At 47.3% G+C, this 288358-nt stretch overlaps 1 protein-coding gene, 1 long non-coding RNA gene, 3 other non-coding genes and 1 pseudogene across 6 annotated transcripts; 2 read left to right on the top strand and 4 right to left on the bottom strand.

Moving 5' to 3' along the window:
- Positions 1–69072: 69072 nt before the first annotated feature.
- LOC123158309 (photosystem I P700 chlorophyll a apoprotein A2-like) lies at positions 69073–175332 on the bottom strand (annotated as a pseudogene).
- A 4956-nt stretch (positions 175333–180288) lies between these two features.
- Positions 180289–180375, top strand: TRNAS-GGA (transfer RNA serine (anticodon GGA)). The gene has a single exon. It is a non-coding gene; the product is annotated as a tRNA-Ser (tRNA).
- Positions 180376–181586: 1211 nt separating this feature from the next.
- On the bottom strand, positions 181587–181659 carry TRNAT-UGU (transfer RNA threonine (anticodon UGU)). The gene has a single exon. It is a non-coding gene; the product is annotated as a tRNA-Thr (tRNA).
- Positions 181660–193371: 11712 nt separating this feature from the next.
- On the top strand, positions 193372–193444 carry TRNAF-GAA (transfer RNA phenylalanine (anticodon GAA)). The gene has a single exon. It is a non-coding gene; the product is annotated as a tRNA-Phe (tRNA).
- Positions 193445–196625: 3181 nt separating this feature from the next.
- On the bottom strand, positions 196626–198916 carry LOC123180887 (ATP synthase subunit beta, chloroplastic). Its single transcript, XM_044593068.1, has one exon. It carries the CDS (start codon positions 198914–198916, stop codon positions 198065–198067), a length of 852 nt encoding a protein of 283 aa, XP_044449003.1. The 3' UTR covers positions 196626–198064.
- Positions 198917–199499: 583 nt separating this feature from the next.
- Positions 199500–214540, bottom strand: LOC123180888 (uncharacterized). 2 transcript variants are annotated; one of them, XR_006491347.1, is made up of 5 exons: positions 214137–214540; positions 213837–214047; positions 213235–213327; positions 200508–201207; positions 199500–199703 (listed from the first exon to the last, which is right to left on the bottom strand). It is a non-coding gene; the product is annotated as an uncharacterized lncRNA (long non-coding RNA). The 2 variants fall into 2 exon arrangements; XR_006491346.1 differs by lacking the exons at positions 199500–199703; positions 200508–201207 and having other exon boundaries at positions 212664–213327.
- Between the last annotated feature and the right edge of the window lie 73818 nt (positions 214541–288358).

Here is a 288358-nt window from a genome sequence, read left to right as displayed (position 1 = left end):
GGTTGTATCCTAAGGACTCGACAAGCATGACTTTGTCCATGTGTCGATCCTTTGTGATCGCAACCTTACCTAGACCCAATATCTGACTTTTGCCTTTGTCAGCGAAGATGATATGCTTCAGATGCGATGGTGATAAGGGAGCATCCATCAATAGATTCTTGTCACCAGTCATGTGATTTGTACATACACTATCGAGGACCCACTCAGTGGCTTTGGGTTGATCATCCTTGGCACCCTTTGCAATGAAGCAATAGGTGGGAGCGTAGTCATCATTGCCTTCATCAGCCTTGTTGGTGAAGCCATTTTCTTCAGAGTTGAAGATAGACTTGCTGACGAATGCAGTAGCGAGAGCTAGACTAGCTACTCCAGACTCGGACTCCTCAGATGCCTCCTCCTCCTCATGTTCCTCAGATTCAGCTTCAAAGTCCATTTCCTTGCCAATGAATGCCGAGCCTTCTTGGAGCTGCTCTTCTTGTGAGATGAAGACTTTGAGGATTTTGATGATGAAGATTTTGAGGATTTCTTCTTTTTCTTCGCATCATTAGAACTGTAATCCTTGTATTTCTTCTTCTTTGATTCCTTTTCCCACTGAGGACAATCTTGAATGTAGTGTCCAGGTTTCTTGCATTTGTGATAAAGCCTCTTCTTGTAGTCACTGGATGAGGAATCATTGCCCCTTGAGGATCTTCCAAAGCGACCACGTCTTGAGAACTTTTGAATTTCTTCACAGGCAGTGCTAGTTCCTGGCTCAGTTCTTCAGGATCACCAAGGCTGCTGCCAGAGTCTTCATCTTCAGACTCAGAAACTGCCTTGGCCTTCAGTGCACGTGATCTACCATAGCTCGAACCATAGAGGTCTCTCTTTTCAGCAAGCTGGAACTCATGAGTATTTAGCCTTTCGAGGATATCAGCGGGATCAAGTGACTTGTAATCAGCATGTTCTTGTATCATCAATGCCAGAGTATCAAATGAGGAATCAAGCGATCTCAACAATTTCTTCACCACCTCATGGTCGGTGATGTCAATGGCACCAAGTGCTTGAAGCTCATTTGAGATGTCAGTGAGGCGATCGAAGGTTTTTTGAACATTTTCATTGTCGAGTCTTTTGAAGCGGTTGAAGAGATTGCGAAGAACATCAACTCGAGAATCACGCTGAGTTGAGACTCCTTCATTCACTTTGGACAGCCTATCCCAGATAAGCTTAGCAGTTTCCAAAGCACTCACTCTTCCATACTGTCCTTTGCTCAGATGGCCACATATGATATTCTTCGCTTGAGAATCGAGTTGCTTGAATCTCTTCACATCGGTAGCGTTCAGTGAGGGTGAGACAGAGGGAACACCATTTTCCACAACATACCAGAGATCTTTATCAATTGCCTCAAGATGCATTCGCATCTTATTCTTTCAGTAGGGGTAGTCCGTCCCATCGAAGGTAGGACACCCAGCAGAGACCTTGATCATACCTGTGGTCGACATAACTAAAACTCCAGGCGGTTAAACCAAAATCACACAGAACAAGGGAGTACCTTGCTCTGATACCAATTGAAAGTGCGTTATATCGACTAGAGGGGGGTGAATAGGCGATTTTTATGAATTCTTCACTGAGGAATTTGCCGGTAAGGAAATTCCTTAGCGAAGAACTACTTGCAGCGGAATAAGTACTCAAAAGTAAGCATAACAGAATACAAGCATGGTTATCATGATGAAATGAAGACAAGCACAGAGTACAGAAAGCGTAGTCACAGGATAACATAGGATGAAGACAAACAAACTGAAGAAATTGAGAAAGTCTTCAGTCAAAGTCTTCAAACATAGATATGACAAGCACACAACACAGTAATGAGGAAATGAAAGAGTTGAGGAAATAGAACCAGTAAGCTTGGTGAAGACAATGATTTGGTAGACCAGTTCCAACTGCTGTCTCAGTTGTACATCTGGTTAGGGCGGCTAGGTATTTAAACCTGAGGACACACAGTCCCGGACACCCAGTCCTGAACACGCAGTCCAGGACACTTAGTCATCACCGTATTCCCCTTGAGCTAAGGTCACACAGACCTCGCCCAATCACTCGTGGTAAGTCTTCAGGTGACTTCCGAACCTTCACAAACTCGGTCACTCGGCGATCCACAATTCCTCTTGGATGCTCTAGACCATGACGCCTAACCGTCTGGAAGAAGCATAGTCTTCAAAGGTAACAAGCATCGGATCCACGCAGGATCAATCTCTTCAGTGATGCTCAATCACTTTGGGTTTGTAGGTGTTTGGGTTTGGGTTTTCCTCACTCGATGATTTTCGCTCAAAGTCCTCGGAGGATGGGATGCTCTCAAATGACAAATGTCAGTTTCTCTCGGAGCAGCCAACCAGCTAGTGGTTGTAGGGGGCGGCTATTTATAGCCTAGGGAGCAGCCCGACATGATAAGACATAAATGCCCTTCAATGATATGACTGTTAGGTGGATAAGATATTTTGGGACAGCTGGCGCGTAGCACAGCAACGGTCAAAAATTTGAGTATCAAATTCCTCAGGGCTATCATGTTCCTCACTGTGTAGGCAATCCGCACCAGCGAATTCCTAACTCCTCAGTCAGAACAAATTCCTCAGAGACCAGAAGAATTTCGTCTCTATCACCGAAGAATATGACTGAACTGTATGAGATTTCCAATGGCTTCACTCGAAGGGATTGGTAGGTGTAGGATTTTGAGTTGAGCATCACATGGAAATTTTTCCTTAATATTTCCTCGACCCCCTTTAACAGTACGGTGTTTCCTATGACTCAAGAAAGAGAAAATGAAACTACAAAAACAAAAGTCTTCATGCTTCATGTTCCTCAAATGAATACCAAGTCTTCAAGGTCACACCAATTTCTTCACTTTCAAAGTCTTCAGAAAGTCTTCAGAAATCCAAAGTCTTCAGTCGAAGAACTTCATTTTTAGGGGTCGACTTTCTCTGTAAATATCAAACTCTTCATAGACTTATATACCTGTGTACACTCATAAACGCATTAGTCCCTTAACCTATAAGTCTTCAATACACCAAAATCACTAAGGGGCACTAGATGCAGTTACAATTCTTTTCAAAGATGCTCGTATGTTTGTCTTGTCTTGTGATGAATGGCAAAGAATTGGTAATATCAGTAGATGTTAGGAAATGCCTATGAATTATTCACTTGTTATTGAACCATTTGATGTTTGGGGATTTGATTATATGGGACATTTTCCTTCCTCTAATGGGTACACACATATTTTGGTTGCTGTTGATTATGTTACTAAGTGGGTAGAAGCTATCCCAACAAGTAGTGCTGATCATAACACATCCATTAAAATGCTTAAAGAAGATATTTTTCTGAGGTTTGGAGTCCCTAAATATTTAGCGACTGATGGTGGTTCACACTTTATTCATGGTGCTTTCCGCAAATTGCTTGCTAAGTATGATGTTAACCATAGAATTGCATCTCCGTATCACCCTCAGTCTAGTGGCCAAGTAGAATTAAGTAATAGGGAAATAAAACTGATCTTGCAAAAAACTGTTTATAGATCTAGGAAGAATTGGTCTAAGAAACCTGATGATGCATTATGGGCTTATAGAACTGCTTATAACAATCCTATGGGTATGTCTCCATATAAAATGGTTTATGAAAAAGCATGTCACTTACCTCTCAAATTAGAACACAAAGCTTATTGGATAATTAAAGAGCTCAATTATGATTTCAAACTTGCCGGTGAAAAGAGGTTATTTGACATTAGCTCACTTGATGAATGGAGAACCCAAGCCTATCAAAATGCCAAAAAATTTAAAGAGAAAGTAAAAAGATGGCATGATAAAAGAATACAAAAGCAGGGATTTAATGTAGGTGACCATGTCTTGTTATACAATTCTCGTTTAAGATTTCTTGCAGGAAAACTTCTCTCTAAGTGGAAAGGACCTTACGTTATCGAAGAAATTTATCATTCCGTTGCTATCAAGATTAACAACGCCGAAGGCAATAACCCAAAGGTGGTAAATGGACAAAGAATCAAACATTATATCTCAGGTACGCCTATAAATGTTGAGACCAACATTATTCCTTCCATAACACCGGAGGAGTACATAAAGGAAACCTTCCAGAACGCTCCTGAAATGGAATAGGTATGTGATATGGTAAATAAACCGACTCCAAAAGCTTTCCAAAGGCAATTTTACTCAGCTTTGGAATGTTTAAAAAATTAGAAAAATAAGTAGTCCGAAGAGCGCACAAGCAGGCGACAAGCCTGGTGTTGGGGATATACCCCCACGGTGTGACCCGCCCGGGAGGGGCCGGGTTACACTGTTGGCAACTCAGAGATAAGGTCTAGGTAGGCCCAAGAAACCACACATATAACTCGGAGGGCGACTTACGCGGTGAAGAGCCGGAGGCCCAAGCCCAGAAGATGGTGCGAGACCCGGCGCTGTAAGCCGCCCAACGATGACTTGCCTAGTAAGTCAAGGGGACTTAGAACCCAGGACGTCATGTATTATGACCCGACCCGAAATCTTGTAAGCCCAGGGCCTCGACCTGTGTATATAAAGGCGAGACCCTGCGGCGGGTTAACTCAAGTTACAATCAATCGAGAGCTAGGTTAAGTGATGTAGGGTGGAACCCTATACGGCTGATCTTTCACAAAAGGAGCGGATCCCAACTATTAACACAAAGAACACGAGGGGAAACACGAGGGAAAACATGAGGGAATCACTCAAACCAACAAGATTAGGTCACACATATGCTAGATCCGAGTACACATAGAGATCACACGGTCCAAATCCAACAAGAGACGATACATAGGGTAACCAGTTCTTCTCCATGAGGAGGTCTTGAGGTCTTCCTGTTAGGGGTCTTGAATCCAAGTGGATCTTCTCCGAAGAGGTGTCGGTCCCTCGCGATGGATTAGATCTGGATGGATGAGCGAGGCTCTATCTCACATATGATCTATCACAACACTAACCCTAGAAAGAGGTAGGAGGAGGAGTATATATAGTCTAGGTGGGCTAAGGGGTACATTACACTGTGCGCAGAAAGGGGAGGCCGGATGTCCGGGCCTTCACGAGGTGTTGGATGTCTGGGCTAGCGCCGGATGTCCGGGCGGTCGGGGCTGGCCTTGACGCTCTCTGGATAGGCGGGGTCCGAATGTCCAGGCTGGGGGCCGGATGTCCAGCGGCTCGGGAAGAGCCGGATGTCCGGGCCTCTGGCCGGATATCCGGGCTGACGAGGTTCAGCTTCGGGTGTGTTCGGTGATGGGCGCCGGATTTTCGGGCGGGGCCGGATGTCCGGGCTGAGGCCGGATGTCTGGGGCTACGACTTGGCTGCTGGCCCGTTGCTACAGGCGACACCTCCAGGGGCCAGATGTCCGGGGTCATGGCCGGATGTCGAGGACCTGGGAGCTGTTCTTGACTCCTCCCGTTTGTTCTCTTCTTCCGTGAACTTGGGGACTTGTCCGTCTTCATGTGCATCTTCGAGAGGGTCCTCATGGTACCTGATCATGCACAACATTCCGGACATAGGTAGTAGCCATGTCTCAAGTGGATCATATGTGATATCGCTAAGGAAGGAAGTCACCTCGGTCTCGAGAGCTTTAGCTCTAGCTCATGTCATAGGTCCTCTTGGCACTTGGTGAGACGATGGTAGGTCCATGGGGATGACCATAGGATGCTCCACATCATCTCCCCTCCCTTGGGAAAGATCTGACCTCGGATCGAAATCTTCATCACCATGGTAGGGAGAGAGATCTTTGACGTTGAAGATGTCGCTCACGGCGTACTTGTCTCGTGGCATGTCGATCTTTTAGGCGTTGTTGTTGTAGCGTGCAAGCACCTTGAAGGGTCCATCGGCTCGTGGTAGAAGTTTGGACTTGCGTTCGTTGGGGAAGCGGTCCTTGCGAAGGTGTAGCCACACAAGATCTCCTATGTTGAATATCATGGGTTGCTTGCTGACGTTGAGCTTGGTCGCGAGTCGTTGTACTTGGCGCTCGATGGTGTGCATTGTATCTTCATGCATCTTCTTGAGGTAGTTGATTCGATCAGTCGCGTCCATGTTGGTGCCTCTTGTAGTGGTAGAGGGAGAATGTCCAATGGGGACAACGGGTTGAAACCGTAGACGACCTCGAAGGGGGACTTGCCGGTAGTCGAATGTCTTGCGCGGTTGTAGGCGTACTCGGCGATGGGTAAGCACTCCTCCCACTCCTTGATGTTCTTCTTGATTAACACGCGGAGAAGAGTGGAGAGCGTGCGGTTCGTCACCTCCATTTGGCCGTCGGTTTGTGGATGGTATGCCATGGAGAATAGTAGCTTGATTCCGAGCATTGCACATAAGGTCTTCCAAAAGTAACTCAAGAACTTGACGTCGCGTTCCGAGACAATCGTCTTTGGCACTCCATGTAAGCGCAAGATTTCCCTACAAAAAAGATTTGCAATATGTGAAGCATCGTCTATCTTGTTGCATGGTATGAAATGTGCCATTTTAGAGAATCGGTCCACAACAGACGGAATCCTTTCCCTTTCTAGTTCTAGGCAAACCAAGGACAAAATCCATGCTAATATCTTCCCACGGTTGATATGGATTGGAAGGGGCATGTAAAGGCCATGGGATTGAGCTTTATACTTAGCTTTGCGACATGCAGAGCACCAGTTGGTGAAACGGAAGACGTCGTGGAACATCTTGGGCCAAAAGTAGTTCTTGGAGAGTGTAGCAAATGTCTTGTCGCATACAAAGTGTCCCATTAGTCCTCCGCTATGAGATTCTTGCAAAAGCAACAAACAAAGAGAAGACTCCGGGATGCATAGTTTGTTAGCTCTCATAAGATAACCATCTTTGATGTAATAGCGTGCCCAAGATGTATGCGTCAAACATTTGGCATATGGAATAGCAAAAGTAGTATCATGTGCATCCAAGTCTTTTATGTGCTCCAAACCAATGACATCCAACTCAAGTTTGGTGACAAGCATGCATATGCGGGAAAGAGCGTCCGCCACAACAATTCCCTTACCTTTAATATACTTGATGACATAAGGAAAAGACTCAATGAACTCACTCCATTTAGCATGATGCTTGTTCAACTTAGTTTGACCCTTAAGGTATTTAAGCGTTTCATGGTCGGTATGGATGACAAATTCATGAGGGCGAAGATAATGTTCCCATTCATACAAAACTCACACTAAAGCATATAGCTCTTTGTCATAGATGGGGTAATTGAGTTGCGCTCCGGAAAGTTTCTCACTATAGTAAGCTATGGAGCGCTTCTCTTGCATTAACACACCTCCTATACCATTACCACTAGCATCGCAATGAATTTCAAATGGTTTGTCAAAGTTGGGTAATGCAAGCACGGGAGCATGAGTATGCAAATTCTTAAGCTCATTGAATGCGCTATCTTGAGATGGTCCCCAAATAAAGGGTGCATTCTTATTACTCAAAGCATGTAAAGGAGACACAATAGTGCTAAAGTCCTTCACAAATCTATGGTAGAAACCGGCTAAACCAAGGAAGCTACGCACTTGTTGCAAGTTGGTTGGTTGGGGCCAAGTTTTAATAGCATTGATCTTAGATTCATCAACATGAACACCCTTACAAGATACAACAAAACCCAAGAAAACAAGCTTATCAACACCAAAAAGGCATTTGTCCATATTAGCATAAAGGCGCTCTTTCTTGAGGGTTTGCAATACGGTCCGAAGATGGGTGACATGATCTTTGAGGGATTTGATAAACACAAGAATATCATCAAAGTAGACCACAACAAACACACCAATATAGGGTCGAAGAACAAAATGCATTAGTCGCATGAATGTACCGGGTGCTTCGGTTAAACCCATTGGCATAACAAGCCATTCATATAAGCCAAATTTGGTCTTAAATGCGGTTTTCCATTCATCACCTTCTTGGATGCGTATTTGATAGTAGTCACTTTTAAGATCATTTTAGAGAAAATTGTGGCTCCTCTAAGCTCATCTAGCATATTATCTAGGCGTGGAATAGGGTAACGATAACGCACGGTAATAGCATTGATAGGACGACAATCGGAACACATGCGAAATGTACCATCTTTCTTGGGAACAAGGATTACCGGGACGACACAAGGGCTCAAACTTTCTCGTAAATGGCCGTTGTCGATGAGTTGTTGTACTTCCCATTAGATCTCCTTAGTTTCCTCGGGGTTAACACGGTAGGGAGCCTTGTTCAGAATGGGTGCTTTGGGGATGAGGTCGATTCCGTGTTCGATGCCTCGTAGAGGGGGTAGTCCCAGAGGTAGCTCATCGGGGAAAACGTCTTGGAATTCCTACAATAGAGAAGATAACACTAAAGGTAGATTGTGAGAGGTGTTAGCTTTTGGTGCCTCGTCCTTGCACAAAAGGACATAGTGCATGACACTTGATGGTTTCTGACATACTTCTTTCATCTCACGTTTTGTGGCAAATAGGAGTAAGTTCTTGTGGTCGCTCATCGTGGAGGCACTCGATTTTGGCTTGTGGCGCTCACTCTCTTTTTGGTGGTTCGCTCTCTCACTATTCTCTCCATGTTGGGTGGCTTGCTTGTCGGCGATCACTTGGATTGGAGACATAGGTCATATTACATACTCCTTTCCTTTCATCTTGAAGCTATAGTGGTTTGTACGCCCGTTGTGGACGACTCCTCGGTCAAATTGCCATGGCCGTCCAAGAAGGAGGTGGCAAACGGACATCGGAACGACATCACACTCCAAGGTGTCTTCGTAAGCTCCGATCTTGAAGGAAACTTGTACCATATGCTCGACTTGGATAGTGCCGGAGTCGCTTAGCCATTGAACCTTGCAGGGGTGCGGGTGCTTCATCTTGACCAATTGGAGCTTGGAGCATAGTTCTTCACTTGCTAGGTTATGGCAACTCCCTCCATCGATGATGACCTTGACGGACCTTCCATTGATGCCGGCCTTGGTGTAGAAAATACGGCATCTTTGGTCTTTGTCTTGTAGATGTTGAAGAGTCAATACCTTGGAGACAACCAGAGCGGGGCTCGAATCTTCATCACAAAAGACTTGATCATCTTCATCCTCGTTCACTTGCCGGTGCATGGCCACTTGCTCAAGGGCTTCCATTTCTCCTTCACTGTAGCGACCAGACCTCAAATGGCCTGTGCTGCTGTGCACCAGTGTCATCCCTGGATCAGTAATGCTGACACGCACAGTACAAATGGAGGATTTATAACAGAGAAGCAATCACACACTTATTACATCGAATATCTCCAAAGAGATTAAGTATAATAAACATGGCTTAAGGCCATCTAATAACGATAACAGCGGAAGACTTGGAAGATAAGTGAGTCCATCAACTCCAGCGGCATCACTGAGTATAAGACCACGACCTAAGGCACCTTACTCGTCGTCTGAAAAGTCTGCAACATGAAACGTTGCAGCCCGAAAACGGGTCAGCTCATAGAATATGCTGGCAAAGCAACACATAGAGAGCAATGAACAATGATAAGGCTATACTATATGCATATATGGCTGGTGGAAAGGCTCTATGGTTACAGTTTTGCGAAAAGCCAATTTTATCCTACTGCAAAGGAATAAATTTTATTTAACTATCATGGTGGTTGAAACATTGAGAAGGTACCTCCAACTCAATCCCAATTAAGTAACATCATTAACCCAACAAAATTAATTATAAGTATCACGGTGATGAGATTCAAATGATAATCCAGGTACTAGATACTCAAGTTGTCCATAACCGGGGACACGGCTAATCATGATCAGTTTGTACACTCTGCAGAGGTTTGTGCACTTTTCCCCACAAGACTCGATCGCCTCCGCTTGATTCTCGCACTACATGATGTTTGAGAAACGGATGACCGAGACACAGTCTTTCAGAAACAGTCACTCTCTACTCTGGATGGACCGGTACACCTACTTTCCCCTACATCTGCTAGTCCACCTCTTCAAGAGATCCTGTAACCTACTCAGCTATGCTAGAGCCCATAATAGCTTGCGGCTGCACACGGAAGTTTCTAGCATGAATAATCTTATGATCCCTTTGAGCCTGGTGGCGGACCTTATACATACAGACAACACTGGGTTCTCCAGGTGTCTCAATCCACCCAGATGTGAGTTTTAGTTGCCACCTTAAGTTGAACCATTATTAAACACTCACATCTGTCATGAATATCTCTCAAACCCAATCCACGTCTACGAGCATAGCATGGCAATAATAAAAGCAACGTAGAAGTAACTCCCAAGGGTTTGATAAGAAACAGGTAATAGGTACTACCTCAACTACTTCCCAATACCCACAGTTTAATTAGATCCTAATCATGCAATGTGTTTGAGGAAATAGATCTAATGCAATAAAACTGGGTATGAACGGGGTATGATCAAAGTGTTACTTGCCTTGCTGATGATCCGCAAAACCTAGCGAGTCGAAGTAACAAGCGGCACACTCCGGGTACTCTATCGCAAACAAACAAGCATACAATCAGTACTCATCTAATGCACAGGTAAAACTCGAAAGAAAGATCCAACCAGAAAGTTCAACTTAAGAACTCCGGTTTGCAAAAAGAATCAACTCGAAAGAAGCAACGAAAGTCAAACGGCGAAAGAAAGAAACTTCGTTTGCTAATCTGGATCTAGGTCAAATTTTACTGTAGCAAAAACTTGTTTGAGTAGGTTAAACAGAAAGAGAGTTTCGAGACGAAACTCTAGGCGCTTGAATCACCTGATTCCGATAAACGAGCGAAAAGTTAAACAGATTCGAAATTTCGATCAGAAATCGAATCTGAGAAATAACGAGAAAATCCGTCGAAAAAGAAAAACGGACGAACGGTTAAATAACGGACGTTCGTTAACAGAGAAAAACCGACGAACGCGTTCGTTAAAACGAACGGTTCGGTGAACGCTCGTGAAATAAGAAAACCGAAAAAAAACCGATCTAGGGTTTTTTTTTAAACAAAAGTTTTTTTTTAGAAAAACCGGTCAACGCGAACACGGGCAGTACCTCGACGGGGCTCGCTCCGGCGGGCGGGGTCGGCGGCGGGGAATGCGGGGCTCGGGGGCGGCGGCTCCGGCGGGCGAGGGGCGGGGCTCCGGCGGGCGGGCGGCGAGGCAAAGGCGGCGGCGGCAGCGGCGGGATGCGGTGGCGGCGGCTGGCGATGCGAGCGGCGGCGGTGGCTCGGGTGAGGAGAAACGGAGGGGGGCGGGGTATATATGGAGGGGGGGTAGAGGCTTGGGGGAGGGGGCATCGAGGCGGCGGCGGGCTCCGTGGCGTGGCCGGACTCCGGCGGCGTCGTGGGGAAGAAGGAGAGCGCGGGCGGGCTCGGTTGGGCTCGGCCCAGCCGGCGCGGCGCGTATTTTTTTTTAAATATGTTCCGCGGAAAATATTGCGTAGAAAAATAAATAAAAATCAGAAAAATATGAAATAAATTTTCCCCGTCTAGTTAGAAAATCTAGAATAGGGTGAACATTTTTAAAAGCAAAAATAAATATTTTGGAAACATGCATATTTTTAAATGCAATAAAAATTGCAAATAAAATCCAATAAATTCCAATTAATGTTTTTAACATTTTTGCCTCCAGTATTTCAATTGTTTTGGAGAAGTCATACTTTCTCCTCTCGTTTATTTAAAGATGAAATATTTTTCCGGAGAGAAAAATAATTAAAATCCCAATCCTCGTTTGAAAAATCAAATAAGAAAATTTGAGAAAATCCCCAACTCTCTCCGAGGGTCCTTGAGTTGCTTAGGATTTATCGAGGATTTGTCAAAATGCAACAAAACATGATATGCAAATGATGATCTATGTATAACATTCCAAATTGAAAATTTGGGATGTTACAAACCTACCCCCCTTAAGATGAATCTCGCCCTCGAGATTCGGGTTGGCTAGAAAACAGGTGGGAGTGGTTTTTCCGTAGATCTTCCTCTCGCTCCCAGGTGGCCTCATCTTCGGTGTGGTGACTCCACTGAACTTTGCAAAACTTGATAACCTTGCTGCGGGTAACTCGGCTGGCATACTCGAGAATCTTAACTGGCTTCTCCTCATAGGTCAAATCACTTTCCAACTGAATCGCTTCCAGTGGCACAGTATCTCTCAGCGGTATCTCAGCCATCTCTGCGTGGCACTTCTTCAACTGCGAAACGTGAAATACATCATGTACTTCAGACAATCCTTCGGGCAATTCCAGCTTGTAGGCAACTTCTCCCATACGTTCCAACACTCTGTATGGTCCGATAAAACGAGGCGCTAACTTTCCCTTAACTCCAAAGCGCTTCACTCCTCGAAGTGGTGATACTCGAAGATACACTCTGTCTCCGATTTCGTGAACTGTCTCCTTGCGTTTAGAATCAGCATAACTCTTCTGCCTGGACTGGGCTACCTTGAGCCTATCGCGAATCAACTTCACTTTCTGTTCAGACTCCTTAATCAAATCTGGTCCAAACAACTGACGGTCTCCAACTTCGTCCCATAACAACGGTGTTCTACACCTCCTTCCGTACAAAGCTTCGAAAGGGGCCATCTTCAAACTGGTTTGATAACTGTTGTTATAAGAAAACTCCGCATATGGCAAATTGTCGTCCCAACTTGATCCATAATCTAGCGCACATGCTCTCAACATGTCCTCCAAAATCTGGTTGACTCTCTCGGTCTGTCCATCTGTCTGCGGGTGAAATGCTGTACTAAATTCCAGCCTGGTTCCCAATGTTTCATGTAACTGCTTCCAAAACTTCGAGGTAAATTGGGTTCCTCTGTCTGATACAATGGTCCTCGGAACTCCATGCAAACATACTATCCTGGTCATGTATATCTTTGCCAACTTAGCACTGGTGTAAGTGGTCTTCACTGGAATGAAATGAGCCACTTTCGTCAAACGATCGACTACAACCCATATCGAGTCATAGCCTGAACGGGTCCTGGGTAATCCTGTGATAAAATCCATGCCTATCTTATCCCACTTCCATTCGGGTATCGGCAATGGCTGTAGCAATCCTGCTGGCTTCTGATGCTCTGCCTTCACTCTCTGACATACATCACAAACTGCTACAAACTCCGCAATATCCTTCTTCATTCCGGTCCACCAGAAAGTATTCTTCAAATCCAAATACATCTTGGTATTCCCTGGGTGAATCGAGTACGGTGAATCATGGGCTTCTTGCAAAATCAACTTCCTGATCTCCGGATCATTTGGCACATATACGCGGTCCTCGAACCATAAGGTATCGTGCTCATCCTCACGAAATCCCTTGGCTTTTCCTTTGCTCATCTTCTCCTTTATCTCTTCAATCTCCTTGTCTGTCTTCTGAGCTTCTCTGATCTTTTCCATCAAGGTAGACTGAATCTCCAATGTCGCTAAATAGCCTCTAGGGACTATCTCCAAACATAGCTCACGTAGGTCCTCGGCTAACTCCTGAGGTAACTCTCCTGTCATGAGGGTGTTGACATGACTCTTGCGGCTCAACGCGTCTGCTACTACGTTAGCCTTTCCGGGGTGATAATGCAATCTCATATCATAGTCTTTGATGAGCTCCAACCATCTCCTCTGTCTGAGGTTTAACTCCTTCTGCGTGAAAATGTACTTCAAACTCTTGTGATCCGTGTACACCTCACAATGGTTTCCGATGAGAAAATGTCTCCATGTCTTCAATGCATGCACCACGGCTGCTAATTCCAAATCATGCGTAGCATAATTCTTCTCATGGGGTTTAAGTTGTCGTGAAGCATACGAAACAACTCTTCCTTCCTGCATAAGCACTGCTCCAAGTCCTCGACGAGAAGCGTCGCAATAAACTTCATAGTCCTTGCGTTGATCTGGCAGAATCAACACGGGTGAGGTAACCAATCGTTTCTTCAACTCCTGGAAACTAGCTTCACATTCCTCAGTCCAATTAAATTTGGTGTCCTTCTTCAATAGCTCAGTCATGGGCTTAGCAATCCTTGAGAAATTCTCGATAAATCTCCGGTAGTATCCTGCAAGTCCAAGAAAACTCCGGATTTCTCCAACTGTCGTGGGTGATTCCCAACTTGTCACTGTGTCAACCTTGGCAGGGTCTACTGCTATTCCTTCTCCAGAAATAACATGTCCAAGGAATCCAACTTCCTTCAACCAAAACTCACATTTGCTGAACTTGGCATATAACTGATGTTCTCTGAGCTTCTCAAGTACCAATCGTAAATGCTCCTCATGCTCTTCTTCATCCTTGGAAAAGATTAAAATATCATCAATGAACACCACGACGAACTTATCCAAAAACTCCATAAACACTTTGTTCATCAGGTTCATGAAATAGGCCGGTGCGTTAGTCAGTCCAAATGACATAACGGTATACTCATACAATCCATATCTGGTGGTAAATGCTGTCTTGGGTATATCCTGCTCTCGAATCTTTAACTGATGGTATCCTGATCGTAGATCGATCTTGGAAAATACTTTAGCTCCTTGCAGGCGGTCAAACAAATCATTGATCATCGGCAGTGGGTACTTGTTTTTGATGGTCACTTCATTCAATCCTCGGTAATCAACAACCATCCTTAGTGATCCATCTTTCTTCTCCACTAGAAGTACTGGTGATCCCCAAGGTGACGAACTTGGGCGAATATAGCCTTTATCCAGTAACTCCTTGATCTGCTTCTTAATTTCCTCCAAATCCTTTGCGGGCATCCTGTACGGTCTCTTAGATATTGGCCCTGTGCCTGGCAAAAGTTCAATCAAGAACTCAATGTCTCTATCTGGTGGCATGCCTGGCAACACTTCTGGAAATACATCCGGATAGTCCTTCACCACTCGTACTTCCTCCTGTACAACTCCTGATAAGGAATTCACTTGAGTCCTCTTCGGCATATGCCTGGATACATACTTGATCCTCTTTCCTTCCGGGGTGGTAAGCAAAATAGTCTTGCTGGCACAATCGATGTTTCCTCCATACAACGATAGCCAATCCATTCCCAAAATCACATCCAAACCTTGCGATTCCAAAACAATGAGGTCTGAGGGGAAAACATGCCTTCCAATGGCCAACGGTATCTTAAAACATCCTTGGGTGGCCATATACTCTGCTCCTGGCGAGGTTACTAACATGGGGCTTTTGAGAACTTGGGTGGACATCTTAAACTTGTTTACGAATCCCCTTGATATGTATGAATGCGATGCACCAGTATCGAAAAGAACAGTTGCAGTAAATGACTTAACCAAAAACTTACCTATTACTGCATCAGGCTGAGCTTCAACCTCCTCCACGCTCACGTGGTTCACATGTCCTTTGTTGAACGGGTTCGGCTTCTTCCCAGAGCTTCCATTGCCATTTCCATTTTGGGCTTCGGGACAATCAGTAGCATAATGTCCCGTCTTCTGGCACTTGAAACAAGTAATGTGACTTAGATCTCTCTTGGTTGGGGTAGATGGGTTGGTGCGGTTCTGTCCGTTTCCTCCTCCATTCCCATTACCATTCTTGGAGCCATTATGGTTGTGCGAACTACCTCCTCCATGGGTATGCTGAAACTGTCCTCCCGGCTTCGGGGTAAATCGTGGCTTCTGCTGGGCTCCAGAATTATACTTCCCTTGTCCATACTTCCTCTTGCGGTTTTCAATCTGCTGTTGCTTCCCTTCTATCATGAGAGCTCTATCTACCAGCTCCTGGTAGTTGTTGAAAGTTGCTACCATCAACTGCATACTCAGCTCATCATTCAATCCTTCCAGAAACTTCTCCTGCTTGGCAGCATCCGTAGCAACGTCATCTGGTGCATAACGTGCTAACTTACTGAAATCTTCCACATACTGGCCTACGGTGCGTCCTCCTTGGCGTAGGTTGCGAAACTCACGCTTCTTCATAGCCATAGCTCCTGCTGAAACATGAGCTGTACGGAAAGCTTGCTGAAACTGGTCCCATGTGACAGTGTCAATAGGGTGCGTGGCTGTATAATTCTCCCACCATGATGCTGCGGGTCCATCAAGCTGATGTGCGGCAAAACGCACTCTTTCCGCATCTGTGCATCCTGCAGTGGTCAACTCCCTTCCAACTTTGCGGAGCCAATCATCTGCAACAATCGGCTCGGTGCTACTGGAAAACACCGGCGGGTTTAGCCTTAAGAAACGGGCTAAGTGGTCAACAGGTGGTGGTGGCGGTGGGTTGTTGTTGTTGTTGTTGCCTTGGTTCTGAACTAACACTTGCATCAGGGCATTCTGTTGCTGAATCAACTGGGTGATCTCTGGCGGGAAAACAAATCCGGTGTCGCGTCTCGGAGGCATCTGATAGGTTTAGAAAAGATGAGAATTAAGAATAGAATGAGGTCTAGAGAGAAAACACTACCCATATGCTCATGAGACAAATTCAATCAATATCACTCAATCAATCCAAACAAGGCAAAACAATCGATCTAACTAGCGTTACAAAGTGCTCAAGCTATACTACTAAATGGGGGAAAACTACTACTGATATGGTAGTCTACTAAAAATTCTGACCCGTTGAAGACTCCATGATGTCTGCTCCAGCTTCATCAATCCATTCCTCTTCACTTGGTTCCGAGTCGGTGTCGTCGATGATGATGTAGTTATCCGGACAAGTGCATTCGTCGACTTCTGCTTTTGGCACTGGATTTCCCACGAATGCTCCAATCTTATTCTCCAGGTCGTCAATCTTCCCGACTAGTGCGTTGATTTCTTCCAAATAGTCTTCGCGTGTAGTCTTGAGTTCTTCTTGGAGTTCCTTGATCTTCGTGAATGCCTTCTTCAGTTCTTCCTTATCCGTGCATATCTGGTTCTCCTGGCGTCGAATATGTTGGTTCTGCTCCTGGATGAAAGCTGCAATTGATCCATCCTTCTTGGTCTTAATCATCTCCCATTGCGCGTCTCGACATCCACAAATTTGATAAATTGTATCCTGAAGCTCCTGGTGATAGACTTCTCCAATGCGTCCCATGGCGATGTGTGCGGCCATGCTCTTCCCTAAGCTCCAAGTTGGTGCTTCGAAAACCAATCTCATGGGTTCCGTAATTGGCACAAATGTCCTTCCTGGAATGATAACTTGAATCTTCCAGCTCTCCTCTTCAGGTAATGTAGCGTTGTAGGTTCCGGTGATGCTTGGTATTCCTATGTTCAAGTACTTGGTGACTTCCTTCAAATGTCGTCCAAACGGCGTGTCTTCATCTGGTTGCATGAACTTGCTCCTTGCATTCGCCATTCCTAAAAGAGTAGAAAGTGGAGAGGGGTCAGAAATGAGAAGAGAGAAGTTTTTCTAGGGCTTAAGCTTAGTGGTCGTGTCCTATAGTCAGCGTGTGCTCTGATACCAACTTTGTAGCGACCATACCTCAAATGGCCTGTGCTGCTGTGCACCAGTGTCATCCCTGGATCAGTAATGCTGACACGCACAGTACAAATGGAGGATTTATAACAGAGTAGCAATCACACACTTATTACATCGAATATCTCCAAAGAGATTAAGTATAATAAACATGGCTTAAGGCCATCTAATAACGATAACAGCGGAAGACTTGGAAGATAAGTGAGTCCATCAACTCCAGCGGCATCACTGAGTATAAGACCACGACCTAAGGCACCTTACTCGTCGTCTGAAAAGTCTGCAACATGAAACGTTGCAGCCCGAAAACGGGTCAGCACATAGAATATGCTGGCAAAGCAACACATAGAGAGCAATGAACAATGATAAGGCTATACTATATGCATATATGGCTGGTGGAAAGCTCTATGGTTACAGTTTTGCGAAAAGCCAATTTTATCCTACTGCAAAGGAATAAATTTTTATTTAACTATCATGGTGGTTGAAACATTGAGAAGGTACCTCCAACTCAATCCCAATTAAGTAACATCATTAACCCAACAAAATTAATTATAAGTATCACGGTGATGAGATTCAAATGATAATCCAGGTACTAGATACTCAAGTTGTCCATAACCGGGGACACGGCTAATCATGATCAGTTTGTACACTCTGCAGAGGTTTGTGCACTTTTCCCCACAAGACTCGATCGCCTCCGCTTGATTCTCGCACTACATGATGTTTGAGAAACGGATGACCGAGACACAGTCTTTCAGAAACAGTCACTCTCTACTCTGGATGGACCGGTACACCTACTTTCCCCTACATCTGCTAGTCCACCTCTTCAAGAGATCCTGTAACCTACTCAGCTATGCTAGAGCCCATAATAGCTTGCGGCTGCACACGGAAGTTTCTAGCATGAACAATCTTATGATCCCTTTGAGCCTGGGTGGCAGTCCTTATACATACAGACAACACTGGGTTCTCCAGGTGTCTCAATCCACCCAGATGTGAGTTTTAGTTGCCACCTTAAGTTGAACCATTATTAAACACTCACATCTATCATGAATATCTCTCAAACCCAATCCACGTCTACGAGCATAGCATGGCAATGAGAATAGCAACGTAGAAGTAACTCCCGAGGGTTTGATATATGAAACAGGTAATAGGTACTACCTCAACTACTTCCCAATACCCACAGTTTAATTAGATCCTAATCATGCAATGTGTTTGAGGAAATAGATCTAATGCAATAAAACTGGGTATGAACGGGGTATGATCAAAGTGTTACTTGCCTTGCTGATGATCCGCAAAACCTAACAAGTCGAAGTAACAAGCGGCACACTCCGGGTACTCTATCACAACAAACAAGCACACAATCAGTACTCATCTAATGCACAGGTAAAACTCGAAAGAAAGAGGCAACCAGAAAGTTCAACTTAAGAACTCCGGTTTGCAAAAAGAATCAACTCGAAAGAAGCAACGAAAGTCAAACGGCGAAAGAAAGAAACTTCGTTTGCTAATCTGGATCTAGGTCAAATTTTACTGTAGCAAAAACTTGTTTGAGTAAGTTAAATGGAAAGAGAATTTCGAGACGAAACTCTAGGCGCTTGAATCGCCTGATTCCGATAAACGAGCGAGAAGTTAAACAGATTCGAAATTTCGATCAGAAATCGAATCTGAGAAATAACGAGAAAATCCGTCGAAAAAGAAAAACGGACGAACGGTTAAATAACAGACGTTCATTAACAAAGAAAAACCGACGAACGCGTTCGTTAAAACGAACGGTTCGGTGAACGCTCGTGAAATAAGAAAACAAAAAAAATGATCTAGGGTTTTTTTTAAACAAAAGTTTTTTTTTCAGAAAAACCGGTCAACGCGAACACGGGCAGTACCTCGACGGGGCTCGCTCCGGCGAGGGCTCCGGCGGGCGGGGTCGGCGGCGGGGAATGCGGGGCTCGGGGGCGGCGGCTCCGGCGGGCGAGGGGCGGGGCTCCGGTGGGCGGGCGGCGAGGCAAAGGCGGCGGCGGCGGCAGCGGGATGCGGCGGCGGTGGCTCGGGTGAGGAGAAACGGAGGGGGGGCGGGGTATATATGGAGGGGGGGCTAGAGGCTTGGGGGAGGGGGCACCGAGGCGGCGGCGGGCTCCGTGGCGTGGCCGGACTCCGGCGGCGTCGTGGGGAAGAAGGAGAGCGCGGGCGGGCTCGGTTGGGCTCGGCCCAGCCGGCGCTGCGCGGTATTTTTTTTTAATAAGTTCCGCGGGAAAAATTGCGTAGAAAAATAAATAAAAATCAGAAAAATATGAAATAAATTTTCCCCGTCTAGTTAGAAAATCTAGAATAGGGTGAACATTTTTAAAATCAAAAATAAATATTTTGAAAACATGCATATTTTTAAATGCAATAAAAATTGCAAATAAAATCCAATAAATTCCAATAATGTTTTTAACATTTTTCCTCCAGTATTTCAATTGTTTTGGAGAAGTCATATTTTCTCCTCTCGTTTATTTAAAGATGAAATATTTTTCAGAGAGAAAAATAATTAAAATCCCAATCCTCGTTTGAAAAATCAAATAAGAAAATTTGAGAAAATCCCCAACTCTCTCCGAGGGTCCTTGAGTTGCTTAGGATTTATCGAGGATTTGTCAAAATGCAACAAAACATGATATGCAAATGATGATCTATGTATAACATTCCAAATTGAAAATTTGGGATGTTACATTCACTCATGGAGTCATAGGTTCCATCGTCGTTGAGGATCATGGTGTGCTTGTTTGTACACTCGAAAGACTTGTGGCATCGGACCCAGATGTGAAGCATTTGAAGGAACTTGTCTTGATGGTCTCATCGGTTGGGGTAGATGATGATGAAGCTCTCGGCTTGAAGTTGCTTGTAGTAGGCGGACGACTTGAGGTTGTCGAAGTTTTCTTGGAACTTGACTTGTCGTCGTTGCTTGTAGATGGCTTGTTTGTGGTAGAAGGTGTTGGAGTCGTTGAAGCTTGGTTGTTGGAGAAGCCATAGGACTTGGATGAGAACTTGGCGTACTTGAAGTCATCTTGCACTTGACGTTCCGATTTGGTAGCTTGATGCACTAGCTCGATGAGCTTCGAGTATGGTTGGAAGCCGTCTATCTTCTTGATAGGATGATTGAGTCCATTCAAGAAACGTGCCATAGTTTGCTCATCATCTTCCGTGACATTGGCTCATATCATGGAAATCTCCATTTCCTTGTAGTACTCTTCAACACTCTTGGTTCCTTGCTTGAGGAGTTGGAGTTTCTTGAAGAGGTCGCGGTTGTAGTAGGTCGGTATGAAACGTGCTCTCATGACATCCTTCATTTGCGCCCAAGTTGTGATGGGTGGTTCACCTCTTGCCGCTCGGTGCTCAATGACTTATTCCCACCAAACGAGGACGTAGTCTTGGAACTCAAGGGATGCCATCGCGATCTTCTTCTCTTCCTCATAGTTGTGCAAACAGAAGATTTTGTCAACCTTCAATGCCCATGAAAGGTACTCTTCAGGATCATTGCTTCCGGAGAACTTGGGCATGGTGAACTTTAGCTTGCCATAACATTGCTCTTAATTGTGTTGGGGTCAGGGATTATGACGTCCTTACCGAGGAGGATTGTCTCCCTCAACTTGCTCTTGTGTTGGAGGATTTCCATTATCTTCTTGCTCGTGTTGAACTTGATGTTCTTGTCGAGCTTGTGGAGGAGCTTGTTGAGCTTGACGATTCACGCGAGCTTGATATATTCGTTCTTGAAATTTATCGCGAAGTGCTTCTTGTTTCTCACGGGCTTGGCGGTTGCGCGTGGCTACGGCTCGACTTGAATGTCGGAGGGCATGTTGCGCCTCAAGTGCTTGAGCTTCACGTAGTTGTTGTTCTTGGCGTTGTGCCTCGGCATCTTGTGCATCTTGGTGTTGTCATGCATGCTCTTCCTCTTCTTGTTGTCGTTGACGTTGTCGTTCTTGTGCTTGCATGAAGGTATCTTGGTTTTGACGGTGTCGATGTTCTTGCGCGCGAGCTTTCTCTTGAGAGTCGTTGTCGTGTAGAGGATTGCGGTTTGCTTGACGATCTTGACGCACGGCACGACGAAGAGTGTTCGATGTCGGGGTACTTGAGCCGGAGATAGTGTCATAGGAGTGTCGACTCGAGCGGCTCCGTCTTGAGTAGGACGAAGTGGTAGAAGAGCAGTTGACCAACAAGGCACGAATCTCGTCCATTGTTGCGTCATTCTCTTGTTTGTGTTCGTCAAGCTTGTTGTCGAAGTAGTCTCATGTATGTTGCTCGGAGAGCCGCAAGTCGGTGGCGAGATGGTCGATGCGGTCACACATTGATTGTGGCTCTTGATGCAAAGCTCGTTGTGCACCAAAGAGGTGGCTCTTTGATGAGGACATCAATAACATTGTTACACCCACAGCCCCTACTGCTACATATACTGGACCAATTACTAGAGCTCGCGCATGCCAATTAAATTATCAGGTACTTTCGTTTCTTGGTAATGATTCTAATGTTCATGAGAATATGATGCTGCCTAAATTGGATACATTTGTTTTGCTTACAAATGAAGGGCCTGGCATGGAGAAGAGGGATGAACACTGGAGCAAGACCAAGCCTAGAGATTATGGCATGTGCAAGGGGAACAAGAACGGAGTTACAAGTGATGATTTCAGGACTTTGAAGCCACCATAAGGAGTGCATGAAGCCTTGGACGAAATATACAAGATGCCACTTCATAAATTTCGTCCAGAGGCTACTCTTGGTGCTGCGTCACCTTATTATTGGGCCAGGCCCATGTAATTTTGAAATACTTAAGTATAGGCTGTTTTTAGAATCCGTATGTGTGGGGAAACAAGAGTTAGGGTTGGTTTCGGACCCCTCCCTCAAGGCCCACGAAATTTCCCCCTCTTCCTCCATATATACAGCCCTTAGGGCATCGTTTAGACTTTGGGTTTTGTTTAGACTAAAAGTTCGCCATAGCTGCAACTTCGCGTACTTCGTTTGTGTTCAACGACCAGACAAAGGCGTCACAGAACCCCACCTTCATTAATAAAGCTTTCCTCTTATAATCGCAATATCCAGATTGCAATCTCAGTTACTTGCTTGTTCTTCGTTTGCTCGCAGGTAACAAACCCTCGTGGTCAGGTTGATTGTGCTCCGGCGTGGTCAATAACCCCTCGAAAGTTGGTTTAGCGATTGCTAAGGCGCGACGTCTCGCATGTTCGTAGTCGGATCGTCAAGGTCGACTCCCACAGAAAACGATAGTCACCATCTCATCGAAACATCGGGACACCTACGCCTCTATCAAGTGGTATCAGATTTTCAGGTTGCTCGGTGAGATTTTACAGTTTTTCGTAGTTTAGGTCGAGTCTGTTCTTCATACCAACAGTCCACGAAAAAGCCAAAAAAAATTAGGGTTAGTTCATCATATCCGAACCAGTTTGAGCCCTTGCATAGTCTTTTTCAGTATTTTGCTTTGTTGAATTTGTGGTTGCATCGTCGTGCCAAGTTGCTGGTCTTAGCGTCTGGTTTCCCTTAGAGTTTCGAGTTCTGTTCACAAGTTGTCACGCCGCCGCCGCACCATCGTCATCGTTCCTACCATATACCACCACCACCAACATATTCCTTACCGCTGCCATATACATCCGCCTGTCCACCACCAATCCGAGTCCACATATACATCTGCCTGTCCACCACCAATCCGAGTCCACATATACATCCGCCTGTCCACCACCAATCCGAGTCCATATATACATCTGCATGTCCACCACCAATCCAATTTCTTTTCATATTAGGTTTGTTTCCGAGATCCATCTAGTTTTCGTTTTGTGTTTCCTTTCCCGAGTAGGTCTCGAAAAAAAAGTTGAGTAGGTCCACATATACATCCTTCATTTGCGCCCAAGTTGTGATGGGTGGTTCACCTCTTGCCGCTCGGTGCTCAATGACTTATTCCCACCAAATGAGGACGTAGTCTTAGAACTCAAGGGATGCCATCGCGATCTTCTTCTCTTCCTCATAGTTCTACAAACGGAAGATTTTGTCAACCTTCAATGCCCTTGAAAGGTACTCTTCGGGATCATTGCTTCCGGAGAACTTGGGCATGGTGAACTTTAGCTTGCCATAACATTGCTCTTAATTGTGTTGGGGTCGGGGATGATGACGTCCTTGAAGAGGAGGATTGTCTCCCTCAACTTGCTCTTGTCTTTGAGGATTTCCATTATCTTCTTGCTCGTGTTGAACTTGATGTTCTTGTCGAGCTTGTGGAGGAGCTTGTTGAGCTTGACGATTCACGCGAGCTTGATATATTCGTTCTTGAAATTTATCGCGAAGTGCTTCTTGTTTCTCACGGGCTTGGCGGTTGCGCGTGGCTACGGCTCGACTTGAATGTCGGAGGGCATGTTGCGCCTCAAGTGCTTGAGCTTCACGTAGTTGTTGTTCTTGGCGTTGTGCCTCGGCATCTTGTGCATCTTGGTGTTGTCAAGCATGCTCTTCCTCTTCTTGTTGTCGTTGACGTTGTCGTTCTTGTGCTTGCATGAAGGTATCTTGGTTTTGACGGTGTCGATGTTCTTGCGCGCGAGCTTTCTCTTGAGAGTCGTTGTCGTGTAGAGGATTGCGGTTTGCTTGACGATCTTGACGCACGGCACGACGAAGAGTGTTCGATGTCGGGGTACTTGAGCCGGAGATAGTGTCATAGGAGTGTCGACTCGAGCGGCTCCGTCTTGAGTAGGACGAAGTGGTAGAAGAGCAGTTGACCAACAAGGCACGAATCTCGTCCATTGTTGCGTCATTCTCTTGTTTGTGTTCGTCAAGCTTGTTGTCGAAGTAGTCTCATGTATGTTGCTCGGAGAGCCGCAAGTCGGTGGCGAGATGGTCGATGCGGTCACACATTGATTGTGGCTCTTGATGCAAAGCTCGTTGTGCACCAAAGAGGTGGCTCTTTGATGAGGACATCAATAACATTGTTACACCCACAGCCCCTACTGCTACATATACTGGACCAATTACTAGAGCTCGCGCATGCCAATTAAATTATCAGGTACTTTCGTTTCTTGGTAATGATTCTAATGTTCATGAGAATATGATGCTGCCTAAATTGGATACATTTGTTTTGCTTACAAATGAAGGGCCTGGCATGGAGAAGAGGGATGAACACTGGAGCAAGACCAAGCCTAGAGATTATGGCATGTGCAAGGGGAACAAGAACGGAGTTACAAGTGATGATTTCAGGACTTTGAAGCCACCATAAGGAGTGCATGAAGCCTTGGACGAAATATACAAGATGCCACTTCATAAATTTCGTCCAGAGGCTACTCTTGGTGCTGCGTCACCTTATTATTGGGCCAGGCCCATGTAATTTTGAAATACTTAAGTATAGGCTGTTTTTAGAATCCGTATGTGTGGGGAAACAAGAGTTAGGGTTGGTTTCGGACCCCTCCCTCAAGGCCCACGAAATTTCCCCTCTTCCTCCATATATACAGCCCTTAGGGCATCGTTTAGACTTTGGGTTTTGTTTAGACTAAAAGTTCGCCATAGCTGCAACTTCGCGTACTTCGTTTGTGTTCAACGACCAGACAAAGGCGTCACAGAACCCCACCTTCATTAATAAAGCTTTCCTCTTATAATCGCAATATCCAGATTGCAATCTCAGTTACTTGCTTGTTCTTCGTTTGCTCGCAGGTAACAAACCCTCGTGGTCAGGTTGATTGTGCTCCGGCGTGGTCAATAACCCCTCGAAAGTTGGTTTAGCGATTGCTAAGGCGCGACGTCTCGCATGTTCGTAGTCGGATCGTCAAGGTCGACTCCCACAGAAAACGATAGTCACCATCTCATCGAAACATCGGGACACCTACGCCTCTATCAAGTGGTATCAGATTTTCAGGTTGCTCGGTGAGATTTTACAGTTTTTCGTAGTTTAGGTCGAGTCTGTTCTTCATACCAACAGTCCACGAAAAAGCCAAAAAAAATTAGGGTTAGTTCATCATATCCGAACCAGTTTGAGCCCTTGCATAGTCTTTTTCAGTATTTTGCTTTGTTGAATTTGTGGTTGCATCGTCGTGCCAAGTTGCTGGTCTTAGCGTCTGGTTTCCCTTAGAGTTTCGAGTTCTGTTCACAAGTTGTCACGCCGCCGCCGCACCATCGTCATCGTTCCTACCATATACCACCACCACCAACATATTCCTTACCGCTGCCATATACATCCGCCTGTCCACCACCAATCCGAGTCCACATATACATCTGCCTGTCCACCACCAATCCGAGTCCACATATACATCCGCCTGTCCACCACCAATCCGAGTCCATATATACATCTGCATGTCCACCACCAATCCAATTTCTTTTCATATTAGGTTTGTTTCCGAGATCCATCTAGTTTTCGTTTTGTGTTTCCTTTCCCGAGTAGGTCTCGAAAAAAAAGTTGAGTAGGTCCACATATACATCCTTCATTTGCGCCCAAGTTGTGATGGGTGGTTCACCTCTTGCCGCTCGGTGCTCAATGACTTATTCCCACCAAATGAGGACGTAGTCTTAGAACTCAAGGGATGCCATCGCGATCTTCTTCTCTTCCTCATAGTTCTACAAACGGAAGATTTTGTCAACCTTCAATGCCCTTGAAAGGTACTCTTCGGGATCATTGCTTCCGGAGAACTTGGGCATGGTGAACTTTAGCTTGCCATAACATTGCTCTTAATTGTGTTGGGGTCGGGGATGATGACGTCCTTGAAGAGGAGGATTGTCTCCCTCAACTTGCTCTTGTCTTTGAGGATTTCCATTATCTTCTTGCTCGTGTTGAACTTGATGTTCTTGTCGAGCTTGTGGAGGAGCTTGTTGAGCTTGACGATTCACGCGAGCTTGATATATTCGTTCTTGAAGTTTATCGCGAAGTGCTTCTTGTTTCTCACGGGCTTGGCGGTTGTGCGTGGCTACGGCTCGACTTGAATGTCGGAGGGCATGTTGCGCCTCAAGTGCTTGAGCTTCACGTAGTTGTTGTTCTTGGCGTTGTGCCTCGGCATCTTGTGCATCTTGGTGTTGTCATGCATGCTCTTCCTCTTCTTGTTGTCGTTGACGTTGTCGTTCTTGTGCTTGCGTGAAGGTATCTTGGTTTTGACGGTGTCGATGTTCTTGCGCGCGAGCTTCCTCTTGAGAGTCGTTGTTGTGTAGAGGATTGCGGTTTGCTTGATGATCTTGACGCACGGCACGACGAAGAGTGTTCGATGTCGGGGTACTTGAGCCGGAGATAGTGTTGTAGGAGTGTCGAGTCGAGCGGCTCCGTCTTGAGTAGGACGAAGTGGTAGAAGAGCGGTTGAGCAACAAGGCACGAACCTCGTCCATTGTTGCGTCATTCTCTTGTTTGTGTTCGTCAAGCTTGTTGTCGAAGTAGTCTCATGTATGTTGCTCGGAGAGCCGCAAGTCGGCGGCGAGATGGTCGATGCGGTCACTCATTGCTTGTTGCTCTTGATGCAAAGCTCATTGTGCACCAAAGAGGTGGCTCTTTGATGAGGAGATCAATAACATTGTTACACCCACAGCCCCTACTGCTACATATACTGGACCAATTACTAGAGATCGCGCACGCCAATTAAATTATCAGGTACTTTCGTTTCTTGGTAATGATTCTAATGTTCATGAGAATATGATGCTGCCTAAATTGGATACATTTGTTTTGCTTACAAATGAAGGGCCTGGCATGGAGAAGAGGGATGAACACTGGAGCAAGACCAAGCCTGGAGATGATGGCATGCGCAAGGGGAACAAGAACGGAGTTACATGTGATGATTTCAGGACTTTGAAGCCACCATAAGGAGTGCATGAAGCCTTGGACGAAATATACAAGATGCCACTTCATAAATTTTGTCCAGAGGCTATTCTAGGTGCTACGTCACCTTATTATTGGGCCAGGCCCATGTAATTTCGAAATACTTAAGTATAGGCTATTTTTAGAGTCCGTATGTGTGGGGAAACAAGAGTTAGGGTTGGTTTCGACCCCTCCCTCAAGGCCCACGAAATTCCCCCCTCTTCCTCCATATATACAGCCCTTAGGGCATCATTTAGACTTTGGGTTTTGTTTAGACTAAAAGTTCGCCATAGCTGCAACTTCGCGTACTTCGTTTGTGTTCAACGACCAGACAAAGGCGTCACAGAACCCCACCTTCATTAATAAATCTTTCCTCTTATAATCGCAATATCCAGATTGCAATATCAGTTACTTGCTTGTTCTTCGTTTGCCCGCAGGAAACAAACCCTCGTGGTCAGGTTGATTGTGCTCCGGCGTGGTCAATAACCCCTCGAAAGTTGGTTTAGCGATTGCTAAGGCGCGACGTCTTGCATGTTCGTAGTCGGATCGTCAAGGTCGACTCCCACAGAAAACGATAGTCACCATCTCATCGAAACATCGGGACACCTACGCCTCTATCAAGTGGTATCAGATTTTCAGGTTGCTCGGTGAGATTTTACAGTTTTTCGTAGTTTAGATCGAGTCTGTTCTTCATACCAAGTCCACGAAAAAGCCACAAAAAAATTAGGGTTAGTTCATCATATCCGAACCAGTCTGAGCCTTTGCATAGTCTTCTCAGTATTTTGCTTTGTTGAATTTGTGGTTGCATCGTCGTGTCAAGTTGCTGGTCTTAGCGTCTGGTTTCCCTTAGAGTTTCGAGTTCTATTCACAAGTTGTCACGCCACCACCGCACCATCGTCATCGTTCCTACCATATACCACCACCACCAACATATTCCTTACCGCTGCCATATACATCCGCCTGTCCACCACCAATCCGAGTCCACATATACATCTGCCTGTCCACCACCAATCCGAGTCCACATATACATCCGCCTGTCCACCACCAATCCGAGTCCACATATACATCCGCCTGTCCAGCACCAATCCGAGTCCATATATACATCCGCCTGTCCACCACCAATCCGAGTTCTTTTCATATTAGGTTTGTTTTCGAGATCCATCTAGTTTTCATTTTGTGTTTCGTTGCCTAAGTAGGTCTCGAAAAAAAAGGAGTCTGGAGACCCCCGGGCAGTTTTTAGGCCAAAATTTCGGCGACCGAAAATATTTTTTCCCTATCCTATTTTTAGGCTTTTCTGAGTCTTTTGAGCCACGTGCCATCATGGTGATTTTTTGTCGCACTTTTTCGTCGTCGCTGCCCTGATTTCCGAAAAAAATAGTCACAAAATTTCGTGCCCATCCTGTCATTTTGACCTGGGAAGAGTTTTGAGACACTCGCCATTATAGTGATTTTTCGCAAAAAAAGCGAGCAAAAAAAAAAGAGCGCCAAAAAAACAGAGCGAATTTTTTTCCAGAGTGTGCTTTTTCCTTGTTTACGTGCAGCGCCATGATTTTGTTAGTGTTCTAGGCTCGCGTCTCTAGCACGGTCTAGCCTAGGACCAGCACAGTACCGTCGTTGAGCGTTTATTCAACTTTGCATCTCTGAATTGATTATTGCTGACCCTTTTTGCTACCATATTATAAGCCTTCCCAGCTCCACATACATCTACATCATGCGTTTGACTCTCCCTGGTAATCGCTCTATCCAAGCTTTGAGAGTTTTGACTACATCAGTGCCGATCACCGCCTGCTGCTGGGTAAGAACTGGTAAGAATTTGGGATTTGCTTGACGGATTTGTGACACCCACCACCACCACCACTTGTTAGTAGTCTGTAGGATCATATTCTTGTGTGTTTCTATTCCTTCTAACCATGCCAGGATCACAAGCCGATGAGATTGACTGGGAGAACTTAACGAACAAGGAGCTTCATGATAAGTTTCAGCAAATGATGGCTGAACAGGTGCAAGATGTGCTGAACAATTTTGAAGAGGCCATGGAGAAGATCACTGGCCTTGAGAAGACGTTCGAAACAAAGCTCGATAACAGATTTAATGAACTGCTTGCACGTCTACCACCACCGGCTGCACCTGCCACACCTCTGCAACAACAACAACGACTACCTCCACGTCGCGAAACAGCCCTCCGCCGAGCGAGCCGTGTCCTTCTTTAGCCTGGCCAAACTGTTGGTGCTGCTATTAATACTTCTGTGGCTCCTGCTGCTGATGCGGAGGATGATTATGTGGGAGATTACGAGGATGAGGTTGATCAAAATCAGAACTACGTGCAACCACCAGCACCACCACCACCAGGTCGTCCACATGCAAATAATCACAATGGTAGGGCTCTCCCTCAGGTACGAGATCATGACCATCTTCCTAAACTGAAATTGAATATTCCACCATTTTAGGGTAGATATGTTCCTGATATATATCTTACTTGGGAGTTAGAAACCGAACAACGTTTTACATGTTTAGAATATCCCGAGGAGAGACGTGTTGCTGCTGCACTTTGTGCTTTCACTAGTTTTGCTTGTGTGTGGTGGTCTGAACATCGTAAATTATATCCGAATAATATTCCAACTACTTGGGCTGCTTTGAAAACTGCTATGTGTACTCGTTGGGTTCCACCATATTATCAACGTGAATTACTTCAAAAATTGCAGTGTTTAAGACAAGGAAAAAATTCTGTAGAGGAATATTATCAGGAATTACAAACTGGCATGATTAGATGTGGTATTGTTGAGGATAATGAAGCTGTGCTTGCATGTTTTATGGGTGGATTAAATAGAGAGATTCTGACCAATCTAGAGTATAAGGAGTATAATAATATCACTCATTTATTCCATCTTGCTTGTAAAGCTGAATGTGAAGTGCAGGACCGACAAGCATTGGCGCGAGTTAACTTTTCTGCAGGCCGACCTTTGTCATCGACGCCACGTGCATCCTCTACTTCCACTGCACCATGACCTCCATCAGGTGCCACCTCCAACCGTGATACAAGAAAGCAGGCACAACCACCACTATCTACCAAGAGCACACCTGTCGGGCCTGCACAGAGCTCTTCTTCTTCCATGGCATCAATAGGGCACACAAGTGATATTATCTGTCGTCGTTGTAAGGGAAGAGGTCATTATGTGCGAGAATGCAAATCTCAGCGTGTGATGATTGCTACTGAGGATGGTGGGTATGAGTCCGCTAGTGACTATGATGAGGAGACTTTGGCTCTTATTACACGTGAAGAACACGGTGGAGATGATTCTGATCATGAGACGCAATACATGGCTCCTGAAGATGCTGACAGGTATGAATGTTTGGTTGCTCAACGTGTTTTGAGTGTGCACGTTACACAAGCTGAGCAAAATCAGATGCATAATTTGTTCCATACAAAGGGAGTTGTGAAGGAACATTCTATTCACGTCATCATAGATGGAGGGAGCTGCAACAACTTGGCTAGCATGGAGATGGTGGAGAAGCTATCTCTCACCACAAGACCACATCCACATCCTACTACATCCAATGGTTCAACAATAGCGGCAAGGTTAAGGTAACACGTACTGTTCGTGTGCATTTTAGTATCTCTACATATGCTGATTATGTTGATTGTGATGTGGTACCCATGCAAGCATGTTCCTTATTACTTGGTAGACCATGGCAATTTGATAAAAATTCTGTACACCATGGTAGAAACAATCAGTATACTCTTGTTCATAAGGATAAAAATATTACTTTGCTTCCTATGACTCCTGATTCCATTTTGAAAGATGATATTAATAGAGCTAATAAAGCAAAACAGGAGAAAGATAAGAGTGAAAATCAGATTGTGGCAAAAGAATTTGAGCAACAAATGAGGCCTAATAATAAACCATCTAGTGTTGCTTCTGAAATTAAATTGAAAAGTGCATGTTTACTTGCCACCAAATCTGATATTGATGAGCTAGATTTTAGCAAATCTGTTTGCTATGCTTTTGTGTGCAAAGAGGCATTATTTTCATTCAAGGACGTGCCTTCCTCTTTGCCCCCTGCTGTCACTAACATTTTGCAGGAGTTCGCTGATGTCTTCCCACAAGACGTGCCACCGGGATTACCACCTATACGAGGGATTGAGCATAAAATTGACTTAATTCCCGGTGCATCGCTACCCAACCGTGCACCATACCGTACCAATCCAGAGGAGACGAAGGAGATTATGCGTCAAGTACAGGAGCTGCTCGACAAAGGTTATATACGCGAATCTCTTAGTCCTTGTGCTGTTCCTATCATACTAGTGCCTAAAAAGGATGGCACATCGCGTATGTGTGTTGATTGTAGAGGCATTAATAATATTACTATTCGTTATCGTCATCCTATTCCTAGGCTAGATGATATGCTTGATGAATTGAGTGGCTCTACAATATTCTCCAAAGTTGATTTGCGTAGTGGATACCATCAAATTCGTATGAATTTGGGAATGAATGGAAAACAACATTTAAAACTAAGTTTGGTTTATATGAGTGGTTAGTCATGCCTTTTGGGTTAACTAATGCACCTAGTACTTTCATGAGACTAATGAACAAAGTTTTACGTGCTTTCATTGGATGATTTGTGGTAGTCTATTTTGATGATACACTGATTTATAGCAAATCTTTGGAAGAACATTTGGAACATTTACGTGCTATTTTTATTGCTCTACGTGATGCACGTTTGTTTGGTAACCTTGGGAAGTGCACCTTTTGCACCGACCGAGTAGCTTTTCTTGGCTATGTTGTTACTCCACAGGGAATTGAAGTTGATAAAGCCAAGATTGAAGCTATTGAGAGTTGGCCGCAGCCCAAAACGGTCACACAAGTGAGGAGTTTACTTGGACTCGCTGGTTTCTATAGGCGTTTTGTGAGAGATTTTAGCACCATTGCTGCACCTCTCAATGAGCTTACAAAGAAGGATGTGCCTTTTGTTTGGGGTACCGCACAGGAAGAAGCCTTCACGGTATTGAAAGATAAGTTGACACATGCTCCTTTATTCCAACTTCCTGATTTTAATAAGACTTTTGAGCTTGAATGTGATGCTAGTGGAATTGGATTAGGAGGTGTGTTATTACAAGATGGCAAACCTGTTGCATACTTTTCTGAAAAATTGAGTGGGCCTAGTTTGAACTATTCTACTTATGATAAAGAATTATATGCTCTGTTCGGACCTTATAAACATGGCAACATTATTTATGGCCCAAAGAATTTGTTATACATTCTGATCATGAATCTTTGAAACACATTAAAAGTCAAGCAAAACTGAACCGTAGACATGCTAAATGGGTTGAATTCATTAGGACTTTCCCTTATGTCATTAAACACAAGAAGGGTAAATAAAATGTTATTGCTGATGCATTGTTTCGTCGCTATACTATGCTTTCACAACTTGACTTTAAAATATTTGGTTTGGAGACCATCAAAGATAAATATGTGCATGATGCTGAATTTAAAGATGTATTGCATAATTCTAAATAAGATAGAACATGGAACGAGTTCGTCGTTAACGATGGATTTTTGTTTCGTGCTAACAAGCTATGCATTCCAGCTAGCTCCGTTCGTCTTTTGTTGTTGTAGGAGGCGCATGGAGGAGGACTAATGGGACACTTTGGCGTGAAGAAGACGGAGGATATACTTGCTACACATTTCTTTTGGCCAAAGATGAGACGGGATGTTGAGCGTATTGTTGCTCGCTGCACTACATGTCAAAAAGCTAAGTCATGACTCAATCCTCATGGTTTATATATGCCTTTGCCAGTACCTAGTGTTCCTTGGGAGGATATATCTATGAACTTTGTTTTAGGTTTACCTCGAACAAAGAAGGGGAGGGATAGCATATTTGTTGTCGTGGATAGGTTCTCGAAAATGGCACACTTTATACCATGTCATAAAAGCGATGATGCTCTTAATGTTGCTGATTTGTTCTTTCGTGAAATTATTCGCTTGCATGGTGTGCCAAATACTATTGTTTCAGATTGTGATACTAAATTTCTTAGCCACTTTTGGAGATGTTTATGGGCTAAGTTGGGGACTAAACTGCTTTTTAGTACTACTTGTCATCCCCAAATAGATGGTCAAACTGAAGTAGTCAATAGAACATTGTCTACTATGCTTAGGGCTGTTTTGAAGAATAATAAGAAAATGTGGGAAGAATGCTTGCCTCATATTGAATTTGCTTATAATCGTTCGTTGCATTCTACTACTAAGATGTGCCCTTTTGAAGTTGTGTATGGTTTCCTACCTCGTGTAACTATTGATTTGTTGCCTCTCCCATCTCTGGAGAAGGTTAATTTTGATGCTAAACAATGTGCTGATTTGATCTTAAAATGCATGAGTTAACTAAGGAAAACATTGAGCGTATGAATGCTAAATATAAACTTGTTGGAGATAAGGGTAGAAAACATGTTGTCTTTGCACCTGGAGATCTTGTTTGGTTACATTTGCGTAAGGATAGGTTTACTAATTTGCGCAAATCAAAGTTAATGCCACGTGTTGATGGTCCTTTTAAGGTGTTAGAGAAAATAAATCATAATGCATATAAACTGGAGCTGCCTGCAGATTTTGGGGTTAGTCCCACTTTTAACATTGCAGATTTGAAGCCTTATTTGGGTGAGGAAGATGAGCTTCCGTCGAGGACGACTTCATTTCAAGAAGGGGAGGATGATGAGGACATCAATAACATTGTTACACCCACAGCCCCTACTGCTACATATACTGGACCAATTACTAGAGCTCGCGCACGCCAATTAAATTATCAGGTACTTTCGTTTCTTGGTAATGATTCTAATGTTCATGAGAATATGATGCTGCCTAAATTGGATACATTTGTTTTGCTTACAAATGATGGGCCTGGCATGGAGAAGAGGGATGAACACTGGAGCAAGACCAAGCCTGGTGATGATGGCATGCGCAAGGGGAACAAGAACGGAGTTACAAGTGATGATTTCAGGACTTTGAAGCCACAATAAGGAGATGAAGCCTTGGACGAAATATACAAGATGCCACTTCGTAAATTTCGTCCAAAGGCTATTCTAGGTGCTGCGTCACCTTATTATTGGGCCAGGCCCATGTAATTTCGAAATACTTAAGTATAGGCTGTTTTTAGAGTCCCTATGTATGGGGAAACAAGATTTAGGGTTGGTTTCGGACCCCTCCCTCAAGGGCCATGAAATTCCCCCCTCTTCCTCCATATACACAGCCCTTAGGGCGTCGTTTAGACTTTGGGTTTTGTTTAGACAAAATTTCGCCATAGCTGCAACTTCGCGTACTTCGTTTGTGTTCAACGACCAGACAAAGGCGTCACAGAACCCCACCTTCATTAGTAAAGCTTTCCTCTTATAATCGCAATATCCAGATTGCAATCTCAGTTACTTTCTTGTTCTTCGTTTGCTCGCAGGAAACAGACCCTCGTGGTCAGGTTGATTGTGCTACGGCGTGGTCAATAACCCCTCGAAAGTTGGTTTAGCGATTGCTAAGGTGCGACGTCTCGCATGTTTGTAGTCGGATCGTCAAGGTCGACTCCCACAGAAAACGATAGTCACCGTCTCATCGAAACATCGGGACACCTACGCCTCTATCTCTCTTTGTCACGTAGGAGGACATGTCGTCGTCTTGCTCAATGAAGAGTGGGTTGGTAGAAGTACTTGGCCCATCCATCATTCCAACCAAATATGTGAGTGGGGGAAAGAGAAGAACTTATACCAAATGTACCTTGACCGATGTTGAAGATGGATCAATGATCACTCAAATGTGTAACAAGGAAATATCACAATTAGTACCAATTCTTGTCGGGTTCTCACACCTACACAAGTAAAAGCTTATAGTGGAGCTTGGTTAGGATGGTGGCACAAAATTTGATGCAATTATTAGTGAGCCTCAATAATTTTGGAAAAGATTCACAAATTTGCAAATGCAACAAGTAGACCAATAGCAAGATATGGTACACAGAAACACACACGCAAATAGATAAGTGGGGTCGTGCAACCAAGGAATGGGCCAAAATGTGGAATCCACGAAAATGCTCTTGTTGCACAACACTAGAAAGACGCTAGCATGATTGCACAATAGGCGGATACGAAAACTTGTGCACAACCTACTAAGCAAAAATGCAACGACTTCTATCCCAAGTATGCTATATGTATGGTATTCCGATGATATGATCCAAGATGATCGAGTATGACAATCTTAATGTAGTATGATGCTATGGTTCTTGCTTTGTGACGCCCCTGATTCAATCGTACACTAATCATGCACGCAAACGTGTACGATCAAGATCAGGGACTCACGGGAAGATATCACAACACAACTCTACAAACATAAATAAGTCATACAAGCATCATAATACAAGCCAGGGGCCTCGAAGGCTCGAATACAAGTGCTCGATCATAGACGAGTCAGCGGAAGCAACAATATCTGAGTACAGACATAAGTTTAAACAAGTTTGCCTTAAGAAGGCTAGCACAAACTGGGATACAGATCGAAAGAGGCGCAGGCGTCCTGCCTGGGATCCTCCTAAACTACTCCTGGTCGTCGTCAGCGGCCTGCACGTAGTAGTAGGCACCTCCAGTGTAGTAGGAGTCGTCGCAAGCAAGGAGATACACTACATATGCATGGGTATATGTGTAAAGGGCCATACCGGTAGACTGAACTGCAGAATGCCAGAATAAGAGGGGGATAGCTAATCCTGTCGAAGACTACGCTTCAGGCCACCTCCATCTTGTAGCATGTAGAAGAGAGTAGATGGTAAGTTCACCAAGTAGCATCGCATAGCATAAACCTACCCGGCGATTCCCTCCTCGTCGCCTTGTTAGAGAGCGATCACCGGGTTATATCTGGCACTTGGAAGGGTGTCATTTATTAAGTATCCGGTTCTAGCTGTCATAGGGTCAAGGTACAACTCCAAGTCGTCCTGTTACCGAAGATCACGACTATTCGAATAAATAAACTTCCCTGCAGGGGTGCACCACATAACCCAACACGCTCGATCCCATTTGGCCGGACACACTTTCCTGGGTCATGCCCGGCCTCGGAAGATCAACACGTCGCAGCCCCACCTAGGCACAACAGAGAGGTCAGCACGCCAATCTAAATCCTATGGCGCAGGGGTCTGGGCCCATCGCCCATTGCACACCTGCATGTTGCGTGGGCGGCCGGAAGCAGACCTAGCCTAGCAGGCGTTCCAGTCCAATCCGGCGCGCGCCGCTCAGTCGCTGACGTCACGAAGGCTTTGGCTGATACCACGACGTCGAGTGCCCATAACTGTTCCCGTGTAGTTGGTTAGTGCGTATAGGCCAGTGGCCAGACTCAGATCAAATACCAAGATCTCGTTAAGCGTGTTATTATGAAGTAACCGCGAACGCCGACCAGGGCCAGGCCCACCTCTCACCTAGGTGGTCTCAACCTGCCCTGTCGCTCTGCCACAAAGTAATAGTCGGGGGCCGTCGGGAACCCAGGCCCACCTCTACCCGGATGGAGCCACCTGCCCCTTCAGCCCCCATCTCCGAACAGTATCATAAGTAATGTAACGGTATAAAGTATATAGCATATGCCCATGATCACCTCCCGAAGTGATCACGGCCCAGTAGTATAGCATGGCAGACGGACAAGAGTGTAGGGCCACTGATGGAACACTAGCAGGTAAGGGTAACAACGGTAGCAACAATGATAGGCTATGCAGCAGAATAGGATTAACCGAAAGCAGTAACATGCTACGCTACTCTAATGCAAGCAGTATAGAGAAGGAATAGGCGATATCTAGTGATCAAGGGGGGGGGGGCTTGCCTGGTTGCTCTGGCAAGGAGGGGCCATCTTCGATGTAGTCGAACACACGAACATCGGCAACGGTCTCGGAGTCTACCAAAAAGAAGTAACGGAGAGGGAGCACAATAAATAATAGAGCAATCAAATGCAACACAAAGCAAGACATGACAAACGCGGTGCCAGTGTGATCTAACGCAGGGATAGGTGATACTGGCGAAAGGGGAAAACATCTGGGAAAGTATTCCCGGTGTTCAGGGTTTTCGGATAGATGAACCGGAGGGGAAAAGTTGCGTGTTTGCTATGCTATGGATGTGTGGCGGACAAACGGGCTGCGTATCCGGATTCGTCTCGTCGTTCTGAGCAACTTTCATGCACAAAGTATTTTCATGCGAGTTACAGATTATTTTATATGATTTTTCTAAGTTTAAATGATTTTCTGAATTTCCGGGATTTATTTTAATTCGAAAATAAAAGAGAAATTGCTATGGGTACACATAAGTGTACCCAGAAGTGGTGCGCATGAGACTGACATGTGGGCCCAGTCAACTGCCCAGTCAGCAGTTGACTGGGTCAACATTGACTGGTCAAGGGGGCTCTTGGGTCCCACCTGTCAGGCTGTCACTCACTGGGACTGCCCAGTCAGCAGTTTTACTGATCAAAAGACCAGTGGGACCCATGTGTCAGTGAGACATTTCAATTAACAAATTTATGTTATGTTAATTAGTGTTATTAGCTGTGAGGCCCAGCAGTCTGTACCATAGTGTTTAAAAGCTTAATTAATTTAACAGATTAGATGGGGGGGCACATGTCATTGACTTCAACACTTTTGAACATGCTTTTAAATAAAATGGGTCCACATGTCATTTTCAGTTATTCAAATAAATGGTTTTATTAGGTTCTAATTAGGTGGTTAGGGGATCGTTAAACCGGGCAGGCCCACACGTCAGTGGGTCAACCCACTGTTAGAACGTGCGTGCGCGCGTGCGTGCCCGTTGGTGAGTTCAGAGAACGGCAGCGCGCACGGTGTCGGCGGCTCCGGCAACCAAAAGGGGCAGCCCCGGGTGCCAAACGGATAAGCGCGAGGCGCCGCGTCAAGACGTGCCTTCATCTGGAGCTAGGAGCGGCTGAAACAACTCTGGGGCGAGGCGGCGACTACAGCGGAGCTAGCGGCAAACGGCGCTGGAGGGCACGGGGAAGAGGGGGAAAAGGCCGTGGATGGCCGGAGGCTCACAGCGGGAGCGACAGAGTGCTCGATGGAGCCAGAGGAGGTCGGGGCCGAGCGGATCGACGACGAGGTTAGCGGCGCCGTCCGACGGTGTCGGAGGAGGGGGGTGCCGGTCGACGAGGGGACTCCGGTGAGGGGAGCAACGCGAGGGAGGCCAGATCCGCGACGGGGCCTCCGGGATCCATCCCTCTCCGGCGACGAGTGGCTTGGTGCGATATGGACGCGAAGAACCAGGCGACGGCGGCCATGGCAGGAGCTCCAGCGTGGCGGTGTCGCGAGGACAGTGGGGCAGAGGCGGTGATTAGGGCTTGCCGGCGGCGCGACCGGAGCGGCTCGAGGTGGCGGCAAAGGGCAAGGAAGAGCTCGGGCGCCAGATGGTGGGGGCGTGCGGGAGGTCTCCCTCCTATGGGTGGCGGCGCGCATGGGAGATGAGGGGCGAGTGGGGTGTGGGTAGGTTAGGTCACGGGGGGAGTGGGGTTAAGCTGGGGAGGTGAGGGTGCTAGCTGGGCCGGTCTGGTTAGCCCAGAGGCCAGCTGGGCCGTGGCCCAGTGTGGAGGGGGGGGGGTTCTCCTTTTAGTTATTTTTTTGGTGTTTGTTTTAATTTTGCATTTATGTTTTCTTTTTAGTACTAATAGCATTCAGTTTTGTAAAATTATAAGACCAATACCTAAATTGAGTTTGCAAATTAGCCCACTGCCACAATATATTTTAGTATTTAAAATATTCAATTCGCATTTTTATAAATTTTAAAAATGGCATTTATAATAGGTTTAGCTGTTGTTTTATTTGTTTTAATGCATTTGAATACTTTACAGAAGCGTGGTTTCTTCACCAATATTTAGTATGGATTCTTTGTTACAAACTGAACATTTTAGTCTTAATGTTTCCAAACTTTTGTTGTTTGCCTTTACTTTGAATTCGAATTTCGAATCGGTTTTGATCTAACGCGAGATTAACAACAGTAACCGAGGGGACGTGGCATCATTAGTAGAGGGTTACTGTAGCTTAATTATCCGGGCGTCACATGCTTATAAGCTCTTTGCTTATCTTTCCCTTTTGCTTAAAAGCTTTGTTTGGCTCTTTGTCTCTTAAGCTCTTTTCTCATGCAAAACTTCACAAACCACAGTAGCAATTGTGTATGCGATGACAACTTTGTGACACAAAAGATGATACCAAGATATGTACCAAGATGATATGGCAAGTATGCAATGTAAAGTATGACCACTAATGTGCACAAGTGACATTGCCGGCAATACTCAAAGGCTAGTCTCGATAGGTAAGATACGCAAAATTGGGCTATGGTGGTTATCAATGCAATGGCAAGAATGTATGATGATATCACGATACCAAGATGAGGTTACCATTGATGTTGGTTGTAAGTAAGCAAGAGCGGTTGACAGTGTTGATGAGGAGTCCGTTGCGAAGATGAGCGGCGGTGATGTTGATGTCGAACCATACCTAAATAGCCGAAACACAATAGGACATGGGAACCGCAACTCAAATTCTCAAAGCAAAACGTGTCAAAATTGTCGGAATTGGTAGTCGGTAAGCGATGGTGGTGTTTGCGGAAAGCGGTGGTGCTATGCGGAAGTGATGGTGGTATGTGGAAGTGTACGTGGGCACCGGAGCAAAATTTGGCGAGATTTAGGCGGGAAACGGGGTGGTGGATGGAACAGATGATGTCAGGGGCCGGATGTCCGGGCTTGATGGCCGGATGTCCGGGATGGCCGGATGTCCGGGATGGCCGGATGTCCGGGATGGCCGGATGTCCGGCGGTCGGGCCGGATGTCCGGGCGCTGGATCCATGGACGAACTCGAAGAACTCCACGTGGAAGAGGCAAATTAGGGGCAAAATTCCGGGGATTTTGTGGATGGAAATTGGGGAAAAGATGGGGGAAAGCTAGATCTACCTGCAACACACGAAATCCGTGGATCAAATCCAACAAAACTTCATCACACCAACAAATCACAAAAAAAATTGGGGGGCTATTTTTGTGGGAAATTTTCGAATTTGGGACACAATCAACAAAACTAGGCTAGAAAACAAAGAGGGGGGCTCCGAAATCGTGATCAACGTGGCTCATGATACCAAGATGATGTAGGGTGGAACCCTATACGTCCGATCTTTCACGAAAGGAGAGGATCCCAACTATGAACACGAAGAACACAAGGGGAACCACGAGGGAGAACATGAGAGAATCGCTCAAACCAACAAGATTAGGTCACACATATGCTAGATCCGAGTACACATAGAGATCAGACGGTCCAAATCCAACAAGAGACGATACATAGGGTAACTGGTTCTTCTCCGTGAGGAGGTCTTGAGGTCTTCCCGTTAGGGGTCTTGAATCCAAGTGGATCTTCTCCGAAGAGGTGTCGGTCCCTCGCGATGGAGTAGATCCGGATGGATAAGTGAGGCTCTATCTCACATTTGAGCTATCACAACGCTAACCCTAGAAAGAGGGAGGAGGAGGAGTATCTATAGTCTATGTAGGAGAAGGAGTACATGGGCCTCGGGCCCTAACACTGTGCGCAGACAGGGGAGGCCGGATGTCCGGGCGTTCACAATGTGCCGGATGTCCGGGCGGTCGGGGCTGGCCTTGACGCTCTCTGGATAGGCGGGGTCCAGATGTCCGGGCTAGGGGCCGGATGTTCGGCGGTTTGGGAAGAGCCGGATGTCCGGGCCTCTGGCCGGATGTCCAGGCTGACGTGGTTCTGCTTCGGGTGCGTTAGGTGATGGGCGCCGGATTTCCGGGCGGGGGGCCGGATGTCCGGGCTATCGGGCCGGATGTCCGGGCCCTATAGACTTGGCCGCTGGTCCGTTACTGCAGGCGACACCTACAGGGGCCAGATGTCCGGGGTCATGGCCGGACGTCCGAGACATGGGAGCTGTTCTTGACTCCTTTTGTTTGTTCTCTTCTTCTGTGAACTTGGGGACTTGTCCGTCTTCACGTGCATCTTTGGGAGGGTGCTCTTGGTACCTGATCATGCACAAAATTCCGGACTTAGGTAGTAGCCATGTCTCGAGTGGATCATATGTGATATCGCTAAGGAAGGAAGTGACCTCGGTCTCGAGAGCTTTAGCTCTAGCTCGTGTCATAGGTCCTCTTGGCACTTGGTGAGATGATGGTAGGTCCATGGGGATGACGGATTCTCCGCATCAATACAACACAAAGCAGGATGTAGGCTTTTACCTCGTTGGTGAGGGGCCAAACCTGGGTAAACTCGTGTCTCTCGTCCCGCTCAACCCCTTTAAGCTAACCTACGTTGCGATGGCTCCACACCTAAGTCCTTTGACAAGGGCATCTGCCGTGAAAAAACCACGACAGTTGGCGCTCACCATGGGGCCAGCGCATGGTGATTTCGAGTTCTTGAAGGGCTCTTTCCCAGGGATTGAGGGGTACGCCGTTGGCAGGATGACTAAGAGTCGCCGCGACAAGCTTTACATCGACGATGCTGGCTGGGGCCCCGAGGCCGACTCAATCGAGTACGGGCACCAGGTCCCCTTTAGTGGAATCCACGTCTACGTCGGCAAGATCGGCGAATCTGAGCCTGTGCCGGACACCTCCACCGACCTCTTCGAGTCGGCTCGGCGCACGCAACCCGCCCAGTTTCAACCTGCCCGATTTCAACCCGGCCGGAAGTGAGGCTTCGTTGGTTTCACGCAAGGCTTGGAGCTTGCGGAAAATTCCGCATCTGGTGGAGAGACTCTCGTCTACTAAGATGATGAGTCCTCAACCGAAGAGATGGAATTAATCTATCAGCTTCAAAATGGCGGGCTTGGGGGCTCATCCGATGGCAATAGTATTCTGGACCCCTATGAGCCGCCGAGCAGGGCTGCTATCTTCATGGCTGGCACATGGCCGACCTTAAATTCATCAATAGCTGCAGCTATGCCATCTGGATCGTCTGCGGCTACGTCGGCTAGGGCTGGCGGCTCAGAGAGACCGCCGGCTCAAGTCTTGTCATATCTCTTGGACAATTTGACAACCTTGTTGGCAACTGAGGTGACTGTCGGTGTCAAAACCGGCGGATCTCAGGTAGGGGGTCCCGAACTGTGCGTCTAAGGCGGATGGTAACAGGAGGCGGGGGACACGATGTTTACCCAGGTTCGGGCACTCTCGATGGAGGTAATACCCTACTTCCTACTTGATTGATCTTGATGATATGAGTATTACAAGAGTTGATCTACCACGAGATCGTAGAGGCTAAACCCTAGAAGCTAGCCTATGGTATGATTGTTGTTGTCCTACGGACTAAACCCTCCAGTTTATATAGACACCGGAGGGGGCTAGGGTTACACAGAGTCGGTTACAAGGGAGGATATCTACATATCCGTATTGCCAAGCTTGCCTTCCACGCCAAGGAGAGTCCCATCCGGACACGAGACGAAGTCTTCAATCTTGTATCTTCATAGTCCAATAGTCCGGCTAAAGGATATAATCCGGCTGTCCGAGGACCCCCTAATCCAGGACTCCCTCAGTAGCCCCTGAACCAGGCTTCAATGACGATGAGTCCGCCGCGCAGATTGTCTTCGGCATTGCAAGGCGGGTTCCTCCTCCGAATATTCCATAGAAGATTTTGAACACAAGGATAGTGTCCGGCTCTGCAAGACAAATTCCACATACCACCGTAGAGAGAATAATATTTCCACAAATCTAATCTGCTGACACATTTGGCAGCATGACATCACACCACGGCCCGGTCATTATTCGAACCGTTTTTCTCAACCAGCTACTGCACATATTGCGAGGCGGTTTTCTTGGCACGTCTTGTCGAAGCAGAGATCGTGTCCCCTTATCACGGGATTCTCATCAATACGGGTGTGGGTAACCCAACCGCGCCATCAATTACGGCGCTTGGGGAATAAGCGGTTTTACCAGGCAAGTGGGGAGGCGTAGAATCCCTGCTGCCTTTATAAGGGGATAAGGACTCCCTTTCGCACCCACGCTTTCTCCTTCCCGGTCCATTCCCCTCCGCTCAAGCTCCAGCGCCCAAGCGTTCATCTTCTCTGCCCACAAAGGCCTTCCGAAAATGTCCGGATCCGGAGCAGGAGGCAAATGGATGGCCTCTACCGTCCGGGAGAAGGATATCAAAAAGCTTCGGGAGGCCGGGTATCTGGCCAAGAAAATCAGCCATCGTCTCTCGACGGCGGGACAGATCGTCCCTACCCCGGAACCCCACGAGAGGGTTGTATTACTCCCTCACTTTGTCCGCGGGCTAGGGTTTCCCCTCCACCGGTTCGTTCGCGGCATCATGTATTATTATGGGATCGGTCTTCACGATCTGTCCCCTAATTCCTTCCTCAACATCTCGACATTCATTGTCGTGTGCGAGGCTTTTCTCCGCATCTCGCCACATTTTGGCTTATGGCTGAAGATTTTTAATGTGAAGCCCAAGGTAGTGGGTGGCGAGCACGCCGAGTGCGGGGGCGCTATGGTGAGCAAGATGCCCAACGTTATATGGCCAACGGGCACCTTTAACGATTCCGTCAAGGAGTGGCAACAGCAGTGGTTTTACATCACCGAGCCGCGTGGCACGGAATGGGCCGCTAGGGCCGCTACTCCCGAGTTTCGATCCGGTGCCCCCCTGCGGCTCATATCCTGGGTCAAGAAGGACCTGAGCTGGTGCTCGTCCGACGAATTGTCAGTGCTCTAGACGCGCGTTAGAGATATGGGAGACAAGAATATTGAACTCGTCAATGTGGTCCAGGTGATGTTAGTTCGCCGGATCTTGCCTTGTCAACACCAGACTTGCAATCTATGGGAATTCGATCCGGCCAAGCACCAAACCTTGCGAGAGCTTTTCGGCTCCTCGCATAAAGACATCTGAAAGGTGCTTTTCAAGTCCAGCAAATCATGGCCGGACTCCGCCGAAGACCGCGGGTACCAACTGTCCCGCCCTGCAAGTTCGGTAAGTAATCGTACTTTTTGTCCACATAACCCAAGGGAAGCGCTTAATGTGTTTTCCATAATTCTCCTAGGGCTGGACGAAGAAGGCGGAGCGGATCCATTGTCCGGCCCCGCTGCCCGAAGAACCGGCCGCCCCACTTCTGACGAAGATGCTGGTCCCGGTGCCTTACAAGGTGCCGAAGAAGACGGCCGAGAAGGGGGCCAAGAAGTCCCGGGTCGGCCTTCGAAACCGCGGCACTTCGGATACAATATCCGAAGGCTCTGATGCCCGTTCCGCCTCCGAAGAGACGAGGAGGAGGAAGAAGATGAATCCCCTGCGGGGGAAAGAAAGAAGAGGACGGCCTCCACACACTTGGAGGCCGAGTCGCCCAAAAGGGGAAAAGCTACTCTTCCGGAGGAGTCCGCTGCCGCCACCGACAGCGGCCCGGCGTGGGACCCCAGGGCCCATCCCCTGGTGAACCCGTGAGTATATACAGTCCGAACATGCTTATGCGTCCAGACTCATCATGGCATAATATTTTAACCTGAGCCATATGTTTTGTAGTCCGGCGAGGTCCCGTACCGAACAATCCTCATCACAGGATTCGCTGAGCTCGGATGCTATGGAAAGCGGGACGCCCCCGAAGGCCCCTTCCTTCAAACAGGTGAATACCACCGAGGCTTCGTCCTAGAGGGACCCCGGCCAAGGAGGAGTGGGAAAGACCGTGAAGGCGGCGCCTGGAGGTCAAACTTCAGGGGCCGAACTGATGGGGGAGCAGATTCCTATGGGAGTAGATGGCGGGGGCCATCTTGAATTCGGCTCCCAGCCGGATGCAGTTCCGGAGACCAATACGGCTCCAGAATCAAGCAGGCAGCCTCTCACAGCTGGAGGGGGTATACCGGCAACCTCTGTCCAACCAGAGGCGTCGGATGCTTCGTTGGTGGCGCTGAAGGGTGCCTCCATCGTCGATGAACACCGTGCCCTTATGGGTGCGGTGATTGAGTAGATTCAGTCTGCTGAGAGTGGACTGAATGGAGCCTGTATTGGCCTTATAAAAGGTTTTGAGGTATGTTTTTCGAAGAGTGTCATAGTATGGATAGTAGCCCCTGATACACTGTTCGGTGAAAGAAGAAACCGGACAGAGGATCAAATTTATGTTCACAGGAAGACTCATTGAATGACATCTTTTTCTCTTCTGTTATAAGCAGGCGTCTGGAGCGGCTGCCGCCTCCCATACTGTGGAAGTGTCCGGACTGAATCAAAGTCTAGAGCGGGCCAAAGAAGAACTTGGCCAGTTGAAAATGCAGTTGGGAGATAAACAGGGTGTGCACAAGTCTTGTTCGCGTTTAGTGCGATCAAATTTCCAGTATTATAGAATATGCTCCCTGATTTTCTCTAGGGATGAGGACCGAAGTCGAGGCTCTTAAGAAGGCTGTGGCCAAGGCCGAGGAAAAGGCAGCCGCAGAGCAGGCCCTTCGTGAGAAGTACGAGGCTAGGGTTATTAAAGCTGAGCAGGAACTGCAATAGGCCGTGAAGAAATGCGAGACCTTGGAGCAGAGTTTAACGGAGAAAGAATCCGAACTCACCAAGGCGCATCAGGCCGCGAGCGATGCCCGGGGGGAAACCCAAAGCGCCCTGCAGGGGATCCAAGAGGCGAGGAAGATCGCGGCGGGTAAGGCTTTTTCCTTGCAAAGCAAGTTTTTGAGGAGAAGATTATGTTTCTGATTTTGAATTCGGATTTCTCCAGGGGTGTTTGCGGAGCTGCCCCGCAGCATAGCGGATGCCGCCCAATTCTACCGGGCCGAAGAAAGGAACACTGCGGATAAGCTCTTCTGGTCGCAGTATTTGGCACCGAATTATCTGGTGCCTTTTGCCGATCAACTGAAACAGCTGATCGAATTGCATAAGGCGGCGGAACTAGCCATGAAGGATTTGATTATCCGGCTATGGCCCGCCGAGCCGATTCCAAGCAGCTACTTCGGGCTCGTGAAGCGGCTTGTAAGCGCTTGCCCCCGACTTGATGTCATCAAGCGGTCGGTCTGCATAGAGGGTGCGCGAATGGCCTTCGCCCGCGCAAAGGTGCACTGGGGGAAGATGGATGCTGAGAAGCTGATGACCGAAGGGCCGCCAGAGGGGAAGGAGCACCGCAAGCCAGAATTATATTATGAAAATGTCCTTAAAGGATCCTACCTTGCAGCGGAGCTATGTACCAAGGACATTATATTTCCATGAATGCGAATCATGTCGTCCTTTGTAAATGTCTGAACAGGGTCATTTATACTATTTATTTCCTGTTATATAAAAGTTTACCCTCCTGTGCGGCCGTTTTATATATTAAACCTGAGAGTTGGCCAGTCGTCGGCTTCTGCCCCCACGTAAGAAGTACGGGGGTGTTCGGGATAAACCTGAGCACTCTTTATCCCAGTTTTGGGTCCTTCGAAGGAGGTGCTCAGCACAACGAACCAGGCAATCGGACTATAGGGCTTTATCACTCTCACTTAGCCATAGGAGCTTTAGTAAGGTAGGCGCAGCCCCTGGTGTTCGGAATACCGTACTAGGGGCTCTATAAGCACCTGATCGGAGAAAAAACCGATCCATCGCACGCTGCATTGGTTATGGCATTATGCGGGAGAAATCCTTAAAGATTTTATGACCTCTCGAACAGCTGACCAGCTCTCGCCGTATCATGACAGTCAGTTTTCGGCTTTCTCTACTGAGGTGCTCGTCCGGAAGAACCGGGACACAATCGCAGTAGTTCTCCCAGTGCTACCTTAGCCGATATAGCGGAACGTAAGGTACCAAAACATGGGAGCCGGGCAAACCCAACTATTGACCCAAGACATGATTCGGAGCTGATGCATATAATGCTATAAGTTCAGGGTGCCGAACTTCCACGAAGGTGTTCGGACTTTATTGCCGTACTGTGGGTAAAACGAAGCCCCTGGCACGTTTAAAGGCATATCGCGGTGTACGGATGCCACTCGACAAAAGAGTTTTAATAAGAAATGACAGCAGAGAAGCGTCATACAAATCCACATATTTTATTTGAATAGTACGTCGGTGCGTATAAGACAGGTAATAATGGAAAAGAAATATGACTGTGGCACCTGCTGAGACCAGGGAGGACGAAGCTGCGTGCGGATCCGGAGTATATTCGGATGGTCATCACGGGGAACATCTAAGGATTCCCTCGCGCGTTCGGGCTGCCTCCATATTGCCCGTCCTGGTCGACGCAAAGGTGAGCCTGCAAATGAAATGTAAGAAATGTTTGTGTGCCGGAGAGCGGTTGAGCCGCTGTATGCGGCCTATCTTGGCCTTCGCCGGAGTGTTTAATTGAGCTCTGGATGAGCCGGGCTATGCTGCCGCGAAGTAGTTCGAAGTCCTTTGGCGGTATCCGGGAGCTTGGCCGTCGACTCAAGGTTCGGCTGCAAGGTGCTGCTCATTGCTTCTGCTATTAAGGCAGCGGTGTACTTGTTGCTGCCGGAGGAAAGGTCGGCCTTGCCCTTAACCGTGATGACGCCGCGTGGACCGGGCATCTTGAGCTTACGGTAGGCGTAATGTGGCACCACGTTAAATCGAGCGAACGTGGTTCGTCCGAGCAGTGCCTGATAATCACTACGGAAGGGGACGATTTCGAAGGTTAACTCTTCGGTGCGGTAATTGTCTGGTGATCCGAAGACTACCTCGAGGGCAAGGGAGCCTGTACAACTGGCTTCCACACCTAGTATAATGCCTTTGAAAGTGGCTGTAGTGGGTTTGATCATCGAATGATCGATGCCCATCTTGCGCACCGTGTCCTGATAAAGCAGGTTTAGACTACTGCCTCCGTCCATAAGGACTCGTGTGAGGCGGAACCCGTTAATTATTGGGTCAAGGACTAGTGCGGCTGGATTGCCCTGATTGGCGTTGACCGGGCGATCTGTGTGGTTGCAGGTGACCGGCCCTAGTTTATATTGTGGGACGGCTGGTTCCGTTAAGTCGACATCCCTAGGGGTGCGTGTTGCGTCCGGTTTGGGAATTTGGGTGGTGTTTACCATGTTCACCGTTTGGATTTGGGGGGAAATTTGTTTTGCCCTCCTGTGTTCGGTGATCTGGGCTCTTCGTCGCCATCATTGCTTTGAGACCCCCCTTTACTGTTTTTGGCGCCTGCCCTGCCGGCTTGTTTGAAGACCCAGCATTCTCTGTTAGTATGGGTGGCTGGCGTCCCTGGGGTGCCATGAATTTGGCATTGATGATCGAGTATGCGGTCCAGACTGGACGGACCCGAATTGTTATTTTTGAGGGGCCCTTTCCGCTGACCGGACTTTGGGCCACTAAACCCGGCATTAACTGCCGTATCTTCGGTATTTTCACCATGTTTGGGACGCTTGTGTTTGTTGCGTCGTGGTTTGCCATTGCTATCCCTGGCCTCTGATGAGCCAGGTTTGCTTGCTGTGTTGTTACTACGAGCCAACCAGCTATCTTCGCCCGCACAAAAGCGGGTCATAAGTGTTGTGAGGGCTGCCATGGATTTTGGCTTCTCTTGACCGAGGTGCCGGGCGAGCCACTCGTCACGGATGTTATGCTTAAATGCCGCTAAGGCCTCTGCATCCGGACAGTCAACAATTTGGTTCTTCTTAGTTAGGAACGGGTCCAGAATTTCCTGGCCGATTCCCCTGGCTGCTGAGTTATATGACTTAAATCGTCAGCATCCGGCGGTCGCACATAAGTGCCCTGGAAATTGTCCAGGAATGCATCTGCCAGGCTCTCCCAACTTCCGATGGAGTTTGCCGGCAAGCTATTCAGCCAATGCCGAGCCGGCCCTTTGAGTTTTAGCGGGAGGTACTTGATGGCGTGTAGATCGTCCCCGCGGGCCATGTGAATGTGGAGGAAGAAATCTTCTATCCATACCGCGGGGTCTGTAGTACCATCATATGATTCAATGTTCACGGGTTTAAACCCTTCTGGGAATTCATGATCCATTACTTCATCGGTGAAGCATAGGGGGTGTGCGGCGCCTCTGTGCCGGGCTATGTCACGACGCAGTTCATACGAGTCTTGTCTGCTGTATTCGGCCCGCCGGACTTGCTTTTAGTGTATCCGGCGTGACGATCACCGTCACGCGTTGGGGCGCGACCCCGTGATCCGTAGATCGATCTTGTATGTCCTGCTTTGTTTTCCAAAATGTCTCGCAGGTCCCGCGTGTTGCCCCGGGCCTTGGTGTTTATGTTGGTCTGGCGACGGGGTGCGGGCTGGACTTCGGGCTGATATGCCCCTCTGTCTCGGCCACGAGGTGGCCGATCAGCCACATCATACGCTGGTAATGTAGGTTTTAATGCTTCCTCCTCGAGTTGGGGTAGCAACCTGCGCTTTGGGTAACTCTTGGTTGGGCGTTCGAGTTCGTATTCCTCGGCCGCCAGGACTTCAGTCCATCTATCCGCTAACAGATCTTGATCAGCTTGAAGTTGTTGTTGCTTTTTCTTCAGGCTGTTTGCTGTGGCTATAAGCCGGCGCTTGAAGCGCTCCTGCTCGACGGGATCCTTAGGCACGATAAATTCTTCGTCGCCGAGGCTCACCTCGTCTTCGGAGAAAGGCATGTAATTGCCATCCTCTGATTCTCCATCTGCTGCCTGTTCAGGAGGACTAGCTTGTTCATCCTCCTGCTCGAGGTCTGGCTGGAGGGGATTATCGTCATCTTCGGCACTATCCGGAGCGTGATTGTCTCTTGTGCCGGTATTGCTGCTTTTTCTATGGCGGGACTTAGAGTGGCGCCGCTGACGTCGGTGCTTGGATTGCTTCTTGGAGGGGTTATCCTCCGCTGTCTTATCGCCATCGCCTTCTTTGGGGGTGTACACCATGTATATGTCATATGATGAGGTGGCAGTCCAGCGCCTTGTGGGCGGTGGTTCTTGTTCGTCTCCTGCATCGTCGTCCATACCGTCGATGTCTTCGGAGCTGAAGTCGAGCATGTTGGTTAAATCATCGACAGTTGCTACTAAGTGGGTGGTGGGTGGGGAGCGAATTTCTTCGTTGTCCGCAACCCATTCTAGCCGGACATAGTTCGGCCAAGGGTCTCCTGACAGGGAGAGAGACCTCAACGAGTTTAGCACGTCGCCGAAGGGCAAGTGCTGAAAGATATCCGCGGAGGTAAACTCCATGATCGGTGCCCAATCGGATTCGATAGGCACGGACGCAGGCGGCTCGGGGCCCATGGCCGGGGACGAATCCAACTGTTCAGCAACACGGGTCTCGTAGGAGGTGAAGTGTGCGGTCTTCGAGGCGGGGTCCATCCACCCATCCTCAGATGGCGCAATTTGTTCCGGATTGAGGGCCGGAGTAGTTGCAGGTGTGATCTCCCGAACACTGTCCGACGGCAGAGCTAAGTCATGCTCGTCGTGATTGTGCGGCGCACCTGACATGGGCTCGAACCCGTCGAACATCAAGTCTCCGCGGATGTCGGTAGTATAATTCAAGTTTCCAAACCTGACCTGATGGTCAGGGGCGTAGCTATCGATCTGCTCCAGATGGCCAAGCGAGTTGGCCCGTAGTACGAAGCCGCCGAATGCGAAGATCTGTCCGGGGAGGAAAACCTCACCCTGGATCGCATCGTTGCCGATGATCAAAGGAGCCAGCCCTGTGGTGACGGCACAGTGGAACTCTCAATGAAAGCACCAATGTCGGTGTCAAAAACGGCGGATCTCGGGTAGGGGGTCCCGAACTGTGCGTCTAAGGCGGATGGTAACAGGAGGCGGGGGACACGATGTTTACCCAGGTTCGGGCCCTCTCGATGGACGTAATACCCTACTTCCTGCTTGATTGATCTTGATGATATGAGTATTACAAGAGTTGATCTACCACGAGATCGTAGAGGCTAAACCCTAGAAGCTAGCCTATGGTATGATTGTTGTTGTCCTACGGACTAAACCCTCTGGTTTATATAGACACCGGAGGGGGCTAGGGTTACACAGAGTTGGTTACAAGGGAGGAGATCTACATATCCGTATTGCCAAGCTTGCCTTCCACGCCAAGGAGAGTCCCATCCGGACACGGACGAAGTCTTCAATCTCGTATCTTCATAGTCCAACAGTCCGGCTAAAGGATATAATCTGGTTGTCCGAGGACCCCCTAATCCAGGACTCCCTCAGTGACTGCGGCGAATCAAGCAGAACACAATGCAGAGATGGTGAAGATTCAGGCGGAGATCACTAAGGCCTAGGAGGATGTCAACGAAGAGAATGCAAGGATGGCAACGAAACAGGCTCAGATTGCAGCCGAGTTGGAGCATGTAAAGGCATAAGCTTGGTGTTTAAGCCTAGATCAGAATGCCTCTAATGCGGTTCTTCGTAGAAGGCACCAGACTCTCCTGCCTTTGCAGTATGAGCCCATGAACATGTTTAACACACCGGGGGCGGGGACAAGCACTCCTGATGCAAGGGCGAATCCTTAGTTGAACCCCGATGTGCCCCGAAGCCCGGTGCCGGCTCAACCTTCTCAGTCTGAGACAGCACGGAGGGAGGAGCGGATACCTCACCCGCCCCCAAATCAAACAACGCCTCAACATTTCTTGACACCACCACTTGGGCAAATTTCTAACCTGTCGGATAACGTGTTAGCGGCGGCAACACGGCTGGTGGCTATTCCGATCGAGGGCGAGTCACTAGCTGCGGTGGAAACCCGAAACGCCGCCGAGCTCCTTCAAACGGCTATTGCGCAGCAGGAGGGTTATTCATATAGTCGCGATCGTGTTCATTCGACCCCACGCCCAAGTCGGAGTTATAGCCGGCGCATTGAGTCGCCGGCAGTTTCCTGTAGCGAATGACATCGAAACCCGCCGCCGCCCTGTGGTGATAACCCGCCACGAGATGATAATTTGCTAGTCAACGCTCAAGCGATTGTGGATGAAGCCAGAGCTCATCGTGAGGCAGAGGCGGCGACTCAGCAGGGGGCTTATCAGCAGCCTCTGATGACCCCTTCAGCTTCGGTAGGGGTTGGGATGATTTCCAGGACAGTTGGAGTGCCATGTTTAGTACTGGCCCTGCGTAATGTGCGTTTGCCCAAGGATTTCAAGGGCCCTTGTAAGGTGCCTAATTACACAACTGATCTCCCATCTAAAGGCTGGATTGAGAGTTATGAATTGGCCATGGAGATGTTGGATGTCAATGCATGATGCGGTCTGTGCTAAGTATTTCACTATGATGTTGGATGGACCGGCTCGTACATGGTTAAAAAGCTTGCCTGCCAATTCCATCAACTCATGGGTAGAGTTGAAAGTGCGTTTCATAAAAAAAAATTCAAGGAACATGAAAGCAACCTCTAACGATTATTGATCTGGATAACTGTGTGCAGCGTGAGGATGAGTCGGCCCACCATTGGGTCCGGCGGGTCTCGACTATTATTCACTGATTGGATAGCATTGTGGTGGGTCAAGCGGTGCTGGTCTTGGAGAAGAACTGTCACTTTACCCTCCTTAAGCAGAAGCTTGGGCGGCTTAAGCGTTATTGTAATGATATGGGTGAGCTCATGGCGGCTCTCATTAAGTATGTAGACTCTGATAATACCAAGGACCCTGAATCTGATGATGAGAAGTCCAATAAGGGTAAGAAGAGTAACAATGATAAGGGTCAGCAACAGAATGTGGCAGGAAATAATGGCAACAACCAGGGTAACGGTGGTAAGCGCAGGCACCCCAATGGCGGGTCAAATCTGGTAGCTAACACCAATGCCGGGTATAAGGGCCAGCGCCACAATGGTAACGGGAAGCCGTCGTACGGCAAGGGAAAGCCTTTTAATCTTGAGGCAGCGCTTAACAACCCGTGTCCAAAGCACAGTTTTCCTGACAAGCCATCCACGCATGCTTGGAAGGATTGCTGGATTATGCGGGAGTTCAGGAATAATGGGCCGCCCGACGGGTCAGGATCCGGCTCACAAGGACCCGGCTTTGGTGGCGGCGGCTCAAACTCTGGCTATCAAGATCAGGGCAACCAGGGTGGTTATAATCAATAGTCTGGTCATGGTAACCATCAGCAAGGGAATCAGTCAGGATACCATAGCAATCCAAAGCAGCTCAATGGTGGCCAGTACCATGTTTTCACCACGAGTCTTTGCAAACAAGATCAGAAGGTTCATAAGCAGGCGGTTCATGCGACAGAGCCCGCTGTTCCACAGTGTTTGAGATGGTCTGAGCACCCGATATTGTGGAGCAGGGCGGATCACCCGCCATGGGTTGACAACCTGGGTCACTTAGCCCTTGTGGTAGCCCCTCAAGTTGGTGGTTATAAGTTTACCGAAGTGCTTATGGACGGTGGCAGTAGCACTAACATCCTGTATTATGACACCTTTCGTCAGATGAATTTAACTGACAAGGATCTTAAGCCGTCTTCCACAGTCTTCCATGGTGTGGTGCCTGGTAAGTCGGCGTATCTTGTTGGAAAGATTGCCTTGGAAGTAGCCTTTGGTGATGATTATGATTATACAGCAGACACATTGTGGTTTGAAGTGGTCAAAATCAAGAGTCCATACCATGCGTTATTCAGACGACTGGCTTATGCTAGGTTTATGGCTCGCCCTTGCTATATCTACTTACAGCTCAAAATGCCTGGGTGAAAGGGCACAATTATGATCCATGGTGATCGGAAAGTCGCCCTGGAATGTGAGGAAGGAGACGCGGCTTATGCAGAATCGGCTTGTGCTACCGAAGAGCTTAAGTTTTACGAGGATAATATTGACCCGGTTGATATGACCCCTTTGAAGAAGCCCACCACTAGGCAAGACCCTTTATTAAAGTTTAAGTCGGTTGATGATATTAAACAGGTTGATTTTGTCCCTGGCGACTCATCTCAGCAGTTCACAGTGCGTGCTAATATGGATCCTAAATAGGAAAGCACACACATCGAGTTCATCCGTGAGAATCGGGACATCTTTGCATGGAAACCTTCTGACATGCCGGGTGTTCCAAGAGAATTCGCTCAGCACACTCTTAATGTGGATCCTAAGTTTAAGCCGGTTAAACAGTTCCTCCGTCGTTTCAATGAAGAGCGACGTAAGGCTATTGGAGAAGAGGTAGCCCGACTCTTAGCGGCTGGGTTTATAATTGAAGTTTTTCACCCTGAGTGGTTGGCTAACCCTGTGCTTGTACTCAAGAAGAACGACACATGGCGTATGTGTGTCGACTACACAGATCTCAACAAAGCTTGTCCAGCTGACCCGTTTGCTCTCCCCCGTATCGACCAGATTATTGATGCAACGGCAGGTTGTGAGATTTTATGTTTCCTGGATGCTTATTCTGGTTATCATCAGATCAAGATGGCAGTTAAAGACCAAGAGCAGACGTCTTTAATCACACCTTTTGGGGCTTTCTGCTATCTCTCTATGCCTTTTGGGCTTAAAAGTGCTCAGGCGACTTATCAGCGCTGTGTTCAAAATTGTCTTTACAGTCAGATTGGGTGTAATGTTCATGCTTATGTTGGTGATATCGTGGTCAAATCTAGGAACAAGGAGACTCTCCTGGATGATTTGAAAGAAACTTTTGACAATCTCTGGGTTTACAAGATGATGCTTAACCCGGCCAAGTGTGTTTTTGGCGTACCTGCAGGCAAGTTGCTGGGTTTTCTGGTTTCAGAAAGGGGCATTGAGGCTAACCCAGAAAAGATTAAGGCCATCGCTTCGCTTGCTAAGCCGGCGTGTGTCAATGACATCCAGCGCCTGGCGGGTCGCATCACGACTTTGAGCCGGTTTATAAGTCGCTTTGGAGAGAAGGCGATTCCTTTATATGAGATGATGAAATCGGATTACTTTGTCTGGTGTGATGCTGCCAATGCGGCGTTTTAGGCGCTCAAGAAACAGTTGGCTGAGCCGTCCGTCCTCGCTGCACCCATTGAAAAAGAGCCTTTGCTCCTGTATGTGGCGGCTAATAATAAAGCAGTCAACATGGCAGTTGTTGTGGAGCGCAAGGAGGCGGGTAAGGAGTACCCAGTTCAGCGGCCGGCTTACTATATCAACGAGGTTTTAACTGAATCCAAGCAAAGATACCCACATTGGCAGAAACTCGTGTTTGGGGTGTTCATGGTGAGTCCCAAATTGAAACATTATTTCCTTGGTCATCCTATTACTATGGTCAGCTCCGCTCCTTTAGGAGATATTATTCAAAATATGGAGGCTACATGCCGGGTTGCTAAGTGGGCAATCAAACTTGGACCTCACGGTTTGAAGTATGTGCCAAGACCAACCATCAAGTCTCAGGCTTTGGTGGATTTCATAAATGACTGGACCAAGTTGCAGACACCTGAGGAGAAGCCTGACAACACATATTGGACAATCCACTTTGACCGGTCCAGGCATTAAGAGGGCTTGGGGAGTGGAGTTATTTTGATACAACACGAGGTGACAAATTTTGTTATGTTCTTAAGGCTAATGTTTCATTCTACTAACGATGCAGCTGAGTATGAAGCTGTACTCCATGGCCTTCGTATGGCTAAAGAGATGAATTTAAGCCGGGTCAGGTGCCTGGGCGACTCAGACCTTGGCTTAGCAAGTCTCAGGCAAGTGGGACTCTAAAGACCCGCTCATGGCGGCTTACTGCCGGGCGGTTGACAATATTTGTTGTAGGGTGGAACCCTAGATGGAGATCTTTCACGAATTGGAGGGGAAATCCCCAAGAACACGAAGAACACAAGAGAGGGAAAACACTCAAATTGACTAGATCCGATCACACATCTGCTAGATCCAAGAACACACAAGAGGCCACAATGATCCAAGAACAACAAAGGAAAGATACAAGGTACTAGTTCATCCCAATCCTATGAGGAGAGAGGTCTTGATGATCCTATGATGGGGATCCTTCCCAAGTTGGGTGCTTGATATCCACTAGGGATCTTCTCCTAGGAGGTCTTGATCTCCTAGAGGAGTGAATACAAGGAGCAAAGCTCACATAATCATCTCATATCCTTTGCTTCCCTAGAAAGGAGGTGGAGGTGGTCTATTTATAGTCTAAGCCACGAAGGGGTAAGTGGGAGAGGGATACAAGGCCAAAGGCCCGCGGCTGCGCACAGGCCGAGCGGTAATACTGGATCTCGGGCGGTAGTACCGCTTGTAAGCAGTAGTGCCGCTTGGACTGGGCGGTAGTACCGGACCCGGTTCGCTCGAGCACAGGAGTTTGTCGGGTTGAGCATCAGTACAGTGGACGTTCAGTGGTAGTACCGCTTGGATGGTCTTAGCGGTAGTACCGCTTGTAGGCGGTAGTACCGCTCGTGCCAGGTCTTCTTCCTCCTTCTCTTCCATGCTTCTCTTGCGGATGGTGTAGACGTACACTTGCGCTCGCACTCCTCCTCGACATCCGTGATGTTCCGACAATACCTATGCATGCACACGGAAGGAGTGTCAAGTAGCATACCATCCTTGAAGGGGTCAAGTGAACACGCGTAAAGGAGATGATTCACCGTTGTGTATGTGAAGTAGATGTCGCACGTGTCGCTTGCCAAACAGACTCTTGACATGGTGATGTCCGTAGGTTTCTCTGCATCATCCCCTCCCCCTTGGGAATGATCCGACCTCGGATCGAAAACCAAATAACCATGGGAAAGAGATGGCGTCGTCGTGTAGGAGTGGACGCTCACCAAGTACTTGTCATCTTGAAGCTCGAAATGGGCACTCTCCAATGTCGCACCGTCATGGGATTCCTTCAAAAGGAGCAAGGACAACAAACACTTGGAAAAACAAATGTGGTTAGCGTTAGTGCAAAACCAAGCATTCAAGCGGTGATTCACCCAACAAATGTCGGCATCATGCAAAGCATATGGTGTGACAAGGGATTGTGTCATGGCATGTGAGCATATGAATTGAGCACAAGCAAAGATATCATGGGGACTAGCATGTAAATGCGAGGTAGATATACGAATATGTTTGACAAGAGAATAAACATCTACCTCAAGTTCATAGCAAGCATTCACAAATTGCTCAATGAAAGGTCTATGGTAGGCATAAGAATCGTTCAGAACACCAAATAAAATGAAGTGTCTAAACACATGGGTCAAGTGCAAGACAATCCGAGCATAACGTGCATAGGGTGTAGTGAAGATAGTATGGCACTCAACACAATAGAAAGAGCAATTGTTCATCATGTGTGAGGCAATCAAGTCAATCATGTGACAAGCAATGGGACATTGCATATGTGAAGAAGTGACATTGTTGCAACCGAACATATGATAGGAGCAAGTAATCCAAGAGTTGGAAGCAACACACAAGGCATATATATCATGAGGCATGGGAATGTTGAAATGGCAAGCAAGATCTCTAACATGTGCGCAATCAAGTATTCCAAGATGACCAAAAAGTCTAATGGAGCAAGCAACACAAGTAGTATGATCCATAATATCCAAGCTCATGGTTTGGGGGTTCTCAAAAGAGAATGATATCACCTTGAAAGCATGTCCTTGTGCGTCCTTCACAATGCCGAAACACAAGCAAAAGCGGTGTAGAAGCGCGTCGTGGTAGAATGTATGTGGCTCACTCTCAAGATCTCGAATGGTCAACTCACGTGACGTGGAAGTCGACACAAAGTCCAAGTATCCTACACATGCACACAATAAAGCAAAGAATGTATGTGCATGGTAGATAAACACATCATGCATTATGATGGTTCTCTTCTCTTGCACATAACCATTAGAAGCACAAGTGCATGAATAATATGATGCAACAATGGCAATATTCATGTCACTAAGTATATGGTGCAAAGAGGTAAGACAAGCATGCTTCACAAGAAATATGTCAAAATCTCCACATATATGTGAGAATGCTATGGGGGCAAACTCATTATCAAGACTAAAGGCATAGTTGCACTCAATATATGGCAAATCATCTAGCATGAGAAAGGCAACATATGGAGATATATGAGAAGAAGCAATAACAAGCATGTGCAAAACATGTAGATGGTTGTCATCAACCGCATGAAAGTAGCAAGTATGGATCATCGGAGATGCAGCATAAGCAAGCATAGTAATCAAGTCGTGCAAGCTAGTAGTGCGAAGATGCAACATACTAGAGAAAATCATGGCAATCATGTCATGTGAGCAAATAAGAGGCATAGACAATGCATATGACATGTCGCAAGCACGAACACAAAGCAAGATCATAGTATCATCATAGGCATGGGGCACAAAGCAAACATGGCAATAACAAGTGATATCTCCACCAAGCTTGCAAATACACATACAAGTACTAGAATCAATCATCATGTGTAATGCAAAGCATGGGTCACAAATGCATGACAAAGGCATAGGAATGAGCATATCATGCAAAGTGAACATGGCAATATGGGCATATAATAGGTAATGGACAATAACCCATAGCCAACAGAGGGTGATGTAGAAGAAATGCGCGAAGCCTTTGCGCGAAGAGAGCGGTGGGAAGGACAATCCATGGGATCCCAAGTCATCGTTGCTCTCTAGAGCTCGTTTTGTCAACTCATGGGATTGTGAGGTTGACAAGTAAGCATGGGTACCTACACAACAAATACACAAGCGAAAGAAATTGTGTGTGTGGTAAATGTACACATCATCCATCATGATGTGTATGTGAGTGCTAGCACAAGATAAGCATCGCTCAAAGAAATTTGATGCATGGTATAAGAACATGTCATCCATCATGAAAGAATAATTATTGTGTATAACACGATGGGGACACAAATTGATAATGCAATTATATGGCACATCAATAGCATGTTTATTCATGGGAAGCATATTGTGCACACAAGTATGAGGATAATGTAATGGATGGGATGAATCAAAATCTCCTAATAGGTATGAGGAAACTATGGGGGTCTCCTCATGAGCAATAGTGTAAACATCATATTGAGAATATTAACAACATCGTAAACAATGCATATCCGAAGCTAGGTGGTCATGGCATGGCATATGAGATAAATAATGCGAAGGGAGCATATCAATATCATCACAAGAAAAACAAATGCCAATAACCAAGGGCTTGTCATCTATGCCATATGTGCAAATTGGGTTTATGTTGATGGCATATGCATAGTCACTACAATGAGATTGCAAATATGACATATTGTTGATCTCATGCATAGCATATGACAAGTCAAGCGGATTTTCAAACATGATGTGACCAAGAGAATTATCACAATAAATCCTATATAACATGGCATCACAACTAATAGCCTCCACATGGCGATCATCAAACTCATCATAAATGGGTAAATCATCGCATGGGGAAGTCGAACTAGCATGAAGCATGACAATAGGTGGATCAACATCATGCAAGCAATCAAAGTCGAGAATTGCCACTAGTGGGACTAGAGCATCACCTTCACCTATATTACCTTGTTCATTCCACTCAAGTGGTGCAGGTGAGGTGGCAAAGACCAAATGGTGGTCATCATCTACATCTTGATGGAACCATGTGGGGGGGTGCATCATATTCCACCATGTCCATCGTCTTGTCCAAAGGAAGGATGAAGTCGTCGCGAATCTACGCGTCATCATATATGGGACCTAGCACCAAATGAGAAGACACAATAGAGGGAGAGGTCAAGTTGTTAGAAATGCAAATGGCCTCACGTGCCCTATCAACTTCCTCACTCTCTCTATGTGGTGGTGGCTCACTCACTCCCTCAAGGTAGGTGCACTCAGAGTCACATATGGTGGAGTCACTCATCTCACTCAAGTGGTGGGGGTTGTGGCTCTCCTCACATGGGAATTGTGGCAACTCATCATATATGGGGCTAGTGGTGAAGTCACTCTCACCCTCCATATGGTGGCACAAGTCACTCAAGTCATCATACATCGCCGTGGTCGAAGGGAAAATCCCATGCTCAACCATCTTGTCGTCGTCGCCGTGGATGAAGGCCGAAGATGGGACATCATCACTCTCGTCGTGGATGAAGGCCGAAGATGGCACATCACCACTCTCATCATGGATGAAGGCCGAAGATAGCACATCATCACTCTCGTCGCCAACTGTGGAAGCATCATCATGGAGCTCAAAGGGCTTGGACATCTCGGTGGTACTAGCCTCATGCTCGACGTCATGGAGCTTGGTCATCACGAAGTGCGCTTGGGGTGGAGAAGCGTTGGCCTTCATGAGTTCTTGTTCCGCCTTGAGAGCACCAATATAGTTGTCGTCAAGGGACTTGTAGTTCTCGAGAAAGATAGTCTTGGAGATGTCGTTGTGCAATCCCATCATGAAGTGGAACTTCATCGAAATGGGGTCATCCACGCCGGCTCGTCGCAAGGCAATCTTCATCTCCTTGAAGTACTCGTCGATGGACTTGGATCCTTGGATGGTGTTCTCCAATTGGCGTAGAAGTTGTTTCGTGTAGCTTGGAGGCACGAACTCTTGCCGCATAGCTCTCTTCGTCTTGGGCCAACTCATGTCGTAGGTCTTCGAAGGTGCGTGAAGCCACCATTTGGACGCGTAGTCGTGGAAGTTTCTTGTGGCGCACTTCACTTGATCTTCGGGAGGAACTTGATGTAGCTTGAGGTAGTCGTCCATCAAGCGCTCCCACTCGAGATACTCCTCGGGTTCTAGAGTTCCATAGAAAGGAATCTCATGGTCGATGTTGAGGTTGTAGTAGCTCGTGGAAGTCGCGGACTTGAGCTTGGAGAGCTTCTCTTGAGTGTAGTCTTGAGGTGCTTGTTGGCGAAGATGCCGTATGTCGTAGGCAAAGATGCCTTGAAGTCGCTTGGCGAAGATGCCAAGGGAGATGGTGAATTCGTTGAGCAGTTGTTGGTGTAGAGCTCTTGACCTTTACGTTCTTGTCGTTGGTGGTGTCGATGCTGATGTGACCTTGCCGGAGATGGTAGCTCGGAAGCATGTGTACTTGAGCGTCTTCTCGAAGATGATGAAGATCTCTTGTAGGACTTGATGAGGGCCTTGAGCTCCTCCATTTGAGCATCCATCTTGGCGTCCAAATTGTTCTTGATGGCATCGAATTCGTCATTGTCGTGGAAGACCGGAGATGAAATGCCTTGCCTATCCATCACAAGACTCGAGAAAATGTAAGTGGAAGAAAGGAAAGAACTAGACCAAATGTACCTTTCCAATGTTGAAGATGGATCAATGATCACTCAATAATGTATCGAGGAAATAGCACAATTGGTACCGGATCTTGTCAATTCTCACACCTACACCAGTAAGGCTTATGGTGGAGCTCGGTGAGGATAGTGGCACAAAAATTTGATGCAAAATGTTAGCAAGAGTCAATAATGTTGGAAAAGATTCACAAATTCGCAAGTGAAACAAGTAGACCAATAGCAATATGGGTGGCACACGGAAACACACACATGGATAGATAAATGGGGTCGTGCAACCAAGGAATGAGCACAAAATGTGGAATCCACGAAAAACGCTCGTGTTGCACAACTCAAGAGAGACGCTAGCACGATTGCTCAATAGGCGGATACGACACTTGTGCATAACCTATAAGATGCAAAATGGATAAATTTTCTATCCCAAGTATGCTATGTGTATGATGTTCCGGTGTTTCGCACACAATGATCCAAGATGATCAATATGGTAGTATGGTATACAATGTGGCGATGCTATGGCTCTTTCTTACAAGCTTCTTTGCTCTCTTTTCCTTTTGGTTAAAAGCTTTTTTTATATGGCCACTTATGCGAAATGCACAAACCAAGATAGCAATTGTGTATATGCAGGAACAATCTTGTGACACAAGGGATGATATGATGATACCGAGATGATACCAATATGATATGGTATGTATGCAATGGAAGGTACGAATCACTAATGTGCACAAGTAACGTTGACGGCAATACTCAAAGGCTAGTCTCGATAGGCAAGTGACGCAAAATGAGCTAAGGGGTTAACAATGTAATGGCAAGAATGTACAATGAAGGGATGCCACGATACCAAGATGATATAGAGGTTACCGTTCTTGCTTACGGTTAGGTTGTCAAAAAGGTGAAGTGGTCGATGTCGAAGATGACCTCGTGGCGATGATGAGTGGTGGTGTTCTTGATGTGGATACAAGGATGATGTAGACCCGTCCCTAAGTAGCCGAAACACCTTAGGAAACGGTAAAAACCGCAAACTCAAAATCTGCAAAGGCAAATGTCAAATGGTGGTAGCGGAATGCATTGGTGGCTCCGGAGTTGGCAATGCGGAAGTGGTGGTGGTGGGTGATGACGAAGTGACCGTCCCTAAGTAGCCAAAACCCCTTAGGAGACTCAAGTCACCACTCAAGCAACCACAAATTCTAGAAGGAGCAAAAATTGGGTTAGGTTGCGGAAAGCTATGGTAGTTTGGCGGATGATATGGTGGATGGCCTATGCAAAGATGCCAAAATGCCAAATTTTTGATGGAGTCCAATGGTGATGGAACCTATCTAGATGGATGGGGGTGTCAATAGCTACTCAACGAGCTAAAGAACGTCAAAATCGGACTCCGGGAGCGAAAGTTATGGCCGAAATGGTGAAACTCGGAACGTTGAAACTGGGAGGGGCGGAAGTACCGCTTGGGAGGGCGGTAGTACCGCTTGTAAGCGGTAGTACCGCTCGTGTCGGGATTTTTCGGCAGTTTTGGGCTGAAACTAGGCTGGGCGGAAGTACCGCTCGGTAGGGCTGTAGTTCCGCTTATAGGCGGTAGTACCGCTTGGGGGGCGGTAGTACCGCTCGTGTCGGGATTCTTCGCAGATCGAATCGGGGTGCGATTTTGGGGCGGAGATGGATGATTTCGGTGGCAAAATTTGACGAATTTCGTGGATGGAAGGTGGGGAAACATGGGGAGATCTTAGATCCACTCGAAACCAAGCAAATCCATGGATCAAATCCAACAAAACTTCATCAAACCAACAAATCACAAAAAAAATTGCGGCTATTTTTGGTGGAGATTTTTGAAATTTGGGAAGAACACAACAAAATTAGGCTAGAAAACAAAGAGGGGAGGCTCCGAAATCGCGATCAACGTGGCTCATGATACCAAGATGTTGTAGGGTGGAACCCTAGATGGAGATCTTTCACGAATTGGAGGGGAAATCACCAAGAACACAAAGAACACGAAGAACACAAGAGAGGGAAAACACTCAAATTGACTAGATCCAATCACACATATGCTAGATCCAAGAACACACAAGAGGTCACAATGATCCAAGAACAACAAAGGAAAGATACAAGGTACTAGTTCATCCCAATCCTATGAGGAGAGAGGTCTTGATGATCCTATGATGGGGATCCTTCCCAAGTTGGGGGCTTGATATCCACTAGGGATCTTTGAAGGAAATATGCCCTAGAGGCAATAATAAAGTATTATATATTTCCTTATATCATGATAAATGTTTATTATTCATGCTAGAATTGTATTAACCGGAAACATAATACATGTGTGAATACATAGACAAACAGAGTGTCACTAGTATGCCTCTACTTGACTAGCTCGTTAATCAAAGATGGTTATGTTTCCTAGCCATAGACATGAGTTGTCATTTGATTAACGGGATCACCTCATTAGGAGAATGACGTGATTGACATGACCCATTCCGTTAGCTTAGCACCCGATTGTTTAGTATGTTTCTATTGCTTTCTTCATGACTTATACATGTTCCTATGACTATGAGATTATGCAACTCCCGTTTACCGGAGGAACACTTTGTGTGCTACCAAACGTCACAACGTAACTGGGTGATTATAAAGGTGCCCTACAGGTGTCTCCAAAGGTACTTGTTGGGTTGGCGTATTTCAAGATTAGGATTTGTCACTCCGACTGTCGGAGAGGTATCTCTGGGCCCACTCGGTAATGCACATCACTATAAGCCTTGCAAGCATTGTGACTAATGAGTTAGTTGCGGGATGATGTATTACGGAACGAGTAAAGAGACTTGCCGGTAACGAGATTGAACTAGGTATCGAGATACCGACGATCGAATCTCGGGCAAGTAACATACCGATGACAAAGGGAACGACGTATGTTGTTATGCGGTCTGACCGATAAAGATCTTCGTAGAATATGTGGGAGCCAATATGGGCATCCAGGTCCCGCTATTGGTTATTGACCGGAGAGGTGTCTCGGTCATGTCTACATAGTTCTCGAACCCAAAGGGTCCGCACGCTTAAAGTTACGATGACAGTTTTATTATGAGTTTATGTATGTTGATGAACCGAAGGAGTTCGGAGTCCCGGATGAGATCGAGGACATGACGAGGAGTCTCGAAATGGTCGAGACGTAAAGATCGATATATTGGACGACTATATTCGGACTTCGGAAAGGTTCCGAGTGATTCGGATATTTTTCGGAGTACCGGAGAGTTACGGGAATACGTATTGGGCCTTATTGGGCCATACGGGAAAGAAGGAAAAGGGCCTCAAGGGTGGCCGCACCCCTCCCCTTGGTCTGGTCCGAATTGGACTAGGGAAGGGGGGCGCTCCCTTCCTTCCTTCTCTTTTTCCCTTCCTCTTTTCCTATTCCATATGGGAGGTGGAATCCTACTAGGACTAGGGAGTCCTAGTAGGACTCCACACTTGGTGCGCCCCCTCCTAGGGCCGGCCTCCTCCTCCCTTACTCCTTTATATACGGGGGCAGGGGGCACCCCATGGACACACTTTGATATACGATATTTTAGCCGTGTGCGGTGCCCCCCTCCACCAGATTACACCTCGATAATACCGTCGCGGAGCTTAGGCGAAGCCCTGCGTCGGTGGAACATCATCATCGTCACCACGCCGTCGTGCTGACAAAACTCTCCCTCAACACTCGGCTGGATCGGAGTTCGAGGGACGTCATCGAGCTGAACGTGTGTAGAACTTCGGAGGTGCCGTACGTTCGGTACTTGATCGGTCGGATCGTGAAGACGTACGACTACATCAACCGCGTTGTGATAACGCTTCCGCTGTCGGTCTACGAGGGTACGTGGACAACACTCTCCCCTCTCGTTGCTATGCATCACCATGATCTTGCGTGTGCGTAGGAATTTTTTTGAAATTACTACGTTCCCCAACAATCTTCTCCTAGGAGGTCTTGATCTCCTAGAGGAGTGGGTACAAGGAGCAAAGCTCACATAATCATCTCATATCCTTTGCTTCCCTAGAAAGGAGGTGGAGGTGGTCTATTTATAGTCTAAGCCACGAAGGGGTAAGTGGGAGAGGGATACAAGGCCAAAGGCCCGCGGCTGTGCACAGGCCGAGTGGTAGTACCGGATCTTGAGCGGTAGTGCCGCTTGGACTGGGCGGTAGTACCGGACCCGGGTCGCTCGAGCACAGGAGTTTGTCGGGTTGAGCGTCAGTAGAGTGGACGTTCGGCGGTAGTACCGCTTGGATGGTCTTAGCGGTAGTACCGCTTGTAGGCGGTAGTACCGCTCATTCCAGGTCTTCTTCCTGCTTCTCTTCCATGCTTCTCTCGCGGATGGTGTAGATAAAAGACATACACTTGCGCTCGCCCTCCTCCTCAACATTCGTGATGTTCCGACAATACCTATGCATGCACACGGAAGGAGTGTCAAGTAGCATACCATCCTTGAAGGGGTCAAGCGAACACGCGTAAAGGAGATAATTCACCTTTGTGTATGTGAAGTAGATGTCGCACGTGTCGCTTGCCGAACAGACTCTTGACATGGTGATGTCCGTAGGATGCTCCGCATCAATATTGCTGGTCACTTTACGGGTTATCAAGTGGATCACCTTGATCGACGGAAGAATGAGGCAGCTAATGCATTGTCCAGGCTTGGGTCTCAACGTAAGCCGGTGCCTCCTAATGTGTTCCTTGATGTACTACACAATCCTTCCCTCAAGTTACCGTCCCAAGAAGACCTTGTTGTCCCTGACCTAGAGGCGCAGTTGGTGGCGGCTCTTCATGCTATTCCAGATTGGACTTTGCCTTATCTGGCTTATATGACCCAGGGCGAGTTACCTGAGGATGAAACTTTGGCAAGGCAAATAACCAGGAGGTCTAAGTCTATGACTATCATCAACAGCGAGTTACACCGCTGCAGTGTGACAGGCGTGTTCCAACGTTGTGTTTCTCCTGAGGAGGGTCGTGAAATCTGACGAGAGATTCATGAAGGAGATTGTGGTGATCATGCCGGCTCAAAATCTCTGGTGGCTAAAGCATTTTTTCATGGTTTTATTGGTTAATGGCTCATGCTGATGCAAAAGATATCGTTAGCAAGTGTGATGGATGTCAAAATTTATCCAGACAAGCTCAGGTGCCGGCTCAGGAATTGCGTATGATCCCAATAACTTGGCCGTTTGCAGTCTAGGGGCTTGATATGGTTGGGCCGTTCAAGAGATCTAAAGATAAGAAGACCCACCTTTCGGTGGTGGTACCAAGTGGATGGAAGCAGAGACGGTTAGCAATTGTGAGGCGGCTACTGCTGTTCAGTTCATCGAAAAGCTGATTTTCCGTTTTGGTTATCCCCATAGTATCAACATGGATAACGGCACCAATCATTCTAAGGGTGCTATGAAGGAGTTCTGTCAATGAGAGCATATTCGTATTGACGTGTCTTTAGTGGCTCATCCACAGTCCAATGGTCAAGCAGAACAGGCCAAGAAACTTTGAGAGGCATCAAGTCCCGGCTTATGGTACCTTCAGTGCTTTGGAGTATTAATACCACTCCCAATAGGTCAACAGGCTATACGCCTTTCTTCATGGTCTATGGTGTAGAGGCGGTTCTCCCAAGTGATATCCGTCATGACTCGCCTATAGTGGCGGCTTATCTTGAAGCTGATAATGAGACGACACGTCAGAACACACTTGATACTTTGGATGAAGAGTGTGACCTTGCGGCGGCTCGTTCGGCGATATATCAACAAGACCTACATCGCTATCATAGCCGCAGAGTTCAAAGCCGGACCTTTCAGGAGTGTGACTTAGTGCTCCGTTTGATTCAAGATCAGACAGGGATGCATAAGCTTTCGCCTTGGGAAGGGACTTTTGTGATCAGTAAATATCTCAACAACGGATCTTACTACCTCGTTGACATATGAGAGAACAAAGCTTCCCGCACATCTGAGAAGGAGACCAACAGGACGTGGAACATTGCTCATCTTTAGCCTTACTACACTTGAGTCATAGGCTCTCATCATTGTATATAACCTCATTGATGTACATACTTTTTATATAATAAAGACGACATCCCCAATTCGGGGCCTCTGTTGTTTCATCTCAAATCTTTGGAGCATGAGTCATTATTGGTTACTCATAAGATCACTCGGGGCTTCCTGCTCTATGAGCATAGCGTATAACCCTCTTGATCGGCTTTTATGCCATGTTTGATCACTTGGGGGCTTCCTGCTCTATGAGCATAGCGTATAACCCTCTTGATCAGCTTTTATGCCATGTTTGATCACTTGGGGGCTTCCTGCTCTATGAGCATAGCGTATAACCCTCTTGATAGGCTTTTATGCTATGTTATGGGTCGTTTGGGGGCTTCCTACTCAATGAGTATAGCGTATAACCCATTTTGACCGGCTTTCATGCCATGACTAGGTTAAACCTGCCTATTTGCAACTTGCTACTCCGCCAGGTGACCCGCAGTACTCTTGAGAGTTAATCTTTTAAAGACCATGAACTCGTCAAGGTTAAAACTGCGGATTATGTCATGTGAGAACCGGCTTACAGTGAGGTAGGATAAACCTACCTGTCTGCTGTAGTCTCTCTGCTATGTGGCCCGTTCGTACTAATAACAGTTAATCTTTCAATAAGACCCTGAACTAGTTAAGGTATAAACGACGGATTTATGTCACGTGAGACCCGGCTTACAAGATTACAGGCTTTTTATGCCAAGCTTCTCTGAAGCACCAAATTGAGTTTTTTTCCAAAATCTATCTATTTTGGTCGTGCTTGATAAGCCGGCTTAACAAATATTTGAGTTATGCATAATCCACATCTCTGTGTTGCAGAAACCCTTTACAGAAGTTGCCGGGTCATACCGATCCGGGTTATATTGTTCTATATTGGGTTTATTAAGGCTATAAGCCGCCCAAGTGATTTTTCATAAGCTGGATATGACTATAAGCCGCCCTGGATTGTTGGGTTATTTAACTCGCCCTGGCATGTGATTTTAAGTCGCTAGTACAAGACATGATTGGATCTTGCACAGCTTACATGACAAGCCTTCAAAGAGATTATGATGCAATTGAAGGACTAAATATAAGACAAGAGCAAAGAGATTCCATTGCAGAAACATAGTTCTAAAAGCATGCACGAAGGCATGGCAGAGCAGATAAGCGGTTTTTCAGCTACCTATTACAAGGCTTCAGCTGAGCCCAGAATATTTGTAACTAAGTAGTTTTGGAGTTAACATTACTCCGTTAAGCCGGCGTCAGCACCATCAGGGTTCTGCCCTGGCGGGTTGTTCTTATCTTGCTGCCTTGAGCTTGAAGCCCCTAGATCATCCTATGCCGGCTCTTCGTCGATGGCCATCTGGAGATTGGCCGAGGTCCAATATATGCCGGTTAAAGCTTCAAATGTGGCCTCATCGTTAAGCACAACTGAAGGATCAAAATCAAGGGGAAAGGTATGCTTACACCTTGGTGGAATGAGACTTATAACATCATGTGATGTCGGCTTGATATTGGCGTTTTTATCGCCATAAGACGGCTGGTACTTGTTCTGATCCAACTCTTTTGTAAGTTGGCATGCCAAGGGCTGCATCTCTCTAACGCATTTGTTGAAGTCTTCTTCTTCAAAGATTGACCCGTCATCTTTGAACTCTGGGCATTCGATAGCAATCTCTTCCGGGTCAAGCTCTAATTGCCAAGCTTTGGCCCGGCTCAGAGCAACAATGGCTCCGGCATGGGCGGCTGATAATTTAACTTCCTCAATTTGAGCCGGCCTCGATGAGAGATGATCTAGGACAGTCTTGATAAGAGTTGGAGGTTTTTTCCCACTTGACAAAGCTACAAGGCTGTGTAGTGTTCCAGTATATAATTTTCAGTCAATGAATAAGACGCCTTCAATTTGAGCAGCATGTTCTGACCAAGACTGGCGCTTCTGGGGCATGTTCAATTTTTTGCACGAGAGTCGCTAGGCGGGTTGAAGATTATATATTATGAATCGCCAGGCGGGTTAAAGAAATATCTAAATAGATGAGGAGTTGTATATTAATCTTAGCAAAGATGGCGACTGACATTTGAGAGATATGTTGCTTCAAGCTGGCTAATTCTTCGGTTACCGGTTTAAGCTCAGCCTCAACATCTTCTGCTCTTTTTTGCAGTGCAGCCTTGTTGGTTTCCCAGGCGGCTTTCAGCATCAAAACCCGCCTTGATTTTTTCAATTTCTTCCAATGAAGTTTTCAGCTTTGACTCGGCCTTGTAAGTTTCTGCTTGCTGTAGTTCTATATTCTTCTTTAAGTCGCTAAGCTGCGACTCTTTCACATTCAAGGCTGCCCGAAATACAATATTGAGGCAATGGTTATAACACAAGGAGCATGTTTTTGTGATACAGTTAATCAAGTACCAAGCACATTGCAGGCAGTATACTTGGCACTTGGGGGCTAATGTAGGTCATTTCGATCTCTATTAGGACCCGGCTCATCTTATCAAAGTTAAGTCGGCCCTTGGGGGATACATATTTGGTTCTATAGTCATTAAGACCCGACTCATCTTATCAAAGTTAAGCCGGTCCTTAGGGGCTACAAATTTGGTTCTACAGTCATTAATACCGGCTCATCTTATCAAAGTTAAGCCGACCCTTGGGGGCTACATATTTTGGTTCTGTAAAGTCATTAAAGACCCGACTCATCTTATCAAAGTTAAGCCGGCCCTTGGTTAATCTCAGTATTCATTGGCTCATAGACGACAGCGTTAGTTTGTGGTGCCGGATCATTGGCAAGGTCTTCAGGATTTTGGATTGATGCCACGGAGTAGGTGGTCTGTGAAAACCACAACTTCACCCTCTTGGGGCTGAGGGGGAAATTTGGAGCCTGGAACCCGCCAGTGGATGACCTCTTTGCCAGATAAAACCCCCATGGTCACTTAATCGATGAGTGTGTCCTCTCTGACTTTGGAGGCAATCCAGTCACAACAGGTGGGTGCTTTAGTCATGATGAGCCGGAATAACAGGCTGTGACCGAAGAGTAAGGTGTAAGGATGTGGCGAGTGAAAAATACAATGGTAAGCTGCCTAAATGATTATACGACGATTCAGCGATGATGAGAAAGCTATAGTTTAAAGACTACATATTATGATGCACCATTAAAGGAATTATGAGCGGCCCTAGCCATGGAGTGGAGTAATTATCAGGATATGAGAGGATGGCGGGTTAAGTTATGAAGGTATGAGCTGGCAGCATGTCGGCGGGTTAAGTGAAAAAGTATCTTTGAAATTCTTGTTGGGTTACAAAACCATTATTAAGTCGCCCGAACAATGAAGGGCGCGTCAATTACCTAAAGATCCAAGTTTGTTGAAATTTTGCTAAGTACTGGACAAACAAGTTTTGCAGATTGCAGCTGAAATTACAGATCTACGACAGTTCGGAAAAAGGGGCATAATTGTAAAACCTAGAACATGGCCGCAGAAGAAGTAGTGCGTTTGGTATTGATTCACGGGAAGAAGGGATCTATTCAAGATATGAGATAAGGCTAAAAGTGCTACCACACTACTTCTGACTTGTTTTTGGATTAAGGTGTGACTTCTAGGCAGGGCATGGATGAATATGGACGAACGCCGACGAACTATCAAGAACTGACATGTCCTAATGTGGATCTGAGAAAGAAGAAGGACGTTACCTGATGATTCAGGTGAAGAGCAGATGGGTGCCGCAGTTTTCTAGTCCGAACAGGATGATGCAGCGGCCTGCATGGAATGGTCGGGTGCAGTTCAGCGGCGGCGGCGGAGCTCCAGCGACGATGGACGATGCAAGGAAGAAGTAGAAGAGGGGGCGACAGGGGTAAAAGTGAAAAAGAATACCACCTGTGCCTATTTATGAGGAAAAGTTGGTGAAACAGGGAAATGGCATGCACGAAAATCGAGGAGGCGTCATGATTATCTTGACGGAGGAGGCGCCTCGATTCTTGGATAGCTAGTTAATGCAAAAAGATCCATAGTGATGTCATAAGTTTTTTCTGGATTTATTTCAAATGACGTCATGGCGGGTTACAAGGATCCGTTCAAGGTTAAGCATTGGAAGGAATCAAAGAAGACTCGCCAACTAGAAACAGTGAAGATTGACATGAACAAGTTCAAATCAATCTAGGGCCTAATGTTGGGGATATAACCCCACGGTGTGACCTACCCTGGAGGGGGCGGTTTACACTATTGGTGACTCAGAGATAAGGCCTAAGTAGGCCCAAGAAACCAGATATATAACCCGGAGGGCGACTTACACGGTGAAGAGCCGGAGGCCCAAGCCCAGAAGATGGTGTGAGACCCAGCGTTGTAAGCCACCCAACGATGACTTGCCTAGTAAGGCAAGGTGACTTAGAACCAGGGACGGTCATGTATTATGACCCGACCCAGACTCTTGTAAGCCCAGGGCCTCGACTTGTGTATATGAAGGCGAGACCCTGGGGTGGGTTAACTCAAGTTACAATCAATCGAGAGCTAGGTTAAGCGATCCCGCTCCCTTTTAATCGATACTCCATCAATACAACACAAAGCAGGACGTGGGCTTTTACCTCGTTGGTGAGGCCAAACCTGGGTAAACTCGTGTCTCTCGTCCTGCTCAACCCCTTTAAGCTAACGTACGTTGCGATGGCTCCACACCTAAGTCCTTTCACAAGGGCATCTTCCATGACAAAACCACGACACCTGGGGGCGCGCCCTACCCCCCTGGGCACGCCTCCCGAGTTTGTGGCCACCTTGTGTGCCCTCCGGACTCCGTTTTCTCCCAGATTACTTGTTTTGCACAGTAAAAATTGATACGTCTCCAATGTATCTATAATTTTTTGTTGTTCCATGCTATTATATTATCTATCTTGGATGTTTTATATGCATGTATATGCTATTTTATATGATTTTTGGGACTAACCTATTAACCTAGAGCCCAGTGCCAGTTTCTATTTTTTTCCTTGTTTTTGAGTTTCGCTGTCCCGGGAAACCACGGCCACTATGGGACCAGAAGTTGCTGGTTCTGCAGGGGGCGTCGCGTTGCACAAAGAGCAGACGAGCGTGTGGCAGCATGGCAGAGATCACGTAGGCATTTTTACCCAGGTTCGGGCCGCCACGAGGCGTAAAACCCTACTTCTGCTTTGGTGGATTTATGGTGGAAAGGTGGTGGAAGAGCGTAATACACTTGCCTAGCAAGGGTTGCCTCGGGGCAGCAGTGGCTACGCGCGTATGGGTGTGAGTTATCCAACCTTCTAACCCTGTCTACGGTTGCCATGGGCCTCCTTTTATAGATCAAGGGGTTACCACAATGGTAAAGTAATCATTATGCACTGATAAGATAGCAAACAGTGCTATCATACCTAACTCTGCGGGCTGACAGGGCGCATTAAATGCACCGCTCAACGTCACATCGTTGGTTGCCCGACAAGGCTTGCCGGGCTATCTTGCCAGCTCCACGCCTGCTCGCTTGACACATCGCAGGACGGGTGTCATCTACGGGTATTTCTTGTAGGGAGAGGCTGCCATGTGGTGAATGGATGCCACTTAGCCACTTCACGGCTTGACACCGCACTTATTGAAGACGTGAGTCGTGGCAGAGTAGTTGGTGAGGTGGCTTTGCCTTCGCGTGTCCCGGCAGGCCCTATCGGGACGTCTTGGGCGCCTTCTTCTATGGGTGGCCTCGCCCTTTGCCGAGCTCGCCTGCCCGGCAAAGGAGGCCCTTCTCGTGATGGTATCTTGCCTCCCTAGCTTGATCTTGGTCCCTCTGACCTGCATGTTGGTCCTTTGGAGATCTTGGTTTCTTGGATTCTGGCTTGGGTTCGTGCTTTGATCTTGTTCCCGTGCCTGTGCACAGTCTGGGAAACAGACCCAGGGTTTGTTGCACTGACAGAAGCCCCTGGGCCTGCCCCGAACGCGCTACAGAGCGTCGTCGAGGTAGGGCCTAATAAGTGCGCAGGTGCTGAAAATGCTGGTGATGTAGGGTGGAACCCTATACGGCCGATCTTTCACGAAAGGAGCGGATCCCAACTAAGAACACGAAGAACACGAGGGGAAACACGAGGGTAAACACAAGAGAATCACTCAAACCAACAAGATATAGTCACACATATGCTAGATCCTCCGAACACAAGAGGAGATACAAGATCCACGATCAACAAAGGACGATACAAAGGTAACCGGTTCTTCACCTATAGGAGGTCTTGATGGGGCCACCCAAGAGGGGGTCTTGAATCCAAGGGGGATCTTCTCCGTAGAGGGGCCGCGGTCTCTCTCAAGGAGTAGGTCCGCATGGATGAGCAAAGCTCTATCTCACATATGAGCTAAACCAATGCTAACCCTAGAAAGAGGGAGGACGAGGAGTATATATAGTCTAGGTGGGCGAAGGGGTACATGGGCCTCGGTCCTTTACTGTGCGCAGACAGATGGGGCCGGATGTCTGGGAGTCGGGTCGGATGTCCGGGCCTTTGTGAGGAGCCGGATGTCCGGGGCTGGGGCCGGATGTCCGGGCTGATGGGAGCTTCTCTTCTATTCTCTGGACGGAGCTTGTCCGGATGTCCGGGCATTGGGGTCGGATATCCGGCGGCTCGGGACGGGCCGGATGTCCGGGCTGGGGGTCTGGATGTCCGGGCTGGCGGGGTCGGCCTCGGTGCTCTCTGGATAAAGGGTGCCAAATTTCCAGGCTTCTGGCCGGATTTCCGGGCTGGGCCGGATGTCCGGGGCCTGTAGGTGCTTGGTGGCTGGGATGCTGCTGTAGTGGATGCCTCCAGCGGCCGGATGTCCGGGTCCTGGAGCTGCCTTCTTCTCCTTCCGGCGTTGCTCTTCATCCGTGGACTTGGCGACTTGTCCGTCTTCACGAGCATCTTCAGGGGGGGTCCTCTTGACACCTAATGATAGAGGCGAAGGTGTCCCGATGTTTCGATGAGATGGTGACTATCGTTTTCTGTGGGAGTCGACCTTGACGATCCGACTACGAACGTGCGAGACATCGCGCCTTAGCAATCGCTAAACCAACTTCCGAGGGGTTATTGACCACGCTGGAGCACGATCAACCTGACCACGAGGGTCTGTTTCTTGCGAGCAAACGAAGAACAAGCAAGAAACTGACATTGCAATCTGGCTATTGCGAATATAAGAGGAAAGCTTTATTAATGAAGGTGGGGTTTTGTAACGCCTTTGTTTGGTCGTTGAACACAAACGAAGTACGCGAACTTGCAGCTATGGCGAACTTTTAGTTTAAACAAAACCCAAAGCCTAAACGACGCCCTAAGGGCTGTGTATATGGAGGAAGAGGGGGGGAATTTCGTGGCCCTTGGAGGAGGGGTCCGAAACCAACCCTAACTCTTGTTTCCCCACACATACGGACTCTAAAAACAGCCTATACTCAAGTATTTTGAAATTACATGGGCCTGGCCCAATAATAAGGTGACACATCACCTATAATAGCCTCTGGACGAAATTTATGAAGTGGCATCTTGTATATTTCGTCCAAGGCTTCACGCACTCATTATGGTGGCTTCAAAGTCCTGAAATCATCACTTGTAACCCCGTTGTTGTTCCCCTTGCGCATGCCATCATCTCCATGCTTGATCTTGCTCCAATGATCATCCTTATTGCCCAAACTAGGCCCTTCATTTGTAAGCAAGACAAATGTATCCAATTTAGGTAGCATCATATTCTCATGAACATTAAAATCATTACCAAGAAACGAAAGTACCTGGTAATTAATTGGCGTGCGCGAGCTCTAGTAATTGGTCTTGTATATGTATCAGTAGGGGTTGTGGGTGTAACTTTGTTAGTGATGTCCTCATCACCTAATCATGCACAATGTCTCGGACTTAGGTAGTAGCCATGTCTCGAGTGGATCATATGTGATATCACTAAGGAAGGAAGTCACCTCGTTCTCGAGAGCTCTAGCTCGTGCTCGTGTCATAGGTCCTCTTGGCTCTTGATGAGACGATGGTAGGTCCATGGGGATGAACGTAGGATGCTCCTCATCATCTCCCCTCCCTTGGGAAAGATCCGACCTCAGATTGAAATCTTCATCACCATGGTATGGGGAGAGATCTTTCACGTTGAAGATGTTGCTCAGGAAGTACTTGTCGCGTGGGATGTCGATCTTGTATGTGTTGTTGTTGTAGCGTGCAAGCACCTTGAAGGGTCCATCGGCTCGTGGTAGGAATTTGGACTTGCGTTTATTGGGGAAGCGGTCCTTGCGAAGGTGTAGCCACACAAGATTGCCAATGGTTAATATCATGGGTTTCTTGTTGACGTTGAGGTTGGTCGCGAGTCGTTGTACTTGGCGCTCGATGGTGTGCCTTGTATCTTCATGCATCTTCTTGAGGTAGTTGACTCGGGCACTCGCGTCCATATTTGTGCGCTCTTGTAGTGGTAGAGGAAGAATGTCCAATGGTGACAATGGGTTGAAGCCATAAACGACCTCGAAGGGGGACTTGTCGGTAGTCTTATGTCTTGCACGGTTGTAGGCGTACTCGGCGATAGGTAGGCACTCCTCCCACTCCTTGATGTTCTTCTTTATCAACACGCATAGTAGAGTGGAGAGCGTGCAGTTCGTCACCTCCGTTTGGCCGTCGGTTTGTGGATGGTATGCCGTGGAGAATAGTAGCTTGATTCCGAGCTTGGCGCATAAGGTGTTCCAAAAGTAACTCAAGAACTTGACATCGCGGTCCGAGACAATCGTCTTTGGCACTCCATGTAGGCGCAAGATTTCCCTACAAAATAAATTTGCAACATGTGAAGCATCGTCTATCTTGTTGCATGTTATGAAAGGTGCCATTTTAGAGAATCGGTCCACAACAACAAACACAGAATCCTTGCCATTTCTAGTTCTAGGCAAACCAAGGACAAAAACCATGCTAATATCTTCCCATATTTGGTACGGAATTGGAAGCGGCATATAGAGTCCATGAGATTGAGCTTTATACTTAGCTTTGCGACATGTGGAGCATCGGTTGGTGAAGCAGTTGACGTCGTGAAACATCTTGGGCCAAAAATAGTTCTTCGAGAGCGTAGCAAATGTCTTGTCGCGTCCAAAGTGTCCCATTAGTCCTCCTCCATGAGATTCTTGCAAAAGCAACAAATGAAGAGAAGACTCGGGGATGCAAAGTTTGTTAGCTCTCATAAGATAGTCATCTTTGATGTAATAGCGTTCCCAAGATGTATGCGTCAAACACTTGGCATAAGGAATAGCAAAAGTAGGATCATTCGCATACAAGTCTTTTATGTGATCAAAGCCAATGACATTCAATTTAAGTTTAGTAACAAGCATGCATATACGTGAAAGTGCATCCGCCACAACATTTTCCTTACCTTTAATATACTTGATGACATAAGGAAATGACTCAATGAACTCACTCCACTTAGCATGACGCTTGTCCAACTTAGTTTGACCCTTAAGGTATTTAAGCGTTTCATGATCGGTATGGATGATAAATTCATGAGGGCGAAGGTAATGTTCCCATTCATGCAAAACTCGCACTAAAGCATATAGCTCTTTGTCATAGATGGGGTAATTGAGTTGCGCTCTTGAGAGTTTCTCACTAAAGTATGCTATGGGGCGCTTCTCTTGCGATGACACACCTCCTATGCCATTACCGCTAGCATCGCAATGAATTTCAAAAGGTTTGTCAAAGTTGGGTAATGCAAGCACGGGAGCATGAGTAAGCAAATTATTAAGCTCATTGAATGCGCTGTCTTGCGATGGTCCCCAAACAAAGGGTGCATTCTTCTTGCTTAAAGCATGTAAAGGAGATGCAATAGTGCTAAAATCCTTGACAAATCTACGGTAGAAACCGGCTAAACCAAGGAAACTACGCACTTGTTGCAAATTGGTAGGTTGGGGCCAAGTTTTAATAGGATTGATCTTAGGTTCATCAACATGAACACCCTTAGAAGATACTACAAAACCCAAGAAAACAAGCTTATCAACACCAAAAAGGCATTTGTCCATATTAGCATAGAGACGCTATTTTTGAAGAGTTTGTAACACGGTGCGAAGGTGGGTGACATGATCTTTGAGAGATTTGCTAAAAACAAGGATATCATTGAAGTAGACCACAACAAACTCACCAATGTAAGGGCGAAACACATAATGCATAAGACGCATGAAAGTACCGGGTGCTTCCGATAAACCCATAGGCATGACTAACCACTCATACAAACCAAACTTTGTTTTGAAAGCGGTTTTCCATTCATCACCCTCTTGTATGCGTATCTGATAGTAACCACTTTTGAGATCAATTTTGGAAAAAAATAGTGGCACCGCTAAGTTCATCGAGCATATCATCAAGGCGTGGAATGGGGTACCTATAGCGAGCGGTGATAGCATTGATAGGTCTACAATCGGAACACATGCGAAAGGTACCGTCTCTTTTTGGTACAAGAATGACCGGTATGGCACAAGGTCTCAAACTTTCACGCACATGTCCATTGTCAATGAGATGTTTTACTTGCCTTTGTATTTCTTTGGTTTCTTTGGGGTTGACTCGGTAGGGAGACCTGTTTGGAAGTGGTGCTCCGGGTATGAGGTCGATGCGGTGCTCAATGCCTCGTAGTGGAGGTAGACCCGGAGGTAGCTCGTCGGGGAAAACATCTTGGAATTCCTGCAATAGAGAAGATAACACCAAAGGTAGATTGTCAGAGGTGTTAGTTTTAGGTGCCTCGTCCTTGCAAAAGAGGACATAGTGCATAACACTTGATGGGTTCTCACACACTTCTCTCATATCACGTTTGGTGGCAAATAGGACTAAGTTCTTCTTATCGCTCATCATGGAGGCACTCAATTTTGGATTGTGGCCCTCACTCTCTTTTTGGTGGTTCGCACTCTCACTATTCTCTCCACGATGGGTGGATTGCTTGTCGGTGATAACTTGGCTTGGAGACCTAGGTCGTAGCACATACTCCTTTCCTTTCATCTTGAAGCTATAGTGATTTGTACGCCCGTTGTGAATGACACCTCGGTCAAATTGCCATGGCCGTCCAAGAAGGAGGTGGCAAACGGTCATTGGAATGACATCTGATGTCTACTACACAACCTTCTTCTTGTAGATGTTGTTGGGGCCTCCAACTGCACAGGTTTGTAGGACAGTAGCAAATTTCCCTCAATTGGATGACCTAAGGTTTATCAATCCGTGGGAGGCGTAGGATGAAGATGGTCTCTCTCAAACAACCCTACAACCAAATAACAAAGAGTCTCTTGTGTCCCCAACACACCCAATACAATGGTAAATTGTATAGGTGCACTAGTTCGACGAAGAGATGGTGATACAAGTGCAATATGGATGGTAGATATAGGTTTTTGTAATCTGAAAATATAAAAACAGCAAGGTAACTAATGATAAAAGTGAGCGAAAACGGTATTCCAGTGCTAGGAAACAAGGCCTATGGTTCATACTTTCACTAGTGCAAGTTCTCTCAACAATAATAACATAATTGGATCACATAACTATCCCTCAACATGCAACAAAGAGTCACTCCAAAGTCACTAAGAGCGGAGAACAAACGAAGAGATTATTGTAGGGTACAAAACCACCTCAAAGTTATTCTTTCTGATCAATCTATTCATGAGTCCGTAGTAAAATAACACGAAGCTATTCTTTCCGTTCGATCTATCATAGAGTTCGTACTAGAATAACACCTTAAGACACAAATCAACCAAAACCCTAATGTCTCCTAGATACTCCAATGTCACCTCAAGTATCCGTGGGTATGATTATACGATATGCATCACACAATCTCAGATTCATCTATTCAACCAACACAAAGTACTTCAAAGAGTGCCCCAAAGTTTCTACCGGAGAGTCAAGATGAAAACGTGTGCCAACCCCTATGCATAAGTTCACAAGGTCACTGAACCCGCAAGTTGATCACCAAAAAATACATCAAGTAGATCACGTGAATATCCCATTGTCACCACACATAAGCACGGCAAGACATACATCAAGTGTTCTCAAATCCTTAAAGACTCAATCCGATAAGATAACTTCAAAGGGAAAACTCAATCCATTACAAGAGAGTAGAGGGGGAGAAACATCATCAGATCCAACTATAATGGCAAAGCTCGCGATACAACAAGATCGTATCACCTCAAGAACACGAGAGAGAGAGAGAGAGATCAAACACATAGCTACTGGTACATACCCTCAGCCCCGAGGGTGAACTACTCCCTCCTCGTCATGGAGAGCGCCGGGATGATGAAGATGGCCACCGGTGAGGGTTCCCCCCTCCGGCAGGGTGCCGGAACAGGGTCCCGATTGGTTTTTGGTGGCTACAGAGGCTTGCGGCGGCGGAACTCCCGATCTATTATGTTCCCCGAAGGTTTTAGGGTATATGGGAATATATAGGCGAAAGAAGTCGGTAAGGGGAGCCACAAGGGGCCCACGAGGGTGGAGGGCGTGCCCAGGGGGGTAGGCGCGCCCCCCTGCCTCGTGCTCTCCTCGTTGATCCCCTGACGTGCACTCCAAGTCTCCCATATTGCTTTCTTTCCAAAAATAACTTTTCCAAAGGTTTCATTCCGTTTGGACTCCGTTTGATATTCCTTTTCTGTGAAACACTGAAACAAGGGAAAAACAGAAACTGGCACTGGGCTCTGGGTCAATAGGTTAGTCCCAAAAGTAATATAAAAGTGCATAGTAAAGCCCATAAAACATCCAAGATGGATAATATAATAGCATGGATACTTCATAAATTATAGATACGTTGGAGACGTATGAAGGAAATATGCCCTAGAGGCAATAATAAAGTATTATTTATTTCCTTATATCATGATAAATGTTTATTATTCATGCTAGAATTCTATTAACCGGAAACATAATACATGTGTGAATACATAGACAAACAGTGTGTCACTAGTATGCCTCTACTTGACTAGCTCGTTAATCAAAGATGGTTATGTTTCCTAGCCATAGACATGAGTTGTCATTTGATTAACGGGATCACCTCATTAGGAGAATGACGTGATTGACTTGACCCATTCCGTTAGCTTAGCACCCGATCGTTTAGTATGTTGCTATTGCTTTCTTCATGACTTATACATGTTCCTATGACTATGAGATTATGCAACTCCCGTTTACCAGAGGAACACTTTGTGTGCTACCAAACATCACAACGTAAATGGGTGATTATAAAGGTGCTCTACAGGTGTCTCCAAAGGTACTTGTTGGGTTGGCGTATTTCGAGATTAGGATTTGTCACTCCGATTGTCGGAGAGGTATCTCTGGGCCCACTCAGTAATGCACATCAGTATAAGCCTTGCAAGCATTGTGACTAATGAGTTAGTTGCGGGATGATGTATTACGAAACGAGTAAAGAGACTTGCCGGTAACGAGATTGAACTAGGTATTGAGATACCGACGATCGAATCTCGGGCAAGTAACATACCGATGACAAAGGGAACAACGTATGTTGTTATGCGGTCTGACCGATAAAGATCTTCGTAGAATATGTAGGAACCAATATGAGCATCCAGGTTCCACTATTGGTTATTGAGCGGAGAGGTGTCTCGGTATGTCTACATAGTTCTCAAACCCGTAGGGTCCGCACGCTTAAAGTTACGATGACAGTTATATTATGAGTTTATATGTTTTGATGTACCGAAGGTTGTTCGGAGTCCCGGATATGATCACGGACATGACGAGGAGTCTCGAAATGGTCGAGACATAAAGACTGATATATTGGACGACTATATTCGGACACCGGAAGTGTTCCGGAGAAGTTTCGGATAAAACCGGAGTGCCGGAGGGGTTACCGGAACCCCCCGGGGAAGTATTCTGCCTTAGTGGGCCTTGAGGGGAGAGAGAGGGCAGCAGCCAGGAGGTGGCGCGCCCCCTCCCATGAGGAGTCCGAATTGGACTAGGGGAGGGGGGCGCAGCCCCTCTTTCCCTCTCCCTCTCCCTCTCTTTCCTTCCCCCCTCTCTTCCTAGTTGGACTAGGAAAGGGGAGTCCTACTCCTACTAGGAGGAGGACTCCCCCCTCTCCTTGGCGCGCCCAAAGGCAGCCAGCCTCCCCCTTGCTCCTTTATATACAGGGGCAGGGGGGCACCTCTAGACACACTTGATATATGATATTTTAGCCGTGTGCGGTGCCCCCCTCCACCATATTACACCTCGATAATACCGTTGCGGAGCTTAGGCGAAGCCCTGCGTCGGTGGAACATCATCATCGTCACCACGCCGTCGTGCTGACGAAACTCTCCCTCAACACTCGGCTGGATCGGAGTTCGAGGGACGTCATCGAGCTGAACGTGTGCTGAACTCGGAGGTGCCGTGCGTTCGGTACTTGATCGGTCGGATCGTGAAGACGTACGACTACATCAACTGCGTTGTGATAACGCTTCCGCTGTCGGTCTACGAGGGTACATGGACAACACTCTCCCCTCTCGTTGCTATGCATCACCATGATCTTGCGTGTGCGTAGGAATTTTTTTGAAATTACTACGTTCCCCAACAACGTATCAGCATCCCCAAGCTTAATTCCTGCTCGTCCTCGAGTAGGTAAATGATAAAAGAAATAATTTATGAAGTGTGAATGCTAGCAGGTGCATAAGTTTGATCAATGATAATTTCAATCACCTTTTCTAGCATCATTATATGTCATAACAGTAGCTCATATCATAAAACTTTGCACGATCAAGTAACAAACTATTCACATGTTAAAGTATAGATCATAAACTTTCTTGAAAACTAACAAACCGTGTTATTAGTCATCAAACAATTACAATACATCTTATTTTCAGGAAGAGTCTATGTCAGAGCTATGATTCCGCAAACTTCACATACTCAACTATCATTTAGTCTTCCATGATTGCTACCACTCAAAGCATATTTTTAGAACAAATAGTATTCATCAAACACAGAGAAAGATAGGGGCTTAATATTTCGCCTCCCAACCTTTTACCTCAAGGGTAATGTCAACAATAATAATTCATGCTCAAATATATTTGAATGGCCATATATGCTTAGATCTTTACATCACATGATGCTTGCCAACTAAAGAGTAGGTTGGAATGAGAAGGAATACTACTGACTCTTGCATAAAAGTAAAAGATAGGCCCTTCGCAGAGGGAAGCAGGGATTTGCAGAGGTGCCAGAGCTCGAAGCAAAAACAGAGATGAAAATAATTTTGAGAGGTATGCTTTCATTGTCAACAAACAACCAAGAGTTCCCAATATCTTCCATACTAGATACATTATAGGCGGTTCCCACGCAGAAAGGTAAAGTTTCTACTCCCCCTCCACCAACATTCACACTCCACGGCTTGTCCGAAACAACGGGTGCCGTCCAACTATCAACACTCCTGGGGGAGTTTTGTTTAAATTATTTGCGAATTTGTTTTTGATCTTTTGATCATAGGACTGGGCATCCCAGTTACCAGCCATTTTCTCATGAATGATGAGCGGAGTCCACTCATCATGAGAATAACCCACCTAGCATGGAAGATACTAACAACCCCTAGTCGCTACATGAGCGATTCGGGCATACAAAACAGATTATTATTTGAAGGTTTGGAGTTTGGCACATGCAAATTTACTTGGAACAGCAGGTAAATACCGCATATAGGTAGATATGGTGGACACTCATGGAAGAAACTTGGTTCAAGGAATTTGGATGCACAAGCAGTACTCCCGCTTAGTACAGATATTTTGGCTAGCAAAGAATTCTAAATAGCAAGCACCACATGTTAGAGGATCCATAACAATATAACTTCTATACAAATATACCTAAGCATAACTCATTATGTTGTCTTCCTTGTCCAACTTCAACTAATTTGCTCAGGTTTGAAAATAATTAATGGGGCTCACAATCATAGAAGATGTCCAAGATAGTATTATATGTGAAATCTCTCTTCCTTCAATATTCTTTCATGAATTGTTCAAGTGACCAATACAATGTTTGCTAACCTTCAATAAATCTACCACCTCTACTTCTTATATGTGAAGGCATTACTCCCCATGGGAAAGGCATATGAAACATATATAATTTCAGATTTATGACATTCAAATCATTCAACCATTTACTCATAGGATATAAGTGAAGCACACGAGTAAATGACAAACTACTCCAAAAATATATAAGTGAAGATCAATGAGTAGTTAAATAATTATGTAGCTATGTGAAGACTCTCTCTCATTTAAGAATTTCAGATCTTGGTATTTTATTCAAACAGCAAGCAAAGCTAAAGAAAATAAAATGACGCTCCAAGCAAAACACATATCATGTGGTGAATAAAAATATAGCTCCAAGTAAAGTTACCGATGAACGAAGATGAAAGAGGGGATGCCATCCGGGGCATCCCCAAGCTTAGGCTTTTGGTTGTCCTTGAATATTACCTTGGGGTGCCTTGGGCATCCCCAAGCTTAGGCTCTTGCCACTCCTTATTCCATAGTCCATCGAATCTTTACCCAAAACTTGAAAACTTCACAACACAAAACTCAATAGAAAACTCGTAAGCTCCGTTAGCGAAAGAAAACAAAACACCACTTAAAGGTACTGTAATGAACTCATTCTTTATTTCTATTGATGTTAAATCTACTGTGTTCCAACTTCTCTATGGTTTATAAACTATTTTACTAGCCATAGATTCATCAAAATAAGCAAACAACACACGAAAAACAGAATCTGTCAAAAACAGAACAGTCTGTAGTAATCTGTAACTAACGCAAACTTCTGGAACTCAAAAAATTCTACCAAAATAGGACAACCTAGATAATTTGATTATTGATCTGATTAAATTGGAATCAGTATTTTATCATGTTCTGGTGATTTTAAACAATTGTTTTCGTGAGCAGAAAGTTTCTGTCTTTTTCAGCAAGATCAAATAATTATCATCCAAGAAGATCCTATAAGTCTTACTTGGCACAAACACTAATTAAAACATACAACCACATCTAAACAGAATCTAGATGGATTATTTATTACTAAACAGAACCAAAAAGAAAGAAAATAAAATAAAATTGGGTTGCCTCCCAACAAGCGCTATCGTTTAACGCCCCTAGCTAGGCATGATGATTTCAATGATGCTCGCATAAAAGATAAGAATTGAAACATAAAGAGAGCATCATGAAGAATATGACTAGCACATTTAAGTCTAGCCCACTTCCTATGCATAGGGATTTTGTGAGCAAACAACTTATGGGAACAAGAATCAACTTGCATAGGAAGGTAAAACAAGCATAACTTCAAGATTTTAAGCACATAGAGAGGAAACTTGATATTATTGCAATTCCTACAAGCATAAATTCCTCCCTCATAATAATTTTCAGTAGCATCATGAATGAATTCAACAATATAACCAGCACCTAAAGCATTCTTTTCATGATCTACCTGCATAGAAATTTTACTACTCTTCACATAAGCAAATTTCTTCTCATTCGGAATAGTGGGAGTATCATAAGAGACTTGAAGACTATAAATTGTTTCCACATTAAAAGAGTAATGTTCAGAAAAAGGGTAGTCATAATCATGACAAGTTCTATAAATATAATCATCACTACTCTTTATAGCATAAGTTTCATCACAATAATCATCATAAGTAGCAACTTTGTTCTCATCATAATCAATTGAAACCTCTTCCAAGATAGTGGACTCATCACTAAATAAAGTCATGACCTCTCCAAATCCACTTTCATAAATATTATAAGATTCAACATCCTCCAAAATAGTTTGATAATTACTTCCTAAAGTTGACACTCTTCCAAACCCACTTTCATCACTATAATCATCATAGGTAGAAGGCATGCTATCATCATAACAACTTTGCATCTCAAAACTTGGGAAGCTAAAAATATCATCTTCATTAAACGTAGCATCCCCAAGCTTGGGACAAACATTAATTGCAACAAATATATTCTCAAAAACATCATCTTCATCAAAGATAGCATCCCCAAGCTTGCGCCTTTTCATATCATAAGCATAATCACTCTGATCATTAATAGTATGGATAGCACCAATAGTATAGCAATTATCATCATCACAATGAGTAATAGGAGCAACATCATTTGGGAGAGATACCTTTCTACCTTTGCTTCTCAATTTTTTCTTTTTCTTCTTCACATCATGTGCGGGTTTATCCCTCTTTTTTGAGCTCCTTATTGATGAGATTGGTTGAATAGAAAGCTCCTCCTCGTTACCTGATTCATCATAAGTGTCGGAGTAATTGGACACGGGTATCCCGAAGACGGCAAGACAATATTTCAAGACATCGGGGCTAGCAAAGCCCCTCAGTCCGACTGCCCGGCCGCTCCTGCCGGCTCCCCGTCCGACTGCTCCACCCGGCCGGCTGCCCGGCCGGCTGCCAGCTGACCGACTGCGCCGACCAGCCGGCTGCCGACCGCAGCCCGACTCGACACCGACAAGACACCGACGAGACGGTCGTACCCGAGCACTATTCACGTGTCACCCCAGCCATCATGTATAGTGTCACTTGTCCCCTAGCACTATTTATGAAGTGACCTAGGGGACAAGCATGACATGCACCATGCCTTGCTCCCATACCTCCACATAGCTTACATAGTAAGCTAGCCTCACACTATAAAAGGAGGCACACATCCATCCATCCATGGGATGGACACACACACAAGCAAGCTAACTAGCAAGAGAGCTAGCTAGCCATCCATCCATCCCTACCGGCAAGCATGCCCAAGCACACACATACGGCCATGCTCATGGTCGACCACTAAAGCATGCTTTGTGCATGCATATATGGAGCCAGATGCCCATGGCACTGCCCCCGAGACAGCTCTAGGAGCATTTTGTACTGCCCGATGTACACCCTAGATATATATACTCAGACATGCAGGAGTAGGGGTATTATCTCTCCGGAGAGCCCCGAACCTGGGTAAACTAGCGCGTGCTACTCGCATACCCGCTCCTGGTCCTATCAGCAGCAGTCTTACCCTCACACAAAGCCCTTGTGGCATCTGTCGACTCACACCCCCCCCCCCCCGTGAGAATACCACGACAGTTGGCGCCCACCGTGGGTCGGTACTACTACTATGCTACCGCGCTGCTGCTGGTTTCGTAGTCCGGGCGGGACCATCTTCGTCTTCACCGCCGCGGCGTCGCGCCGTCTCTCCGATAGCGGTCGGGGGCTCGACATCGACATGCTCCCGGAATGGCCGCGAGGGGCGGCGCGTCCTCGTCGTCGGCCACGCCTTCTTCACACGGCATCGCCTCCGCTCTGCTCCACCCCGGCCTCGGGTCCCTTCGCGTACGCCCTTGCGGCTCCGCCCCGCGGCCGGCTCCCGCCCCCAGGCCCGCAGCACGGCTTCCCGTCGGGGCATCGCCCCCGCACTTCCTCTACTCGCTGTTTCGACCAGCTCCGTGCGCCCGCATGCTGCTGTGCCCAGGCGACCTCGCCAGCGCCGTCGTCCGTCGCCGCGGCTCCGCCCGCGCCCGGTGTTCCTCCCACTGGACGACGTCTGTGGGCTGGCCGCTCCCCTGCAACTTCACTGGTGCGCCTCGCCCTCGCGGCCGCCAGAACCAGCTGCGTCGGCTACGCTGGCCGCCTTCCGCCCGAGCTGGCTCCGCGCCTGGCGCCGTCTCGGCCCTCGGCCGTCTGGGTGGGGGCCGGCCCTGTTCCCGAAGCTCCCGCCTGGCCGCCTTCCGCCCGAGCTGGCTCCGCGCCTGGCGCCGTCTCGGCCCTCGGCCGTCCGGGTGGGGGGCCGGCCCTGTCCCCGAAGCTCCCGCCGGGTCGCCTCCACCCGCCGCCTGCGTCGGCTCGGCTCCGCCCGCGCGCCGGCTCCGCGTCCGCCCGGCCTCGTCCCGCTCCCAGCGCCTGGGCCGACTCCCCTCCGCCTGGTCCCGCCGTCCGGTTCCCCGGCTGGCTCCTCCTCTGGCCGGCTTCGCCCGCCCGCCTGCTGGCACGTCTGCGCCCCCGTCGCCGATTTCCCGTGACGCCGGCCTCCCATGTCGCCGCCGCCTTCGTCCTCTCACGCCGCGCACGGCGCATCCCTCCGCCGCCTTGTGCCGGCCAGGGCCGGCTCCTGCGCCGCCCGCCGGATCCCGCCCCCGACGTCGCCCGTGTCTGGCCGACTCCTCGCTCGACCGGCCGGCTACCGCGCGCCCGTTGGCCGGGTCGCCGCTCCCAGCCGGCGTCCGCCTTCACACCCGGCCACCCCCGCGGGCCGGCTCCGCTTGCTCGCCGCCCCCCCACATCGCCCCGACTCTGTCCGCGCCGCCGGGTCCCCTCGACGGCCGGTGTCCGCCTCGGCGTCCACGCTGGCCGCCCGCCGGCTCGCCACTCCGTCCGGCCCCGGCCGGCTGGCCCTCTGCTCCGCTCGCCTGGCCGGCTCCGCCCCGCGCCGACTGGCCGGATCCACCCGGCACCCGTGTGTCGGCCGCCTCTGCCTGCATCCGGCTGCTCAAGCACAGAAAAGAAAAGAAAGAGAGAGAGAGAGAGAGAAAGGGCCGAGTGCCCAATCCGGCTGGGGAGAAAGTCAAAGGGCCGACTGCCCATGGCCAAAAAAGAGAGAGAGAGAGAGAGAGAGAAAGAAGTCGGCTGGGACAAAGAGAAGAAAAGAAACACCCGTCCGGATGATTCGTCCGCCTGCTTCGCCATTCGGAAGGTCAGTCGTGACCCACGCTGTCGGCAATGCCAAGCCGGCTGGTCTGCCTCCTGCTCCGACGGCTACACCCAGCGGGTGCGCTGACGCGCCCCCGCGAGGAGAGAACACAAGGTAGTCGCCGGGAGATCCGGCCTGACTGCTCAGCAGTCGGCCCGAATCTCGGGGGCTACACCCAGCGGGTGCGCTGACGCGCCCCCGCGAGGAAAGAAGACAAAATAGCTGCCAGAAGATCCGGCCCGACTGCTCAGCAGTCGGCCCGAATCTCGGGGGCTACACCCAGTGGGTGCGCTGGCGCGCCCCCACGGAAGATTGCAGACGATAGAAGAGTTTCGTCCGGCTCCCAGCAGCCGGCAGAAGAAGAAACGAGCGCTGCAAGTTACCTCGCCGCCTCGCCGGTCGAGCCTGACCGGCCGGGACCCCTTCGAGCACCCGGGGGCCCGAAGGCCACACCCAGCGGGTGCGCCGGCGCGCTCCGCGCGTGCCGTGCCGCGCCGGCTATCTTTGATAACCTCTGCTGCGACTACATGAAAATCAATGTGAGCTCCTCACCCGCATATTTTTTCACCGCGAGAGCACGGATAACCTCGAGCGATGCTCGGGGGCTATCTCCGCATTTTATTACAGTTGCATCACTGTTCGCCCCGGCGCCAGCCAGAGCTGGGCCGGGGGCTGGCCGCTTGGCCTGAGACGTTAGTTCCCGCAGACGGCTTAGTAGCGTGCGCGGTATGAAAAGCCCACTCTTAGTCACAGACCGCGGAGCGGCTGTCCGACTGGCAAGAGTGAACGCTGGAGGCCACCCACGCGAAAAACGTCCGGGAAGAAAAACGCTTCGGGCGACCCGACCGTTTTCTTTATGAGTATCTACTCGGTTAAATTCGCTCCCAGAGTCTGAGTATTGTACACTCCACTCCGCGGCCCACTCTCAGCCACAGACCGCTGAGCGGCTGTCCGGCAAGCAAGAGCACAAGCCAAAGAGCGGAGGGAACATGAAAAAGATTGAAGGGGGCTCGGACGAAACCGAGTCGGCACCCTCTGCATAAAACTTACAATGCTAAAAGCAAACATTTGATATATCTGCGTGGACTAACTTCGTCCTTTTTATGATCATTTCCATGAACACTCGCGAAAAAACCTCCGCCCAACTTTGCCAAGTTGCCCAGAGGCTTGGGGGCTACTGTCGGAGTAATTGGACACGGGTATCCCGAAGACGGCAAGACAATATTTCAAGACATCGGGGCTAGCAAAGCCCCTCAGTCCGACTGCCCGGCCGCTCCTGCCGGCTCCCCGTCCGACTGCTCCACCCGGCCGGCTGCCCGGCCGGCTGCCAGCTGACCGACTGCGCCGACCAGCCGGCTGCCGACCGCAGCCCGACTCGACACCGACAAGACACCGACGAGACGGTCGTACCCGAGCACTATTCACGTGTCACCCCAGCCATCATGTATAGTGTCACTTGTCCCCTAGCACTATTTATGAAGTGACCTAGGGGACAAGCATGACATGCACCATGCCTTGCTCCCATACCTCCACATAGCTTACATAGTAAGCTAGCCTCACACTATAAAAGGAGGCACACATCCATCCATCCATGGGATGGACACACACACAAGCAAGCTAACTAGCAAGAGAGCTAGCTAGCCATCCATCCATCCCCACCGGCAAGCATGCCCAAGCACACACATACGGCCATGCTCATGGTCGACCACTAAAGCATGCTTTGTGCATGCATATATGGAGCCAGATGCCCATGGCACTGCCCCCAGAGACAGCTCTAGGAGCATTTTGTACTGCCCGATGTACACCCTAGATATATATACTCAGACATGCAGGAGTAGGGGTATTATCTCTCCGGAGAGCCCCGAACCTGGGTAAACTAGCGCGTGCTACTCGCATACCCGCTCCTGGTCCTATCAGCAGCAGTCTTACCCTCACACAAAGCCCTTGTGGCATCTGTCGACTCACACCCCCCCCGTGAGAATACCACGACAGTTGGCGCCCACCGTGGGTCGGTACTACTACTATGCTACCGCACTGCTGCTGGTTTCGTAGTCCGGGCGGGACCATCTTCGTCTTCACCGCCGCGGCGTCGCGCCGTCTCTCCGATAGCGGTCGGGGGCTCGACATCGACATGCTCCCGGAATGGCCGCGAGGGGCGGCGCGTCCTCGTCGTCGGCCACGCCTTCTTCACACGGCATCGCCTCCGCTCTGCTCCACCCCGGCCTCGGGTCCCTTCGCGTACGCCCTTGCGGCTCCGCCCCGCGGCCGGCTCCCGCCCCCAGGCCCGCAGCACGGCTTCCCGTCGGGGCATCGCCCCCGCACTTCCTCTACTCGCTGTTTCGACCAGCTCCGTGCGCCCGCATGCTGCTGTGCCCAGGCGACCTCGCCAGCGCCGTCGTCCGTCGCCGCGGCTCCGCCCGCGCCCGGTGTTCCTCCCACTGGACGACGTCTGTGGGCTGGCCGCTCCCCTGCAACTTCACTGCTGCGCCTCGCCCTCGCGGCCGCCAGAACCAGCTGCGTCGGCTACGCTGGCCGCCTTCCGCCCGAGCTGGCTCCGCGCCTGGCGCCGTCTCGGCCCTCGGCCGTCCGGGTGGGGGGCCGGCCCTGTTCCCGAAGCTCCCGCCTGGCCGCCTTCCGCCCGAGCTGGCTCCGCGCCTGGCGCCGTCTCGGCCGTTGGCCGTCCGGGTGGGGGGGCCGGCCCTGTCCCCGAAGCTCCCGCCGGGTCGCCTCCACCCGCCGCCTGCGTCGGCTCGGCTCCGCCCGCGCGCCGGCTCCGCGTCCGCCCGGCCTCGTCCCGCTCCCAGCGCTTGGGCCGACTCCCCTCCGCCTGGTCCCGCCGTCCGGTTCCCCGGCTGGCTCCTCCTCTGGCCGGCTTCGCCCGCCCGCCTGCTGGCACGTCTGCGCCCCCGTCGCCGATTTCCCGTGACGCCGGCCTCCCATGTCGCCGCCGCCTTCGTCCTCTCACGCCGCGCACGGCGCATCCCTCCGCCGCCTTGTGCCGGCATGTACCCGAGCACTATTCACGTGTCACCCCAGCCATCATGTATAGTGTCACTTGTCCCCTAGCACTATTTATGAAGTGACCTAGGGGACAAGCTTGACATGCACCATGCCTTGCTCCCATACCTCCACATAGCTTACATAGTAAGCTAGCCTCACACTATAAAAGGAGGCACACATCCATCCATCCATGGGATGGACACACACACAAGCAAGCTAACTAGCAAGAGAGCTAGCCATCCATCCATCCATCCATCCCCACGGGCAAGCATGCCCAAGCACACACATACGGCCATGCTCATGGCCGGCCACTAAAGCATGCTTTGTGCATGCATATATGGAGCCAGATGCCCATGGCACTGCCCCCAGAGACAGCTCTAGGAGCATTTTGTACTGCCCGATGTACACCCTAGATATATATACTCAGACATGCAGGAGTAGGGGTATTATCTCTCCGGAGAGCCCCGAACCTGGGTAAACTAGCGCGTGTTACTCGCATACCCGCTCCCGGTCCTATCAGCAGCAGTCTTACCCTCACACAAAGCCCTTGTGGCATCTGTCGACTCACACACCCCCCCCCGTGAGAATACCACGACAATAAGAAATAATAGGAGGATATTGAGAAGTCTCTTCCCTTTCATTAGTATTCTCTTCATCTTCTATTTGTTTTCTTTTCTTTATGTAGTTGGCAATATAAGGATTTTCAATGCAATTCACCGCACAATACATATAAATTTCTTCTAGATTAAAATCAAGAAGTTTATCAGGGGCAAATACTGGAAGATAGTTAGTTATATGTTTCATTTCTTCATAACCCATAAGCAAACTAAGTTCATTATGATGTGCAAGGGAAATCAAGTCATCACAATTTGTGGACACGATTAGATCATGAAACAATTTGCATCGGATAGTTAAATGACCATGTTCATTGCAAAGTTCACAAGTACGGCTAAGAAAATTTAAATTTTCAGCACAAACATCTAGCCTTTCTTGCAACCATTTAGTTTCTAAGTACTTATGCCTCTTACAAAATCTATCTTCCCTTTTTGGTATGTATTTGCAAACTCTATGCACTCCACAAAAATCGACATGCTTATAAGAGATATTTTCATCATGACTAGTGCAATCATCATTAGTACCATGGATATTCAAGGAGTTCATACTAACAACATTGCAATCATGCTCATCATTCAAAGATTTAGTGTCAAACATTTTAATGCATACTTCTTCTAACACTTTGGCACAATTTTCCTTTCCATCATACTCACAAAAGATATTAAAAAGATGAAGCGTATGAGACAAACTCAATTCCATTTTTTATAGTTTTCTTTTATAAACTAAACTAGTGATAAAACAAGAAACAAAAAGATTCGATTGCAAGATCTAAAGATACACCTTCAAGCACTCACCTCCCCGGCAACGGCGCCAGAAAAGAACTTAGTTGACGGGGTGTGAGTGCCGCTTACCTAGCCTCCCTGGCAACGGCGCCAGAAAAGTGCTTGATGTCTACTACACAACCTTCTTCTTGTAGACGTTGTTGGGGCCTCCAAGTGCAGAGGTTTGTAGGACAGTAGCAAATTTCCCTCAAGTGGATGACCTAAGGTTTATCAATCCGTGGGAGGCGTAGGATGAAGATGGTCTCTCTCGAAAAACCCTGCAACCAAATAACAAAGAGTCTCTTGTGTCCCCAACACACCCAATACGATGGTAAATTGTATAGGTGCACTAGTTCGGCGAACAGATGGTGATACAAGTGCAATATGGATGGTAGATATAGGTTTTTGTAATCTGAAAATATAAAAACAGCAAGGTAACTAATGATAAAAGTGAGCGAAAACGGTATTGCAATGCTAGGAAACAAGGCCTAGGGTTCATACTTTCACTAGTGCAAGTTCTCTCAACAATAATAACATAATTGGATCACATAACTATCCCTCAACATGCAACAAAGAGTCACTCCAAAGTCACTAAGAGCGGAGAACAAACGAAGAGATTATTGTAGGGTACGAAACCACCTCAAAGTTATTCTTTCTGATCAATCTATTCAAGAGTCCGTAGTAAAATAACACGAAGCTATTCTTTCCGTTCGATCTATCATAGAGTTCATACTAGAATAACACCTTAAGACACAAATCAACCAAAACCCTAATGTCACCTAGATATTCCAATGTCACCTCAAGTATCCGTGGGTATGATTATATGATATGCATCACACAATCTCAGATTCATCCATTCAACCAACACAAAGTACTTCAAAGAGTGCCCCAAAGTTTCTACTGGAGAGTCAAGACGAAAACGTGTGCCAACCCCTATGCATAAGTTCACAAGGTCACTGAACCCGCAAGTTGATCACCAAAACATACATCAAGTAGATCACGTGAATATCCCATTGTCACCACACATAAGCACGGCAAGACATACATCAAGTGTTCTCAAATCCTTAAAGACTCAATCCAATAAGATAACTTCAAAGGGAAAACTCAATCCATTACAAGAGAGTAGAGGGGGAGAAACATCATCAGATCCAACTATAATGGCAAAGCTCGCGATACAACAAGATCGTATCACCTCAAGAACATGAGAGAGAGAGATCAAACACATAGCTACTGGTACATACCCTCAGCCCCGAGGGTGAACTACTCCCTCCTCGTCATGGAGAGCGCCGGGATGATGAAGATGGCCCACCGGTGAGGGGTTCCCCCCTCTGGCAGGGTGCCGGAAACAGGGTCCCGATTGGTTTTTGGTGGCTACAGAGCCTTGCGGCGGCGGAACTCCCGATCTATTCTGTTCCCCGAAGGTTTTAGGGTTTATGGGAATATATAGGCGAAAGAAGTCGGTAAGGGGAGCCACGAGGGGCCCACGAGGGTGGAGGGCGCGCCCAGGGGGGTGGGCGCCCCCCTGCCTCGTGCTCTCCTTGTTGATCCCCTGACGTGCACTCCAAGTCTCCCGTATTGCTTTCTTTCCAAAAATAACTTTTCTGAAGGTTTCATTCCGTTTGGACTCCGTTTGATATTCCTTTTCTGCGAAACACTGAAACAAGGGAAAAACAGAAACTGGCACTGGGCTCTGGGTCAATAGGTTAGTCCCAAAAGTAATATAAAAGTGCATAGTAAAGCCCATAGAACATCCAAGATGGATAATATAATAGCATGAATACTTCATAAATTATAGATACGTTGGAGACGTATCAACATCACACTCCAAAGTGTCTTCTTAAGCTCCGATCTTGAAAGAAACTTGTACCCTATGCTCGACTTGCATAGTGCCGGAGTCGCTTAGCCATTGAACCTTGTAGGGGTGCGGGTGCTTCATCTTGACCAATTGGAGCTTGGAGCATAGTTCTTCACTTTCTAGGTTATGGCAACTCCCTCCATCCATGATGACCTTGACGGACCATCCATTGATGCTGGCCTTGGTGTGGAAGATATGGCATCTTCGATCTTCGTCTTGTTGATGTTTAAGACTCAAGACCTTGGAGACAACGAGAGCAGGGCTCGAATCTTCGTCACAAAAGACTTGATCATCTTCATCTTCGTTCTCGCGCCGGTGCATGGCCACTTGCTCAAGGGCTTCCATCTCCTCTGCACTCATGGAGTCATAGGGTCTGTCGTCGTTGAGTATCATGGTGCACTTGTTTGTACACTCAAAGGACTTGTGGCCTCGGCCGCCGCATGTGAAGCATTTGAAGGAACTTGTCTTGATGGTCTCATCGGTTGGGGTAGATGATGATGAAGCTTTCGGCTTGAAGTTGCTTGAAGTAGGAGGACGACTTGAGGTTGTCGAAGTTTTCTTGTAACTTGACTTGTCGTTGTTGCTTGTAGATGACTTGGCTGAGGTAGAAGGTGTTGGAGTCGTTGAAGCTTGATTGTTGGAGAAGCCATAGGACTTGGATGAGAACTTGGCATATTTGAAGTCATCTTGCACTTGACGTTCCGCTTTGGTAGCTTGATGCACTAGCTCGATGAGGTTCGAGTATGGTTGGAAATCGGCGATCTTCTTGATAGGGTGATTGAGTCCATTCAAGAAACGTGCCATTGTTTGCTCATCATCTTCCATGACATTGGCTCGTATCATGGCAATCTCCATTTCCTTGTAGTACTCTTGAACGCTCTTTGTTCATTGCTTGAGGAGTTAGAGTTTCTTGAAGAGGTCGCGGTTGTAGTAGTTAGGCACAAAACGTGCTCTCATGACATCCTTCATTTGCGCCCAAGTAGTGATGGGTGGTTCACCTCTTGCCGCTCGGTGCTCAATGACTTGTTCCCACCAAATGAGGATGTAGTCTTGAAACTCAAGGGATGCCATCACGATCTTCTTCTCTTCTTCATAGTTGTGCAAGCGGAAGATTTTGTCAACCTTCAATGCCCATGATATGTACTCTTCGGGGTCATTGCTTCCGGTGAACTTGGGCATGGTGAACTTTAGCTTGCTGTATCATTTCACTTCATTGTGTTGGGGTCGAGGATGATGACGCCCATGTCGTTGAGGGTTGTCGACCTCATGTTGCTCTTGTCTTGGAGGATTTCCATTGTCTTCATGTTCTTGGCGAACTTGAGGTTCTTGTCAAGCTTGAGGAGGCGCTCGTCGATCTTGACGAGGAGCTTGACGTTGCACACGTGATTGATAAATCCGCTCTTGAACTTCATCACGAAGCGCTTCTTTATGCTCACGAGCTTGTTGGCCTCTGTTGGCTACAGCTCGACTTGAATCACGAAGGGCACGTTGCGCCTCAAGTGCTTGAGCTTCACGTAGTTGTTATTCTTGATGTTGTGCCTCGGCATCTTGTGCATCTTGGTGTTGTCGCGCTCGTTCCTCTTCTTCACGTTGGCGTTGACGTTGCCGTTCTTGTGCTTGCGCAAATGTAGCTTGGTTCTGACGGTGTCGATATTCTTGCGCACGTGCTTGCTCTTGAGAGTCAATGTCGTGAAGAGGATTGCGGTTGGCTGGACGGTCTTGACGCGCGGCTCGGCGAAGAGTGTTTGATGTCGGTGTACTTGAGCCGGAGATAGTGTCATCGGAGTGTCAACTCGAGCAGCTCCGTCTTGAGTAGGACAAAGTGGTAGAAGAGCGGTTGACCAACAAGGCACGAATCTCGTCCATTCTGGCGTCATTCTCGTGCTTGTGTTCGTCGAGCTTGTTGTCGAAGTAGTCTCTTGTACGTTGCTCGGAGAGTTGCAAGTCGGTGGCGAGGTTGTCGACGCGGTCGCTCATTGCTAGTTGCTCTTCATGCAAAGCTCATTGTGTACCAAAAAGGTGTAGCTTGGTGACGTAGTTGTTTGGGTCGTCGTCTTGCTCAAGGAAGAGTGGGTTGGTAGAAGTACTTGGCCTATCCATCATTCCAAACAAAAATATGTGAGTGGGAGAAAGAGAAGAACTTATACCAAATGTACCTTGACCGATGTTGAAGATGGATCAATGATCACTCCAATGTGTAACAAGGAAATAGCATAATTGGTACCAATGCTTGGTGGTATCTCACACCTACACAAGTAAAAGCTTATAGTGGAGCTCGGTTAGGATGGTGGCACAAAATTTGATGCAATTGTAAGTGAGACTCAATAATGTTGGAAAAGATTCGCAAATTTGCAAATGCAACAAGTAGACCAATAGCAAGATATGGTACACGGAAACACACACACAAATAGATAAGTGGGGTCATGCAACCAAAGAATGAGCAAAAATGTGGAATCCACGAAAATGCTCTTGTTGCACAATACTAGAGAGACGCTAGCACGATTGCACAATAGGCGGATACGGAACTTGTGCGCAACCTACTAAGCAAAAATGCAACGACTTCTATCCCAAGTATGCTATATGTATGGTATTCCGATGATATGATCCAAGATGATTGAGTATGACAATCTTAATGTAGTATGATGCTATGGTTCTTGCTAATAAGCTCTTTGCTTATATTTCCCTTTTTCTTAAAAGCTTGTTTGGCTCATTGTATTTGAGCTCTTTTCTCATGCAATGCTTCACGAACCAAGATAGCAATTGAGTATATGCGATGACAACTTTGTGACACAAGAGATGATACCAAGATATGCACCACGATGATATGGTATGTATGCTATGGGAAGTATGATCACTAATGTGCACAAGTTACGTTGCCGGCAATACTCAAAGGCTAGTCTCGATGGGTAAGCGACGCAAAAGTAAGGATATGGGGTTATCAATGCAATTGCAAGAAAGTATGATGATATCACGATACCAATATGAGGTTACCGTTGTTTCTCACGGTATGGTGTCAAAATGGTGGAGTTGTCGTTGTTGATGACGAGTCCGTGGCGAAGATGAGCGGCGGTGATATCAATGTCGAACCGTACCTAGATAGCCGAAACACAATAGGACACGGGAACCACAACTCAAATTCTGAAAGCAAAAACATGTCAAAATTGGCAGAATTGGTAGTGGGTAAGAGGTGGTGGTGTATGCAGAAAACGGTGGTGCTATGCGGAAGTGATGGTGGTATGCGGAAGTGGAAGTGGGCATGAGATCAAAATTTGACGAAAGTTAGGCGGGAAACGAAGCGGTGGATGGAAGTGATGCTATCAGGGGCCGGATGTGCGGGCTTGCGGGCCGGATGTCTGGGATGGCCGGATGTCCGGGCTCTTGATCCGTGGATGAACTCGAGGAACTCCGTGTGGAGAGGTCAAATATGGGGCAAAAATTCAGAAGATTTTGTGGATGGAAATTGGGGAAAAGATGGGGAAAAGCTAGATCTACCTGCAACACACGAAATCCGCGGATCATATTCAACAAAACTTCATCACACCAACAAATCACAAAAAAATTGGGGCTATTTTTGTGGGGAATTTTCGAATTAGGGAGAAAATCAACAAAACAAGGCTAGAAAACAAAGAGGGAGGGCTCCGAAATCATGATCAACGTGGCTCATGATACCAAGATGATGTAGGGTGGAACTCTATACAACCGATCTTTCACGAAAGGAGTGGATCCCAACTAAGAACACGAGGGGAAACACGAGGGAAAACACAAGAGAATCACTCAAACCAACAAGATATAGTCACACATATGCTAGATCCTCGGAACACAAGAGGAGATACAAGATCCACGATCAAAAAAGGACGATACAAAGGTAACCAGTTCTTCTCCTAGAGGAGGTCTTGATGAGGCCACCCAAGAGGGGGTCTTGAATCCAAGGGGGATCTTCTCCGTAGAGGGGTCGCGGTCTCTCTCAAGGATTAGATCCGTATGGATGAGCAAAGTTCTATCTCACATATGAGCTAAACCAATGCTAACCCTAGAAAGAGGGAGGAGGAGTATATATAGTCTAGGTGGGCGAAGGGGTACATGGGCCTCGGCCCTTTACTGTGCGCAGACAGACGGGGCGGGATGCCCGGGCGTCGGGCCGGATGTCCGGGCCTTCATGAGCAGCCGGATGTCCGGGGCTAGGGCCGGATGTCTGGGCTGACGGGAGCTTCTCTTCTATTCTCTGGACGGAGCTTGTCCGGATGTCCGGGCGTTGGGGTCGGATATCCAGCGGCTCGTGACAGGCCGGATGTCCGGGATGGGGGTCCAGATGTCCGGGCTGGCGGGGTCAGCCTCGGTGCTCTCTGGATAGAGGGTGCCAGATTTCTGGGCTTCTGGCCGGATTTTTGGGCTGGGCCGGATGTCCGGGCTGGGGGCGGATGTCCGTGGCATGTAGGTGCTTGGTGGCTGGGATGCTGCTGTAGTGGATGTCTCCAGCGGCCGGATGTCCGCGTCCTGGAGCTGCCTTCTTCTCCTTCCGACGTTCCTCTTCATCCATGGACTTTGCAACTTGTCCGTCTTCACGAGCATCTTCGGGGGGGGGGGGGTCCTCTTGACACCTAATCATGCACAACGTCTCGGACTTAGGTAGTGGCCATGTCTCGAGTGGATCATATGTGATGTCACTAAGGAAGGAAGTCACCTCGTTCTCGAGAGCTCTAGCTCGTGCTCGTGTCATAGGTCCTCTTGGCTCTTGATGAGACGATGGTAGGTCCATGGGGATGACCGTAGGATGCTCCGCATCAGCTGGTCTCTTGAGGTCTTGTTTGCTTCTTCATTAACCTTTATTCCGGGGCAGTTTACGGTTTCTCCGCGCGTCGTGTAAAGCCAATAGTGGTGGGGCCGCTCCCGTAATGGCCCGTGAATGACTTTAACGCACGGGGTAGAACTTGTCAATTCACCCTTCCCACCACACCCTTATCCTTAGCCACGTATGCTACATGCATCGCGCGGGGTAGGTAACGGAGGCGCGTGGCGTGGGAGAGCATCAAGGCATGGGCCCGGTCATCTTGAATTGGCGGAGGAGGATGGTGGCCGCCCGTTGAGGGAGCGGCTCCCCTCCCCGGTCCGCCTATAAAAGGAGGGGTGAAGGAGGGCAGAGTCATCTACCCTCGCATTCTTCCTCTTCTGTCTTCTGCTTCTACTGGTTATGTTAGGAAAAAGAGCTTGGGGCCATGCCCCGGGCTCCATCTTGAAATCTTTCCTGGATCTAAAAAGGGGACTCGGCCGGCGTGGCGACAACGCCGGGGTGGCAACTCTGGCGTGCTCACCACCGGGCCGCCTGTGGCCTCAACTTCAGTGGGAGGGGATGCAAACGACACCATGTCGTGGCTCGAGGCGGGCATGGCACGTGGTAGTCGATCGCTCCCCATTCTTCTTCCCTTCGCGGCGCTGGGGAGGAGTCACGGAAGAGATTCGTCGCTAGTAGAGGCAAACCTGACTCCTCCTAGGCCCCGTCTTCTTGCCGCGCAGGTGGGCTCCTTGCTCTCATACACATCCCCGAGACGTGCAGTGACTTCTAACGCCAGGGATCTGGGGACGACCATGCTCTATATGGGAAAATCCAGAGAGCATGGTGTCCGACGTGATGGCCGTGCCGAGGTCTACGGGTGGTAGTGATGCGGACGACAGCGGCGACCCACGACGCGTCAAGAACTGGGACGACCGTTCTGACGAGTCGTGTGTGCCGGTGACTCCGTGCCTCCCATCTGGTCCTCCGGCAGCGTCACCATCCACGCCTGCCCTCCGGGTTCTCCCTCCTTGCTGGGGAGCGGCGCCATCCTAATCCTGGGGAGGTGCCGAATCCCAGCTGTGCCCGCCTACGGCCTCTTCGACCTCTTCCTGTAGGAGATCGACAGGGGCAAAGGCATTACGTGGCACTTATCTTTTTTCAATCTTAAACCTACCGGCACTTGCCAAATTTTAATTCAAATAATGTAATTTCTTGAGTCCGTGTTTGCATTTTGTAATACTTGTACTTGTATCAGCATATTAATGAGAAAGATGAACCTTGCCGGGAACCCGTGCATGTGTATGTCCATGCAGAGGTGAGATGCCTCTTTAATGTACATAAACGAGTCTTCCCCGGTAGGCTATCCTTCCGGCACCCTTTTTGTCTGCCGGAGAGCTACATCTGCCGGGTAACAGACAAAGGGACCAGCCCCCCGCCAACTTCTTTTTACTGAAGGCACTACGACCATCCCGTCCGAAGCAACGTTCGAGTCAGGGATCGGAGCACCTAAGTCCCAAAAGAGTGGCGAGGTTTTCTTATGCACAAGTTATAGCTTACAGAACACTAACGGACAGGAGGTAGAACTTATCTGTTTGGCTTGCCGGGGATCGCAGTGCCGGGCAATGTTCTCAACTCCTTGTCAAAGCCAAGTTCACGGCAGGAACCTGCAGCTTCATGTAGATGAGTATGAATGCAAGATGCGACCCTATCTATATGCATATGCAAATGCTCATGAAATGCTTATGCAGTGATCTTGGAATGCTCATGCATGCAATCTTGGTTGGGGGCCCCCACAGTGCTTCTTTATTTTCTCTTGCACATGGTCATCGCCATGGCTTTGTGCAAGGGTTTACATGCAACTGAGGCAAGGCCTGTACAAAAAGGTGGCTGCTAACTTGCGGAGATGCTCAATATGCCATGAGTTTTGCAACTGAATGCCATCTCCGGTCTCCAGACAGACTGCTCCAGCAATGGTGACTCGTACTACCCGGTAAGGGCCTTCCCACTTTGGTGACAACTTGTTTGTAGCCTTGGCGGATTGAACGTGCCTAAGGACAAGGTCACCTTCCTCAAAACACCGGGCGTGCACCCTGCGGCTATGATAGCGATGCAAGGCTTGCTGATACCATGCAGCATGCATAGCAGCCCAGAGACGGTTCTCCTCGAGTAGCACAGCGTTGTCACGCCGGTGCTGATCTTGCGCTACTTCATCGTAGGCAAGCACTCGAGGCGACCCATAAATGAGTTCCGTGGGATAACTGCTTGTGCCCCGTAGACCAGGGAGAAGGGAGTCTGCCCGGTAGCTCGGTTTGGTGTCGTTCTGAGGGACCAGAGGACTATCGGCAGCTCCTCAATCCACCGCCAGCCGTGCTTCTGCAGCGTATCAAAGGTTCTTGTCTTGAGTCCATGCAGCACTTTAGTGTTCGCCCTCTCAGCTTGTCCATTGCTCCGGTGGTGTGCCACAGAGGCAAATGAGATCTTGCATCCGAGGGCATGAACTTATTGCATGAAGGCGCGGCTCGTGAACTCGGTGTCGTTGTTGGTAATGATCCTTGCCGGAACTCCAAAACGACACACCAATTCTTTCAAGAACTTGATAGCTGACTGAGCAGTCACCTTTCTCACGGTAATCACTTCTGGAAACTTTGTAAACTTGTCGATAGCAATGAACAAGAATTCAAAGCCCCAGATTGCTCGGGGGAAGGGGCCGAGGATATTGAGCCCCAGACCGAAAATGGCCATGATAAAGGGATTGTTTGAAGAGCTTGGGCAGGCAGGTGGATTTTCTTGGAATGGAACTAGCAGGCTTCACACTTGGTGACTAGCTCAACCGCATCTTGGAGGGCTGTGGGCCAATAGAATCCTTGCCGGAATGCTTTCCCAACTAATGCCCTTGATCCAATGTTGGAGCCGCACATGCCTTTGTGTATCTCAGCCAGTAGTTCCTTTCCTTGTCCCGGCAGACGCACTTCAATTTCACACCGTTGGGCCTCCTTCTATACAGAGTGTCATCGACAAACTGATACATACTGTCCCTCTGGGCTACTTTTTCAGCTTCATCTTGGTCGCCGAGAAGCTCTCCGGTTTGAAGGAAGTGGACAATGTGCCTTGCCCAAGTTGGAGCCTGGGGCTCAGCAACGAGGACTAGCGGCACCTCCTTTGCTGCGAGAGTACATGCCTCATTCGCGGGGTCCATGGGCCCGGCTGGAGAGTGTGGTCCGGCAGGCTACGAGGAGTTGTTTCCGAAAGGGTCTCTCCTAGGAGCGAATGGCTCTACCGGGAGAGGCTTACCGAAGTCCAACTTTCTCCTTTTCCGGGCCATTGTTGCTGGGGAGACGGAGAGGATTACCAAAGTCTCTGGTTCCACAGGAAGCTTCTCCGCAGCACACTTTGACAGATGATCAGCTATGCTGTTTTCCGCACGGGGTATGTGCTCCGTTTGCAATATGTCAAAGCGCTCCTCCACTCTCCTCACTTCCTCGACGTATGCCTCCATCAATGGACTTCGGTAATCCTTGTTAACTTGTCTCACCACAAGCGGTGAATCTCCTCGAATGATCAGCTTCTTAATTCCCAATTCAGTGCAATTCTGAGCCCGACAAGGAGCCTTTCATACTCTGCCGTGTTGTTGGTTGCTTCTTCCTGGGCAAAATGCATTTGGACGATGTACTTCAAGTGCTCCCGGGAGGGGGCGGCAAGAAGCACGCCAGCTCCTGCACCTTGTAGGGAAAAAGCACCATCAAAACACATAATCCATTCTTGGGGCGATTCCTTGCCGGGGATAACTGTCTCTGTCACTTCCTCATCAGGGGTCGGCGTCCATTCTGCAATAAACTCTGCCAATGCCATGCTCTGAATAGTCAACGTGCTCTCAAACTTCAAACCAAAACTGGATAACTCCAAAGCCCACTCCACTATTCTGCCGGTAGCCTCAGGGTTTCGGAGTATCCTTTGCAACGGGAAACGAGTGACAACCATGATCTCATGGGCTTGGAAGTAGTGGCGCAGTTTCCTTGAGGCCATGATGAGACCAAAAATCAACTTTTGCATGCCATAGTACCTCGATCTAGCCCCCTGTAACAAGGAGCTGACAAAGTACACTGGGCGTTGCACCACTTTCTTCCTTGCCGCGTCCTTGGGGTTGCTTTCATTGCCATGCTCATTGCTGTCCTGATCCTTCTCTGATTCTGCCGGTCCCTACCCACTCTCTGCCTCATCCACTTCTCACTGCTTTACCAAGGCTGCACTAACAACTTGGTTGGTTGTCGCTAAGTACAACAACAATGGCTCCTAGGGTTTGGGAGCAACCAAGGTAGGCACGGAGGACAAGTAGGCCTTCAACTCTTGCAAAGCTGCATGTGCTTTCGGGGTCCACTTCATGGGCCCTGCCTTCTTCAAAATTTGAAGAATGGCAGGGCGCGCTCGGCAGATTTGGAGATAAATCTGCTTAGTGCGGCAACGCATCCTGTTAAACGCCTCACATGCTTAACTGTCCTTGGTGCTTGGATCTGCTCGATGGCTTTGATCTTGTCGGGGTTGGCCTTGATCCTGCGATGGGACATGAAGAACCCAAGCAACTTGCTGGAGGGAACACCAAATACACTCTTCTCTGGGTTGAGCTTTAAATTGATCTTGCGCAGATTAGCAAATGTCTCCTCCAAATCGTGAATAAGGATGGCCTTATCCTTGGTCTGGACCACAATATCATCCATATAGGCTTCTATGTTTCTGTGCAGCTATGGCTCAAAACCAATCTGGACTACCCTTGGGAAAGTGGACCCGGCACTCTTTGATATGAATGGCATGCGGACAAAGTAGTATGTACCACATGGAGTGATGAATGACTTCTTCTCTTCATCTTCCTTGGACATGAAGATTTGGTGATACCCAAAATATGCGTCCAGAAAGGAGAGAAAATCACAATCTGAAGTGGAATCCACAATCTGATCGATACGCGGCAAGGGAAATGGGTCCTTCGGGCAAGCCTTGCTGAGATCCGAGTGGGATGCAGCACTCCAGACTACCACTGGATTTGCCAACCACGTGGGATGCAGCACTCCTTTGACCAAACCAGTTGCCTCAAGTTTCTTGATCTCTTCTGCAATGAACTGCTGCCTCTCCAAGGCCTGCTTCCGGACTTTCTACTTGACAGGTCGGGCATGTGGGCAGACATCAAGGTGGTGCTCGATTACCTCCCTAGGAACACCGGGGATATGAGATGGTTGCCAGGCAAATAAATCAATATTCGCCCGCAGGAAGGCAGCGAGCGCGCTTTCCTATTTGTCATCAAGGGTGGCGCTGATAGTGAAAGTACCATCAACGCCAGCCAGCCCTGTCGGGACCTTCTTCACTTGGGGTGCAGCGACCTTGGATCTCTTGCTGTTGGAACGCTCCGGCACGTCGTTAACGGGTGCCGTGCACTCGGTGGGGGCATGCTTCCTGGACTCTTTGCCGGAGTCCCGACAATCCCTCTTTTTTCCTTTATTTTCCTTACCGGGAGCTGCTGCTGCCTCTGCCGTGACCGCGTCCCGGTACATCTTGTCCACACAAATGATTGCATCCTTCTCATCTGATGGGATGGTGATGACTCCCAGTGGCCCGGGCAACTTCAAGGTGTTGTACGCATAGTGGGATGCCGCCATGAACTTAGCCAGGGCCGGGCATCCAAGAATTCCATTGTACGGCAGGGGGAGATCGACCACGTCAAACACAATCGTCTCAGTCCGGTCATTAGTTCTCCCCCAAACGTTACCAACAATGTTATCTTCCCCTTAGGATGGCTCCTGCCGGGATTAACTCCTTGAAACATGCCGGTAAACTCTAGCTCTTCCTGTGCTATCTAAAGCATGCTAATAACTGCTGAGGAAATCAGATTCAACCCGGCCCCACCGTCCACTAATGTCGCTTGAAGCTACGTCGGTATTTCCCCAAAGAGGAAGGGATGATGCAGCACAGTGGCGGTAGGTATTTCCCTTAGATATGAAACCAAGGTTATCGAACCAGTAGGAGAATCAAGCAACACAACGTAAACAGCCCCTGCACACAGATAACAAATCCTCGCAACCCGGCGTGTAAAAGGGGTTGTCAATCCCTTTCGGGTAGCGGCGCCCCAGATGGGAAACGGACGTGAAATAAAATTGTAGTAGATTGATAGATCGAACGCCAAATAAAATAAATAAGAATAAATTGCAGCAAGGTATTTTTGTATTTTTGGGTTAATAGATCTGAAAATAAATGCAAGGAAAAAGTATATCCCAAAGGCAAATATATGAGAAAGAGACCTGGGGGCCGTAGGTTTCACTAGTGGCTTCTCTCGAGAAAAATAGCAAACGGTGGGTGAACAAATTACTGTTGGGCAATTCATAGAACTTCAAATACTCATGACGATATCCAGGCAATGATCATTACATAGGCATCACGTCCAAGATTAGTAGACTGACTCCTGCCTGCATCTACTACTATTACTACTGGAATCAGCTAATTTGCCATCTGCCAGCTCTTTGCCGTCTGCTAGCTGACGGCAAAGAAGCTCTTTGCCATCAGCTACACATAAACATACGGCAAAGAAAAGGCTGACGGCAAAGAAGCTCTTTGCCATCTGCCAGCTCTTTGCCGTCTGCCAGCGGACGGCAAAGGATCTTTGCCGTCCGCTGGCGGACGGCAAAGAGTGTGGTGGCCCCCACCCCCCGCTCGTTTGAAAAACTAACGGCCCACCTCTTTGCCGTCCGCTAGCGGACGGCAAAGAGGCAAAAGGCGGACGCAAAGGCTGGCGGACGGCAAAGAGGGCACTTGCCTAACGGCCCGTACCCCCCGCCCGTTACTCACTTCTCCTCGCCTCGCTTCTCCTCCCACCCCGCCGCCGCCGCCGCGCGCCGCCCCCCGTCGCCCCCGCCCCCCGTCCCGCCGCCCCACCGCCCCGTCGCCCCGCCCGGCCCCCGCCCCCCCGCCCCGCCGCCCCGCGCGCCCCCGCGCCCCCGCGCCCGCGCCCCCCGCCGCCCGCCCCCCGCCGCCCCGCCCCGCGCCCCCTCCCTGCCCGCCCCGGCCCCGCCCCCCCCCCCCCCGCCCCGCCCCCCCGCCGCCGCCCCGCCCCCGCCCCGCCGCCCCGCTCCCACCGCCCCGCCCCGGCCTCCTCCGCCCCGCCCCCTCCGTCCGGCCCCCGCCCCGGCCTCCCCACAGTGAGCCCCCCTCCCTTTTTTTTCTGTTTTTTTTTTTTTTTTTTTTTTTTTTTTGTTTAAGTTTAGGTTTAATTAGTTTAAATAGTTTAGTTTTAATTAGTTTAGGTTTTTAGTTTAGGTTAGTTTAGGTTTAGGTTAAGTAGAAGGGGAAGAAGAAGAAGAAGAAGAAGAGAGGAGGAGGAGGAGGAGGAGAAGGAGAAGAAGAAGAAGAAGAAAGAAGAAGAAGAAGAAGAAGAAGAAGAAGAAGAAGAAGAGAAGGAAGAAGAAGAAGAAGAAGAAGAAGAAGAGAAGAAGAAGAAGAGGAAGGAGGAGGAGGAGGAGGAGGAGGAGGAGGAGGAGGAGGAGGAGAAAGAAAGAAGAAGAAGAAGAAGAAGAAGAAGAAGAAGAAGAAGAAGAAGAAGAAGAAGAAGAAGAAGAAGAAGAGGAGAGAGGAAGAGAGGAGAGGAAACCCGACCCCGACCCGAAACAGCACCCCGACCCCGACACGGCACCCCGACACCGACACGCACCCCGACACCTACACGACACCCGACCCCGACACGACACCCGACCCCGAGACCCGACCCGACCCCGACCCCGACACCCCGACCCCGAGCCTGACCCGACACCCGACCCCGACACCGACACGGCCCACCCGACCCCGACCCGGCACCCCGACCCCCGACCCGACACCGACACCCACGACACCCCGACCCGACGACACCCCGACACCCCGACCCCGAGACCCCGACCCGACCCCGACCCCGACACCCCGACCCCGAGCCTGACCCGACACCCCGACCCCGACACCGACACGGCACCCCGACCCCGACCCGGCACCCCGACCCGACACCCCGACCCCGAGACCCGACCCCGACACGGCACCCCGAGACCGACACGACACCCCGACCCCGACACGGCACCCCGAGACCGACACGACACCCCGACCCCGACGACCCCGACACCCCGACCCCGACCCCCCGACCCCCGACCCCGACCCGACCCCGACCCCGACACCCCGACACCCGACCCCGAGCTGACCCGACACCCCGACCCCCGACACGACACGCACCCCGACCCCGACCGGACCCCGACCCGACACCCCGACCCCAGACCCCCGACCCCGAAAAGGTGTTCTTTGGCCTTCCAGAAGCCGACGGGGTCATATATTTGTTGAATTATTAGTTAGGTCATATATCTTTCGATTTTGTTATGAAAAACATCATATATAATTGTGTTGATCGGGTAGTTTTAAATGTGCAGTTGTTTCATCGCTGCGAGGTTTGGTGTTCGACGACCTCGCCGTGCGTTTGACGAGCTCTGCCCCTTCGTTCGTGGGTGAGCACAAATGACATGTCCTCCTCCCCCATTAATTATTTGATCTATTCCGATGAAACTTGATAGCTAGATATATATGTGTCTTGAATCATCAGTATGCGTAACCAATATGTGTCTCCCGTTCGAAAGCGTCATAGTTATAAATATGCATGCATTTGCATATTTATAACCTTGATTCTTTCGAATTGTCCAACGCTATCCATGGACAGCCCGAGTATGTTTAGATTGGGTTCGTTTTCCCATATGCTTTGCTCCGGATCCGACGCATAAATTTCGTCAGTGCCTCCCCTGTTGTTCTCCGGGTACACATCCTCTCTGTTTATTGCAGAGACGTGTATCAGGAGAACAGCGGGGAGGTGCTGCCGAAATTTTGCGTAGGATCCGGGGCATAGCATGGGAAAATGAACCCAATCTAAACATACTCGGGTGGGATTAGGACCTATCATTACCTATTAGAGTGTAGGTTGCATGGACGTAATAAAATTGACAAAGTAGATCAACTGATGAATACATACATGGTGAATTATATATATATATATTTGTTGTGTGTCTAGTAGCTCTGAAAGTCAAGATGAGTGATCGTGCGTGGATGTACACCGGTCACACTGGTCAGAACAAATGGAGCACTGAATGGTTCACAAAAACCAAGGGGTTTGTGCGAGCCGCATTTGCAAATGGCCAGAGGAAAACCTGGTGCCCCTGTTTACGGTGCGGCAATTGGGAAAAGAGGACAGAGGCTGAAATGGGCAAACACCTGCAGAAGAGTGGTTTTACGCCCGATTATACGGTGTGGACATTTCATGGTGAGTCTGCCCAACGTGACCGAGCTGAGGTGGATCGTCGTCGCACCGACGAGCATGGTACCGGGATGGAAAACATGGTGCAAGACTTTGATGATGCTCGGGATTCGGACGAGGAGATGGAGGAATCTGCAAAGGCCTTCAATGAAATGTTGGAGTCTTCAAAACGTCCGCTCCATGAGCACACTGAGCTTTGTCAGTTGGATGCCATCTCACAAGTAATGGCTCTGAAGGCTCAGTTCAACTTGGGCAGAGAATGCTACGATGCAATGATGACAGTATTTGGACGCTTTCTACCCAAAGGCCATGTAATGCCTGCAAACCTGTACCAGTCGGACAAAATCCTCCGTGCACTGAAGATGCCCTATGATAAGATACATGCCTGTGAGAAAGGATGTGTCTTGTTTAGGCTTGACTATGCGGACTTGAACTATTGTCCCATTTGCAAGTCTTCCAGGTATGTTGTGGTAGACAACGGTATGGGTGAGAAGACACAGACCAAAATCCCCGTTAGTGTTCTTCGGTATATGCCAATCGTACCAAGACTTCAACGTCTTTTCATGGTCGAAGAGACGGCCAGACAGATGACATGGCACAAAACGGGCAAAAGAACCGAACTAGATGCAGATGGGAATCTGATGATTGTACACACATCGGATGGTGTTGCGTGGAAAAAGTTTGATGAATTACATGGTGACAAAGCGGCAGATCCGAGGCATCCTCGAGTCGGCATCAGCACGGATGGGTTCAGTGTGTTTGGTATGACGGCAGCCCAATACAGTTGTTGGCCCGTATTTGTCTTTCCACTCAATCTCCCCCCGGACAGATTATGCAAAGAAAGAACATTTTCCTGACGTTGATAATTCCAGGGCCCAACTATCCAGGGAAAAATATGAATGTGTACATGCAACCGCTTAAGGACGAATTGCAAGAAGCCTGGGATAATGGGTTCAAGACATACGATGCCTATAGCAAACGGAACTTCATAATGCGTGTCTGGTACATGTACTCGACGCATGACTTGCCGGCGTATGCGCTATTCGTTGGCTGGTGTGTGCATGGAAGGTTCCCGTGCCCCACATGCAAGGGAGCTCTTGAGTTTCGTTGGCTTCAGGCCGGTCGCAAGTTTTCTTGCTTTGACATGCATAGACAGTTCCTGAATCCTCGCCATAAGTTCAGGAAAGACAAGAAGAACTTCATCAGAGGTAGAGTTGTCAAAAACTCTGCACCACCTGCATTGACAGGCCAACAGACCCTGGATCAGTTAAACGCTCTCGAGCCAGATCCAGAGCGTCTAGGGTACTTCAAGGGGTATAATTCTAAGCACGCCTGGACTCACAAAACATGCTTATGGGATCTGCCATACTTCAAAGACCTCCTTTGCCCACACAACATCGACGTGATGCACACTGAGAAGAATATCGCCGAGGCACTTTTTGGTACATTGTTCGGCATAGATGGGAAGTCAAAGGATAATACTAAGGCTAGAGTCGATCTGGAGGCGCTATGTGATAGGCCGTTACAAAACATGAAAGAATCGAAAGGAAAGCAGAACTGGACGAAGCCAAAGGCATGGTTCAATCTTGGAAGGCCAGCTATGAGGGAAATTATCTTGTGGGTGCAAATGCAGTTGATGTTCCCCGATGGGTATGCAGCGAATCTACAGAGGGGAGCCAGTCTTGATAAATTGAAGATATTTGGTCTCAAGAGTCATGATTGGCACATATGGATTGAGCGGGTAATGTCGGTGATGTTGCGTGGCTTCATCCCTGAGGATGAATGGCTAGTACTGGCAGAACTTAGCTATTTCTTCCGTGTTCTTTGTGCGAAAGAACTATCGCCTGGCGTGCTAGAAGAAATGGAAGAGTTGGCGCCGGAGTTGATCTGCAAGTTAGAGAAGATCTTTCCACCGGGCTTCTTTAATCCAATGCAACATTTGATTTTGCATCTCCCGACCGAGGCAAGATTGGGGGGGCCCGTGCAAAATCGTTGGTGCTACCCAACTGAGAGGATGCAGAAGACGCTTCGACAAAAATGTAAAAATAAACGTAGAATTGAAGCATCGATGGCTGAGGCATTCATCACTGAGGAGGCGGCAAACTTCGTGACAGCACACTACGAAGCCAAAAATCGTCATTTGCATAATCCGAAGCCTCGGTACAATGCTGACGACCCTAAAAAGGGTGGATCCAACCTCAGCCTATTCAAAGGGAATCTCGCACCAGCCAGTGTTTCAAATCCAGTATCTTTGGATAACGAACAATGGCGGACCATTTCGGTTGTATATCTTCAACAACCTGATAGAAGTGCGGCCGTACATCGAGTAAGTTCTCGGTACATAGTTTCGCAACTTCTATTTCCTTTGAACTGCTCTTATTCCTGGATATTTCATACAGTCGATACGTCGCCTTATTCTCGTATGGAGCGGTGATCCAAAAGGATTCTGTCGAAGAGTATGAGCTTCTCGCAAAGCAAGGAGGCGGCTATCCCGGTTTCATCTCTTGGTTCAAACAAACGGTAATTTCTATTAGACTTGTAGGCTAATTTGTAGGCGGCTATCCCGGTTTCATTCGCTAATTTGTGCGTAATGCAACAATCCTTTCATATTAAACTTGTAGGCTAATTCAGAGTCTATGGACGCCGAATTGAGACAAGTCGCTAATGGTTTTGACTATAAGGTCCGTTCATTTGACAAATACGACATCAACGGGTATCGCTTTCGTACCTATGGCAAAGAGCTATCTATGGCCGACCGAAAGTCTACAAATTGTTGTGTATCTGCTATCGGCGAAGGAGGTACCGAGTATTATGGGAGAGTTGAAGCAATTTATGAACTTCTATTCTATGGTGAAAACCCACCGAATGTCGTAGTCTTCAAATGTTATTGGTTTCAGCCGAAGGAGACTAGAAGGACTCATGAACATATAGGGCTAGTTGAAATCAACCAAAGCACCCATTTAGATGTTCCTGATGTCTATATTACGGCTCAACAGGCGACCCAAGTATTCTATCTACCGTGGGCCTGCCAAACTAATCCAAATCTGAAAGGTTGGGATGTCGTTTATGAAGTGCCGCCACGTGCTAGACTATCTCCCCCAAAGGAAGAGGATTATGAACCTCACATTAACCCAGACACATATGAAGGAGAATTCTTCCAAGAGACACGTCTTTCCAAAAAGCGTTTCAAGAACCGCTATACTTCACCCCAAAACATTGAAGTAGACAGCGACAGTGAATCCGACATCACCCCAGAGGAGGAACAAGAAGAGCCGGAACAAGAAGAGGTTACTGCTGCGGATGACCTGTCATTGCTTGACCGATTACGTCAAGGTGGCCTTGCACATGTTGATGCCACTGAACCCTATGAGCCCGTCATTGATTATAGTGATGATGATGATTATGCATTTATTGATGATACTGATCGAGATTATTAGTAGTGTCAGGTATTAAATTTTGTAATGTTGTACTTGATGATGATACACTTAAGTGATACACATATTATTATTCATGTCGGTCTTTTTTTTATGTTGTACTAATTTCGTTTACTGTTTGTCATGGCAGGTGTTGAAAGATGGTGGGCGCTGGTCGGGAGCGCGCCAAGGCCCCTTCTTCGTCGGCGCGTGGTCTGAGGTCTTCGATTCCAGACGCACCTCTCCGCCGAGCGTTGCTGGACAGTATGTCCACACCGCCGGGCCCTTCTTCGTCGACCGCGGTGCCCAGCAGGGGACGAGGTAGGAAGAGAGGAGGTGGGGCACGTGGTCGCGGGAGAGGAGGTAGGGTGACTGCTACGGCGCCTTCCTCGCCGCCACCCCCAGCTGTTTCACCCGAGCACGTGACTGCTAGGGTGGACTCGTCCGAGGAGGAGGCTACACGGACTCCGGTCCACGAGCCTCCGGTCCACGGGTCTTGGGCCCACGAGCCTCGGGTCGACTGGCCTTCGGCCCACGAGAGTTCGGCCCACGAGACCCCGGAGGAGCACACGTCCGGATGGGGTACCTGGCCGGATCAGCCCGAGGAGCCGAGTGGCCATGCTGATGATGGCGGGGAGCCGACTGATCTTGAGGAGGAGGGTGGCACCGTCTACCAGCGTGGTGCTACACGGCTCCCGTCCGTGCCGGCGACCCGCGAGCAGAGGTGGTTGATCTTCCCTATGGGGAGAGGTACGTAAGTGCATTTAATATTTTTGTACCTTCTGCATTCACGTTTCTTCAAATAACTAATGCGTTGGCCTTGTCATGCTGCAGGGGTTGGGACCACCATCATAGTGTCCGCCGGCCCAACTCCGTCCTTGGAGTTCTTTGCCGGCAAAACTTCCCGGGGTTTGTCACGTTGCCTGGTGAGGGTCGGCTTCCAGAGCTTGGGTTGAGCTGGGAGCACTACGTGGCTGCCCCGGCCCCGCCGGATGTCATTATCGACGGTGTCGTGTGCGACACGAGGGCAGACATGGTGATCAGGACGTTCTGGGTAATTTCTCCTTTACACATTTCAAAATCTTCAACTAGCTAGTTATTAATTGTACTAATCAATATTGTCTCATTTGATTGCAGACATTCTACAGGTGTGAGGAGGGATACGAGGAGGACGCGGCAAATGTTATCCAGAACGTCTGCAAGCGCCTACTCCAGAACTTACGGCACGAGGCTCGGGTGCAGGCTGTTCGAGACTACTACGCCTTGCGTGGTATCAAGAAGACCAAGCCGGCGTGCCGCGATAAGTTCCTGAGTAAGGAGCAGTACATGAAGGTAATTCTTAAGGCCTTCTACTTAAGTTCCTTCATTTAGTAATTCTTAGCCGTAGCGCTCAAGTTTCTATTTGCTAACTTAGGCGCCTCCGAGATGGTGTGCGGATCGGATGGATTGTTGGGAGGTGTTGGTCGATGAGTGGTGCTCACAAGAATGGCTAGCCCTCCACAACCAGGCCAAGGACAAACGTGCCCAAATGGAAGGTGTGCCACACCATCAAGGCAGCTCCAACTTATATCAGTTCGGGCGCAACTGGGTATGTGGTTTGCTTCATGATTCATGCAATTCATTCATCATGCTAGCTTGAGCCCTTTAATTACTAATTTTCATTGTTTCTCTCTTTCAGGCACGCCACAATAAGGCGGATAAGGTGCCAGAGGTGTACGACCTGTATGCCATGGCCCACACTGGCTCTTACAAGAAAGTCAAGGCTTTCTCTCAGTCTGACCTCGATGATGCAAACAACTTCACCAACATCTCCTCCCACAACAAGCTCGTGAGATATAGAGATGAGGGGAAGGCGAGGAAAGGGGAGGACTTTAACCCGAGCCAGGGTCCCATTGATCCAGAGCTGGTGATGATATCTGGTGGCGGGAGGTCCCATGGCTCCATAGCCATTGGAGATGGACTTATCCGTTGTCCTAGCACTCTCCCGGAGATCAAGGCGCGCCAGTCGAGCTCCGCTCCTGAGATAAGGCCTCGTGAACGGCCAGTGCAACTCGCCATCAAGGTTAGTGATACGTACTCAGTTATCTTTCTCCATTACATTGTGTGCGCTTCCATCAATGATTACAAATGGTCATGTGAGTGGTGTTGCAGGCTGCTATACAGACTGAGAGAGATAGAACGGAGAAACTTCTGGCGGAGGCGGCGGAGAGGCAGCGGGAGATGGAGGAGAGGACGAGAAAGATGATGGAGGAGGAGAGGGCACGGAATGACATGCAGGCAAGGGCCATGTACGAGCTCCTTGTGGTAAGTTTCTTCTGCAGATTACTTGCTAGTCTTAACATTTGAGTCTCATTACTAACTAGTATGACTCTGTTCTGAAAACCAAATGTGCAGTCTGTGTGCGAGAAGTCCGGTCAGCCCGCTCCGCCGATGCCAGTGATTGCTCCTGGGAGCACGGTGAGTTTAGTTTGAATGGACATTAGTTGGTAGTCTCAACATTTGAGTGTCGTAATGCTAACGAGACATTGGAAATGATCTTTGTTGCAGCTTAACTCCAGAAACGCATCGCACGATCCTTCTCCAGGTAGCGGCACTAGCCACCCCGCTCCTACACCTCCCTGATCACGGTAAGTTTCTCTAGTGTTTTGCTTAACAAATGCATAAAGACCTAGACTTAGCTTTATTTCCTCCAATATGCTTACCATAATGACCTAGAGTTAGCTTATTTTCCTCCAAAATGACCCATTTTACCTAGGTTAGCTTATAAATGATGCAGTTCATCCAAGTTAGCTCAAAAATGACCCATTTTACCTAGATTAGCTCCTAAATGATCCATTTTACCTACGTTAGCTTTAAAATGGCCCATTTCACCTACGTTAACTCCAAAATGACCCATCTTACCTAGGTTATCTCATAAACGATCCATTTCAACTAATTTAGCTCATAAACGATCCATTTGACCTAAGTGAGCAAAAAAACGATCCATTTCACCTAAATTAGCTCTTAAATGATCCATTTCACCTAAGTTAGCTAAAAAACGATCCATTTCAACTAAATTAGCTAAAAAATGATCCATTTCAACAAAGTTAGCTCAAAAACGATCCATTTCAACTAAGTTAGCTCAAAAATGATCCATTTGACCTAAGTGAGCTAAAAAACGATCCATTTCACCTTAGTTACCTCAAAAACGATCCATTTCAACTAAGTTAGCTCAAAAACGATCCATTTCAACTAGGTTAGCTCCAAAATGACCCATTTCACCTTACTTAGCTCAAAAACGATGCCCTTCACCTTAGTTAGCTCATAAACGACCCATTTCAACTAAGTTAGCTCATAAATGATCCATTTCAACTAAGTTAGCTCATAAACAACCCATTTCAACTTAGTTAGCTCATATATGATCCATTTCACCTAAGTTAGCTCATAAATGACATATACTTCTTGTTCTAGTCTTCTTCTTGTTCTAGTCTTCTTCTTGTTCTAGTCACCTATTTCTAACTTTCTTATTTACCATTTTGCAGATTTCATTCACTTGATGGAAGCTAGCTTGCTATGATGGAGTGCTTGCTTTTCCTTTGATGAAACTTTGCATTGTATCTAGCTTGCTATCTTCATGACACTTTGCATTGTAATATATATATGGATGGAACAATGTGTATGGATGGAACTTCCTTATGTATGAACAATGTGTATGGATGAAACTGATGTGATATGTGATATGAAACTTATGTGCTAGATATGTGTTGGATATGTGCTGGATATGAAACTTATATATGTGATATGTGCTGCAAATTGTGGGATTTAATAAAAAACAGAAAAAACAGACAATATGCAGGCTCTTTGCCGTCTGCCACCGACGGCAAAGAGCTCTTTGCCGTCTGCCGCGGACGGCAAAGAAGCCACGTGGCAGCCAACTGTGCTTCCTGGGAGCTGACCCATTTGGTCAGTTTGCCTACAGTGGCAGACGGCAAAGACTTTGCCATCCGTGGCAGACGGCAAAGAACCTGCACTTTGCCATCAGTGGCAGACGGCAAAGAACCTGCCATCTAGTGACGTGTAGATGACATCATAAGGCGGACGGCAAAGACCAAAGGCTCTTTGCCGTCTGCGGCGGACGGCAAAGGTCTGCCGTTAGCCACTTAACGGACTGACAGCGCAAATATTGCCGTCCGCCCTCTTTGCCGTCCGCCGCAGACGGCAAAGAGCCTTTGCCGTCCGCCGCAGACGGCAAAGAGCCTTTGCCGTCCGCCGCCAGGAAGCAGACGGCAAAGCAGCTGTTTACCGTAGCCTTCTTTGCCGGAGCCTTTTGCCGTCCGCGGCTGACGGCAAAGGTCTTTACCGTCCGCCTTTCGAGCCTTTGCCGTCCGCCATGGCAGACGGCAAAGTAGCTGTTTCCTGTAGTGTATTACTCTACACATCGACCGCTATCCAGCATGCATCTAGTGTATTAAGTTCATGGAAAAACGGAGTAATGCAATAAGAACGATGACATGATGTAGACAAGATCTATCTATGTAGAGATAGACCCTATCATTTTATCCTTAGTAGCAACGACACATACGTGTCGGTTCCCTTTCTGTCACTGTGATCAAGCACCGTAAGATAGAACCCACTACAAAGCACCTCTTCCCATTGCAAGATAAATAGATCATGTTGGCCAAACAAAACCCAAATATCGGAGAAGAAATACGAGGCTATAAGCAATCATGCATAAAAGAGATCAAAGAAACTCAAATACTTTCATGGATATAAAAAGAAAGATCTGATCATAAACTCAAAGTTCATCGATCCCAACAAACACACCGCAAAAGAGTTACATCATATGGATCTCCAAGAGGCCATTGTATTGAGAATTCAGAGAGAGAGAGATGAAGCCATCTAGCTACTAACTACGGACCCAAAGGTCTACAAAGAACTACTCACGCATCATCGGAGAGGCACCAATGGAGGTGGTGAACCCCATCCGAGATGGTGTCTAGATTGGATCTGGTGGTTCTGGACTCTGCGGCGGCTGCATGAATATTTCGTCGACTCCCCTAGGGTTTTGGGAATGTTGGGGTAGTTATAGAGCAAAGAGGCGGTCCGGGGGGCACGCTTGGGCCTCCTGGCGCGCCCTGGTGGGTTGTGCTCTCCTTGGAGCACCCCCCAGGCGTAGCCAGGGCCCATTATGTTCCTTCTGGTCCAAAAAAATCTCCGTAAAGTTTCGTTGCGTTTGGACTCCGTTTGATATTGATTTCCTGCGATGTAAAAAATATGGATAAAACAACAACTGGCACTTGGCACTATGTCAATAGGTTAGTACCAAAAAAAGATATAAAATGATTATAAAACATCCAAGATTGATAATATAACAATATGGAACAATCAAAAACTATAGATACGTTGGAGACGTATGAGCATCCCCAAGCTTAACTCCTACTCGTCGTCGAGTAGGGAAGTGATAAAAATAGAATTTTTGATGTGGAATGCTACCTAACATGTCATATCATATTCTTTTCTTTATAGCATGGACATTTGGACTTTTATATTGTTCAAAGCAATAGTCTAGTTTTGCCATGATAATTTCAATGCTCAAGCATATCAACAACCAACCATGTCTTTCAAAATATCAATGCTAAAATAAGTTATCCCTAGCCCATCATGCTCAACCATTGTTCCATTCATGAAACACACTCGCATATTAGTTACACCTAATACTTAAGTACAATCATATTGCCTCCAAGTTGGTGCTTTTATAAGAGAAGATGGAGACTCAAATTCAATATTTTTTTTGCATAAAGTAAAAGAAAGGCCCTTCGCCGAGGGAAGTAGGGATTTGTAGAGGTGCCAGAGCTCAAAGCGAAAAACTTAGAGATAAAAACATTTTGGGAGGTGTATCCATCCCACCAGCAAAAACGACTTAGAGTTCCCAACACTTTCCATGCTAGATATATCATAGGAGGTTCCCAAACAAACAATAAAGTTTATTCCTTTTTCCACCATACTTTCACTTTCCATGGCTAACCGTATCCATGGGTGCCTTCCATACCAACACTTTCCAAGGAATTTATCATTTGACAACATAAAGTAAATTCATTTTTCATTTCGGGACTGGGCATCCCTAATACCTTTGCCTTACTCTCGTGCAATGACAAGTGAATAAACACTCATCGTGAGAATAACACATCTAGCATGGAAAATATTATCCACCCCTCACCGCTCCACAGCGAAGCGAACACACAGAAGAGAAGTTTATTTTGAAAATTAGAGATGGCACCTGCAAATTTGCTTAGAACGACAAATGAATACCGCATATAGGTAGATATAGTGGACTCATGTGGCAAAACTAGTTTAAAGGTTTTTGGATGCACAAGTAGAGATCATACTTAGTGCAAAATGAAGGCTAGCAAAAGATTGAGAAGCGACCAACCAAGAAATGGATAATCTCATAAGCAAGCATTAAGCATAAATAACACCGAATAATGCACCACAAGTAGGATATAATTTCATTGCATGACTATTGACTTTTGTACTTTCGTAGGGAATCACAAACCTTAACACCAATATTCTTACTAAAGCATAATTACTCATCAACATAACTCACATATCACATCATCATATCTCAAAACTATTACTAAGAATCAAGTTTATTTTCATGTGTTGCTTTTCATAAGCTCAAACAAATATAAGTGAAGATCATGAGCATAATATTTTTTTCTTTCTCTCAAATTAATTTAAGTGAAGCAAGAGAGAATTTCTTGAAAATTTTACTAACTCCCAGATAAATCTAAGTGAAGCAAGAGAGCATTTCTTCAAAAATACTAAGCACACCATGCTCAAAAAGATATAAGTGAAGCACTAGAGCAAGTCCATAGCTCATAAAAATTTAAGTGAAGCATAGAGAGCAATTCTAAAAAGTCATGACATAATTTTGGCTCTCTCAAATAGGTGTGTCCAGCAAGGGATCGGGACTTAAAACACAAAATAAAACAAGCAAAGACTCATATCATACAAGACGCTCCAAGCAAAACACATATTATGTGACGAATAAAAATATAGCTTCGAGTAAAATATCGATGGTCTTTAGAAGAAAGAGGGGATGCCACTCGGGGGCATCCCCAAGCTTAGTTGGTTGCTAATTTTTGGATAATAGCTTGGGATGCCGGGGCATCCCTAAGCTTAGGCTCTTCTACTCCTTATTCCTTCTCCTTCTGTCCTGACTGAACATGTAGTCTTTCTGGTATGAAAATGGAAGGATGGTGCATTGCTCTATATGTTATTGTCCATATATCTGTCCGTGGGTGAGCTCACAGAAGGGTGGTAGAGTACACGTCAAAGATAAAATCATCCGAAACTCGTTTTTTCAACCGAGATCCGGCCCCTGAAATATTGTCGACGCCGACAAAGATGGTGATGGACGCGCACCAAGTTTAGTTGTGACTATTTGGCGGTGAACGAGCTCAAATGGAGTACGTATGGCCAAATTGTGGTCCTTGTGTGGATACAACATCGGGGGATGGCCCGTGAATTCAACTTTTAGGGTATGTTGATAGCGCCGACGATCCATCTTGCACCATTTGGGATGCCCTATAATTTTTTGTGTGCATGAACATAATGAGGAAGAGCTATTATGTACTTTATCATTTAAGAATAATGCATCTGCTGGTGAAAAGCAAGGGTGATAGCTGAGCGGGCGATAGACCATATAAAGCATGAAATCTTGGGTTTCGATGCAACGAAGAGCCTTCTCCTTTCGTCCTGACTGAACCCTAGTCTTTCTGGTTTGAAAATGGAAGGATGGTGCATTGCCCTATATGTTATTGTCAATATATCTGTCCGTAGGTGAGCTCACAGAATGGTGGTAGAGTAAACGTCAATGATAAAATCATCCAAAACTCTGTTTCTCATCCTGGATCCGGCCCACGAAATGTTGTCAACGCCGATGAAGTGGGTGATGGATGCCTACCACATTTAGTTGTGACAGTTTTGGCGAGTGATGGAGCTCAAATGGAGCTCGTATCGCCAAATTGTGGTCCTTTTGTGGATATAATATCGGGGGACGACCCGTGAATTAAACTTTCAGGGTAAGTTGATCGCGCCGATGAGCCATCTTGCACCATCCAGGATGCCCTATATTTTTTTGTGTGCATAAACATAATGAGGAAGAGTTGTTTTGTACTTTATTAGTTAATAATAATGCATCCGTTGGTGAAAGAGTGAGGGTGGTAGCGGGGTTGGCGAGTGACCATGTAAAACATGAATTCTTTGGTTTCTATGCAACGGAGAGCCTCCTCCTTCTGTCCTGGTGGAACATGTAGTCCTTATGGTTTGAAAATGGAAGGGTGGTGCATTGCTCTATATGTTATTGTCCTTATATCTATCCGTGGACGAGCTCACATAAGGGTGCTAGAGTACACGTCAAAGATAAAATCATCCGAAACATGGTTTTTCAACCTAGACCCGCCCCCAAAATGTTGTCGACGCCGACAAAGATGGTGATGGACGCGCACCAAGATTAGTTGTGACTGTTTTGGCGGGTGATGGAGCTCAAATGGAGTACGTATGGCCAAATTGTGGTCCTTGTGTAGATACAACATCGGGGGACGGCCCGTGAATTCTACTTTCAGGGTAAGTTGATAGCGCCGACGATCCATCTTGCACCATTTGGGATGCCCTATAATTTTTCGTGTGCATGAACATAATGAGGAAGAGCTGTTATGTACTTTATCATTTAAGAAAAATGCATCTGCCGGTGCAAAGCGAGGGTGGTACTTGAGCGGGCGATAGACCATGTAAAGCATGAAATCTTGGGTTTCGATGCAACGAAGAGCCTCCTCCTTCTATCCTGACTGAACCTGTAGTCTTTCTGGTTTGAAAATGGAAGGATACTGCATTGCCCTACATGTTATTGTCCATATATGTGTCCGTGGGTGAGCTCACAAAACGGTGGTAGAGTACACGTCAAAGATAAAATCATCCAAAACTCTTCAACCTGGATCAGGCCCCCGAAATGTTGTCGACGCCAATGAAGAGGGTGATGGGCGCCTGACACATTTAGTTTTGACCATTTTGGCCAGTGATGGAGCTCAAATAGAGCTCACATGGCCAAATTGTGGTCCTTTTGTGGATATAACATCGGGGGACGGCCCCTGAATTAAACTTTCAGGGTAAGTTGATCGCGCCGACGAGCCATCTTGCACCATTCGGGTGCCCTATAATTTTTCGTGTGCATAAACATAATGAGGAAGAGTTGTTTTGTACTTTATTAGTTAAGAATAATGCATCCGTTGGTGAAAAAGTGAGGGTGGTAGCGTTCTTGGCGACAGACCATGTAAAGCATGAATTCTTGGGTTTCGATGCAGCGGAGAGCCTCCTCCTTCTGTCCTGACTGAACATCTAGTCTTTCTGGTTTGAAAATGGAAGGATGTGGCATTGCTCTATATGTTATTGTCCATATATCTGTCCGTGCGCGAGCTCACAGAAGGGTTGTAGAGTACACGTCAAAGATAAAATCATCCGAAACTCGGTTTTTCAACCTGGATCTGGCCCCTGAAATGTTGTCGACACCGACAAAGAGGGTGATGGAAGCGCACCACATTTTGTTGTGAACATTTTGTCGGGTGATGGAGCTCAAGTGGAGTATGTATGGCCAAATTGTGGTCCTTGTGTGGATACAACATCGGGGGACAGCCCAAGAATTCAACTTTAAGGGTAAGTTGATAGCGTCGACGAGCCATCTTGCACCATTCTGGATGCCCTATTTTCGTGTGCATAAACATAATGAGGAAGAGCTGTTATGTACTTTATCATTTAAGAATACTGCATCTGCTGGTGAAAAGCGAGGGTGGTAGCTGAGCGGGCGATAGACCATGCAAAGAATGAAATCTTGGGTTTCGATGCAATGAAGAGCCTCCTCCTTCTGTCCTGACTGAACATGTAGTCTTTCTGGTTTGAAATTTGAAGGATGGTGCATTGCTCTATATTTTATTGTCCATATATTTGTCCGTAGGTGAGCTCACGAAAGGGTGGTAGACTACACGCCAAAGATAAAATCATCAGAAACTCGTTTTTTCAACCTGGATCCGGCCCTTGAAATGTTGTCGACGCCGACAAAGATGGTGATGGACGCACACCTAGTTGTGACCGTTTGGCGGGTGATGGAGCTCGTATGGCCAAATTGTGGTCCTTGTGTGGATACAACATCGGGGGACGACCCGTGAATTAAACTTTCAGAGTAAGTTGGTCGCGCCGACGAGCCATCTTGCACCATTCGGGATGCCCTATAATTTTTCGTGTGCATTAACATAATGATGAAGAGCTATTTTCTACTTTATCAGTTAAGAATAATGCATCTGTTGGAGAAAAAGTGAGGGTGGTAGCGGGGTTGGCGACAGACCATGTAAAGCATGAATTCTTGGGTTTCGATGCAACGGAGAGCTCCCTCCTTCTGTCCTGACTGAACATGTAGTCTTTCTGGTTTGAAAATGGAAGGATGGTGCATTGCTCTATATGTTAATATATCTATCCATGGCCGAGCTCAAGGAAGGGTGGTAGAGTACACGTCAAAGATAAAATCATCCTAAACTCAGTTTTTCAACCTGGATCCGGCCCCCGAAATGTTGTCGACGCCGACAAAGAGGGTGATGGACACGCACCTCATTTAGTTGTGACCGTTTTGGCGGGTGATGGAGCTCAACTGGAGTACGTATGGCCAAATTGTGATCCTTGCGTAGATACAACATCGGGGGACGGCTCGTGAATTCATCTTTCAGGGTAAGTTGATAGTGCCGACGAGCCATCTTGCACCATTCGGGATGCCCTATAATTTTTTGTGTGCATAAATATAATGAGGAAGAGCTATTATGTACTTCATCATTTAAGAATAATGCATCTACTGGTGAAAAGCGAGGGTGGTAGCTGAGCGGGCGATAGATCATGTAAAGCATGAAATCCTGGGTTTCGATGCAACGAATAGCTTCCTCCTTCTGTCCTGACTGAACCTATAGTCTTTCTGGTTTGAAAATGGAAGGATGGTGCATTGCCCTATATGTTATTGTCCATATATTTGTCCGTGGGTGAGCTCACAGAACGGTGGTAGAGTACACATCAAAGATAAAATCATCCAAAACTCCGTTTTTCAACCTGGACCAGGCCCCCACAATGTTGTCGACGCCGATGAAGAGGGTGAAGGACGCCTACCACATTTAGTTGTGACCATTTTGGCCAGTGATGGAGCTCAAATGGAGCTCTTATGGCCAAATTGTGGTCCTTTTCTGGATATAACATCGGGGGACGGCCCGTGAATTAAACTTTCAGGGTAAATTGATAGCGCCGACGAGCCATCTTGCACCATTCGGGATGCCCTATAATTTTTCATGTGCATAAACATAATATGAAAGAGCTGTTTTGTACTTTATCAGTTAAGAATAATGCATCTGTTGGTGAAAAACTGAGGGTGGTAGCGGGGTTGGGGACAGACCATGTAAAGCATGAATTCTTGGGTTTCGATGCAGCGAAGAGCCTCCTCCTTCTGTCCTGACTGAACATGTAGTCTTTCTGGTTTGAAAATGGAAGGATGTGGCATTGCTCTATATGTTATTGTCCATATATCTGTCCGTGCGCGAGCTCACAGAAGGGTTGTAGAGTACACGTCAAAGATAAAATCATCTGAAACTCGGCTTTTCAACCTGGATCCGGCCCCCAAAATGTTGTCGACGCCGATAAAGAGGGTGATGGAAGCGCACCACGTTTTGTTGTGAACGTTTTGGCGGGTGATGGAGCTCAAATCGAGTATGTCTGGCCAAATTGTGGTCCTTGTGTGGATACAACATCGGGGGACAGCCCGTGAATTCAACTTTCAGGGTAAGTTGATAGCGCCGACGAGCCATCTTGCACCATTCGGGTTACCCTATAATTTTTTGTGTGCATAAACATAATGAGGAAGAGTTGTTATGTACTTTATCATTTAAGAATAATGCACTGCTGGTGAAAAGCGAGGGTGGTAGCTGAGCGGGCGATAGACCATGCAAAGCATGAAATCTTGGGTTTCGATGCAATGAAGAGCCTCCTCCTTCTGTCCTCACTGAACCTGTAGTCTTTCTGGTTTGAAAATGCAAGGTTGGTGTGTTGCTCTATATGTTATTGTCCATATATTTGTCCGTAGGTGAGCTCACAGAAGGGTGGTAGAGTACACGTCAAAGATAAAATCATCCAAAACTCAGTTTTTCAACCTGGATTAGGCCCCCGGAATGTTGTCGACGCCGACAAAGAGGGCGATGGACGTGTACCATGTTTAGTTGTGACCGTTTTGGCCAGTGATGGAGCTCAAATGAAGCTCGCATGGCCAAATTGTGGTCCTTTTGTGGATATAACATCGGGGGACGACCCGTGAATTAAACTTTCAGGGTAAGTTGGTCGCGCCGACGAGCCATCTTGCACCATTCGGGATGCCCTATAAATGTTCGTGTGCATAAACATAATGAGGAAGAGCTGTTTTGTACTTTATTAGTTAAGAATAATGCATCTGTTGATGAAAAAGTGAGGGTGGTAGTGGGGTTGGCGAGAGACCATGTAAAGCATGAATTCTTGGGTTTCGACGCAACGAAGAGCCTCCCCCTTCTGTCCTGACTGAACATGTAGTCTTTCTGGTTTGAAAATGGAAGGATGGTGTATTGCTCTATATGTTATTGTCCATATATCTGTCCGTGGGCGAGCTCACAGAAGGGTGGTAGAGTACACATCAAAGATAAAATCATCTGAAACTCGGTTTTTCGACCTGGATCCGGCCCCCGAAATGTTGTCGACGCCAACAAAGAGGGTGATTGATAGAGGCGAGGGTGTCCCGATCTTTCGAATGATAACTATCGATTTGGTGAAGTCGACTTTGACGATCCGACTACAAACATGCACGACGTTGCGCCTTAGCAACCGCTAAACCAATCTCCTGAGGTTACTGACGATGCCGGAAGCACGATCAGCCTGACCACGAAGGTCTATTCCAGCAAGCAATCGAAGAACGAGCAAGAATATGATAAAGCAATCTGAATATTGCAAATATATATGAAGTATTGATAATGGCGGGGATCCGTAAGCGGTCTTGGTCTGGTCGTTGGACACAAACGAAGTACACGAAGTTGCAATGGCTAACTTTTAACTAAACAAATCCCAAGGAAAAAGCTACTAGATGGATCTACTTATATAGGAGCAAGGGGTGGCGGCCAAGGAGGTGGGAGGACGTCCCAAGGCAGCCTAAAACCAACCCTAGGTCGTACAAGGCTCATGGGCCCAAGTGGAGGTGATGCAACACCTTTGGACTTGTTGTTTGACTCGGATTCTGCTGCAGCATCAGATTGTTTCGTCCATATCTCAACGCTCCGGACGAATTTAAAGGTGAATCCAATTGGGTTGGAAAGAGGACGAAATCTACTTTCTAACAAAAACAGAATCACCCAATTCGGAGTCCGTATGAAAACGTTGTTGGCGTTTTGAGTCAGGTATGTCTGTGCAGTCCAAATCTGAATCCAGAACGTGAGAGACTTGGACTCTATCTTCTCTTGGCCCAAAAGTGACGTGAGAGGACTATTTGAACAGAACCTAAACTTCTCCTTTTCCCCTATCTTCATATGTGGATTGTACAAATGTCCCATACACCTGCAATTAGACAAAACACAAAAGTGTGTGAAGTATTTTTGTTCTGGATAACATAAATAGATTATTGAATAGTTTGCAGTAGAAATCACCTGACAAATATGCATGTATGCAATATTTTTGGTCGTATCCAAGGTAGTCATGTCCTCATCATCTTGATAGAGGCGAGGGTATCCTGATCTTTCCATGAGATGATAACTATCGATTTGCTGGAGTCGACTTTGACGATCCGACTACAAACGTGCACGACGTTGCGCCTTAGCAATCGCTAAACCAATCTCCTGAGGTTACTGACGATGCCGAAAGCACGATCAGCCTGACCACGAAGGTCTATTCCTGCACGCAATCGAAGAACAAGCAAGAAACTAAGATCGCAATCTGGATATTGCGAATATAAGAGGAAAGCTTTATTGATCTAGGTAGGGTTCTGTGACGCCTTTGTCTGGTCGTTGAACACAAACGAAGTACGCGAAATTGCATCTATGGCGAACTTTTAATCTAAACAAAACCCAAGGAAAAAGCTACTAGATGGTTATACTTATATAGGAGCAAGGGGTGGTGGCCAAGGAGGTGGGAGGACGTCCCAAGGCAGGCTAAAACCAACCCTAGGTCGTACAAGGCTCATGGGCCCAAGAGAAGGTGATGCAACACCTTTGGACTTGTTGTTTGACTCGGATTCTGCTGCAGCATCAGATTGTTTCGTCCATATCTCAATTCTCCGGACGAATTTAAAGGTGAATCCAATTGGGTTGGAAAGAGGACGAAATCTACTTTCCAACAAAAAAAGAATCACCCAATTCGGAGTCCGTATGAGAAAGTTGTTGGCGTTTTGAGTCAGGTATGTTTGTGCAGTCCGAATCTGAATCCAGAACGTGAGAGACTTGGACTCTATCTTCTCTTGGCCCAAAAGTGACATGAGAGGACTATTTGAATAGAACCTAAACTTCTCCTTTTCCCCTATCTTCATATGTGGATTGTACAAATGTCCCATACACCTGCAATTAGACAAAACACAAAAGTGTGTGAAGTATTTTTGTTCTGGATAACATAAATAGATTATTGAATAGTTTGCACTAGAAATCACCTGACAAATATGCATGTATGCAATATTTTTGGTCGTATTCAAGGTAGTCATGTCCTCATCTTCCTCCCCTTCTTGAAAATAAAGCCGTCCTCGGCGTTGCTTAATCTGAAATGTGGCTAACAAAAGAGACAAGGTGTACATGTTGTATATGTATATGTCATCCATTTTTACTTCCCGTGGATTTTGCACATATGACACATGTATACATGAGTAACTTTCATAGTTAATAAAATATAAAGCCAAAATATTATCACAAGAAGTAGAAGGCATGAAATTATTGCAACTCAGTTTGCACATATAAGTGAAGCTCTTATTCATATGAAAAGATTGACAATATTCATCATTAAACCATCTCAACATTGGTGAATAAACCTTACTTGCATCAAATTTACATGCCACGACATGCTTAAATAAACAAACATGCAATAAGTCATTTGACACCGAATCATCACCAAGATTAGAGGTCATATCAAAATGATTAAACATTGGTTCTTTTGCATCAACAGTTACTTCATTGGGTGCACTCAAAATTATTGGTATTTTAGTTGTTTGATCACATGAAGCATTCATGACAGTAACATGATTCTCTAAAATAGGTGATGCGCTCAAATCAACAGGTAACTCAACACATGATGTATTCAAGTTAACTAGGCATGCATCATTCTCATGTGAAGTTATATCATCAATACCTTTACAGTTACCTTGTCGCAAAGATGTAGCTGATGTAGGTACGGATGATGGCAATGTACCATACTCTTGAGATGATGTCGCGCTCACAATCTGAGGTGTGGCTGCTCTAGTAGGTGCAACGGTGGAGGAACCAAGCGGTGGTGGTGAGCAAGAACTAGAATAGTAGTTGTTGTAGTCGCCCAATGCATCCTCCTGTAACTGTTTCTCAAAGGTACAAGCACGAACATACATACCAGTAATGCAACGAGGAATATACTAAAATCGTGCCTAGATATCATGGTTCAAACCACCAAAAAATCTATTCATTGTATCATCCTCAGATTCTTCTATGTCACAATGATGCATATAAGATTTGAACTCTTGGTAGTAAGCATGAACAGTGTTGTTGCCTTGTTTAAATTGTTCAAATTTGTGACGCAATTCGCGACGATAGTAAGGAGGGAAAAATTGTTGTCTCATTACATCTTTCAAATCTTTCCAAGTTGTGGGTTGGTTATCAATGTTTTTCTTACAATGCACACTCCACCAAACAGAAGCAAAACCAGTAAATGCTCTAGTGGCAGCTCGTACTCGCTCAAGTTCAGAAAAGTCATGGTGACTAAAAACTTGTTCTACTTCAAGCTCCCAAGCTTGATAAATAGCAGGATTAAATCTACCCTCAAATGACGGTAAAGAGATAACCTGACCATGTGCTTGTGTGTGTTGTCCCAACTCTCGTGATGGTGAAGATGTGTCCGTCATCCAAGAACTTCTATCTCCGGAACCTGTCATGATTAGTAGAAACAAGAAACGAAATTCAAGAATAATGTTCCTATGAACTACTAGGATGTGGTTGTAAAGTGCTCACAGTAAAGCAAATATCAATATCTTACAAGTTCTTACCATGCGGCAGGTGGTGACAGGCAACCGGCGGTGTCAAATAACTCTGAAGATTGTGTAAAGCGATTGCTAGGGGAGGGTACGTATACACGGTGTAGAAATATGTGGAGCTGGGTTGGCTATATATGGTAGCAAAAGATTAGCAATAATCAATTCAGAGATGCAATGTTGAATAAACGCTCAACGACGGTACTGTGCTGGTCCTAGGCTAGATCGGACTAGAGATGCGAGCCTAGAACACTAATGAGGTCACGGCGTAGCACAACTAGCATCGACAAAGGATACTAAGTAGCTCTGGACAGCAAGATATAAGTGAAGATCACAACGGCAGTAAACATAATGATGAAAAACAACTGCCAAGCAGGATATACAACAACTTCCTCTCCAACTTTCCTCTGGAAAAGTTTGTGCCAATTTTTTTTGATAATTTTCCTCAAGAAAGGTACTGGCTCGAGCTTTCAAACGCAACAGGAATCACTCAATTCCGAGTTGATATGAGGAGTCAAAAAATTCTAAAACTGGTCTGAAAAACTGGAATAAGCTGTGTTCGCGAACTTCGGAGGGCAAAAAGACCTATTTAGAAGCTGATTTTGAGGTGCCAAATATTAAACTAGCTTCTGCAACTATTTAGATGCGGCTCATCGCTAGCTTTCATTTAAGTACTCGTGGAGCCAAAACGGACTTCGTATGAGGAAGTTATGCCTGTTTTACTGAACAGTGCGCAAAACAGATTCCAATCCGAATTCAACTACGAGATTGAGTCTAGATAGATCCGAATTTTGTTTTTTTCTCTCTTTTTTCCTTTTTCTTTCTCTTTTTTTTCTCTGACTTTTTTTTTACTTTTTTCTCTCTTTTTTTCTCCTAAACAAACTAGATAAGATGCAGATTGGAGCAAGCGAAGATGTGAACGATCTCAACTATGATAATGACAATAAACGGTGGGTAGCACGTGGTGGAAATTGATGGATGGGTGGTGGACAGCGGAAGGGATAATGATGCAGCAGCGGCGTGACTAATGTGAACAGAACTCGAAACTCTAAACGAACTAGACACTAAGACCAGCAACTCGACACGACGATGCAACCGATAATTCAATAATGCAAACAATGAAAAGAAAATTGCAAAGGCTCAGACTGGTTTGGACAAAGGATGAATAGATCTAACTTTTTGTGGCTTTTTCTTGGACAGTAGGTAAGAAAATAAATCTAATCTAGGGAAAGCTGGAAATTCTCACCGAGCAACCTGAAAACTGATACCACTTGATAAAGGCGAGGGTGTCCCGATCTTTCGATGAGATGATAACTATCGATTTGGTGGAGTCGACTTTGACGATCCGACTACAAACGTGCACGACGTTGCGCCTTAGCAATCGCTAAACCAATCTCCTGAGGTTACTGACGATGCCGAAAGCACGATTAGCCTGACCACGAAGTTCTATTCCTGCAAGCAATCGAAGAACGAGCAAGAATATGATAAAACAATCTGAATATTGCGAATATATATGAAGTATTGATAATGGTGGGGATCCGTAAGCGGTCTTGGTCTGGTGGTTGGACACAAAGGAAGTACACGATGTTGCAATGGCTAACTTTTAACTAAACAAATCCCAAGGAAAAAGCTACTAGATGGATCTACTTATATAGGAGCAAGGGGTGGCGGCCAAGGAGGTGGGAGGACGTCCCAAGGAAGCCTAAAACCAACCCTAGGTCGTACAAGGCTCATGGGCCCAAGTGGAGGTGATGCAACACCTTTGGACTTGTTGTTTGACTCGGATTCTGCTGCAGCATCAGATTGTTTCGTCCATATCTCAATGCTCCGGACGAATTTAAAGATGAATCCAATTGGGTTGGAAAGAGGACGAAATCTACTTTCCAACAAAAAACGAATCACCCAATTCGGAGTCCGTATGAAAAAGTTGTTGGCGTTTTGAGTCAGGTATGTCTGTGCAGTCCGAATCTGAATCCAGAACATGAGAGACTTGGACTCTATCTTCTCTTGGCCCAAAAGTGACGTGAGAGGACTTTTTGAACAGAACCTAAACTTCTCCTTTTCCCCTATCTTCATATGTGGATTGTACAAATGTCCCATACACCTGCAATTATACAAAACACAAAAGTGTGTGAAGTATTTTTGTTCTGGATAACATAAATAGATTATTGAATAGTTTGCACTAGAAATCACCTGACAAATATGCATGTTTGCAATATTTTTGGTCGTATCCAAGGTAGTCATGTCCTCATATGTGATGGACACACACCATGTTTAGTTGTGACCGTTTTGGTGGGTGATGCTGAAATGGACTACGTACGGCCAAATTGCGGTCCTTATGTGGATACAACATCGGGGGACGGTCCGTGAATTCAACTTCCAGGGTAAGTTGATAGCGCCAACGAGCCATCTTGCACCCTTCGGGATGCCCTATAATTTTTCGTGTGTATAAATATAATGAGGGAGAGCTGTTATGTACTTCATCATTTAAGAATAATGCATCTGCTGGTGAAAAGTGAGGGTGGTAGCTGAGCGGGCAATAGATCATGTAAAGCATGAAATCCTGGGTTTCGATGCAATGAAGAGCCTCCTCCTTCTGTCCTGACTAAACCTATAGTCTTTCTGGTTTGAAAATGTAAGGATGGTGCATTGCCCTATATTTTATTGTCCATATATCTGTCCGTGTGTGAGCTCACAGAACGGTGGTAGAGTACACGTCAAAGATAAAATCATCCAAAACTCCGTTTTTCAACCTGGACCAGCCCCCCACAATGTTGTCGACGCCGATGAAGAGGGTGATGGACGCCTAGCACATTTAGTTGTGACCGTTTTGGCCAGTGATGGAGCTGAAATGGAGCTCGTATGGCCAAATTGTGGTCCTTTTGTGGATATAACATCGGGGGACGGCCCGTGAATTAAACTTTCATGGTAAGTTGATCGCGCCGACGAGCCATCTTGCACCATTCGGGATGCCCTATAATTTCTCGTGTGCATAAACATAATGAGGAAGAGCTGTTTTGTACTTTATCCGTTAAGAATAATGCATCTGTTGGTGAAAAAGTGAGGGTGGTAGCGGGGTTGGCGACAGACCATGTAAAGCATGAATTCTTGGATTTCCATGCAACAAAGAGCCTCTTCCTTCTGTCCTGACTAAACATGTAGTCTTTCTGGTTTTAATATGGAAGGATGGTGCCTTGCTCTATATATTATTGCGCGAGCTCACAGAAGGGTTGTAGAGTACACGTCAAAGATAAAATCATCCGAAACTCGGTTTTTCAACTGGATTCGGCCCTCGAAATGTTGTCGACGCCGACAAAGAGGTTGATGGACGCACTCCACATTTAGTTGTGACCGTTTTGGCGGGTGATGGAGCTCAAATGGAGTACGTATTGGGGGACGGCCCGTGAATTCAACTTTCAGGGTAAGTTGATAGCGCCGACGAGCCATCTTGCACCATTCGGGATGCCCTATAATTTATTGTCGGCATAAACTTAATGAGGTAGAGCTGTTATGTACTTTACCATTTAAGAATAATGCATTTGATAGTGAAAAGCGAGGGTGGTAGCTGAGCGGGCGATAGACCATGTAAACCATGAAATCTTGGGTTTCAATGCAACAAAGAGCCTCCTCCTTCTGTCCTGACTGAACCTGTAGTATTTCTTGTTTGAAAATGGAAGGACGATGCATTGCCCTTTATGTTATTGTCCTTATATCTGTTTGTGGGTGAGCTCGTAGAAGGGTGGTAGCGTACACATCAAAGATAAAATGATCCGAAACTCGGTTTTTCAACCTAGGTCAGGCCCCCGAAATGTAGTCGACGTCAACGAAGAGGGTAATGGATGCATCCACGTTTAGTTGTGATCATTTTGTCGGGTGATAGAGCTCAAATGGAGTTTGTATGGCCAGATTGTGGTCCTTTTGTGGATACAACACTGATGTACGGCGCGTGAATTCAACTTTCAGGGTAAGTTGACCGCGCCGACGAGCCATCTTGCACGATTTGGGATGCCCTATAATTTTTTTTGTGCACAAACATAATGAGGAAGTACTGTTATGTACTTTATTATTTAAGAATAATGCATCTTCTGGTGAAAAGCGAGGGTGGTAGCTGAGCGAGCGATAGACCATGGAAAGCATGAAATCTTTGGTTTCAAAGCAACAAAGAGCCTCCTCCTTTTGTCCTGACTGAACGTGTAGTCTTTCTAGTTTGAAAATGGAAGGATGGTGCATTGCCCTATATGTTATTGTCCATATATTTGTCTGTGGGTGAGCTCACAGAAGGGTGGTAGAGTACACGTCAAAGATAAAATCATCCGAAACTCCGTTTTTCAACCTGGATTAGGCTACCGAAATGTTGTCGACGCCGACAAAGAGGGTGATGGATGCGTACCATGTTTAGTTGTGACCATTTTGGCTAGTGATAGATCTCAAATGGAGTTCGCATGGCCAAATTGTGGACCTTTTGTGGATACAACATCGGGGGACGGACCGTGAATACAACTTTCAAGGTAAGTTGGTAGCGCCGACGAGCCATCTTGCACCATTCGGGATGCCCTATATTTTTTGTGTTCACAAACATAGTGGGGAAGGGCTGTTATGTACTTTATCATTTTAGATTAATGCATCTTCTGGTGAAAAGTGAGGGTGGTAGCGGGGCGGGCGATAGATCATGTAAAGCATGAATTCTTGGGTTTCGATGCGACGAAGATCCTCCTCCTTCTGTCCTGACTGAACATGTAGTCTTTCTGGTTTGAAAATGGAAGGATGGTGCATTGCTCTATATGTTATTGTCCATATATTTGTCCATGGGTGACCTCACAGAGTGGTGGTAGAGTACACGTCAAAGATAAAATCATCCAAAACTCGGGTTTTCAACCTGGATCAGGCCCCGAAATGTTCTGTCTTGACTGAACATGTAGTCTTTCTGGTTTGAAAATGGAAGGATGGTGCATTGCTCTATATGTTATTGTCCATATATCTGTCCGTGGGTGAGCTCACAGAGTGGTGGTAGAGTACACGTCAAAGATAAAATCATCCAAAACTCGGGTTTTCAACCTGGATCAGGCCTCGAAATGTTGTCGACGCCGATGAAGAGGGTGATATGTCTCTTTGTTTCACTGAGATTAAGCACCGCAAGATCGAACCCATCACTAAGCACCTCTTACCAAGGCAAGAAAAATCAATCTAGTTGGCCAAACCAAACCAAAATTTTGGAGACGATTACGAGGATGTAACAATGATGCATTAAAGAGTTCAACAAAGACACAAATAATATTCATGGATAGAACTGATCATAAACCCACAATTCATCGGATCCCAACAAACACACCGCAAAAAGTTATTACATCAAATAGATCTCCAAGAACATCGAGGAGAACATTGTATTGAAGATCAAAAAGCGAGAAGAAGCCATCTAGCTACTAGTTACGGACCCGTAGGTCTGTGATAAACTACTCAAGCATCATCGGAGGGGCAACAAGGATGATGACGAACCCCTCCCTGATTGTTGCCCCTCCTGCAGAGTGCCCGAAAAGGCCTCTAGATTGGATCTCGTGGTTTGGGAACTTGCAACGGCGGAAACTATATTCTCTCGACTCCCCTAGGGTTTTTCGGATTTTAGAGTATTTATAGAGGTGGATGTTGACGGAGATGGTTCCCGTGGGCCTCTAGCGCACCCTGGTGCCTAGTGATCCCCACGGGACTCCTCCTGTGCACTTCTTTGGCTTCCTGGGTGTCGTCTGGGCAGAAAAAAATCTCCAAAAAGTTTCACTGTGTTTGGACTCCGTTTGATATGGATATTCTGCGAAGTAAAAAACAGGCAAAAAACAGCAACTGGCACTGGGCACTAAGTCAATAGTTAGTCCCAAAAAATGATATAAAGTTGCTAGTAAATGAATATAAAACATTCAAGATTGATAATATAACAACATGAAACAATCAAAAAGTATAGATATGTTGGAGACGTATCAGGGTGGCGGCAGAGTATGAGGACCGCACTATAGTAGAGAGAGTTGCGCGTCGGTGGACGCAAGCGCACGAGAGTAGAGAGAGGTGTGCGGCGGCCGGCGGCAGTTGCGGTGGATGAGCGTGCGAGAGGTGGGAGAAGAGGGGAACAGATTAGGTATGTTTCTAAACTACGCGTAGGGGCACGTGTTTTCGGTTAACATGCAGCGGGCAATACGTGGCACACGCCACTCCAAACATTAGGTACGATGGGCGGGCAGGGCCACCCGCCAGCCCAAAGCCTACGTACGTAAAATCTATCTTTCACAAATATTCGTTGCGGAAAAATACAGCAGCGCACTTTGACAACTTTTGGACTTGATTTTTTCATGTGTAATATATGCCATCAGAGGCCCCGTGCCACAATTCGACAAATTTTGGAGTTGGTTTTCTATTTTTGCGGCATTAACTTACTTTTCAACAAGTAAAAAAAGGAAAAACAAACTTCGGTCGTGCTAACGAGGTTAGAAAATTTGAAACTTTCCACGGCATCATCATTGAACACCTGTATGGTGTGATAAAAATTAGAGATCATTACGACAAAAACTTATGCACACCATGCACAAACAAGGCACTCTCCCGCCAAGTGTAAGGGTTTTGAAACGACCACCTCACTCACACAACTCAATTTTTAAATATATTTTGGACTTGGAATTTTTTTTCATGTATAATATACGCCATTAGAAGCCCCGTGCTACAATTTGACATCATTTGGAGTTGGTTTGCTATTTTCGCGGCATTAACTGAATTTTGGCAAGCAAAAAAGACAAAACAAACTTTGGCCATGCTAAGGACGTTGGAAATGTTTGAAACTTTCCATGGCGTCTTCATTGACACTACTGCAGGATGCTGCTAACGCGACACTACGATCAGAGATCCTTTGATGAAGCTGTGTGCGATGCATTAATCGCGAACAGTGATGTAAAAAACATCAAAAAAGATACAAAACGTTTGCGGTGAAGGATACATCAAACACGGTTCAGATTTTAGTTGCGTGTGTGATGCGGGGCATACGATTTAGTTCGATTAACTGTATGTGATGAGGCAGAACAAACGAAACGGGCAGCCAGATGAAGGCGTGTGCGATATACGGCATACAGTTCACTCGGATAAACCGTTTGTAATGAGGCGGAACAACATAAACGGGCAGCCAGATGAAGGTGTGTGTGATATATGGCGTACAGTTCACTCAGATGAACTGTTTGTGATTAGGTAACACAAAAGAAATGGCCAGCCAGCTCAAGGTGTGTGTGATATACGGCATACGGTTCACTCGGATGAACTGTTTTCGATTAGGCAAGACAACAGAAATGGTTCAGCCAGATCAAGGTGTGTGCAATGGAGGGCATACAGTTCATTCTGATAAACTGTTTGTGTTCAGCCAAGAGAACGGAAATGTTTCACATAAACAAGATGTGTGTAATACGCGGCAAACATCCAATTACATTGGTGGCTAGTACACACATGACATTTCCACACACCAAAGTAAACTATTACATGCATAATTAACTAGGATAAATGGTCATCTGTGCATCATCTACTTCTTGTGACGCTTGCCGCCACTGCTCTACTAGGATAAACGGAATAGTATTCCTTACTATGAATAGTGTGCTCTGTTGGGCACACACGTATATGGATCGTAGCCTTGGGCGAGCAAAATGCCCGCGCGCATCGTGCTAGCTCGATGTTCCTTCTATGCTAAGTTTCCATTAATCGATGGCGTTTGATGAACACGTCGCTGTTTCCCGCCATTTCCTCACTGGTTTCCCGCCATCCAGCAATATTGCACATAAACCTAGGCAGCGTGCGATGCACCGAGGTAACAAGTGCAGCCTGTAGCACATCCACCTTTTCCAAGCATGCCAACCAACCAAAGCGTTGCCTCTGCCATCAACCTCGTCGATGAGGAAAACAAGAAGGCGCCACGATCCGTCGAGGCCGAGGCGCTCCCCGGCAATGCGATGGACTACGCTGTGATGTGCGTCATCGCCAGGGTTGAGCAGACCCTTGGCGCATGGCACTTCAGGGCTGCGGATCAATATAGGCATGTCAGCGCCGAGAGGCTGCATCTTGTCGCACAACATGATCGATGGCGTGCCGCAGAGCAAGCTAGGCGCGCCTGCGCCAATAGGCTGTGCTCGCCGCACGGTGAGAGCGTTGGAGTGCCGCAGAGCGTGAGGCGCGGCGCGCCACACAGCAAGAGCGGATCCATCGGTGCTTGCCTGCCGTCGACAGGGCATCGCAGCTGGGTACACGTCCCGTTAGTACCCGCATTCCTCGCCAGGAGTGGGTGGAGGCCCTCCGCGCCATACTTGCACCAGAGGCCGGCAGCGCCGTAGTTACACCGGACGCCCGCCGCGCCGTTTGCATTGGTCGCGCCATTCGCCTTGCTCGCGGCCCGCTCAATGCTAATGCGCTGGTCGCTAGGCTCGACCGCCTCCTTGGCCCAGGTGTCCACCTGGGCGCAGTAGAGGAACATGGCCGTCGCATCCTCGAGCTGGTGATCTCTGATGAAATAGCCAACTTGGAGCTCGGGATCGCGCTCCAGATGTACCACGAGCGTGTCGACCGCTTGGACAAACACCTGCACGCGTTCAGGCAGAGAGAAGAGCTACCATAGGCAAGGGCTGCTGGTCATGGTCTCATGGATGCGTTTTATATTATTGAGTCGTTTCGACGTGGATCGCTATGTATTCATAGCAATCATAATATTGCTCTGTTTATTGATCAGTTTCAATGTGTGTACTCTGCTCTCCATTCTTATATGTTCTATTTCAATGTGTCTATATATGTGGATGATAATAGCTAGATAAAAATTAGTATACAAAAACTGATAGAAAATGGAATTCATAATATATATTAATTGTTCATTAGTTCATCGCAGAATATATATAATATCATCACATATACGTGATGATACTTAACTACTAGGTACAATGCATAAAATTGAAAATGAACAATACTAAAACTAATAATCCCTCCTGGGGGCAGTATTCTGGCAGCCCCTTGCCAGTAGCTCCCTGGTGCGCGGCGTCTTCCTAGCGCGGAGGCAGTACTCCACCTCCTCCACCTCACAGCGCTTGACATACCGATCTGCCTCTTGCTGGCGGACAAGCGCGAACGATCTTGCCATTTCATTGGGTTCTCACCGGAGCTCCTCGTCGGTGCACACTGGAGCTTATCGGCCCACCTCGACGTAGCGACGAGGCGCCTACTGCCTTTGACCTTCCTCGCGAAGTACCCGTCTTCGTACACCTCCTCCGCACAGCGACGCGCCCGCCCCGAAAGCGCCACCGCCTCCTTTTTCCAGGCGACATCACGGGCTTCATAGGCCGCCTGGTACCTGGCTTCCTCCTCCGCCATCTCCATCTTGAACTCCACTTGCCTGGCTTTCTCAGCCGGCGGCAGTGACTTCCATAACAATGATTGTACTGGCCCCAAAACCACTCCAAAGTTGGGGGGTCCGGCGCAACCTCGTCCAGCGGCGTGTAGGGGTCCTCCTTGTCGCTTCTATTCGACTGAGCGTCCTCGGGGGGCGACGCCTCCTCGTCGGCGCGTGGGCAGATCGGCGGCGCCAAGTCCGAAATTTGAGAGAGAGAGAGAGAGAGAGAGAGAGGGCGAGCGAGGGGAGGATGTAGATGCGAATGCAGGCGGGACGACGTGAGCAAGGTAGTATTTATTGGCGGTCGGAATCTAGATCGACGGGAATAGTACACATGCCGGTCGCCGGAATTTACGAGTACTGTAGTATGAATTACACACGATTCCTGCAGCAAAAGTCGTGTGTGAATTTAATAGCTGACGGTTTCCAATACAAAACCGTGTGTGATTAATAACCCGCGCTGCTCACCTTCCAAATCTCGAGGCGCGAAATAGAGTGACAATCGTGTGGGGGCGGTTGTCTTGCTAGATCTTTACATTTTATTTTTTGAACACCAAATATTTACATCGTCTGATGATTTTTTAATTTTTTTGGAATTTAAATGCCATGGCACTCCATGCATATGTCCTGCCGTGACACCAATATGTTTGAAAATTCATTCCAATATACTGCACATGGAATTAACTCGCACACAAGTACACAAATATATTTTTCTCAAATCGTTATGGTTAGCCGCTGCATGTAGATGTAGTTCAAATTTTGATTACGGTCATTAAATGACTTGAAAATCACTTAAATGTCTTTAAACGGTCAAATGACCCCTGGAATTTTCCAAATTTTGACATGATAGTTGTATTAGTGCACGTTAACTGTAGAAATTTTTTGAAGCCCATAAGAGGAAGCTATTGCCCGTTCGTAATCAAACGTGCATTGTTCCCTCTTGAAACCACGAGCCTTCTAGTAAGTTGCTCCGGTTTGTGAGGGTGTGTATCCAAACTTTCGTCAAACATGCCAATTTTTTACCACATCATCTTGGTGGCATGACATTACATCAAGCAAGGTTTCATGTGTTTCTGATCATTTCCTTAATTTTTTTGGAATTTGAATGGCATGGCGCTCCATGGATGTGTGTCTAGGTCGTGCCACCAATATGTGTGAAATTCCTTCCAATTAACTGCACATGGAATTAACTCGCACACAAGTACACAAAAATATGATTTTTCAAACCGTTATGGTTAGCCGTTGCATGTAGATGTAGTTCAAATTTGAATTATGGTCATTAAATGGCTAAAAAATCACTTAAATGTCTTTAAAAGGTTAAATGACCCTTAGAATTTTCCAAAATTTTCACATGACAGTTGTATTAGTGCATGTTAAATGTAGAAAACAATTCGAAGGCCATAAGAGGAAGCTACCTCATGTTCGTCATCAAACATGCATTGTTCCCTCTCGGAACCACAAGCCTTCTAGTGAGTTGATCCGTCTTGTGAGGGGTGTGTGTCCAAACTTTTGTCACACAGGCCAATTTTTTTACCACATCATCTTGGTGGCATGACACTACATCAAGCGAGGTTTCATGTTTTTCTGATCATTTTTATGTTTTTGGAATTTAAATGCCATGGCACTCCATGCATATGTCCATGTCGTGACACCAAATGCTTGAAAATTCCTTCTAATTTACTGCGCATGGAATTAACTCGCACACAAGTACACAAATATGGCTTTTCAAACCGTTATGGTTAACTGTTGCACGTAGATGTAGTTCAGATTTGATTTACGGTCATTAAATGGCTAGGAAATCACTTACATGTCTTTAAAAGGTCAAATGACCCCTAGAATTTTCCAAATTTTCACATGACAGTTGTATTAGTGCACGCTAAATGTAGAAAAGTTTTGAAGGGCATAAGAGGAAGCTATCTCCCATTTGTCGTCAGACATGCATTGTTCCCTCCCGGAACCATGAGCCTTCTAGTGAGTTGCTCAAGTTTGTGAGGGGTGTGTGTCCAAACTTTCGTCAAACATACCAAATTTTTTACCACATCATCTTGGTGGCATGACATTACATCAAGCAAGGTTTCATGTGTTTCTGATCTTTTTTCAATTTTTTGGAATTTAAATGCCATTGGCACTCCATGCACGTGTCCAGGGCATGAGACCAGTATGTTTGAAAATTCCTTCCAATTTACTGCACATGGAATTAACTCGCACAAAAGTACACAAATATGATTTTTCAAACCATTATTGTTAGCCGTTGCATGTAGATGTAGTTCAAATTTGGATTACGGTCATGAAATGGCTAGAAAACCACTTAAATGTCTTAAAAGGTCAAATGACCCCTAAAATTTTCCAAATTTTGACATGACAGTTGTATTAGTGCACGTTAACTGTAGAATTTTTTTGAAGCCCGTAGGAGGAAGCTATCGCCCGTTCGTCATCAAACATGCATTTTTCCCACTTGGAACCACGATCCTTCTAGTGAGTTGCTTCGGTTTGTGAGGGGTGTGTGTCCAAACTTTCATCAAACATGCCAAATATTTTACCACATCATCTTGCTGGCATGACATTACATCAAGCAAGGTTTCATGTGTTTCTGATCTTTTTTTATTTTTTGGAATTTAAATGCCATGGCGCTCCATGCTTCATTGTGTCATAGCCGTGAGACTAATATGTTTGAAAATTCCTTCCAATTTACTGCACATGGAATTAACTTGCACACAAGTACACAAATATGACTTTTCAAACTGTTATGGTTAGCTGTTGCTTGTACATGTAGTTCAAATTTGAATTATGGTCATTTAATGGCTAGAAAATCACTTAAATGTCTTAAAAGGTCAAATGACCCCAGAAATTTTCCAAATTTTGACATGACAGTTGTATTAGTACTACAAATTTTCTTTTACATTTAAAACATGATCCGTTGCCACTTTACTCCAAATTCATCTTTCATAGCTAATAAAAATAGCAACAACATCACACACGGTTTTCTGTAGGAACAGTTTGCGACGAAAATTCGTGGGTCTATTTAAGTCTTCCTCCTTAAGCTTCGTCGGCTCGTCTGCTCCAATGCCGACAACCCTCGAATCCACAAATCCGAATCCCCATACCTGCAACCCCTTCTTGCAAAGATGACGCCGTCGAGACGCTTCGTGAAGGCCCGTACGGTGGCCGCATCCGCCGAGAGGGCATCTGCGCCAGTCATCAGGGCAGCTGCAGGAGCCGAGATAGCTGCAGCTGCTGCTGCGATGGCGATGGCGGCTGCAATCGCCGAGAGCGCTCGAGCTGCCGTCTGTGCCGCCGATGTCGCCCCGGCCCAGGACGAGGCCATTCACGCCAAGATCGAGGATGCGCACGCCAAGATATTCGAGGCCACCACAGAATCCAGCATGCAACCGATGTCCGAAAAGGCGGCAGTGGCCATGGAGCACCTGCTTCGTCATGAGATTACCGAGCGGGAGCTGGAGATGAAGGAGGCGCGGAGATCGAGGAGTGCTGGAGGAGGAGTTGCGCGTGGCCGAGGTCGAGGTTGAGAAGAGTTTTCCCGTCGAGGAATTGACGGTGGAGTACCAACACGAGCTCTGGCACAGCCACTACTACGAGTACTACAACCTTGAGGGCGGCACCGAGGACGAGGACGAGGACGCGGCTGACTTCAGCAGGGGGGACGCGGAGTCCACCAACGGTGGCATGTCCCCAGGACAAGTCATCGACGTCTCATCTCACACCGGCGATGCATAGGCCGGCGCGGCAGCGGCTTTGTTAAAATTATGCGTACTTAGGCTTTATTTTTAATGCTGGTCTTTTGTTAGAGCAATGTTTAGGTCAACTGGCTCTGTTTAATTACTAAAATTGCTCGATTCAGTAAGTGTGGTATGTGTTGTACGCTCTTTTGTGTGCCCAATTAGCAAGCGATGTTAAATTATGCAATGACGTGGATGAGGACAGTACCTAGGGAAATTCCCACAAAAAATTGAATTATCAAACTCACCCCATGCGCGTAAAGCAGAAGAATCGTTTGCGATGCACACAATCGTTCAAAGTGAATGGTGTCCGGCAGCACCGCACGCAAAGTTTCCCTCCACATTTCGAATGTTTTGGCCTACCGCCGAAATGTCTACCCCTGCCCCCCTTCCCCACGCCCTTTTCTCCCCGACCACAAGTCACATTTCCCCTCTTTCCTCCTTCCTTCCTTCCTAAGCTATAGCCTCCTCGCTTTCTTACACGCTCTCACCGTCTCGCATCCTACCGCAGGGGTCGCCATGCTCTTCTTCTATGACCTCTCCAGCGGTTCCTCCTCCTTCGACGACGACTCCTTCACCACCCGGGTATGCCTCTCTTCTCTCTCTCGGGCTATGACTTGGAATGAAGGATTTTAACCCGGCGGTCGATTTGGGTCATTTCTTCCTCTTATAGCTCCCTAGGACCATCAGTTCCAACGAATGGAGCTGGGTGGCTGTCGGTGTACAAAAGTAGGTATCTTTCTATACCCCTTTACTTGTGCACGGGCAGTCGTAGCCGCACATATGGCCACGCTTGACAAAGCAGAGGAAGCAAAGATACAAGGATGCCGAGGCAGCACTCAAGCCAGAAGCATAAAGAGTAAAGGGACAAGATGGGCTTCCCTCGACAAGAGCCTTGCCGGGGCGGCCTACGTAGCCCCGGCAAGAGTCTTGCCGGCGCAACCTGCCCAACACCAGCAAGGCCACCACTCTTGAGCCTGAGAGCTCTGGCACCATCGACAGCGTCAAGGACAAGACTCAGGAGTGTCTTGCATAGTGGCATGTAGATCTTTTTGTGGACCAAAGACCTACAAAACTAGATGAGAACCAGAAGACGAAGACCCCCGGCAAGATCCTTGTTGGGGACACCCACGAGACCCCGGCAAGACCCTTGCCGGGGACATCTGTCGGGCCGAGGCCCGCACTTGCCAGAGTTTCGTTGCCCCGCACCCGTTCCGACGTGGCGGCCAGCCTAACAACTAGGCGAGCGCCTGCGTGGCAGCATGCAGCTTCTAGGCCAACTAGCCAAGCACGTGCGTGGTGGCATGCAGATCTTCGTGAAGACCCTGCCACCGCACCAGCTCCGCAGCCAGCCTCCCAGCGTGGCGCTGCATGCCTCGTCACCTTGGATGCGCGTCGAAGCAAGGTGAGGCAATGATAGACGGGACGAGCTTCTTTGCCGTTCCCGATAAAGCAAGAGGACACATAGGCGGCGCATTAAATGCGTTTGTCCTATGATGTCAGGAGATAAACTTGTACACTGTACACACTTTCCACCTCCTGTGTGTCACTGTGGCAACCCCTTTGACATATAAAAGGAGGCCCGAGGCGTACTGAGGGAGGATTCAGACTTTTTAGACTGGGGATGCACCGTAGTTAGTTCAAGAGCTCAAGAACACTAAATACACACAAAGCAGGACTAGGGCTTTATGCATCGTTTGCGGCCCAAGCATGTACCCCTTTACTTGTGCACGGGCAGTCGTAGCCGCACCTATGGCCATGCTTGACAAAGCAGAGGAAGCAAAGATACAAGGCTGCCGAGGCAGCACTCAAGCCAGAAGCATAAAGAGCGAAGGGACAAGATGGGCTTCCCCCGGCAAGAGCCTTGCCGTGTCGGCCTACGTAGCCCCGGCAAGAGTCTTGCCGGGGCAACCTGCCCAACACCAGCAAGGCCACCACCCTTGAGCCTGAGAGCTCTGGAACCATCGACAGCGTCAAGGACAAGACTCAGGGGTGCCTTGCGTAGTGGCATGCAGATCTTTGTATGGACCAAAGGCCTGCAAAACTAGATGAGAACCAGAAGACGAAGACCCTGATAGAGGCAAAGGTGTCTCGTCTTTCGATTGGATGGTGGCTATCATTTTGGAGGAAGTCGACTTTGACAATCCGACTACGAACGTGCGAGGACGTCGCGCCTTAACAATCACTAAACCAACTCCGAGAGGTTACTGACCACGCCGGAGCACGATCAAGCTGACCACGAAGGTCTGTTTCCTGCAGGCAAACGAAGAACAAGCAAGAAACTAAGATTGCAATCTGGATATTGCGAATATAAGAGGAAAGCTTTATTGATCAAGGTGGGTTTCTGTGACACCTTTGTCTGGTCGTTGAACACAAACGAAGTACGTGAAGTTGCAGCTATGGCGAACTTTAATCTAAACAAAACCCAAAGTCTAAATGATGCCCTAAGGGTTGTATATATGGAGGAAGAGGTGGGGAATTTCGTCGCCCTTGAGGGAGGGGTCCGAAACCAACCCTAACTTTTGTTTCCCCACACATACAGACTCTAAAAATAGCCTATACTTTAAGTACTTCGAAATTACATGGGCCTGGCCTAATAATAAGGTGACGCAGCACCTAGAATAGCCTCTGGACAAAATTTATGAAGTGGCATCTTGTATATTTCGTCCAAGGCTTCATGCACTCCTCATGGTGGCTTCAAAGTCCCGAAATCATCACTTGTAACTCCGTTCTTGTTCCGCTTGCGCATGCCATCATCTCCAGGCTTGGTCTTGCTCCAGTGTTCATCCCTCTTATGCATGCCAGGCCCTTCATTTGTAAGAAAAACAAATGTATCCAATTTAGGCAGCATCATATTCTCATGAACATTAGAATCATTACCAAGAAACGAAGTACCTGATAATTTAATTGGCGTGCGCGAGCTCTAGTAATTGGTCCAGTATATGTAGTAGTAGTAGGGGCCGTGGGTGTAAAAATGGTATTGATGTCCTCATCATCCTCCCCTTCTTGAAATGAAGTCGTCCTCAACGGAAGCTCATCTTCCTCACCCAAGTAAGGATTCAAATCTGCAATGTTAAAAGTGGGACTAACCCAAAAATCTGAAGGCAGCTCAAGTTTATATGCATTATCATTTATTTTCTCTAACACCTTAAAAGGACCATCAACACGTGGCATTAGCTTTGATTTGCACAAATCAGGAAATTTATCCTTACGCAAATGTAACCAAACAAGATCTCCAGGTGCGAACACAACATGCTTTCTACCCTTATCTCCAGCAAGTTTATATTTAGCATTCATACGCTCAATGTTTTCCTAAGTTAACTCATGCATTTTTAAAATTAATTCAGCATGTTATTTAGCATCAAAATTTACCTTCTCCGAAGATGGAAGACGCAACAAATCAATAGGTGCATGAGGGAGGAAACCATACACAATTTCAAAAGGGCACATCTTAGTCGTAGAATGCAATGAACAATTATAAGCAAATTCAATATGAGGCAAGCATTCTTCCCACATTTTCTTATTATTCTTCAAAACAGCCCTAGGCATAGTAGACAATGTTCTATTGACTACTTCAGTTTGTCCATCAGTTTGGGCATGACATGTAGTACTAAAAAGCAGTTTAGTCCCCAACTTAGCCCATAAACATCTCCAAAAGTGGCTAAGAAATTTAGTATCACGATCTAAAACAATAGTATTTGGCACACCATCCAAGCGAATAATTTCACGAAAGAATAAATCAGCAACATTAACAGCATCATCGCTTTTATGACATGGTATAAAGTGTGCCATTTTCGAGAAACTATCCACGACAACAAATATGCTATCCCTCTCCTTCTTTGTTCGAGGTAAACCTAAAACAAAGTGCATAGATATATCCTCCCAAGGAACACGAGGTACATGCAAAGGCATATATAAACCATGAGGATTGAGTCGTGACTTAGCTTTTTGACATGTAGTGCAGCGAGCAACAAAACGCTCAACATCCCGTGTGATCTTTGGCCAAAAGAAATGTGTAGCAAGTATATCCTCCGTCTTCTTCACGCCAAAGTGTCCCATTAATCCTCCTCCATGCGCCTCCTGCAACAACAAAAGACGAACGGAGCTAGTTGGAATGCAAAGCTTGTTAGCATGAAACACAAATCCATCGTTAACGACGAACTTGTTCCATGTTCTCCCTTCTTTACAATTCTGCAATACATCTTTAAATTCAGCATCATGTAAATATTGATCTTTGATGGTCTCCAAACCAAATATTTTAAAGTCAAGTTGTGAAAGCATAGTATAACGACGAGACAATGCATCAGCAATAACATTTTCTTTACCCTTCTTGTGTTTAATGACATAAGGGAAAGTCTCAATGAATTCAACCCATTTAGCATGTCTATGATTCAGTTTGTCTTGACTTTTAATATGTTTCAAAGATTCATGATCAGAATGTATAACAAATTCTTTGGGCCATAAATAATGTTGCCATGTTTCTAAAGTACGAACAAAAGCATATAATTGTTTGTCATAAGTAGAATAGTTCAGACTAGGCCCACTCAATTTTTCAGAAAAGTCTGCAACAGGTTTGCCATCTTGTATTCCACTAGCATCACATTCAAGCTCAAAAGTCTTACTAAAATCAGGAAGTTGGAGTAAAGGAGCATGTGTCAACTTATCTTTCAATACCGTGAAGGCTTCTTCCTGTGCGGTACCCCAAACAAAAGGCACATCCTTCTTTGTAAGCTCGTTGAGAGGTGCAGCAATGGTGCTGAAATCTCTCACAAAATGCCTATAGAAACCAGCCAGGCCAAGGAAACTCCTCATTTGTGTGACCGTTTTGGGCTGCGGCCAACTCTCGGTAGCTTCAATCTTGGCTTTATCAACTTCAATTCCCTGTGGAGTAACAACATAGCCAAGAAAAGATACTCGGTCGGTGCAAAAGGTGCACTTTCCAAGGTTACCAAACAAATGTGCATCACGTAGAGCAATAAAAATAGCACATAAATGTCCCAAATGTTCCTCCAAAGATTTACTATAAATCAGTATATCATTAAAATAGACTACCACAAATCGTCCAGTGAAAGCACGTAAAACTTCGTTCATTAATCTCATCAAAGTACTAGGTGCATTAGTTGACCCAAAAGGCATGACTAACCACTCATATAAACCAAACTTAGTTTTAAATGCAGTTTTCCATTCATCTCCCAATTTCATACGAATTTGATGGTATCCACTACGCAAATCAACTTTGGAGAAAATTGTAGAGCCACTCAATTCATCAAGCATATCATCTAGCCTAGGAATAGGATGACGATAACGAATAGTAATATTATTAATGCCTCTACAATCAACACACATACGCGATGTACCATCCTTTTTCGGCACTAGTATGATAGGAACAACACAAGGACTAAGAGATTCGCGTATATAACCTTTGTCGAGGAGCTCCTGTACTTGACGCATAATCTCCTTCGTCTCCTCTGGATTGGTATGGTATGGTGCACGGTTGGGTAGCGATGCACCGGGAATTAAATCAACCTGATGCTCAATCCCTCGAATAGGTGGTAATCCCGGTGGCACGTCTTTTGGAAAGACGTCAGTGACCTCCTGCGAAATGTTAGTAACAGCACGAGGCAAAGAGGAAGGCACGTCCTCGAATGAAAATAATGCCTCTTTGCACACAAAAGCATATCAAATAGATTTGCTAAAATCTAGCTCATCAATATCAGATTTGGTGGCACGTAAACATGCACTTTTCAATTTAATTTCAGAAGCAACACTAGATGGTTTATTATCAGGCTTCATTTGTTGCTCAAATTCTTTTGCCACAATCTGATTTTCACTCTTATTTTTCTCCTGTTTTGCTTTATTAGCTCTATGAATATCATCTTTCAAAATGGAATCAGGAGACATAGGAAGAAAGTAATATGTTTATCCTTATGAACAAGAGTATACTGATTGTTTCTACCATGGTGTACATAATTTTTATCAAATTGCCATGGTCTACCAAGTAATAAGGAACATGCTTGCATAGGTACCACATCACAATCAACATAATCAGCATATGTAGAGATACTAAAATGCACACGAACAGTACATGTTACCTTAACCTTGCCGTTGTTGTTGAACCATTGGATATAATAAGGATGCGGATGTGGCCTTGTGGTGAGAGATAGATTCTCCACCATCTCCATGCTAGCCAAGTTGTTTCAGCTCCCTCCATCTATAATGACGCAAACAGAACGTTCCTTCACAACTCCCTTTGTATGGAACAAATTATGCCTCTGATTTTGCTCAGCTTGTGTAACCTGCACACTCAAAACACGTTGAGAAACTAAACATTTGTACCTGTCAGCATCTTCGGGAGCCTTGTATGCATCTCATGTTCAGAATCATCTCCATCGTGTTCTTCACATGTAATAAGATCAAAGTCTCCTCATCATAGTCACTAGCGGACTGATACCCACCATCCTCAGTAGCAACCATCACACGCTGAGATTTGCATTCTCTTGCATAATGACCTCCCCTTACAACGACGACAAATAATATCACTTGTGTGCCCTGTTGATGCCATGGAAGAAGAACTCTGTACAGGCCCGACAGGTGTGCTCTTGGTAGATAGTGGTGGTTGTGCCTGCTTTCTTTTATCACGAATGGAGGTGGCAGCTGATGGATGTAGCGATGCAGTAGAATGTGTGGAAGTAGAGGATGCACCGGTGTCCATGAAGAAGGTCGACCTGCAGAAAAGTTAGTTCGTGCCAATGCCTGTCGATCCTGCACTTCACATTTAGCTTTACAAGCAAGATGGAATAAACAAGTGATATTATTATACTCCTTATACTCTAGAATGGTCTGAATCTCTCTATTTAATCCACCCATAAAACGTGCAAGCATAGCTTCATTATCCTCAACAATACCACATCTAATCATGCAAGTTTGTAATTCCTGATAATATTCCTCTACAGAATTTTTTCCTTGTCTTAAACGCTGCAATTTTTGAAGTAATTCACATTGATAATATGGTGGAACCCAACGAGTACGCATAGCAGTTTTCAAAGCAGCTCAAGTAGTTGGAATATTATTCGGATATAATCTACGATGTTCAGACCACCACACACAAGCAAAACTAGTGAAAGCACAAAGTGTAGCAGCAACACGTCTCTCCTCGGGATATTCTAAACATGTAAAACGTTGTTCGGTTTCTAACTCCCAAGTAAGATATATATCAGGAACATATCTACCCTCAAATGGTGGAATATTCAATTTCAGTTTAGGGAGATGGTCATGATCTCATACCTGAGGGGGTGGTGCAGCCCAACCATTGCGATTATTTGCATGTGGATGACCTGGTGGTTGTGGTGCTGGTGGTTGCACGTAGTTCTAATTTCGATCAACCTCATCCTCGTAATCTCCCGCATAATCCTCCTCCTCCTCATTAGCAGCAGGAGCCAAAGAAGTATCAACAGCAGCACCAACGGTTTGGCCAGGCTCAAGAGGGACACGGCTCGCTCGGCGGAGGGTTGTTTCGCGACGTGGAGGTAGTCGTCGTTGTTGTTGTTGTTGTTGTGGCAGAGGTGCGGCAGGTGCAGCCGGTGGTGGGTGTGGAAGACGCGCAAGCACTTCATTAAATTTTTTATCGAGCTTTGTTTCGAACGTCTTCTCAAAGCCAGTTATCTTATCCATTGCCTTTTCAAAATTGTTTAGCACATCTTGCACTTGTTCAGTCATCATTTGCTGAAATTTATCATGCAATTTCTTATTCGTCATGTTCTCCCAGTCAGTCTCATCGACTTGTGATCCTGCCATGGTTAGCAGCAATAGAAACACACAAGAATATGATCCTACAGACTACTAGAAAATGGTGGTGGTGGGGCGTCACAAATCCGTCAAGCAAATCTCAAATTCTTACCAGTTCTTACCAAGCAGCAGGTGGTGATCGGCAACCGTTGTAGTCAAAACTCTCAAAGCTTGGATAGAGCGATTACCAGGGAGAGTCAAACGCACGACGTAGATGTATGTGGAGCTGGGAAGGCTTATAATATGGTAGCAAAAAGGGTCAGCAATAATCAATTCAGAGATGCAAAGTTGAATAAACGCTCAACGACCTTACTGTGCTGGTCCTAGGCTAGACCGTACTAGAAACGCGAGCCTAGAACCCGAACAAAATCACGGCGCGACACGTAAACAAGGGAAAAGCACTCTGAATTTTTTTTGCTCTTTTTTTTGCGAAAAATCACTATAATGGCGAGTGTCTCAAAACTCTTCCCAAGTCAAACTAACAGGATAGGCACGAAATTTTTTTGACAATTTTTTTCCGGAAATCATGGAGGCAACGACGAAAAAGTGCGACAAAAAATCACTATGATGGGGAGTGTCTCAAATCGCTCCGTGGGACCTACAAATAGGATAGGGAAAAATATTTTTGGTCGCCGAAAGTTTGGCCTAAAAACTGCCCGGGGGTCTCCAGACTCTTTTTTTTCGAAGCCTACTCAGGCAAGGAAACACGAAACGGAAAATAAAAGTAAACGATTTTTTTTTCCGAAACCTACTCAGGCAAGGAAACACGAAACGGAAACTAGATGGATCTCGAAAACAAACCTAATATGAAAAGACTCGGATTGGTGATGGACAGGCAGATGTATATGTGGACTCAGATTGGTGGTGGACTGGTAGATGTATATGTGCACTCGGATTGGTGGTGGACAGGCGGATGTATATGTGGACTCGGATTGGTGGTGGACAGGCGGGTGTATATGGCAGCGGTAAGGAATATGTTGGTGCGGCGGCGGCGTGACAACTTGTGAACAGAACTCGAAACTCTAAAGAACTAGACGCTAAGACCAGCAACTTGAGACGACGATGCAACCGCAAATTCAACAAAGCAAATATAGAAAAGATTATGCAAAGGCTCAGATTGGTTCGGATAGGATGAACTAGCCGTAAATTTCTTTTGTGTGGATTTTTCGTGGACTGTAGGTATGAAGAACAGACTCGATCTAAACTACGAAAAACTGTAAAATCTCATTGAGCAACCTGGAAATCGGATACCACTTGATAGAGGCAAAGGTGTCCCGTCTTTCGATGAGATGGTGGCTATTGTTTTGGAGGAAGCCGACTTTGACGATCCGACTACGAACGTGCGAGGACGTTGTGCCTTAGCAATCGCTAAACCAACTCCGAGAGGTTATTGACCACGCCGGAGCATGATCAACCTGACCACGAAGGTCTGTTTCCTGTAGGCAAACAAAGAACAAGCAAGAAACTAAGGTTGCAATCTAGATATTGTGAATATAATAGGAAAGCTTTATTGATCAAGGTGGGGTTCTGTGACGCCTTTGTCTGGTCGTTAAACACAAACGAAGTACGCGAAGTTGCAGCTATGGCGAACTTTAATCTAAACAAAACCCAAAGTCTAAACGACGCCCTAAGGGCTGTATATATGGAGTAAGAGGGGGGGGGGGATTTCTTGGCCCTTGAGGGAGGGGTCCGAAACCAAACCTAACTCTTGTTTCCCCACACATACGGACTCTAAAAACAGCCTATACTTAAGTATTTCGAAATTACATGGGCCTGGCCCAATAATAAGGTGACGCAGCAGCTAGAATAGCCTCTGGACGAAATTTTATGAAGTGGCATCTTGTATATTTCGTCCAAGGCTTCATGCACTCCTTATGTTGGCTTCAAAGTCCTGAAATCATCACTTGTAACTACGTTCTTGTTCCGCTTGCGCATGCCATCATCTCCAGGCTTGGTCTTGCTCTAGTGTTCATCCCTCTTATTCATGCCAGGCCCTTCATTTGTAAGCAAAACAAATGTATCTAATTTAGGCAGCATCATATTCTCATGAACATTAGAATCATTACCAAGAAACGAAAGTATCTGATAATTTACTCTAGTAATTGGTCCAGTATATGTAGCAGTAGGGGTTGTGGGTGTCACAATGGAATGGATGTCCTCATCAGACCTCCGGCAAGATCCATGCCGGGGACGCCCACGAGACTCTGACAAGACCCTTGCCGGGGACATCTGCGGGGCCGAGGCCAGGCCGGCACTTGCGAGAGTTTCGCTGCCCCGCACCCGTTACGATGTGGCGGCCAGCCCGCCAACTAGGCGAGCGCCTGCATGGCATCATGTAGCTTCTGGGCCAACTAGCCAAGCACCTGCATGGTGGCATGCAGATCTTCGTGAAGACCCTGCCACCGCACCTGCTCAGCAGCCAGCCACCCAGCATGGCGCTGCATGCCTCGTCACCTTGGATGCGCGTCGAAGTAAGGCGAGGCGGTGATAAACGGGACGAGCTTCTTTTCCGTCCCCGATAAAGCAAGAGGACACATAGGCGCCGCATTAAATGTGTTTGTCCTATGATGTCAGGAGATAAACTTGTACACTGTACACACTTTCCACCTCCTGTGTGCCACTGTGGCAACCCCTTTGACATATAAAAGGAGGCCCGAGGCGTACTGAGGGAGGATTCAGACTTTTTGGACTGGGCTTGCACCGCAGCTAGTGCAAGAGCTCAAGAACACTAAATACACACAAAGTAGGACTAGGGTTTTACGCATCGTTTGCAGCCCGAACCTGGGTAAAAATTCCCCCGTGTTGATCTTCCCCACGCCCCGCCAACCGTAGTAGGGATTCACTGTGATCCCATAGGTGTCGCTCCTGAGCCCCGACATCTTTGGCGCGCCAGGTAGGGGGCGCTGATGATGTGAAAATCCGGTTTTGAAGTCAATTCATCGACTCCGTCGTCGCAATGGCTCCCAAGAAGAAGGCGATCACAGCGATCGGCTCGTCTGGGGCCGAACCACCCATCCCAGCGCGGGCGGGCGATGGAGCGGTCATGGATGGTGGCGGAGGCGTGGCCCGTGAGCATCCACGACACCCTGGCAATCAGAGCCAGGCGAGCAGCGTCGTGCGTGCTCGAGACGACGAGCCACGCGCCGCTGGGCCCGGGGGCGGGGCTGTGCGGCCCACGGGCGGCGCGGTGACCTCCTGGACGCCCCAGCCGGCGCCCGCGCTGCGACCTTCCCCGGCCGCGCGTGATGAGCAACGCCGCGATGTCGGTGCCTCTGGACACCGCCGCGGGAAGAGCCCTCTACGTCACTCTCAAGACGCACAGGGCCGGCATGCGCGCCCAGACGCTGATAGGAATGGCGCGCGACAGCGAGACCATGATAGAGCTCCTTCTAACATGGTTAGAAGTCGGAGCGCGTCACGGTCCATGCAGCTTTTGTCGCCACCCACACCAGCGGAAGCGTTGGCACGCGTGCAACTACTCCTCGACTTCCCTCCAGCAGCGGAGAAGCTCGACGAGTGGAGGGCCACCATTCCAAGCCTCATCAGCTTCGCCAACAAAGATGAGCCGCGCCCAGCGGGACCCTCGTGCTGGCGTTCTGTCGAGCCGGTACATACCGGCGGTGGGAGGACCGGAGACGCTGCGACGACGATGCACTCTCCTCCCCCACGGTCGCGACAGCAGCCGCCGGCTCGCTGGGCCGACGCCCGCGGGAACATTTCTACGGCGTCGTCCGACCCGCGAGCCCGCTGCGACCAACGTCAAGTCTTTCGGGAGCGAGCTCAGGAAGACGCTCGGACCACTATCAAGCGGCGGCGGGACGCGCGCCATCAGTCAGATAGGAGCACGGGACCCACTATGGACCGCCCAGCGACGGGTGGTGCAGGTTACTTACCTTACAAGGTGGGTTGTCCAGCCTTTACCCGTGAGCTGCGGCAGTTCCAGTGGCCCACCCACCGCACGTTCAAGCCTGAGGTCGGAGAGAAATACAACGGCAAGACTCACCCGTCGGAGTTCCTCAGCATCTACACCATCGCGATGCAAGCTGCCGGGGCTCGCGACGATAAGGTGCTTGCCAATTATTTCCCGTTGGCACTCAAGCCCAACGTCATGTCATGGTTGATGCACCTTGCAGTGGATTCCATCTCTTCTTGGTCGGATCTGTGCCACGAGTTTGTTGGCGCATTTACCGGTGGCCACCAAGCTCCTGGCCAGGCGAGTGATTTGCATGTCATCCCCCAGAAGGACGGCGAGTCCCTGCGCAAGTACATACAAAGGTTCAGCTGTGTGCAGTAGAACATCATAGATGTTCATCCACTGCTGTCATCAGTGCATTCCATCAGAATGTGCGCAACCGCAAGATGCGCAAGGAGCTGGCGAGGAACAAGGTTAAGGATGTAGCCGAGCTATATGTTCTGGCCGATAAGTGCGCTCGGGCTGAAGAAGGAAGGAAGTACCCCGGCAAAGATGCCGGCGCGGAAACTGACTCCACAGACGAAGATGCCTGTCGGTGTGGAACGACACCTATGGGATCACAAGAATCCCTACTACGGTTGCCGGGGGGCAGGGTTGTGCGGAGAGCAGGGCTAGTAGACAGCACAAGGATCATTTACCCAGGTTCGGGCCGCGAGGATGCGTAAAACCGTAGTCCTGCTTTGGTGGGTGTATTTCTGAGAGTTCTTGAGCTCTCGAACTAGCTGTGGTCAGTGCGTGGTTCGAAAGAGCCGAATCCTTCTCCAGTATGCCATGGGCCTCCTTTTATAGTTGAAAGGGGCTGCCACAGTGACACACAGGAGGTGGAAAGGCGTACAGTGTCCTGAGCTTATCGCTCGTATTACAGGACAAGACGCATTTAATGCGTAGCTTAGGTGTCCCCATGCTTTATTGGGGACGGGGGCGAGGTCCGTCCCGTCCGTCGCCGCTCCTCCTCGCCTTGACACGCGCCCTGGCCAGTGAGGTGCGTGGTGCCATGTAGGCAGGCAGGCAGCTGAGGTGGCGCAGTGGCGGAGCCTTCACGAAGATCTGCATGCCACCACACAGGTGCTCGATGAGTTGGCCTGGGAGTTGCATGTTGCCACGCACGTGCCCGCCCAGCTGGTTGGGCTGGCAGCTTCATGTGAACGGTGGTGGAAGCTTGGTTGGCGCGGGCCTGGCGGTGGCCCCGCTGGCGTCCTTGGCGAGGGCCTCGTCGGGTGGCCCGGCAAGGGTCTTGCCGTGGCGCGTTGTCGTCCCCGGCAAGGATCTTGCCGAGGGTCTGGTGGCCTTCCTCGGCAAGGATCTTGCCGAGGATCGTCGTCTTCTAATCCTCGCCTGATCTTGAATATGTCTTCACAAAGATCTGCATGCCACCACAGAGATGCCTTCCCGAGCCCTGGCCCCACGTCGATGATGACATTGGGGACCGTGGGCTTAAGGGTGGCTTGCTCTGTTGGTGTGGGGCGAGCTGTCCCGGCAAGGACCTTGCCGGGGCCGCTGAGGCTGCTCGGCAAGGGTCTTGCCGGGGGAACCTGCTTCGTCCCTCTGCTCTTTGTGGTCTTGGCCTTGGCGTTGCTTTGATTGTCTTGGGCTTCGGTCTTACCTTGGCTCACCTCCCCTGTTCTGCTTGGTGTGGTCATGGGCGCGGCTCCGACTGCCCGTGCACAGGTAAAGGGGTACAAAAGGGTGCCCCTATTTTCGTACACCGACAGGAGCCCCCAGGCCTGGGCCACACATAAGCGCGACACGTTGTTGGGCCAGGCCCAAAACAGTGCGCGGGCAGGTGGGGGCGGTTTTGACCGTGGTAAGACTCTTCGTGCGCTCCGCTTCCCACGACCCGCGCGCGCGGCACGGCGTGGAGGGGCGTGCGTGACGTGGGCGGCATGCGTGGGGCGGTTTCCACATGCATGCGTCACATCGCAGTAAATGGGCAGCGCGCCTCGCGGCTTCCCCGTAAAAAGGGATAACCGTGGGCGCACTGTTCCTTTTACCCTCCATGCAACCCCAATCTCGGAGACCTCCGCCTGCCCCTCCCTTCTTCTTCAAGCTTCGTTCTTGCTTGCCGCCGTTGTGCCCCCGCCACCCTTGGTCCTGCCCTTCTCCCCCAGCCGTCATGGCGCCAAAATCCGCCGAAAAGTGCGCTGGCGGTGCAGCGGACGCAGTCCGCCTTCTTCCCCTCGACAGTCGACGTGCTCGAGCTTCGGGAATCCTTCAGACCCTTGTGGGGAGTGAATACGAGGGGGGAGAATTCGGGGCATCCGGCCATGCGTGTCATCCCCGCCGACTGCGCCGAGGCTGCCCCAAATCGGTACCCCTTCTTTGTTGATTATATTTCTTGTGGGCTCTGTCCTCCCTTCTTCGATTTCTTCAGGGACATATGCACACCTTCGGCCTCCGCCTCCTGGATTTTACTCCGAATGTGGTGGCATGCATGGCCCTTTTCGCGCACCTCTGCGAAGGCTTTGCCGGGGTGCACCCCAACACGGCGCTCTTCCGCCATTACTTCTTCCCTCGGATCCAAACAGGAGGCGCCATTTCGGGGTGCATCGCCTAGATCCCAAAATCCAAGGGAGCGTACCCGGACGGTGCCATGAAGGAGAGGTGGGAGGAATGGCGGGGCCGGTGGTGCTGGATCGAAGAGGAGGACCCGCCGGCGTTCTGCAGAGTTCGCCAGGCGCCGCCGGTTCACGGAAGCGATTGGAGCGACGTCGACACCGACGACGGAAAGCTCATGGTTGCCACCACCAGGATTCTCCGGCTTACCCAGGTCAGGCTCACCCTTGAGATGATCTGGGCGGACTTCATCCGTCGCCGGATCGCTCCTCTGCATAACAAGGGGAGGCCAGCCTTGCTCTTCACGAACCCCGCCGACATCATGCGGCTCAGCCCCGGCCTCGACCACAACTTCACAGTGATGGGACACGCCCATTTCTGCCAACGGATCTTCCAGCTCGACGTGGGCCGTGATGGCGAGGTCGAGCGGACTGGCAAGGTCGCGAGGGCCACCGCGAAGGCCGGCAAGGTCCTCAAGGGGCCTCTGTTCAATCTGCCAGCGGGGGTGGTCCCGTTGTGTAACAACTCGCGTCGGTCCGAGATCATTGCCATGATGCCGGACTGCAACGCGCATGGCCCCGACCCGAGCTGGAAGGAGCCGGAGGACGCCAAAGTGCAGCAGTTCTTTGACACCCTGCATGAGGGGTATGTCAATGCCGATGCCGAGCGGATGCTTGTCCAGGACACCACCCAGGCGGAGCTGGACTACATCGCCACCAGCGCGACGGAGGCACAACTTGCCAGGGAGGCCGGAAGCGCCCGCGGTGTGGAGGAAAAGGCCACGAAGGCTGCGGAGGAGGAGGAGCTCGCCCGATGGGCGGCGGCCACCGGGGGAGCCAGCAGCGCCGGCACCAAGGCTCCTCTGGTTGAAGACGTGACCGGCGAGTTGTCGTCGGAGGAGGTCGAGACCACAGGCCCGACGCCGGCTGTGGGGAGAGGGCGAGTCCTGCGGCGGGCCAGTTCCGGCGAGCCGGTCCGTCCTGGCAGGGCTGTGCGGTCATAGCTGACCTTGGAGGGGTCCGGGCGCCACACGAGGGCAGCGGCGGCGAAGATGCCGACGAAGGTCGCCGTGAAGAAGAAGACGGCCGTCCCTTCTCCATCTACGCGAGTCCGGACTCCACCTCCTTCTCCTCCTCCGGCGGACGTCGACACGGGGTCACTTTTGATTATGGATCCCTCAGCCCGAGGACGAAGAGGAAAACAACAGAGGAGGAGGCGGACGACGAGTAAGTATCTGGTTCTTTTCCGTTATCTCTGCCTCCTCAATCTGCGTTGCTCGTCTTAACATGCCTTCATGTTTGCAGGGATGTGGAGACACTGGCCCAGAGGGTGAAGAGGGCCAAGGTCTCGGCGGGTGGCCAGCCCCCAGTTGGTACTTCGGGGGCGCCATTGGTGGTGTTGAGCAACCCGGACAGCAGCCCCCGGCAGAGCCCCCGGCGTAAGTTCATCACTCTTCCCCCTGTCGACATGTGTTTGGGGCACGACACTTTTGGCGCTGACCTTGCCAGGTATGCAGGAGGAGAGCAGCAGCAGGAGGAGCCACAGAGGGCTACTCCCAACATGCCGCTCCCGTCGACCACGCCGCCCCGAGGGGCGTCCCCGGCGAGGCCGCCAGGCACCGGGCCCACGCACATGGAGGAGGAGGAGGAGGACTTGGGCGCCGGTGGCTTTGCCTTGACGCCGAATGTTGGCGGGGAGGGGACTTCCGTTTCCCAGCCGGGTACTAGCACAGGTAAATCATTCGCCGTTCGTCCCTGCTTCCTTTTCCTTCTGGCCCTTGGTCCTGGCCTTGCCTCACCCCCTTTTTCGGCGTCCAGATTCCTCCTCGGTGGACCTAGAGGACGTGGATGCCGTCATCGAGGGCGTCGCCAAGGCTGCCGAGGCAGACACTGAGAAGATCGCCACCGAGGAGGCCGCTAGGGGCGCTGCCGAGGAGGCCGGCAAGGGGCCTGCCGAAGGGGCCGGCGAGGCCGCCGCCGAGGAGGAGGAGGTGGCTGGTGACCAGCCTTCCTCTTCTGCTGCTTCCGGCTCCGGCAAGTACCTGAGGGTGAGCGACAACTTGTTCGTCCACCTTCCAGGCGCGTCGAGCACCAGGACACCCGTGGAGGGGGAGGTGTTCGACGACGAAGTGCTTGCCACTGCCGGGCTTGAAGTCGTCGACGAGCCGATTGTTGGTGGCGACAGTTCGCAGGAAGAGCGGCTCCTCCACGCCATGGGCGCCAGCTTCCGGAAGCTCCAGGCGCTCCACCATGCCCGTTTGGACAAAGCCAAGTCCAGGACGGTGGTGCTGGAGAAGGCGGAGGCGGACCTCCAGGAGCGCGTTCCCGAGACGCAAGACTGGTTCCGCGATGCCCACAAGGAGCTCAAGGCCGCTCAGGGTGAGCTAGCCAAGCGCGACGTGGAGCTCACCATGAAGCTCGCCGACATCAAGAAAGCTCAAGAGACAGCGAGGAACTTGGCCGCGGCCGCCGAAGCTGCCCGAACCCAGCACGAGGCCGCGCTGAACTCCCAGGAGGAGGACCTCGCTGCGCGCGAGGGAAAGCTTGCCGCCATGCTTCGCGACAAGGAAGTAGAGGTGGAGAAGCTTGTCTTGCAGCGGACCAGTGAGCTATAGCAGAGGCACAAAGAGGCACTCAATGCCCAAGCCCAGGTCTACGCCGGCAAGATGGAGGAGCTCGAGGCGGAGCGCGACGGGCTGAAGGAGCAGGCCCTGAAGCTATCCCAGGAGAAGGACATGCTCAACAGTGCCCTGACAGAGGCACAGGGCGCGATCGTCAGCAAGGCTGGGGAGCTCTCCGAGGCCAACAACTCCATCAAGGACCTCAAACTGAAGCTGGAGGGTCTCGAGAAGGTGCTGGAGGAGGCCAAGACCTGAGAGGGGACCCTGGCCAAGGAGCTGGAAGCTGAGAAGCAGTTGCGGGAGAACGAGGGCCTCAACTTAGCGGATCACGTGGCGGGCGAGAACCGTTGGCTCGATCGCCTCGCCACCGTCGCCAACCAGGCCGCCGCGCAGCTGGCCATCATGGGGATGCCGGATGTGAGGTACGTCCCGGAGCGGAGCGTGAGCGCCAATTGCAGCCTGACCATGTTCTTCGAAAAGGTCGTCGGCGCTCTGGAGCGGCTCCATGCCAACCGGGCGGCCTCACTGGCCGACGAGTCCCGGAGGTTCTGCCAGGGAGCCATGACCAAGGTTCTCACCAAGGTGGCGCACTGGTACCCCGACCTCGACTTCGACGCCACGCTGGAGAGCTTGCCGGAGGGTACTGACCTCGCACCGCTCATAGAGCACATCAAGCCCATCATCAGCCGAGTCGGCGGAATTCAGAGGGTGGGGGGCCAGCGCCGGGATTAGGCATCCCATTCTTTATCGCTGCTGCAGGTTCACAACCAAGACAATTGCTATCTCTAGTTAGAACCGCAGCAACAATTCGATGTAATATAACTCTGCAACACTTTTGGTATTATGCATGTTATTTTCCTGTTCGATTTTTCCTTGTATGTCTGCCCTACGTAACTGGGTAGGCTTTGCCGGCGCGTAAACCTAGGGCGGCGTCTTGGGGACAGATCCCCATTGGCCTGCCGGGTGTGCTTGCTGCTGGGCAAACCACCTTACCGCCCTTAGCGCGGCCGCCCGAACTGTCGATTTTGACTCGAGTCAGAGTCAGGAGCGTTGCCAGGTGCGGAAGGCTACCCCGCCACTCTCGACGCGGCAGCTTTGAGCTGTTGAGCGGACTCGAAACAGAACAAAGGCGTTGCCAATTGCGGGGGGTCCCTTTGCGTGCAGGTTTCCCATACATAGGCCAGATCTCCGAGGACGATAACCTCAAGTGTAAAAGGAAATAACCCAAGGCTCTGAATGACTCAGCTTTTCTGTTGCCGAGCCGACGTCGTTCCTCCAGCCGCCTTCTTCTCAGAAACCGAAAGCGATGAAGAACCGCTAGGCTAACTACTAGACCAGATTCTCACAATTGCGCCCCCTACCTGGCGCGCCAAAGATGTCGGTGTGGAACGACACCTATGGGATCACAAGAATCCCTACTATGGTTGCCGGGGCGCAGGGTTGCGAGGAGAGCAGGGCTAGTAGACAGCACAAGGATCGTTTACCCAGGTTCGGGCCGAGGGGATGCGTAAAACCCTAGTCCTGCTTTGGTGGGTGTATTTCTAAGAGTTCTTGAGCTCTCGAACTAGCTGTGGTCAGTGCGTGGTTCGAAAGAGCCGAATCCTTCTCCAGTATGCCATGGGCCTCCTTTTATAGTTGAAAGGGGCTGCCACAGTGACACACAGGAGGTGGAAAGGCGTACAGTGTCCTGAGCTTATCGCTCGTATTACAGGACAAGATGCATTTAATGCGTAGCTTAGGTGTCCCCATGCTTTATTGGGGACGGGGGCGAGGCCCGTCCCGTCCGTCGCCGCTCCTCCTCGCCTTGACACGTGCCCTGGCCAGTGAGGTGCGTGGTACCATGTAGGCAGGCAGGCTGCTGAGGTGGCGCAGTGGCGGAGCCTTCACGAAGATCTGCATGCCGCCACGCAGGCGCTCGATGAGTTGGCCTGGGAGTTGCATGTTGCCATGCAGGTGCCCGCCCAGCTGGTTGGGCTGGCAGCTGCATGTGAACGGTGGTGGAAGCTTGGTTGGCGCGGGCCTGGCAGTGGCCCCGCTGGCGTCCTTGGCGAGGGCCTCGCCGGGTAGCCCGGCAAGGGTCTTGCCGTGGCGCGTTGTCGTCCCCGGCAAGGATCTTGCCGGGGGTCTGGTGGCCTTCCTCGGCAAGGATCTTGCCGAGGATCGTCATCTTCTAATCCTCGTCTGATCTTGATATGTCTTCACAAAGATCTGCATGCCACCACAGAGATGCCTTCCCGAGCCCTGGCCCCACGTCGATGATGGCGTTGGGGACCGTGGGCTCAAGGGTGGCTTGCTCTGTTGGTGTGGGGTGAGCTGTCCCGGCAAGGACCTTGCCGGGGCCGCTGAGGCTGCCCGGCAAGGGTCTTGCCGGGGGAACCTGCTTCGTCCCACTGCTCTTTGTGGTCTTGGCCTTGGCGTTGCTTTGATTGTCTTGGGCTTCGGTCTTACCTTGGCTCACCTCCCCTGTTCTGCTTGGTGTGGTCGTGGGCGCGGCTCCGACTGCCCGTGCACAGGTAAAGGGGTACAAAAGCGTGCCCCTATTTTTGTACACCGACAATGCCGCCGCCCTGGCAAAGAAGGGCCGACACCACAGCAGAAAGCGTAAGGGCAAGACCGTGCTTGCCGTCGAGGGATCCGGCGACCCCGGCGCCACCAAGAAGGCCAAGGTTGACGACCCCAGGAAGGAAGTCGCCGGGTGTGCCGGCTGCCGGGCCTTGGCGGCTGCCAACAAGCCACGAAGCTCCGACAAGAAGTACTGCAAGATCCATCACACCAAGGTCCATGACCTCCAGAACTGCCGGCAAGTTGAGCTACTTGCAGAGAAGCAGAAAGCTGAATATGAGAAGCGCGACAAGGAGAAGGGCCAGGATGGTGCTGAGGGGTCTGGTAAGAAGCGTGGCGGTCGAGGAGGCCGCCGCGACAAGGATAATCAACAAGAGAGGCCCGCTCGGGGCCGTGACAAGAAGGAGGAAGATGATGATCATGATGAGGACGATGAGTCCGGTGAGCACGAATTCCAGAAAGCTACGGAGGCCATGTGCGTCGAAGGTGGCGCCTCGCTGCACACTCTCACCGCCAACTGAAGTAGTGGGCGCGTGAGGTCACTGCGGCGGAGCCATCGTTCGACGCCCAAAGACCACTGAAGTGGTCCAGCACATCTATTATTGTTGACACCGAGGATCACCCTGACCGCACAACTGCGGTCGGGTGTTTGCCATTGTTGGTCTCCCCAACAATATGCAACCTCAAGGTGACAAAGATACTAGTTGACGGTGCGGCCGGTCTGAACTTGATCTCGCCTGCTGTGATCGACAGGCTGCAAATCCCCAACGGGAGATCTCCAGGAGACGGGCACGTTTCATGGGGTCAACCCGTGGAGGAGTCAGCCGAAGGGCAAAGTCACGTTGCCCGTCACATTTGGGGGCGAGCTGAACTATCGGACGGAGAAGATCGTTTTTGATGTGGCCAAGATCCCCTTGCCCTATAATGGGATCCTCGGCCGCCCAGCGCTGGCCAAGTTTATGGCGGTATCACATTACGCTTACAATACGTTGAAGATGCCCGGGCCGGTGAGCATCATCACCGTCCCCTCCAACAAGAAGGATGCGCTCATCTGCGTCGATCAACTCTACCAAGGCACTTGCTCCTGCCGCCGAGGCCCGGGGAGGGAAGAAAACCGGCAAGGCCTCTGTCTTTGCCAGCAAGGCCCCTTCCGGCAAGACTTCCGACCCCGGTAAGGACTCCTGCACCTCCTCTGGCAAACGCGCCTCTTCGGAGAGCCGCGTTACCGTTGAGGACATGCCAGAGAGCTCCGCCAGCAGGAGCAAGAGGTCCAAGGCGGCCCCGCCAGAAACCAAGAAGGTGCCCGTCAAGGAGGATGGCATGGGTTGAGCTTTTACCATAAGCTCCACCCTCGACAGCAAATAGGAAAGCGCACTCGTCGCCTTCCTGCGGGCGAATGTCGACGTGTTTGGATGGCAAGCATCCGACATCCCCGGCGTTCCTAGGGAGGTGATTGAGCACCACCTTGCTGTCTGTCCTCATGCGCGGCCTGTCAAGCAGAAGGTCAGAAAGCAAGCTTTGGAGCGACAAGAGTTCATCATCGAAGAGATCAGGAAGTTGGAAGCGGCATGCTTGGTCAGAGGAGTGCTCCACCCCACGTGGTTGGCCAATCCAGTGGTAGTGCGTAAGGCAAATGGGAAGTGAAGGCTGTTTATTGACTACACAGATATCAATAAGGCCTCTCCAAAGGATCCTTTCCCTTTGCCACGCATCGACCAGATAGTGCACTCCACTGCCGGGTGTGATCTGCTGTCATTCCTCAACGCCTACTCAGGATACCACCAGATCTTCATGATGAAGGAAGACGAAGAAAAGACAGCGTTCATCACCCCATGTGGTATGTACTGTTTTGTACGGATGCCTTTCGGGTTGAAAAGCGCTAGTTCGACATTTGCCCGAGCAGTCCAAATTGGTTTTGAGCCGCAGCTACATGGAAATATGGAAGCTTATATGGATGATATAGTGGTCAAGACCAAGGACAAGGCCACACTCGTGCAGGATCTAGAGGAAACATTTGCAAACCTGCGCAAGATCAACCTCAAGCTCAATCCAGAGAAGTGCGTATTCAGCGTCCCGTCCGGCAAGCTTCTTGGTTTCTTTGTGTCTCAACGCAGAATCGAAGCAAACCCCGACAAGATCAGAGCGATTGAGCAGATTGAGGCGCCAAGACGGGTCAAGGACATCCGTAGGCTCACCGGCTGCGTTGCTGCTCTAAGTAGGTTCATCTCCAAATCTGCTGAGTGCGCCCTCCCCTTTTTCAAAGTTTTGAAAAAGGCGGGTCCTATGAAATGGACTCCGGAGGCAGAGGCAGCGCTGCAAGATCTGAAGAAGTACCTCTCCTCCACGCCAACACTAGTCGCGCCTAAACCACAAGAGCCGTTGTTGCTGTATCTAGCAGCAACGAATCAAGTGGCCAGTGCTGCGCTAGTGGCACAAAGGGAGCTTGAGGAAGAAATAGCGGCAGCGGCCGAGCTGTCGGATGATGGGCCGGGGCATTCCCCAGCACGGCTTGATGCCGGCAAGGTGGGACCCCCGGCAAGGCCCGATCCCGGCAAGACAGAGTTTGCGCAAGTAGGCGAAGTCGAACAGAAGAAGAAGGTGGTGCAGCACTCGGTTTATTTTGTCAGTTCCCTTTTGTAGGGGGCTAGGTCAAGATATTCTGGCATGCATAAGCTACTTTTCGGCCTCCTCATGGCCTCGAGAAAGCTGCATCACTATTTCCAAGCACATGAGATCACCGTCGTCACCCGCCTCCCTTTGCAACGAATCTTGCACAACACAGATGCGACTGGGAGGATTGTGGAGTGGGCGTTGGAGCTGTCGAGCTTTGGCATCAAGTTTGAAAGTACTTCAACGATCAAGAGCCAAGCCTTGGCAGAGTTCATAGCAGAATGGACCGCGACGCCCGACGAAGAGATTCAAGAGACCAACCTTCCCGGCAAGGAGACGTGCCGCGATTGGATTATGTACTTTGATGGAGCTTTCTCACTACAAGGTGCTGGTGCCGGCGTGCTACTCGTCGCACCCACCGGAGAGCGCCTCAAGTACGTAGTCCAGATGCACTTTCCCCGGGAAAAATCAATGAACAACATGGCGGAGTACGAGGGATTGCTTGCCGGCCTCAGGATCGCGACAGACCTCGGAATCAGGAAGCTCATCATCAGAGGTGATTCGCAGCTCGTCGTCAAGCAAGTTAACAAGGATTACCAGAGCCCGTTGATGGAGGCCTATGTGGATGAAGTGAGGAAGTTGGAAGAGCGTTTTGACGGTTTACAAGCAGAGCATGTTCCTCGAGTAGAGAACAACATTGCCGACGACCTGTCGAAACGCGCTGCCCTCAAGTTGCCTGTGGAACAAGGTACCTTTGTGCTTCAATTAACTCAGCCATCCGTTGAGCCATCGGCAGGACAGAACAAGCGAAGAAAGGCAGGCCCCGGCAAATACTTTCCTGCCGAGCTCCCAGGAGCCGCCGGCAAGGAAGTTGCCGGGTACCCCAAGCTTGCCGAGGGGCAACAACCTCCGGCAGGGCCCCAGGCCCTGACCGTGGAGGCAGCTGCCCCTACAACCGAAGATGAGCCTTTAGTCCTCACCGTCGAGCCCCAGGCTCCGGCATGGGCGCAGCGCACCGTTCGTTTCCTCCAAACAGGGGAACTCCCCGAGGAACAGGAAGAAGCAGAAAAATTAGCCCGTCGGTCCAGCATGTACCAATTTGTGGATGATACCCTATACAGAAGGAGACCGAACGGTGTGAAATTGAAGTGCATTCCTCAGGAGGACGGTCTGGAGCTGTTGGCAGAGATACATGGAGGCATATGTGGCACTCATATAGGATCAAGGGCCCTTGCCGGCAAGGCATTCCGGCAAGGTTCCTTTTGGCCCACTGCCCTCCAGGATGCAACTGCACTAGTAACCAAGTGTGAGGCATGTCAGTTCCATTCAAAGAAGCTCCATCAGCCAGCTCAAGCTCTTCAGACAATCCCTCTCTCCTGGCCATTTTTGGTCTGGGTGCTCGACATACTGGGCCCCTTTCCCCATGTTGTCGGGGGCTTTGAGTACTTGTATGTTGCCATCGACAAGTTCACAAAGTGGCCAGAAGTGGAACCAATGAGAAAGGTGACAGCACAATCAGCCGTCAAGTTCTTCAAGGGACTAGTCTGCCATTTTGGTGTGCCGAATAGAGTCATCACCGACAACGACACACAGTTCACAAGCCGCACCTTTATGCAGTATATCCAGGACTTCGGCGGCAAGGTTTGTTTTGCTTCTGTTGCTCATCCCAAAAGTAACGGCCAGGCTGAGACGGCAAACGCAGAGGTGTTGCGACACCTCAAGACGAGGACTTTTGACAAGCTACACAAGTGCGGAAGGCGCTGGATTGATGAGTTGCCAACGGTTCTTTGGTCGATCAGAACGACGCCAAATCGAGCCACTGGCCAGACACCCTTTGCCCTGGTATACGGGGCAGAAGCAGTTCTCCACACGGAACTCATATACGGGTCACCTCGAGTGCTCGCTTATGATGAGCATGAGCAAGAGCAGTTCCGCCAAGATGATGCGATGCTCCTTGAGGAAGATCGTCTTCGGGCTGCTGTGCGAGCCGCTCGCTACCAGCAAGCCTTGCGCCGCTACCATAGCCGCAAGGTTCGTGCCCGAAGCTTTGAGGAAGGCGACCTTGTTCTTCGGCGAGTTCAATCCGCCAAGAATTCCAACAAATTGACGCCAAAGTGGGAAGGCCCTTATCGGGTAATACGAGTCACCAGACCCGACGCAATCCGCCTGGAGACCGAAGACGGTATTCCAGTGAGCAACTCCTGGAACATCGAACATTTTTGCAACTTTTACCCATAAGGCGCAATTGCCAGGGCCCCCGGCAGACCACTTTTTGTACAAGCCTTGCCAGCAAGGCATGTAACCCTTTGTACAAAGCCAAGCGCAGACCCTGAGCAACAGATGAATAAATGAAGCGCTGGCGCCCTAAGATTTAGCATGCATGCTAGGTTGAGTCTCCCTCTCTGGTAGGGTTGATAGTGCTTAGCGCCTACTAACCCCTAGCATAGAGGTCGAGTGCTTGTCTTCTGTCTCTTCCAGTCATTTTTGGATCGCAGGCTGCACAAGCGCTTCTGCAAAACCGTTTGGAGGAAAGAAGACGGACCGACACCCCCGACCCCGGCAAGCCAAGGTTGCCGGGGGCTGCAGATTCAGATAAGTCTTTTCTCCCCCGCAGTGCGTTTCCGTATGAAACTTGAACATACGAACCTTCGTTCATTCCTATGCCACCGTGCTTCCTCCTTCCTATGCCCGAAATCCCTTCCAGGCTAGAATTTGGTTGTAGTTGCCGTGGAAGGGAAACAAACGAAGGGCCCGATCCTACTTTGCCCCTACTCCCGCCAAGGGCGTGGGTATAATCATGGTATAAAGCGGGAGGACGGCAAGGTTTGTTGCCGGGCGACGTTGTTTGCTTAAAATAACAAGGACTCGCTCCTTAGTGTGGGCCTCGCTCACGCACAAAAGAACCCAGCAAACACCCTTTTTCATTAATACGTTGATTAAACAAGTATAATTCATACGGAACGTAAACATGAGCAAGGGGTTACAAAGTCTAAATTCAACAAGTGCCCACAGGCTTAAGATTTGAAAGAAAAGATAAGGTGCCCATAATCCCTTTCTTGTCCCACTCCTCAGGAAGCGGATCGGGATAGCAGGGGGGTAAAAGGAGTGCCTAGGCGAGGTACGAAGAGCATAAGACACAGGGAGAACGTCCCAGCAACCGCCCAAAACAGGGCTGGTGATGACGGTGCCGGGGAAGAAGCCAGAAGATGAGGCAGCGGGCCGGCAATACGAGACGAAGGCGTCGATGCCATCGTACTCTGACTTGACGGCCCGCCACCCGCCTTCTTCGTCTTCTCCGGCCTTCCAGCGCCAGCCGCCGGAAGCGACGGCCCCGAGAAGTTCAAGGAGCTGGCTCGAGGAGCCGCCGCCAAGAACTACCCCCCCCCCCCGGCAAATTGTGCAGATGGTGCTGCTGCCGGTGCCGCCTAGGGACGGGGCGTCCGACGTCTAGTCAGACCCGTCCCCGTCGTCCTCCCCATCGGCCCCCTCTTTGTCGCCGTCGCTCTAGGAGGAGCTCTCCTCGTCGGTCGAGCTCTCTGCGCAGCACTCTAACCTGTGTCCCGAGTGCCCGAAGACCTTAACGGAGAGCATGTCACTCTCCACTAATTTGAAGCGGAGAACGTGCCCCTTCATCAAGCAGTGGGCGCGTGCGAAGGTTTTCCAACCCCGACGAAGGAGCATTACATGAGGGACAGGGAACCTTGTGTTCGCCCATATGTCGCCATTGCAACACCCCTTCATGTGAAGCCTCAGCCTCTGCGGCTGGTTGATCTCCAGCACCCTCGCGAACGCCTCGGGGAGGCGAAGGCGGCTACGCGGCGGCTCGTGCAACTGCAAGATGAACCCCAGCGCCATGTCCCCGACGTGGCCAGTCGACGAAGCGGGAGGGGATGGCGGCGGAGATGGTGACGTCGCAGGTGTCCGCCTTCCACGCCCACCTCTGCCTCGACCGCCTCGCCGACCGTGACTCTGTCCGACGCCTCCACCTTGGGTGTCTGGCTCTTCCTTAGCCGCCGTGGCTCTCTGATGAGAGGAAGATCTAGTTGCCTCCGCAGAAGGACGGCCACGACCGCGCCCTCTCGGCATGGTGGTGGATGGAGAATGGAGGTGACGCGAGGAGATGCCTCTCCTCCTCCTCCCGAGTCCCCTTTTTATAGGCAAGCAGGGAAGGCTGAAGAATGGCTCTACGCCTCTGAAGAGCCCTCTCAAATCCGGCTCATTAAAGCCGTTGGCAACGAGCAAGGTCATCGACCACCCTCCCCGCGCCAATCAAAGGCGCATGGGTATCGGCCATGGCGCGCCATCCCATATCCCATGCATCCGTCACCTACCCCGCGCCATGCATGCGGTGTACGTGGCAAAAAAGGCGGGCGTGGTGGGAAACGTGGAACGGCGGCTCCAAGATTGAGGAAGGCGAGGAGAGTAAATGAGCAGCAGCCCTACAGTTTTCCCTTTTTTATGGGGAAGACACATGCCGCCTCTTTACTATTCACCATGGGGTGATGCAAGCATGTTGCGGTCATTCCATGCACGACCCCCACGTCACGCACTCAATGCGGGTCATGGGGAAGCGCCACTGGCGAAGGGATTAATGTGGCTAACACCCTGCCATGCGTGCCCGCGCACCGTTCTAGGCCTGGCCCAACAACGCTCTGCGCTTATGTGTGGCCCAGGCCCGGGGGCTCCTGTCGGTGTATTAAAGAAGGGGCCTTTCTGTACCCCTTTACTTGTGCATGGGCAGTCGTAGCCGCACCTATGGCCACGCTTGACAAAGGAGAGGAAGCAAAGATACAAGGCTGCCGAGGCAGCACTCAAGCCAGAAGCATAAAGAGTAACGGGACAAGATGGGCTTCCCCGGCAAGAGCCTTGCCGGGGCGGCCTACATAGCCCCGACAAGAGTCTTGCCGGGGCAACCTGCCCAACACCAGCAAGGCCACCACCCTTGAGCCTGAGAGCTCTGGCACCATCGACAGCGTCAAGGACAAGAATCAGGGGTGCCTTGCATAGTGGCATGCAGATCTTTGTATGGATCAAAGGCCTGCAAAACTAGATGAGAAGCAGGAGACGAAGAGCCCGGCAAGATCCTTGCCGGGGACGCCCACGAGACCTTGGCAAGGCCCTTGCCGGGGCCCCGGCAAAACCCTTGCCGGGACATCTTCGGGGCTGAGGCCAGGCTCGCACTTGCCAGAGTTTCCCTGCCCCGCACCCATTTCGATGTGGCGGCCAGCCCGCCAACTAGGGGAGCGCCTGCGTGGCAATATGCAGCTTCTGGGCCAACTAGTCAAGCACCTGCGTGGTGGCAGGCAGATCTTCGTGAAGACCCTGCCACCGCACCGGCTCAGCAGCCAGCCACCTAGCATGGCGCTGCATGCCTCGTCACCTTGGACGCGCGTCGAAGCAAGGCGAGGTGGTGATAGACGGGACGAGCTTATTTTCCGTCCCCGATAAAGCAAGAGGACACATAGGCGCCGCATTAAATGCGTTTGTCCTATGATGTCAGGAGATAAACTTGTACACTGTACACACTTTCCACCTCCTGTGTGCCACTGTGGCAACCCCTTTGACATATAAAAGGAGGCCCGAGGCATACTGAGGGAGGATTCAGACTTTTTGGACTGGGCATGCACCGCAGCTAGTTCAAGAGCTCAAGAACACTAAATACACACAAAGCAGGACTAGGGTTTTACGCATCGTTTGTGGCCCGAACCTGGGTAAAAATCCCCCCGTGTTGATCTTCTCAACCCACTCTTTGCGCAGCCCCACGCCCTGCCAACCGTAGTAGGGATTCCCTGTGATCCCATAGGTGTCGCTCCTGAGCCCCGACAGTGGCTGAAGATCTGTCTGCTTGTTTTCACCATCAATCTCCATCCGTGAAGCTAGTTGCGTTTGAATATGTGGATAGTGGGTGGAAGTTTCTGGCATATGCAGTGAAGGTTAGCCCCACTTTCTTTGTTACAAATCATTTGTTAGATGTGATTCAGACATTGTCACTGTGCTATGTTATTCTGGATGTTAAGACAATGTCACAGTTTGTACCTAGTATCTAAAAATGTTGCTATCTCATTAGCGGTGCCATTAGAAAATTATTTGGCACCGCTTCAACAGTTTGTGCAGGCAACTTTGGTCCACACATCTGAGCAACCAAGCCGTAAAATACTAAATCTTTATGGCACGAAGGAACTGGGCATCAGAGCAACTAGGTGCTCCGGAGCCCGGGTCCCTGATTTTTTCCTCTGCATCGGCTCGCGAGTGCAGGGCACCGGTGCCAAATGTAGCAACAGTTGTCTTGACACCGATTTTGGCATACATAGTGAACGACCTTAGTGCAATTAGTTATATGTTACTAAATTTGTGCATGTACACACCTGTTAGTATCAATTTGATGTCATCCAAACACTGTCGCTATGCTGTTGGAGTTATAATTAGCTTCCTCGTAAAATCACTACACCACAACACTACATCCCCAACAACCAGGTTGGTGGGGAATAATTAATGAAATTGAAATTATTAACTAGAGGGCAAATAAAAATAAAGAAACAACTTTGCTGACCATGATATATTTTTATCTAGGCGGAAGAGTCATCTTAATATTTATCTAGTCTTATATAGGTTTCGGTATATTGAAATATAAACATAAAAAAGACGATAGAGGATAGGCTCATTGCTTAAAAAAGATATGGAAATAGCTATAAAAAAAGGAGCGTGAGAGCCAAATGAATCGAAAGATTCATGTTTGGTTCGGGAAGAGATCATAAAAGTTGTAAACTTACAAAATAATCTACTTTCATTAAAAGATTTATTAGATAATCGAAAAAGAGGATCTTGAGTATTATTTGAAATTCAGAAGAATTGCGTAGAGGGACCATTGAGCAACTCGAAAAATCTTGGATTCGATTACAGAAAGTCAAACTAGAAGCGGATGAGTATCGATGAATGGATACTCTGAGATAGAACGAGAAAAATCAAATTTGATTAATGCTACTTATATTAGTTTGGAACAATTGGAAAAGTCTAAAAACGAAACCCTTTATTTTGAAAAACAACGGGCAATGAATCAAGTCCGATAGCGGGTTTTCCAACAGGCCATACAAGGAGCTCTAGGAACTCTGAATAGTTGTTTGAATACCGAGTTACATTTCCGTACGATTCGTGCTAATATTAGCATTCTCAGGTCCCTGGATGGAAGAGATAATTAAATTAATTAGGCCTTGAACTTCTACTTTCGTTTAGAATTTAGGCATTATTTTTCCCCTTGCTTCCAAAAAAGAGTCAAGAAACACTAATGGCAACCCTTCGAGTCGACGAAATTCATAAAATTCTCCGCGAACGTATTGAACAATATAATAGGAAAGTAGGGATTGAGAATATAGGTTGCGTACTTCAAGTGGGGGATGGGATTGCTCGTATTATAGGTCTTGGTGAAATAATGTCAGGTGAATTAGTCGAATTTGCAGAAGGTACTAGCGGTATTGCTCTGAATTTGGAATCCAAAAATGTTGGGATTGTATTAATGGGCGATAGGTTGATGATACAAGAGGGAAGTTTTGTAAAAGCAATAGGAATAATTGCTCAGATACCCGTGAGTGAGGCTTACTTGGGTGATGTTGTAAATGCTCTGGCTAAACCTATTGATGGGAAAGGGGAAATTATAGCTTCCGAATCTCGCGGAATTGAATCTCCTGCTACAAGTATAATTTCCATGCGTTCTGTATACGAACCTTTTCAAACAGGGCTTATTGCTATCGATTCGATGATCCCTATAGGGCGCGGTCAGCGAGAGTTAATTATTGGGGACAGACAGATTGGCAAAACAGTAGTAGCCACAGATACAATTCTCAATCAAGAAGGGCAAGGTGTAATATGTGTTTATGTAGCTATCGGTCAAAGAGCATCCTCCGTAGCTCAAGTAGTAACTACTTTCCATCAGGCGGGGGCCATGGAATACACTATTGTAGTAGCTGAAATGGCGGATTCACCTGCTACATTACCATACCTCGCTCCTTATACGGGAGCAGCCCTGGCTGAGTATTTTATGTACCACGAACGGCATACTTTAATAATTTATGATGATCTCTCCAAACAGGCACAAGCTTATCGCCAAATGTCCCTTCTATTAAGAAGACCTCCTGGCCGTGAGGCTAATCCAGGGGATGTTTTTTATTTGCATTCACGCCTTTTAGAAAGAGCCGCTAAATTAAATTCTCTTTTAGGTGAAGGAAGTATGATTGCTTTACCAATAGTTGAGACTCAATCTGGAGACGTTTCCGCCTATATTCCTACTAATGTAATCTCCATTACAGATGGACAAATATTCTTATCTGCGGATCTATTCAATGCCGGAATTCCACCCGCTATTAATGTGGGTATTTCTGTTTCCAGAGTAGGATCCGCGGCTTGAATTAAAGCCATGAAACAAGTAGCTGGCAAATCAAAATTGGAACTAGCTCAATTCGCAGAGTTACAAGCCTTTGCACAATTCGCCTCTGCTCTCGATAAAACAAGTCAGAATCAATTGGCAAGGGGTCGATGATTAAGGGAATTGCTTAAACAATCCCAAGCAAATCCTCTCCCAGTGGAAGAGCAGATAACTACTATTTATACCGGAACAAGAGGATATCTTGATTCGTTAGAAATTGAACAGGTAAATAAATTTCTGGATGAGTTACGTAAACATCTAAAAGATACTAAACCTCAATTCCAAGAAATTATATCTTCTAGCAAGACATTCACCGAGCAAGCGGAAATCCTTTTGAAGGAAGCTATTCAGGAACAGCTGGAACGGTGTTCTCTTCAGTAACAAATAAATTTTGCATGTCTACTCTTGTTAGTAGAATAGGAATCGTTGAGAAAGATTTTTCATTTGAATCATGCAAAAAAGTTTTCTTTGTTTTTAGTTTAGTATAGTTATTTTTAGTTTAGTATAGTTATTTAAATAATAGATAGAAATAAGATTGCGTCCAATAGGATTTGAACCTATACCAAAGGTTTAGAAGACCTCTGTCCTATCCATTACACAATGGACGCTTTTCTTTCATATTTTATTCTTTCGTTTATTTGTTTTCTTCTTCTGAGAAAAAACTGTTAGACCAAAACTCTTTTAGGAAATCAAAAAATCCAGATACAAATGCATGATGTATATACTATATCATGCATATATCATAAAGAAGGAATATGGAGCCGGTAGTGGGAATCGAACCCGCAGCCCCAAGGTTATGAGCCTTATGAGCTACCAAACTGCTCTATGCTCTTAAACTAAAGAGGGGTAACTAGTGGATAAAGAGGGTTGGATACGCCCCTCTACCAGTACCTATACAAATAGAATAGGCCATTTATACAGAATGGTAAAGAGGGCTCCTCTATGATTATCAATTCCAGAAATCCATACAAATACGAAAGGGTATTTTATCCTTACGAACTGGATCGTGTTGCACCCGGTAACAAACAATCATAAACCATTTCCTGAAGTACGTGTCCGGATAGCCCAAAATGTCGATAGTTAGCTCTAGGTCTTCCAGTCAAAAAACAACGTCGATGAAGGCGTGTAGGTGCACTATTACGCGGTAGGGATTGCAATTTTTCTCGCATTTTCGTTTTTTCACTCAAACTCAAGGGAGAAACTTTGCTTCTTATCTTTTTTAAAGATTGACGAATCAAATGATATTTCTATTCTAATTTCTGCCGCTTCTTCTCCCTCTGAATCAAACTTTTTTTTTGCCATAATGTGTCATTGCTATTATTAACAAGTATACGGTTCTAATCCTAGATGGAAAAATAAATGGAAAAAGAAATCTAAAAAGGCAGATCCTCCCTCTCTATCAAGAGTAATGAACTAGGTGCTGATACAGTACAAAAAACAAACTAAATTAACCAAACTTGCCTGATGTTGAGGCAATCAAGAAAGCTGCATAAGTGAATATATGACCCACGGAAAAGTGAGCTAATCCAACCAATCTTGCTTGCAGAATGGAAAGAGCCACGAGCTTATCTCTCCAGCGAATTAAATTAGCTAAAGGTGTGCGTTCATGAGCCCATGCTAAAGTCTCAATTAATTCCTGCCAATACCCCTGCCAGGAAATTAAGAATATAAATCCAGTAGCCCAAACAAGATGTCCAAATAAGAACATCCACGCCCATACCGATAAACTATTCATCCCAAAAGGATTTTATCCATTGATAAGTTGTGAAGAGTTTAACCATAGGTAATCTCTTAACCATCCCATCAAATAAGTGGAGGATTCATTAAATTGTGAAACGTTGCCCTGCCATAATGTGATATGTTTCCAATGCCAATAAAAACTAACCCACCCAATGTATTTAACATCCAGAAAACTGCCAAATAAAATGCGTCACAAGCAGAAATATCACAAGTACCGCCACGCCCTGGGCCGTCACAAGGAAAACTATATCCAAAATCCTTTTTATCCAGCATCAATTTGGAACCGCGTGCATCTAAAGCGCCCTTTACTAAAATCAATGTAGTTGTATGCAAACCTAGAGCAATAGCATGATGAACCAAGAAATCCCCAGGTCCTATTGTTAAGAAAAGAGAATTACTATTCTCATTAACAGCATTCAACCATCCGGGCTACCATAGGCTTCGACCCGCATTGAAAGTGGGGCCATTCGTTGAAGATAAGAGTATATCGAACCCATATGTCGTCTTGCCATGAGCAGATTGTATCCATTGGGAAAATATAGGTTCGATCAAGATTTGCTTTTCTGGATTACCAAAAGCAAGCATGGCGTCGTTATGAACATAAAGGCCCAAGGTATGGAATCCTAGAAAGAGGCTAGCCCAACTTAAATGAGACATGATAGCTTCTTTATGGTCTAACATTCTTGCCAATACATTATCCTCATTCTGTTCCGAATTGTAATCCCTAATGAAAAAAATAGCTCCATGAGCAAAAGCCCCTGTCATGATGAACCCTGCAATATATTGGTGATGAGTATATAAAGCAGCTTGAGTAGTAAAGTCTTGTGCTATGAATGCATAAGGAGGTAAAGAGTACATATGTTGAACTACTAAGGAAGTAATAACCCCTAAAGAAGCTAGAGCAAGACCTAACTGAAAACGAATCGAATTGTTGATTGTGTCATAAAGGCCCTTATGCCCACGCCCTAATCAACCCCCCAGAGGAGTATGCTTCTAAAAGATCTTCAATACTATGCCCAATTCCGAAGTTAGTTCGATACATGTGACCGGCAATGAGAGGAATAAATGCAATAGCTAAATGATGGTGAGCCATATCGGTCAGCCACAAACTTTGTGTTTGTGGATGGAATCCCCCAAGAAGAGTTAGAATGGTGGTTCCCGCTCCTTGAGCGGTACCAAATAAATGATTACTCGAATCAGGGTTTTGGGCATAAAGATTCCATTGACCCATCAAAAGGGGTCCCAACCCCTGGGGATAGGGTAATACATCTAAGAAATTATTCCATCGAACGTACTCCCCCTGGATGCGGGAATAGGAACATGAACTAAATGTCCTATCCAAGCCAAAGAACTTACCCCGAAAAGTCCTGACAAATGATGATTGAGACGAGATTCCGCGTTTTTGAACCACGAAAGGCTTGGTTTCCATTTGGGTTGTAGATGTAACCAACCCGCTATTAAGGACAGCGTAGAAAGAAATAATAAAAAAGAGCTCCAGTATAAAGATCCTCATTGGTGCGTAATCCTATTGTATACCACCACTGATACACTCCAGAATAAGCAATATTCACCGGACCAGCAGCACCTCCTCGAGTAAAGGCTTCCACAGCGGGTTGACCAAAATGAGGATCCCAAATCGCATGAGCAATAGGTCTTACGTGTAAAGGATCCTGTATCCATGATTCAAAATTTCCTTGCCAAGCTACATGAAACAGATTTCCAGACGTCCATAGAAAGATTATTGCTAATTTCCCAAAGTGAGGAGCAAAAATGTTCTGATAAAGACGTTCTTTAGTAATATCATCATGACTTTCGAAATCATGTGCGGTAGCAATACCAAACCAAATACGATGAGTAGTGGGGTCCTGAGCTAAGCCTTGGCTAAACCTGGGAAATCTTAATTCCATAATGCCTTTCAAATCCTCCTGGCCACTATCCTACTGCAATAATTCTCGCTAAGAAGAATGCCCATGTCATGGCAATTCCACCCAGAAGGTAATGGGTTACTCCTACAGCGCGTCCTTGTATAATGCTCAAGGCTCTAGGCTGAGTAGCAGGAGCAACTTTTAATTTGTTATGAGCCCAAACGATAGATTCAATGAGTTCTTGCCAATAACCATGGCCGCTGAATAAAAACATTAAACTGAAGGCCCAGACAAAATGAGCACCTAAAAAAAAGACCATATGCAGATAATGAAGAACCATAAGACTGAATGACTTGCGATGCCTGTGCCCACAAGAAATCTCGAAGCCACCCATTAATCGTAATGGAACTCTGTGCAAAGTTTCCCCTGTAATATGAGTTACCACCCCTTGATCACTTATAGTACCCCAAACATCCGACTGCATTTTCCAACTGAAATGGAAAATGACTACCAAAATTGCATTGTACATCCAGAATAAACCTAAGAAAACATGATCCCAGGCGGATACTTGACATGTTCCCCCTCGGCCAGGCCAATCGCAAGGAAAGCGAAAACCTAGATTTGCTTTATCAGGTATCAAACGGGAACTCTGAACAAATAAAACACCTTTCAAAAGTATTAATACAGTCACATGTATGGTAAATGCATGAATGTGATGGACTAAAAAAATATGCGGTTCCTAATGGAATAGGTAACAAAGCCACTTTGCCACCTACTGCTACTAACTCACCGCCTCCCCATGTTAAGCTAGTACTTGTTGTTGCACCAGGAGCTATTACGCCAGGCGAAGTAGCATGGATATTTTGTACCCATTGAGCAAAGATAGGTTGTAATTGTATGGCAGTATCCGAAAACATATCTTGTGGACGGCCTAAAGCACTCATGGTATCATTATGAGCCAAAACTGTGAAAACCTAGAAATATACATACCCAGTTAAGGTGGGATATGATTGCATCGCGGTGTCTAAGGACGCGATCTAATAGATCGTTGTATCGAGTAGTTGGATCATAGTCTCTTACCATAAAAATTGCTGCATGTGCAGCAGCACCGACTATTAGAAATCCGCCAATCCACATGTGGTGTGTGAACAAGGAAAGTTGTGTACCATAGTCAGTAGCTAGGTATGGATAGGGAGGCATAGAATACATATGATGAGCTACAACAATTGTTGTAGAGCCTAGCATAGCTAGGTGAAGAGATAATTGAGCATGCCATGACGTTGTTAAGATTTCATAAAGACCCTTATGGCCTTGTCCTATAAATGGGCCCTTGTGAGCCTCCAAAATATCTTTAAGTCCATGGCCAATACCCCAATTGGTCCTATACATATGACCTGCGATTAGGAAAAGAATATCAATAGCTAAATGATGGTGTGCAATATTGGTCAGCCAAAGACCACCGGTTACTGGATCTAGTCCTCCGCGAAAAGTCAAAACTAGGATAAAGTGAAAAAAGGGGTTGCTCTTTCGGCAAAACTAGGATAAAGTTGAGCCAAAAGGTCCCGATTCAAGATAAATTCATGAGGAAGTGGTATCTCTTTAGGATCCACCCCAGCGTCAAGAAATTGGTTAATTGGTAAAGATACATGAATTTGGTGCCCCGCCCAAGAAAGAGACCCAAGTCCTAATAATCCCGCTAAGTGGTGATTCAACATGGATTCTACATCTTGGAACCAGGCAAATTTGGGAGCGGCTTTGTGATAATGGAACCAACCAGCAAAAGCATTAACGCTGCAAAAATCAATGCACCAATTGCAGTACAATAGAGTTGTAATTCACTAGTTATTCCAGATGCTCGCCAAAGCTGAAAAAAACCAGAGGTTATTTGGATTCCTCGGAAACCCCCGCCTACATCACCATTCAATATTTCTTGCCCTACTATAGGCCAAACTACCTGAGCACTGGGTCCAATGTGAGTAGGATCACTTAGCCATGCTTCATAATTGAAAAAACGGGCGCCATGAAAGTACATGCCACTCAACCAAAGAAAGATAATGGAAAGTTGCCCGAAATGAGCACTAAAGACTTTTCGAGAAATATCCTCCAAATCACCAGTATGACTATCGAAATCGTGAGCATCAGCATGTAGGTTCCAGATCCAAGTGGTAGTATCAGGGCCCTTAGCTAGTGTGCTTGAGAAATGGCTGGGTCGGGCCCATTCCTCAAAAGATGTTTTTACAGGATCCCTATCCACAACAATTTTTACTTCTGGTTCCGGCGAACGAATAATCATTAAGTCCTCCACTTTCCGGACATACAAAGAGACCCGCCAACTGTCTTTTTAGTCAATCTTTGAAAGATATATATTTTGAAAGATAGATTTTGAAAGATAGATTTTGAAAGATAGATATTGTGATTAGTTCTTTTCTTTACTATCTACCATCCTTCTATTTTTTTAGTTATTCACTGGAGCAATTATATATTGAAGTCAATCCGAGGCAAGTGTTTGGGTCTATTATGACATAAAGATTAGGTGCCAAACGAACATTGTTTATCTTGAAAAACAAATATTTCTCGACGTAAGAAAAAAATATTTTTTATTTTTATTTTAAGAAACTAGTGTATTTTTTGAGGGCATAAGCTCCTATCTATATCTACTTTCCTTGAGCATAATATAGGGTTTTTTATTTGATTCTAAATTCCAAGATAACTCATTAGAATTATTAATAAGATGGTCCTAATATATTAGCAATATTTAGATTGCCCCCTCTTTTTATTCACTTTATTACTTCTATTCTAGACCCTATCCCTATGGTTTATTCCTATGAAATATCATATAAAATAGAAGAGAAGGTATAAGAAATGGATATAATGAAATTCTTGATTCGATCTTACGACCTAATTTATTTGATTAATGGATCAACAACCAAACCACCCATTTTGTGAAAAAGAAGTAGCATGGTCTTATTCAAATTCAAAGTGCTTCGTAGTCTTCAACCAGTTCTGTGCTTCAATATAATTTCCCGGAGTAAGCGCTATAGCTTGTTTCCAATATTCAGCAGCTTGATCAAACCAAGCTTCCGCAATTTCCGAATCACCCTATAGAATGGCATGTTCTCCTCGGTCGGAATAGGAAGTTCCTTCCCTTAGAACCGAACTTGAGAGTTTCCTACCTCATACGGCTCAGAAATTGCTATCTGAATTTCCCCTATCTTAACTGAATTCGATTTATCAAAAATCGATCCAATTTGTTCTTGGGTTAAGCAGAAGAAATTAATTACCTAAGTTTCAAACCCTAATTTTTATCAATAATCAGTTTGGTCTTTTTTTCCACCTTCAGAAGAATGAAGCATAGATAGATATAGAGCCTTCGTTCAAATTTTCTGAAAGGTAACTATCCCGGTTTCATATATGAAATCTATAGAATCCTTGACTTTTTTCCATATGAAAGAAAAAAGAACTTACTATCTTTGGAATCTGATACTACACCGCTTCTTAATCCCTTAGTGGATCGACTCTATTACATAAGCGGATTCCTAAATTTTGCCCCATATCATGGGATAAGTAAGCAACATTTTTAGTTGTATCGACCTAGTCGCTCACTAATTGATCTTTACGGTGCTTTCTCTATCAATTTGAGAAACTTTATCCATAGCGTAGTAGTATAGGCCATACTTTCTTCGTTTTTGGATTCTCGTGAAGTGTCCTTCCTTCCTACAGCTGATAGGGAAAAATCATTGTTTTTACGATCCCTATGTAGAAAGCCCTTTTTTCTAGTATTTACTAGAAAATTTGATCCTCTTTTTTTTCTTTCTATAGTGGAGATAGTCGCACGTAATGACAGATCACGACCATATTATTAAAAGCTTGCGGTAAGAAGGGGTTTCATTATAGTGCCTGGAAATAGTATTCCAAAGCCTTTGTATGCTCTCCATTACTTGTGTGTATAAGGCCTATGTTATAGAGTATATAACTTCGATCATAGGGATCGATTTCTAGTCGCGTAGCTTCATAATAATTTTGCAAAGCTTCTGCATAATTTCCTTCGGATTGAGCCAACATCCGTTACGGTCGTTCATTCTATTCAAAAAATCTCCGTTCCAAAACCGTACATGAGGTTTTCATCTCATACGGCTCCTCCCTTCTGTACATAATAGTACTTAGCGAAATAGTCTACAGAATCAGAATAGAATTAGTCCCGTCTCATTATGAACCGAAAGGGGCTGGTATTTTTCCAGGAAATCTCTAGCCAACCTTCCCACAAGAGGTTTTTCTTAACACCAATGAATTATAAATGCTAGAGGAAAACGATAGCTCCAATAATTTCTTTGTTCTCAACGCCTCCTATTTAGAGGAATTAGCTACTTCAACGATATTTGATGGTTATAGGGGTATCCAAAGTACTAACCTGATGGTTCTTTGTTATCCCAACCATTCTTCCCAGCCCTGATACCGATCAGGAAAGGGGTAATTTCTAACAAAGTTTTTCTCTTGTTGATTCCTATTTCTAGGTGTAGTGCTTTTCTCCCCTATGCTGCCTACGGATACTAATAGAGTAGGATTGTCCTGTAATCCATACCATACCATATCCTGTAGGTGTAACCTTTCGCTCAATACTCAAATCTACAATTGAAGTATCCAAAGCCGCATCAATCAAGGATACACGACGGAAGGAATTGTTAGTTCGCCTCACCTTCCCGAAGCGTGGGTTTGTTTGATTTACAAATTTGGTTCTCTCTATGCCAACCCCTTCTCTTTTTCGTAAGACTGAGGTATAGGTAGGGCTAAAAGAAGCAAAAATAAAGAGTCAAATCGCACCATCTCTATAATAAGTAAATGCCTTTTTTCTCCTGAGGTTGTCGGAATTATTTGCAATAAAATATTGGCTACAATTGAGGAGGTCTTATCAATGAAATTTCCATTTACACGGGATCTAGGCATAATTCCCAACCCATTCTATATAGAATTGTTTTCATTCCTTCACAAAATAACATAAAAACAAACACATTCGATTCTTATAATTATAAATAGATTGATCCATATGATCTACTCTAAATCCATATGCTTTAAATGGATAAGAGAGATATGGATTTTCCGCTCAGCTCAAATTGTATCCTTTTCCTTCTGCTTGGACACGAAGAGATATGAAATATTTGACAAAGACTGGATTTCATTCCACTTTCTATTTCTGAACAACAACTTATGTTATCAACTATTTCGTGTTTTCAAAGTTATTAATTGTCTCATACCCTATTTTTGATTTCGATAGTATGGTGTAGCGTATCTTATGCAAACGGAATTCTAAGGTTTCTTTATTTTATTATGCAATAAGAAGAATTCTTCCATTTTCTTTTTCTTTAGTTGTGGAAAAACCCAAATTAAAACTTTTATTTTATAGCGAGCGCAATTTCTAGTAAAAAATCCTATATCCTTCCACTGAGATCAATAGGAATTTTTCCAAGAGAACTATGGAACCCCCGAGTGGTTGCGGTTGCGGTTGTACCTGTACTGCAGGAATAAGAAAACTCACTATTCACTCAGTTTATTTTCCATAATAAGTTATGTAGGAGAGATGGCCGAGCGATTCAAGGCGTAGCATTGGAACTGCTATGTAGACTTTTGTTTACCGAGGGTTCGAATCCCTCTCTTTCCGTTTTTCTTAATTCATCAACATTAAGGATCACAATGTATCAAATCAAATAACAAGTTTTTCCAGCAATAATATAATATCTTATATTATCTTATTTTGATTTAATGGAAATTAGAAATTCTCTATACCAAATTACTATGGTATATGAAATACACATAGAGGAAAAAAGAAAAAAGGATCCAAATCCTAGGGTTAATCAATTTTAGCTAGTTGATGGGAAAATACGAATTAATGGTAATGGTCTTATGGCGATTTAGTTCGGGGAAAGAGGAAGGGGAAGAAAATTCTATGAACCTTTCCTTTTTTCGTTAAGTTCAAGTCTGACGAGAGTAATATTCTACAACTAACAACTCATTTATTTTGAGACCGACCCACTTCCTATCTAGGATTTTATTTACTAGTCCTTTATATTCCAACGTGTCAATCACCAAATGCTTTGGCAATTTCCCCGGGTCCGATGAAGCAATATAATTTTGAACCAGACCTTTTGATCTTTGGTTATCTTTCGTAGTAATAATATCTTGGGGTTTGCAATGAAAACTTGGTATATTGACTATACGACCATTAACTAAAATATGTCTATGGTTGACTAATTGGCGGGCCCCAGGAATGATTGAAGCCATACCCAATCGAAAAAGGATATTATCCAAACGCATTTCAAGTAATTGTAGTAAAACCTGGCCTGTTGACCTTGCTTTTCCAGCGATATGTACATATCTAAGTAATAGTCGTTCTGTCAGACCATAATGAAAACGCAACTTTTGTTTTTCTTGAAGACGAATACGATATTGCTCCTTTTTCCTAGAATTGATTTTTTTAAGATTACTTTCAGATTTAGGTGTTTTTCTAGTGAGTCCTAGTAAAGCTCCCCGACGGCGTATTTTTTTAAACGAGGTCCTAGATAACGGGACATGAAGACTCCTTTTTTATTTTATTGAAATTTCATTTTACATAATTAATTTCATTGTATTTACATTACAGAATACATCGAAATTAAAACTGAATTAAACTACAGGATAAACAGAGCAAAATCAACTAAAGTACCCAAAAAAATGGAATTTCATCAAAATCTTTATTTTTTGTATATATATTATTTATTTTATTTTTTTTTTCTAGCAAAATTGTAAGGTAAAAAACATAAAAGATCCTGGATTCTCCATTTAATTCGGAAAAAAAGAGATTCTTGTTCATAGAACATCGATAGAGAAAAAAAAAGCCGACTATCGGATTTGAACCGATGACCCTCGCATTACAAATGCGATGCTCTAACCTCTGAGCTAAGTGGGCTTACATAACGGAAATAGTGTAATAAATAGAAATAGGTATTGTCGGGGATATGCCCCGCGGCGTAACCCGGCCGGACTTGGTGACTCACTAATGACCTGCCCTGACTGGACGAATACTAAGTGACCCGCCCGAGCCTAGCGACTCATGGGTGACCCGGCGAGCGGGTAAGAGGAATGACAAGACCCGGTGGCCCAGAAGGTGGTTTATGGAAGGCCGGCTCATGTTATGGTGGGTCGGTTTATGAGGAAAGCACAAGGAATATTCTCTTACAAAGGAAGCAAGACTAGGACTCCACTTGTAATAGAGTAATCTTAATCCAACTAGGACTAGTCATGTAAACCGCCCCTTCAACATATATAAGGAGGGGCAGGGCTCCCCAAAGAGGGACGAGCAAGAAGAAACAATCTCTAGGGCTAGACACAAAGAGCCGGTTTACCTGCGATTCTCTCGTGATGATAATGAGACCTAGCCACAAACAGCATGTAGGGTTGTTACCGGATGATATTTCCCGGGGCCCAAAGCTGTCTAAACCCTTGTCTTGTGTTGCGTCTCTCGATTCCGCTCAACCCCTCTCAAGCTAACACATAGATGCGTTGGCCTCATGGCTAGGTCCTCACACTAGAACATCTGCCGTGACAAAACCACGACAGTTGGCGCCCACCGTGGGGCCTGAGCGCGGTGGTGTTGAGTTCTTGAAGGGATTTCATCTAGGGTTCGAGGAGTTCGTGTTTGGCCGGATGAAGAAGAGCCAGTGTAAAGCAATCATATGGGATAACCCGGCCAGGGATGACCTTGGACGAGAGCTAATTAGGTTCGGAGCTAGTAGTACGAGGTTTGAATTGAGGAGATTAGGGCGGCATCGGGTGCAGTCGCCAGCCTGAGAATCAATAAAGACTGAAGGGAGCAAGATCCGTCTAAACCGCCTGGCTGCAAGTTTCGCCGAGATCAAACAAGATTTTTTCAGCTACCGCTAAGCAGATGCAATAACACCGAGCCGTACTGGAGTTGGATTCGGTCCCATGCCCGTATTGAGTACTCAAGCGGGACGATACATACGAGATTGATAAAAAAGGGTGGGCGCTTTGTCGCGAGCAGTTGGTTAAAACAGATTGATTTGACAGCGGACAGGAGGCTTCGATCTGAATAGAGTAAATAGCAATTATTTCAGCGATGACCAGTGGTTGTATGAGGACAGCGACAGCAAAAAAGTAAGGAGCGGCGGCAGTGAATCTGCTATAATTGCTGTCGCCTACGACAAAAAATAAGCTACAGGAACAGACGCCCAAGGCACCTGAAAAAGAAAAAAGGAAAAAAAATGTTCAAGGCGTGTGTCCGCTAACTCCGTTTGGTGGTGCACGTACATGCAAGGAAAGTTAAACCAACCAAAAGGGGTACTAGTATTCATTACTACTTGGAAAGCTACTAGTACATACACGGATTCTTAGATGATTTACAAGAAAAAGGATCCATCATAGGAAGATGATAACGGGAAGCTGGCACCTCTGAGACGCCACGGCTGCACTCCGTTGCTACCTATGATCAAACCGGACCCGAATTAGTCACCTATTGAGCCGCCCCTCACTAGCGTGTCGAGCTACTACCGCGTCCGCACCGTCGAACCCGAACAGATGATCAATTCTTGTTGCAGTCATTTGTCGTCAAGGCTGACGGGAATTGTGCTACGCTGTCGTCGCTGGAGCCTTGCCACCTTGGCCAAACTGCTATCAACATCCAAAAAATACCAGGTGCTATTTATCCTATTGTAAGCACGTATTAATTCATCCGAGCAAAACTACTTTGCCTTGTTGTGTTTTATATGCAGGAGAATTATTCGTCACAAAGTTGCATTATACCGCGGAGATGGAGGCGTGCCAACATCATTCGGCACGGGTGGTCATCCTTACTCAACGGACTCCTGCACCGGCTTACAACGCCATGGCTGGCTCGCCCGTCCGCACTGCCTTACAACGCCACGGGCGACTCGCCCATCCGCTCTCGCAGCCGGTTCACGCGTCCGCACCGGCTTACAACGCGGAGGACAGCTTGCTCGCCCGCACCGGCTTATAACGCCTTGGCCGACTCATCTGTCTACTCCTGCGGCCGACTCAGCCGTGATTGATTTCAGCGTCACCATGGATCATCAACTCCGCAGTGGATAATTTCCGGCCTAACATATCAGGTGATATCCATCTAAGGTCTATTTTATTAGCGCATATTATTTTTGTCAAGGAACAATTACTCTGGCTTGTGATGTTTTTGAGGCAGGACAATTGTTCACTACATCAACATGATGTGGCTAACTCGCCCGTCCATGCCGGCTTATAACACCGCGGCCGACTCAGCTATCTATGCTGCCTCTGAAGCCGCGGTCGTCTTTGCTGTCCGTTTCTCGCGGCCCGGTCTACATCAACACACCGGGCCGCACCTGTCTGCATGAGCTGTTTATTGAGTATGAGCAAGTCACAGCTTGGGTAGCCCGGTTTTTTCTTTCAACAAATTGGAGGCAAATTATCATATACTATCAACCGTCATCTGCACTGGATGGCTCAATGGGCAGGCGCACAAGTCACCGCCACTACAGTTTGGATAACTTCAAATAGCCACTTGGAAGGAACCATTGGCCGGGGTGTTGACACGGCTCATACAGATCATTTATAACCCACCGCAGTCACCTCAACCTTCTGTGGATTCACATCGCGCTATCAACACCAATGATATACACCTTCTGCTATGGTCAAATACGGCGAATCTCAAGACAACTCCTCGAGTCGTCTTATGACTCGGGGGCTACGATGACATGACTCAACAAATCTTGCTAGTTTCAGCAAATTCAAGAACCCAGGACGTTGAAGGGGAAGATAACTCGGTCCTGGAGGCTGCTGCCATATTGATGGAAATTTAAAGGCCATCAAAAAAATTCCGGCTTAAAAAGTATATGACAATTACAAAATCCCGGCTCAATGAAGAAGTTCCGGGTCATCAGAAAGGATTCTGGTTCAAAATCCGGTTCAAGAGATGTCTTCTCCTATAAAGCGTTGAAGCTCTCAAATATCCGGTTTACAACCCGGATCAATGGAAATCTATCTCCCACAAAGCTCTGAAGCTCTCAAATCCAGTTTAAGAATTTCCGGTTCAAAAAGAATTAATCTCTCGCAAGTTCGAGTTTAAAGGCCGTCAGAAAGGTTTCGGCTGAAAATGAAGATTCCGGCTTAAAATCCAGTTCAAGGGAAAGATGTCGGCCACAAAGCTTTGAAGCTCTCAATATCCGGTTTAACATCGGTTCAAGACGAAATATCTCTCGCAAAGTTCGAGTTCTCAGAAAATCAACAGGGGCCAAAGAGAGTCTGTTGCAAAGCACAACTCAAACATAGGCGCCCATTGAGCACAGCTCAAAATATTGCTCGGGGGCTCTTTGCTTCTACAAGAACAAAGAGTCTATAACCTTGTAATAGGCTATAAAAGCCAGGCTTGGACGCCAGGTGTATTCACCTAAAACCCTGGGTTATCCTGCCTTTTAAAGTAAGTCACTCTGCCCAGGTAATCCTGGTAAGACCCGTCGAACGTTTGACAAGTCAATCTTATACAGACCGTGAACTTGTCATAGTTAAAATGACGACTGGTTAATGTGAGGTCCATCTTATAAGGCTTTGTAAAATGGTTTAACTCAGTGGCCTGGCAGCCCATGAAAAGCCTCGAATTCTTGCATGTTTTTTCTTTTGAAGTCTTTCTTTTGGCGGTTTATTTTGATGAGGTTTATGTTAATCCGGTGTTTACTGACCCGGTCTGGCTTTTGGCTATAAGTCGCGAGTACAAATTTAAAAGATAACCGGTGTCTATTGACCGGGTTTGGCTTTCGACTATAAGCCATCAGTACACGCTCTGCTACAATCCGGTGTTTATTGACCCGGCCTGGTTTTTGACTATAAGTCGCTAGCATGAGATAAGATAATATCCGGTGTTTATTAACCCGGCCTGGCTTTCGACTGTAAGTCGCCAGTATATATTTGGATGGCGCCATTGGAATCATGCACTTATAAATCATTGGGTTATATTATTCACATCTTTAATAGCCATCATGGCTGGATTTTTATTATGGTTATCAATAACCAGTATTATGTTGGAGGTTTTCAAAGTTGCTTCAGTGCAATGGCTATTATTTTATCAATGGATATAATTTATTCTACAATGAAGGAATAGTCCCGAGTCGCTGCAGGCTTACGACCCGGCACTTGGGGGCTACATTATTCAAGTAGAGATTACATCAAATATGCAAGTGCCATGTCACTGCCAGCATGCACCATGGCACTTGGGGGCTAATGCAAAGTCATTTTTTGCTCACCTTATTGAAGACCCGACTCATCACATTGTAATGAGCCGGCCCTTGGGGGCTACCAATTGCTCCTATCAACAATTCAAGGTACACAAGTCTTAATCCATTATATTGAAGGGTCCGCTATTCAGTTGGTAAAGCACAAAGCTCTTAACCTTGTGGACGTGGGTTCAAGCCCCATGATGGGGGTTACATCATAAGATGTTCTTTTCAAAAGAAGTATATATAAAGTCCCAGCTCAATATTATCTTACTGAGCCGACCCTTGGGGGCTACACGTTGTTGTTAAAGTCTACATGATTATATTTATAAAGTCCCTGCTCATTACTGCATAATGACCCGGCCCTTGGAGGCTACACTGGTTGAAGTTTTTATGAGTATAAGGCAATTACAAGTCCCAGGTTGCTGCAAGCATGACAACCCGACACTTGGGGGCTACAGGTAATATGGATATAAGGGAGAAAAATCTTCAAATTCTTAGTTTTGTGTAAACCAGATTGACCCGGTGTCTGCAACAATTATGACCCGGTGTAAGCAACAATTATGACCCGGTGCCATCAATATTTACAAACTGGCAGTTTTGGCAATGATAAACCGGCAAGTCCCACATCTTCAAGCCGGCTGAATATCAGATGAGTATTTCAAGACCAATATTTTTTAAGCCGGCGCTTTGGAAGCTGACTCAAGTGGATTCTTTATTTACAATATTTCTTCTATAAGCAAATTGATTATGAAGCTGGTCTATTGACTCGAATTTTCTAGAAGGAAATGATAAGAACTTAAGGATGATCAGGTTCCGGCTTACAAGAATATTTAACCCGGAGCACAACCTGTCAAATTTGTTTTTGAGTTATTTTGCAGGATCAGTTTAACATGGATAAATCCAAATTAAACTGCGGGCTAATGTCGGGGATATACCCCGCGGTGTAACCTGCCGGATGTATGACCCGGCTGGAGTGTGGCGACTCACTGGTGACCCGCCCGAAGCTTGGCGATTCACAGATAACCCGCCCGATCTTGGCGACTCATTAGTAACCCGGCGGGCAGGTCAGATGGACAACAAGGCCCAAAGCCCAGAAGGCCGGTTCACGTTATGATGGGCCGGATTAAGAGGAAAGGGATGACGAATATATCCTTTACGAGGAAGCAAGACCCGAACTTGTATTCAAATTGTAAGAGAAGATAGACTAGTCCTAATCTTACTAGGACTCTACATGTAACCCACCCTTCAACTTATATAAGGAGGGGCAGGGCTCCTCAAAGAGGGACAAGCAAGAAGAAACAATCTCTAGGGCTAGACACAAAGAGCCGGCTTACCGGCGACTCTCTCATGTGCATAATGAGATCTAGCCACAAACAACATGTAGGGCTATTACCGGATGATGTTTCCGTGGGTCCGAAGCTGTCTAAATCCTTGTCTTGTGTTGCGTCTCTCGATTCCGCTCAACCCCTCTCAAGCTACTACAAAGATGTGTTGGCCTCACGACTAAGTCCTCACACTAGGACATCTGCCGTGACAATTCCACGACAGGTATAGTATAGGAAATCCATAAAATCTCAGATATTAGTTATTAATCATAGCTATTAACTAGTTCTAAATTTGAAGTTATACTTATAAAAATAAAAAAATACTAAAACTTCTTAAAGATAAAGTTAGCTTGATATGCTTAACTATAGGATGTTAAAAAATAAAATTATAGAATTTACTCGTATTTTCATTCGATCATTATAGACTTTATTATTTGTTAATAATTTGAGGATTAATATTTCACTAAGGGGAACATAGAGTCAGAGTAAATAAAATTGCTAATTCTGATCAGAAAAAAAAGAATAAATATCAAGCGTTATAGTATAATTTTGAATACTATAAAAAAGTAAGACGGGAGGTGGGGGAGATAAAAACTTTTGGATATACTGATTCGGATTGAATTGCAAATACATCAAGGATAGAATCAATTCAATTCTGAATTGCAATAAGCACGCGAGGTCTCTCAAATAGAGTCGAACTGAACTGCTAGACTACGTTGAGTGATGAACTCAATGATTCAAAAAAAACTAAGAGATGGATGAAATTAAACAAGGAATCCTGGTCTCAAAGAAGAGGGAAATGGGGATATGGCGATATCGGTAGACGCTACGGACTTGATTGTATTGAGCCTTGGTATGGAAATCTGCTAAGTGGTAACTTCCAAATTCTGAGAAACCCTGGAATTAAAAAAAAGGCAATCCTGAGCCAAATCCGTGTTTTGAGAAAACAAGGAGTTCTCAAACTAGAATACAAAGGAAAAGGATAGGTGCAGAGACTCAATGGAAGCTGTTCTAACGAATCGAGTTAATTACGTTGCGTTGTTAGTGGAATTCCTTCTAATTCTAAATTAGAGAAAGAGGGGTTATATACCTTATACATTTAATAAACACGTATAGATACTGACATAGCAAATGATTAATCACAGAACTCATATTATATTAAAATTATAATATAGTCTCTTTATCTTTTTTTAAATGAAATTAGAAATGATAATGATTATGAAATAAAAAACTCATATCATAATTTTTTTTCATTATTGTGAATCCACTCCAATCGAATATTGAATAATCAAATTCTTCAATTCAAATTCAAAGTTTTCGAGATCTTTAAAAAAGTGGATTAATCGGACGAGGACAAAGAGAGAGTCCCATTCTACATGTCAATACTGACAACAATGAAATTTCTAGTAAAAGGAAAATCCGTCGACTTTATAAGTTGTGAGGGTCCAAGTCCCTCTATCCCCAAATCCTCTTTTATTCCCTAACTATACTATATTATTATTATTATTTATCCTCTTTATTTCTTTTTATCAATGGGTTTAAGATTCATTAACTTTCTCATTCTACTCTTGCACAAAGGAATGCGAGGAGAACTCAATGGATCTTATCCTATTCATTGAATAGATTTCTTTTTTATTAGAGTATCGGCAAGAAATCTTGGTTATTCACTCTATTTTTAAGTTTTATTTAAGTAAGCTGTCAGGACCCTGATTCCAAGTCACATCGATCTAGCCGGTAACACCTCATATCACTTTGCGGCCTCACGCACGGTATTCCCACGTGTGTCGCCTTACGATGGCCCAGGACCGTTTGCGCCTTTTGGCTCACGTATATGATAGTGTCGCTAGCATCCATATGACAGAGAACCTGGGCCGACATGACTAGTCGTGAACCCAAAGTGGCACTAACATATGGGGACAGGCATACATGAATCAACATCGAGCATGTCGGTCAGCAGCGTGCGAATCCGGGCTGTAGCACTGGGCTAACAGGACTCCGGTGAACTGGGCTGTAGCAGGCTAGGCAGGACTCCGGATGTCACCGCGTGACATTTCCCCGAATGGACAGACACAGGAACGAAGTGAATCACATGCCGGCCAGTCAAGTGTTCCGGAGCAGTAGTGCTGGGCTAGCAGGACTCCGGTGAACCGGGCTGTAGCGGACTACTATGGCTCATGGAAGCACAAGACTACATTTCCCCATAAGAGAGGCTACCAAGGATAAACAACTAGGTTGTCGGATCCCACACATACCAAGCATTTTAATCATACACACAATATGCTCGATATGTGTAAATACAACATGGCATCACAACATAACTCTACGACTCAAGTATTTATTCATTAGGCTCCGAGGAGCCAAGTATTACAAACATGGGTCTCATGACCCCAGCATACAGAGCATACAAGCAACAAGCACATGCGGAAGCTTAACTTGTCTGAGTACAGACAACTACAAATGAAGAAGGCTGAGAAGCCTGACTATCTACAAGACCCTGCCGAGGGCACAAGATCGTAGCTGAGGTAACAAGCTAAATGTCGAACTCCACGCGGAACTACTAGCGAGACTGACGTCTCTCTGCAAAAACATAAAATAGGAAAACGTGAGTACAAATGTACCCAGCAAGACTTACATCAGAACTAACTACATATGCATCGGTATCAACAAAGGGGGTAGTGGAGTTTAACTGCAGCAAGCCAGCTTTGACTCAGTGGCTAACCTGAACTACGACTGCAAGCAACTCTTTTGAGGTGGCGCACACGAGTCCACATATTCACCATATCAATACACCACTATGGATCCGCTCCCGTCTACCTACGAGAACGCCATCCATAGCACTCACGCTTATCTTGCGAGTTTTAGAGTATCCACTTCAAGTTATCTATGAACTGTATAGGCAACCCAGAAGTCCTTTACCGCGGACACGGCTATTCGAATAGATGATGTTAACCCTGCAGGGGTGTACTTCTTAACACACACGCTCCCACCACTTATCGCCGTTTACATGACATGTACTCGGCAACCTTCAAGCCGAAGCCCAGCGAGGGTGTCGGCCACGGCCTACCTAAACACTCAAGTCTCTAGTCCAGGTTTATCGCCTATTCAGGTTCCATCCGCAGGGAGTCCGGCCGAGCTTTCCACATACGACCCCGAACAATGTGTACAGGGTTCCGAGACACCAAACGGGCGCCCGGCATGCCCGGCCAGGTGCCTACCGCATTAGAGCCCACCCCTCGGGTCAGCGCTGCGCACGGCCTCCAGCATACTACAAACACCAGAAACTACTTGCAACTCCTGGACAGAGGACAAGGGTGGTTAAGAAGCCGAGAGAGTCAATTAAGGATCCCAATGTGTGGTAGTAGCTGTTCATGGATCACAAACACAGAACTCAGTTCCTGAGGACGGTTTCAATGAGACAACCCACCATGTACTCCTACATGGCCTCTCACCGCTACCTTTACCAAATCGTGTTCACACACTTAGTTCACACACAGTAGGACATGTTCACCACATTCCAATTCATCCCCGATGAATCGGGCCTGACTCAACTCTAAGCAGTAGCAGGCATGACAAACAAGCATGAATGAGTAGGCACATCAGGGCTCAAACAACTCCTACTCATGCTAGTGGGTTTCATCTATTTACTGTGGCAATGACAGGTCATGCAGAGGAAAAGGGGTTCAACTACCGCAGCATGTAACGGTTGAATCGTTGTTGTCCTAATGCAGTAAAAGAGAGCAGGAGCGAGAGAGTGGGATTGTATCGGAATGAACAAGGGGGGTTTTTCTTGCCTGATGGAGTGGTAGTAGGATACTTCCCTTCGGTCGGATAATTGAGGGTATCCTCGGAGGCAGAACCTACCACGAAAGATACATCGAACACAATCAACACATGACGATATGCAACAATATGATGCATGCTATGACATGGCAATATGAATGTGTTTTGGGCTAATGCAAGCTAGAACAGATTGAAATGAGTCCATTTGAACCAAAGATTCAAATGCAAACCCATTTTATGAAGTCATATTAGTGCATTAACTTGTTTCACCTAAACAGCAAGGTTAAAGTGTTCTATCATGCATGAAACCAGTACATATGGAAAGATTGGATTTTTATGATCATTTTTCATATATAAGTTATTTCATTCTGAGTTATGGTTGAATTTCTATGAATTTTAGAAGTTAGCACTATTTTCTGGAATTTCCTGAATAAGAATAAATCCAGAAAATGCATTACTGCGTCAGCATGACGTCACTGTGATGTCAGCGGTCAACAGGCGCGGTCCAGGTCAAACCTGACCAGCGGGGTCCACTGGTCAGTCACACAGTGCTGTCTAGGTCACCGACAGGTGGGGTCAGGTCAACAGCCACGTCAGCAAGTCAACGCTGACGTGTGGGGTCGGTCAACAGGTGACGTGGCCAGGTCAAACTGACCTGTGGGCCCTGCGGTGTTAGTTTAGTCTATACAAAACTAAACCGTGGTTAATTAGGAAGTGGGGCCCGTCTGTAAGTGGCTCTAGGATTAATTAGCGATGTCATTAGCTGCAAATGATGGGACCACGTCGACCTCGCCGGAGTTCAGCCGGCGGCGACCACAGAACACGGCGGGGCACGTCGGATTTGCGCTAGAGGCATCGGGTTAGCGCGCTGGGGGCACCAGGGCATAGCCCTTGCTCGCCCGCGTCAAGAGGAGGCGGAGTTGGGCGCGGGGGTCGCCGGAATCAACGCCGGCGACGAGGTTTGCGGCGGCCGTGGTTCGGTCAAGCTCGGAATCGGCATTGTGGTGCACGGTGGGTCGAGCGGTGGGGTGCTTCGTGCTCCTGCAGACATGCTGAGCACGGTGACGCGCTCAGGCTCGAGCTGCAGTGGCTGCAACGACGACGGCGACATGGCCGGCGGCAGGGGAAGCTCGGCCACGGCGGTTACGGACGCTGGAGGTCGCAAACGGCGAAGATAACGAGGGGGGAAAAGACAGCGAGCTCACATCGGTCATGTAGACAAGCTCAGCGGACTCGGGGACGTCCTGCGTGCGGCGAATCAACGACGGCGATCACCGGACAGAGACGAGGAAGATGGCGATGATGGCGGCTCCACAGGGCCTCCGCGTTAGCTTTCTTCGATGGAGAGGCGTGGTGCGAGGTGGCGGAGGTGCTGGATTGATCGGGGAGGCAAGGCATCAGCGGTGGGCGCGGCAGCAACAAGCGGCAGCGACGGTGGCGCTCGGGTTCGGGCGAGAGAGAGGGAGGAGAGGGGAGGAGGGCCTCGGGGAAGAGTGAGAGGAGTCGGGGGGTGTGTGTCGACGTCCCGGGCGTCCAGAGCGACGTCGGGGAGGCGGCGGGAAGCAGGAGGTGGCCGAGGCGCGTGGCCGCGCGCAAGGGGCACACGCCCGGCGTCCTTCTGTCCCAAGGAAGGGGACGACTGGCACGGCCAGATGGACTGGGCCGTGCTGGGCCAGACCACTGAGCGCCAGGTCAGTTCTCTCTCTCTCTCTATTAATAGTTTGTTCTGCTTTTCTATTTTTGTTATTTTGTTTTGATTTAGTTTATAGCCCAAATCATTTTAATAAATCCTGGAAATAATTGTGGGCATTAAATGAATTATTATAGAGGCCCTTAACTATTTTCAGAATTGTTCGAGCATTTTAAAAAATTAATAGTATTTAAATGCCCCAATTCAAATACAATATGGGTTATTCAAAAATCTAGAATGGCCTAAAAATATTGGCATCATCTTTGGTAGAGGTTTTCACCTTTATCAAAAATCATGAACATTTTCAAAGGGCATTTTGGGTTCATTGAAAATATTGTTTATTTGAACCTAGTTGAATTCATTTAGTGATAGGGTTTCAACATCCCCATTTCAAGTTTCTCTTGGCAATAAACATGATGACATGATGAGCAAGCAAAGTCAAACAAGAGCTGATCTGAGGCTGTGACATAAACCATGCACAATGCATAGGAATACCGCCCCCCCCCCCCATTTTCAAATTTGAAATTTAAAATACTTCAATTAATTTTTAGTCCTTTTAATTGACATAGATACAAATACTCTACTAGGACCATGCACAAGAAAAGGTCAGGATAGCTCAGTTGGTAGAGCAGAGGACTGAAAATCCTCGTGTCACCAGTTCAAATCTGGTTCCTGGCACAGAAAAAAAAGATCCACCGAATAGGTATTGATCCAAATACCTCGAGATGGATTGTGATACATATTCATTAATAATATTTATTCATCTAAGTGGATAAATCTATAATATAAATATAGAGGCACTTCTTTTTCTTTTTAAAGAAGTTTTAAAATATATCTTTTCTTTATGATAAAGAAGGGGGTGAGATTCCCCTTTATTTTTTTGCGTTTCTTAATTTTGTATTCCGCTATTCCCATGAATATTTTTTAGTCTTGCTTATCTTTATCTTATCTTATTTTCCTAGTTGTGCTAAGTAATGTGCGCGGTACAAAGTTCCTGGTAGAGAACTTCTTTGAGTCATCCTATTTTTCTGCTCATATGAAGGAAATTAATATGCGATTTTCAAAATAGGGGAATCCAAATGAAACCCTTTTTTTGCTCAGTCTATCTGGAATGCTTTTGTATAATTAGGAATTAATTATAAATAGGTATTCCGTTTCATCTAGGAAAAGAACCTAAAAATATTCCTTGACTTGAATAAAATCTGGAGTTGTGTTGTATAAGTGAGCATGAATTTCTTATCATTCAATGAGCATCTTGTATTTCATAAAAATTGGGGGTTATATAATCCTTACGTAAGGGCCAGCCTATCCAACTTTCAGGCATTAGGATACGTTTAAGGCGCGGATGATTATCATAAGAGATTCCCACCATATCATAAGATTCGCGTTCTTGAAAATCGGCACTTCTCCAAATCCAGAAGACAGACGGAATTCTAGGATTATCCTTTTGGGCAAAGACTTTTATGCAGACTTCTTCTGGATTATCTATACCATATTGTATTCTCGTAAGATGATACACGCTAGCTAAAGATCCACCGGGTGCTACATCATAAGCACATTGGGAGCGTAAATAATTGTAACCATATACATATAAAATGACAGCAATGGAATCCCAATCCCCTGCTTTTATTTGTAAAGTCTCTATTCCTCGGTGATCAAAGCCCAAAGATCTATGAACCACCTCATGTTTGACTAGCCAATTAGATAACCAACCCTGCTGCATTGTCTTCATCTCTCCCTCTTTGTATAAATATTTCACATTTCGGATGCAAGTTTGAAAGATTGCCCTGCTTTTTATTTTTCTACACAAAAGAGCCCCCCTCCTAATTCACTAATTTGTAGGAAGGTACTGAACTTTTGGATTTGAAAAAAGTTTCAGAAGATATATCTAATGTAGATGGTGATTGATAGAGCAATTCTTGCTCATAAGTTCCTGTATGAGTACTGCGCCTAACATAAAGCTTGTGACTGGTAGTAAAACATCTATTTTTATTTTGAGATAGAGTTCGATCCTCAACTATTTCTCGCGATATCTTCTTACGAAGTTTTGTTAGGGCATCTATAACTGCCTCCGGTTTAGGTGGGCAGCCCGGCAAGTAGACATCCACAGGAATTAACTTATCAACTCCCCGAACAGTACTATAGGAATCCGTACTGAACATTCCCCCTGTAATAGTACAGGCTCCCATAGCAATGACGTATTTTGGTTCAGGCATTTGCTCGTATAATCTCACTAAAGAGGGAGCCATTTTCATTGTTACCGTACCGGCTGTTAAAATTAGGTCTGCTTGCCTAGGACTTGATCTTGGTACCAATCCATAACGATCAAAGTCGAATCGTGAGCCTATTAATGAAGCAAATTCAATGAAACAACAACTGGTACCGTATAGAAGGGGCCATAAACTAGAGAGTCTTGACCAATTCGAAAGATCATTTGGTGTAGTTGAAATAACAGAATTGGAACTTGTTTGGTCAAGTAAGGGAAACTCAATCAAATTCATAACTGTCTCAATAGAATCTTTTCCTTCTTTTTTTTTGTCTAAATATTCAGTTAAGACCATTCCAAGGCTCCTTTTCGCCATGCATAAACTAAACCAACAACTAAGATAAGCACGAAAATCAAAGCTTCGATAAAAACGGATACACCCAATACGTCGAAACTCATTGCCCAAGGGTATAGAAAGACGGTTTCCACATCAAAAACAACAAAAACGAGCGCAAACATATAATAGCGTATTCGGAATTGTACCCAAGCCCCTCCCATGGGTTCTATACCCGATTCATAACTAGAAAGCTTCTCTGGTCCTTCACTAACCGGGGCTAAAAGTCCTGAAATCGAAAATGCCAAAATAGGAATAAGGCTTGCTATTATTAGAAATGTCCAAAAAATATCATATTCGTGAAGCAGAAACATAATGTACTCCCATTAATGTGGAATAGGCGGAACTTAAATTAGTCAATTCAATTCAGCATTGTCAATTTATCCAGAACTTCTCTCTTTTCCTCGGTGAAACAAGAATCTTTTTTGTTCAAACAAAAGCGCTTAGTTTAGCCTTTGTTTCCTCTGTGCTGCATCTTCTTTAAAGATTCATCCAATGGAATCCCAACTCCCTTTCTTTTGGATTTCCATTCTATTTAGATATGGTGTATGTAGATCTAATTCTTATATAAAGAAAACTTTCTCGTTTCACTTTGTCTCGCTTTCTCTAGAATCTCTAGAAAAAAGAATAGCTCTATCCTTTATTTAATATTTAATAATAAAATAATAAGAGACTATTAAATAAAAATGAGAATACTACTAAATTAGAACCTAATTAAGATAGTAGGACTAATCTATGCAGTAGAATTAATGAGAAGTAATACTATAAAATAAAAATAAAGAACTCTATTTCAGAACTATGAGACAGAATATTCTGTTTTCTTATTTACTCTTTACTTTATTTTTTCTATTTAAAGTTGATCAATTTACATAATGTATCTATAAACAAAGTAATAAATATACTTAAAACAAAGTAGGAATTCGCAAAATGGATAAAATCATTGCAGTTATTATAGGGAAGTCTAGAGATATCCTATTTGAAGGAGGACGGGATTCAAATCAGGGAAAGGATCCTTTCTTCTATTGATTTGATAGAAATTCGTTTTTCTTTTCCTGTCTGTATGATTTTGATTTTCGATGAATGAGCCTTTTGTAATGCTTTTATCTCTATTCTATGTCGCAGGCGCTTATCCAGTCTATAAACAAATACTAATGAGAAAATGAAAACTATACTAAACTAAAGAAAACATAGGATAGAGATCCTAAAATCTAAAAAAGGGCATATTAGGGCTATACGGATTCGAACCGTAGACCTTCTCGGTAAAACAGATCAAACGGATTATTATCGAAATGATTTGAACTGTTTCAAAGACCCAACATGCATTTTTTTGCATTGGGCTCTTTCATAAACTGATTTAAAGATCAGTTAGTCCACCATACTTTTTCTTTACGGAAAGATAATGAGATGGCTCCCTGTGCTCTGATTGATTTTTTTTATTATGATCTATCTAGGAGCAATACCAAAGTGTTTCAAAGGAGGATTACCTTGACTTAGGTCTGCCTCCGGTCTAAATTAAATCAACCTAAGTGAAATGGAGTCTCTATCGTTCCACTGCAAGAGTTAACTATGAGACTTCATACACCTTAAAGTTCATAGAACGAAAAGAAGTTTTTTGGAGGCCCTTATCCTCATTACGCCTAGCATTTAGTGGGCTGGATATTTACCTTATCAACTAGCAAATCCATAAGGGTTCTATTTGATTAGGCACCTGAATTGGCACCTGAATCGGACTGAACCGACTGTTTGTCAGGCTACTGTTCTCCTATTCTCTCGAATCTATGAAGTAAGACATTGATTTTGCAATAAGATCGATTATGTTCATTGCATAATAAGCTCCTTTGAAAAGCATTGGCGCACGTGTAAACGAGTTGCTCTACCGAACTGAGCTATAGCCCTTATCAGAGATATCTTAACATATAGATAATTTCTTGTCAAGATGAATATTTTCTAATGCCAGAGGATACCCCTTTGATCTGTATCTGTTTAGTATTTAGTTTAGTATTTAGTATATAACAGACCAATAACAGAGCGGTATTGCTTAGAAAAGGGATTCAATATATAATCGATCGAAGTAATGGGTCTTCCTTTGTGGTGATAAATTGCCTACTTAACTCAGTGGTTAGAGTATTGCTTTCATACGGCGGGAGTCATTGGTTCAAATCCAATAGTAGGTAAGTAGGTAGAAAAATTACTAGATAGCATTGGACTTACTTCGCTTCGCTATCTAATAACTTTTTCTACCCCTCTTCCCTTTTTCTTTGTATCAACTATAAACCACTGGATTGTCTTCAATTGGATGGGGGAATCCAATTGACAGCCTCGATTCGTATCCTAGCTCGTCTGAGAGCGAGCTTCGCTTCAACCAAATCTTTCGTACCCTCAGCTTTACTCAAGTTAGCTTCGGCTATTTCAAGTGCCTTTTGAGCTTCTTCCGGATCAATATCACTACCCAGTTCCGCATCATTTCCTAAAATGATGATCTCATTATTAACTATTCTCGCAAAACCGCTCCACAGAACCGCTGTTAACCATTGGTCGTTGAGGAGGCGTATTCTCAAAGGACCCATATCTACTGCTGTGTTAATGGGGGCGTGGTTTGGTAATACGCCAATTTGGCCACTATTAGTGGATAAAATGATTTCTTTCACCTCACAATCCCAAATAATTCGCTTAGGAGTCAGTACATAAAGATTTAATTTCATTTCTGCGATTTGTTCTCCTCTTCTAAGGTTATAGCTTTCGTGCTAGCTTCATCGATGTTACCCACCAAATAAAAAGCCTGTTCAGGTAGGCCGTCTAATTCTCCGGAAAGGATTAGTTGAAATCCCCTAATAGTTTCCGCAAGAGCAACATACTTTCCTGGAGAACCAGTAAAAACTTCTGCCACAAAGAACGGTTGTGATAAGAAACGCTCAATTTTTCTTGCTCTTGCTACAGTTAAACGATCCTCTTCCGATAATTCATCCAAGCCAAGAATTGCAATAATGTCCTGAAGTTCTTTGTAACGTTGTAAAGTTTCCTTAACTCTTTGCGCAGTTTCATAATGTTCGTTGCCAACGATCCGAGGCTGTAACATAGTCGAGGTTGAATCTAAAGGATCTACTGCTGGATAAATACCCTTGGAAGCTAATCCTCTGGAAAGTACGGTAGTAGCATCCAAATGTGCAAATGTTGTGGCAGGGGCAGGGTCGGTCAAATCGTCTGCAGGTACATAAACTGCTTGAATCGAAGTTATAGATCCCTTTTTAGTAGAAGCAATTCTTTCTTGCAAAGAACCCATTTCTGTACTAAGAGTAGGTTGATAACCCACTGCGGAGGGCATTCTCCCAAATAAAGCGGATACCTCTGATCCTGCTTGAACAAAACGAAAGATATTATCGATAAATAAAAGCACGTCTTGCTTATTAACATCTCGAAAATATTCCGCCATAGTTAGGGCAGTTAAACCAACTCTCATACGAGCTCCCGGTGGTTCATTCATTTGGCCATAGACTAGAGCTACCTTTGATTCCTCAATATTTTTTTCATTAATTACACCGGATTCCTTCATTGGGCGTGCCCCTTATGATTCTAGATAGGGTATGTCCACACGGGAAAACCCTTATTGAGTACCTTTGATTCCTCAACTTCTTCCAACAGACAGTCGGTCGGAAAAAACTATTGCCGACCGACCAACCTTGTCTGTTGGGGAAAGTCCACATGGGAAAACCCTTTCCCGACCGACATAGCTTTCCCGACCGACTGCTTGATGGCTATGGGATATCTTTCCCGACCGACGGCTTGATGGCTATGGGATATCTTTCCCGACCGACAACCTGTTGGGCCTACCATGGGCCTTTCCCGACCAACACTCTGTTAGGGCAGCAGCGGGCCTTTCCTGACTGACTATTGGACAGGGTATTCTTTCCCAACCAACATTCTTTTGGGCCTAGCATTAGGCTTTCCCAACTGACTATCAGACGTCGTTTGTTTTGCCGGCCAACAATCAGATGGGTTTTCTTTTTCCGAACAACAGTTCATCAACATTTTGTTTAGCCAACCACAACTTTAATTAACATATGGTACTGATTGTCACATACATATAGTTCATGTGTTCTAATCATAATCACCCAAACACCATATGTCAGTCTCAAATCGGGAGCACCAAACATTTTTTATTCCATTAACTAATTGGCACATACACTTCAACATACCGAGAAACCATACATCAGGTTTACAAAAGGACAGCTAAAAGATGCAAGTATGAGACATCAGTTGTACAAAATGAAAGCTAAAACATCTAGTTGACGTGGATCGTTGGCTTCATGGTTCCTTGTGAGTGTAGTCCCTTTTGCTTCCTACAAAAGTTAATCAATTCTCAATTATAATACACTATAAGAAACTATACTACAGTACCAAAATGCCAACATAGAGGATCATCGCATTCTCAAAAATATAAATAGTGATAAATACAGACAATTCAATAATCATGTGTTAACACTAACGTTGATCCTCGGTTGAGATTGTTCGCAATAATCTTTATATTTTGTATCTGCATACTTAGTTTCCTTTCGTTATGCATGTAACATAGATGGTCTAGGAGTATCTAGTCATTAAAGCTTAAATAGAGTGCACGGAGGAGGCGAGATACCGGGCTGCCGTGCGATGCGGCGAGCATGGTGAGATGCCAATGGCGGCGTGAAGCCGCGGTGCTGTGTGATGCAGCACGCCAGGTGAAGCGGCAAGGCACTTGACGACTGGAATAGCTAGAGGAGAATAGGCAAGTTTGTTTGTTTGTTAGCTACATGGCCACTGACCAGGTGTGTGGCCGTTGAGTGGAGCTGCGCAAGTGGACATGCATGCATGTAGGGATTACTTAGTGCATCGAGTTAGTTGTGCGAGTGGGAGTGAGTTAGTGCCCAGACGTGGTGTTAGTGGCCGGATGTGGCGCCTGAGTGGTGCATGAAGGTCAGCTCCCTATGTATATATAAGTTACAATTAAAAAAGAGAAAAGAGGCAGAGAGAGCTTGGGTTGAATAAATAATTTCACATCAACTTAATTCAAAAGGATCAATCTAATATAGTACGCATATTAAGAAGCTGCATTAGGTCGCGATGAACATCATTCCTATCCACAGCAAGAGATTTGAATGTGCACAAACCTTAACAAATGATGTCCGGTCATCGGCTCGCCAGACCAGGATGTGCGCCACTCAAAATTCCTGAACAATAGTGGTTGCTAATCAACTGAAAGAGGAGAAAAGAGGATTCAGGCTAACCAGCTGAAGCAGGATAAAAGATGCACCAAAACAAGCTAGAAACGATGCGCACACGTCAGCATGCATCCTTACCGAAGGGGCACGTAGGAAGATATCTTTATAATATGTTATGCATGTAGGGATAATCATCATTCGAGTAGAGTCAGCATTACACTTCTGCAACTTCTAAAGCAATAATGACATTATATATTACATCACCTCTATGAAATTTACTGGTGCTGAGCAAACAAGGATATTGAGAGATTTCTTTTTACCAAAACGAATAAGAGAAAAGAATGGTGCTGAACTAAACAAAGGGAAGTGACCATAAGTTGAGTAATATTGTTAAAAACAACAATCAACAATACTCATTGGATAATATTTAAATTACATGGTCGAATAAGATCTCCTTATCTCGATGAATCTCAAACTGGGATTTCGATATCTCAATAAATCTGAGATTCGGAGTTTCTAAAAGCCGCAATAATGCTTTACAAATTAGAGCTTACCTAAAATTAAAGAATATCTTGCCCAGAAGCCGAGGTAGTGTGACGCCCGGATAATTATATCACAGAAATTCCTTGCTAAAGATGCCACGTCACCTCTGTCACTCGAGTTAATCTCGGGTTAGTTCAAAACCGATTCAAATTCAAAATTAAATTAAAGGCAAACAACAATAGTTTTCAAACTATAAAACTAAAATGTTCGAGTCGTGCCAAAAAAATGCAGGGGTAATTGTGGTGAAGAAACCCTACTTTTATAAAATGTTTTAATACTCTAAATTAGTTAAAACAGTGATGAAACAATTACCAAAAATGCTTTTAAAGTAAAAAACAAATGCAAAATACTTTATTTAAAGTGCCAAAATATTTGGGGCAGAGACCTATTTACTAGCACTAATTTAGGTGTGCTTTTATATTTTATAACACTTAAATAAAAAGGTACTAGAAAAGAAATAAAATAACTACAAAAAAGGGGCACCCCCCGGCCCAACTGGGCCACGGCCTGACTGGCCGCGCACCCTGACAGCCCAGCTCCCTCCCCCGGCCCGCCGAACCCCTACAACCCCCTGGGGCGACCAAACCCTAACCCCCCACGCGCCCCACTCCTCCCCCGATTCCCCTTTCCCCCTCGTCTCCTCCCTTTGCCCCCGATCCAGATCGGGCACGGCCCCGCCGCCCACCACTGACCTCGTCGCCGAACCCCGACACTGCCCGGCGCTGCCCCGTCGTCGCCGGCGCCCGCCTCCTCAACCCGGCTCCCCGTCCTCGACCTCTTCTCCGCTCCCGGACGCCAACGCCGTTCGCCGTCCCCGCCTCTCCCTCGTCGGCCGGCGTCGTCCTCCGCACACCCCCACCGTTGCTGGCCGCCCATGCCGCCGGCGCCGTCCTCGCTGCGCGCCTTCCTTGGCCCCGCACGGCCGTGGCCGGCGCCTCTCGGCGCATGTGCGTGCTCGCCGGAGCCAATCGGCCTCGCCTCGTCGCCGACTCGTCGTCCTCGTCCCCGTCGCCCTCCCCACTGCCCATTGCCCCGAACCCTACGGCCCCCCTGTGAGCCTCCGCCCCTCCTCTTCTCTCCCCTGTCCCCGTATGCATGCATGCGCTCACGGCCGGGGTCTCCTCCCCGTGGCTCCGCTGTCGGCGCCGGCCCCGCGCTCGCCGTCCTCGCCGGCCCCGCGAGCGCACACCCCTGCGCCCCCTCGGGCACGCGTCCGTTCGGGCGCTCGCCCGCTGCCCAGTGTCCGCTCGGGTGACGCCCGCACCCGAGCCGTGCCCGCTATGGCCTATGGGCCACTGCCAAACGAGGCCCACTGCCTAGAACTTTTTAAAAAAGGAATTAAAAAATATAATAATTAAAATATTTAACCAATTAATTAACTTAATTAATCCTATTTAGATTTAACTAATCACCTAATTAAACTAATCAATTATGTTTAACTAAACTCTATCAATGACAGTGGGACCCATGGGTCAGTTTGACTGGTCAACGGTCAGATTTGACCTGCTGACGTCATGGTGATGTCATGCTGACATCACCTTTCACTATTCTGGATAATGTTCGATTTAAATAATTACATAAATTTCAAAAATGCCTAAAACTTTGATAAATCATAGAAATAATCCGTAGCTCGGATGAAAATATTTTGTACATGAAAGTTGCTCAGAACGACGAGATGAATCCGGATACGTGGCCCATTCGTCCGCCACACATCCCTAGCATAGCGAACACACAACTTTCGCCCTCCGGTTCATCTGTCCGAAAACGCGAAACACCGAGGATACTTTCCCGGATGTTTTCCCCTTTCGTCGGTATCACCTACTACCGCGTTAGGGCACACCTAACACCGCTCATTGTCATGGCAATGCATCGTCATGCTTATGTTTGCATTGTATTTACTGTTTCCTCCCCCTCTTCTCTCCGGTAGACTACGAGACCGACGATGCTGCTGCCCAGTTCGACTACGTTGTTGACGACCCCTCCTTCTTGCCAGAGCAACCAGGCAAGCCCCCCCCCACCCTTGATCACCAAACATCGCCTATTCTTCTCTATACTGCTTGCATTAGAGTAGTGTAGCATGTTACTGCTTTCGGTTAATCCTATTTTGCTGCATAGCCTGTCATTGTTACTATAGTTGTTACCCTTATCTGCTATCCTACTGCTTAGTATAGGATGCTAGTGTTCCATCAGTGGCCCTACACTCTTGTCCGTCTGCCATGCTATACTACTGGGCGGTGATCACTTCGGGAGGTGATCACGGGTATATACTATATACTTTATATACATGACACATGTGGTGACTAAAGTCGGGTCGGCTCATTGCGTACCCGCAAGTGATTCTGATGAGGGGGCTGAAAGGACAGGTGGCTCCATCCCGGTAGAGGTGGGCCTGGGTTCCTGACGGCCCCCGACTGTTACTTTGTGGCGGAGCGACAGGGCAGGTTGAGACCGCCTAGGAGAGAGGTGGGCCTGGCCCTAGTCGGCGTTCGCGGTTACTTTAAAATAACATGCTTAACGAGATCTTGGTATTTGATCTGAGTCTGGCCATTTGATCTATACGCACTAACCAACTACGCGGGAACAGTTATGGGCACTCGACGTCGTGGTATCAGCCGAAGCCTTCGTGATGTCAGCGACTGAGCGGCGAGCGTCGGATTGGACTGGAACGCCTGCTAGGCTAGGTCTGCTTCCGGCCGTGTTCGCAACGTGCAGGTGTGCAATGGGCGATGGGCCCAGACCCCTGCGCCATAGGATTTAGACTGGCGTGCTGACCTCTCTGGTGTGCCTAGGTGGGGCTGCGACGTGTTGATCTTCCGAGGCCGGGCATGACCCAGGAAAGTGTGTCCAGCCAAATGGGATCGAGCGTGTTGGGTTATGTGGTGCACCCCTGCAGGGAAGTTTATCTATTCGAATAGCCATGTCCCTCGGTAAAAGAACGACCCGGAGTTGTACCTTGACCTTATGACAACTAGAACCAGATACTTAATAAAACACACCCTTCCAAGTGCTAGATACAACCCGGTGATCGCTCTCTAACAGGGCGACGAGGAGGGGATCGTCGGGTAGGATTATGCTATGCGATGCTACTTGGTGAACTTACCATCTATTCTCTTCTACATGCTGCAAGATGGAGGTGGCCTGAAGCGTAGTCTTCGACAGGATTAGCTATCCCCCTCTTATTCTGGCATTCTGCAGTTCAGTCCACCGATATGGCCCTTTACACATATACCCATGCATATGTAGTGTAGCTCCTTGTTTGCGAGTACTTTGGATGAGTACTCACGGTTGCTTTTCTCCCTCTTTTCCCCCTTTCCCTTCTACCTGGTTTTCGCAACCAGATGCTGGAGTCCAGGAGCTAGAGATCCCGAGGATGATTCTACGTGGAGTCCGGCTTCGAGGAGTAGTTAGGAGGTCCCAGGCAGGAGGCCTTGCCTTTTCGATCGTTGCTACTTTTGTGCTAGCCTTCTTAAGGCAATCTTGTTTAACTTATGTCTGTACTCAGATATTACTGCTTCCACCGACTCTTGTGTTTTCGAGCTTATGTATTCGAGCCTTCGAGGCCCTTGGCTTGTAATATAAAGCTTGTTTTATTTTAATTTGTGTCTAGAGTTGTGTTGTGATATCTTCCTGGTGAGGACATCAATACCATTGTTACACCCACAGCCCCTACTGCTATACATACTGGACCAATTACTAGAGCTCGCGCACGCCAATTAAATTACCAGGTACTTTCGTTTCTTGGTAATGATTCTAATGTTCATGAGAATATGATGCTGCCTAAATTGGATACATTTGTTTTGCTTACAAATGAAGGGCCTAGCTTTGAGAAGGATGAACATTGGAGCAAGAACAAGCATGGAGATGATGGCATGCGCATGGGGGACAAGAACGGAGTTACAAGTGATGATTTCAGGACGTTGAAGCCACCATAATGCGTGCATGAAGCGTTGGACGAAATATACAAGATGCTACTTCATAACTTTCGTCCAGAGGCTATTTTAGGTGCTGCGTCACCTTATTATTGGGCCAGGCCCATATAATTTCGAAATACTTGAGTATAGGCTATTTTTAGAGTCCGTATGTGTGGGGAAACAAGAGATAGGGTTGGTTTCGGACCCCTTCCCCAAGGGCCACGAAATTTCCCCCTCTTCCTCCATATATACAGACCTTAGGGCGTCGTTTAGACTTTGGGTTTTGTTTAAATTAAAAGTTCGCCATAGCTGCAACTTCGCGTACTTCGTTTGTGTTCAACGACCAGACAAAGGCGTCACAGAACCCCACCTTGATCAATAAAGCTTTCATCTTATATTCGCAATATCCAGATTGCAACCTCAGTTTCTTGCTTGTTCTTCGTTTGCTCACAGGAAACAGACCCTCGTGGTCAGGTTGATCGTGCTCCGGCGTGGTCAATAACCTCTCGGAGTTGGTTTAGCGATTGCTAAGGCGCGACGTCCTCGCACGTTCGTAGTCGGATCGTCAAAGTCGACTTCCATCAAAGCGATATCCATCATCTCATCAAAAGACGGGACACCTTTGCCTCTATCAAGTGGTATCCGATTTCCAGGTTGCTCGGTGAGATTTTACAGTTTTTCGTAGTTTAGATCGAGTCTATTCTTCATACCTACAGTCCATGAAAAAGCCACAAAAAAATTAGGGTTAGTTCAGTATATCCGAACCAATATGAGCCTTGGCATAATCTTTTTAGGGTTTTTGCTTTGTTGAATTTGCGGTTGCATCGTCGTGTCAAGTTGCTGGTCTTAGAGTCTAGTCTTTTAGAGTTTCGAGTTCTGGTCATAAGTTGTCACGCCGCCGCCGCACCATCATCATCGCCTTGCCATCTACCACTATTGCTTATCCGCCACCGCTCTGAATCCGTATCCATATACCACCACCAATCCGTATCCATATACCACCATCGATCCGTATCCATATACCACCACCGCTACCATATACCACCACCGCTACCATATACCACCACCGCTGCCATATCCTACGACCATATATCCACCACCAATCCGAGTTCTTTTCATATTCGGTTTGTTTTAGAGATCCATCTATTTTCCGTTTCGTGTTTCCTTGCCTGAGTAGGTCTCGGAAAAAAAAGTCTGGAGACCCCCGGGCAGTTTTTAGGCCAAAATTTCGGCAACCAAAAATATTTTTTCCCTATCCTATTTTTAGGTCCCGGGGAGTGTTTTGAGACACTCGCCATCATAATGATTTTTTATCACACTTTTTTGTCGTCGCTGTCCTGATTTCCGAAAAAAAATAGTCAAAAAAATTTTGTGCCCATCATGTCAGTTTGACCTGGGAAGAGTTTTGAGACACTCGCCATAATAGTGATTTTTCGCAAAAAAAAAGAGGAGCGCAAAAAAAAGAGCGAAAAAAAAAGAGAAAAGAAAATCCAGAGTGTGATTTTCCCTTGTTTACGTGCATCGCCGTGATTTTGTTAGTGCTCTAGGCTCGCGTCTCTAGCACGGTCTAGCCTAGGACCAGCACAGTACCGTCGTTGAGCGTTTATTCAATTTTGCATCTCTGAATTGATTATTGCTGACCATTTTTGCTACCATATTATAAGCCTTCCCAGCTCCACATACATCTACATCGTGCGTTTGACTCTCCCTGGTAATCGCTCTATCCAAGCTTTGAGAGTTTTGACTACAACGGTTGCCGATCACCACCTGCTGCTGGGTAAGAACTGGTAAGAATTTGAGATTCGCTTGAAGGTTTTGTGACACACCACCATCACCACCACTTCCTAGTAGTCTGCAGGATCATATTCTTTTGTGCTTCTATTGCTGCTAACTATGGCAGGATCACAAGCCGATGAGACTGATTGGGAGAACATGACGAACAAGGAGTTGCATGATAAATTTCAGCAAATGATGAGTGGCCAGGTGGGAGATGTGCTAAACAGATTTGAAGAGGCTATGGAGAAGATAGATGCCGTGGAGAAGTCGTTCGAGACAAAGCTGGATAACAAGTTTACTGAATTACTCAAGCGTCTTCCCCAACCACCACCGGTTGCACATGTCCCACCAATACAACAACAACAACCACATCTCCAACGTCGCCTTCCAAATCAAGTGGGACGAGCACAGCGCGTTCCAATTGAGACTGGTCAAAATTCGGGTGCCGCTGCACCTACTGTTGATGCTTCTTTGGTTCCTGCTACTGTGGCGGCTGAGGAGGATGACGATTATGCGGGCGATTATGAGGATAAGGTTGATCAAAATCAGAACTACGTGCAGCCACCAGCACCACCACCAGCAGGTCGACCTCAGGTATATATTCGCAACGGTAGGCCGGCACCACCACCTCAGGTACGAGATCATGACCATCTCTCTAAACTGAAATTGAATATTCCACCATTTGAGGGTAGATATGTTCCTGATATATATCTTACTTGGGAGTTAGAAACTGAACAACGATTTACATGTTTACAATATCCTGAGGAGAGACATGTTCCTGCTACTGTTTGTGCTTTCACTAGCTTTGCATGTGTTTGGTGGTCTGAACATTGTAGATTATATCCTGTTCCAGCTACTTGGGCTGCTTTGAAAACTGCTATGCGTACTCGTTGGGTTCCACCATATTATCAACGTGAATTACTTCAAAAATTGCAGCGCTTAAGACAAGGGAAAAATTCTGTAGAAGAATATTATCAGGAATTACAAACTGGCATGATTAGATGTGGTATTGTTGAGGAGAATGAAGCTATGCTTGCACGTTTTACGGGTGGATTAAATAAAGAGATTCAGACCATTCTAGAGTATAAGGATTATAATAATATCACTCGTTTATTCCATCTTGCTTTAAAGCTGAACGTGAAGTGCAGGATCGACAGCCATTGGCGCGAACTAACTTTTCTACAGGTCGACCTTCATCATGGACACTGCGTGCATCTTCTACTTCCACTGCACCAGCACCTCCATCAGGTTCCACCTCCAGCCGTGATACAATAAAGCAGGCACAACCACCACTGTCTGCCAAGAGTGCACCTGCCGGGCCTGCACAGAGCTCTTCTTCCATGGCATCGACAGGGCACACAAGTGATATTATTTGTCGTCGTTGTAAGGGAAGAGGACATTATGCGAGCGAATGCAAATCTCAGCGTGTAATGATTGCTACTGAGGATGGTGGGTATGAGTCCGCTAGTGACTATGATGAGGAGACTTTGGCTCTTATTACACGTGAAGAACATGGTGGAGATGATTCTGAAAATGAGACGCAATACATGGCTCCTGAAGACGCTGACAGGTATGAATGTTTAGTTGCTCAACGTGTTTTGAGTGTGCAGGTCACACAAGCAGAGCAAAATCAGAGGCATAATTTGTTCCATACAAAAGGAGTTGTGAAGGAACGTTCTGTTCGCGTCATCATAGATGGAGGGAGCTGTAACAACTTGGCTAGCATGGAGATGGTGGAGAAGCTATCTCTCACCACAAGACCACATCCACATCCTTACTACATCCAATGGTTCAACAACAGCGGCAAGGTTAAGGTAACATGTACTGTTCGTGTGCATTTTAGTATCTCTACATATGCTGATTATGTTGATTGTGATGTGGTACCCATGCAAGCATGTTCCTCATTACTTGGTAGACCATGGCAATTTGATAAAAATTCTGTACACCATGGTAGAAACAATCAGTATACTCTTGTTCATAAGGATAAAAATATTACTTTGCTTCCTATGACTCCTGATTCCATTTTGAAAGATGACATTAATAGAGCTAATAAAGCAAAACAGGAGAAAAATAAGAGTGAAAATCAGATTGTGGCAAAAGAATTTGAGCAACAAATGAAACCTAATAATAAACCATCTAGTGTTGTTTCTGAAATTAAATTGAAAAGTGCATGTTTACTTGCCACAAAATCTGATATTGATGAGCTAGATTTCAGCAAATCTGTTTGCTATGCTTTTGTGTGCAAAGAGGCATTATTTTCATTCGAGGACGTGCCTTCCTCTTTGCCCCCTGCTGTCACTAACATTTTGCAGGAGTTCGGTGACGTCTTCCTACAAGACGTGCCACCGGGATTACCACCTATTCGAGGGATTGAGCATCAAATTGACTTAATTCCCGATGCATCGCTACCCAACCGTGCACCATACCGTACCAATCCAGAGGAGACGAAGGAGATTATGCGTCAAGTACAGGAGCTGCTCGACAAAGGTTATATACGCGAATCTCTTAGTCCTTGTGCTGTTCCTATTATACTAGTGCCTAAAAAGGATGGTACGTCGCGTATGTGTGTTGATTGTAGAGGCATTAATAATATTACTATTCGTTATCGTCATCCTATTCCTAGGCTAGATGATATGCTTGATGAATTGAGTGGCTCTACAATATTCTCCAAAGTTGATTTGCGTAGTGGATACCATCAAATTCGTATGAAATTGGGAGATGAATGGAAAACTGCATTTAAAACTAAGTTTGGTTTATATGAGTGGTTAGTCATGCCTTTTGGGTTAACTAATGCACCTAGTACTTTCATGAGACTAATGAACGAAGTTTTACGTGCTTTCATTGGACGATTTGTGGTAGTCTATTTTGATGATATACTGATTTATAGCAAATCTTTGGAAGAACATTTGGAACATTTACGTGCTGTTTTTATTGCTCTACGTGATGCACGTTTGTTTGGTAACCTTGGGAAGTGCACCTTTTGCACCGACCGAGTATCTTTTCTTGGCTATGTTGTTACTCCACAGGGAATTGAAGTTGATAAAGCCAAGATTGAAGCTACTGAGAGTTGGCCGCAGCCCAAAACGGTCACACAAGTGCGGAGTTTTCTTGGACTCGCTGGTTTCTATAGGCGTTTTGTGAGAGATTTTAGCACCATTGCTGCACCTCTCAACGAGCTTACAAAGAAGGATGTGCCTTTTGTTTGGGGTACCGCACAGGAAGAAGCCTTCACGGTATTGAAAGATAAGTTGACACATTCTCCTTTACTCCAACTTCCTGATTTTAATAAGACTTTTGAACTTGAATGTGATGCTAGTGGAATTGGATTAGGAGGTGTGTTATTGCAAGATGGTAAACCTGTTGCATACTTTTCTGAAAAATTGAGTGGGCCTAGTCTGAATTATTCTACTTATGATAAAGAACTATATGCTCTTGTTCGGACTTTAGAAACATGGCAACATTATTTATGGCCCAAAGAATTTGTTATACATTCTGATCATGAATCCTTGAAACATATTAAAAGTCAAGCTAAACTGAATCATAGACATGCTAAATGGGTTGAATTCATTGAAACTTTCCCTTATGTCATTAAACACAAGAAGGGTAAAGAAAATGTTATTGCTGATGCATTGTCTCGTCGCTATACTATGCTTTCACAACTTGACCTTCAAAATATTTGGTTTGGAGACCATCAAAGATCAATATGTGCATGATGCTGATTTTAAAGATGTTTTGCAGAATTGTAAAGAAGGAAGAACCTGGAACAAGTTTGTCGTTAATGATGGATTTGTGTTCCGTGCTAACAAGCTATGCATTCCAGCTAGCTCTCTTCGTCTTTTGTTGTTGCAGGAGGCGCATGGAGGAGGATTAATGGGACACTTTGGCGTGAAGAAGACGGAGGACGTACTTGCTACACATTTCTTTTGGCCAAAGATGAGACGGGATGTTGAGCGTTTTGTTGCTCGCTGCACTACATGTCAAAAAGCTAAGTCACGACTCAATCCTCATGGTTTATATATGCCTTTGCCTGTACCTAGTGTTCCTTGGGAGGATATATCTATGGACTTTGTTTTAGGTTTACCTCGAACAAAGAAGGGGAGGGATAGCATATTTGTTGTCGTGGATAGATTCTCAAAAAATGGCACACTTTATACCATGTCATAAAAGCGATGATGCTGTTAATGTTGCTGATTTGTTCTTCCGTGAAATTATTCATTTGCATGGTGTGCCAAATACTATTGTTTCATATTGTGATACTAAATTTCTTAGCCACTTTTGGAGATGTTTATGGGCTAAGTTGGGGACTAAACTGCTTTTTAGTACTACTTGTCACCCCCAAACTGATGGACAAACTGAAGTAGTCAATAGAACATTGTCTACTATGCTTAGGGCTGTTTTGAAGAATAATAAGAAAATGTGGGAAGAATGCTTGCCTCATATTTAGTTTACTTATAATCGTTCATTGCATTCTACTACTAAGATGTGCCCTTTTGAAATTGTGTATGGTTTCCTACCTCGTGCACCTATTGATTTGTTGCCTCTTCCATCTTCGGAGAAGGTTAATTCTGATGCTAAACAACGTGCTGAATTGATCTTAAAAATGCATGAGTTAACTAAGGAAAACATTGAGCGTATGAATGCTAAATATAAACTTGCTGGAGATAAGGGTAGAAAACATGTTGTGTTTGCACCTGGAGATCTTGTTTGGTTACATTTGCGTAAGGATAGATTTCCTGATTTGCGTGAATCAAAGCTAATGCCACGTGCTGATGGTCCTTTTAAGGTGTTAGAGAAAATAAATGATAATGCATATAAACTTGAGCTGCCTGCAGATTTTGGGGTTAGTCCCACTTTTAACATTGCAGATTTGAAGCCTTATTTGGGTGAGGGAGATGAGCTTCCGTCGAGGACAACTTCATTTCAAGAAGGGGAGGATGATGAGGACATCAATACCATTGTTACACCCACAGCCCCTGCTGCTATACATACTGGACCAATTACTAGAGCTCGCGCACGCCAATTAAATTACCAGGTACTTTCGTTTCTTGGTAATGATTCTAATGTTCATGAGAATATGATGCTGCCTAAATTGGATACATTTGTTTTGCTTACAAATGAAGGGCCTAGCTTTGAGAAGGATGAACATTGGAGCAAGAACAAGCATGGAGATGATGGCATGCGCATGGGGGACAAGAGCGGAGTTACAAGTGATGATTTCAGGACGTTGAAGCCACCATAATGCGTGCATGAAGCCTTGGACGAAATATACAAGATGATACTTCATAACTTTCATCCAGAGGCTATTTTAGGTGTTGCGTCACCTTATTATTGGGCCAGGCCCATGTAATTTCGAAATACTTGAGTATAGGCTATTTTTAGAGTCCGTATGTGTTGGGAAACAAGAGATAGGGTTGGTTTCGGACCCCTTCCCCAAGGGCCACGAAATTTCCCCCTCTTCCTCCATATATACAGCCCTTAGGGCGTCGTTTAGACTTTGGGTTTTGTTTAGATTAAAAATTCGTCATAGCTGCAACTTCGCGTACTTCGTTTGTGTTCAACGACCAGACAAAGGCGTCACAGAACCCCACCTTGATCAATAAAGCTTTCATCTTATATTCGCAATATCCATATTGCAACCTCAGTTTCTTGCTTGTTCTTCGTTTGCTCGCAGGAAACAGACCCTCGTGGTCAGGTTGATCGTGCTCCGGCGTGGTCAATAACCTCTCGGAGTTGGTTTAGCGATTGCTAAGGCGTGACGTCCTCGCACGTTCATAGTAGGATCGTCAAAGTCGACTTCCATTAAAGCGATATCCATCATCTCATCGAAAGACGGGACACATTTGCCTCTATCACTTCCCGTGAGTCCCTGGTCTTGATCGTACACGTTTGTGTGCATGATTAGTGTATGATTGAATCGGGGGCGTCACAGGTAGGGACTCATTGAGTATGAGTACGACAATAAACTGCATACCGTATGCTAGCTGTAATCTTGGTTGAAAGTTTTGAGAGCCAATTCTGAAGGCATCAGACTGTCAGCACCTTCAACATATCATGTAATATGAATACCAGTTTTGTGTAAATCATGTAATAACATTAAACATCAATGTTGAATTTACACAACCATACTGTTAGCAACAAAGGCATGAATGAAACAAAAAGAATGTGGCCTATCTAATTATAGTAGGAAGAGAAACATAAATCCATATTCTCCTTGCAATGTGGCTTATCTAATAAAACTATGAAGAGAAAAATAAATCTATGTTCTCCCAGCATTCTATGGTGCATGTTTTGCCTTGTTTGTGAGCAGAAGAATATGCAGGCTACTGTGAAAGTCAAGTTGTGCCTAACAATCAACATTCCATGTTTCAGATAGGATATGAACCAAGAAAATACTGATTTTCTATAGAGACATCACAGTTGTGGTGATTTCCGCGAAGAGGTGCAACCTGTTGGCGGCGTCTGATGGCTTGGGCTCCGAGTACAGCACCGCTGCGGCAGTCTCCCACTCCGTCGAAGTGTATGGGATGCAAAGAAGAATCCTGGGAAAATATGGGATACATGAACTATTCTGGAAGTTACAGAACTACTGAAGAAAATTTAAAGAGAAAATAAAACTGTAAAATCTATAGAAGCATGACTGTATAAATACAAACTGCTAGATATGTACTTTATCTTCATTCCAGAAAAACCGAACTAAGTTTAATATAGTCCTATGTTTGCCAGAATTCTACAATGCTTAAATAAAATTCTGAAACATTAGTATGATTATTTGGAATTTTTGTGGAACCTGAAGCTAGTTCTCAGGGTTGTCCCTCGCCTCAAAGCACAGATATGTGGATACGTTTTTCTATATATAAAGTAATGAATTTTCATATGATGAATACCCTTGTATTGACCTTCAGGCACACATAGCATAATTTGATAGTCTGGCAAAGGTTCAAACATCACAAATTACAACTCACAACCTCTAAAGTTCACAAATCGATCACAACCAGTTCATAAAAATAGTAAATATTAAGGTTTCCTTCAACACCACTGAAAGGAATACCTGTAGCATAGATTTTTTTTCAATAATAGCATCAAGCTTGTTCTTCTCAAGTTCTCATATCTAGAAATCACACGAGATGTAGCTCTTAGACTGCGTTGCCGGCTACCCCATTAGCAGATAGAGCCCCTGTTTTTTATGCTCTGCTTGAGCTGGAGCTCACATCCAAAATGCTGCTTGCTGGATAGAAGTACTATCCCAAGTCATGGTAGATCTAAACAGAAAAGGGAAAAGCAAATAAATCAACGATTGCAGTCAACGGCCACCCGGGGAGAGGGAGAGGAGAGTGAAAAGAACACTCACCACCCGGGGAGGGGAAGCACCAGCAGTCAACGGCCAGATCCTTCTTCAAATGAACCGGCGAGCGCAGATCGGAGGAAGCCCATGGCGTGGCGGTGGTGGTGGCGGCCCCTGGGTGACGACTGACGAGCGAGGGTGCGAGTGCTCTCTCTCGCAGGTGACCCACCTCTCCCTCCCTCTCTCAATCCCGGATCTCAGAGGGATGGCGACGTCCACCACTACGCCTCGGCCTCTCCCCGAACTCCAGCGCACAAGGTAGGGCGGCCTAAGCAGTGGAGGTGCAAGAGGATGAAGGAGACAGGTGACGGCGTGCTGGAGACGGTGGGTGGTCGGCAGCGTGCGGGCTGCTAGCTAGCAGGCGGCGGCGGAGGGAGTGCGTGAGAGGATTTAGGTTTGGGGGATTTGGATTTGGTCATGGCTCCTGCTGAAGGCCAAATGGGAAAAATAGGAAGGAGGCTTGGCGCTAAGTTTTTGGCCCATGTGCGCGCAAATGCGGCCGACCCAATTGGTAATGAACAGTCAGTCAGCATTAATCGCCGACCAACAGTCTGATGGAGATACGGGCTTTCCCGACCAATAGTCCAACGTGAAACATTGTAGTATTGCTGACCGTTAGTTGGACACTATACATCAGTATTACCGACCAACATTTAGATAGAAGTTTTCCCGACCAACAGCCTGTTGGTAAAATTCTCTTTTCCCAACACACATCAGTAGAGAAATCTAGTGCGTGGTGTAGTGAATGTTCAATTTGTTATTTATAGTACAAGACTAAGAACTTGTAGCATTGTTACAGTTAATTATAGCTTCTAATGTTTCAGAATTTGGTTGTTGTCTCAGTAGCAGTTAATTCATTTGCACATTGATCTTTTTGAGAAGATATGTCATGATTAACCTGTTTCTTCAATTTTTCAAAATATGTATTTGATTATTTTCTATGTTGCTACAAACCCATTCCCCTACAATTGTTACTGATTTAGTTTTAAATATTATAGGATGAATGGAAGTGTTCTTACCTGGAGTGGGTTGATTATGAGTGGCCACAGTCTTTGAAGTTCTGCCTAGCAAAGCTCTGGATCACGTATGAGGAAGAGAACAGAGATAGGCTTAGAGAAAGTGTTCTCAACGCTGAAGAATATTTCAAGATGTGGAAAAAAAGAGCAAGATGGAGAATGAGCTCAGATGTTTTAAATTAGACTTTGCTAAGGTGGTGTTGGCGAAGGAGGAGGCACTTTCTAGGTTGGTGAGTGCAAAACAGGTTCTTACTGAACTGAAAGCAGAGGTTGAGAAGACAAACCTGGCTGATCATGCATCGATCGATTAGGGAAATGAATATATTGTTCTAATGTTGTTCTTATGTAGGTGAACTGGCTATATGCTCTGCCTCCGTTAACCTTTTGCTTTTATTCAACTACATCACACACCATTTGATGAAGAAAACCGTATGGCATTGGGCTATCACACACGAGGCTATACGAATGAAAACGTACATCTTGGATGGGCTGTGTGGGATGTACATACAAACGGAAACGTACTTCTTGGATTGACTGTGTGGGGTGTACATACGAACGGAAACGTATTCCTTGGATTGACTGTGTGGAATATACATACAAACGGGGACGTTTGTCTGTGACTGACTGTGTGGCATGTACTTACGACCGAAACTGATTGGGTCTGTATAATTGTATTTGATCGCTCGCCCCTCCCACATGATCTCATTTTGCCCAGCATGTGTGACCGGAGGGCCTATCCCCGACGGCTTCTAGGTCTTGTGGGAAGGACCCTGATGTGGAGCATCCTATGATCATCCCCATGGACCTATCATCGTCTCATCAAGAGCCAAGAGGACCCATGACACGAGCACGAGCTAGAGCTCTCGAGAACGAGGTGACTTCCTTCCTTAGTGATATCACATATGATCCACTCGAGACATGGCTACTACCTAAGTCCAATATGCTATGCATGATCAGGTGTCAAGAGGACCCTCACGAAGATGCCCATGAAGACGGACAAGCCGCCAAGTCCATGGATGAAGAGAACCAACGGAAAGGGCAAGTTCACCTTCCAGGCCCCAGACATCCGGCCCCTGAGGATGCCAACAATAGCAGCAGCCCAGCCGTCGAAGTGCTACACGGCCCGAACATTCGGCTCCTCCCGAAAGCCCGGAAATCCGGCCCCTTCGCCGGACATCCGACCCCGCCTATCCAGAGACTACAGAAGTTTGCACCGCCAGCCCGGACATCCGGCCCCTCCTGAAGCCCCGGACATCCGGCCCGACGCCCGGACATCCGGCTCCGTCTGTCTGCGCACAGTAAAGGGTCGAAGCCCATGTACCTCTTCGCCCCCATAGACTATATATACTCCATCCCCTTCCTCTTTCTAGGGTTAGCAAAGGATTAGCTCATATGTGAGATAGAGCTTTGCTCATCCATTACGGATCTACTCCACGAGAGAGACCGCGGCCCCTCTACGGAGAAGATCACCTTGGATTCAAGACCCCCTCTTGGGTGGCCCCCATCAAGACCTCCTCACGGAGAAGAACCGGTTACCTCTTGTATCATCCTTTGTTGGATTTGGATCTTGTATCTTACCTTTGTGTTCATCGATCTAGCACATGTGTGATCTATTCTTGTTGGTTGAGTGATTTCTCTCGTGTTCCTCTCGTGTTCCCCTCGTGTTTCCCCTCGTGTTCATCACGTTCTTCATAGGGATCCGCTCCTTTTGTGAAAGATCGGCCACCTAGGGTTCCACCCTACATCATCTTGGTATCATGAGCCACGTTGATCACGATTTCGGAGCCCCCTCTCTTTGATTTCTAGCTTGATTTTGTTGTTTTTCGTCCTAATCCGAAAATTGCCCCACAAAAATAGCCCCAATTTTTCTTTGTGATTTGTTGGTGTGATGAAGTTTTGTTGGATTTGATCCGCGGATTTCGTGTGTTGCAGGTAGATCTAGCTTTTCCCCATCTTTTTCTAAATTCCATCCACAAAATCTTCCAAATTTTGCCCCGGATTTGACCTCTCCACGCGGTGTTCTTCGAGTTTGTCCACGGATCCCGAGCCCGGACATCCGGCCCCTGACAGCAAAATTTCCATCCTCCACTCCGCTTACCGCCTAACTTTCGTCCAACTTTGTTCCGGAGCCCACATACACTTCCGCATACCATCACCACTTCCGCATAGCACCACCATAGCCTTTCCCGCTACCAACTCCGACAATTTTGACCCGTTTTGCTTTGAGAATTTGAGTTGTGGTTTTCGTGTCCTATTGTGTTTCGGCTATCTAGGTACGGTTCGGCATCAACATCACCACCGCTCATCTTCGCCAAGGACTACTACGAACGGCTACATCACTTTGGTATCACTTTCACTTGCTATCATCTTGGTATCGTGATATCATCATACTCTCTTGCATTTGCATTGATAACCCCATGGCCTTACTTTTGCGTAGCTTACCCATCAAGACTAGCCTTTGAGTATTGCCGGCAACGTGACTTGTGCACATTAGTGATCATACTTTCCATAGCTTACATACCATCATCGTGTTGCATATCTTGGTATCATCTCTTGTGTCACAAAGTTGTCTTCGCATACACAATTGCTATCTTGGTTCGTCAAGCATTGCATGAGAAAAGAGCTCAAACAACAAAGAGCCAAACAAGCTTTTAAGCAAAAGAAGGAAGATAGGCAAAGAGCTTATAAGCAAGAACCATAGCATCATACAACATTAAGATTGTCATACTCGATCATCTTGGATCAAAAGCATAGAAACATCATACATATAGCATACTTGGGATAGAAGTCGTTGCATTTTTGCTTAGTAGGTTGTGCACAAGTTTGTATCCGCCTATTGTGCAATCGTGCTAGCGTCTCTCTAGTGTTGTGCAACACGAGCATCTTGGTGGATTCCACATTTTGGCTCATCCTTGGTTGCCCAACCCCACTTATCTATTTGCGTGTGTGTTTCCGTGTACCATATCTAGCTATTGGTCTACTTGTTGCATTTACAAGTCGCTAATCTTTTCCAACATTATTGAGTCTCACTTACAATTGCATCAAATTTTTGTGCCACCATCCTAACCAAGCCCCACCATAAGCTTTTACTTGTGTAGGTGTCAGAACCGACAATAATTGGTACCAATTGTGCTATTTCTTTGCTACACATTGGAGTGATCTTTGATCTATTTTCAACATCGGTCAAGGTACATTTGGTATTGGTTCTTCTCTTTCTCCCACTCACATATCTTTGTTTGGAATGATGGATAGGCCAAGTACTTCTACCAACCCACTCTTCTTGGAGCAAGACGACGACATGTCATCCTACGTCACCAAGACCCAACTATTTGGTGCACATCGGGCTTTGCATCAAGAACAACTTGCTTTGGGCGACCGCATCGACAATCTCGCCACCGACCTACGACAATCCGAGCAACGTACAAGAGACTACTTCGACACATCCATGAGTTCCATCAAAGAAGATATCCGAACCATGATGGTCCGCTCTTCTACAACTTCGTCCTCATCAAGACGGAGCCGCTCAAGTCGTCACTCTGAAGACACCCTCTCCGGTTCAAGTACACCGACATCGAACACTCTTCGTCGTGCCGCGCGTCAAGACCGTCAAGCTAATCGCAATCCTCTACACGACACCGACTCTCAAGAGCATCGACATCGTCAAAACCAAGCTGCTTTCGCACAAGCACAAGAACGGCAACGCCAAAGACAACAAGAACAAGAGGAGCGAGCGCGACAACATCAAGATGCACAAGACGCCGAGGCGCAACATCAAGAACAACAAATACGTGAAGCTCAAGCACTTGAGGCGCAACGTGCCCTTCAAGATTCAAGTCGTGCCGTAGCCAATCGAGGCCGACAAGCTCGACTACATCAAGAAGAACTTCGCGACGAAGCTCAAGAAAGGATTTACCAAGCACGTGTGCATCGACAAGCTCCTCGTCAAGATAGACAAGCTCCTACTCAAGCGAGACAAGAACGTCAAGTCCATCGAGAGCACGAAAACAATGGACCCCCTCCTCGCCAAGAGCAACATGAGGTCGACAACCCTCCTCGCCAAGAGCAACATGAGGAAGACAACCCTCCTCGCCAAGAGCAACATGAGATTGTCAATCCTCACCGACACTGGCGTCATCATCCCCGACCCCAACACAATGAAGAGCAACGATATGGCAAGCTAAAGTTCACCATGCCCAAGTTTACCGGAAGCAATGACCCCGAAGAATACATATCATGGGCATTGAATGTTGACAAAATCTTCCGCTTGCACAACTACGAAGAAGAGAAGAAGATCGCAATGGCATCCCTCGAATTCCAAGACTACGTCCTCATTTGGTGGGAACAAGTCATTGAGCGCCAAGCGGCAAGAGGTGAACCACCCATCACCACTTGGGCACAAATGAAGGATGTCATGAGAGCACGATTCGTGCCAAACTACTACAACCGCGACCTCTTCAAGAAACTCCAACAACTCAAGCAAGGAACCAAGAGCGTTGAAGAATACTACAAGGAAATGGAGATTGCCATGATACGAGCCAATGTCAAAGAAGATGATGAGCAAACTATGGCGCGTTTCTTGAATGGACTCAATCACCCTATCAAGAAGATTGCCGACTTCCAACCGTACTCGAACCTCATCGAGCTAGTGCATCAAGCTACGAAAGTGGAACGGCAAGTACAAGACGACTTCAAGTATGCCAAGTTATCATCCAAGTCCTATGGCCTCTCCAATAATCAAGTTTCGACGACTCCCACTACAAGCAACGGCGACAAGTCAAGTTACAAGAAAGCTTCGACAAGCTCAAGTCGTCCTCCTACTACAAGCAACTTCAAGCCGAAAGCTTCATCATCATCTACTCCAACGCTTAGACCATAAAGACAAGTTCCATCAAATGTTTCAAATGCGGAGGCCGAGGCCACAAGTCCTTCGAGTGCACAAACAAGCGCACCATAATCCTCAACGACGACGGAACCTATGACTCCATGAGTGAAGGAGAAATGGATGCCCTTGAGCAAGTGGCCATGCACCGACAAGTGAACAATGAAGAAGAAGATGGTCACATCTTTTGTGACGAAGACTCAAGTCCCGCTCTTGTTGTCTCCAAGGTCTTGACTCTTCAACATCAACAAGACGAAGATCAAAGATGCCATATCTTCCACACAAAGGCCGGCATCAATGGACAGTCCGTCAAGGTCATCATCGGTAGAGGGAGTTGCCATAACTTAGCAAGTGAAGAACTATGCTCCAAACTCCAATTGGTCAAGATGAAGCACCCTCACCCCTACAAGGTTCAATGGCTAAGCGACACCGGCACCATCCAAGTCGAGCATAGAGTACAAGTCTCTTTCAAGATCGGCGCCTATGAAGACACTTTGGAGTGTGATGTCCTTCCGATGACCGTGTGCCACCTCCTTCTTGGACGGCCATGGCAATTTGACCGATCATTCACAATGGGCGTACAAATCACTATAGCTTCAAGATGAAAGGGAAAGAGTTTGTGTTACGTACTATGTCTCCAAGCCAAGTGCTCGCCGACAAGCAGAACACCCATCGTGGAGAGAATAGTGAGAGAGCGATCCACCAAAAAGAGAGTGAGCGCCACAAGCCCAAATTGAGTGCCTCCACGATGAGCGACAAGAAAACCTTAGTTCTCTTTGCCACCAAACGTGAGATGAGAGAAGTGTGTGAGAACCCATCAAGTGTCCTACACTATGTCCTATTGTGCAAGGACGAGGCACCAAAAACTAACAACTCTCACAATCTTCCTCTAGTGTTATCTTCTTTATTGCAGGAATTCCAAGATGTTTTCCCCGATGAGCTACCTCCGGGTCTACCTCCACTACGAGGCATTGAGCACCGAATTGATCTCATCCCCGGAGCGCCGCTTCCAAACAAAGCTCCCTACCACGTCAACCCCGAAGAAACCAAATAAATACAAATGCAAGTAAAGCATCTCATAGACCATGGTCATGTGCGTGAAAGTTTGAGTCCTTGTGCCGTACCGGTCATTCTTGTGCCAAAATGAGACGGTAGCATTCGCATGTGTTCCGATTGTAGACCTATCAATGCTATTAAAACTTGGCCCCAACCAACCAATTTGCAACAAGTGCGTAGTTTTCCTGGTTTAGCCGGTTTCTACCGTAGATTTGTGAAGGATTTTAGCACCATCGCTTCACCTTTGCATGCTTTGAGTAAGAAAAATGCACCATTTGTTTGGGGACCATCCCAAGATATCGCTTTCAATGAGCTTAAGAATTTGCTTACTCATGCCCCCGTGCTTGCATTACCCAACTTTGACAAAACTTTTGAAATTTATTGCGATGCTAGTGGTAATGGCATAGGAGGTGTGTTAACTCAAGAGAAGCGCCCCATTGCATACTTTAGTGAGAAACTCTCCGGAGCGCAACTCAATTACCCCATCTATGACAAAGAGCTATATGCTTTAGTGCGAGTTTTGCATGAATGGCAACATTACCTACGCCCTCATGAGTTCATCATCCATACCGACCATGAAACGCTTAAATATCTTAAGGGTCAAACTAAGTTGAACAAGCGTCATGCTAAGTGGAGTGAGTTCATTGAGTCTTTTCCTTATGTCATCAAGTATATTAACGGTAAGGAAAAGGTTGTGGTGGATGCGCTTTCCCGTATATGCATGCTTGTTACTCAACTTGAGTTAAATGTCATTGGCTTTGAGCATATAAAAGACTTGTATGAGCATGATCCTACATTTGCTATTCCTTATGCCAAGTGTTTGACGCATACTTCTTGGGATCGATACTACATCAAAGATGGATATCTTATGAGAGCTAACAAACTTTGCATTCCCAAGTCCTCTCTTCGCTTGTTGCTTTTGCAGGAATCTCATGGAGGCGGACTCATGGGACACTTTGGACGCGACAAGACATTTGCTACGCTCTCCAAGAACTACTTTTGGCCCAAGATGTTTCGCGACATCAATCGCTTCATGAACCGATGCTCTACATGTCGCAAAGCTAAGTCTAAAGCCCACTCTCATGGCCTCTATATGCCACTTCCAATTCCATATCAACCATGGGAAGATATTAGCATGGACTTTGTGCTTGGTTTACCTAGAACTAGAAATGGCAAGGATTCCGTTTTTGTTGTTGTGGACCGATTCTCCAAAATGGCTCATTTCATTCCTTGCAATAAGATAGATGATGCTTCACATGTTGCAAATTTATTTTGTAGGGAAATCTTGCGCTTTCATGGAGTGCCAAAGACGATTGTCTTGGACCGCAACGTCAAGTTCTTGAGTTACTTTTGGAAGACCTTGTGCGCCAAGCTCGGAATCAAGCTTTTGTTCTCTTCGGCATACCATCCACAAACCGACGGCCAAACGGAGGTGACGAACCGCACGCTCTCCACTACACTACGCGTGTTGATAAAGAAGAACATCAAGGAGTGGGAGGAGTGCCTACCTATCACCGAGTACGCCTACAACCATGCAAGACATTCGACTACCGGCAAGTCCCCCTTCGAGGTCGTCTATGGCTTCAACCCATTGTCACCATTGGACATTCTACCTCTACCGCTACAAGAGCGCACAAACATGGACGCGAGTGCCCGAGTCAACTTCCTCAAGAAGATGCATGAAGATACAATGAACACCATCGAACGCCAACTACAACGACTCGCGACCAAGCTCAACGTCAACAAGCATCCCATGATGTTCAATGTTGGAGATCTTGTGTGGCTACACCTTCGCAAGGATCGCTTCCCCAATGAACGCAAGTCCTAGCTACTACCCCGAGCCGATGGACCCTTCAAGGTGCTTGCACGCTACAACAACAATGCATACAAGATCAACATCCCACGCGACAAGTACTCCGTGAGCGACATCTTCAACATCGAAGATCTCTCCCCGTACCATGGTGATGAGGATTTCGATCCGAGGTCGGATCTTTCCCAAGGGAGGGGAGATGATGCGGAGCATCCTACGATCATCCCCATGGACCTATCATCGTCTCATGAAGAGCCAAGAGGACCCATGACACGAGCACGAGCTAGATCTCTCGAGAACGAGGTGACTTCCTTCCTTAGTGATATCACATATGATCCACTCGAGACATGGCTACTACCTAAGTCCGATATGCTATGCATGATCAGGTGTCAAGAGCACCCTCACGAAGATACACGTGAAGACGGACAAGCCGCCAAGTCCATGGATGAAGAGAACCAACGGAAACGGACAAGTTCACCTTCTAGGCCCCGGACATCCGGCCAAGGCCCCGGACATCCGGCCCCTGAGGATGCCAACAATAGCAGCAGCCCAGCCGTCGAAGTGCTACAGGGCCTGGACATCCGGCCCCATGCCCAGGACATCCGGCTCCTCCCGAAAGCCCGGAAATCCGGCCCTTCGCCGGACATCCGACCCCGCCTATCTACAGACTACAGAAGTTTACACCGCCAGCCCGTACATCCGGTCCCCAGCCCGGACATCCGGCCCCTCCTGAAGCCCCAGACATCCGGCCCGACGCCCGGACATCCGGCTCCGTCTGTCTGCGCACAGTAAAGGGCCGAAGCCCATGTACCTCTTCGCCCTCCTAGACTATATATACTCCATCCCCTTCCTCTTTCTAGGGTTAGCAAAGGATTAGCTCATATGGAGATAGAGCTTTGCTCATCCATTACGGATCTACTCCACGAGAGAGACCGTGGCCCCTCTATGGAGAAGATCACCTTGGATTCAAGACCCCCTCTTGGGTGTCCCCCATCAAGACCTCCTCACAGATAAGAACCGGTTACCTCTTGTATCGTCCTTTGTTGGATTTGGATCTTGTATCTTACCTTTGTGTTCACCGATCTAGCACATGTGTGATCTATTCTTGTTGGTTGAGTGATTTCTCTCGTGTTCCTCTCGTGTTTCCCCTCGTGTTCATCACGTTCTTCGTAGGGATCCGCTCTTTTCGTGAAAGATCGGCCACCTAGGGTTCCACCCTACATCAGACCCCCTATAGCCCACACTCACTAGCCGATGGTTAAAAATGGCATCGCGGAAAGGGGTTAAAAACCATTTGTATAGTAGCTAGCTGTACCAACGCCATGTGGTATTTCTACTTATCGCCCTTCCCAGCCCAGAAGAACTGGGATTGGTACTTTGCAATTTCCTGATGGACGGATTCATTAAGACAATAGAATCCCATGAGGCACATTAGCAGGCAAATCATGGATGAGTTGATCAAGACCACTCTAGCCGCCTTAGAGAGCCAGCGCCCTTGCCATGGTTGGACCCGATGTAGAACCTTGCTCACCAAGGGGTGTAGCTCCTTCTCCAGGATACAGGAGTCACTAATCGGCATACCGAGATAGGTGGTCAGAAATGATAGAGGCAAGGGTCCCGATCTTTCAATGAGATGATAACTATCGATTTGGTGGAGACGACTTTGACGATCCGACTATAAACGTGCACAACATTGCTCCTTAGCAATCGCTAAACCAACTCTGAGAGGTTATTGAACACGCCGGAGCATGATCAACCAGACCACAAAGGTCTATTCCTGCAAGCAATCGAAGAACAAGCAAGAATATGATTAAGCAATCTGAATATTCCGAATATGGATGAAGTATTGATAAAAGTGGGGTTTCATAAGCAGTCTTGGTCTGGTCGTTGGGCATAAAAGAAGTACATGAAGTTGCGGAGATGGATTTAACTAATAAAACCCCAGTCTAAATGATGCCTTAAGGGCTATATTATAGGGGAAAAGAGAGGGGATTTCGTCCACCCTTGGCAATGTGGGACTAAAATACCTCCTGATTCGTTTCCCCTACAATATGGACTCTAAAAACAGCCTATGAAGTAGTATTTCAAAATTACATGGGCCTGGCCCAAAAAATAAGGTGGCGCAGCACCAATAATAATCTATGGACAAAATTTATAAAATTCCATCTTGTATATTTTGTCCATCTTCTTGTATGTCATCATGGTGGCTTCAAAGTGCGAAAATCTCCACTACAAACTCTGCTCTTGTTCTCTTCGCACGCGCCTTCGTCTTCATGCTTGATCATGCTCCAATGTTCATCCCTCTTGTCCATGCTAGGCCCTTCATTGTAAGCAACAAAAATGCATCGAAGTTAGGCAACATCATATTCTCATGAACTTTAGAAACTTTACCAAGAAACGAAAGTACCTGATAATATAACTGGCATGCGCGATCTATAATAAAAGTTTGGCAATGCTGATCATTAAACCATCCCAACCTTGATGAACCATCACCAAGATTAGATGTCATATCAAAAAGAGTAAACATTGGCATAATTATTTTCAAATATATTTGATCCAAATCTGATTTATTCCCTGATTCACATGGTTCTTTAGCATCAATATTTAAGTTAATGGGTTCACTAAAAATTGTTTGATCACATGGCAAACTCAAATCACCACCATAGTCCTCTAAAATCGCTGGTGTGATCAAAGTAGTGGGTAGCTCATCGCATGGTGCATTTAAATCGACAAGACATTCATCATACTCATGTGAAGGTGGAAGATCGGTACGTTCGTCATTACCTCTTATGATCAACTCTGATGACATAAGCACTATCGGAGGTGATGTGTCACATGGTGTAGGTGATGTAGTCCTCACAACAAAGGATGTGGTTGTCATATTATGCCTAGTAGTTGTAGGAACAACCGTATCATCTCTTGGAATGTGCACCTTGCGCTTATTCTCCTTCTCGACAACATGCCATTTTATTTCCTCTTGAGCTTTGCAAACAAGACGAAAAAACCGGTCCATAGGATAACACTCTTCATGAATTAGTATCTCCTGGAGATCACGGTTTAATCCTCCCCAAAATCTATCCATAAAATCATCTTCACTTTCATCTAACAAGGAGTGCAACAAGGTAGTCCGTAAATCATCATAATATGTTGTTACAGTATCACTACCTTGTTTTAAATGTTGTAGTTTTTTAATCATTCCACGAGTATAAGAAACATCGACAAATCTATTTCTCATGACAAGTTTTAAATCATCCCAAGTAGTAGGTATATAATCAGGGTGTAACCGACAATATTCCGTCCACCAAACAGTAGCAAAACCAGTGAATGTACCAACCGCTGCCTTAACTTTTTTATGTTCAGAAAAATTATGGGAAGCAAATATAGCATCTATTTTGAACTCCCATTCAATATATAAATCATGCTTAAAACACTCACAGTATAGCAAAAAATCAAAGTCTTCCAAGTTCTTACCATGCAGCAGGTGGTGACCGGCAACCAGCGTGTCAAATAATTCTCAGAGTTGATAAAGTGATTGCTAGGTGAACGTATGTATGCACGGTGTAGAAATATGTGGAACTAGTTGGCTTTTGAATATGTGGAGAAAAATGCTACAACCACGCTAATTAATGCAAGCTAAAAATTCGCTCAAAGTGGTCGAGTGCTGATCCTAGGCTAGACCGTATTAGATACGCGAGCCAAAGACAAATGTAATTCACGTACGGTGGCAACCAAGTACTCAAGTTGCGACAAAAAATATGAGCGACGTAGCAACAAGCCAAATGAGCACTACTACTAGTATGTATGATATCTCCAAATATTTGGTATGTGGCTGATCTCCCTTTTTCTTTTGTTTCTGCCTCAATGTCTTTCTCCCTCACGTGTCAACTTCTCTCGGTTTTTTCATCCAAAGTCCAAACATGGAAACAACCAACTCTTCCTGATTGACGTGCATCTTTCTTTTTAAATACTCATCACCTTCCAAAACAAACAACTCACGAGGGATTACTTCAAAAAATGCAACAGATTTGTTTTTTTTTTTCTATCTCTCTTCTTTTTTCCCTCTTCTATCCAAACAATCTAGTAGCATGTCCAAACTCAAGAGGGCAACTGTTTTTTTTTATCAAAACACGTTCCAACAAACTAGGAAAAAATATGGGTCAAGTCATGTTGCAAAAACTGATGTGGGCACTTCCTTTTTTCTCATTCTATGTCCTTCTGATCCAAAGCTCCAAACATGGCGAACTAGGAAGAAACAACTGGTATATTTGTTTTGGAAACCGAATCAACTCAACTTCCTCAAAATAATAATAGCCACGTCATTCTCTCCTACTTTTGCATCTCCGAACCAAGTACTACTCCTATTTCGTGGGAAACAATGCTATGTTTTTTTATGGTCAAACTTTACCACGAAATTTGAAGCCTTTTCAAAATATCAGCCTTTTTTCCTCAAATCACCAGAAAATCAAGTCAAACACCATGTACTGCTTTTTTCGTTTGGAAACCCAAACCGAATCTTCCTTCAAATCTGCCCAACAAGATCACGTCGGATTTAATACCTCGAGATCTCACTCAACAGACAACCGGCCTTGTTTTTCTATATCCAAAACTTGCCTATTTTTCTGCAACCTTGGCTGCTCCTATTCTTCTTTGATTTTTTTATCCTTAATTTTCGCCAAGGAAACTTCCAGAACGTGGAAACTACCAACCGAATCAGCCAACTAGTATTATTTTTTTCAAACGTGATGATTAAGGCAACATCCACGTGCACTTTCCTTCGCCTCTTATTTTTACCAATCAGATTTCCCTTTATCTCTCTTTCTCTTTGATTCCTTTCCAAAATTAAACAACCAACATGGGAGGTAATCACGTCCCAAATCCTAACCAATCTTCAATGATTACATGACATGCAATATTCCAAAACGCAGTCCTTATTCTGAGGAAACTGTGGAAACTGCGCCAAACTTAACTTCTTTATCAAAAAAAGTTACTCAAATGATAACGCCCACACGTATGGCACGAAGCAACATGGCTCAAACGCCCTCATTACCCTTCATTTTGCCACGTCAAAACAGATAACATCAGCGAGAATCTTTTTGGTTTCGGCTATGACGCTCGGATAATTAAGCTACAGTAAACCTCTGCTAATGTACCAAGTCATCACATTACTGTTGCTAATCCTCACTTGATCCAAGTCACTGTTCAATTTCAAATTCAAATCTAAAGCCAAAAATTCAAATTTGTCAAACTTCAAAACTAAAATGTTTGAAGTGTGGAAAATAATCCGTGGATATTTTTCATGTTAGAACCAACCTTTTTTGATTTCCCAAAATGGCCCTGGGAATTAAATTTTGGTGCAGGAACAAATAAATTGGCCTTTTCAGTTTCTAAAAATGGTTAGACAACTCCTTTTGACTCCATACTTTTTGTTCCATCTCAATATATTGTGTTAGATTTATGTGCCAAGTTTTGTTCAAAACAAAACTCATTTGGTACAAAAAGAAAATGCAAAAGAAAAAGAGAAAATGGAAAACAAAAAAGAAAAGGAGAGGACCTAACCTACTGGACCCTTGGCCCATTAAGCTAAAACCGGCCCAGCCACCCTCACTCGTCCTCTCCCGCTCGCTACAAGAGACGGGGGGAGGCGTGGCAGCCATCCGCCGGCGATGGCCGTGCGTGGCGACCATCCACCCCGTGCCCCCGCCTACAAGACCCCCCCTCGACCCTCTCGACCCTAGCCCCTGATATTTCCCCCTCTCCCTCTCGCGCTTCTCCTCTGGACCTCGTGCCCGAGCTGCCGTCGACGCGCCACCGCCGTTCCCATAGCCGGAGCCGTCCCCGACCCGCGAGGATATGCTTTAGAGCTTCGTCGGCCTCATCTGCATCTCCTACAACATCCGGTTCGAGCTGAAGCCCTCCACAACCTCGCCATGTAGTCGTCTTCCCCGCCACGGCCACAGCGCCATCGCCGTCGATCTCCACCACTGGTGCCTCCCCGCGGTTCCGAGCACGTCCACGACCTCCCTCACAGTGAGCGGCGTCCATCCCCCCTCCTTGCCCCCTTGATTTGTTGTCGTAGCCGTCATCCCCGAACACAACGGAGCTCTCCTATACGCGTACGCGTATGTGTGTGTCGCGCTGCCGCTCCTTGCCAATGCTGCTTTGCACTGCTGCCGCATCCGGCTACTGTCATGCTGCGCCGCCCTTGCTCGCTCTGCACGCGCGCCCCGCAAGCGCTGCCGCTCCCCGCGCCCATCTGCAGCCACCTCCGCCCGTGCCCGCGCATGGCCTCGTTGCCGCCTGCAGCTGCTCCTCTCTCCTGCCGTCATCGTTGAACTGTTGTTATGCCCGCTGCTTGCTAGGTGCTGTTGCTTTGACGCCGCTGCTGCTGCTCATGCTGCTGCTACTGCTCATGCCATGGCTACTGCTCTACTAGTTATTGCGGCTGAGCTATTGGTTTGCCGCTGCTGCGTGCTGGGCATGGCAATGCCGTGGCACAGCCACTGGATGTGAGCCGCCCCTATTAGATGGAAAAAAATTATATGAGACCAGGTCTCATAGGCTAGCATGTGCGACCCACCCTGATGGATGACACGTGGCATTCACAAATCATAAAGCATCTAATCTCTCCCCCCTGATTTCAAGTGGGGATGGGGTAGATGCGTTGTGATTTGTAAATGCCATGTGTCATCCATCAGGGTGGGTCTCACCTGCTAGCCCGTGAGACCCGCTCTCATATAATTCTTTTCCCTATTAGATTAGCTCTAGTCAACAATTAGATAGATTAGTTATTGTTTAAATTAGTTGCTAATCTATGACAAGTGGACCCCCCAGGCTACTTAATCTATTTAACTAGAATAGTTTAGTTGCTTCCTATGACATGTGGGCCATGCCCTTCCCTTTTGACCAGTCAAATTGACTTAGTCAATTCGGATTAAATAAATACTGAGATTTTCAGAATATTGTTTAATCTTTGAAAAATCATAGTAAATAATCTGTAGCTCGGATGAAAATATTTTGTACATGAAAGTTGCTCAGAACGACGAGACGAATCCGATTACGCTCTCCGTTCATCTGTCACGTGTCCCTAGCATAGCAAGCATACAACCTTTCCCCTCCGATTCATTTGTCCGAAAATGCCTAACTCCGGGAAAACTTTCCTGGATGTTATCCCCCTTCGCCGATATCGTGTAGCTTTGCGTTAGAGCATCCCTAACGCTGCTTATTGCCTGTCATGCATCTGTTTGCTCTGTATTTACAGTTTCTTCCCCCTCTTCTAACCGGTAAACCCCGAGACCGCTGTTGATGCCGCTGTGTTCGACTACGTCGCCGACGACCCTTCTTCCCTTTCAGCGGAGCTTCCAGGCAAGCCCCCCTTTGATCATCCCGATATCGCCCATTCCATTCTCTCATGCTTGCATTAGATTTTGCTACTGTAATTGGTTGCTCCTATTCTGATGCATAGCCTGCTTTTGTAACCTGCTCATTGTACCTTACCCGCTTAACCTGAACTGCTTAGTATAGGTTGGTTAGTGATCCATCTATGACCCCCACCTTGTCCTTGTTGCCCCTGCTTCATCATCGACGACTCGATCAATGTGATCGACGACCAGAGGCCGACACCTCACATCACATCACGCCCATTTTGTTGCTCGACTCTGCAGAGCTACTATCGAGTGCCGAGGGTGAGACCTCACAACGCACTCCCGATGACAACTCTGTAGTCTAGCTATTTGGTCGTGGTTAATGAGGGTGGTTCCTCCTTCACCACTCCCGATACGGCTCTGTCGTGCAACCCCTCAAGTGTGAACCTCGAGGGTGGTTCCTCTTACGTTCACCTTGATGATTACATTGAGTGGAATTCACCGGGGGTGATTCCTCGGGTTTCCGCCTTGATGTTTGGACACATGGTTACCCGGACTTTACTTGAGACCATTGTTGAAGTCAGGTCGGCCCTGAGGGGTACCCGCGAGTTCATGTGAAAGTCGGGCGGGCCCGTGGAGCACCCGCGAGTTTTCTACATGGCATGGCTGGGCAGTCTGGGCCCTTGCCGTAAGTCCATGAGACGGGGCGACGGGGTCACATTATCGTGAGTCTCTGCTCGTCTCCGTGAGCCTCCAATGAACTAACGGGTTTGGGTATTTGTTCTGAGTTGGCCTCTGGCCTTTACGCACTAACCACCACTCAACAATAGTTACGGGCCTCGACGTCGCAGTATCAGCCGAAGCTTTGTCAGACGTCCAATTCAGCATGGCCGCATGGTCGGATCGCGCCGACCATCCGAGGTGGCGCTGGTATTCACCCTGCGCGCAATGACCCGGAGTGCAATGGGCGATGGGCCCAAGACCCCGGGGCACTTAGGATGTAGACCGGCGGGGACCTCTCTGCTGAGCCTAGGTAGGGCTGCGACGTGTTGATATTCCGAGGCCGGGCATTGACCCTAGAAAGGTGTGTCCGGCCAGAGTGATCGAGCGTGTTGGGTAACGTGGTGCACCCCTGCAGGGAAGATATATATTCGAATACCGTGTACACAGTAATGGACGTTCAGACTTGTATCCGGATCTTATATAACTAGAAATGGATACTTGAGATATGTGGCTCCAGGATTGCTTTCTTGTAGGGAGTCGAGGAAGGATCTCTGGGCGTTAATGCTACAACATGTTTGTTAAATATAAACTGCTATTCTTTACTCTTCTACATGATGCAAGATGCTTGGAGCAGCTTGAAGATGCTAGTCTTCGATAGGCTAGGCCTTCCCCTCTATTCTGGCATTCTGCAATTTAGTCCACAGATATAGCCCTTCCATTAGATACCAATGCATATTTAGTATAGATCTGATGCTTGCGAGTACTTTGGATGAGTACTCACGGTTGCTTTGCTACCCCTTTTCCCCCTTCCTTCTTCTTTCTGGTTGATGCAACCAGATGGTGGATCCCTGGAGTCAGATGCCACTGCTGATGGATGCTACTACGTGGAGACCGCCGACGATCAGGAGTAGTGAGGAGGTCCCAGGCAGGAGGCCTTGCCTCTTCGATCGTGTTGCTTTTGTGCTAGCCTTCTTAAGGCATCCTTGTCTAACTTTATGTCTGTACTCAGATATTGTTGCTTCCGCCGACCCTTGTGTATCGAGCTATGTATTCGAGCCCTCGAGGCCCCTGGCTTGTAACATGAAGCTTGTATTTTTTTCAATTTGTGTCTAGAGTTGTGTTGTGATATCTTCCCGTGAGTCCCTGATCTTGATCATACACATTTGCGTGTATGATTAGTGTACGGTTGAATCGGGGGCGTCACATCCGCTTAAAAATGTTTTATCTCCTAATTAAAAAATTCAATTAAAATTCCGTGTTCACCATTAAATCCGTCTCAACAAGATCTTCCAAACTAGATCCCATGTTGATATGTTTCGATGCTTTTTTTGGCCAAAAGTTGCAATGATGTTTACACTGTAGTTGCCATATGGCAATTTTAGTTTATAGATCATGTCAATTTTAGTATTTTGACCATGGCAATTCCAGTATTTTCACCATGGAATTTATTTTTTTATGAACCAGGGCAATTTTAAGTGCATGTATCATCGCAATTTTAGTTTATGGTTCATGGCAAGTCTAGTTTCTTAATCCCCATTTTATAATATGTCAAAATTTACTTTTAAAGGTAGAAGAACAAATAGGTAAAACATATCATGGCAACTTCAATGTAAACACCATAGCAATTCATGTGCAATAGACATGGCAACTTTTAACCCCAAAAAATGTCGTCGAAACATATTGATATGAGATCTAGTTTCGAAGATCTCGTCGCGATGGATTTAATGGTGAAAATGAATCTTTAATCGGATTTTTCATTTAAGAGATAAATCATTTTAGAAATTGGAAATCCAAAAAGATTCCCACATGCATGCATGCATGCGGTGACATGGAAAATCTGTGTGTTATAGGGCGTGTGGGCGGGTGTTGCTCCCAACACATGTGTGGGCATTATCAGCGTCCAAAAATTAACGTATCTGATTTCCCCTTTCTCCGTTTTCTTTCTCCAATTTCCAAATGTGGCAACTATGTTGCTCTGGCATACAAACTAGGGGAAAATCCTCGCAAAAAACAAACTATGGAAAATCAATAGACGGATTCGCCTTGCAAATCGAATAGATTTTTCCCCTACAAGCTTTCCTTGTACAAAACCGAATCCAAACAGTCATATCTATTTTTGTAATTTCCTTCTCAACTACTCACGTGAACTCTTTCTTTGGATATCTTTCCTCTTTTATTATCTCTCAAATTTTTCGAGATGGCAACGAACAACAATGGCGGATGGATAGTTGATAGAGGCGAGGGTGTCTCGATGTTTCGATCAGATAGCTATCGTTTTCTGTGGGAGTCGACCTTGACGATCCGACTACGAACGTGCGAGACGTCGCGCCTTAGCAATCGCTAAACCAACTTCCGAGGGGTTAATGAGCACGCCGGAGCACGATCAACCTGACCACGAGGGTCTATTTCCTGCAAGCAAACGAAGAACAAGCAAGAAACTGAGATTGCAATCTGATATTGCGAAAATATAAGATGAAAGCTTTATTGATCAAGGTGGGGTTCTGTGACGTCTTGGTCTGGTCGTTGAACACAAACGAAGTACGCGAAGTTGCAGCTATGGCGAACTTTTAATCTAAACAAAACCCAAAGTCTAAACGATGCCCTAAGGGTTGTATATATGGAGGAATAGGGGGGATTTCGTGGCCCTTGGAGGAGGGGTCCGAAACCAATCCTATCTCTTGTTTCCCCACACATACGGACTCTAAAAACATCCTATACTCAAGTATTTCGAAATTACATGGGCCTGGTCCAATAATAAGGCAACGCAGCACCTATAATAGCCTCTAGACGAAATTTAGGAAGTGGCATGTTGTATATTTCGTCCAAGCCTTCATGCACTCATTATGGTGGCTTCAAAGTCCTGAAATCATCAATTCAAACTTCCTTCTTGTTCCCATTGCGCATGCCATCATGTCCATGCTTGAACTTGCTCCAAGGTTCATCTTTCTTGTCCACGCTAGGCCCTTCATTTGTAAGCAAAACAAATGTATTCAATTTAGGCAGCATCATATTCTCATGAACATTAAAATCTTTACCAAGAAACGGAAGTACCTGGTAATTCAATTGGCGTGCGCGAGCTCTAGTAATTGGTCCAGTATGTATAGCAGCAGGGGCTCTGGGTGTAACAATTTTATTGATGTCCTCATCATCCTCCCCTTCTTGAAATGAATTCGTCCCCGACGGAAGCTCATCTTCCTCACCCAAATAAGGCTTCAAATCTGCAACGTTAAAAGTGGGACTAACCCCAAAATTTGCAGCCAGCTCAAGTTTATATGCATTATCATTTATTTTCTCTAACACCTTAAAAGGACCATCAGCATGTGGCATTAGCTTTGATTTGCGAAAATAAGGAAATCTATCCTTACGCAAACGTAACCAAACAAGATCTCCAGGTGCAAACACATGTTTTCTACCTTTATCTCCAGCAAGTTGAAGGAAATATGCCCTAGAGGCAATAATAAAGTTGTTATTTATATTTCCTTATATCATGATAAACGTTTATTTTTCATGCTAGAATTGTATTAACCGGAAACTTAGTACATGTGTGAATACATAGACAAAACAGAGTGTCCCTAGTATGCCTCTACTTGGCTAGCTCGTTAATCAAAGATGGTTAAGTTTTCTGACCATAGACATGTGGTGTCATTTGATGAACGGGATCACATCATTAAAGAATAATGTGATGGACAAGACCCATCAGTTAGCTTAGCATTATGATCGCTCAGTTTTATTGCTATTGCTTTCTTCATGACTTATACACTACTGGAATCAGCTAATTTGCCATCTGCCAGCTCTTTGCCGTCTGCTAGCTGACGGCAAAGAAACTCTTTGCCATCAGCTACACGTAAGCGGACGGCAAAGCAAAGGCTGACGGCAAAGAAGCTCTTTGCCATCAGCCACCTCTTTGTCGTCCGCCAGCAGATGGCAAAGAATCTTTGCCGTCCGCTGGCAGACGGCAAAGAGTGGTGGCCCCCACCCCCCGCTCGTTTGAAAAAATCTTAACAGCCCACCTCTTTGCCGTCCGCTAGCAGACGGCAAAGAGGCAAAAAGGCAGACGGCAAAGGCTGGCTGACGGCAAAGAGGGCACTTGCCTAACGGCAGGTACCCCCCCCCGCCCGTTACTCACTTCGTCCTCGCGCGCCCTTCTCCTCCGACCCCGCCGCCGCCGCCGCCGCCGCCCGCTGCCCCGTCGCCTCCGCCGCCCCGTCGCCCCGCCACCCCGGCTCCCCGCCGCCCCGCCGCCCCCCGCCCGGCCCCCCGCCGCCCCGCGCCCCACCGCCGCCCCGCGCCCCCCGCCGCCTCCTCCACCGCCCCGCCCCGGCCTCCCGCCGCCCGCCCCCCCCCGCCGCCCCGGCCCCCGCCGCCCCGCCTCCTCCACCGCCCCGCCCCGGCCCCCCGTCGCCGGCCCCTCCCCGACCCGTCGCCGCCCCCCACAGTGAGCCCCTCGATCCCATTTTTTTCTTCTGTTTTTTTTGTTTTTTTTTCTGTTTAGATAAGGTTTTTTAGTTTAAGTTTTTTCAGTTTAGAATTAATTAGTGTAGGTTATTTAGTTTAATTAGTTTAGGTTTAATTAGTTTAAATAGTTTAGTTTTAATTAGTTTAGGTTTTTAGTTTAGGTTTAGGTTAAGTAGAAGGGGGAAGAAGAAGAAGAAGAAGAAGAAGAAGAAGAAGAAGAGGAGGAGGAGGAGGAGGAGGAGGAGGAGAAGAAGAAGAAGAAGAAGAAGAAGAAGAAGAAGAAGAAGAAGAAGAAGAAGAAGAAGAAGAAGAGGAGGAGGAGGAGGAGGAGGAGGAGGAGGAGGAGAAGAAGAAGAAGAAGAAGAAGAAGAAGAAGAAGAAGAAGAAGAAGAAGAAGAAGAAGAAGAAGAAGAAGAAGAAGAAGAAGAAGAGGAGGAGGAGGAGGAGGAGGAGGAGGAGGAGAAACAAGAAGAAGAAGAAGAAGAAGACGGGGGATGAGAAGAAGTAGAAGAATGAGAAGAAGTAGAAGTAGTAGAAGGATGAGAAGACCCCCTGACCCCCCAACCCCGACACCACACCCCGACACCACACCCCGACCATGAGCCTGACCCGACACCCCGACCCCGACACCGACACGGCACCCCGACCCCGACCCGGCACCCCGACCCGACACCCCGACCCCGACACGGCACCCCGAGACCGACACGACACCCCCGACCCCGACACGGCACCCCGAGACCGACACGACACCCCGACCCCCGACACGACACCCCCGACACCCCGACCCCGAGACCCCGACCCCGACCCCGACACCCCGACCCCGAGCCTGACCCGACACCCCGACCCCGACCCCGACACCGACACGGCACCCCGACCCCGACCCGGCACCCCGACCCGACACCCCAACCCCGAGACCCCGACCCCGACACGGCACCCCGAGACCGACACGACACCCCGACCCCCGACACCTCCCGAAAAGGTGTTCTTTGGCCTTCCAGAAGCCGACGGGGTCATATATTTGTGAATTATTAGTTAGGTCATATATCTTTCGATTTTGTTATGAAAAACATCATATATAATTGTGTTGATCGGGTAGTTTTAAATGTGCAGTTGTTTCATCGCTGCGAGGTTTGGTGTTCGACGACCTCGCCGTGCGTTTGACGAGCTCTGCCCCTTCGTTCGTGGGTGAGCACAAATGACATGTCCTCCTCCCCCATTAATTATTTGATCTATTCCGATGAAACTTGATAGCTAGATATATATGTGTCTTGAATCATCAGTATGCGTAACCAATATGTGTCTCCCGTTCGAAAGCGTCATAGTTATAAATATGCATGCATTTGCATATTTATAACCTTGATTCTTTCGAATTGTCCAACGCTATCCATGGACAGCTCGAATATGTTTAGATTGGGTTCGTTTTCCCATATGCTTTGCTCCGGATCCGACGCATAAATTTCGTCAGTGCCTCCCCTGTTGTTCTCCGGGTACACATCCTCTCTATTTATTGCAGAGACGTGTATCAGGAGAACAACGGGGAGGTGCTGCCCAAATTTTGCATAGGATCCGGGGCATAGCATGGGAAAGTGAACCCAATCTAAACATACTCGGGTGGGATTAGGACCTATCATTACCTATTAGAGTGTAGGTTGCATGGACGTAATAAAATTGACAAAGTAGATCAACTGATGAATACATACATGCTGAATTATATATATATATATATATATATATTTGTTGTGTGTCTAGTAGCTCTGAAAGTCAAGATGAGTGATCGTGCGTGGATGTACACCGGTCACACTGGTCAGAACAAATGGAGCACTGAATGGTTCACAAAAACCAAGGGGTTTGTGCGAGCCGCATTTGCAAATGGCCAGAGGAAAACCTGGTGCCCCTGTTTACGGTGCGGCAATTGGGAAAAGAGGACAGAGGCTGAAATGGGCAAACACCTGCAGAAGAGTGGTTTTACGCCCGATTATACGGTGTGGACATTTCATGGTGAGTCTGCCCAACGTGACCGAGCTGAGGTGGATCGTCGTCGCACCGACGAGCATGGTACCGGGATGGAAAACATGGTGCAAGACTTTGATGATGCTCGGGATTCGGACGAGGAGATGGAGGAATCTGCAAAGGCCTTCAATGAAATGTTGGAGTCTTCAAAACGTCCGCTCCATGAGCACACTGAGCTTTGTCAGTTGGATGCCATCTCACAAGTAATGGCTCTGAAGGCTCAGTTCAACTTGGGCAGAGAATGCTACGATGCAATGATGACAGTATTTGGACGCTTTCTACCCAAAGGCCATGTAATGCCTGCAAACCTGTACCAGTCGGACAAAATCCTCCGTGCACTGAAGATGCCCTATGATAAGATACATGCCTGTGAGAAAGGATGTGTCTTGTTTAGGCTTGACTATGCGGACTTGAACTATTGTCCCATTTGCAAGTCTTCCAGGTATGTTGTGGTAGACAACGGTATGGGTGAGAAGACACAGACCAAAATCCCCGTTAGTGTTCTTCGGTATATGCCAATTGTACCAAGACTTCAACGTCTTTTCATGGTCGAAGAGACGGCCAGACAGATGACATGGCACAAAACGGGCAAAAGAACCGAACTAGCCAGTGTTTGCATAATCCGAAGCCTCGGTACAATGCTGACGACCCTAAAAAGGGTGGATCCAACCTCAGCCTATTCAAAGGGAATCTCGCACCAGCCAGTGTTTCAAATCCAGTATCTTTGGATAACGAACAATGGCGGACCATTTCGTTGTATATCTTCAACAACCTAATAGAAGTGCGGCCGTACATCGAGTAAGTTCTCGGTACATAGTTTCGCAACTTCTATTTCCTTTGAACTGCTCTTATTCCTGGATATTTCATACAGTCGATACGTCGCCTTATTCTCGTATGGAGCGGTGATCCAAAAGGATTCTGTCAAAGAGTATGAGCTTCTCGCAAAGCAAGGAGGCGGCTATCCCGGTTTCATCTCTTGGTTCAAACAAACGGTAATTTCTATTAGACTTGTAGGCTAATTTGTAGGCGGCTATCCCGGTTTCATTCGCTAATTTGTGCGTAATGCAACAATCCTTTCATATTAAACTTGTAGGCTAATTCAGAGTCTATGGACGCCGAATTGAGACAAGTCGCTAATGGTTTTGACTATAAGGTCCGTTCATTTGACAAATACGACATCAACGGGTATCGCTTTCGTACCTATGGCAAAGAGCTATCTATGGCCGACCGAAAGTCTACAAATTGTTGTGTATCTGCTATCGGCGAAGGAGGTACCGAGTATTATGGGAGAGTTGAAGCAATTTATGAACTTCTATTCTATGGTGAAAACCCACCGAATGTCGTAGTCTTCAAATGTTATTGGTTTCAGCCGAAGGAGACTAGAAGGACTCATGAACATATAGGGCTAGTTGAAATCAACCAAAGCACCCATTTAGATGTTCCTGATGTCTATATTACGGCTCAACAGGCGACCCAAGTATTCTATCTACCGTGGGCCTGCCAAACTAATCCAAATCTGAAAGGTTGGGATGTCGTTTATGAAGTGCCGCCACGTGCTAGACTATCTCCCCCAAAGGAAGAGGATTATGAACCTCACATTAACCCAGACACATATGAAGGAGAATTCTTCCAAGAGACACGTCTTTCCAAAAAGCGTTTCAAGAACCGCTATACTTCACCCCAAAACATTGAAGTAGACAGCGACAGTGAATCCGACATCACCCCAGAGGAGGAACAAGAAGAGCCGGAACAAGAAGAGGTTACTGCTGCGGATGACCTGTCATTGCTTGACCGATTACGTCAAGGTGGCCTTGCACATGTTGATGCCACTGAACCCTATGAGCCCGTCATTGATTATAGTGATGATGATGATTATGCATTTATTGATGATACTGATCGAGATTATTAGTAGTGTCAGGTATTAAATTTTTTAATGTTGTACTTGATGATGATACACTTAAGTGATACACATATTATTATTCATGTCGGTCTTTTTTTATGTTGTACTAATTTCGTTTACTGTTTGTCATGGCAGGTGTTGAAAGATGGTGGGCGCTGGTCGGGAGCGCGCCAAGGCCCCTTCTTCGTCGGCGCGTGGTCTGAGGTCTTCGATTCCAGACGTACCTCTCCGCCGAGCGTTGCTGGACAGTATGTCCACACCGCCGGGCCCTTCTTCGTCGACCGCGGTGCCCAGCAGGGGACGAGGTAGGAAGAGAGGAGGTGGGGCACGTGGTCGCGGGAGAGGAGGTAGGGTGACTGCTAGGGCACCTTCCTCGCCGCCACCCCCAGCTGTTTCACCCGAGCACGTGACTGCTAGGGTGGACTCGTCCGAGGAGGAGGCTACACGGACTCCGGTCCACGAGCCTCCGGTCCACGGGTCTTGGGCCCACGAGCCTCGGGTCGACTGGCCTTCGGCCCACGAGACCCCGGAGGAGCACACGTCCGGATGGGGTACCTGGCCGGATCAGCCCGAGGAGCCGAGTGGCCATGCTGGTGATGGCGGGGAGCCGACTGATCTTGAGGAGGAGGGTGGCACCGTGTACCAGCGTGGTGCTACACGGCTCCCGTCCGTGCCGGCGACCCGCGAGCAGAGGTGGTTGATCTTCCCTGATGGGGAGAGGTACGTAAGTGCATTTAATATTTTTGTACCTTCTGCATTCACGTTTCTTCAAATAACTAATGCGTTGGCCTTGTCATGCTGCAGGGGTTGGGACCACCATCATAGTGTCCGCCGGCCCAACTCCGTCCTTGGAGTTCTTTGCCGGCAAAACTTCCCGGGGTTTGTCACGTTGCCTGGTGAGGGTCGGCTTCCAGAGCTTGGGTTGAGCTGGGAGCACTACGTGGCTGCCCCGGCCCCGCCGGATGTCATTATCGACGGTGTCTTGTGCGACACGAGGGCAGACATGGTGATCAGGACGTTCTGGGTAATTTCTCCTTTACACATTTCAAAATCTTCAACTAGCTAGTTATTAATTGTACTAATCAATATTGTCTCATTTGATTGCAGACATTCTACAGGTGTGAGGAGGGATACGAGGAGGACAGCGCAAATGTTATCCAGAACGTCTGCAAGCGCCTACTCCAGAACTTACGGCACGAGGCTCGGGTGCAGGCTGTTCGAGACTACTACGCCTTGCGTGGTATCAAGAAGACCAAGCCGGCGTGCCGCGATAAGTTCCTGAGTAAGGAGCAGTACATGAAGGTAATTCTTAAGGCCTTCTACTTAAGTTCCTTCATTTAGTAATTCTTAGCCGTAGCGCTCAAGTTTCTATTTGCTAACTTAGGCGCCTCCGAGATGGTGTGCGGATCGGATGGATTGTTGGGAGGTGTTGGTCGATGAGTGGTGCTCACAAGAATGGCTAGCCCTCCACAACCAGGCCAAGGACAAACGTGCCCAAATGGAAGGTGTGCCACACCATCAAGGCAGCTCCAACTTATATCAGTTCGGGCGCAACTGGGTATGTGGTTTGCTATATGATTCATGCAATTCATTCATCATGCTAGCTTGAGCCCTTTAATTACTAATTTTCATTGTTTCTCTCTTTCAGGCACGCCACAATAAGGCGGATAAGGTGCCAGAGGTGTACGACCTGTATGCCATGGCCCACACTGGCTCTTTCAAGAAAGTCAAGGCTTTCTCTCAGTCTGACCTCGATGATGCAAACAACTTCACCAACATCTCCTCCCACAACAAGCTCGTGAGATATAGAGATGAGGGGAAGGCGAGGAAAGGGGAGGACTTTAACCCGAGCCAGGGTCCCATTGATCCAGAGCTGGTGATGATATCTGGTGGCGGGAGGTCCCATGGCTCCATAGCCATTGGAGATGGACTTATCCGTTGTCCTAGCACTCTCCCGGAGATCAAGGCGCGCCAGTCGAGCTCCGCTCCTGAGATAAGGCCTCGTGAACGGCCAGTGCAACTCGCCATCAAGGTTAGTGATACGTACTCAGTTATCTTTCTCCATTACATTGTGTGCGCTTCCATCAATGATTACAAATGGTCATGTGAGTGGTGTTGCAGGCTGCTATACAGACTGAGAGAGATAGAACGGAGAAACTTCTGGCGGAGGCGGCGGAGAGGCAGCGGGAGATGGAGGAGAGGACGAGAAAGATGATGGAGGAGGAGAGGGCACGGAATGACATGCAGGCAAGGGCCATGTACGAGCTCCTTGTGGTAAGTTTCTTCTGCAGATTACTTGCTAGTCTTAACATTTGAGTCTCATTACTAACTAGTATGACTCTGTTCTGAAAACCAAATGTGCAGTCTGTGTGCGAGAAGTCCGGTCAGCCCGCTCCGCCGATGCCAGTGATTGCTCCTGGGAGCACGGTGAGTTTAGTTTGAATGGACATTACTTGGTAGTCTTAACATTTGAGTGTCGTAATGCTAACGAGACATTGGAAATGATCTTTGGTGCAGCTTAACTCCAGAAACGCATCGCACGATCCTTCTCCAGGTAGCGGCACTAGCCACCCCGCTCCTACACCTCCCTGATCACGGTAAGTTTCTCTAGTGTTTTGCTTAACAAATGCATAAAGACCTAGACTTAGCTTTATTTCCTCCTATATGCTTACCATAATGACCTAGAGTTAGCTTATTTTCCTCCAAAATGACCCATTTTACCTAGGTTAGCTTATAAATGATGCAGTTCATCCAAGTTAGCTCAAAAATGACCCCTTTTACGTAGATTAGCTCCTAAATGATCCATTTTACCTACGTTAGCTTTAAAATGGTCCATTTCACCTACGTTAACTCCAAAATGACCCATCTTACCTAGGTTATCTCATAAACGATCCATTTCAACTAATTTAGCTCATAAACGATCCATTTGACCTAAGTGAGCTAAAAAACGATCCATTTCACCTAAATTAGCTCTTAAATGATCCATTTCACCTAAGTTAGCTGAAAAAGATCCATTTCAACTAAATTAGCTCAAAAATGATCCATTTCAACAAAGTTAGCTCAAAACCGATCCATTTCAACAAAGTTAGCTCAAAAACGATCCATTTGACCTAAGTGAGCTAAAAACGATCCATTTCACCTTAGTTACCTCAAAAACGATCCATTTCACCTTAGTTACCTCAAAAACGATCCATTTCTAACTTTCTTATTTTGCCATTTTGCAGATTTCATTATGTGCTGGATGGAGTGCTTGTTCTACTCTTCTTCTTCTTGTCTTCTCATTCTTGTCTTCTCATTCTAGTCACCTTAGCTATGGAGTGCTTCTTTATGTATGGATGGAACTTCTTTATGTATGAAATGATGGATGGAACTTGTTTATGTATGAAATGATGGATGGAACTTGTTTATGTATGAAATGATGTATGAACTTGTTTATGTGATGAATGCCTGTGAAATATATCTATATGTCATATATATTTTCTGTGCAAATTGTGGGATTTAACAAAAAACAGAAAAAACAGACAATATGCAGGCTCTTTGCCGTCTGCCACCGACGGCAAAGAGCTCTTTGCCGTCTGCCGCAGACGGCAAAGAAGCCACGTGGCAGCCAACTGTGCTTCCTGGGAGATGACCCATTTGGTCAGTTTGCCTACAGTGGCAGACGGCAAAGACTTTGCCGTCCGTGGCAGACGGCAAAGAACCTGCACTTTGCCATCAGTGGCAGACGGCAAAGAACCTGCCATCTAGTGACGTGTAGATGACATCATAAGGCGGACGGCAAAGACCAGAGAAATTTTGCCGTCCGCGGCGGACGGCAAAGGTCTGCCGTTAGCCACTTAACGGACTGACAGCGCAATTATTGCCGTCCACCCTCTTTGCCGTCCGCCGCAGACGGCAAAGGCTCTTTGCCGTCCGCCGCCAGGAAGCAGATGGCAAAGCAGCTGTTTACCGTAGCCTTCTTTGCCGGAGCCTTTTGCCGTCCGCGGCTGACGGCAAAGGTCTTTGCCGTCCGCCTTTCAAGCCTTTGCCGTCCGCCGTGGCAGACGGCAAAGTAGCTGTTTCCTGTAGTGATACATATTCCTCTGACTATGAGATTATGCAACTCACGAATACCAGAGGAACACCTTGTGTGCTATCAAACGTCACAACGTAACTGGGTGATTATAAAGATGCTCTACATGTGTCTCCGAAGGTGTTTGTTGGGTTGGCATAGATCAAGATTAGGATTTGTCACTCTGTGTATCGGAGAGGTATCTCTGGGCCCTCTCGGTAATGCACATCACTATAAGCCTTTCAAGCAATGTGACTAATGAGTTAGTTGCGGGATGATGCATTACGAAACGAGTAAAGAGACTTGCCGGTAATGAGATTGAACTAGGTATGATGATACCGACGATCGAATCTCGGGCAAGTAACATACCGATGACAAATGGAATGACGTATGTTGTTATGCGTTTTGACCGATAAAGATCTTCGTAGAATATGTAGGAACCAATATGAGCATCTAGGTTCCGCTATTGATTATTGAACGGAGATGTGTCTCGGTCATGTCTACATAGTTCTCGAACCTGTAGGCTCCGCACGCTTAACGTTCGATGACGATTTGTATTATGAGTTGTGTGTTTTGGTGACCGAAGTTTCTTCGGATTCCCGGATGAGATCACAGACATGATGAGGAGTCTCGAAACGGTCAAGAGGTAAAGATTGATATATTGGAAGCTTATATATAGACACTGGAATGGTTCCGAAGAGGTTCAGGGATTTATCGGAGTACCGGGAGGCTACCGGAACCCCCGGGAAAGTTAATGGGCCTCATGGGCCATAGTGGAGGGAGGGAGGAAGGCCACAGGAGAAGGCGCGCGCCTCCCCCCTGCCCAATCCGAATTGGACATGGGGTGGGGGCACGCCCCCCCTTTCCTTCTCCCTCTCCCGCCTTTCCCATTTCCCCTCTCCGTTGGAAGGAAGGGGGCGAATCCTACTAGGAGTGGAGTCCTAGTAGGACTCCCCCCATGGCGTGCCACCCCTAGGGCCGGCCACCTCCTCCTCCCCTCCTTTATATACGGGGGCGGGGGGCACCCCAAAGGCACATCAATTGTTCTCTTAGCCGTGTGCGGTGCCCCCTCCATAGTTTACTCCTCCGGTCATAGCGTCGTAGTGCTTAGGCGAAGCCCTGCGCGGATCACATCACCATCACCATCACCACGCCGTCATGCTAACGGAACTCTCCCTCGACCCTCTGCTGGATCAAGAGTTCGAGGAACATCATCGAGCTTAACGTGTGCTGAACACGGAGGCGTCGTACGTTCGGTACTTTGATCAGTTGGATCGTGAAGACGTTCGACTACATCAACAACATTAACCTAACGCTTCCGCTTTCGGTCTATGAGGGTACGTGGACACAATCTCCCTGTCTCGTTGCTATGCATATCCTAGATAGATTATGCGTGATCGTAGGAACTTTTTTGAAATTGCATTCTACGTTCCGCAACAGTGGCATCCGAGCCAGGTTTATGCGTAGATGATATGCACGAGTAGAACACAATGAGTTGTGGGCGATAATAGTCATAGTGCTTACCACCAACATCTTATTTTGATTCGGCGGTATTGTTGGATGAAGCGGCCCGGACCAACATTACATGACCACGTTCATGAGACCGGCTCTACCGACGTGCTTCGCACACAGGTGGCTGGCGGGTGTCTGTTTCTCCAACTTTAGTTGAATCGAATTTGACTACGGTCGGTCCTTGTGGAAGGTTAAAACAGCACACTTGACAAAAAATTGTTGTGGTTTTGATGCGTAGGTAAGAACGGTTCTTGCTAGAAGCCCGTAGAAGCCACGTAAAACTTGCAACAACAAAGTGGAGGACGTCTAACTTGTTTTTGCCAGGCATGTTGTGATGTGATATGGTCAAGACGTGATGAGATATAAATTGTTGTATGAGATGATCATGTTTTGTAAAAGTTATCGGCAACTGGCAGGAGCCTTATGGTTGTCGCTTTATTGTATGAAATGCAACCGCCATGTAATTGCTTTACTTTATCACTAAGCGGTAGCGATAGTCGTAGAAGCAATAGTTGGCGAGACGGCAATGACACTACGATGGAGATCAAGGTGTCAAGCTGGTGACGATGGAGATCATAATGGTCCTTTGGAGATGGAGATCAAAGGCACAAGATGATGATGGCCATATCATGTCACATATTTTGATTGCATGTGATGTTTATCCTTTATGCATCTTATTTTGCTTAGTATGGCGGTAGCATTATAAGATGACCCCTCACTAAATTTCAAGGTACAAGTGTTCTCCCTGAGTATGCACCGTTGCTACAGTTCGTCGTGGCGAGACACCATGTGATGATTGGGTGTGATAAGCTCTACGTTCACATGCAGCAGGTGCAAGCCAGTTTTGCACGTGCAGAATACTCGGGTTAAACTTGACGAGCCTAGCATATGCAGATATGGCCTCGGAACACTGAGACCAAAAGGTCGAACATGAATCATATAGTAGATATGATCAACATAGTGATGTTTGCCATTGAAAACTACTCCATCTCACGTGATGATCAGACATGGTTTAGTTGATATGGATCACGTGATCATTTAGATGACTAGAGGGATGTCAATGTAAGTGGGAGTTCTTAAGTAATATGATTAATTGAACTTTATTTTATCATGAACTTAGTACCTGATAGTTTTTGCATATCTATGTTGTTGTAAATCAATGGCCCGTGCTACCATTCCCTTGAATTTTAATGCGTTCCTAGAGAAAGCTAAGTTGAAAGATGATGGTCGCAACTACACGGACTGGGTCCGTAACTTTAGGATTATCCTCATTGTTGCACAGAAGAATTACGTCCTGGAAGCACCGCTAGGTGCAAGACCCGCTGCGGGAGCAACTCTGGACGTTATGAACGTGTGGCAGAGCAAAGCTGTTGACTACTCGATAGTTCAGTCTCCATGCTTTACGGCTTAGAATCGGGACTTCAAAGACATTTTGAACGTCATGGAGCATATGAGATGTTCCAGGAGTTGAAGTTAATATTTCAAGCACATGCCTGAGTTGAGGATATGAAGTCTCCAACAAGTTCTATAGCTACAAGATGGAGGAGAATAGTTCTGTCAGTGAACATATACTCAAAAATGTCTAGGTATCATAATCACTTAACTCAGCTCGGAGTTAATCTTCCTGATGATAGTCATTGACAAAGTTCTTCAATCACTGCCACCAAGCTATAAAGGCTTTGTGATGAACTATAATATGCAAGGGATGGAAAATACAATTCCTGAGCTCTTCACGATGCTAAAGGCTGCGGAGGTAGAAACCAAGAAGGAGCATCAAGTGTTGATGGTTAACAAGACCACTATTTTCAAGAAAAAGGGCAAAGGGAAGAAGGGAAACTTCAAGAGGAATAGCAAGCAAGTTGCTACTCCCGAGAAGAAGCCCAAGCCTGGACCTAAGCCTGAAACTGAGTGCTTCTACTGCAAAGCGACTGGTCACTGGAAGCGGAACTGCCCCAAGTATTTGGTGGATAAGAAGGATGGCAAAGTGAAAGGTATATTTGATATACATGTTATTGATGTGTACCTTACTAATGCTCGTAGTAGCGCCTGGGTATTTGATACTGGTTCTGTTGCTCATATTTGCAACCCGAAACAGGGGCTACAGATTAAACAAAGATTGGCTAAGGACGAGGTGACGATGCGCGTGGGATCTTGTTTCAAAGTCGATGTGATCGCCGTCGGCACGCTACCTCTACATCTACCTTCAGGATTACTTTTAGACCTGAATAATTGTTATTTGGTGCCAGCGTTGACCATGAACATTATATCTGGATCTTGTTTGATGCGAGACAGTTATTCATTTAAATCAGAGAATAATGGTTGTTCTATTTATATGAGTAATATCTTTTATGGTCATGCACCCTTGATGAGTGGTCTATTTTTGTTGAATCTCGATTGTAGTGATACACATATTCATAATATTGAAGCCAAAAGATGCAAAGTTAATAATGATAGTGCAACTTATTTGTGGCACTGCCGTTTAGGTCATATTGGTCTAAAGCGCATGAAGAAACTCCATGCTGATAGGCTTTTGGAATCACTTGATGCTTGCGAACCATGTGTCATGGGCAAGATGACTAAGACTCCGTTCTCCGGAACAATGGAGCGAGCAACTGACTTATTGAAATAATACATACTGATGTATGCAGTCCGATGAGTGTTGAGGCTCGCGGCGGGTATAGTTATTTTCTAACCCTCACAGATGATTTGAGCAGATATGGGTTATCTACTAAATGAAGCATAAGTATGAAACATTTGAAAAGTTCAAAGAATTTCAGAGTGAAGTAGAAAATCATCGTAATAATAAAATAAATTTTCCACGATCCGATCGTGGAGGTGAATATTTGAGTTATGAGGTGGTCTTCATTTGAAACAATGTGGTATAGTTTCGCAACTCACGCCACCTGGAACACCACAGCGTAATGGTGTGTCTGAACGTCGTAACCGTACTTTATTAGAAATGGTGCGATCTATGATGTCTCTTACCGATTTACCACTATCATTTTGGGGTTATGCTTTAGAGACGGCTGCATTCACATTAAATAGGGCACCATCTAAATCCGTTGAGATGACACCATATGAACTGAGGTTTGTCAAGAAACCTAAGCTGTCGTTTCTTCAAGTTTGGGGCTGCGATGCTTATGTGAAAAAGCTTCAACCTGATAAGCTCGAATGCAAATTGGAGAAATGTGTCTTCATACGATACCCAAAGGAAACTGTTGGGTACACCTTCTATCACAGATCCGAAGGCAAGATATTCGTTGCTAAGAATGGATCCTTTCTAGAGAAGGAGTTTCTCTCGAAAGAAGTGAGTGGGAGGAAAGTAGGACTTGATGAGGTGATTGTACCTTCTCCCGAATTGGAAAGTAGTTCATCACAGAAATCAGTTCCAGTGATTCCTACACCAATTAGTGAGGAAGCTAATGATGATGATCATGAAACTTCAGATCAAGTTACTACCGAACCTTGTAGGTCAACCAGAATACGGTCCGCACCAGAGTGGTACGGTAATCCTGTTCTGGAAGTCATGTTACTAGACCATGACGAACCTACGAACTATGTGGAAGTGATGATGAGCCCAGATTCCGCGAAATGGCTTGAGGCCATGAAATATGAGATGGGATCCATGTATGACAACAAAGTGTGGACTTTGGTTGACTTGCCCGATGATCGGCAAACCATAGAGAATAAATGGATCTTCAAGAAGAAGACTGACGCTGACGGTAATGTTACTGTCTACAAAGCTCGACTTGTTGCAAAAGGTTTTCGACAAGTTCAAGGAGTTGACTACGATGAGACCTTCTCACCCGTAGCAATGCTTAAGTCTGTCCGAATCATGTTAACAATTGCCGCATTTTATGATTATGAAATTTGGCAAATGGATGTCAAAACTGCAATCCTTAATGGATATCTTAAAGAAGAGTTGTATATGATGCAACCAGAAGGTTTTGTCGATCCTAAAGGTGCTAACAAAGTGTGCAAGCTCCAGCGATCCATTTATGGACTGGTGCAAGCCTCTCGGAGTTGGAATATACGCTTTGATAGTGTGATCAAAGCATATGGTTTTATACAGACTTTTTGAGAAACCTGTATTTACAAAAAAGTGAGTGGGAGCTCTGTAGCCTTTCTAATATTATATGTGGATGACATATTGTTTATTGGAAATAATACAGAATTTCTAGATAGCATAAAAGGATACTTGAATAATAATTTTTCAATGAAAGACCTCGGTGAAGCCGCTTATATATTGGGCATCAAGATCTATAGAGATAGATCAAGACGCTTAATTGGACTTTCACAAAGCACATACCTTGATAAAATTTTGAAGTTCAAAATGGATCAGTCAAAGAAAGGGTTCTTGCCTGTGTTACAAGGTGTGAAGTTGAGTCAGACTCAATGCCCGACCACTGCAGAAGATAGAGAGAAAATGAAAGTCATTCCCTATGCCTCAGCCATAGGTTCTATCATGTATGCAATGCTGTGTACCAGACCTGATGTATGCCTTGCTATAAGTTTAGCAGGGAGGTACCAAAGTAATCCAGGAGTGGATCACTGGACAACGTCAAGAACATCTTGAAATACCTGAAAAGGACTAAGGACATGTTTCTCGTTTATGGAGGTGACAAAGAGCTTGTCGTAAATGGTTACGTCAATGCAAGCTTTGACACTGATCCAGATGACTCTAAGTCACAAACCGGATACGTATTTATATTGAATGGTGGAGCTGTCAGTTGGTGCAGTTCCAAGAAGAGCGTCGTGGCGGGATCTACGTGTGAAGCGGAGTACATAGCTGCTTCGGAAGCAGAAAATGATGGAGTCTGGATGAAGGAGTTCATATCCCATCTAGGTGTAATACCTAGTGCATCGGATCCAATGAAAATCTTTTGTGACAATACTGGAGCAATTGCCTTGGCGAAGGAATCCAGATTTCACAAGAGAACCAAACACATCAAGAGACGCTTCAATTCCATCCGCGATCAAGTCAAGGAGGGACACATAGAGATTTGCAAAATACATACAGATCTGAATGTTGCAGAACCATTGACTAAGCCTCTTCCACGAGCAAAACATGATCAGCATCAAGACTCCATGGCTGTTAGAATCATTACTATGTAGTCTATATTATTGACTCTAGTGCAAGTGGGAGATTGAACGAAATATGCCCTAGAGGCAATAATAAAGTTGTTATTTATATTTCCTTATATCATGATAAATGTTTATTATTCATGATAGAATTGTATTAACCGGAAACTTAGTACATGTGTGAATACATAGACAAAACAGAGTGTCCCTAGTATGCCTCTACTTGACTAGTTCATTAATAAAAGATGGTTAAGTTTCCTGACCATAGACATGTGTTGTCATTTGATGAACGGGATCACATCATTAGAGAATGATGTGATGGACAAGACCCATCCGTTAGCTTAGCATTATGATTGTTTAGTTTTATTGCTATTGCTTTCTTCACGACTTATACATATTCCTCTGACTATGAGATTATGCAACTCCCGAATACCGGAGGAACACCTTATGTGCTATCAAACATCACAACGTAACTTGGTGATTATAAAGATGCCCTACAGTTGTCTCCGAAGGTGTTTGTTGGGTTGGCATAGATCAAGATTAGGATTTGTCACTCCGTGTACCGGAGAGGTATCTCTGGGCCCTCTCGGTAATGCACATCACTATAAGCCTTGCAAGCAATGTGACTAATGATTTAGTTGCGGGATGGTGCATTACAGAACGAGTAAAGAGACTTGCCGGTAACGAGATTGAACTAGGTAGGATGATACCGACGATCGAATCTCGGGCAAGTAACATACCGATGACAAATGGAATGACGTATGTTGTTATGCGGTTTGACCGATAAAGATCTTCGTAGAATTTGTAGGAACCAATATGAGCATCCAGGTTCCGCTATTGGTTATTGACCGGAGATGTGTGTCGGTCATGTCTACAGAGTTCTCGAACCCGCAGGTTCCGCACGCTAAACGTTCGATGACGATTTGTATTATGAGTTGTGTGTTTTGGTGACCGAAGTTTGTTCGGAGTCCCGGATGAGATCACGGACATGACGAGGAGTCTCAAAATGGTCAAGAGGTAAAGATTGATATGTTGGAAGGTTATATACGGACACCGGAATGGTTCCGAAGAGGTTTGGGGATTTATCGGAGAACCGGGAGGCTACCGGAACCCCCCGGGAAAATTAATGGGCCTCATGGGCCCTAGTGGAGAGAGGGAGGAAGGCCACACGAGGAGGCGCGCGCCTCCCCCTGCCCAATCCGAATTGGACAAGAGGTGGGGGCGCGGCCCCCCTTTCCTTCTCCCTCTCCCCCTTTCCCCTTTCCCCTCTCCGTTGGAAGGAAGGGGGGTGGAGGCGAATACTACTAGGAGTGGAGTCCTAGTAGGACTGCCCCTCATGGCGCGCCACCCCTAGGGCCGGCCACCTCCTCCTCCCCTCTTTTATATACGGGGGCGGGGGCCACCGCAAAGGCACATCAATTGTTCTCTTAGCCGTGTGCGGTGCCCCCTCCATAGTTTACTCCTCCGGTCATAGCGTCGTAGTGCTTAGGCGAAGCCCTGCGCGGATCACATCACCATCATCTTCACCATGTCGTCGTGCTGACAGAACTCTCCCTCGACCCTCTGCTGGATCAAGAGTTCGAGGGACGTCATCGGGCTGAACATGTGCTAAACACGGAGATGTCATACGTTCGGTACTTGGATCAGTTGGATCGTGAAGACGTTCGACTACATCAACCGCGTTAACCTAACACTTCCGCTTTCGGTCTACGAGGGTACGTGGACACACTCTCCCTTTCTTGTTGCTATGCATCTCCTAGATAGATCTTCCGTGATCGTAGGAATTTTTTTGAAATTGCATGCTACGTTCCCCAACACAAGTTTAAATTTAGCATTCATACGCTCAATGTTTTCCTTAGTTAACTCATGCATTTTTAAGATCAATTCAACATGTTGTTTAGCATCAAAATTAACCTTCTCCGAAGATGGAAGAGGCAACAAATCAATAGGTGCATCAGGGAGGAAACCATACACAATTTCAAAAGGGCACATCTTAGTAGTAGAATGGAGCGAACGATTATAAGAAAATTCAATATGAGGCAAGCATTCATCCCACATTTTCATGGTATTCTTCAAAACAGCCCTAAGCATGGTAGACAATATCCTATTGAGTACTTCAGTTTGTCCATCAGTTTGGGGGTGACATGTTGTACTAAAAAGTAGTTTAGTACCTAACTTAGCCCATAAACATCTCCAAAAGTGGCTAAGAAACTTAGTATCACGATCTAAAACAATAGTATTTGGCACACCATGCAAGCGAATAATTTCACGAAAGAATAAATCAGCAACATTAGGAGCATCATCGCTTTTATGACATGGTATGAAGTGTGCCATTTTCAAAAATCTATCCACGACAACAAATATGCTATCCCTCCCCTTCTTTGCTCGAGGTAATCCTAAAACAAAATCCATAGATATTTCCTCCCACGGAACACCAGGTACAGGCAAAGGCATATATAAACCATGAGGATTGAGTCATGACTTAGCTTTTTGACATGTAATGCAGCGAGCAACGAAACGCTCAACATCCCGTCTCATCTTTGGCCAAAAGAAATGTGTAGCAAGTATATCCTCCGTCTTCTTCACGCCAAAGTGTCCCATTAATCCTCCTCCATGCGCCTCCTGCAACAACAAAAGAGGAACGGAGCTAGCTGGAATGCATAGCTTGTTAGCACGAAACACAAATCCATCGTTAACGACGAACTTGTTCCATGTTCTCCCTTCTTTATAATTCTGCAATACATCTGTAAATTCAGCATCATGCACATATTGATCTTTGATGGTCTCCAAACCAAATATTTTAAAGGCAAGTTGTGAAAGCATAGTATAATGATGAGACAATGCATCAGCAATAGCATTTTCTTTACACTTCTTGTGTTTAATGACATAAGGAAAAGTCTCAATGAATTCAACCCATTTAGCATGTCTACGATTCAGTTTTGCTTGACTTTTAATGTGTTTCAAAGATTCATGATCAAAATGTATAACAAATTCTTTGGGCCATAAATAATGTTGCCACGTTTCTAAGGTCCGAACAAGAGCATATAATTCTTTATCATAAGTAGAATAGTTCAGACTAGGCCCACTCAATTTTTCAGAAAAGTATGCAACAGGTTTTTCATCTTATAATAACACACCTCCTAATCCAATTCCACTAGCGTCACATTCAACCTCAAAAGTCTTAGTAAAATCAGGAAGTTGGGGTAAAGGAGCATGTGTCAACTTATCTTTCAATACCGTGAAGGCTTCTTCCTGTGCGGTACCCCAAACAAAAGGCACATCCTTCTTTGTAAGCTCATTGAGAGGTGCAGCAATGGTGCTGAAATCTCTCACAAAATGCCTATAGAATCCAGCGAGGCCAAGAAAACTCCTCACTTGTGTGACTGTTTTGGGCTGCGACCAACTCTCAATAGCTTCAATCTTGGCTTTATCAACATCAATTCCCTATGGAGTAACAAAATAGCCAAGAAAAGATACTCGGTCGGTGCAAAAGGTGCACTTCCCAAGTGATGAGGACATCAATACAATTGTTACACCCACAGCCCCTGCTACTATACATACTGGACCGAGTACTAGAGCTCGCGAACAATTAAATTACAAGGTACTTTTGTTTCTTGGTAATGATTCTAATGTTCATGAGAATATGATGCTGCCTAAATTGGATACATTTTTTTCTTACAAATAAAGGGCCTAGCTTGGAGAAGGATGAACATTGGAGCAAGAACAAGCATGGAGTTGATGGCATGCGTAAGGGAAACAAGAACGGAGTTTAAAGTGATGATTTCAGGACTTTGAAGCCACCATAATGAGTGCATGAAGCCTTGGACGAAATATACAAGATGCCACTTCATAATTTTTGTCCAGAGGCTATTCTAGGTGATGCATCACCTTATTATTGGGCCAGGCCCATGTAATTTCGAAATACTTGAATATAGGCTATTTTTAGAGTCCGTATGTGTGGCGAAACAAGAGTTAGGGTTGGTTTCGGACCCCTCCTCCAAGGGCCACGAAATTCCCCACCTCTTCCTCCATATATACAGCCCTTAGGGCATCATTTAGACTTTGGGTTTTGTTTAGATTAAAAGTTCGCCATAGCTTCAACTTCGCGTACATCGTTTGTGTTCAACGACCAGACAAAGGCGTCATAGAACCTCACCTTCATTAATAAAGCTTTCCTCTTATATTTGCAATATCCATATTGCAATCTCAGTTTCTTGCTTGTTCTTCGTTTGCTCGCGGAAAACAGACCCTCGTGGTCAGGTTGATCGTGCTTCGGCGTGGTCAATAACCCCTCGGAAGTTGGTTTAGAAATTGCTAAGGCGCGACGTCTGGCCCGTTCGTAGTCGGATCGTCAAGGTCGACTCCCAGAGAAAACGATAGCCACCATCTCATCAAAACATCGGGACACCTACGCCTCTATCAAATGGTATCAAATTTCCAGGTTGCTCGGTGAGATTTTACAGTTTTCCGTAGTTTAGATCGACTCTGTTCTTCATACCTATATTCCAAGAAAAAGCCAAAAAAATTAGGGTTAGTTCATCCTATCCGAACCAGTCTGAGCCTTTGCATAATCTTTTTAGGCTTTTTGCTTTCTTGAATTTGCGGTTGCATCGTCGTGTCTAGTTGCTGGTCTAAGCGTCTAGTCTTTTAGAGTTTCGAGTTCTGGTCATAAGTTGTCACGTCGCCGCCGCACCATCATCATCGCCCCTGCCATCTACCACCACCATTTATCCGCCACCGATCCGTATCTGTATCCATATACCACCACCAATCTGTATCCATATACCACCACCGATCCATATCCATATACCACCACCGCTGCCATATCCTACCACCATATATCCACCACCAATCCGAGTTCCTTTCATATTAGGTTTGTTTTCGAGATCCATCTAATTTCCAATTCGTGTTTCGTTGCCTGAGTAGGTTTCGGAAAAAAAAATTAAATTTCGGCGACCCCCGGGCAGTTTTTAGGCCAAAATTTCGGTGATCGAAAATATGTTTTCCCTACCCAATGTTTAGGCTTTTCTGAGTCTTTTGAGACACTCGCCATCATAGTGATTTTTTGTCACAGCTTTTCGTCGTCGCTGCCCTGATTTCCGAAAAAAATAATCAAATTTTTTTGTGCCCATCCTGTCATTTTGACCTCGGAAGAGTTTTGAGACACTCGCCATTATAGTGATTTTTCGCAAAAAAAAGAGAAGCGGAAAAAAAGAGCACAGAAAAAACAGAGCGAATTTTTTTCAGAGTGTGCTTTTCCCTTATTTATGTGCAGCGTCGAGATTTTGTTAGTGTTCTAGGCTCGCGTCTCTAGCATGATCTAGCCTAGGACCAGCACAGTACCGTCGTTGAGCGTTTATTCAACTTTGCATCTCTGAATTGATTATTGCTATTCTTTTTGCTACCATATTATAAGCATTCCTAGCTCCACATGAATCTACGTCGTGCATTTGACTCTCTCTGGTAATCGCTCTATCCAAGTTTTGAGAGTTTTGACTACAGCAGTTGCCAATCACCTCTGCTGCTGGGTAAGAACTGGTAAGAATTTGAGATTTGCTTGACGGATTTGTGACACCCACCACCACCACTTGCTAGTAGTCTGCAGGATCATATTCTTGTGTGTTTCTATTGCTGCTAACCATGGCAGGATCACAAGCCGACGAGATTGACTGGGAGAACTTGATGAACAAGGAGCTTGATGATAAGTTTCAGCAAATGATGAGTGGATAGGTGCAAGATGTGCTAAAACTGATTTGAAGAGGCCATGGAGAAGATAGATAGCATGGAGAAGACATTTGAAACAAAGCTCGATAACAAGTTTACCAAATTGCTTTCGCGTTTTCCACCACCACCGCCGGCTGCACCTGTCGCACCTCTACAACAACAACAACATCGCCTTCCAAATCAAGTGGGACGAGCACTGTGCGTTCCCCTTGAGCCTAGTCAAAATTCTGGTGCCGCTGTTGATGCTTCTGTAGCTCCTGCTGCTACTGCAGAGGTGGAGGACCATTACGAGGATGAGGTTGATCAAAATCAGAACTACGTGCAACCACCAGCACCACCACCACCAGGTCATCCTCATGCATATCATCCCAACGGTAGGGCTGCACCACCACCTGAGGTACGAGATCATGACCATCTTCCTAAACTAAAAATGAATATTCCACCATTTGAGGGAAGACATGTTCCTGATATATATCTTACTTGGGAGTTAGAAACTGAACAACGTTTTACATGTTTACAATATCCTGAGGAGCGACGTGTATTCCTGCTGCTGTTTGTGCTTTCACTAGTGTTGCATGTGTTTGGTGGTCTGAACATTGTAGATTATATCCTATTCCAGCTACTTTGGCTGCTTTGAAAATTGATATGCGTACTCGCTGGGTTCCACCATACTATCAATGTGAATTGATTCAAAAATTGCAGCGTTTGAGACAAGGAAAAAGTTCTGTAGAAGAATATTATCAGGAATTGCAACCTGGTATGATTAGATGTGGTATTGTTGAGGATAATGAAGCTATGCTTGCACGTTTTATGGGTGGATTAATTAAAGATATTCAGACCATTCTAGAGTATAAGGAATACAATAATATCACTCGTTTATTCCATCTTGCTTGCAAAGTTGAACGTGAAGTGCAGAATCGACAGGCATTGGCACGAACTAACTTTTCTGTAGGTCGACCTTCATCATGGACACCGCGTGCATCATCTACTTCCACACATTCTGCTACACCAGCACCTCCGTCAGCTGTCACCTCCAGTCATGATACAAGAAAGCAGGCACAAGCACCACTATCTGCCAATAGCACACCTTCTGGGCCTGCACAGAGCTCTTCTTCATCCATGGCATCAACATGGTAAACACATGATATTATTTGTCGTCGTTGCAAGGGTGGAGGTCATTATGCGGGAGAATGCCCATCTAAACGTGTGATGATTGTTACTGAGGATGGTAGGTATGAGTCTGCTAGTGACTATGATGAGGAGACATTGGCTCTTAATACAAGTGAAGAACACGGTGGAGATGATTCTGATCATGAGACGCAATACATGGCTGCTGAAGATGCTGACAGGTATGAATGTTTTGTTGCACAACGTGTTTTGACTATGCAGGTTACACAAGCTGAGCAAAATCAGAGGCATAATTTGATCCATACAAAGGGAGTTGTGAAATAACGTTCTATTCGCGTCATCATAGATGGAAGGAGCTGTAACAACTTGGCTAGCATGGAGATGGTGGAGAAGCTATCTCTCACCACAAGACCACATCCACATCCTTACTACATCCAATGGTTCAACAACAGCGGTAAGGTTAAGGTAACACGTACTGTTCGTGTGCATTTTAGTATCTCTACATATGCTGATTATGTTGATTGTGATGTGGTACCCATGCAAGCATGTTCCTTATTACTTGGTAGACCATGGCAATTTGATAAAAAAAATTGTACACCATGGTAAAAACAATTAGTATACTCTTGTTCATAAGGATAAAAATATTACTTTGCTTCCTATGACCCCTGATTCCATTTTGAAAGATGATATTAATAGAGCTAATAAACCAAAAAGGGAGAAAAATAAGAGTGAAAATCAGATTGTGGCAAAATAATTTGAGCAACAAATGAAACCTAATAATAAACCATGTAACAGCCTCGTTTTTGGCCCTTTTCTTTTTCTTTTGATTTATTTGGTTTTTGCTCTGTTTTTCTTTTTGGAGTGGTTCTGTGGCCTTGCCACCTGGGAAATCATCCTCATTCCCCCTCCCAAGTGGTTCATAATTCTCAAAACCTTGCCAAGATCATGCCACTTCACTCCTTGACCAAACCCTAAAATCTTTTTCGAGGGAATATTCCTTTTTCTAATAAAGGGATAACCCTATCTACCCTAGGTTGTGAAGCAACCTATATTTCTGTCACTCCCAAAAATACCAATTAATTCTCATAATTTCTTTGGGTCATATGTTGCTCAAATATGCCAAAACTTTCCTGCCCTAGCCCAAGAATAATTCCCCAATAATTATTCTTCATTTCTGTCCAGTGTGGCTTTCTGTGAAGGAAGTGCCACCTACCCTTTCCTGATTGCTCCCAAAACTTTTAGGCATTCTCATATGTCCAAATCATTGCCTCATGCCAAAATTCAACTTTATTTGCCTAGCCAATCTTCCTCAGCAATTTTTCAAACTTTCTGTCAGACAAAAGGCATTGTGAAGGAAGTACTAGCTAGGAGTTTCCAAATGACTTGAAATTTTGCACACTCCTTAATGTGCTCATATCATCACACTCCTCCAAATTTCAGCCCCATCCAATCATCTATGTGAGCAGAGGGTCCAATATTTGATTCTGTTAATATTTTCAGGTTGTGAAGCAAGTATATTTTATATTGCTTAATTAATTCTGAGAAATTACCAGATTGTGTTCCTGCCCAAATAACATCTCTCCACAAAATTTGGGACCAATTCATGAAGCCAATATTTCTCTAGGATTTTTGCAAGTTTTTGGATAGAGAGAATAGCTGTGAAGGAAGTACCATTTTGGTGAATCCAATTGGTATGAAATTTTCACAGCACCTTTATCTGTCCAAATCACTAAGCCTTGCCAAATTTCGGCTCAAATGGCTTCTCCATGTGAGTGCACCTTCCTGATCAAGTTTCTGGACCATAATGTGAGTTACAAAGCAACTATATTAGTTTGTGCTCCATTATGCTCCAAAACCTCCAGGATCATAGTCCTTCCGTGGTTAATCATCCCAGACAACACCATTTGACCCAATCAGTTTCCTGTTGATCAGCAGTGCTCTGCCAAGTTTGATGCAGTAAACTTCAGAGCTTAGTTACCATTTAACCATAGCACCCCAGATCAAGCCATGGCGTCATAAATGCTCCATCTTGGAAGGACATAACACTAGACACCATTTACCTGCCTCTTGTGACCTCCCTGTGCCTTGTCCCGTGGTGACCGCGTAGCTGGCATGCCCATTTACGTGCTCTGTGCGAAGTGGCCGCGTCCAGGCGTCGTTTGCACTTTGGCCTCTCCTCCCCTCGTTGTCTTTGCGCGTGTGAGCATGTACAGCGTCTTCACCTCATCGTCGTCGTTCCCCTGGACCCCTATCCCCCTCCGGTAGCTTCCTCACCGCCGCAAGCCGCCGCGTGCCCACGGGCGAACAGTGGCGGTTTGGCTCTGTTCGTCGCCGCCGTCATCCTCCCCATGCTCCGTTGGCCTCCTCTGCCCTGTGAGACCCTCCACTGCTCCTCCTCCGTCGCCTACCATCGAGCTCGCGTGCGTGCACACCCGTCCGCGGCGACACCACCCTGCTCCGGCTATATAAAGCCACCCCGGTGTCGTTTCCCTTCACCATCGACCTCAACTCGCTCCTCTAGTCCTCCCTAGTGCCTTGCCCGAGCCTCGGAGCCTCTCCTCTCCGTCCATTGCCACCACGGCCACCGGACTCCTCCGGCTAAATCCACTCGAGCCCAAGCCCCTCCCCTTCTTATGCAACCACCAGATCCCCACCAAAACTCCGGCAGACCTCCCCCACCCCTCGCCCGACCGCCGGAGGCCCGCAGCCCTCTGCCCAAGTATGGTTGTAGCTGCCGTCCGCCACGGTGTCTGCTCCGCTCAACTCTGAGCTCCTCGGCGGCTGCGTCACCCATGGACGGGACCGTCTCGTCCACCTGAACACGCCGGTAGGCCGGGCATCGCCAATGGTGGCCCGTGTCGCCGGCAATCGCCGCCCCTCTCCTCTTCCTAGCGCGTGCGAGAGGAGGGAGATGACGCCGCCCCTGCCAGCAGGCCAGGCGGGCCCCACCACCATGAGCGACCCCACCTGCCAACCACCCAGCCCGTTGACTTGGACCTAGTGACGTGGGTAAGTGAAAGCGCATTCGCGCGGGTACGTTTTCTGGTTCTGAAGACGCATTTCAGTGCGGTTTAGGCCAGAAATGTGATTTCCTATTCTGGAAAGCGTATTTGGCTAAATGCGTTTTCTCTTTTTCTAGTCAGGGACTTATTTGTGGATTAATATTTGTAGAAAGGTCCCTGGCAGATAACACCTCATATCTTTTTACCCGTAACTCCAAATGAGGTGAATCCAAAGCCCACTTCTTCGTATCATCGAGCCCGTTTTGTTGGTATCATTTTCACCATGTGTTAACATTCTGAAAATGACCATTTTGCCCTTGCGCTTAATCTGCCCCTTCGAGAGAGAACATTTTCCGGCGATTCATTCCGCGAGCTTCTCGCACTTTGTCCCGGTGATTTCTTCCACCCTAGGCAAGCCACACCCTCCATTTGCATGATTGCAATGCAGTGACATGGTTTAAATTATTTAAACTTATTTAAAATATTGCTTTAGCTACATGTGATCTTATTCATGGCATTTCTTGGAGTATTATTTTGATCTTGTTGTTGCCTTGATATTTTCTTGGAGTTCTAGGACATATATTTTGAAGATTATGTGGATGACATGTTGCCTTTGGATTCTTAGTGGCTATTATGATTATTTTTCTTGGTGGTTGTGGGTATGATATTTAGGAGTATTACTTTGGATGTCATGTTGCCTTTGGATTATTAGTGGCTAGTATTATGTTCAGGATGGTAGTTGATATTATGTTTTGGAGTATGATAACGGAGATGATGTTTACATGTGGATCTTAGCTGGATAGCTTGTTCTTAATATTTGAGAAGTAGTTGTATCGTTCTTGGATTCGTCATGATAGTAGTGTTATGATATCCTTGGAGTATCTTGGTATGATGTTATGATGCTTGGATTATTTGTTTGATATGCTATGATTTGGATTATAGGTTGATAGATGGTATCAGAGTATCAGTTAGCACAGTTATATTTTTGGGGTTAAATTCCGTCATTAAGTTGGTCAGGTGCCACCGAACCGGGCTTTTCCAGTGCAACCATATTTGCCTTTATGGGAAGGCCCTAATGCGATGCTATTGTCATGCCTCTCGCCGGTGCCTCCAACGAGGGAAGGTTATGCGTGGGCGCTACCCTGATCAGGTAGGATGGCATAAGCCTTGTGTGCCCATTGTTGTGATTGGTATACCTTTCTCCCCGTTTGGGACCGTTTTTGTTTTGCCACGACGGTGGCCGTTGGTGCCTTTGGTAGGCATGGGGCCACCCAGGACTAAACCCAAAGGGGGTGTTGGTCGGAGTGGCTGGGAGAGTGTCATGGCAGTAGATCGGTTTTGTCGGAATGCCGTTGGTCCACCCGAATGGGAGTGCGAGGCCATGGATTCCGTGGTGTGGGTAAAGTGCACTACCTCTGCAGAGAGTGTGTGTGTTGAATCTATCGATAGCCGCATCCTCGGTCATGGGCATGGGTTCGTACTAGATCACACCGTTCGATCAACACTCACATGACGGAATGACTTACAGGTGATTTATATGTTGATATATTGAGCAGTACAGTTTGGCAGGATGTTGATGATGATGTTGGTATGATCTTGAGGATCATCATTCAGTTTGTGATGTGGTCACGAGGTGATCATGTGGATGTTCCGTTTGTGATCCGTGAATGATCACTATTTGGTTTTGATCACGAGGTGATCGAAATGGTATATTGCTTGGCCGGTTAGTCAAGAATGAGATGGTTGTTGGAGAATTGAGATGTTGGTTTTCAGTATGATAGTAGTTTCATACCATTCTTAGTAGTTGCTTCATCATAGTAGTTGTTAATTTAATTAACCTGTTTAATGCTATGTGATTGTCTTACCTTGATGTTTATGGTTGTTGTGAGCTTGCAAGTACATTCAATGTACTGACCTGGCGTGTCATGCCAGATTGCAGGTGATGTCATGATTGCTTGATTGCTTGTCGAGGTTGCCGTGCGTGCGAGCTAGATCGTGTCCCAGCCAGAGTCCCTGCGGAGTGGAGTTCACCACCTTCGACGTTGTTCCGTTGCTAGAAGTATTCCGCTACTACGAGTTGTTCCGCTGCTAGCATAGAGCAAGTGTAGTATCGCAGGTGAAGTGTCGCCGTGCTGATGTGTTTCTTTGTAACATAGGACTAGTGTATTTATTATCCTTTGTAATAAGAGCTGATTTGTTCTATGTCAAGCAGTGTCGTATTCCAGAGACTTCTCCTCGATCTCTGGGATAGAAGGGCATTCCGATTTCTCTGAGCCGGGGTGCCACAGGCTTGGTATCAGAGCAGGTCTGGCTGTAGGACGCCTTAGTTTGCGCAAGCGGTAGAAACCGGTAGTAATTGGTAGTATAGTCTACCTTGTTTGTTGGATTTGGTTGCTGCATTTGTTTGTTGCATAACATGCATATAGCCTTATTATTTGTTGCTAACGGTTTATCTGGTGAGTGTAGCTGGCATCGGTTCGGATCCACTACAGCTCAGCTTTTGCATTTCTCTAGTTTTCTTTTCTTGCTCGTTCTTTGGTGTTTGGTGTCATTTCTGTCCCAGCAGAGTGATGCCAAGTGATCCCGACACTGTTTGCAAGAATGGTGCTCAGGTATCTCGCCGATATCCTCCTTTCAGCCCCACCTATCGTTTCAGTGATGGACATGCTTCTATCCTGAATCGCTCTTTCATTTTGTCGTGTTGTCAACCCTTAATGATCTTAGTTATCAAGAAAGGGCAATGTCAGCAGCCTCAGTTTTTTCCCCGCAATCCTATTTCTTAGACAAGTGCGGATCTTTTTCCGTCCACTTGATAATAATGTGGTTGCGACCTTCGTGTCCCACTACATGATTACCGAGTGCATCCTCGCCTCCGAGCTAGTCCAGGTTGCTACCTGGCTAAGCTAGCACTTGGTGTAGCGCTGTTTACATCAATTCTTCCACACATTTATTCGTCCTCGTGCACACCGTCACAGCATGCTAGATCGTAGAACCGGAGATCCCGCAAGATTTGTGTGCTTAAGTAGGCATGCATATTGTGTGACTAGCAGTACTATGTGACTTTGTTTGACTGTGTAGTGATTGTTGTTGTGTGCTTTTGTTTAGTTGAGTTTTCTTTTGCTTATTTCTTTTTGGGCCCCGGTGTTACATTATTTTTCCCCTATAAAGAGTTGCTCATCAACCAACACCGGATTTGAAGAAGCAATAAGGGTTTGGAATATTTGGAAGCAACTCAGCTAAACAGTATGGTCTGCCCAGTCAACTTCATTATAGCGTTAATATCTGCTCAGAATACCAATGGCGTATTGGATTGACTATTAGCCTCAAGTCTACATCAGTACGAAATCCTCACAGCAGTAATGATCAAGTCAGCAGCAAGACAAGTCAGGTGCAAGCTCAACGGTATATTTTCAGTCAAAGGTATGGATCACATACAAAATTTTGGCTTAGCAATCCATGATGCTTGAAATATGTTATCATCCGAAATAAAGTCAGAATGTGATATGCTCAAGGAAGATAGTCAAACAAATTTTCTCATGCAAATAATCAGCCATAAAAAAATTATAGGCGTGTGTGTAGATTTCAGTCTGCATATTAGTATGAAGCTTTGGATGTAAGAAACTCAGTCTTCTTCCACACGTTATCGGAAGAAATTTATGCTGGAAGGCTCCTCAATTTTCCTCAACATGATATGTGAACAATTTCCGGTCCAAGATACCCGGTCTTTCTTAGCAAGATACCTCGGTAAAAGCTTCTGACGAACGAAAATGAATTTTTCTCAACAAGCAAACCTGAGGAGAAGCTTCTCAAGTACGGAACTTAGGCTTCTCCAGCACAATAATCAGTCCAAGCTTCGTGTGTAAGCTATATAGCCTTCTTCTGCATGATACCCAGACAAAAGATTTGAGCAGAAGTTTACAAGTCTTCCTCAGCAAGCTACTCGGATGGCTTCTCATGTAAGCCATTCAGTCTGCATCAATATCACACTAATGCACCGTCCCTAGAGATTAGATGACGAGTTGGCAATATTTGACAGTGCAGTTCAAGGATCAGACTTGCAATAATTCTTGTCAGAGGTGCAATTCAGTCAAAACATATGCCTACCTTAAGAATCAAGTGTTTGGTTGCATATGATTCTTATATATGGTGAGCATGCATCCCCAGTCATATCAGTCACTCATACGAGATGCGGCAAGGATCCAGTAGATATACCTAAGGAAAGTAAGGATCCCACAACCCACGAGTCAGGCAAAGGAAAATAAGGAAAGATGCATCTCATGAATTACAAGGATCGACAAGATCTGGGGATGACATCACAGAATCAACAGTCTTGACAATGGTCATCAAGGTCATTCTTCCCGCAACTGAAAAGGAGATGTCCTAAAACCATGTCCCCTTCCTGTATGATTGGCCTCAGCAACGAACTCCGTACAGCTACAAACCCCGGGTATGTGTCATATGTGTGCGAACCCAGGTCAGAAAACGGGCACAAGGAATAATGCCAAAAATATTGCACTACCCACATCCATGACCATACGGAGAATCAAGGAAATGTGTGGCCAAGTTATTTCAGTAAGGTATCCTAACAAACAAAATCATGACCGTTAAAGGGTGAGACTGACAGCAAAGGTATGATGATTTTTGCACGACCATCAGGGTCCGGATACCCAAATCAGTTGGAGGCCGTAATTCCATATGGATCCACAAAGGCATACCCTCGGCGGCCTACTATGTTTTTACAAGGATTTCATATCCCGCTGACCGCTTGGAATGGTTAGTGTGGAAAAATCCAAATGTGTATACCGACAAAATGAGAAAATCAAAAGCCGAACAATCAACTCAGACCCGGTATACTCACCGACGGAATCAAGTACACGGTCAGTCTGTCAGGAAAAGCATTTGTCCGGCAGTCCCCTGTTAGGCCAGTCTCAAGATGTAAATATTTGAGGTATGCCATAGCTATAAGTCCATACCCTTGCATATTGTTCACGACAAAAGGCAGTCGAATCTTTGGTACATATCTCATGCTCGAGCCAAAGAAATAAATCAAAATAAATCAGTGCCACCTGTGAGCACTCTGATCCCGTCAGAAGATGGCCATGATTAATTCTCAGCATTTATTGAAACCAGAAGGCCTGCATTTATTTGAAGCAACCCCATGAGAGAAGTAAAAAGATTTTCATGACAAAAGGAAAATTTATGCTCAGATTCATTGGATATCACCGCAGATATGAGGGAATCAATGTCAGCAAGAGGAATTGATATAGGAGCAAAAACCTAACAGAATTTGGAAAAGGTGAAGCAAACCACCCCAGCGCAAGCTAAGTTGATCATCTGAAATTCTCAGGGGAACAATAAGTAAAGGAAAAAGGATACCCGAGCTGGAAACGGTGTCCTCAAGTCATACTTGTTCCCTGAGCAACCAAATCTCGAGGACGAGATTTCTTTAAGGGGGTAAGAGTTGTAACAGCCTGGTTTTTGGCCCTTTTCTTTTGATTTATTTGGTTTTTGCTCGGTTTTTCTTTTTGGAGTGGTTCTGTGGCCATGCCACCTGGGAAATCATCCTCATTCCCCCTCCCAAGTGGCTCATAATTCTCAAAACCTTGCCAAGATCATGCCACTTCACTCCTTGACCAAACCCTAAAATCTTTTTCTAGGGAATATTCCTTTTTCTAATAAAGGAATAACCCTATCTGCCCTAGGTTGTGAAGCAACCTATATTTCTGTCACTCCCAAAAGTCCCAATTAATTCTCATAATTTCGTTGGGTCATATGTTGCTCAAATATGCCCAAACTTTCCTGCCCCAGCTCAAGAATACTTCCCCAATAATTATTCTTCATTTCTGTCCAATGTGGCTTTCTGTGAAGGAAGTGCCACCTACCCTTTCCTGATTGCTCCCAAACCTTTTGGGCATTCTCTTATGTCCAAATCATTGCCTCATGCCAAAATTCAAGTTTATTTGCTTAGCCAATCTTCCTCAGCAATTTTTCAAACTTTCTATCAGATATAAGACATTGTGAAGGAAGTACTAGCTAGGAGTTTCCAAATGACTTGAAATTTTGCACAGTCCTTAATGTGCTCATATCATCACACTCCTCCAAATTTTAGCCCAATCCAACCATCTATATGAGCACAGGGTCCAATATTTGATTCTGTTAATATTTTCAGGTTGTGAAGCAAGTATATTTTATATTGCTTCATTAATTATGAGAAATTACCAGATTGTGCTCCTGCCCAGATAACATATCTCCACCAAATTTGGACCAATTCATCAAGCCAATATTTCTCTAGGATTTTTGCAAGTTTCTGGACAAAGAGAATAGCTGTGAAGGAAGTACCATTTTGGTGAATCCAATTGGTATGAAATTTTTACAGCACCTTTATCTGTCCAAATCACTGTGAGTGCACCTTCCTGATCAAGTTTCTGGACCATTGTCGGTGTAGAAAAGTAGGGGCTCTCCTTTTGACCCCTTTACTTGTGCACGGGCAGTCAGAGCCACGCGCTGCGGCCACACTTGTCAGGGCAAAGGAGGGAAACCGGAGATAAGCCAAAGCACAAGACAACCAAGACAACGCCAAGATCAGAGACACAAAGAGCAAGAGGGCGAGGTGGACTCCCCTGGCAAGATCCTTGCCGGGGCGGCCTCCGCGGCCCCGGCAAGAGCCTTGCCGGGGCAACTTGCCCAAACACCAGCAGAGCGAGCCACCCTCGAGCCCAAAAGGTTCCAAACGCTGCCAACAACTGTACTGGAACTAGGGCTCGGGAGGCACCTCCGTGGTGGCATGCAGGTCTTCGTCAAGATCATAAATATCCAAGATCAGGTGAGGATTAGTAGACGGCGACCCTCGGCGGGATCCTAGCCGAGGGAACCCACAAGTCCCCCGGCAAGCGCCTTGCCGGGGACGACCGCAATGCCACGGCAAGACCCTTGTCGGGCCCCTGGCAAGGCCCTTGCCAAGGACATCAGCGGGGCCACAGCCAGGCCCGCGTCGACCAAGACTCCACCGCCGTTCGCATGCAGCTGCCAGCCCGACCAGCTGGGCAGGCACCTGCGTGGCAACATGCGGCTCCCAGACCAACTCAGCAAGCACCTGCGTGGTGGCATGCAGATCTTCGTGAAGACCCTACCACCGCGCCACCTCAGCTGCCTGCCTGCCTACATGGCGCCACATGCATCGCTGGCCTGGGCGCGTGTCGAAGTAAGGCGAGGCAGCGACGGACGGGATGGGCCTCGTTCCCATCCCTGATAAAGCTAAGGGACACCTAAGTGATGCATTAAATGCGTCTTGTCCTATAATACGGGCGATAAGCTTGCAACACTGTATACCTTTCCACCTCCTGTGTGCCACTATGGCAACCCCTTTTGCCTATAAAAGGAGGCCCGAGGCGACCAGGAGAGGGATTCGGCTCTTTTGGGCAAGTTACGCCCCGTAGCTAGCTCAAGAACACAAGAACACTCAATCCATCCACCAAAGCAAGACTAGTGTATTACGCATCCTCGCGGCCCGAACCTGGGTAAACGATCTGTGTGCTTCCTGTTAGACCTGCTCTTCTCGCGACCCCGCGCCCGCCAACCGTAGAAGGGATTCCAGTGATCCCATAGGTGTCGTTTCCACCGACATCTTCGGCGCGCCAGGCAAGGGGCGCAGTTGTGAGAATCTGATCTAGCAGTTAGCCTAGCGGTTCTTCATCGCCATGGCTCCCAAGAAGAAGACGATCAGGGCGATCGGCTCATCGGGAGCCGAACGGCCCGTGCCAGTGCGGACGAGCAGCGGGCCAGTCGCAGAAGGAACCCGAGCCGCAGCCCGCGAGCACCAGCATCGCTCTGGCAGTCAGAGCCTGGCGAGCGGCGTCGTTCGTACGCAAGACGGCGGGCCACACGCCACAAAATCCAGAGACGGAGTTGGGCCCCCCGCAGGTGGCGCGGGGCCCTCCGGGGTCGCCGCCGTGCCACCCATGGGCGGTGCGACGACCTCCAGGACGCCCACCCCGGCGCCCATAGTGCGCTCTTCCCATGGGTGCGCGACGAGCAGCGTCACCACGCCGGTGACCCTGGACACCGCCGTGGGAAGAGCCCCGTGCATCTTCCGCAGGACGAAGGAGCCCAGCATGCCCGCCAAAGCGCTGGTGAAAATGGCACGCAGCCGCCGGGCCATGATAGAGCTCCTTCTAACATGGTTAGAAGTTGAAGCGCGCCACGGTCCATGCAGCTTTCGCCACCACCCACGCCAGCAGAAGATTTGGCGCGCGCGCAGCTGCTCCTCGACTTCCCTCCTGCTGCGGAGAAGCTCGACAAGTGGAGAGCCACCATCCGGAGCCTCGTCGCCGTCGCCAACAAAGACGGGCCACGGGATGCAGGCCCTCGGGCCGGCGCTCCGTCGAGCCACCACACGGCAGCGTTAGAAGGACCGGGGGAGCTGCAGCCACAGTGCACTCTCCTCCCCCGCGCCAGCTGCCGCCGGTGCTGGTCCGTTGTGACGACGCTGGTGATAACATTTCCATAGCGTCGTCCGACCCACGGACCCACCGCGATCAACGCCAAGTTCTTCGGGAGCGAGCCCTATGAAGACGCTCAAACCACCATCGAGCGCCGGCGCGATACACGCCACCAGTCGGATAAGCAGGCGGGACCCGCTATGGGCCACCCAGCACCGGGGGGCTCCGGCGGCCTACCTTACGAGGTGGGTTGCCCAGCCTTTACCCGTGAGCTGCGGCAGTTCCAGTGGCCGTCCCACCGCATGTTCAAACCCGACGTCGGCGAGAAGTACAACGGCAAGACCCATCCGTCGGAGCTCCTCAGCATCTACACCATCGCGATGCAAGCTGCTGGAGCTCACGACAACAAGGTGCTTGCCAATTACTTCCCGTTGGCACTGAAGCCCAACGTCATGTCTTGGTTGATGCACTTGCCGGCGGATTCCATTTCTTCTTGGTCGGATCTGTGCCATGAGTTCGTTGGTGCCTTCACCGGAGGCCACCAAGCTCATGGCCAGGCCAGTGATTTGCATATCATTCCCCAGAAGGAAGGGGAAACCCTACGCAAGTACATCCAGAGGTTCAGCCGGGTGCAGTACAACATCCCCGATGTTCATCCCGCTGTCGGTGTCAAAACCGGCGGATCTCGGGTAGGGGGTCCCGAACTGTGCGTCTAAGGCGGATGGTAATAGGAGGCGGGGGACACGATGTTTACCCAGGTTCGGTCCCTCTCGATGGAGGTAATACCCTACTTCCTGCTTGATTGATCTTGATGATATGAGTATTACAAGAGTTGATCTACCACGAGATCGTAGAGGCTAAACCCTAGAAGCTAGCCTATGGTATGATTGTTGTTGCCCTACGGACTAAACCCTCCGGTTTATATAGACACCGGAGGGGGCTAGGGTTACACAGAGTCGGTTACAAGGGAGGAGATCTACATATCCGTATTGCCAAGCTTGCCTTCCACGCCAAGGAGAGTCCCATCCGGACACGGGACGAAGTCTTCAATCTTGTATCTTCATAGTCCAACAGTCCGGCTAAAGTATATAGTCCGGCTGTCCGAGGACCCCCTAATCCAGGACTCCCTCAGTAGCCCCCGAACCAGGCTTCAATGACGATGAGTCCGGCGCGCAGATTGTCTTCGGCATTGCAAGGCGGGTTCTTCTCCAAATTCTGAGTACCTGTTGAGTAGTGTCCGGCTTCCCATAAATGTTGCACTCCTTGGCTTTCGCGCCTAATAATGGCTATCTTCCACGTGTCGAGCGAATGCGAGAAGCCAGGGCATTTTTACATTTGCCACCCTAGCCATGTGAGTAAACCGTCTATTAAAGAGACGGGGATTCTTAGATCCAGATCACACCATCCTCCCACAGCGAGTATCCATCGGAGCGCGCCTGGAAAAATCCATTCCAACATGGCCGGCCATCGCAGCTCCTCCTCTCGCTCCCGTAGCCCTAAGCCCGGCGATTGGAAGAGGTGTTCCGTCCCTCACAGCCAATTAGTAGAGTTACAGACCCAGGGATTTCTCCCTGCAGCGTATATGGTTCCCGTTCGAGCCGGGCTCGCCACCTACAATGGCGGGGAGCAAGCGGAGAGCTTCCCCAACCCATCCAAGGGGGAGCGGGTATGCCTTGTCCCTTATTTACTAAGGGGACTTGGATTCCCAATCCATCCGTTCCTCCGCGGGCTCCTGGAGTTCTACGGCCTCCAGTTGCATAACTTTACCCCCGCTTCCATCCTACACATCGCTGGCTACGTCGCCCTTTGCGAGCTGTTTCTGGGCTGCGAAGCTCATTTTGAGCTATGGCGGAGGCTATTCTGCCTCGTGCCCCGTACACAGAAGGGGTCACTATATCAAGTGGGCGGAGCCGAAATATGGCGCATCGCCGGTACCGGATACCTGTCCGGTACACCGAAGAAGACGTCCGAAGACTGGCCTTCGGAGTGGTTTTATATGGAGGACGTCCCCCTTCCAGATCTTATTCGGATGGGCCTTCCTGAGTTCGACAACGCCCCTTTGAAGAAACGCCGCAGCTGGCGCCCTCGGAGCCCCCAGGAGGAAGATAACGGGAAGTCCTTTACCTGATGGGCCGGATAGATATGCTGGCCAAATCAGGATTGACAATAACCGAGGTTATGTCCATATGCATAATGCGGGGGGTGCAGCCACTTCAATATCGGGGACAACCCATGTGGCACTTCAATGGGGAAGACGATGCCACCCTCTGCGGTCGTAAAGGTCCGGACTCTGTCGCTGCCCTAGCGAAGATACTGTCCAATTTGTATAAAGGAGAAGAAGAGGAGTTCGCCCGTATCAAGCCACGGGATGGATTCTCCATGTACAACCCCCAAGCTGGGTGAGCTGCTACTTTCTACTCCAGTCCTTTCCGCATTCTTTGTCATAAGTATTTACCTTGTTATTTCATAACAGGAACTGCGAAAAGCCGTGAGGGAGGTCCACAGCCCGTCTCCACAACCAGAGGACCATGACTGGGCCCTCGACCCCGGACTCGAAGAAGATCCGGACACATTTGTGGAGCTCATCGACAGAACGTTCTATCAGTTGAGCTGTGACGGTACCTTGGTGGCCATCATAGCCGATTATCCTGGACTGCTCCCCGCATCGCATGTAAGTAAAACCGGAGCCCTAACTTCCAAGAAGGATCCCTTTTTCTGCACTTCACCTACTGCACACATATGGCGTTTTACAGGGAAGGCCCTCGGGACGCCATGCCGAACCCGCAGTGACTCGCCAACAAGGGGCACCGAAGCCGGGTAGGCTTAAAAGGAAGGCGGTCAGGACTGAGACGCCGTCGCAGAGGTACGAAAGAGAACCCCGCTCCGTGGTGGTCGTCTTTTAAAATATAATAACGCCCATGTTTCCTGGTAGGAAAAACGCTCGCCGGACTATATCCGGAGAGGTTGCCGGTCACGCCTCCACCAGTCGGGCTCCAGAGCCGGACATAGAGGCGGACGCTAACATGGGGCCAACGCCGGATGTTCCTCCTACAGAGGATGCGGATAGGCTATCCGCTACAAATTCCGAAGTGGAGAGCGCCATGAATCACAGGCGTCGCCGGGCCGTACTCCGTGACGCTTGTTTCTCCCAAGAGGCGTTCGATGCCTTCAACTCAGGAGACGCGTACATCCGAGCTGCTCAAAATGGTCTCGCTAGAGCCACGGACCAGTATGTGAAAGATATACGGGTAAGGAAATCTAATAATTATGTATATCAGTAGCCCCTGAGACTTGAAGCAGTTGGCACAACTGATTTAAGGATCATTGTTTGCATAGGTTCTTACGGAGAAGAATACCCAGTTGTCTCTAGAGCTGGAGGAGTGCAAAGCCCAGCTTCAGGCCGCAGTTGCCGCGGTGAAGGAGTCTGAGAAGGCCCCGTCTGGTAATGCTTGTTTTCATTGCAAAGAATGTCATGTACCAGGTATTATGCGGCATGCGTGCAAATCTAACAATAGATTGTGCAGATGATCCCGGAGTGAATCCGGATGAGCAACATGCTCTACGATAGCTAAAGGCTGGCGAGCGCGTGCTTAGGCAAGTTAGGCGGGAGAAAAACGATCTCCAAGACGCCAATATCCAGCTGGGCGTGGAACTGAAAGATGTTCGAGCCCAGCTTGCTGACTCCGTGAAGGAGAATAAGCGGCTTCGACGCGGCATTTTCAGTAAGTGCTTGAACGAACTTTTAGAGAGTTCGGCGAAGAAGCCGGCTAACAGAGTTATGTCTGTAGGTATGCTGACGGGTCGTCCCGCGGAGGAGATGCCCGGGTCTGCGGGTGATCTTCTGCCAGAGCTCTCCCAACTACACGAACAAGTTCGGCAAGTGATGCAGGGTATTACCCAAGCCTTGTGGCCGTCTGCCTCCCTGCCAAGAGGCATGGGGGAGCTTATAGAGAAGCTCAAGGGAGCGCGACGGCGCTTCCGATTATGGAAGATATCGGCCTGCCGACAAGGTGCGAGGGAAGCCTAGGCCATGGTGAAGACGCGATATACCAAGGCTGACCCGAACCACATGGCCGAGGTCGGACCTGTGGGGCCTGATGGGAAAGAGATCCCCGTCAGTTTGGTGTATGACCAAGTAGAATTAGCCGCAAAGTATTCCCAACAGGATTGTAGGCTAGACAGCCTGTTGGACGGTATAGAAGAAGAATTTAGTCAGTCTAAGTGACTGTGTACTTCAAGTGACATGTATTGTCCCTAGCCGGATTGTAAATCATTTGTCATGGCGGACCTTTTCGCTTCGACCTCTGGACCCGACAGTCCGGAGTGTATCCGAATACCCACTCAGTTATGTAGAAACCGGGGTATGCGCGGAAACCAGGCGTAGGGGTCATAAGTGCTTGAACAGACAAGTACCTAACTAGCTATGTTATATTACATGGATAGTAAGAAACATCTTCCAGGGAGAATAGTTCCGTTAAGGGTTCCTTTCCCTGGGTACGCATGCCCTAATGTGCATGTCCGAGCTGCGAAATGAGACGCTGGATATAAACATCTGGGGGCATGTATTTACAATAAGTAAAGGTCGTCTTTTGTTCACCGACCGAGTATTCCCTTAAGAACGCTAGCTTTCGGCTTCACCCAGTGTGAGGTACACATCCGGCTGACCCGGCAGTAACAATCGCAGAGGTGCTCCCCTTATGCCCTAGCCGAATTAACGGGAACGTAGGGCATAAAAACAAGAGCCAGGCAACCCAGCTTGGCCAAAACATAAGTCATATCGATGCATATAATGGCGAAAAAAGGTCCATGTGGAAGAATAACACATGTGTGGGGCATAGAGCCCGGAAGATAGTTATATTAAGCTTCTGTATAAGAAGCCCCCAGGTATCATGAGCGCGGCTAGCGCGTCAAGATTGTGTAGTCAAGACACATTTTAGCCTTTTAAGGCCTTGAAGAAAAAAGGGGAAGAAAGAAAGAAAAGACAGATAATGCATATACAAAAAATTGACAGAGGTAAGGAGACGAACACCGAGTCCGGCGCTAGGCATAGAACCTTCGGAGCATGGCTGCGTTCCATGGGTTTGGCTCGAGTCGATTGTCCGATGCATCCCGCAGACGGTACGCTCCACCGATCAGAACTTGGTCAATAACGAAGGGACCTTCCCATTTGGGCTTGAGCTTGTTCTTTTTCTTATCTGGTAGGCATAGAACGAGTTCGCCAACATTATAAGTTTTGGCCCGTACTTCTCTGCTCTGATATCTTCGAACCTGTTGCTGAAAGAATGTGGAACGGGCTTTTTTCACGTCACGCTCCTCCTCCAGGGCATCCAAACTGTCTTGTTGATCAAGCTCGGCTTCTTTCTCTTCATACATGCGCACTCGAGGTGAGTCATGAATTATGTCGCAGGGCAGTACCGCCTCTGTGTCGTACACCATAAAAAACGGTGTGTATCCGGTAGTGCAATTCGGCGTGGTCCGCAGCCCCCATAGTACGGAGTCGAGCTCCTCTACCCAGTGCGTATTGGATTCCTTCAAGGATCGCACTAATCTGGGTTTTATGCCGCTCATGATAAGACCGTTTGCTCGTTCGACTAGACCGATAGTTTGCGGGTGATAGACAGAAGCATAATCGAGCTTGATGCCCATGTTGATGCACCAAAGTTTTACCTCATCGGCTGTAAAGTTCGAGCCATTATCGGTGATGATGCTGTGGGGGACGCCATAACGGTGTACGACCCCGGATATGAAGTCTATCACTGGTCCGGATTTGGCCGTTTTAACTGGTTTCGCTTCTATCCATTTGGTGAATTTATCCACCATGACCAATAAGTATTTTTTCTTATGGCTCCCCCCTTTAAGGGGTCCGACCATATCCAGCCCCTAGACCGCAAAGGGCCAAGTAATGGGGATTGTTTGGAGAGCAGTAGGCCATATGGCTTTGGTTTGCAAAAAGCTGGCAACCAACGCAACGTTGAACAAGGTCCTGTGCGTCTGCTCGGGCCGTCGGCCAGTAGAAACCTGTACGGAAGGCCTTGCTTACAAGGGCCCGAGCTGCGGCATGGTGGCCGCCAAGTCCAGCATGAATTTCTACCAAAAGTTGCCGCCCTTCTTCTTTGGAGATGCACCTTTGAAGGACTCCGGTAGCGCTTTTCTTATAAAGCTCTCCCTCGTGGACCTTATAGGCTTTAGACCGCCGCACAATGCAGCGCGCCTCGTTTGGGTCTTCGGGTAGTTCCTGCCTAGTTAGGTAGGCCAGGAATGGTTCTGTCCACCGGGCGATGACAGCCATTATTACGTGGGCGGAAGGTGTTATTTCGGTGGCAGAGCCTCCAATTATGTCAGAGTGTTCGGTATCTGTCGTTGTGGCCGGGTCCGGACTATTATTACCGGTTTCCCCTTCCCATACCACGGATGGCCTAAACAGCCTTTCCAAGAAGATATTAGGTGGGACGGGGTCGCGCTTAGCGCCGATGCGGGCGAGGACATCCGCTGCCTGATTGTTTTCCCGAGCCACATGGTGGAATTCAAGCCCCTCGAATCGAGCTGACATTCTGAGGACGGTGTTGCGATAAGCCACCATTTTTGGATCCTTGGCGTCGAAGTCTCCATTTATTTGAGATATTGCGAGGTTCGAGTCCCCACGCACCTCCAGGCGTTGAATGCCCATGGAGACTGCCATCCGGAGACCATGTAACAGGGCCTCGTATTCTGCCGCGTTGTTAGAATCTGTGTATAGTATTTGGAGTACGTATTGGACCATATCTCCGGTGGGGGACGTCAGGACGACGCCGGCCCCTAGACCAGCCAGCATTTTAGAGCCGTCAAAGTGCAAAATCCAGTTGGAGTACGCGCCATACTCTTTAGGGAGTTCGGCTTCTGTCCATTCGGTGACGAAATCAGCCAGGACTTGTGACTTAATGGCTCGCCGTGGTTTGTATATTATGTCGAACGGGAGGAGCTCAATAGCCCATTTAGCAATCCGGCCCGTGGCCTCGCGGTTGTTTATTATATCGTTGAGTGGCACTTCAGAGGCCACCGTAATTGAACACTCTTGAAAGTAGTGTCGCATTTTCCGAGATGCCATGAAGACCGCACATGTTATCTTTTCATAATGTGGGTACCGTGATTTGCATGGAGTGAGGACGGTGGATACATAGTATACCGGCTTTTGAAGCAGGAACTTATGTCCGTCCATCTCTCGTTCGACGACGAGCATTGCGCTTACAACTTGGTGTGTTGCCGCTATATATAGCAGCATTGGTTTGCCGACGTTAGGTGCGGCCAAGATTGGGTTCGTGGCCAAAACGGCTTTTATTTCTTCTAATCCGGCCATGGCCGCATCCGTCCACTCAAAGTGTTCGGTGCATCGCAGGAGGCGATAAAGGGGTAGTGCATTTTCTCCTAATCGGGAGATAAAGCGGCTTAAAGCAGCCATGCATCCAGTCAGTTTCTGGATTTGCTTAAGGTCTGTTGGTATAGCCAACTGTGACAGAGCTCGGATTTTAGCCGGGTTTGCTTCGATTCCTCTATTAGAGACGATGAAGCCTAAGAGCTTTCCGGCGGGCACGCCGAAGACGCATTTTTCCGGATTAAGCTTGATGTCGTATGTTCGGAGATTATCGAACGTGAGCCTCAAGTCGTCTATTAAGGATTCGACGTGTTTGGTTTTAATGACCACATCGTCTACGTATGCCTCGACTGTTTTGCCAATATGTGTCTCCAAGCATGTCTGCATCATGCGTTGATAGGTTGCACCGGCGTTTTTGAGCCCGAAAGGCATGGTGTTAAAACAAAAGGGGCCGTATGGAGTGATAGATGCCGTTGCGGCTTGATCGGACTCCGCCATCTTAATTTGGTGGTATCCAGAGTATGCGTCGAGGAAACACAATGAGCCGTGTCCTGCGGTAGCGTCGATAATTTGATCGATGCGAGGGAGGGGGAAGGGATCCTTCGGGCAAGCCTTATGAAGGTCCTTGAAGTCGACGCATAGGCGCCAGGATTTGTCCTTCTTTGGTACCATCACCAGGTTTGCTAGCCAGTCTGGATGTTTTATTTCCCGAATGAATCTGGCCTCCAGTAACTTGGCTAGCTCCTCTCCCATAGCTTGTCGCTTAGGCTCAGAGAAGCGCCGAAGAGTTTGCTTGACCGGCTTGAATCCCTTTAGGATGTTAAGGCTATGCTCGGCCAGCCTGCGTGGGATTCCTGGCATGTCTGAAGGATGCCAGGCGAAGATGTCCCAATTCTCGCGCAAGAACTCCCGTAGTGCGGCATCTACTGTGGGGTTTAACTATGCCCCGATGGATGCTGTTTTTGTAGGGTCCGTTGGATGGACTTGGAATTTGACTATTTGATCTGCTGGTTTAAAAGAGGTGGACTTGGATCTTTTATCAAGTATCACGTCGTCCCTGTCCACTGTGGAGCGCAGCGCAGTTAATTCCTCGGCCGCGAGGGCTTCGGATAACGCCTCGAGGGCCAGTGCGGCCGTTTTATTTTTGGCGCGGAGTGCTATGTCCGGATCACTAGCTAGAGTGATGATTCCATTGGGTCTGGGCATTTTGAGCTTCATGTACCCGTAATGGGGTATAGCTTGGAAGATCGTGAATGCCTCCCGCCCTAGAAGGGTGTGGTATCCGCTATTGAACGGGGCCACTTGGAATGTGATTTCTTCGGACCTATAATTCTCCGGCGTGCCGAATACCACATCTAGTGTGATTTTGCCAGCACATCGTGCCTCCCGACTAGGGATGATTCCTCTGAAGGTCGTGCTGCTTTGCTCAATGCGGCTTCTGTCTATTTCCATTTTTCAAAGGGTCTCCTCATAGATGAGGTGTAGTCCGCTGCCGCCGTCCATGAGCACTTTAGTAAGCCGGAAGCCGTCCACAATTGGACTAAGGACCAGGGCGGCTGGTGCTCGCTTATGCCTATTATTTGAGGCGAAGGTCTCGAAGACTACCAATATTGTATTGTTGTTCTCCATGGGATGGTGCTCTGCGGTATTGTTGATGAGGATATCCTCACCGCTCTTGGCCACCTGCCGGAGTACCAACATGCTCTAAGGTTGTGTGTTGGTATGGTATCCGCTGTACTGTGAATTTTGCATGGCCCGTTGAGCCATCCCTTCAGTACGGTTCCACGCCCTGTAGTGGGCTTTTGTTTCTTTGTAATTGGATCGGGTGATTTATGAGAGTACACCCTTTTAATTCAGACGGGGGTTTTAGTGAGAGCCGGAGGATCCCAGAATTTTGTTTGGGTTTTCCAGGCGCTTTCCATCACACAGTACTTCTGTACTATGGCCGCCAAGTCAGCGAAGTGTGCTATGTCACGGCGACTTATGGCGTTGAGGATTCCCTTGTCCGCGCAATTTTTGCAAAAGAACGAAATTGCGTCTTCCTCGCGACAGTCCCTGACCTTGCTCATTACAAGGAGGAATCTGGCCCAATAGTGATGTACTGTTTCTTGGGGCTCTTGTCTAATGTGGGAAAGATCACTTATGTCTGGGTGGGTGGGTAGATTTAGGTCCGAACCCTGACCTGATCTGAGACCCGGGAACGGCGGAGTTTCCGATTTTGAAAGTTCGGGTTCTGGTTTGTTGCCCAATAGGTCTGGCCCGCTGTCTGATTCTAGGTTCAGAGCTTGGGTATCCGGCTTAGAGAGCTCGAGAATCTGAACATAGCTTGTCCTCAAGATAGAGGAAGAATCACTGCGTTGCTCCTCCACCACCGCTATCCGATGGGTGATCAGCGGAGAGTTAATCTCCCTTTGGTCGGGTGTAAGCCCGATCCGATCATAGTCCGTAGCGACTCCCAAGGCGGCGATGCGATCCAAGAGCTCATTCAAAGAAGAGAGCTCCATTGGATCCATCTGCTCGGCGAATTCCGAGCCGACGTGGAGACTGTTTTTGATGACCCGAGAAGTCATCGTCGGCGCAGCGGCCGAGCGGGCGGTCATGACGAAGCCGCCTAGTCGGAGAGTTTATGCCTACAGCCAGGGCTCAGCTAGAGGTAATGTTGTCCTTGACAACGAGACGGGCCATCCCTCCTTATGATGACGACACAGTGGAACTCTCAATGAAAGCACCAATGTCGGTGTCAAAACCGGCGGATCTCGGGTAGGGGGTCCCGAACTATGCGTCTAAGGAGGATGGTAACAGGAGGTGGGGGACACGATGTTTACCCAGGTTCGGGCCCTCTCGATGGAGGTAATACCCTACTTCCTCCTTGATTGATCTTGATGATATGAGTATTACAAGAGTTGATCAACCACGAGATCGTAGAGGCTAAACCCTAGAAGCTAGCCTATGGTATGATTGTTGTTGTCCTACAGACTAAACCCTCCGGTTTATATAGACACCGGAGGGGGCTAGGGTTACACAGAGTCGGTTACAAGGGAGGAGATCTACATATCCGTATTGCCAAGCTTGCCTTCCACGCCAAGGAGAGTCCCATCCGGACACGGGACGAAGTCTTCAATCTTGTATCTTCATAGTCCAACAGTCCGGCTAAAGTATATAGTCCAGCCGTCCGAGGACCCCCTAATCCAGGACTCCCTCACCCACCGCCGTGATTAGCGCGTTCCATCAGAACGTGCGCAACCGCAAGATGCGCGAAGAGCTGGCGATGAACAAGGTCAAGGATGTGGCCGAACTTTATGTTCTAGCCGACAGATGCGCCCGGGCCGAAGAGGGAAGGAAGTACCCCGGCGAGGACGCCGGCGGAGAAACCGACTCCACGGACGAAGACACCGCCGCCCCGACAAAGAAGGGCCGGCGCCGCAACAGGAAACACAAGGATAAGACCGTGCTTGCCCTTGAGGGATCCAAGGACGTCGGCGCTGCCAAGAAGGCCAAGGCAGACGACCCCGGCAAGGAAATAGCCGGGTGCGCCGTCTGCCGGGCCTTGGCGGCTGCCGACAAGCCAGGGGCTCCGACAAGCACCAAGGGCCACGACCTCCGGAACTGCCGGCAAGTCGAGCTGCTTATTGAGAAGCAAAAAGCTGAGTATGAGAGGCGGGACAAGGAGAAGGGCCAAGATGGTGCCGAGGGATCCGGCAAGAAGCGTGGCGGCCAAGGAGGTCGCCGCGGCAAGGATAACCAACAAGAGAGGCCCGCTCGGGGCCGCGACAAGAAGCAGGAAGACGATGATCATGACGAAGACGACGAGTCCGGCGAGCATGAGTTCCAGAAGGCTATAGAGGCCATGTGCGTCGATGGTGGGGCCTCGCTGCATACCTCTCACCGCCAGCTCAAGCAGTGGGCGCGTGAGATCACAGCAGCGGAGCCATCGTTCGATGCTCAGAAGCCGCTGAAGTGGTCCAGCACGCCTATCATCTTTGACGCCGAGGACCACCCTGATCGCACAACTGCGGTCGGGTGCTTGCCATTGTTGGTCTCACAAACGGTACGCAACCTCAAGGTGAACAAGAGGCTGTAAATTCCTGATGGAGACCTCGAGGAAACGGGCACGTTTCAAGGGGTCAATCCGGGAAGGAGTCAGCCGAAGGGGAAGGTCACGCTGCCCGTGACATTTGGAGGCGAGTTGAATTACAGGACGGAAAGGATTGTCTTCGACGTAGCCAAGATCCCCTTGCCCTAACACGGGATCCTCGGCCGCCCGGCACTAGCCAAGTTCATGGCGGCGTCGCATTATGCCTACAACACGCTGAAGATGCCTGGGCCGATGACCATCATCACCGTCCCGTGTGACAAGAAGGATGCGCTGATCTGCGCCGACCTGCTCTACCGGGAAGCAGGTGCAGCAGCTGCCGCCAGGGCACTTGCTCATGCCGTTGAAGCCCCGGGAGGGAAGAAGAAGCCCGGCAAGACCTCTCGCACCCACTCCGGCAAGCGCACCTCATCAGAGTGTTGTGCTACCGTCGAGGACGTGCCAGAGAGCTCCACCGGTAAGAGCAAGAAATCCAGAGCTGCACCACCAGAGACCAAGAGGGTGTCCGTCAAGGAGGATGGCACGGGAGGGGCTTTCACCATAAGCTCCACCCTCAAATAGGAAAGCGCGCTCGTCACTTTCCTGCGGGCGAATGTCGATGTGTTTGCATGGCAAGCATCTGACATCCCCGGTGTTCCCAGGGAAGTGATTGAGCACCATCTTGCTGTCTGCCCCCACGCGCGACCCGTCAAGCAGAAGGTCAGGAAGCAAGCTTTGGAACGACAGGAGTTCATCACAGAGGAGATCAGGAAATTGGAAGCGGCAGGTTTGGTGAGAGGAGTGCTCCATCCGACGTGGTTGGCCAATCCGGTGGTGGTGCGCAAGGAAAATGGGAAGTGGAGGCTGTGTATTGACTACACAGATATCAATAAGGCTTGTCCTAAGGACCCCTTCCCGTTGCCGCGCATCGACCAGATTGTTGACTCCATGGCCGGGTGTGATCTGTTGTCATTCCTCGACGCCTACTCGGGCTACCACTAGATCTTCATGACAAGAGAAGATGAAGAGAAGACAACATTTATCACCCCATGTGGTACGTATTGCTTTTTAAGGATGCCTTTCGGGTTGAAGAGTGCTGGCTCGACATTCGCAAGGGCGGTCCAGATCGGTTTTGAGCCCCAGCTACATAGAAATATGGAAGTTTATATGGATGACATAGTGGTCAAAACCAAGGACAAGGCGACCCTTGTACAAGACTTAGAAGAGACATTTGCCAACCTACGCAAGATCAACCTCAAGCTGAACCCTGAGAAGTGTGTCTTTGGCGTTCCATCTGGAAAACTTCTCAGGTTCTTTGTGTCACAGCATGGGATCGAGGCAAACCCGGACAACATCAAGGCTATTGAGCAAATTGAGGCACCCAAGCAGATCAAGGATGTGCGCCGGCTCACTGGCTGTGTTGCCGCCATGAGCAGATTCATCTCCAAGTCCGCTAAGCGTGCCCTTCCCTTTTTCAAAATCTTGAAGAAGGAAGGCCCAATGGAGTGGACCCCAGAGGCCGAGGCAGCGTTGCAGGATCTGAAGAAATACCTTTCCTCTACGCCAATACTGGTTGCGCCTAAACCACAAGAGCCGTTGCTGCTGTGTCTGGCGGCAACGAATCAAGTGGTCAGCGCCGCACTAGTGGCGCAGAGGGAGGTCGACGAGGAGGCAGCGGCAACGGCAGGACCGGCGGATGGCAAGTCAGAGATTCCCCCGGCAGGGCCTGGTGCCGGCAAGGCAAGGCCTCCGGCAGAGTCTGGCGCCATTGGGACAGGGCCCGTGCAGCCAAGTGAAGTGGTGCAGAAGAAGAAGATGATGCAGCACCCGGTTTACTTTGTCAGCTCCCTCTTGCAGGGGGCTAGGTCAAGGTACTCCAGTCTGCAGAAATTGCTCTTCGGCCTCCTTATGGCCTCGAGGAAGCTGCGTCATTACTTCCAAGCCCACGAGATCATCGTCGTCACCCGCCTTCCGTTGCAACGGATACTGCACAACCCAGATGCAACCGGAAGGATTGTGGGGTGGGCCTTGGAGTTGTCAAGCTTTGGGTTGAAGTTTGAAAGTACTTCGATAATCCGGAGTAGAGTCTTAGCGGAGTTCATTGCAGAATGGACCTCAACGCCCGACGAAGAAATCCAGGAGACCGCTCTCCCCGGCAAGGAAGTGAATCGCGACTGGATCATGTACTTTGATGGGGCTTTATCACTGCCAGGCGCCGGTGCCGGTGTGCTGCTTGTCGCACCCACCGGAGAGCACCTCAAGTATGTGATCCAGATGCACTTCCCCAGGGAGTGTTGGGGAACGTAGCAATAATTCAAAAAAATTCCTATGTGTCACCAAGATCAATCTAGGAGATGCTAGCAATGAGAGATAGGGAGTGCATCTTCATACCCTTGAAGATTGCTAAGCGGAAGCGTTACAAGAACGCGGTTGATGGAGTCGTACTCGCGGCGATTCAAATCACGGAAGATCCGATCTAGCACCAAACGGACGGCGCCTCCACGTTCAACACACGTACAGCCCGGGGACGTCTCCTCCTTCTTGATCCAGCAAGGGGAGGGGAGAAGTTGAGGGAGAACTCCAGCAGCACGACGGCGTGGTGGCGATGGAGCTCGTGGTTCTCCGGCAGAGCTTCGCTAAGTACTACGGAGGAGGAGGAGGAGTTGGAGGAGGAGAGGGCTGCGCCAGGGGAAGGGGTGCGGTTGCCCTCTCTCTCCCTCACTATATATAGGGGGGAGGGGGTGGAGGAGGCACCCTAGGGTTCCCTAGGGGAGGGGCGGCGGCCACAAGGGAAACCCTATATGGGTTTGGGCGTCCCCACCCCTAGGAAACTTGCCCCCCTAGCCGGGAGGGGTGGCTGCCCTAGGGGAGGCGCCCCCACCTCTCCAAGTTACGTGAGAGGGGTTGGGAGGGGCACACAGCCCCTTAGTGGGCTGGTGTGCCCCTTCCCCTTGGCCCATAAGGCCCCCCAACGCTTGCCGGGGCCTCTGAAACACCTTTCGGTCACGCTGGTCGTCACCCGGTACCCCCAGAACAATTCCAGACTCCAATACCCTTCGTCCAATATATCGATCTTCACCTCCGGATCACTCCGGAGTTCCTCGTCACGTCCGGGATCTCATTCGGGACTCCGAACAACCTTCGGTAACCACATACTATTTCCCATAACAACTCTAGCGTCACCGAACCTTAAGTGTGTAGACCCTACGGGTTTGGGAACCATGCAGACATGACCGAGACACCTCTCCGGCCAATAACCAATAGCGGGATCTGGATACCCATATTGGCTCCCACATGTTCCACGATGATCTCATCAGATGAACCATAATGTTGGGGATTCAATCAATCCCGTATACAATTCCCTTTGTCTATCGGTATGTTACTTGCCCGAGATTCGATCATCGGTATCCCTATACCTTGTTCAATCTCGTTACCGGCAAGCCTCTTTACTCGTTCCGTAACGCATGATCCCATGACTAACTCCTTAGTCACACTGAGCTCATTATGATGATGCATTACCGAGTGGGCCCAGAGATACCTCTCCGTCATACGGAGTGACAAATCCCAGTCTCGATTCGTGCCAACTCAATAGATACTTTCGGAGCTACCTGTAGTGCACCTTTATAGTCACCCAGTTACGTTGTGACGTTTGATACACCCAAAGCATTCCTACGGTATCCGGGAGTTGCACAATCTCATGGTCTAAGGAAACGATACTTGACATTAGAAAAGCCCTAGCAAAACAAACTACATGATCTTGTGCTATGCTTATGATTGGGTCTTGTCCACCACATCATTCTCCTAATGATGTGATCCCGTTATCAACGACATCCAATGTCCATGGTCAGGAAATCATGACCATCTATTGATCAACGAGCTAGTCAACTAGAGGCTTACTAGGGACATATTACGATCTATGTATTCACACATGTATTACGGTTTCCGGTTAATACAATTATAGCATGAACAGTAGACAATTATCATGAACAAGGAAATATAATAATAACCATTTCATTATTGCCTCTAGGGCATATTTCCAATAGGGAGATGTCCACAAACAACACTGCTAAGTACGAGGGGCTACTTGCCGGTCTCAGGATCGCGGCAGACCTCGGGGTGAAGAAGCTCATCGTCAGGGGTGATTCGCAGCTTGTCGTCAGACAAGTCAACAAAGATTATTAGAGTCCGTTGATGGAGGCCTACGTAGATGAGGTGAGGAAGCTGGAGGAGCGCTTCGACGGTATACAAGCGGAGCACGTTCCCCGAGCGGAGAACGACATTTCTGACTACCTGTCAAAGCACGCTGCATTCAAGCTACCTTTGGAACCAGGTACCTTTTTGCTTCGGCTAACTCAACCATCCGTCGAACCATCAACGGAGCAGAACAAGCGGAGGAAATCGGGCCCCGGCAAGTACTTTCCCGCCGAGCCCCCAGGGGCCGCCGGCAAGGGTATTGCCGTGGATTCTAAGCCTGCCAAAGGGCAGCTGGCTCCGGCAGGGCGCCAAGCCCTGGCCGTAGAGACGGCTGCCCCCATGGTGGAAGAGATGCCTTTGGTCCTTGTCGTCGAGCCCCAGGCTCCGGCATGGGCACAACATACCGTCCTCTTCCTCCAGACAGGGGAACTTCCTGAGGAGCAGGAAAAAGCGAGAAAAGTAGCCCGTCGGTCTGCCTTGTACTAGTTCGTCGATGACGTCCTGTACAGAAAAAGACCGAACGATGTGAAATTGAAGTGCATCCCCCGAAAGGAAGGACTGGAGCTGTTGGCAGAGCTACATGGAGGCATATGTGGCTCCCACATAGGGTCGAGGGCCCTTGCTGGCACGGCATTCTGGCAAGGCTTCTTCTGGCCCACCGCCTTCCAGGATGCGACGGCACTAGTAACCAGGTGTGAAGCGTGCCAGTTCCATTCGAAGAAGCTTCATCAGCCAGCTCAAGCCCTTCAAACAATCCCTCTCTCCTCGCCGTTTTCGGTTTGGGGGCTCGACATACTGGGCCCTTTCCCTCGCGTTGTCGGGGGCTTTGAGTACTTGTACGTCGCAATCGACAAGTTCACAAAGTGGCCGGAGGTGGAGGCAGTGAGGAAGGTTACCGCACAGTCAGCCGTCAAGTTCTTCAAAGGGCTAGTTTGCCGTTTTGGTGTACCAAACAGAATCATCACCGACAACGGCGCGCAGTTCACAAGCCACACCTTCATGCAATACATCCAAGACCTCGGCAGCAAGGTCTGTTTTGCTTCCGTGGCACACCCGCGGAGCAACGGCCAGGCGGAGAGGGCAAATGCTGAAGTATTGCAAGGCCTGAGAATGAAGACTTTTGACAGGCTGCACAAGAGCGGAAGGCACTGGATTGAAGAGTTGCCGGCGGTTCTTTGGTCGATCAGGACGATGCCAAATCGAGCCACCGGCCAGACACCCTTTGCCCTAGTATATGGGGCAGAAGCAGTTCTCCCCACGGAACTCATATACGGGTCACCTCGAGTGCTCGCTTATGACGAGCTTGAGCAAGAGTAATTGCGGCAAGATGACGCAATGCTCCTTGAGGAAGATCATCTTCGGGCGGCTGTGAGAGCAGAGCGCTACCAGCAAGCCTTGCGCCGCTACCATAGCCGCAAGGTTCATGCCCGAAGCTTTGAGGAAGGCGACCTTGTTCTTCGGCGCGTTCAGTCGGCCAAGAATTCCAACAAGTTGCCACCGAAATGGGAAGGCCCTTATCGGGTAATACGAGTCACCAGGCCCGGCGCAGTCCGCCTGGAGACCGAAGATGTTGTCCCAGTGAGCAACTCCTAGAACATCGAGCATCTTCGCATGTTTTACCCATAAGGCGCGGCTTGCCGGGCCTCCCGGCAAGCCACCTTTTGTACAAGCTTTGCCGACAAGGCATGTAACCCTCTGTACAAAGCCAGGCGCAGACCCTGAGCATAAATAAATGAAGCGTTGGTGCCCTAAGTTATAGCATGCATGCTCGGTTAAGTCTCTCCCTCGGTTAGGGTTGATAGTGCTTAGCGGCGACTAACCCCTAGCCTAGAGGCCGAGTGTGCGTCTTTCTGTTCTCTTTGGTTCGCAGGGCACGTGGACACTTCTGCTGAGCCGCCTGGGAAAAAGAGAACGAACTGGCGCTCCGGCCCCGGCAGGCCAAGACTGCTGGGGGCTGAAGATACAAGGATCCAACCACGGCAAGCCAAGGTTGTCGGGGGCTGCGGATTCAGATAAGTCTTTCATCCCCCTTTTATGCATTTCCGTATAGAACTGGGACATGTGAAACCTCGTTTACATTCTCAAGACCACCGTGCTCCCCCTTTGCTGTACCCAAGAGCTACCTCCTGGGTCCGAATTTGGTCGCAGACGCGGTGGCCAGGAAATACACGAGGGGCCTAACCCTACTTCACCCCTGCCTCCGCCAAGAGCGCGAGAATGGTCGACTCAAGTGGGGGGATGGCAAGGCCTGTTGCCGGGCGACAATGTTTATCTTAGAAATAATAATGATTCGTCCTTGGCATGGGCCTCGCTCACGCACAAAGAACCCGGCAAACACCCTTTTTCATTAAAAATGTCCCATACAGGTACAGTTCGTACGGAATAAAAAAACATGAGCAAGGGGATTACAAGTTTTAAATCTAACAAGTGCACGCAGGCTTACAAACTAAAAAGAGATGAGAGGTCTGTAATCCCTTTCTTGTCCCTCTCCTCAGAAGGTGAAACAAGACAGCGGGAGGGAGAAAGGAGCGCCTAGGCGAGGTGCGAGAGGCAGAAGGCACAAAGAGAGCATCCCGATGCCGGCGGACGAGCTGGAAGATGAGGCAACGGCCCGACAATACGCGACGAAGGCGTCGGTGCCCGCATACTCCGAGTTGACGGCCGCCGCCCACCTTCTTCGCCTTCTCCAGCCCTCCTACGCCAGCCGCCCAAGGAGGCGATGGGGAACGCGCCGATGGAGAGCTTGACGAGGAAGGCCCTCGGCAGGGCGCGTGGCCGAGGGAGGGGCGGTGCGGTCAGTCGGAGTCGGGGTCGGCGTCCTGCCACTCGACTCTCTCGTCGTCGCTGTCGCTGTCCTCCACGTCACTCCCGCTCGAGGAGGAATCTTCATCGTCGGAGGAGCTCTCCACGCAGCACTTTAGACGAGTTCCAAGATCTCCAAAGACCTTGACGGAGAGCAGGCCGCCCTGCATAAACTTGAAGTAGAGGACGAGCCCCGCCGTCAGGCTATGGATGCGAGCGAACGTCTTCCATCCACGACGGAGGTACATGACGTGAGGAGCGGGGAAGTCGACGTCGACCCGCGTGCCTCCGCTCTCGCAGCCCCTCATGTGCAGCCTGAGGGTCTGCGGCGGATTGAGCTCCATCTCCTCAGCGAAAGGGGTGGGGAGGCAGAGACGACGACGCGGTGGCCGGCGCAGCCTGATGAAGAACTCGTGGGGCTGGTCCCCGACGTAGCCCTCCATCGCGGGAGGCATCGCTGGCAGAGGCACGGCCATCGTGCCGCCTCGTCCCCCTCTCCCCCGACCGCCGCGGCGACCTCGGCCTCACCCCTCCCCCTTCCTCTCGTAGCCGGCTCCGCTGCCGCGAGCTCGCGGGAAGGAGGAACGCGCTGTCGAGCGGCGACCCTCGCCCCCACCGTCGAAGGACCCGCGCCCCCTCTCGCCATGACGGGTGGAAGGAAGGAGCGGAAGTGGAAGACGATGGATGCTGGGAGAATGTGGAGGTGACATCCCCCTCCCCCTCCTTATAAAGAGGCGGGGTCGAGGCGCGGCCGCCCCACTCGGCTAATCCGGCCATCGGAGGCGCAGGGAATCAGGACCGACCCGCTGCCCCAATCAGCGACGTCCTGGTTTCCTGCCCCCACCGCCTGCCACCTGCATGGAGGAAACGTGGTGAGCGAGCAGAATTGAGGGGACGGGTGAGACGACCGTTCCCCGCCCCGTGATCATGGGGCGTGGGCGCCTTGAAGACCGCGACCCGAGTCCACCCAGTAAATGAGCCGCGCTTCCACGCCTCCCTCTTTTTATGGGGAAGGCGCGAGCCGCCTCTTTACTGCGATGTGACGCATGCGTGCGGGAACCACCCCACGCATGACCCCCACGTCACGCACGCCCCTCCACGTCACGCGTTTAATGCGGGTCGTGGGGAAGCGCAGCGGATGAACAGTTACTGCGGTAAAATCCGTCCCACCGACCCGCGCACCGTTCTGGGCCTGGCCCAACAACGCGTCGCGCTTAGGTATGGCCCAGGCCCGGGGGCTCCTGTCGGTGTACAAAAGTAGGGGCTCTCCTTTTGACCCCTTTACTTGCGCTCGGGCAGTCAGAGCCACGCGTCGTGGCCACACTTGGCAGGGCAAAGGAGGGAAGCCGGAGATAAGCCGACGCACAAGACAACCAAGACAACGCCAAGATCAGAGACACAAAGAGCAAGAGGGCGAGGTGGACTCCCCCAGCAAGATCCTTGCCAGGGCGGCCTCCGCGGCCCCGGTAAGAGCCTTGCCGAGGCAACTTGCCCAAACACCAGCAGAGCGAGCCCCCTTGAGCCCAAAAGGTTCCAAACGCTGCCAACAACTGTACTGGAACTAGGGCTCGGGAGGCATCTCCGTGGTGGCATGCAGATCTTCGTCAAGATCATAAATATCCAAGATTAGGTGAGGATTAGAAAACGGCGACCCTCGCGGGATCC

The sequence above is a fragment of the Triticum aestivum genome, chromosome 1D (assembly GCF_018294505.1).
Source record: "Triticum aestivum cultivar Chinese Spring chromosome 1D, IWGSC CS RefSeq v2.1, whole genome shotgun sequence".
Taxonomy (NCBI): domain Eukaryota; kingdom Viridiplantae; phylum Streptophyta; class Magnoliopsida; order Poales; family Poaceae; genus Triticum; species Triticum aestivum.
This window is presented reverse-complemented; position numbering and strand designations above follow the sequence as displayed.

Excerpts from the sequence above, each read along its gene's own strand:
- LOC123180887 (XM_044593068.1), bottom strand. The coding sequence starts at position 198,916 with ATGAAGGAATCCGGTGTAATTAATGAAAAAAATATTGAGGAATCAAAG.